General features: G+C 37.3%; 10 protein-coding genes and 1 non-coding gene across 21 annotated transcripts; 4 read left to right on the forward strand and 7 right to left on the reverse strand.

Annotated features, from left to right (window-relative positions):
* Positions 1-23119: 23119 nt before the first annotated feature.
* On the reverse strand, positions 23120-34421 carry spint2 (serine peptidase inhibitor, Kunitz type, 2). Its single transcript, XM_051861986.1, has 9 exons — positions 33835-34421; positions 32576-32746; positions 28874-28942; positions 27278-27325; positions 26987-27142; positions 26824-26901; positions 26527-26697; positions 26207-26254; positions 23120-24039 (listed from the first exon to the last, which is right to left on the reverse strand). The coding sequence occupies exons 1-9, from the start codon at positions 34220-34222 to the stop codon at positions 23861-23863; spliced, it is 1308 nt and encodes a 435-aa protein (XP_051717946.1). The 5' UTR covers positions 34223-34421; the 3' UTR covers positions 23120-23860.
* Positions 34422-36217: 1796 nt separating this feature from the next.
* Positions 36218-54556, forward strand: ppp1r14ab (protein phosphatase 1, regulatory (inhibitor) subunit 14Ab). The gene is made up of 4 exons (XM_051861994.1): positions 36218-36506; positions 48869-48949; positions 49265-49297; positions 50276-54556. Exons 1-4 carry the CDS (start codon positions 36276-36278, stop codon positions 50408-50410), a joined length of 480 nt encoding a protein of 159 aa, XP_051717954.1. The 5' UTR covers positions 36218-36275; the 3' UTR covers positions 50411-54556.
* A 1296-nt stretch (positions 54557-55852) lies between these two features.
* exoc3l2b (exocyst complex component 3-like 2b) lies at positions 55853-94542 on the forward strand. 2 transcript variants are annotated; one of them, XM_051861978.1, is made up of 13 exons: positions 55853-56027; positions 70683-71165; positions 73705-73922; positions 83169-83823; positions 85082-85196; positions 85596-85706; positions 86172-86272; positions 86644-86757; positions 87780-87915; positions 88396-88518; positions 88860-89015; positions 90349-90470; positions 92706-94542. In XM_051861978.1, the coding sequence occupies exons 2-13, from the start codon at positions 70705-70707 to the stop codon at positions 92983-92985; spliced, it is 2592 nt and encodes an 863-aa protein (XP_051717938.1). In that variant the 5' UTR covers positions 55853-56027; positions 70683-70704; the 3' UTR covers positions 92986-94542. The 2 variants fall into 2 exon arrangements, with proteins under 2 accessions (XP_051717938.1, XP_051717937.1); XM_051861977.1 differs by lacking the exon at positions 55853-56027 and adding an exon at positions 62045-62196.
* A 3324-nt stretch (positions 94543-97866) lies between these two features.
* med13b (mediator complex subunit 13b) lies at positions 97867-131940 on the forward strand. Its single transcript, XM_051861973.1, has 30 exons — positions 97867-98615; positions 101397-101631; positions 103689-103857; positions 108946-109091; positions 113861-114058; positions 114147-114341; positions 114930-115089; positions 115212-115319; positions 115428-116132; positions 117571-117787; positions 117872-117902; positions 117987-118108; positions 118463-118547; positions 119385-119566; positions 119656-119855; positions 121309-122213; positions 123359-123526; positions 123607-123830; positions 124455-124644; positions 124742-125096; positions 125178-125394; positions 125478-125669; positions 126668-126891; positions 126985-127127; positions 127241-127399; positions 127518-127664; positions 127750-127910; positions 128718-128882; positions 129010-129110; positions 131068-131940. Exons 1-30 carry the CDS (start codon positions 98547-98549, stop codon positions 131198-131200), a joined length of 6306 nt encoding a protein of 2101 aa, XP_051717933.1. The 5' UTR covers positions 97867-98546; the 3' UTR covers positions 131201-131940.
* Positions 131941-142206: 10266 nt separating this feature from the next.
* Positions 142207-171450, forward strand: auts2b (activator of transcription and developmental regulator AUTS2 b). Of its 4 annotated transcripts, none has more exons than XM_051861980.1 (14): positions 142207-142365; positions 155574-155614; positions 165729-166033; positions 166117-166331; positions 166453-166497; positions 167385-167480; positions 167902-167973; positions 168130-168159; positions 168260-168331; positions 168433-168568; positions 169089-169169; positions 169256-169339; positions 169442-169652; positions 170198-171450. In XM_051861980.1, the coding sequence occupies exons 3-14, from the start codon at positions 165937-165939 to the stop codon at positions 171303-171305; spliced, it is 2247 nt and encodes a 748-aa protein (XP_051717940.1). In that variant the 5' UTR covers positions 142207-142365; positions 155574-155614; positions 165729-165936; the 3' UTR covers positions 171306-171450. The 4 variants fall into 4 exon arrangements, with proteins under 4 accessions (XP_051717940.1, XP_051717942.1, XP_051717939.1 ...); XM_051861982.1 differs by lacking the exon at positions 142207-142365 and adding an exon at positions 154737-155195 and having other exon boundaries at positions 166117-166310; XM_051861979.1 differs by lacking the exon at positions 142207-142365 and adding an exon at positions 154738-155195.
* Positions 171451-171772: 322 nt separating this feature from the next.
* Positions 171773-177429, reverse strand: zgc:112083 (uncharacterized protein LOC550461 homolog). Of its 2 annotated transcripts, none has more exons than XM_051861985.1 (10): positions 177125-177429; positions 176693-176849; positions 176323-176549; positions 176125-176236; positions 175887-176039; positions 175692-175766; positions 173376-173496; positions 173143-173281; positions 172502-172626; positions 171773-172413 (listed from the first exon to the last, which is right to left on the reverse strand). In XM_051861985.1, exons 2-10 carry the CDS (start codon positions 176841-176843, stop codon positions 172005-172007), a joined length of 1512 nt encoding a protein of 503 aa, XP_051717945.1. In that variant the 5' UTR covers positions 176844-176849; positions 177125-177429; the 3' UTR covers positions 171773-172004. The 2 variants fall into 2 exon arrangements, with proteins under 2 accessions (XP_051717945.1, XP_051717943.1); XM_051861983.1 differs by having other exon boundaries at positions 172502-172629; positions 177125-177427.
* A 1737-nt stretch (positions 177430-179166) lies between these two features.
* Positions 179167-190088, reverse strand: map6b (microtubule-associated protein 6b). 2 transcript variants are annotated; one of them, XM_051863879.1, is made up of 4 exons: positions 188898-190088; positions 186511-186727; positions 183155-183194; positions 180487-180633 (listed from the first exon to the last, which is right to left on the reverse strand). In XM_051863879.1, the coding sequence occupies exons 1-3, from the start codon at positions 189614-189616 to the stop codon at positions 183159-183161; spliced, it is 972 nt and encodes a 323-aa protein (XP_051719839.1). In that variant the 5' UTR covers positions 189617-190088; the 3' UTR covers positions 180487-180633; positions 183155-183158. The 2 variants fall into 2 exon arrangements, with proteins under 2 accessions (XP_051719838.1, XP_051719839.1); XM_051863878.1 differs by lacking the exon at positions 183155-183194 and having other exon boundaries at positions 179167-180633; positions 188898-190078.
* Positions 190089-191971: 1883 nt separating this feature from the next.
* On the reverse strand, positions 191972-198086 carry thap12b (THAP domain containing 12b). Of its 2 annotated transcripts, none has more exons than XM_051863638.1 (5): positions 197823-198086; positions 196977-197097; positions 196750-196857; positions 196100-196136; positions 191972-194237 (listed from the first exon to the last, which is right to left on the reverse strand). In XM_051863638.1, the coding sequence occupies exons 1-5, from the start codon at positions 197909-197911 to the stop codon at positions 192346-192348; spliced, it is 2247 nt and encodes a 748-aa protein (XP_051719598.1). In that variant the 5' UTR covers positions 197912-198086; the 3' UTR covers positions 191972-192345. The 2 variants fall into 2 exon arrangements, with proteins under 2 accessions (XP_051719598.1, XP_051719599.1); XM_051863639.1 differs by lacking the exon at positions 197823-198086 and adding an exon at positions 197513-197746.
* Positions 198087-199586: 1500 nt separating this feature from the next.
* trnap-cgg (transfer RNA proline (anticodon CGG)) lies at positions 199587-199658 on the reverse strand. The gene has a single exon. It is a non-coding gene; the product is annotated as a tRNA-Pro (tRNA).
* A 260-nt stretch (positions 199659-199918) lies between these two features.
* Positions 199919-215638, reverse strand: dyrk1ab (dual-specificity tyrosine-(Y)-phosphorylation regulated kinase 1A, b). 2 transcript variants are annotated; one of them, XM_051863108.1, is made up of 11 exons: positions 214916-215638; positions 209412-209608; positions 209095-209187; positions 208663-208851; positions 208273-208420; positions 207884-208170; positions 207632-207778; positions 206789-206929; positions 206365-206668; positions 206127-206251; positions 199919-203552 (listed from the first exon to the last, which is right to left on the reverse strand). In XM_051863108.1, the coding sequence occupies exons 2-11, from the start codon at positions 209529-209531 to the stop codon at positions 202968-202970; spliced, it is 2139 nt and encodes a 712-aa protein (XP_051719068.1). In that variant the 5' UTR covers positions 209532-209608; positions 214916-215638; the 3' UTR covers positions 199919-202967. The 2 variants fall into 2 exon arrangements, with proteins under 2 accessions (XP_051719068.1, XP_051719069.1); XM_051863109.1 differs by lacking the exon at positions 214916-215638 and adding an exon at positions 214261-214421.
* Positions 215639-217053: 1415 nt separating this feature from the next.
* Positions 217054-241482, reverse strand: alcamb (activated leukocyte cell adhesion molecule b). 3 transcript variants are annotated; one of them, XM_051863705.1, is made up of 16 exons: positions 241279-241482; positions 228237-228343; positions 227448-227652; positions 227255-227319; positions 226231-226318; positions 225213-225386; positions 224566-224690; positions 224314-224446; positions 224095-224207; positions 223851-223977; positions 223574-223695; positions 220732-220864; positions 219674-219703; positions 219244-219358; positions 218994-219107; positions 217054-218350 (listed from the first exon to the last, which is right to left on the reverse strand). In XM_051863705.1, the coding sequence occupies exons 1-15, from the start codon at positions 241331-241333 to the stop codon at positions 219014-219016; spliced, it is 1686 nt and encodes a 561-aa protein (XP_051719665.1). In that variant the 5' UTR covers positions 241334-241482; the 3' UTR covers positions 217054-218350; positions 218994-219013. The 3 variants fall into 3 exon arrangements, with proteins under 3 accessions (XP_051719665.1, XP_051719664.1, XP_051719666.1); XM_051863704.1 differs by having other exon boundaries at positions 219244-219361; XM_051863706.1 differs by lacking the exon at positions 219674-219703.
* Positions 241483-251467: the final 9985 nt, after the last annotated feature.

Consider the following 251467-nt stretch of genomic DNA (forward strand, 5'->3'; position numbering starts at 1 on the left):
ATGTCTACATAAATGAATACATTATGTATATATATAATGTATATATATACAAGAGTTAATATATATATATATATATATATATATATATATATATATATATATATATATATATTAACTCTTGTCCTGAGAAAACAATTCAACCTTTCAGCTATAATTTGGTCTTCATTAGTTGACCCTGTATGTCAGTGTATGTCAGTGTGGTTTCTCAGAAAATTACTAAGAGTGTTTAAGAATAAATCTAACACTTACGTTAAATGATTTTGAACTATAAAAATGGGTTTGGGGTCTCTTAGACCCCAAATAGCATTAAGAAAAACTGGGCTTTTATAGGAAATTATCACCAACTTCATGCAAACTGAAATGACTCTATCACGTCATGCTTTCAGCTTGAATAATAAAGATACGTTACATGTACAGTATAGCGTGAGGAATACTCAGACATGTCAGTGCAAGTAATGTCTTAAATCATCATCATAACGGTTTGTCATACGCCTCTGAGATCACCTCACCCTTAAATCAAGCGAATGTTTTGGAAGAAACTAGAGTGAGAATAAAAAAAATTTGGCTTCTAAAGCGTTTATCCAAAAAAAAATCCAGAGCATGTTATTTTTAGGAAATCCTTTTTAAACAATCTAGCTCAAAAGTTTTATGCTCAGTTAATGTTCTACAATGTTATCAGCTGTAAAACGAATGATTAGATAATGAAAAAGTCCTTGCATCTCATTAAGAATTCAGTTTCATTAAGTTAAATTGATAAGATAGCCACAAGACACTGGCTCATTGAATTCCTAAGGAAGGTAAACTGTGCATAAAATATTTACGAGAGTGAGGAATGAAAGGAGTGGATGGAGATCCAAGACATTCCAAGATCATTTTACTTTTACAAACAAACATGCTGTTGGATCTGAAGCGGTTCGAGGTGCATGACCTTCCACATGGAGAATTAGTTTATTTTGCACAGATAAGGAGAACTGCATTGTTTCAACAAGGCTTTTGTCTAAATGTTAGGAATTCTTGTCCTCAGTTGTAGTTTAATTGTCTTCGTGTAAACAGGTTGAGCAGTAACAGAATGTTGTTGAGATGTAGTGAAATCACTGCCAGTAATATAGACAGAGTCACCTTTGCTGAGGAAGTTTCACAACCATCCAGTCCACTACTACTTCATCTTGTGTATTCCATCCCATATGAATGGAATAAATCAACATTTTTGCTTAATAGTAATGAAAAGAACATAGTGGTCTGTATTACACCCAGAAGGGCTTGTATCACAGCAACTATAAGGTTTTGAATCCAAAAGTTCAATTGCATAAAATATTGTTTGCTTTAGCACTGTTTGTCTATGTTTGTTTCCAAAAAGATGTTTACAACTGTCTTAAATTATGTGATTTCTATCTTTTAAACAACAATTCAATAATATCATATTTTTGTAATAGGGAACAAAATAAAAGCACATGAGGCCAGATTCAACTAATACACAGATACTGTGTTCCCGGAACACATTTATTTTTCATACGTTGTGAAAGATGGCTTATATATATATAATATTTCAAAAAATTATATTGTTCTTAAATCAATGTCTCAGAAAAGGATCTTCCCATTGTGGCATCTTCCCAAGCTACAGGGGCATGTTGTCACCAAAGGTCACAACCTGTATCTTCTTATTCTAGAAAATAGTTATGGAAATGTTTAATACACTCTTATAAATAAAGGTTCTTTGTTGACATGGTTCCATGAAGAACATCCATGGAATGTTTTCAAAGCACAAAAGGTTCTTTATGGTGGAAAAGGTTCTTTAGATTATTAAAATACTCATACTGGTTAAGAAACAACACGAGGGTGAGTAAAAGATGACAGAATTTTAATTTTTGGGCAATTATCCCTGTACACCATATCTTACATTATTTCTCAAAGGTTAGTGGTTTTATTAAGGGCCCATGACAAATGTGACCCAGGTCCACAAAAGCAGTCATCAGGGTCAATTTTTTTAAATTGAGATTTATACATCATTTGAAAGCTTTGCATTGATGTATGGTTTGTTATGATAGGGTAATATTTGGCCGAGATACAACTATTTGAAAATCTGAAAATTTGAGGGTGCAAAAAAATCAAAATATTGAGAAAATCGCTTTTAAAGTTGTCCAAATGAAGTCCTTAACAATGCATATCCACTCACAAAAATATTTTTTTATATATATTTAAGGTTTAAATTTACAAAATATATTCATGAAACATGATCTTTACTTAATATCCTGATAATTTTTGGCATAAAAGATCATTTTAAACCATACAATGTATTGTTGGCTATTGCTACAAATATACCTGTGCGACTTATGACTGGTTTTGTGGTCCAGGGTCACAAATGTCACCTCATGCCACCAGGGAACTCTATTCTAAAACAGAAAACTGAAAATCAAAGGTGTTTTTGAGAGAAACATGAAAATCCTTTTGCAAATAATCAGCAGACGGACCAAAGGAATTCTGCCTTTCACCAGAAGTCAGTGGCTGAAAGCCAAACAGTAGTTTTAGAATGTAACCCACGCTCTGAAGATGGCCTAAACAGTGATGCTCTTCTAGGGGGCTGTTAGATATATTTCACAGGCCTCCAACATGGAGATATTAAATGCCAGGAAGCTTACCAAAGATTCTCCCATCTTTGTCGTCTGCATTCTTGGATGGAAAAAAACATCAGTCACCATCAACAGAAGAAAACATCAGGTTGGATGGTGAAAGTGCAGGGAGTTGCTATCTAATGATCCACTGTGTTAGTGTGCAAGATCCAAGCGTAAAGGGGCGAAAAAGCTCACCACAGCTGAAAGCATTTTACTAGAGAAAGCCCATAGATTAGGCTGCACTCCCATCCAAAGCCACACACATCTCAATGACCTAGATATAAAAAACAGATATTGGGCCTAGTTCCTCTACCCGCAGTGCCACTGGCATGAAGAGGAGCTAGAGTGGGGGAGTGTGAGGAGAATATACAGGCTCATATTTCTCTAATTTCAGCAGCCTGGTCACTGGCTCTGACCTGGAGCTGTTGATCAGCCTGAGACGCCATTAAACCACAATGACTGGCAACAGTCAGTTAGCGCCTGCCTTCAGGAGGTTACCACCACACCACACCTCAGCATGAGAATTTAATGATCAAATTTTGACTAATCACTGTCTTGCACGTGTTCATGGGAAATGGCTTGAAAGCCAAAGACGGCAAGGTTGGAAGGGATCACAGTCACCTTTAAGCATGAGTCAAATTGGAGACCAGTGGGGTCGCCACAAAGAAAGCCACAGGCTTGTACAAATGATCCATGATTCATATTTACACAGTGGGAGGGTGAATGGGAGTGCATGTGTTTTCGGAGCTGCAGAGAGGCCTGTCGGTGAAGAACAATTACAGGCCTCTCTAGGTTGAAACAGGAGGTTTTAAGCATTAGAAAATGTATGTAATTTGTTGCACTCCTGTTTGTCATTTGTAGAACAGCGGAGCGACAACACAGCTGTATCAGAACATGTTAATCAGGGGCATTATGGAAGGTATGTGGTACAGATCTGAAGACATCTTCATGAATCGCTTTCTGATCATATGGAAGTTGTTTGCCTCAGAGTAAAAAATGGAAAATAAGAGAAATTTTAAATCAAACTTTTTTGTGAAATATAAAAGTCACGATTGTGAGAGATAAAGTTGCAAACGTGGTTAAAAGTCGCAACTGGAAAAAATAGAACAACTCAATTAGATTGAGCTGGAATAGGCAGCAATAAAGTCATAACTGTGAGACAGAAAGTTGAAATTGTGAGATAAAAAGTAACAATTATGAGATATCAAGTTGCAAATTATGAAATATAAAGTAACAATTGTTCAACATAAAGTTGCAATTGTGAGATATATAGCTATTAAATAAAGTCGCAATTGAGATATAGTCACAACTGAGAAATAGTCACAACTGTGAGATACAAAGTAACAATTGTGAGATGTAAAGATGCAATTGCGAGTCATAAAATAATTTTGAGATATAAAACTGCAGTTGTGAGATACAAAGCTGCAATTATGAGAAATAGTCACAAGTGATTTATGTAAGCAATAAGGTACGAGAGGCTGTGCTGTATCATGGATAAGTCATGGCTGAAGGGCGTTGTTAGGCACGACGCAAAGCGGAGCCTCAAGTTCCTTATTGCTTTTATAAAACGGTTACCACACAATACAAATATTAAAGCCAAAAATATGTATCAATGCAACTTTCATAAAGTAAACTTTCACTAAAGCCTTCTTTCCGCCAGAAAAAATAGTCCCTGACTGTGAACAGCAACAGAAGTTACATTATTACGCCATTAGATGGCAGCAAAGACTGTCTTTATGAGTGAGTCAGTCAGTAGCGAAGACTTTTATATTGAAAAGACTGAATTGTTGTGAACACGGAACAAGACGCAACTGACAAATGCTTTAGCGCTGTCAGTCACGGAAAAACCCCTTAACTGTTAAAAGGACAAGATAATACATCGGATATTTAAACAGATTTTTTAATTATGAACATAGGACTGACCTGAAGGAAAATGCTAAATCTGAATGCAGGTAATGAACTCGCTCAATCCATCTCTTTCTCACAATACTCTTCTACATAATACAGTAAGCTTCAATGAACAATATCAACTGAGAACATACAGTTTACGTTGCTAAGAGTGGTTGCTAAGGGTTTTGTGTAGTGATCATTGCTGTTAATTCTTGTTTAACTTCAGTTTCTTAAATATCACGTCACTTAGCCAAAGTTTATTTTTCACTTTTTTTTCTGATATTTGCATGCTGAGACATTGACTCGAATTTCAAATATTTAAAATCAACTTTAATCTCATCATATTGTTTCCGCAACAGACTGACAAATCAACTTATTATGTGAGTTAAAGATAAGCAGACCAGTCTTATCTAGAATTATAGCTTTAAAACTACAGTAACCTGTCAAATTTAATCAGATATGACAGTTCAAGTTCAAATCAAATACATTTGACTGTTAAAAAATGACTTTGTCTTAATGAAGTACTTGAGCAAACTGAGTATTATGTCATTTGATTGTTTAGGCAGAGAAAGTGGGGAAATAAAAACCAAAGATTTATTTTTGTACATGTATGATTGTCCAAATTCCTCCATAAGAAAACCAATGTGCTTAAAACAGAAAGCATAAAACAGCACTCCTCCTCATTCATTTTACTTGTATAACTATCACCTTCAAAACAAGATATAATTTGCTTTGTGGTGTCCGCCAAGAGAAGACACGTAATTTTATTGTTTCTGAGGGGACAGGTCAACAGAAATGGCGTGACGGTCAGCTGAACTGCAAACCATTGAACCCAAGACTATTGCTTTCAGTCACAAAATGACCCACAGGAAATGGCTGGAGCCTTTTGTGAAAGTAAACAGAGGGCCTACATCCTGTCTCTGTCCATCTCTGAACTGAACGTGACAGCTCAGCGTGAGAGCAATGTACTGTCTGTGGCTCCGGTTTTGATCGCTATATACCACAAGTCTCTGTGAAATGCAGGCGATGGCTCCACACCTGTTACTGAGGCAAACGGGAACAGGGAGGTGCTGCGTGGCTTGCGATCTGTTCCCGCAGCTGGTGGCAGTAACATTGTTTGAGTCCCTTCATTTTCCTTTCTTGTAAATAAATGCCTCAAATGTTTAAACATTTAAGGGCAAAACACATCATTCTTTCTATGCCTGACTGTTATTAAAACAATTTACGCCATAGAAATATTCTGTGTTCAGTACAAGTTAAAGGGATAGTTCACTCAAAAATGAAAATTCTGTCATCATTTAATCACCCTCAAGTTGTTCCAAACCTGTATGAATTTCTTTCTTCTGCTGAACACAAAAGAAGATATTTTGAAGAATGTTGGTAACCAATCAGTTGATGGGCCCCATTGACTTCCATAGTATTTTTTCAATACTATTGAAGTCAATGGGGCCCATCAACTTTTTAGTTACCCATATTCTTCAAAATATCTTCAAACTAGACCTTAATAACAACAGAAGCCCGCACTGACAAGTGGTTGTGTGAGGTCATTAAAGTCAGCATGAAACAGAAGTTGCGATAGTCTTTTTTTCCCTATGGCGACATATATATCCGAGTAAAACAGCTTCTCGAACAGGAAAAAATGTAGGCTGGATCATGTCCATTGAGCATTGGATGGTTGGATCATTGTGGTTTGCTATTGCTGGGATCTCATCATGACAGATTGTCCCATTTTGTTCATGTTGACTTTAAGAGATACATGCAACTCTAGTTTAAAGAGTACGAAGACATATTATCACTTGTAACTTCTGGAGAGAAATAGCACAGACACTCGACAAGAATGAAACTTTCTAGTGTGCATCAGACATCCCACCCTGCAAAAACTCAATCTTTCAAGAAATGTGAAACTTATAATTTTATATAAGTAAACATAAATTCTTCTGGTAAAACGAATGTATTATTTGAGCTGTAAAGCTGTTTTAATCATAATTTTTAAAGTCATTTTAGGGTTTTGTGCAGTCATGGCAACAAAATTTAAAGGATTAGTTCACCCAAGAATGAAAATTCAGTCATTAATTACTCACCCTCATGTCATTCCACACCCGTAAGACCTTCATTCATCTTCGGAACACCAATTAAGATATTTTTGATAAAATCCGATGGCTCAGTGAGGCCTGTATTGCCAGCAATAACACTCCCTTTTTCAATGCCCAGAAAGCTACTAAAAACATATTTAAAACAGTTCATGTGACTACAGTGGTTCAACCTTAATATTATAAAGCGACGAGAATACTTTTTGTGCGGCAAAAATAACAAAATAGCGACTTCATTCAACAATATCTAGTGATAGGCGATTTCAAAACACTGCTTCATGAAGCTTCGAATCTTAACAAATCTTTTGTTTCGAATCAGTGGTTCGGACCGCGTATCAAACTGACAAAGTCACGTGAACTATTGACGTAACTTATGACGTAACGAAGCCTCGTTTACTGAAATCATGTGATTTTGGCGCTCTGAACCACTGATTCGAAACAAAAGATTTGCAAAGCTTCGAAGCTTCACAAAGCAGTGTTCTGAAATCGCCCATCACTAGATATTGTTAAATAAAGTTGCTATTTTTTTTATTTTTGGCGCACAAAAAGTATTCTTGTCACTTTATAATATTAAGGTTGAACCACTGTAGTCACATGAACTGTTTTAAATATGTCTTTAGTACCTTTCTGGGCATTGAAAAAGAGAGTGTTATTGCTGTCAATGCAGGCCTCACTGAGCCATCGGATTAAAAATATCTTAATATGTGTTCTGAAGATGAATGAAGGTCTTACGGGTGTGGAACGACATGAGGGTGAGTAATAAATGACAGAAATTTCATTTTTGGGTGAACTAACCCTTTCAAGTGGATATTATACATAAAGGGCCCTATTTTAGCAATCTAAGCGCATGGTCTAAAGCGCACAGCGCAAGTGCACTTAGGCCATGTCTGAATCCACGTTTGCTAGTTTAAGGACGTGAAAAATGGTTGGCGCGCCCTGCACATGGTCTAAAAGGGTTGTCCCTATTCTCTAAATGAGTAATGGGTGTGTTTTGGGCGTAACGTGCAAGAAACCAATCAGAGACTCGTCTCCCATTCCCTTTAAAAGCCAGTTGCGCCATGGCAGATTCGCTATTTACATGGAAGAATTTGCCAGCGGAAAAAAATAACAAAAAAAAATACTGCGCCACTTACTTTAGACCAGGTTTTTGTTGGTCAATGGCATAGTCTATTTCAGTTGCCTCAAAATATCAACGTGCCAACAATGCACCTGAACACACCTTGTTTTCAGACAAGTATGCCTATGTGCGCACAAATGGGCACAAATGCATTTGCTATTTAAACACCACGGTGCAAGACTTAAAAATGATAACTGCGTCAGGGTGAAACAAAAAACACTAGCGTCGCGCCTGGCGCCACATTGCACCGGGTGTATAATAGGGCCCAAAGTGGATATTATTTTACACAGAAAAAGTTAGTAAGCTATGTTTTCACACACAAAAAAATCGTTAACACATATCATTTACTTCTTTTGGCTATAATATTGAAACAGTGAGTATTTTAACATTTACAGATTGGCCCCATTTACTTCCATTGTAAGTGTCTCAATGTAACCCAGACTTTCGCTTTTTTTAAAAGAAGAGGATGGACAAGGGGAAATTTATTTTGTGGCAGCCACACTGTCAATTTGTACTGAACATTGCTTTAAAACACTAAAAATGTAGTCCAACGTTTAAAAGGATACAACAGGCATCTTTGGTGGGCTCTAATGTTTCACATCTCCTATTTGTCCACCCATAATCCCAAAAGCCTTCTTTTGTAAGGGCAGCTGTGGGGAAGTTAGTGACCACCCAGAGCTCCGCAAGACCTGCGCCAATTATCTTCTGTGCTGTTCAATCCAGACATCCACCCTCAAAAAGTTCATCCATAAAGAGACATTTATTCAGCCCATTTGTGGCCATACTCAAGTAGCTATTTTTGGTGTCTGATAAACTGCCCACCAAAAAGCCTGATCCTTCATAAATTAGGTGACTCTACATCCAAAATATTCGGAGAGACTGAATTTTCAGTGAATGATGTCATATCCTCTCACAAGTAATGAAACGGTACGTGAAAACTCTGTGGGAGAATATCTGGCTGTTTGAGGACTGTGTTTTGATTGTTTGGCTGGAAACAGTTTTGTTTATTAGGTCATACCACCATAATACCGGAATGCAATGTGAAAGAATGAGTTTCTTACACATTACATCATCTTTTCGCACTTCTTTTGGCTCCAGATCTTGAATGTAAACACAATCAGATGCCACATATCACAAATTCACTCTCACTTTCTCTCTCCCAACCTCACACTTCAAGCAGTTGAAAGTGAAAGTTTATTTTGTTTTTTTTCACGTTTGTTTCAGAGCATGTTAGCCACCGCCATCTTGGAAACAACGTCAAATGGTGCTTCTCATTGAAATCTTCCCAAGTATTAAAAAAAAAAAGGGGATGCATTGTAAAGCAAAGCCGTAACTGTTAGGAAATACCAGGCTTGGAGACAGCGATAATGTGAAATAACAACACAGGTTTATTTACAGCAGTGCAACATATAAACAAAACATTTCTTTGGGACACAAGGTATAGGGAACCACACTGGAAGAGACTCCAGAAAGAGCCACCAGACTTGACATCCAAGCTGGATGTTTGGGAAAAGATTGTTTTTTCCTCCTTAGCCTCCCTCCTAATACTGGGATACTCCTAATGTTGTGCCCGAACAGGTGGAAGTAGCGGGCTCTTGGCTGGGCTCTTGGATGAGCTCTGGGGCTGGAGCGGACTCTGTGGAGGGCTCATGGGCTGGGACTGGAGTGGTGTTCTGGAAGTGGATCGGCTAATATATTGTTTCAAGGTGCAGTTGTTAGCATCCCAAGGCATTAGTGAATACAAAGGTTCATCCAAGCCCCCATGAAAGATTGCCATTAACAACTCATCACCCAAGTACATGGTGCAAGACAGCTCCAAGAATTCGCATACTCCACAATACTTGAGTAAGGGAGTACAACAGGTCAATAGGACAGAGTGCTCATACTGCAATCGGTGTGTCTGTTCTTCTGTTAGGAAATACCAGGCTTTGAGACAGTGATAATGTGAAATAACAACACAGGTTTATTTGCAGCAGTGCAAGTAAATTAAATTTCTTGGATGCAGGTCATGGACAGATCAATAACCAGAGTTTTACTATGTTGCAGGTGACGTTGGAGATTGTGGATTTGTGGATGTTGAATGTGGGGAGCACGTACATGGATGGTCCAAACAGGTGAGTACACAGGTACGGGAAACGGCTTAATGGCAGAGAAGAGAATCGTTGGGGAATCTGGGACACAAGGAGCAGGTAGGTGATCGCTGGAGACTTGTCCCCCTCAATGTCTATGGTGGTTACGGCCCTGTTGTAAAGACAAAGTTACAACAACTAAAAGTCAACTCTAAATAGTTAATTTATCTAGTTTTGTCTGGGTTTTTCAGGTCAGCGGTCAACTGGAATATAAAGACACATACTTAGACACAAGTTATGGAGAATATGCAAAGAAAACAAGGATAACCGAAGAGCTAATAAGAAAGAATAAGCCTAGAATGAACCACAAACCAGTGTTATTATTGTTAACTAAAACTATAACTATTAAAATGTTTTTTTGTTAATTGAAATAAAACTGAAATAAAATGTAATTAGATGAAAAATATAAAAAAGTAATAAAATAATGAAAACTAAAACTAAAACTGATACTAAATTTCTCCACCCATACCGATAGCCGATTATTCAGAGTAATATCTGCCGATACCGATAATGATACCGATAATTTGGGGGTTATGCGTTTTATACCTTCTTTTAGATTAATGATAATTTCATTATAATTAATAATTGATCATTATAGTTTTAATTATTATATTTTGAAAGAAATGCAAATAAAAACTCTCCATTTCATCAACTTGTTTCAGAGTAACTGGTATCAGTTATAAACACATTACTCAAATTAATATTACCACACATTAACTAAATTCTAAAGATTAAATTAATATTTCCTAACTTTCTGAATGTTACTAATTCATATAATTACTATTAATATTGAACATCAAACTGGTTTCTTAGCATTTTCTTTACACAAAGCCCAAATGCAGTGCATTTTCCTGCCCTCTTTTGACTGACAGGATATATCGGCCCTGACTATCGGTTGTCAGCCGATAGCCGATAGTGTGAAAATTTGCTTTTATATATTTTTTTTTTATATCGGTGCATCTGTAGTAAAAATAAAATTCAACCTAAATAGAAATATTTAAAGGATTAGTTCACTTTCAAATGAAAATTACCCCAAGCTTTACTCACCCTCAAGCCATCCTAGGTGTATATGACTTTCTTCTTTCAGATGAACACAATCAGAGAAATATTCATATCCTGACGCATCTGAGCTTTATAATGGCAGTAAGCCTTACCAAATGAGTATGAGCTGAAGAAAGTGTCTCCATCCACATCCATCCATCATAAACATATTCCAGAGGTGTAAAGAGTACCTGAAAACCATACTTGAGTAAAAGTACAGATGCCTTACATCGAAAATGACTCCACTACAAGTAACCAATTCCAATACGACTTGAGTAAAAGTCTTAAAGTATCTGATTTTAACAGTACTTAAGTATTTTACTCATGCTGGGGGTTGGAGACTTGTCCCCCTCAATGTCTATGTGGTTACGGCCCTGTTGTAAAGACAAAGTTACAACAACTAAAAGTCAACTCTAAATAGTTAATTTGTCTAGTTTTGTCTGGGTTTTACCCAAGTATATAACATATTGGGTCAGCGGTCAACTGGAATATAAAGACACATACTTAGACACAAGTTATGGAGAATATGCAAAGAAAACAAGGATAACCGAAGAGCTAATAAGAAAGAATAAGCCTAGAATAAACCACAAACCAGTGTTATTATTGTTAACTAAAATCCTGACGCATCCGAGCTTTATAATGGCAGTAAGCCTTACCAAATGAGTATGAGCTGAAGAAAGTGTCTGAATCCACATCCATCCATCATAAACATATTCCAGAGGTGTAAAGTGTACCTGAAAACCATACTTGAGTAAAAGTACAGATGCCTTACATCGAAAATGACTCCACTACAAGTAACCAATTCCAATACAACTTGAGTAAAAGTCTTAAAGTACCTGATTTTAACAGTACTTAAGTATTTTACTCATGCTGAATGTGGGCTCAGAGTTGCACTAGTCCTGAGAGACATACCAGTGAAAATAAGAAACAATTGACTTGTAAGATGAGAAATCAAGTTTGTTTTCTAAAATCAAAATAAAACTGAACACCTCAATGTTGCAATAACAAGGTCGACACAACAACCTTTTAAACGTCTACAAACTCTCAAGTCTCAGTTGAGCTCAAGTGCACAGAAAGGCCATAAGTAAACCAATATCCTTCAAAACGGTCTTGTCAATGTAAAATTAAAGTAAAATTAAGTAAAATTAAGTAGTCAAAGTCTACTGTATGTGCTGGTTTGAGCCTCATCACCAGCTGCAGTCATTTCCTCATCTAATAAATAAAACATCTGTGATCAGCAACTACCTGCTAATGCACTCACATTCACGTAAAGTATCCTTGTTGACAAGTTTTGGGTGAGTAAAGGCAAAATGCTCAAGATATAGTATCTTCAATGCCCTTAGATGGCGATATCGCTTCTTTATAGGAGAAATAAACTGCTGCAGAAAAAGTTAGCTGCCATGAAAAATGTAATTTGTAATTGCATTACTCATTACAAATGTAGTGGAGTAAAAAGTACATTTACTTGCTCAAAAATGTAGTCAAGTAGAGAGTAAAAGTTGCAAATATCTTTGATACTCAGTACAACTACAAAAGTAGCCAAAAAGATAAAAAAGTACAGTAACTAATTACATTTACTCAAGTACTTTACACCTCTGACATATTCCACACGGCTCCGGGGGGTTAGTAAAGGCCTTCTAAAGCGAAGCGATGTGTTTGTGTAAAAAAAAATATCCATATTTAACAAGTTATAAAGTAAAATATCTAGCTTCCGCCAGACCGCCTTCTGTATTCAGTGTACGAAGAAAGTGTAAAACTCTCACAGCTTACGCTATGTCCTACGCCTTCCCTATTCAACCAACAGAAAAAGCTTAACTAACGCGACGCCAGTTCTGTTTTTCCGTAATTTGAACACGGAAGGCGGTCTGGCGAAAGCTAGATATTTTACTTCATAACTTGTTAAATATGGATATTTTTTTTACACAAACGCATCGCTTCGCTTCAGAAGGCCTTTATTAACCCTCCTGAGCCATGTGGAGTCCACGTTTATGATGGATAAAATGTGGATGGAGACACTTTCTTATAAGCTCATACTTGTTTGGTATCGCTCACTGCCATTATAAAGCTCAGATGCATCAGGATATTTATTAATATTTCTCCGATTGTGTTTATCAGAAAGAAAAAAGTCATATACACCTAGAATGGCTTAAGGGTGAGTAAAGCTTGGGGTAATGTTCATTTAAAAGTGAACTAATCCTTTAAAAATCACAAAAAAACAACTAAAATTAAAATGAAAGCTAAAAATAGAGAAAAAAAAAACTAATTTAAAATATTAGATAAATACTATAAAATATAGGCTAAATGATAACACTGACCTAAAGTAAATGGATATTTTCATTCTGAACACTGATTGAGTGCCGTTCGTTACTGATCGCCTCAGTCACCAAACATGGGAACGATTGCTGATTGGATTTAACTCCAAAGACATTCCAACTGAGCCTATCAACAGCTGTGCAATTTTCTTCAACAACAGAGTGAAAAGTTCAGATGATAAATGCATTTAGGAGACATTGACCTTTCGTGTGTCATTAATTCACACCAAAGTACTTCATCATGCTCCTTTTGTGATGTTACAGACCCAGGCAGTGTCTCTGAGGGCTTGAATCCAAAAAGCTGTGGACACAGCCTGACTAATAAAACAGAACAACCTACCCAGCACAAAGGTGAGCACGCACAGGACTGCGGGAAAATAAATCCCACCACAACTTGTAATTAGTGCCGTTAAATAACAAAGCATTAATTCACTCCCTTCAGTGTGTGAAGCTGTCAAGATATTTCACACATAAAGAGGATTGTACAGCTTATCAGACTAAAGCATATTCTTATGCAACAAATCAATGTTATAGACACACAAAGCATGTTTCTCCAAGTCAACATATAACACATCTTTGTAAATTAAAATGCTATTTACATTTTTGAATCAGCCCCAAACATTCCTTCCTCTTGATTTTATCATGCAAAAACACAATGGTGCTTATGTAAAGAGGAAAAGAGAGAGAAAGTGAGGTTTCAGACTCAAACTGATGACCTTAAACAACTTTCCTCATGTCTGACATCAAACCAAAACCTCTCCCTTCTGCATAAGATCATTCATTTCTGTATGGCACAAGCCTGTAATTCTTATTGAACCATAAATACGATTCATTGCTTATAAAGTCTGCCACACACATACTTGGCTGCTGTAAAGGCTGCCACACACATTTTACCTAGTTGGTATTCTGGACTGAGATCGTAACAATAGATACAACCGAGGAAAAACATTACAGCTGCGGTCTGGAAACATTTAGCCAGCAGTTAGTTTTATGTTGGCAATGTGTCATCCAAGACAATGCAGAGGCTCCCATCAGTTCTGTGTGCGGTTGTGTTTACTTGGGCAACATATACATTCAGCAATCTGCTGTACTGCCAGAAGATTATAGAAATTATGTTTTGAATGCCATATTTTTAACTACCACAACATCATCGTTGTCCAAAAGGAGACTCTTCAGGCATCAGATGATATGCCAGTGTTTTCCAAATAAATCCTGTTTGCTTGCATGGTTTAGGTGTGCTTTAGACCAGACCGTCTCAGTTAATCAAGAACATAATCATTTGATTGGAAGATTTGGGCTGAAACAACAATATTCATGGCAAGTGGGTGGATGGATTGGGAAACTCAGATGACTTTAGACCTCTTGCCTCTAATTTCTCTTATCAGACTTGGCTTGTGTAAGACAGACCTTGCTAACTATGAACCTCAGCACTGAAATATCACGGCATCTGCATCCCTTTCAGATCACAGACGGGTCAATGACAAATAAGAGAGTCCGCAATAAACAAAAAGAAAAATCTTTAATCCAGTTTAGTATAGTTTAAAACTCTATAGAACACATTTCATACTAAAAAACATTTTGTACCATTTTTAAGAGAAATGTTTAAATTTAATGACTAAAAATGTCATGTAACCATCAAAAAATGTAACCAGTAAATATTCATACATATTTACCTTACACCTGGAATGTTCAAAACCATGTCAAAAATATTTTTAAAATATATTTTCAAGTGTTTTTTTAATACAAATATAACAAATTATTAATATATATAAATATCAATGTTTCTGAGGAGTCACACTACATAATGTTTTCCATCCTGAACAAACCTTGCCTAATCATAATTATATAATATTTTAAGAGATTTTATTTTTTTTTGCATGTTGGTTGTACCACATGACATGATTTGACAAAAGTTTTTCAAATATATAGTTTATTTTTAAATAATAAAATACATTTTAAAAAATAATAGTAATAATTATGCCTACATAATATGATTTTCCTTTTTAATAATTTAATTCTCTTAAAGGATTAGTTCACTTTCAAATGAAAATTAGCCCAAGCTTTGCTCACCTTCAAGCCATCCATATGACTTTCTTCTTTCTGATAAACACTCTCGGGGATATTTTAATAAATATCCTGACGCATCCGAGCTTTATAATGGTAGTGAACAGGGTTCACAAGTATGAGCTGAAGAAAGTGTCTCCATCCACATCCATCCATCATAAACGTGTACTTCACATGGCTCTGGAGTGTTAATAAAGGCCTTCTGAAGCGAAGTGATGCATTTGTGTAAAAAAAAAAATCCATATTTAACAAGTTATGAAGTAAAATATCTCGATTTCCGCCAGTCCACCTTCCATATTCAACGTACAAAGAAAGTGTAAAACTCTAGAAGTTCAAAAAGCTTACGCTACGTCCTGCGCCTTCCCTGTTCAACTTACGGAAAAAGCTTAACTGACGCAATGCTAGTTTACACTTTCTTTGTAACTTGAATATGGAAGGCGGTCTGGCCAAAGCTAGATATTTTACTTCATAACTTGTTAAATATGGATATTTTTTTACACAAACGCATCGCTTCACTTCAGAAGGCCTTTATTAATACCCCAGAGCTGTGTGGGGTATGTTTATGATGGATGGAAGTGGATGGAGGCACTTTCTTCAGCTCATACTCGTGGGTCCCGTTCACTGCCATTATAAAACTTGGATGCGTCAGGATATTTATTAAAATATCTCAGAGAGTGTTCATCAGAAAGAAGAAAGTCATATACACCTAGGATGGCTTGAGGGTGAGTAAAGCTTGGGCTCATTTTCATTTGAAAGTGAACTAATCTTTTAAGTAATACATTTTTCTTCGTTATAATTTCAGGACAGAATTTTAATTTGGAAATTAAAAACACATTCCACCTGGTTTCACAGACAAGGCTTAAGCCTAGTCCCAAACTAAAATGCATGTTTGAGCTGTTTTAACATGTTTTAAGATCTTAAAATATGTCAGGGCCAGTGTTTTGTCTCAAGATGCACACCCGTAATGTTTTTTTAAGGCATGTTTATAAAAGCTACTGAAATGTCCTATATTGAACTAAGGCTTAATCTAAGCCCTCTCTGTGAAACCAAGCTATAGGTGTATTCAAATGATTGTATGTGTGAATTGCATTTTGAAAGTATTTTTGAATGAATGATCAGATCTGGACAAAAAATAAAAGGAGTGTTTTGTCATTCACCCATGTTGCAAAACAGGCTTTCGTCTCCCTAAGAAAGATAAAGATTACGATAGAATTATAAAGAAATTAGAGAGAAAAACGAGGCGGGTGCGGTCTAGCCACCCAGCTGTCTCCTAAATTATCTGCCTCAACTATTTTCCATTTCAGAGGTATTTTATAATCTCCAGATTTCTTTTAATAAGCATGGATGCTGTGAGTCCTCCTTATTGCCTTTTTCAGTGCAGCCGTTCCTCGAAACTGCCACCAGACTTCCCATTTATAGGCACGGAGACTGGTGATTTTAGGAAGGAACGAGAGAAAGAATGGACATTGGGAGGGAGGTCGGACTGTGTCGTGGGAACCATGAGCTGAGTCTGGATTGCTAAACTTTACCCTCGAGAGAATTCACAACTGCTTTCAATTTGAGATGGGGGTCACTCAAATTACAGTCCCCCTTCCGCCAAGACCCAATCCACAGCCCCCAACCCCCCCAGCGCTGCGCTCAGGCCCGGCCCTCTCCACGCTCTAGAGAGCCAAAGCCATGACATCATCACCAGTGGCTTTCTCTAACGCTGCCTCTCACCCCAGTGTACTCTTTCTTCTTCTCCTATGTCATTTATTATAACCTCGTCTTTCCAGATTGTGACATGTCTTTTCATTCTCTTTCTCTCGTGTCATTCTCTCTCTATCTCATCTCTGTTTTGAGTCAGATGTGGTTTGTGTTGGTCTTCTGGTGTTTTTCATTGTAGTCTGTTGTCAGGCACTAAAGACGTGGTGACAGGCCTGAGAGGTGCAGAGGGCTGCAGTGGTGGATGAACTGATGCAGGGGTGAAAGGGCATGTGAGTTTCATAAATGTAAACAACACCTCTGAGCAACAAACTCACCATAGGTGAAAAAAACCATACAGCGTTTTTCTCAAACCTCAACTAAAAAAAAAAGGATCTATTAATAATAAAAGTATAAAAAAGTACAAATAGCTATTCTTACAAATTAAAATATATTTCATAAAAAGCTGAAATCATTTAATTTATATTTTTATAACATATTTTATAGGTATATTCATAGGCCACATTCACACAGCAGCAGAATACGGTTGTCAGTCCTGTATTTGAGTCGGTTACGTTCACACACGGGAGTGACAACCGCATTTTATAACCGAACTCACACCCGTAAATTTTTAGGACTCACAACCGCATTCTCAGAATATTCGTGCTGTGTGAACGGAACCGTACTGGACAACTAGTTGTCTGTCACGTAATACAGTGCGAGAGAGCTGCTCTTCTAAAGTGTTTTGCGTTTGGTTTCGCTTTCGGTAACTTACAGCGATAGAGATGTGAGCTGTGCGTCATCTTAAGGTGTTAGATCCAGTCAGTGTTCTCCACCGGAGCGGCTCCCGTCAGTTTTGTGTTTCTTTTCCAAATTAAATGCCGTGTCATGCGCGAGACGTCGCAAAAGACGTGACACGCGAGTGCAACGGTTAAAGCTAGCGCGTGTTTACATGCTGCTGTTGGTTAATGAAGTTTGAATGGACAAACTCGCGGTTCAATTGGTCTCTTGTCATGTCAAAAGTGATGAGACTTTTCAGTTTTATGGACGTCGCCATCTTTAATATTACGTTGGTCACTGTCGTTATGGTTACTAGTAAGAGAATACAGGCTTGACTCTCGCTGCACGTTCACACAGACAGTGTTCTCGATGCTACTGTAAGTTGCTGTGTGAACAGGACATTTCGAGACTCACACCTGTAACTAAATGCGGATGTCAATCCAAAAAACTGACAGTGTGAACATGGCCATATAGAGTGGCACCAAAAGTATTTTAATCAAGCTACACTTCAGAATCGTATGTAGGCTATATGGCACAATAAAACTGTTTCGATTCACTACAGTAAGCCTATCTTACAATAATGATCTATATCGTGAGTGATCGGGTTGGATTTGGCTGAAAATTTTCAACTCAATCTCATGGCAATTCGTGACTATTTTATGTTTTGGTGAATTGCTTGCTAATTGACATGAATTTGTATGATCTGCTTACGTGCCAGTGACAGTTATGTTTAGGGGTTTGGTTAGGGGTGGACCTTTATGCTTACTTTGCTTAAATTGTACTTTTAATTAATTGATTGTATATAAACATTGTAGGAATTCACATGGAATTGCCACCGTGTAAAATAGTTATGTTTTCCTATCAGACCTTGTTGGATATTTCAGGTGTATGTCATGTCTGCAAACAGAGAAAAGAAGGTTCGACTACTATGGTGGCAGATACGACATGTATTTCTTGCTTTCTTCTTTCTGCCAGTTGGCCTTGAATAATAGACCAGCTCAGATGGTGATCACATGCGACCACCTCAAACAATCAGATTCATTTGTGCAGATGAGCAGTGCCGAAGCACAACTGATGTAAAAAAAAAAAAAAAGAAAGAAAAAAACTCAATTTGCAATTTTATGTTTCAACCACAGATGGCGATAGAGAGGCCAAAGTTCCATGGTGCACCTTGAAAAGAAATAACATGCAAATACGCTCATGCGAATTTTGCTGCATTGCAAAGTTCAAGTTTTGTGCGCTTTGACCTGCAAATTTTTATCCCTTGTGACCAATAGGAGAAAGATACATCACGGTTTAAAGAACGCAAACTGTAAAGCTCCTGGTTTGAAGCATAAAGCACTGGGTATACCTCGTTTTTTTATGTATACGCTTGTGTACGTGCACAGTCGAACGCACAGCCTTGTAAACCATACTTCATTCAACTCGTACGCATACACAGACTTCGACGCATGCACAGTTCTCTCGACATGAGTTACAACCCATGTAAACATCTTTGTATTCTTTAATGCTGGAGTTGTACAAATGAGAGTACTTTCTATCCTCTTCGCACAATCTCTTGTCTATGAAGGCCTCCATCGTCGCTGTAGCTTGCATTCGTTTTGGTCCGTTCTGTTTATGCAGTTTTTCTTTGACTACCTTGTGAATCGACGCCCCCAGGCACGGTTGCCACCTTGTGGATAAACAAATTACTGCAAAAACAATTAAATGCGCATGTGCGGTTACAAAAATCCAGAGGTGTGTGTACTCTTCTGATGATGAAATTCGCGTCACGCGCACTGTACGCTGACCCTTGCGTACATGTAAAAAGTGAACTATAGTTTGGGCTTTACAGGAAATCCCAGAGCGTGACATCATATCACGATCATGTCCAAAGAAATTTAGGTAACACTTTATTCTAGGGTCTTTTAACTAGTTGCTTATTAGCATGCATATTACTAGAATATTGGCTATTTATTAGTACTTATTATGCACATATTAATGCCTTATTCTGCATGACCTTATTCTACATTCTTAATCCTACCCAATACATAAACTTAACAACTACCTTACTAACTATTAATAAGCAGTAAATTAGGAGTTTATTGAGGGAAAAGTTGTAGTTAATAGGTTATATGTGTTCTCTATACTAAAGTGTAGAGCTGCACGATTCTGGATAAAATGAGAATCACGATTTTTTGGTTTCCAATAGAGATCACGATTCTTCCACGATTCTGAATATACAACCAAACAAAATAACATATAATTTACTAGAAATTCTGACAAAATATAAATTGCTGACTCTAATTGCTGGAAAATGTTAGAATGAATTATTTAAAAAATGGTTCTGAATGAATTCAATGACTCATTAATAAATACTTGTTTCATTGCTGGATGAATCAGTGTTTTTGAACGAATCTTTTGAATGAACGATTCAATGACAAATACATTTTTTAACAGTCAGTTGTCGCCACCTAGTGGAATTAGATGTAATTGATACAACCGTTATTTGACGTGCCAAGTTCGTTTCAAAAAGTAGTTTGCTCTATTTTGATCGCTATCGTAGACATCGGTGTTTAAATACTAACTTTTACATTTATATCTCAGTACTTCTGTGATAATGTGAATATTTGTAACACAGAAATAACTAATATGTGATTCAAAACTGCTCTCTCTGGCTCTGGCAGCACGAACACAGATTCGTGCAGCTCTACTAAAGTGTTACCGAAATTTTGAATGCTTAAAGTCTAGTACGGTTTTGATTCATGTCTATTAGCTAGTTGACAAAATGAAGATCCATGTAAGCGTTTAAAAATTAGTCTTTCTCTTCCAGGAAATTGGAGCAAAAATAGTGACTCATCCTGAACTTGTGGGTGTACCCAATTTTTTGTCCAATCAGATGCTCTCTAGAACGAGAACGATCCTCCTTCTACTTTCTTCTGACCAGCAAGCAAGTAAAAAAAGTAAAATAGCAGTGAATATATTTTTAACAGTTTGCAGACAAAAGTAAAGTGACTTTGCAATCTGTTTGGAAATGTCTGTCTTCAAAACTCTCAATAACTTGAGTCAAGAAGATTGTGCGTTTGGGTCCATTAGGAGGCTTGGCGCTCTCACATTCATGGAATGCCGAGCATCTCTGCAGTTAGTCGGGCAGCTGGCGTGATGGGTGAGGAGGGAGTGGAGGAGAAACGGGGGGGTGTCACACTAAATAAGCACAATTACACTTGCGCGGGATGGAAACCAGATGACCACGGGCACTGACAACATGCAGGGGTTACATAGGCCAAGACTCAGATACACACTTAAACACAAAAGGCCCTTACAACATCCTGGAGCCCTGCAGTAGACGGATGGGGAGGCTTGCGGGTCCTCTGTAAACACAGTGCGTTTCCCACACTGCACTTTCGTGATCTAAGTGTGAGCCATGACCCCCTCATTCCTCCCACTTTCTCAGGTTTTCCAAAACACCTCCATCAAGACATTTTCACTTATTTTTTTTCAGTGTGATTTGTATTGATCCCAGTCTAGTTGGTTTGTTCCTAGTAAACTTGTAGTGCTCGACACAAAAACTTTGTAGTAAGTTTGCCATGTCTTTTTGTCATGTTCTCCTGCGTTCCCTTTTTGCCTGTTCTGTGTGAGCGGAGGGGGTGATTTTACATGACTGGGAAATGAGCTAATCGCTCGGTCTTTATGACCTAATTTCAGAGCTCTCAGCTTGCTGAGACAAAGACAGAAACTACATTCCAAATGTAGTTTCCAGTGTGTGAGAATTTCACTTACGAAAAATACAGTAAAAGATTATAAATGAGGCTCACTGTGCACGTACCCCATACAGCAATAACTCTGTTTTTGCCATTTTTAAACATTAAGGGTAATAGTTTAAAGATGGACTTTAAAAACATATATAGTTTCATTAGATACTAAGGGGTTTATTTTGTCCCACGAGTGCTCATGTCTGCCACTCCCTACAGTTTTCATTCAGAGTAGAAGATTAACTTATGAATCTAAAATACACTTTCATGAGTGGAGTGAGATCCATGTGATATTAATTAAAACAAGACCAAAATAATACAGCACTTACTTTGCGCTTCTTTGTATTCCTAAAGGCTTGCCAACATCAAATCCACCATCGCCCCCTAGTGGTTATTTATATGTGAATCTAAATGGCCACTAGGGGGCTATATGTTTTGTGTTTTGTTTGTTTTTTGTCTGTGGGGTTTTGTGTTTGTGTGCAAGGGCGGACTGGGGCAAAAAAGTGGCCCTGGACTTTCCGGCACAAAGCGGCCCATCATACGGTCTGCAACACACCTCACTATAAAACCCACCAATTTTTTTTTTTTTTTTTTACACCACTTACATAAAAAATATAAATGCTGTTTATACAGAAATATAAATGCTTTTTTTTATTATTAAAATGCTTATCATTAACATTAATGAATGACTGGCACACGTTATAATTTGTCTTTCCTGGTGCACATGGCAAATAGTGAATAATTAAAAAAAAAAAAATTAAAATCTCTTTCCATACAATATCACTAAAGTTCAATACCTACCATTAAATCAGTCCATATATAACAATGCTCTGGCATGGTCTTTAAGCTAGAATGTAGTGCAGAATGTGGACTGTTTTATGCCTTTCTAGTATTTGTCCTTTCAGGGGCTTGACAACTGTCATTTTATGGAATAGAGGTCCAGTTGCGTCAGGGCTGACGGAAGGATATAGACTACGTAAATTTACTATAGCCTAATCCATTCTTCATATATATTTACTTTGCAACGGGCTGTCCCACATTGTCCAGCGGCCCAACGGGAAAACTCCCGGTACTCCCGATGGCCAGTCCTCCCCTGTTTGTGTGTGTGTATTCTCTTTTGCTACAGTAATGTTTTTCAGGGTAAGTTTAATTTTTCAAATTCCTGATTCTGGTACAGATTTTAAAGCCTTACATTTATTGAACATTTACAGAAAACAGAAAAAAAACAAAAAAAAAAACAAAGATACAGCTCAAACACACAGGCTCTATAACAGAATGTTGTCATAAGAGGAACTTGCTGTTTATTTACACTGATTTTAAGAAGAATACCTTTTATTTAAAACATTAAAATAATAAAAAGCTTCTGCAACATTTTTACCAGTAAACAGTAAAACAATAAGGGAAAAAAAATAAACAATTCAGGAAACAGAAAAGGTAATATGCAAAAAAACCCAAAAAACATTGGGATATAACACATTCATATGACAACCTGGCCCTGACATTTATGAAAAATACCTCTGTCATGACCTTCCAGATATAATCTACTATTATTATCTAGTTAACTCTTGCCCTAATAAAAATTGTGTTTGTGTTTTTACCCAGAACCTATTAAAAAATGACAGTGGAATTTAGCTTGGAGTGTGGGTCAAGAAACTTGGAAAAAGAAACCAAACTGAATAAATGTACCTTTATTGTTGAAGATTTGAAAATAACAATGCTTTTTTAAACAAACAAACAAAAAAAAAGTTTAGGCTTGTATGAATTAAACAATTACAGCAGGTCACGGTTAAAGGGCATTCATTGGTAAGCAAGAGTCATCAAAAGAATTCCACAGAATCATTCTCACTAATGAAATCTAGAGACAAAAAATGTGCCATGAGTGTTATAAGCCAATAATAATAATAATAATAAAAATAATAAAAAAATCACCAATCAATTATTCTTATGTTTAAATGTATACACACATATACATGTAAGTGAAGGCAAAAAAGCTTATAGGAAACCACTTCATTATTAATCATATTCTTTGTCATTATGGTTGTGATAAATATATCCCTGAAAGCTTATTTACTATGTATGATAATAACCATAAAAAGTGACAATAAAGGCAACAGAAGTATTTAAACCAACTCCCCAAACGATAGTGCGACATCTCCCACTTTTACAACTAAAAATAGTGTAGAATACCTCATTTAAACAACCATGAAACAAACTTTATTCTTAAATGGTTCTTTATATGTGTGCAAAAATTTCCACTTGTTTGCATAATGCCTATATGTATGATATGCATTAGTTACTAATTTGGAACATCTTACAAAATGTACTCAAATTGGAACTTTAATGTAACTTAAATTCTTAGTAGTTTTAATTGATCTGAATGTTGGAGTGTCATGAGATGGATGAAGGCCTTAGCTTTAGTTTGAAACAACCTTAGGTAGCTTCTCATAAGACACCTGCTCCTCTGCAGGCAGCAACTCCTCCTTATCATCCAATATGATGGACCTCCTGTTGGAGTTTCTGCGCACTGCAATCAGGATCAAACCTACCAGAAGCAGGGCAGACATGATTGCCAGGGTGGCCACTAGGAAGAAGGCTAGGAAAAAAGAGACACAAGACATGTTAAATTTTGGGCACTAAGTGCAAATAGCAACAAAAAGTATTTGCACTAAGTGTAAATAGTTGTTAGATAGCACCTCAGTTTATTGTAGTATACTATAAAACAGTAAAAAATAATAACATATACAGTGTATCTGATTATATTTATTAAAGTCATAAATGGATGTTGCCTTATTGGGACCTTACTTGTCCCAATCCCTAAAGCCCCTACTCGTTAAACACTTTATTCCCACTATTAAATACCCGTTAGGCACTTTATTTCCACTTTTCAAATTTTTTCTTAAATTTTATTTTAAATAAATGCTACTCCGAGCTGATATGTGATGGGAAAGGGAAAAGAATGAGTTTGGTAAAAGGCAGATTTGAACTCGGGTGGGTCACGTCAAAAGCAAACGCCACCCGCCTTGCTCTCCACATCGCTGATCCTGTTATCAGCGGGATTTCTTTTTTAATCTTGTCTGGCTCAGACAATAGTGGGCGGAGTTAGTGAAACAGCCTCTGCCAACAAGGCAGGCAATTTGCACCTTGTGTAAATCTATAGACACTCCGTAGATTTTGCAGGTAAAATATGCAATATGGATCAATTAAAAAAAAAAAAAAAAAAAAACTAATAATAAACATTTACAGTATTATAATTTAATAATATGAATCTGTCCTGTACATACATTACACATTATATTTACAGTAAATATAAACATTTTAGGGTTGGTATGATTTTTTTGGTACTGATGCTGTGGCATTTGATCAAAAATAGTAATATTATGAAATATTGTTACAATTTAAAATAGCCGTTTTCCATTTTAATATATTTTAAATGTAATTTATTCCTGTGGTGGCAAATTTTCCTTCAGAAATCATTCTAATATTATGATGAAAAATTTTTCCTCAAGAAACATTTTTATTATCAGTTGTGCTGCTTCATATTTTTGTGGAAACCATGATACATATAATTTCAGAATTATTTGATGAATAGAAAGTTCAAAAGAACTGAAATCTGTGTATATAAGGGTCAATGACGTGACGGGTCATTTTTTTTGTCCTTAATAATAATAAAAAACAAAGATAGGATATCCAAAGTATGATATGATATCCAACTAGATCTCTTTTATTGAATCCAAAAGGTTTTAATTATATTTTCCTACATATAAAGGTATTTTAAAGATTTTGAAGGATCAAAAGTCATTCGGTTTAACCATCCAAAGGCCAATACAGCCATTTCATTTGTGATTAAAATATCTTAAAAGGTAATAAATGTATATATTTTTTATTCTGGCATGATTTTATAACATCATATATCAACATAGTGCAAAATGGTATTAAAATTATGTGTAGAAGTCGTTGCTTTGTTATGAGAAAGAATGTCCGGAAAAATGAATTTTATTGATGTCATTCGGAGTAACCAATATAAAGGGACCGTTTTGGATTAAGTCATGTGGTCAATATCATGTGACAGGATGTGACATCATTCAGACACCTGCAAAGGACCACATGGTTGTGAAGCAAAGTAACTAACTCTCTTTAAACTATTTGAAAAATTCATGTTTTCACTTGTTCATACGCATGTCCCGAAACATCAGGTCATTCGGTACAACCGCTATAAAACATGGAAAACGTTGTAATATTTTAAAAATTTGTACTAAATATAAAATGTTTGATTGTCCTTTTGCTAGCTAGCTAGCAAGCTAACTAGCTAGCTAGCTAGATATCAGCCTGTTAGCATTGTTTGAAAATATCATCATTCGGTATAAACAAAAGTGTCATTCGGTAAAACCGAAATTTTGGTTAAACCGAATTACTTTTTTGGTTAAACCAAATGACGTTTTTGATGACAAATTTTGTCCATCTTGTAAAAAATGACAAAAGCAGTGTTAATTGATTATAAAAACCACATAATCTCATTGTTACCACATAATAAAACTCTCCATCTCCATTAGGTTTTTTTTACACTTTAAATGACCCATAAATGATAATTAATTAACATATACATATACACACACATATATATATATATATATATATATATATATATATATATATATATATATATATAACATTTATATCATTAATTAATTTTAACTGACTATTATTATAATCAGTTAATTAAAATAATTTTAAGTAATTTCAGGTGTTCCACAATTCCTTACCTGGAGTCCAGCGGCTACGTTTGTGGTGTCCATGTTCATCAAAACGTCCTATATAAAAGAAGTACAACAACATAAGCCACCAGCAAAACAAAGGCACATACATACTTCAGCAGGGGTCTCCAAACTTGGTCCTGGAGGGCCACTGTCCTGCAGAGTTTAGCTCCAACCTTAATTAAACACACCTGAACCAGCTAATCAAGGTCTAATTAGGCATACTAGAAACTTCCAGGCAGGAGTGTTGAGGCAAGCAGGACAGTGGACCTCCAGGACCGAGTTTGGACACCCCTGTACTACATGAAGCAGAATTCCTGTACTCTTACCGTCTTTCCCATAGCAAGCTGACATGCACTCTTGCTCACTACCGTAGCGGTTTAGGTTTCCCTGGCAGCCTCCATAGATGAAGGGCTTACAAGACTGAGAGCTGGCCTCAAAGTAAAACATACGGAAGAGTGCACGGCATGGGCCGGACTCGAATGGCACGGCACAGGTTTCTGTATCGAGTTACAAGAGGAAGAATGTTTTATAAACATTCATTATTGCATTAATGGCAATAAGTTTGACATGGAGAAATTCAGGACAGCTGATTTAAAATCTGATACAACTTTTTGCCATTTTACCTTCAAAGCTGTGGATGCGGTTAGGTTTAGGGGTGGAGGGAACGACAGGTGCCTTCTGGTTGCTGGGAATGAGCCTCACTGGGATGAAAAGACAGTTATAATTTTATAGTGATTTATAGGGTTGACAGATGACCAGGAAATGAATAGTCACACACAATAGTACCTGTGCAGGTCGTCATGCATGTTTCCTCAGTTTCATAATTGTTCTGGTTGCCACCGCAGCCTCCATAGATGAATGGTCGACAGGTGCCGTTGTTGTAGTAATAGCGTCTAATGGAGGCTCTGCAGCGTCCGGTCTGTGCATCAGCCAGACACTTCTCTGATATGGCAAGACAGATGGTAAGAATACACTAGAACTTATGGTGTATAACTGTACTCTGCTCAAAGATGCAGACAACACAAAACCACTACAAACTCATTTACTTTAAATAGTAAACAAAAATGATAAAAATACCTTGGAATTCCTCTGAGGTCATCTCAGGAAGAGCCTTGGGTTCAAACTCTGAGGAGAAGGACACAGAATACTTAATTACAAAGTTTTATTTGTCATATGTATACCTGTTAAATTGATAATAAAATAAAAAATTAATATCTATGGTTTCCATTTTGAAGTGAATAAGTCTCAGTTTTAATTTGAAATGTAAATTATTAGTATTCAAGACTAGGGCTAGGTATTGACACAATTTTCACGATTCGATTCGATTTCTATTCATATGCTTGCAATTCAAATCAATTCGATATCGATTATTTTGGATGTAGTATCAGTTACAGTACATGGCAAATTTTCTAGAGGAAAAAAAATCTGTCAACTAATGCTGTAAACTACACATGGGAGTCAGTTGGTATGACATTACTATAATATTGTAGGTTAAAATGAACTTATTTATATACAAACACAAATTACACTCAATGATATTTTTTATAATAAATAAAGTTTAGAAGTACATAATCATATCATTTCTATTCCAATTTGTTTTTTTGAAATATAAACATTTAAATTGTGGCTGTCATAACTGATTTATTCAAACATGCATTAAATATTGAATAACATTAAAAATTATAATTAATACGTAACGGTGCATATATTTATCAGAATGCTTTCTAGAGTTAATTTTTCTAGCTGACAAACAAGTTTATATGGTTTTTCTGAATATGTTTTTCTGAGGTTAATGTGACGTTACGTGACATTGTTTACAAGCTGTTTTATTGACGTCTTTCTGAGGTTGAAACACTGATGAGCTATTACACGAGACATGATACGGATTTCGGTAAGTTGTACTGTATCTTTTAACATACCTTTAGATGTTTATTCATGTTTATTTCGTGTTGTAACTGGTATTACAGCGGAGGAGAGGATGTTCACATGCGCTCCATGCTGCCGCTTCTCTTTAGCGATCTGTCACGTCACATTAAACAGCACCAAAACGGTATTTATTTTTTGAATCTCATAATAAGATGGACGTCATTTGAAATCTGAGACTTTGTTTCATATCAAAAGTAACAAAGCACAAAGATTATTGCGATTTATTGGATGGGAGGCACGCTACATATTCTGTTCCTTCATCAACTGAAAACAGACTAGACTAATCGATTCTTGGGATTTAAGAATCGATATCGGTTCGTAAAAATGAGAATCGATTAAAATCGAGAAATCAAGTATTTTTTACCCTGCCCTATTCAAGACTAATTTGTGTGCTAATTAACAACAGTTTGTAGTAAATGCATATGTAAATAGCTGATGGGACCCACAACAAACAAACATATAGTAATAAAATGTGCGATAGCAAAAACGTTGGTTTTGTTTTATGAATGATTTCTGGGTCCTGGACATCCCAGACCCTCTTTTAATTCATTACAAAAGGACAAATTAATGTGTTTTTAATATTTATTATTAGTTGAGCACAGTTGTTGAGAACTCTGATATAATTTGAGCTAACTATTTACTATTACAATATGATCAGTGTTTCTCAATTATTGTTAAAAATAAACACTCATATCTCTGAGAGCTGGTCTCATTGGGGCATCTAGATTATGATATGGATTTGATTACCATTGTTGTTCTCAGGTATGGACATCCTGCTGCGTTGAGAGACAGAATGGGAGTCTGTAAGCACAGCACCTGAAGAGAGCAGAAAGACACTTTAAATTACTATACCGCGTCTATATATAAGAGACGTTCAAAGGTTTAGGGCCAGTAAGATTTTGTAATGTTCTTATGCTCACAAAGACTGAATTTAAATACAGCAACAACAGCAATATTGTGAAATTTTATTACGATTTAAAATAATTTGAACATCTTTTAAAATGTAAATTATTCCTGTGACAGCAAAGCTGAATTTTCAGCATCATTACTCCAGTCTTGAGTGTCACATAATCCTTCAGAAATCATTCTAATAAGTGGATTTGCTGCTCAAGATACATTTCTTATTATTACTGATGTTGAAAACAGTTGTGCTGCTTAATATTTTTGTGGAAACAGTAATCAATTTATTTCAGGATACTTTGATGTATAGAAGGCTGAAATGTTTTGTAAGAATGTAAATGTCTTCACGGTCACTTTCTACCAATTAAATGCAATTTTGCTGTTTAAAAGTAGTATTTTCTTTATTAAAAAAATGCACTGACCCCAAATGTTTGAATGGTAGTGTAATTCAGTAACAAAGTACCAAAAAACTTTTATATGGGGAAAATTCATAGTAAGGATTGTTCTATATATATATATATATATATATATATATATATATATATATATATATATATATATATATATATATATATATATATATATTTTAAAAAAAAATTAGTTGCACAATTTGCAACACACCCTCGCACAAACACAGGCCCACACACACACAATAACGTTGCATAACACAAAACAGCCCAGAGTGTTGTAAATAAAATTCTTCGAATGATTTCCTGATGACAATAATAGGATTATTAGAAGCAGATGGCATCTTTTTCCATTTAAACGTCATCTCAACTCATAAATCTGGTAATTCCACGGATCACAAAAGGTCACTCGGATACAGCAGGGACAAAGCACAAAGATCCCATAAAAAACATTAAAAAGCATTTCCTTTCCTCTTTCCTACCCCCATTCTTAGTGAATACGTGAAGATAGATCACTCATTCAAATGCGATACCTGTAAAAGAGGGAAGAGGTAAAAGAAAAAAACAACTAACGTGTCTATCATGTCCTTGAGGACAGGTAATCCATCTGCATAGAGGTCATCAAACCGGTTATTCAACAACCCAGAGTAAAATGAAACCAGAATGTCTCATTTGTTAAGAGATTCAGCATAAACCCACTCAAACTCACTGAAGTAGTTCTGTGCCTCACCAAACTGACTTTGGTTTTTGATTTCAGCCTATAAAATTAAGGTAAGTTAAACACTTTGCTTTGAGAATTTGCTGAGAATAACTTTATAATACAGGCCCCATGTCAAGTTACCTGGCTGAACTCTACTACAAACTCTAAGTGCAAATCAACTCAACACCATTCAAATATAGCAGGACATAAATCAGCTAAGCACATAGCCAACCACAAACTACAATGTGGGTACTGGATTTGTGCCCACTCTCATTGGAGAAAGGCTGTAATAAAACTTGTATGGTTTTCCAAAGCTCATATTTTGGTCTCCTTGTCGAAACCTCTGTTTTCATCACTACAGACATGTCAAATCATAGACTGATATGCTCTAAAAACTGTTCCAAGTGAATTTTACGTTGATTATAATGGGATACATAAAAAACTGGGCCTCACATACCAGTATGTCAAGATTTAAACTAAAAAAACTCAATAAAACTGAATGTTTTTTTCTTTCAATACACTAAATATTATCTTTATTTCCTCTGGATGCTCAATGTAAGCCAAATGCAAACATTATCTTGATGCAAATGGTACCTGTCCTCAAATCCAGAATGTGTTTATTCATTTGCATTTATTTAGCCGCATTTCTTGCATACTACACCCTAACTTGACTGCTGATACACTGTGGGTAGCTTAAATATTAGTGATTCAAAATGTTCCACTCCATTTATAACAGCTCCAGTGGTTAAAGTAAAGATTAAACAACTACATGGATCCTTTGAATCATAGTGTAACAGGCCTCAGCTGTGTGCGTCAACAAATTTAATACAATTACTCAACATAAAACCACACATCAAAACAACATTCCTTTTGTCCATCATAAAAGCCTCTGTTTTGTCACTGAACTTTACTGGACTAATGACACATGTACAGACATCTCAGCTTTAATGCCCAAACAATGATGAATACCATGTCAAGGGTATGACGCAAAAGCTTATCTCTAAAGCAGGAAGTCAAAAACAGGAGATAGCAAGTAAATTAATTAATGTTTTGGCACTTCACAGATTTATTTTTTTTTACACTGCTGTTCAAATGTTTTGTTTTGTTTTAAAGAAATTAATAGTTTTATTCAGGAAGGATGCATTAAATTGATAAAAAGTGACAGTTTTAAAAAAAAAATGTACCATGGTTTCCACAAAAATATGAAGCAGCTGTTTTCAACATAACCAGAAATGTTTCCTATTACTATCATAATATTAGAATGATTTCTGAAGGATCATGTGACACTGAAGACTGGAGTAATGGCTAATTTGCCATCACATGAATAAATTTTAAAATATATTCAAATAGAAAACAGTTATTTAAGTAAGCAATAAGGTATGAGAGGCTGTGCTGTATCGTAAATAAGTCACGGCTAAAGGGGTTGCAGGCACTCCGCTTCATGCCTAACAACGCCCTTCAGCCGTGACTTATTCACGATACAGCACTAGTCTCGAGTACCTTATTGCTTTTATAAAACGGTTACCACACAATACAAATATTAAAGCCAAAAATATGCATCAATGCAACTTTCATGAAGTAAACTTTCCCTAAAAGCCTTCCTTCCGCCGGAAAAAAATAGTCCCTGACCGTGAACAGCAACAGAAGTTACATTATTACGCCATTAGATGGCGGCAAAGACTGTCTTTATGAGTGTGTCAGTCAGTAGCAAAGACTTTTATATTGAAAAGACTGAATTGTTGTGAACACCGAACAAGACGCAACTGACAAATGCTTTGACTAGCGCTGTCAGTCATGGGAAAACTCCTTAACTGTTAAAAGGACAGGATAATACATCGGACATTTAAACAGATGTTTTTTTTATGAACATAGGACTGACCTGAAGGAAAATACTAAATCTGAATGCAGGTAATAAACTCGCTCAATCGATCTCTTTCTCACAATACTCTTCTACATAATACAGTAAGCTTCAATGAACAATATCAATTGAGAACAAACAGTTTACGTTGCTAAGAGTGGTTGCTAAGGGTGTTGTGTGGTGATACACAGAACCGTTGGGTGAGCGGTCATAGCCATGTTTTATCGTGAATAAAACACTACTATTGACCAATCAGAATCAAGGACAGGAACTAACCGTTTTATAAATTGTTATAATCACAATATTACTGTTTTTCCTCTATTTTTGATCAAATAAATGCAGCCTTGGTGAGCTTTTTTAACAAACATTAAATAAACAGAAACAGTACTGTATGTGAGGCTATAAAAAAAGATTATAACAGAGGGGAGAGAGTTTCACAAGGTCAGTGTCTCAAAGTAAATCCATCACAATTGCATTTGGGATCATAAATCTAGTTACATTATAGGGACTATGAACCTTTTACATTAGAAAGGTTTGCATAAAACTGAAAAGTTAACACTTATAAAATATTGGCTGATATTTACCTGTCACCCCACTACAGGATGCCTCACATTCCTCCGTGGTATTAAAGTTATTATCATTGCCCCCACAGCCGCCAAAGATAAACGGCTTGCAGGTCTGATTGGTGACATCATAATAGAATCGTGGGAAAGCAGCGCGGCAGTTTCCCACCACCCTTGGGAGACGGCAGTAATCTAATAAGACAGAGGAAAAGGAATAGTCTCAAAATAGTGCACATGTATTGACTGTCCTAGGTGTAGGAAATACACTTCTCAGATAATAATGTTGCAATATGCATTTGGCCATGATATTACTGCAGACCTCTTTGTCACTTGTTGTAACATATACTGTGATAACAAAATGAATATGTCACTCAGGTATGGCAGTATGTAACTTTAACTTCCCTTCCGCAATTAAAGACTTTTGTTTACAGTACTGGGTTGTAAAACCTGAAGTACAGGTTGGTCGGGTGTGGGTCAACAGACAACAATGCTGCACCAGTACCTGGAAAAAAGGGAAGGGTTTCTAGCATTTTCTTTGTTTTTCTTAGGGTTAGGTTTATTTAAACTTTAGCCAAATTATGAGCACAATCACAGATGAATATGACCATTTTCTCTATAGACATAATATTACATATCCTCATGTATATTACATGAAATGCTAAAACTTCCTTTTTATTGTACATTACATAAGGTAACATAGCCTAGCCAAACAAGTTACTAGCTACATGAACTAATAATATAATAACTACACACTAAATTGGCATAAGAAGTTGGGCATGATCTTTTATTGTTAAGTCTTTTAAAAAGCAGTGAAATTTTAGTTTTAAAATAATAATATTATTTAAAAAACGTTTCGGTGTGGTGTAACCAACATGGAGTAAGCCATTGTGTCATGTGACAAAATAACCATAAAACAAATCATACAATACTTTTAAAACATTTTACATATTTTGAGCTTTTTATGAAAATACACTTTTTTTTCAGGTCAAATTGCTAAAAAAAATAACTTTGAAAAGTTTTGCTACATTAACGTGTATTCATTACTCTGTTATTGAAAATATATATTTTTACAAAACATTATGATACCAATTTAACCAGTATTCTTAAATTTAATTTACATGCAATTACAATTTACATATGGTCATTTTTCACAGTTTACGCCAAATAACTTAGTTAACATATTCATTTATTATTAATTGCTGAAATAAGTAGGTCTACAGTAATTATGACATTTAACGTTAACTTCGGTTTTTAAGACTATTTTTATATTTTAATTTTACCTGTGTTTACAGAGCGAGCCTCGTTTTGGGTTTCTTGATCAGCGGTATCCAGGATCTTGCGGTACACCTTGAATTGTGTACTCCGGGTCAAAACACACACGTCTTTGCCGTCTTTCAAACAGTTGACCAGGCGGCATTCTGGCTTGCCGTCGTCCGCTGGAGTCCCAATCAGAGCTATCTGGCAGTCTTCAAACTCACAACAAGCTTTCTGGCACTGCTCTTCGTCCGAAACCTCCGACAGGTAAGCCACGTAAGCCGCGCCGTCATTAAATGAGCTAATATTTAGACCCTGCTCGACGTCCGTTTCTGGGTCCCATTTACACGCGTTGAGAACCGACAGACAACAGAGAAAACCGACGATGGAGGCAATGAAACGCACCTGAGCCATTCTTCACTTCCTGTCTACCTGTCCCAGCTGTTTTCGGTTATGACTACGACTCGAATAAAGTTAAACGAGCTCTATAATTACCACACCTATTAAACCGAACTCGATTCTTTATCTCTGTATCGCTTGTGTGTATGGACGCAGCAGGTGTCCGTCTTCTCTCCAGGGAAATAATGCAACCAACAACTTCCTCTTAAGTGACGTCACTGTTTGTCTATCACAGGATCCTCACACCGCACCACAGAAGTCACAGAACTGAAACTCAAATCGTTTCCTCAAATTAATGTGTTCTGGATGCTGGATATATGCACTCAACTTCAGGATACAATTAGTACATGCATATTCTTCATAACGCTGTCAATTAACTTTACTTTTTAATACTTTAGATTGTGTGTGCGTGTGTGTGGTTCAGGTTCTGCATCTGCATTGCAACTATATAGTAGCCTTTTTGTTTGTAAGGATAATAAGTTGCTAAATGTTTATTTTTTGAAATAGACCAACTGGTGGCACACCACTATTAAAAAGAAGCCAAAGAAAAAGATAAGGAATTAATTAAACCGGATGAATGGGTTAATAAAAATTCAAGATAATCCGGTTGAGCAGTTGTAAACAAGTGGTAATAAAAATGAGAAGATTTAAATGAGAGGGTTAGATGTTTAAGCTTTATTAAAAGTTTAAGCTTTATTAGCTTTCACATGATGTAGAACTCCATGACTCAAGTGATTTTTGCAAAAAGGGGAAGGCTTTTTCCACGATACGACCAACCAATAGTTACCACAATGATACAGTGTAATAAGATGCAAATAATGTCTTAATGAGACTATAAAGATGCAGAGGTTTGTGTAGAGAATATCATTAGGTCACTATAAAAACATTGGACGACAGTGAAAAATAGCAACCATGAAATAAAATAACTCTAGCAAAAGCCAACAATACAGGGTCAAAATTATAAATTTTTCTTTTATGCCAAACATCATTAGGATATTAAGTAAAGATCATGTTCCATGAAGATATTTTGTAAATTTTCCTACCTTAAATATATAAAAAAATGTATTTTTGTGAGTGGATATGTGTTGCTAAGGACTTCATTTGGACAACTTTAAAGGCGATTTTCTCAATATTTTTTGCACCCTCAGATTCCAGATTTTCAAATAGTCGTATCTCGGCCAAATATTATTGTTCTATCTTAACAAACCATACATCAATGGGAAGCTTATTAATTCAGCTTTCAGATGACATATAAATCTCAATTTCAAAAAATTGACCCTTATGACTGGTTTTGTGGTCCAGGGTCACAAATGTGTATGGGAACCATCTGTACTTAGAAATGTGTATTGCTAAGCATCTTACTAAATGCCAGTTAGTTCACATTACCAAAGACACATTAACTGGGGTATTTGTCAGGTAAATGTCGGATGAAACGACCATTTTTTAAAAAAATAATGTAGGCATATGCATTTTAGAGTTGCTTCCCAAAAAATATATATATATATTTGCCAAGAAAATCTGTCAAATGATTGATTATTATGTAATACATCACATTAAAAGAAAGAGTAGGCCTATGTTATCTTGAAATCTGACCATGTCAAACTGTATTTCTTTTGTATATATCTTTTAATGAAGAGAAATTAAAATAAAATGCAATTTTCTCTTTTGCGATTCACAAATGCAAATGTTTTCTCTTTATGCAAATATGTTTCTGCAAAATTATAAATTTTGAAGCTGTTATATCATCAATAGCCATCAATAGATATAATATCAATATCCATTAATAAAATCAATAACAGAGATGTGGCAAGTTGTTGGTGGAAAAAAAAAAAAAAAAAACATAAACATTATGACATAACTATAAACTATTCGTTTGTTTGTTTGTTTTACACACACTATTTTCCCTAACCCTAACACTAGCACCTCCTTGCGGACTCCTGGTGGTCGCAAGACCCCGAGAGCGAGAGTAAGGCAGTAATGTGGCGGCGCTAGGACCCTGCGGACCAGCGCACTCTGGAGGTGTCGGAGGAGCGCACCTACTCCGCCAGACTCTGGAGCAATTATTTGTATGCAAGTGTCCATCCATAGGGTCACTCTGGAGATGGCTGCGAATCGGGTGGGAAGGCGTTATAACAATAAGATCCACTCACCGAGCCGAGGTACCAGCCGGGAAGCTGGACTGAGCGTGCAGAAGAGACAAGCACGAGTCACCGTAAAATATAACAGAAAGGAACTCCAAAGGCGCCTGGATGTGGAAAAGTGGATAGATTGTGGACTTGACGAGCTGTATTTGGGAAGGGTGAGTCCTCTTGTAACAGAGAATAATAATATACGAGTAAAATAAAATATCTAATGAATAAAAGACAAATTGAGTATAAAAATTATCAAATAGTATTTGTGAATATTTAATGAGCTGCCAGCAGCAAAAGGCGTTGCTGATAAATCTGTTCTTGATTGCTGATTATTTCTCTACGCTGTCAGTAAGATTGGTGTAATAATTTATTGGTAAAATGCAAGTATATTTAATAATGAAAGTTTTCTATCAGTGATCTATCAGGTTTAAAATATCACTATCCACGTGGAAATGTGCACCTATAGTCTAGGCTACGTGTCTCAATTGTGAAGCAGGTGTCACACCATTTGAATCCTGAATGGAATGTAAATTGTCTGATGGTAAAATGTGATAAAGGATTTTCAATTTCGCAAGTAAGTTTCGAAATATCGTTTGATCGAGAACCTTTTGATGTGCCAATCAATGATTATGTCGCACGTTTATTCATGAAGGGCGTGAACCTTTCCTTGGGTCATTCCACTAAACGACAGCCTTTTTTGTCCCTCATGAATATATGTGTAAATAATGACAATCTGATACCAACTTTTACTATGTGTTATTATAGTAATTTTTCTCAACAAATCCAATTACCTTTATATTATTTTTTATTTTATTTTCATCATCTTCCTCTATGTCCCCACCCCTGTGTTTCCAAACTCTCCTTATGTGTGTACATTATGTAGATAGATAGATAGATAGATAGATAGATAGATAGATAGATAGATAGATTTTCGTAATTTTTTTTTTTCAAAATTACATCCTTACAGGATGTGAACTCTATATCCTTTTTAAATAACTTTATCTTATTTTGTTAGGTGTATCAGTCAGACAGAAAATAAATATTACTAGAAATATCACCAATAAATTCTCTAAGGGTACATTAACATGACAACAATGTACTAAAATTGGAGAAGTTTTTTCTTTGTTTCTTTGCTCGCATACAGAGGACAACACACAGGTCCGCGAAAACAATTAAAAACACTGCATTAAGCTGCCAGACCAGTAGATGGCGATGCCACTTCATAAGGAAAAACTACGCGCCTATAGCCTGAACACGAAATACGTACGCGCACGACATCACAGTTTTCACAAATTTCTGTTTTTGTAGTTTACACAGAGACGATAACGGTATCATTTTCAAAAATGTGCACATTGGGGCTGTTTACACAACACCGTTTTCAACTAAAAATGGAAAACTTTTTACGCGTTTTGACCGTTTACACGACAGCTGCGTTTTGGGGGCCTGAAAACGCTAACTTTTGAAAATGGGTTTCAAAGTGTACGTTTTTGAAAATGATACTATTATCATCTCTGTGTAAACAACAAAAACACGGATCTGTGAAAATGGTGACGTTTTATTTTTTTTAAATTTTTCACTTCATCAGAATGGTACGAAACTTGGTAAAGGTTTTGGCACTTGCTATGTGAACACACACACACACAAAAAATCATGGACATGATTTGAAAAGGTTAAATGGTCCTGAAAAAAATAGTAACACTTGTGCTTTTGACCGCGTTGGAAATGATTGGGAGACGAATTTTATCTAGTGGAAACTTTTGGTACTGCGCCCAAACAAAATCTTACTGAAAGCTAATTTTTTGAGATATCAACCTCAAATTTGGAACACAACTTTTTTAGATTTATGGCTTTGATTTTCCTGCAGTTTTAGAGTAAAACTTGTAGAGTAAAATATATATTTCATATAAAAATTTAAAATAGTATTTTTATGCATTTTTCATAATAAACAAAATTTTGTAACTTTTTTAAGTTAACTTTTTTACTTTTTCTTACTTAATCTGTCAAAATTAAGTTTGTGCTCTAAAGCATTCAAAATTTATGACAGTTTAAGTTGGAAATTTCATTTTTAGGTCTATGCTCAAAAAGTGAATAAATAGATTATAACTACAGCGTAAATATAATTTAGTACCACAAAATCCCCCCAAAATACAAAATATTAAATAAAAAACATTATTCAAGTAAAATATAGTACTTGATTTAATTGAAATAAAAAACAAAATTTGTTTTGACCGACACTCAAAGAGCACCAGAGGATGAGTCTATAGGCATGCACGTTTGGCGCGAGTGCTCTGTAAAAGAATGCGTATGTGCGCAGGCGCGTAGTCTTTCTTTACAAAGTGACATCGCCAACTACTGGCCTGGCATGCATAATACAGCATTTTTAGTCATTTTCACAGACACGTGTGAATGGGGATAGTTTTGACAGCGTTGTCATATATACAAAAAAAGTTACATTTTTTTTGTCGTGTCAATGTACCCTTTTAAAAATTTTTTAGGCCCTCAAAATGCTGTTGTTGGGTAAACAAACGGCCAAAACGCATAAAAAGTTTTACGTTTTTAGTTGAAAACAGTGTTGTGTAAACAGCCCTAATAAACACATTGTAGTGTCATGACCTTGAACACAAAGATAAGAATCACTAAATAAACAAATTGTTACAGGCACTTTGACATATTTGCCTCTCTAAATGGTTTTAATAACTTGACTCAGCTGATTGCTGATGTATAGCTACATCAGGCTATTTGTCCTGTTCTCCCAGGAGGCTTAAAAAAACAAGATGTGGTCAAGACAAGTAAACATGCCTGATATGCAGAAATGCAAACAATTTATATCTAATTAGTTCACATTCCTGTGTCTTGGAGTATTTTAGGATGGAGGGGATTTTTTGTGTCAGAGTCTCCAGTTCCCATGAGCTGCAAGATCAGGGGGCTGATCTTAAATGCTTGTGGACAAGACTTGTTGGTGCACATGCTGCCTTACATGGAAAGCTCTAGGATGCCAACAGGCATCTGGGAAGCGGTAAACATTTACAGTCACTGAGCTTTGTGATGGTGGATGTGAGGAGAGAGATGATTAGGCTCTGAAAGTGGAACGTACCTGGCGTCCTGCCAGGATAAAGACAGTTATGAAATGTAGTGGAGACCAAGGGGTGTTGCAACACATTTAGTTTCAACATCTATAACTACAGTGGTTTTCTGCAATATTTCACAAACTGTATAATATATTTCCAAATTTGTCTGCTACTAATTAAAGTAGTATATTTCAATCTCTAAATATTTTTTGTCACATAAATTTGTTTTTTTTTGTTTTTTACTGCTTTTGCACTGTCAACTTTAAATTGTACACTGAAAAAAATGGCCCAAAAAATTGTGTAGGATTTAATTTGAAACAAAGTTTCACTCAGAAATTGCTAGTAAATTTCACAAAGAATTACAAAGAATTTGCAAGTAATACACTGAATGAAATTTAGAAGTAGAAATAGTATTTTTTTGTAAAACATACTCTGATAATCTTGTTTTATTCTTCAAAAATCATTGGTAACACTTTACAATAAGGTTTCATTTGTTAACATTAGTTAACATGAATTAACAACAAAAAATACTTCTAAAGCATTTATTAATCTTAGTTAATATTAATTTCAGTATTAATATCAAAAGGTTTAATATTAGTGATTGGACCTTGAATTATCAACACTATAATGTTGATTCTCTTTGAATGTGTGGTTGAGTTGTCCAGCCACTGGACGCACTTATATTATGTCAGAATATCACATGATGACTAGATGAATCTCAGCAGTCATCTATTTGTGATCTTTAAGATGTGATGTTGGTGCTAAAAAGAAACAGCCCCCACTGAGGCTGTAATCAGATCCCCCCCTTCATTTCCTGTCGGCAGCAGGCCCGACAACGTCCTGCTCTTATGGTCCTGGGATTGACTGATGGTATATTTGTCTCATGGGGTGTTTCTTATGAGTGAGGGGGATGGGGGCTGTGGAAATGAAGACCCCATATGTCACTGTATCACACAAAGAAAGCCCTCCTGCAACTGTCCTCCACCCCCCATCCCACAAAACGACTACCCGCTACCTATTGGTCCATGCACAGGGCATCACAAGCTCCGTTAAGCAAGACCATTAGCCCACAGCTCTATCAAAGCTTAATAAAAAAGCCCAGATTAGAGTCCCATAGTGGTCAGATGCATCTCTGGTTCATCTTGTCATCAAACATGGGTCAAAACAAAAGGCACAAAACTTTGTGCTACAGATGTGATATATCCAATGTGTAATCCAAAAATGAGTCGAGACCTAAAATAAGTGGCAAGTCTTATCTGATGGATATGGAAAACACAATTCTAAATGCTAAGAATAACATGCAGAAGTTTCCTGAAATATGATCATGCATGGTTGGGGTATCTAAATAAACAGGCTCATCAACTTTTAAAAGGATGGGGAAGCACTTCTCATATCTTGTTGTTGACATGGCTATGTATCCACTCATCTGTCATTTCGTAGAAGTTGGCCAAATTAGGCACATGCTAACATGCCTTGTACTTTGAGATGTAACATAAAAGAAAATACAACCCAGGCTGCATTAAAGGATTAGTTCACCCCAAAATGAAAATTCTGTCATTAATTAGGCTACTCACCCTCATGTTGCACCAAACCTGTAACACCTTTGGCCTCAAAACTGGGTCTCCGGCGTGGGAGTCGGACGCTCTACCGAGGAGGCTAAAGGCTGCAACCCCTAGCGTCAGTCGCTAGAGCATCTCTTGAGATCAGAGGAGTGAGGTTTACTTGCACAGCGACTACTAGCTGGCCTCCGTTACACGTGACTACAGTGGTTCAACCTTAATGTTATGAAGCAACGAGAATACTTTTTGTGTGCAAAAAAACAAACAAAAATAACGATTTTATTCAACAATTTCTTTTCTTCCATGTCAGTCTCCTATGCAATTGATGTAGTAAACACAGTGCAGTGCTTCCGTGTTTACGTCCGAATGGCGGTTCATTATTGGCCGGCTCCTGCGTCAGCATCACATGCATGCGTCGTGCTGCTCACGTGAACAGCGTTGGCCAATACTGAGCCGGCGTTCTGTAGTCACGTGGACTATTTTAACAATGTCTTTACTACCTTTCTGGGCCTTGAAAAGTGGTAGTTGTGTTGCAGTCTATCGGAGGCCAGATAGCTAACGGATTTAATCAAAAATATCTTAATTTGTGTTCTGAAGAAGAACGACGGACTTACGGGTTTTGAGCGACATGAGGGTGAGTAATGACAGAATTTTCATTTTTGGGTAAACTAACCCTTCAAATACTGAATATTAATGCACATTCAGTTGAGAAGTCTAGCATTAGCTGGATGATATTGTGTTATTCACAATAAAGGACAAAAACGTTTCACCTAAATGCATAAAAGGCATTTTTTATGTTTTATTGGTTCAGTTTGAGGAGTGGTAATGTATTGTTGTTAGCAGTTAAGTTCGTATGCTAGCTCCATTCCCATGGGAATGATCAGAAAGTGAATGCACCTGGATGGATTTTACCAGGGTGCTTATACAGTATTAGCATCACAAGGAGAAAAGAGCAAAACAGCAGATCCGCATTTAGAATGTTTATAAACAATATTGCATTTCAGAGTTGACCCACAGCTGAGTTCTTGTTCCTAATATGGTCAGCTAGTAAAGAGGTCACTAATAACCACAAGCTGTGACAAATCATTTATTCTGTATGTACAAATATTTAAAAAAATGTTTATTGTGAATTTTCTTTAAGAGTTCAATCAAAGGCACGTATAATGTAATTAGTTAGACTATGCCATGTCAGTCCGTGTTGCTCTCACATGCACTTTTGCCTTTAATGTGGAACAGCGTATTACATCACAGGTTATGGAGTCCTGAGGATAGATGATGCACAAACGATCTGACATTTTACTCTGGTTGGATACAGAGGGATAAAGCTGACGTGAGAGGCACTGAAATGCTAGCGCTGAGATTGTCCATAGTACTTAAGATTAGTGAATGCAGTATTATTTGCTGTTCATCGTGCAGAGATATGTCCCATTATGAAAAAGTCTGAAATGTAGAACTACATTTTTTAATTTTTTATTTAAATAAGTGCAGAATGCTATGTGTCTGCCACAATGCTATCCGCTTGTTAAATCGTGACGTAAGGAACGCCGTTTCTGTGTCCAAGCCTCGAATCGTTTCACTTGAGAATGCAATCTCGACGGCCGTTTATGAGCGCTATTTATTCATAATAAACATTTAACATTTTAAAACGTTAAACATTTAAAATACTTACAGTCTACACAACAGTCCATGCTCACAGCGTCACAGACATTAATATTTTAACGATTTATAAAAGAAAAATCACTGTCTGGCCATCTGGGATTTTGGTATGGAGATAAAGGTTATGATTATAATTTTTTGGTAGTATTACACCACATCGTGTGTGTATAGCCTATTAGCACCGTTTGTTGATTTCTTGTGGTATGAGATGGAGCATTTGGACCCGGAAGCGCGGCCGCGTGACGTCAAACATCCGAATAATGTTGTGGCTGGTTGCCAGGGCGTTGCTATGCAGTTACTAAAGTCAGTGGTTCTCCGCCTTTTTGACTCCAAGGCCCCTCATTGTCCACAACTAATTTTGAAAGCTCCTTTTCAGTTTTTTTGTGATATACTTTATAAAGGATTAAAGAGGATTTTAATTTTTTTTTTTCTCACAATTTCTACCCAATAAAATATTTTAGAGCTTGGCTAGAAAATTCATTACAAAAATGCTAATGGAGTTATAAGATTGTATTATATTACATGGTGAATTTACATTTACTTTTAATTCCAGGTCTAGAAATCATACTTTTAAAAGTCCTCACCTCCTCTGGGGGTGAATTAAAGTCTTGATTTTTAGTTGTTTTGGCTTATTTTAAATAATTTTAAGTCATGATTGAAAACCACTTCTCAAAGTTTTTTTGTTTTTGTTTTTTTTGGCATGCTGCTATGCAGTTGCTATGCTGTTCTGGTTGGTTTATATGTGTTTGCTGAGTGGACTTTGAAAAAGCTGGGAAAAACTGGGAAGTTGAAAGAGCCCACTTGCAAGTCACTATACTATGGTCTCTAGACATAGATTGGTTGCCTCCTTTAATTTAACAGATAGTTCACCCAAAAATTGAAATTCTGTCATCATTTATACACCCTCATGTTGCTACAAACCTGTATGAACTTCTTACATTTCTCTCTGGAACAAAAAAGAAGGTATTCTGAAGAATCAACTGTTTTTGTCCACAATGAAAGTCAATTGGGTCCAAAATAGCACTAGACCCTGTTGACTTTCATTGTATGGACAAAAATTGTAGCACAAACAGGACAAGTTACATGGTGAAGTGAATTATATGGGGTTATAGGTTTGTTAAAATCCCTAGTCCTTTGAATGAGCAATAATAAGGAGCATGATTGTCTTAGTAAACACCAGTGATGCATCTTGCCTCACTCGTCAGACTAGATGTTGAAAGTGGACTCGGCACATTCTTTTCTAAATGTTTGGAAATACTGATTTAGTCACATTCTGAGTCTAACATCCTAAATATAAATACTTGCACAAATACACAGGAGATGGACATTTGAATTAGGGTCACAGCTGTTAATAAGGCATGGAAACTCAGAAGAAGAAAAAAACAGCCCAACTCAAAGACAGCAGGAAGAAAAAACACACTCTTACCCATTAGCTACTGGCCTGGAATTAATAGAGACTGAATCACAGCCCGGGGAATCGGGTGATGCTAAACCAGTTGGAGTGATTGACTCAGCACTCATGCTTGCAGTAAAAGGTGAAAGAACTCATGTTTTGTCAGGAGGAAATGTTTTGAGTTTTTGGCGAATTACTACAGAGACAAGCCAAATTGTGTCACAGGCTGTATGACTAATGAGAATAGAACAGAATATTTACACATATAATACTCAAAATCATTGATTTGAAATGCATTTTCAGTTGCATTTGTAGTTTTTTCTTCAGTTTTGTGAGTTTCCAGTTTACACTAATTTCCAGTTTTCAACTGATTGTGCAAAACTTCTCTGTTTAGGAACGAATTGAAAGTTACTGAAGGATTGCTTTGTACGTTAAGCGTCTGAGGGGTTATGTTTGTTTCACAGCATTTCAGTGGCATTTGGAGTTAAAAGAAAGGTCACTGATGCCCTGGTAGGGCTTTCAGCTTGGATCCTACTCTGATTGACCTTTCGACGGTGGTGTTAGTTTCAGGATTTTGAAAGTTCTCCCACGCCAACTCTGTTCCCTGTAGTTACCCATAACCTTATCAGGAAACGCACTGGCTTGCATGACCAGCTCTTAACCTGTTGTGTGGGTGTACACTATGATGGTAATTTGGAGCTTTGGCAATAGAGGTAATGAAGTTACAATCCTTGGTGTTGTGAAGTTGGTAAGTTTAGACTGAATCCCACCATATACTGTTCTGATTTAGTTTTGGTCACACCAGGTCTCTTTAGTTTGAATTCACCCTCATGTCGTTCCAAACCTGCCTATTTTTCTTCTTTCTGTGAAACACAATATAATTGTACTGGTTGCTTTTTTTCCAAAAAATGATCCAAAAGCACTATAAACGTATCATAAAAGTGATCAATATGACTGAAATTTGGATCAATACATCAGTTCATATTGTTTAAATGCATCTAAACATTTCATTCCTACTTCTCTCACGAACATGCCAAATTGATTGTTAGTGGATTTGTAGCAAATCACCTCTTTTTTGCTTAAGATCAATATGTTTTCATTTGGTGGGTGGCAGCAGTTTTCAAGCTAGCTTTGGTAAATGATTTACTGAAAGTATTTGAAAATTGCCCTTGGCCTATTTTTTAATGCATCAAGCCACAAAAGAAAGGGAAGTGAAGATTAAATCATTCTCGAAACTCAGAGGTACACACCATAAATAATAGATTGTATTTTTTTTAGCTAACCCATTTCCTATTAGAGAAAACTATTTTTCCACTGCGGTTAAAGGGTTAGTTCACCCAAAAATGAAAATTCTGTCATTAATTACTCACCCTCAATTACCTTACACCCGTAAAAAATTCGTTAATCTTCGGAACACAAATTAATATATTTTTGATTAAATCCGATGGCTCAATGAGGCCTCCATAGCCAGCAATGACATTTCCTCTCTCAAGATACATTAATGTACTAAAAACATATTTAAATCAGTTCATGTGAGTACAGTGGTTCAATATTACTATTATAAATTGACGAGAATATTTTTGGTGCGCCAAAAAAATAAAAAAAATAACGACTTATATAGTGATGGCCGATTTCAAAACACTGCGTCAGGAAGCTTCGGAGCGTTATGAATCAGCGTGTCGAATCAGCGGTTCGGAGCGCCAAAGTCACGTGATTTTAGCAGTTTGGCGGTTTGACACGCGATCCGAATCATGATTCGATACGCTGATTCATAACGCTCCGAAGCTTCCTGAAGCAGTGTTTTGAAACCGGCCATCACTATATAAGTCGTTATTTTGTTTTTGTTTTTTGGCGATTCTGAAAGTCGATGCACAAATTCAATATGAATTATATCTCTCAAGGCAAGAACTTTGAGTATTGTGAATGAGTAGTTTGTATTATCTGTAGATGTTTTTGAGAAGGCTTTATTCCCACACAATAGATTAATGCTAAGTGACAGCTGTCTGGCCTAGATTGACAGCTGCTGAGTAGAACGGGAGACAGTACTTTGATTTTTAGCTCTGTAAGACCTAATGACTGTCTGTCTGGATCTATGCCTCCCTCTGATTTCATCACAGTGCTCTTTTAGTATGACTTCTAACGTTTAGGGAAGGCTTAGCACGAGATTCATTGATTTATGTGGTGGGCAGTCAAGTGAGAATGCATCTGAATGTGCACATCTAATGCAATTGTTTCTTTTACAAGAGCAGGTCACAATTGTGAGTTTACTTTTATTAAGCCTTGGATTAAGTCTAAGTGTAAATGTTCTGTTTACACTATTTATTAATTTATATATTATTGATGTATTCCGATTTAGCATAATTTTTAAGCATAAGTTTTAGCATAAGTTTTAACAAGAAGATAAAGATTGAGAACTAAAAATTAGAATTAAAAGAGTGACTTGTCTAAGTAGATGATGCCTGCTTGATTCAGGATAGATGTAAACTACAGTGCATGAAAAGTGATGTTTAAATGTAAAGGCCTGTTAGCACAAGGTAAATTTTTGGTGCGAAAAATTAGTGAGATAAACATTTCATTTACATTTTTCCTACATTTAGAGCAAATTAAGTGGTCACCCTCGACTGTGAGCACATGAAATTTCTTCAGACGCTGCAACGGTTGTGATATGACTTCACTCTGGCGTCTTGTCTGCATCTGAAATCGCATACTTCCATACTATATATAGTAGGCAAAAAACTGTATGTGACAAGAGTAAGAAATTCACAGTACTCATGAAAGAGTCTGCAAAAAGTACTCAGATGACCTACTACTTCTGGCAATGGACACTTTAGTTTATTATCCCATGAGGCCACTGGAAAGGATTTGTGAATGGCAGTGAACGATTCAACGGACACTGTAGGTCACATGACAATGACAACATGGCGAATGTAGTACGTCCAGATTACATTCATACTATATAGAACATACTTTTTTAGCACTCACAAAGTAAGTTCAAAATAAGTACACAAGGGAGTATGCAATTTCGGTCACAGCCCAAGTCACGCCACGGTGTATCGATCTTCTATTGGTTAAACTTCTTCACATAATAAGAATTCACATGTTAAAGTTCACCAAACTTGAACTTTGGAATGCACTGACATTCGAAACTTGCGTTTCCGGACTCCAGCCTTCGTATGCTTATGGAACGAAAAGTATAGTGTGACCGCGCCTTGAGCTTGTGTTTTCTGTCTCCAGCATATGTATGAATGGAAGTCAAAGGAATGATAAGTATAGGGCGACCTCCCCTTTAGGAATCTCAGTAGGAATCCATGCGATCAGGAGATTCAAGTGAAGGACACGTGAGCTGAAAGATTTCCCAAAACGGATTTCACATTGGATTCAAGTTTGTTCAATTTTTAACACAGAAATTCATTATGAAGTTGCTTGGTTTAGAAGTGACCTACACAATTGACAGTGGACAAACAGAATTCTGCAGAAGTTTCGCTAATGCAACTGTGCCTTAATTTGAATGAACGGCTGTTAATAAGTTAATATGTTCAGATTGACATGGACATTTGTATGCCGTCAATGGCACCGTTTTTTTTACCGAAAGGTGTTCTCTCTTTTCCATCACACTACGGTAAACACTGGCCAACCAATAAGACTTGTGCTTTTGGTCACATGCCCAGTGATGCCGCTGTTACATAAAATTTAGTGAGTCTGTCATCTTAAGGGCTGTCTCAAACACAAAATCCTTTCAATGCACTGAAATGTTTGCTCCCTAAAAAGTCCCACAATGCACTGTGAAAACCAGGAAGCATCGATGCTCACTGGATGCTTCTCATTTTTTATTTGTGCATTTAGCTCAACCCCCTTAGGATGCGAGGGAAGGATACAGGAAGCTTCCTCACTCTTCGTTCCTCGCTTCCTCGTGGTGAAATTAGAGAATTGAGATGACTTTCAAGATGGCTGAATTCGATCGGTTTCCGGGTCACGGGGTGGAGGAGCGAGGAAACGAGGAAGCATCAATTTGAGTACTGAGAAGCACCCACTATGTTCCATTAAAGGGTTAGTTCACCCCAAAAATGAAAATTCTGTCATTAATAACTCAACCTCATGTCGTTCCAAACCCGTAAGACTTTCGTTCATCTTCAGAACACAAATGAAGATCTTTTTGATGACAGAATGCTGTCAGATTTCCTTCCATTGACTGCCTTTGTAACCCCAATTTGATGCTTCAAAAACTTCATAAAGAGATCAGAAAACTAATCCAAATGAATCGAGCGGTTTAGTCCAAATTTTCTTAAGAGAATCGATCGCTTGTTATGATGAACAGATTTAATTTAGGCTTTTACCCGCATGTAAACATTGATCAGCGAACATAAGCAGAAGCTCAACCTAACCTGAATAACGCACAAGAACAAACCTCTTCTGGAAGCTCATTCTCGTCTGTTATGCACGCAGCACGTTTGAGCTTCCGGAAGAGGTTTGTTCTCACACGTAAAGCAGGATTGGTTGAGCTTCTGCTTATGTTCGCTGATCAATGTTTACATGCGAGTAAAAGCCTAAATTAAATCTGTTTGTCATAACAAGCGATAGTTACAAAGGCAGTCTATGGAAGGAAATCTGACAGCATTCTGTCATCAAAAATATCTTAATTTATGTTCTGAAGAGGAACGAAGGTCTTACGGGTTTGAAACGACATGAGGGTGAGTAATTAATGACAAAATTTTCATTTTGGGGTGAACTAACCCTAGCATGTCTGACCTTTTTTGCTCATTGGTTCGAATAGACAAATTGAATGCAAAAATCAGACTGAACATTCATATTGGTGTGAATAGGCTTTAAATGCGACTCTCTTTCTCTCCTCACAGGAAGAGGATATGCCAGAGGAAGTGAACATTGACGAGCTACTAGATCTACAGAGTGATGAAGAAAGGACACAGAAGCTTAAGGTATCTGACTCCTGAAAATACTAATGAAGAAACTCTACTGAAAAGATCAGAGTTGCTTGTCACAAGTATGTGGTGTATTTTAACTAGCTTAAAAGGAACAATTCACCCACAAATTAATCTTTAATATTCTAATTCTTCCATCTTTTGGAACAACATGAATACGAGCAAGATCTTTTTGGTCACTGAGCTCATACCAGCAGCAAGAGCAGAATCAAACCAGCATAACCCATCCTGGAATATTATGCAAATTTATTTTCAGCAGGGAAGAGATCTGTCACGCTCTTTATCAAATCTCTCAATTTCTATTTCTTACAGGATATCCTTCGTACCTGCAGTAACAACACAGAAGTAAGTTCATATGTTTTCACACAATGCGAATTAAACATGATCTCTCATTTTTAAACAAAGCTGTCCTTTTCTGCACATAGTTTTAATGATTTACCTTTAACAAAATAAGCCCCTGCAGTGTTCGACTTGTGAGTCACACTCCAGGAAATAGTGACTGACAGTGTTGATGAATAAACAAAACTCTTCACCAAAACATGTTTGTGTTTTGGGATAATCTGGGTATTATCCCATAACATGAACATGTTTTGATAAAATGAAATAATGGGAAGAAATTAAAATAATCTGTCACTATAAAACATACTATAATTAAATATTTTATGCTTTTTGCCACCAAATGATGTAGTAACAACAACTACCAGCAAGGACTAACTGGGCTATGCTAACCAGCCAAACCTTCACATCTGTACTACAAATAAGCCATCGTCCTCTGCTGCCCCCTATTGACAAAGTTGATATTGACAAGTCAATACTTTTAAAAGCTTCCAGGGGCCGTTTTTCATACATGGATTACTCAATTATCTGGATTTTACTGTTGACGATTTGACTTGATCCAGGATTGTTAGGTTTTTCGAAGCTACTTTCTTACAAGAGCACCCTATTTAACCAGGAAAATTAATAATTAAAAATAAAAATGTAATGTTTTTATATACATAATATTAATAATTTAAAATTAATTAGAAACTAGTTATAATGTTATATAGTCTATGTAGACAGAGACAATTTTTCTTATTGAGAGATTTATTCGTGAGGGAATAATTATCTTATAGTTTTATTGGAGCCTAACACACATTGCATACAGTTAGTTTGAATGCAGATGCAGATAACTAGAAAAAAAATATATATATATATAATAATGCCACGTAAAAGAAAATTGTGCAAAAAGTGGACCCCAGGTCTTATATGACATATTCCATCATGCCTTTCATTATAAAGATTCTTCTATGATGATGACGTGCTTTTCCTCCTCATCTTCATCAGGTCTTTATCACAGAATTGGTGAATAAACTTCATGGTTTGCAGAAACAAGAAGATCTCCACAACAATGGCATTGAACATCCCCAGCTTCACATCTTCCCCGACCGCGAGGGCTCTTCTGACACTGAGAGACACTGAGCACCTGCACAAACATCTACGGCTGTTCAGTCTCCTGTATCAAGGCATCAGCAGCACGTGTGTAAAATATAAACATGCTGCTGACTTCGGTTTGTAAGGTAACAAAACAAAAACCTATAAAAATATTTATGTAAAAAAAAAAAACTTTGAGTAAAACTGACCACAGCATGGACCCATTACAAGTTGTACAAGCCTATTTGTTAATTTGAAGAACAATTTCTACCTGAGCCCTTAAAATTACATTCATTGGTATAACCCAATATAGTCAGTGTTATTCTGTAATATTAAATAATTTTTTTGACTTTAATAAAAACAGTTAATTTAGTGAATTTATTTTGGTTACCTGAGAAAACATTTTTTTTTTTACAGTACATAATATACTTTTTAAATAGTTTTTCCCTAGAAATATTGACCCATTTGAAGGATTTTTCTAAAGAAATATTTCTTGGTTTTTAGATTATATTGATTTGGTTGATTTTCCACTGATGGACCAAAGATTTTTGTCAGGATGCTTTTTAGATTTTAAATCAGTTATAGTAATTCCTTGTTGTGTTGTTTATATCTGTGAATTAGATTTTGTAGGATTAAATTATTTTTCAGAATATCAGTGATGAATTTATAATGCTTGATTAAAACTGACAGCTTATGCTTATGCCCAGTTTGTGACAAAACCATGAGGTATTGTTAATATGTTTGCTGCTACTATATTAACTACTCAAGCTGATCAAATTTACTCCACATTTTGAAGAAAGTTTTTCTCTTCCAGCTCTGTATTTAGTTTGTATAATACACCACTATGTTTGTTTGTACAGTGAAAGAGTGCCAGAAATTTCTCTTATGTTTTTAATATAGCCTACTGTTTTAAGTTTCACTTGCTTGCAGTTAAAGGGATAGTTCACCCAAAAATGATTTACTCACCCTCAAGCCATCCTAGGTGTATATGACTATCTTCTTTCAGACAAATACAATCAGAGATATATTTAAAAATATCCTTGCTCTCCAAAGATTTATAATGGTAGTGAATGGGGGGGCGAGATTTTGAAGCCCAAAATAAATGCATTCATCCATCATAAAAATAATCCATATGGCTCCAGGGGGTTAATAAAGGCCTTCTGAAAAGAAGCGATGGATTTTTGTAAGAAAAATATCCATATTTAAAACTTTATAAAGTAAAATAACTAGCTTTTGGCATCGATTTGCGGCGGAAGAGTGAACTCAGACCCAATGCATGACGCAATAGATCATCAATATCGAAAATCCTGCAAAGTTTTTTATATATATATATTTTTTTTAAATGTATGTACATTTATAACACTATATTTAGTATTATATTACATTTGCATTAAATTACAAAAAACTAGTTAACGCTGCTGTGAGGGTGTTTCTAATGCAGCAGCTATGGAAGTGACGGGAGTGATCTTTCTCTTTTCTGACTGCCGTTATCAATCGTTCTCTATTTTTTTTCCTTTTTGAAACTTGTGAAAACACCATTATAGAATTTTTCTTTTGCTATTTGCGCAAATGGAAACACACACACAAAAAATATATTTAATGTAGTCTCTCATTCACTGCTATAAAAGTTTACCAAACTATGACGACTTCCGCTTCTGAGAAACACGGAAATGTGAAAAGGGTCTATGACGAACTCGGAAGCGCAGAGGAGAGAGCAAAACAAAACACCGGTCACGAATTAGAAGTCTAAGGCCCCGTTTACACTTGCGTTTTTGTTTTAAAACGGTGTTTTAAAATGAAACCGATCCTCGTCTACACTAGCGTTTCCACAGCGTTTCAGAAACGATCTCCGTCTACACTACACGGCCGAAACGCTTGTCACATGACCATTCATGCACACTGGGCATGCGCATACAAATGTAAACAGTTGGCTCTTGCGCATGTAGGTAGCTGTAGTACTAAAAAAAATGCTAGTTTAACCAAAGACTATAGAATAACACAAGACGCGTCACTCATATTGTTTTGAATGGGAGAAAGTGCCACGCGCAATATGGCGGAATAAGTCCTGCCTTCTAAATAAGAGCCAATCGCCGATTGGTAAAGTCATCGCGTCACTGCAGCAGCCGTTAGAAGCTCCGGTTCCTATAGAAACAGTCAGATGCGCGCCTCCGAAATGAGACACGAGACACGCGCACTTTAGGACTGTTTACACGGTCGTCATGGATACGCAGAGTGAACATGGGCAGCCACGCCATCATTTTCAAAAGTGTCTGTTTTGATCCATTTATACTGAAATGCAGTCCCGGCGTTTTCAAACTAAAATGGGCTCTGCAGCGTTTTCGAAACAGGCGTAACCATAGCAAAACTTATGCATTTTAAAACGAAAATGCACTAGTGTAAACGGGGCCTAAAACGATAAATTTTAAAGAGAAATGTCAGAGGATTTCAATATAAGAGAAGAGGAGCTTCAGTTTGTTGCCCAGACCTATTTGTTTTATCGCGAGAGGGGTTACTCATTTGGCACAATGCGACTTGCGCAGTATGCATACGGTCGTCTGGCGGAAGCTAGTTATTTAGATTACAAAGTTTTAGATATGGATATTTTTCTTACAAAAACCCATCACTTCACTTCAGAAGGCCTTTATTAACCCCCTGGAGCCGTATGGATTATATTTATGATGGATGAATGCAATTATTTTGGGCTTTAAAACAGGCCCCGTTATAAATCTTTGGAGAGGATATTTTTAAATATATCTCCGATTATGTTCGTCTGAAAGAAGATAGTCATATACACCTAGGATGGCTTGATGGTGAGTAAATCATGGGATAATTTTCATTTTTGGGTAAACTATCCCTTTAAAGGTGCAATATGTAAGAATTTTGCAGTAAAATATCCAAAAACCACTAGGCCAGTGTTATATATTTAGTTCACTTGAGTATTTACAATATCCCAAATGTTTCCAACTATTTGTGATTCGTGAGAAAATTGCAATTTTAACCAAGGCTCCGGGACATGTGAGGAGTCGCCTGTCAATTGCGTCATACCCGCGTTAACCCTTGGCCTCGTCTGCCTCGGTTTCCGGTTTTATTTTGTATAAACCATTGAAACACCAAAGACGCTTTAATATATTATACGTTTTAATAGACAAGGGAACAACTGTTTTGATATATTTATAGACAGAAAACTAATTGTTGTTATATAGCTCAACACGTTTAGTCTTATTGTTTAAATCTAATTTTCTTGATTTTTTTGCGAGTACCATGCTTTACCATGCCTCAGAGGAAAACACTATTTTGTCAAGTAGCTAACATAGCATAATCAGATGCAGCTTTATTTATAGTAAAATACAGAATTTTCTTCATCATACAATATGTTTTAAAATTATTTGCATGCCATTTATCAACACAAGCCATCCAGCATTTAATATGATATACTAAAATCGATCTAGCTTACTGCAGTGTGTAACAGTGTCTCACAGCAGCCGCCTCTCTCTATGGCTCTGCGCCGAGCGAACGCACAGGGTAACTTTATAACATTTTCAACACACTCAAATGTATCTAATATGATAAACAGAACTGCGTTACCTCATACTCATGACTGGAAAAGCGGAAGCCGCGCCGGCGACTGTGGCATAATAAAAGTTTCGCTTCTCGTGAGGCGTGTGTTGCGCAGTCGCTCCAGCGGCCTCGTTCAGCTCCCACAACATTCGGTCCTGCTCTGCTTCATACTACAATAACGTTAATAATTGCATCCATGAACATGATTTCTTCCCGAGTCCTATTCCTATTCTTTTGCACCGTCCATTGAGGTGAAGACCACATGTCCCAAGATTCCGCACTCAAACTTGGCGTCATCAAGCTACGCCTTTGTTTTGAATAGGCCTCTAGCGACCTCTAGCGGACAGAATTCTTACATACTGCACCTTTAAGGGTTTTTGAAATCCACTTTTCAGTGCACATCCAATTTTAAACATTGGACAGAAATAATAAACACTTTGTTTGATGAATATTTCAATTTCTGCTGTTTGTGTTATTTTAACTTATTTTGTATCTAAAATGATATGAAATTGAGCAACAAGTAACGAATTTTAGAATCCCTTTGTTAAAACAAAAACACTCAAGCTAAGAAACAGAAATAAATCATGCTGTATATAGCCTGTTAAATCTTTGTGAAATAAAATAATAATAAATCTACTATATGTCTTCAAATAATCATTATTATTATTATGTTTAGTAAAGTACTTAATATGCATACATAGCTTATAAGGTTTTGCAACTTTAATATTGTACCTTTTAATTTCACACACATAATCCAATTTAAATAATGACAGATGTAGGAGTTTGTGAAATATTTATTAGCTCCTTGAACATTTTATTCAGGATAAATTATGATAAAATTATGGATAGATCTATCTGACAAAAGATGTTCTACTATCCTGTCAAAAGGATTAGTTGAGAGTGACAGCAGAGGGCAGCATTGAATCTGTTCATATCAAGAATCTATTTTGAGCTATTTTGGTTACACAAACTATTGTATATGTTATTATATAATGTGAATGTGCTTCACTTGACTTACAAAAAACATTTAAGATTAAAAATCAGAAGATTTAGAATTAAATAACTTCTATAAATTCAGAAGAAGCTCTTATTCAGCTTTCATAAACAACTCAATCAGCAATAATGCTTATTTAAAGATGGAAAAACATGAATGACAGGTTTAAACTCTGTACAAAGTTAATATTTTGTATTGTTTTAATGAAAAACACATGGTATATCAGAAACACACAATGTCAACAACTGTGAGGCCTGTCAACAAAGGGGAAAAAGAAACTAAAATATTGTTTTTGAGATGAAGCTGTGCGAATTCTTTCAAGCAGCAAAGTCATGCCTGTTCCCATGATGTAAACAACATAAATAGCATTCATTACCACAGTGGTGATCAAAGCCCTGTGTCTATAGATCCGTGGGTCTAATACAATGCCGAGTCTCGCTGTAAGAAAACAAACAAACTACCCCACGCAGAGACCATGCAGGTGCACTCATTGACCCTGGCACAGCAACCCGGCAAGTCTGCCCTGCTTATTTCAACCCACAGTTGGGAAAACACCTTCAGATGTGCTAGGCCTGTGAGGACGATTAGCATCAACAAACATGCTTCAGACAAAAGCCGAGCGGGACAGAGGACTCATACTCATTCAGATCCACTTCCCTCACGCAACACACCAGTGCTGACCAATCATATTAGTCATAAGCACACGTATCCATACCAGTCAATAAAGAAATAAACAGAAAATCCTGATCTGCATCCATGATTCCCGGAGTAATTAGTGGAGTCATAATGCCCATGATCCCAGAGGCCCAAGAGGTGGTGGGGGAAGCTCGGAGCTGGTGGAAAGGAAAGGGGATGGCCGGCTTCCTGAGGAAAAAGCATCGTCTTTGCGCTCCAAAACAACTCAGGAAGTGACCATAGCTAGCATCGGGATTCAGACGCGCATTCAGTTGGACGACAGCACATGTATAGTTAGTTACTCTCGAGTTGGACACTTACAGTTAATCCTGACAAGCTAACACACAAATACATACACATATACTAAACCTCTGGGGCACTGGGATGTCCCTGCTCTGAGACTTTTAGGGATTTACCATCACTTCACTGCCAAACAAGGTAAGAGGAAAGTTTTTCTGGTTTGACAGGGCTTTCAGACTTTAGATTCGTTATAAAATTCCTGTTATGACAAGTGCAGGAGTGTTTAGTAGTAGAAGTAGTTTAGATGTCATTGATTGCAGATGTTTCATTGGGCAAAGAAGGTTATTCTGATGTCTTGGTGAGCTGAGTGGATGTTGTGTAGGTCTCAATGTCAATGATATATAACATTAATGACATTAAGGCTAAGTATTCTTCAGTCGCCACATTTTTTGTACTCTTCTAGCATTAATAAACTTAAAACTATAAAGCTGTATTGCGCTTCATGAAATATGAATAAGTTCTTCTTGATATATTTACCATGGTCTGTGTTGTGATTCTACATAACCATGTGTTCACATGTGTCAGTTATTGATTCCTATCACATGACTTTCTCTGGATATCTCGTCTCAAAACAATGGCGAGAAATCTAGTCATTGTAATCAGTTGGTTTTCAACTAGTTTCACTTCAGATTTGACTTTGATTATCAGGTGGTGACCCAACTGATACTAAAAATGCAATAAAAATGTATAAATGTTGACAAAAACTGCGTAAGCCCAACAATGCGCAAAATTTTTGTGCAAAAAGATTTGCATTTATATGGCAAGGGAAAAAAACAGAAGCATGATCTGACTTGAATAACAAGTGAACCATTATTTCATTTAGTCTGGCTTATATTTTATTTGATCTTTTGCAGTTTTGTTCGTTTTTGAGGATTTGTTTGTTTTTTGTTTCTGAGGGTATCTACCATATTTGACCAGTTTCTACCAGTTCACAAATGAATGTGCCATAGAGCAGTGGTTCTCAACCAAGGGGCTCACTATAGGGAGCATAAGCAAACTTCCAGGGGGGGCTAGAAAAATAAGTCTAGAAATTATTTCAGTTTAGTTATATTAACATAATCTTAATTAAGCTGCTGGAAAACACTAAAGATGTACAACATTAAACTGACATTGTACATTTGATTTTATTTATTTTTATTTCATCAGAAGCACTAGAGGTACATAACAGCTTAGATAGGAGGGCCATAGAGTTTTGTGTTGGACAAAGGTGGTCCTTGGAGTCAAAAAGAAATCACTGCCATAGAGTTTGACTGGACACGACCTTTGACACCAACAACAAAACAAACATTTTCTCCTCTCTTTTTGTAGACATTTATTGTGATATACTTTACACAATTATATGGTTAATTGCATTTTTATCACATTCTCTTATCAAAATGAATTATATTCCCATCAAAAATGTAATCATGAATTCATATAATACACAATCGACTTGTCATTATACTGTACAAGCGAGTGAAAACAACACCTGCAGAGTAAACAGACATTGCAGATGACAGAAAAACACGTACACGATAACACGACAACCATAAAACCCAGGGAAAGACCGCAATCAATCCTTCCTCACATGCTGAGTAACATCTTCCCTCACAAACCTCTTAAATTAGCTTTAACCTGACCCGCTCAATGTAAAAGGTTACACTTGTGACGTCCATCCAGTCCATTCCCGCTTACAGATGCCCACACTCCAGCGAAACGGAATCAGGATGCTACCAGCTAAAACGGGCCCTATAAAGGATAACCCCCTGTTCCTCTGCTGGCATTCACCACACTGGAACGTGTCAGTGAGGCTGCCGCTGATTGCTCGCTGTGGTCAGGGCTGCTGTTTTAGTGGCATGACATAGAGCCCTTCTCTCAGCACAGATCCAGAGGGCTTTTCCTGTGGTCCACATGGAGCACCATTGCAGGATGCAGGCAGGCTATGATTGGACCATCCCCCGCTGACCCTTCACTCAGGTGCCAGAAAGAGGTTGCATAATAGTGGTGACAAACAGGGATGTGAGCACACCGCTTTAGGAGAGAAACCAAGAATGGTGTGTTTTACTGTAATTACAGTAGGACTGTAAAAGCAGCGATAAAAATGGTTGTAATCACATTACATCCTCATTTAAACACACACAAGATTTGTAGATAATAAAATGGTGTAAATTATGTAATTATTATCTAATACTTATAATTATTATAATTAAATTGTATAATATATAACTCTTAAAATACTTCCGCATTTTTTTATTAGTCGGATCAACAGAGGGTTATTAACAACAGTAGGTTTATAACTGAAAAATTGTATCGTACTATATCTACTCTTTAAACCGAATTATGGTAAAAATGGAAATATCGTTCAGTCGGGGTGAGAGAAACAAATAAAACACTGTATTCGTAGTCATCCAGTTTGAAATGTTGACTACAAATAAGGAGGTTTCTTTGGCGGTGTTCTCTCCGTATTTACGAGCCTCTGCCTACAGTGCGCTGAATCCTTCACTGGAAATAGAAAGTAACTCACTCCCACTAAACGTTTACTCTTTGAATTTTTGCACCCGGGAACAATACAAGTCAACACCATTATGACTAAAAGTTTGCAAAGAAGTATTTCCTACTAAAGCAACGACTCTGGTAAGCTTATCCATAGCGGATCATGGATGGCAACATGCCCAATGCATTATGGGTGTTCAAGTTTTCCTACCTATTTGGCAAAAGGGAAGTCAACAGCTTGTTTTCTCTAGTCAGGTTTCATTTTTTTTTTTTTTTTTGCCTTTCTACTGTATAGGCAGCCAACTTTTATTGAAAGCCCATTTTGCCAGCAGTGAAATTCCCCTTTAACGCTGGCTAAAAAAAAGATCAATGTATATGAAAATTAGTACAATAAAAATTATAGTATTTTTAAATAAAGAAACAAACAAATAAATAAAATATGTATGCCTAACTGTACTATTAATGCTGGGTAAAAACATCCATGTACTAAAATTATTATAGCCTAATAAACAATTAAATTATTGAAATCATTATACTATTTTATATTAATCATTTAGAGGTGACAGAAATGCAATATATTATACATAACAATGTTTTTAGTGGTGTATAAAGATTTTACATCATAAACCGTTATGTTTTCATTACCTTAGAATGAGCCATTTCTATCTACATACACCACGGGTCCCCTTACATGTTAAATCGCCATTTTGCGCCGGCATGTTTCTACAGTAGCCTTAAACGGACAAACTGCTCTACAGAGCGCGTTTGTTTGACTTGCTTCTCTCTTCTGTCTCAGACGACGACATTTTTTTCCTGTGTTGGCCACCGTAGCTTCTCTATATTGCAATTCGCAACCTCACCGCTAGATGCCGCTAAACTTTACACACTACACCTTTAAATAAATAAAGTATTTATGTATTTATGTATGTATGTATGTCTAACTGGGTTGGGTAAAATCAGTTTCATCGTATCAAAATATAGATAGAAATATATAATATAGACAAAATAATAACTATGAAAATGAAAAACAATAGAATAAATAAATAAATAATAGAAAGTATTTTTTTTTTTTTTTACATATAATATTTTACACATATTTATAATAATTTTATTTTTACCAGTATACATGAGTCTTTATACATGACAAATAAATATCTGCCTGTATATTTCAGAAAAGGGGGTCCCTCGGAAAGGGATTGTCATGTTTGATTCATATTTATTAGTGTGATTTCCATGAAAATGCATCAACTGACATAATCATCACAGAAGTCACAGAACCATTTTACAAGAATCAATCTGAAAAACAAATAAAATGTTGCTAAACTAAAGCATGTCAAATAAAATGAAGGCCAGATTGTCCTTTTGAAGTGCTTAGGCTGTTGGGAAATATTTGAAACATGGCCAAGGTGAACGTCGTAGGCAGAGCAGGAGCAAAGGATGCACCAGTAAACACACACAACAATGACAAAGTTAATGTTATGCGGTACTACTTCCTGCTCCCCAAGCCAAGAATTCACCCCCAGTTTGGAGCTTCTCTTTATACAGTCCATCTTTATTCAGTGCTGGTCTTAGATGTGGCGCCAATTGTGGTTTCCTGATGCACTTTTTGACTGTGACAATCAGCAGGAACAAGAATGTGTTGTCCTTGTTTGGTTTTAATGAAAGATATTGCATGAATCTTTAACAGGGAGGTCAAGGTGGACATGGGAAATTGTGTCCGGAAGACAAGCAAGTAGCTGCAAAAGAAAAAAAAGGGGGGGAAATGCTTGAACTATGACCTTAAATGTACAATATGTACATCTTGTGATTCCCCTCATGCAGCCCAAGTGGTCAGTGCTCTTGTTTTTATGGTTATAACAAAGATGATTCATCTATGAAAAAGAAATGAGAGTTAAATAGCCATGCCAAGTTTTTGACCTCTACGAAAGCCCCTAAGGCTTATGAGAAGCGTGACACTCATGGCAATCCTTTGTTTATGCATCAAAGAAGAAGCTTTTCTGTACTGTTTTTAATATTGTTGAAGAAAACAGATTTCATAATACTTAAGAAAACAAGTGTTTGGAGAAGCTCACACTCTTTCAAAATTCTTGCTTTCTTTTATTCAGGTCTTGTTCAAATTCCCATGATGCATTCCAGAGCAGTTTCTATTGTTTAGACAAAATTTATACGCATTTGTCTGACTTCCCCTTGGCACGTGTGCTGTCTGATTGTTTTGTCAAATATAAAAATGTTAAATTGGGGCAAAAATATCCTCCTGACTCCCAGCTATGGAGTTTTGTCCTCTGTAGAGGACATTATATTTTAGTGAATTTCTCTGAGACCTTACATGTCACTGTTTTAAGTCTGGATGTCCTGTAAAGAGCACATTCAGGGCTGTTCATTGAAACCAAAGTTACACCATGACCACTCCCTCTGCTTGGTCTTTAAAAATTGCTGACATTAATTTAGTGATCAAATTTAACACCCTTATGGAAATATGATAATATTATGTTATTATCATTTACATCTTACTCGTTTTCAAATTGTTTGTCATAAATCAACATCTCAGGAAAATGTTATGGGGTTTTAAATCAAAATATGACTTTCTGTTATAAAACAAGACATCGTTTTCATACATGTAGAGGACAACAGGACCTCAGTCATGTTTATCAGGCATTTTGGGAGACACAACAAGTAAACATGGAAAGAAATTATAAATCAATATTCTATTAGATGAAATTATAATAATCCTGCCAATTATTACTCCTATTATTACACTTCTTTTTTCATTACATGTTGCTCCAAGAACACACTGATATGCAAATTACATACAGTGTGTAGATACATTGTATATAATGGAAGAAACCCATTTATGGCCATTTTACACACATATTGCATAAAGAAAAATGGTATATCAAATCATTCTGTTATATCTTTCATAACATGGTTGAGAATCATCTTTATACAAAGATTTGTATAAAAAATCCTGAAACCTAAAAATTGATTGGCGATTTAAAAAAAAAAAAAAAAATCCCATTGTTTTTGCTTTTTCATGTCTATTCATGTCTTATTTTATTTTTTAAAAACTGCATCCTGGTGTCCACTACAGAGGACATAGCATAACATATGAATAAAATATAATTTTTCAAAAATATTCTAATATTTTTTCTAGTAGTCAGGAGGATATAAGAGCTGTGAGGTCACAGGTCAAATTTAATTGCCCATGGCCCATTAAATAAACCATCCATTTACGTTACTAAATGATTGTAAAAATTAAAAAGTACTTGTGGCAGACTGCCACACTGGTGAAATCCTTTTGGAGAACCTCTAGGCACCTTTTGAACATTCTTAAAATAATAATAATAATAATAATAAAAATATTTTAAATTAATAATAAATTATTGTTCTTAATGTGCTTTTAATTAATGATTTCATTTAATATTTTTTTATTTAAATTAAATGTAAGTGTAGCTAATTTTATTCATATATGTATTTTTTTATTCCAAAAAATATTTTTTAAAAACTTTATTTATCAATTTTTTCTATTTTATTTTATTTTATTTATTATTATTATTAGTAGTAGTAGTAGTAGTAGTAGTAGTAGTATTTATTTAAAAATATATACATTTCTTTATTTTTGCGGTTTACATGCTCCAGTGCAGATCTTGGACCTGCCCACACCACACACTAAAAGTAAAAGTCCTGACTGAGCAGCTCGTGTCATTTACTCTGAACGGTGCTGCTGACATACACACGCACACGAGTGACGGTCCTCGATTTGAGTTGATGTTGTGTTATTTCATTTAAATATTTTTCCTTCTCGTTCCTGACATGAAGACAGACCGACATGGACTCCGTAAGTTTTTTATTTTCCCTGTTATTATAAAGTTTATTTAGCTCTTCTGTAGTTAATTTGTAACCATGTTAGCCACTCTGAAGAATTAACCGCCGCAATGCTGCAATAACGCTGCCGTTTTTATTGTTCAAATCTCTGGGTTTGGTTATAGAACTGTTAAATTAATGAAAAATCGGAATGTTTCTTTAATATGTTGAATATTTCTTAAAAATAAGAGAATTAAATGGAAATAAGGCTTAATGCTAATAAATATAGGCTATTACTTATTGTTTTTTTTTTTTAACTCAGTTGTAAGTCAGGTTATGAGTGAAACTAAACTTTTCTACATCTTATATGAGCTAAATTGAACTGAATGCAATTTCAATAGTTAGTTGTACCAGTAATGTCCTCTCTGTCCTTCAGTCTAATCCACATTTACATGTCTTTTTTTCAACCTCGTCATATGACCATGTAAAAAAAAAAAAAAAGTTCGACCCAAATCTAAACTCGCTGATTTAACACTTTTCCCTTCCTGCTTATTAAGTCAAATATTTATCCTTCCTGTTTTTTAAAAAAGAAAGATTCCATCCTCATTCACAGACAATCTCATAAGGTCATCTAACATTGTTCTTCTGGTGTATAGTTAAAGATTTACTCTCAGGTAAAAGATAATGTCCTGGAAAAGCACAAGCCTTTATAGCAGGGCATATTCCAATGTCAAGATGGTTGACTAAGATTTGATAGAGCTGGTTACGTCAAAACAAGTAATCTGACCTTGTGGTACCCATATAATGCTTTGCTTGTTTTGTGTTCATCCGTAATATAGTGGTGTTGAATGATGGCGTAAGGGACCCTTTTAACACTTACATCCTCAATCGAATCTGTGGCTTCAGTGACGTGCATCTATCTATCTATCTATCTATCTATCTATCTATCTATCTATCTGTCTGTCTGTCTGTCTGTCTGTCTATCTATCAGTAATATATTGCTCAATATATCTCTTACATTAAACCAGTTAAATAACGTATAATCAGTGCTTGCATTGGACCCGTTTGAGATCACAAGCCTGCATTACCCCATAACTTTAGGAGCATTGAAACTTAACCTTGGGGAAAGTCATATGGAGGTTGTCTTTGGCTCTCTCCAACATTCCTGTGCTTTTCCTTAACCAGAGCCTGAAACCCAAAGCTACAACAGAAGCCGTTCTTCTATCTGTCACATATTGAGGCCAGTCCTCCCTCTGTTTCAGTGTAACTCATTGCCCATCCCTTCTAAGAGACAAGATGATAGACTTTGAACCTCACTGGCACTGCAGTCTGTGGTTCCGCATAATTTTGAAAGAGTAGGTGCAGTTGAGGAGTGCGAATAAAGTACAAAAAATATTATAGTTTTTCCTGAAAAAACATTATCGGTGCTAATGAAAAAATCTGAAAAAAAAAAAAATATATATATAAAGATGCTACAGTAAAAATCTGTTAATTGTTACCTAACCATATACATTGAAAAACTGTAACAGCGCATTATAATTTTGCTGTAAAATACTAATTACTAAATTGTAAAAATGACTGTATAATTTATGGTGAAAAACAGAAAAAGGACATTCCCAGAAGTCTCTGTGACATCTGTATTTTTTGTTATTTGTAATGTACTTTACAGGCCACTTACAATGAACTCTGTGTCAAGAGTGGCTGCAGTAAAATAGCGCACGAAGACAAATGACTCAAAAGGAAACAGTCTTTAATATAATAATCCGCAGTATTACACAGGAGAAGCTCAGGGGAAAACACAACCATGATACATAGACGTCACAGAACACTGAACTGAGTAAACTGAGGTCTTAAATACACACAAAGATTAACGTAACACACAGCACCTGGTAAACTCAATTAATGACTATGGCAACAGACAAGGCAAGAAGAAACTGGCAAACATAAAACAATAAGGACTGAACCAAAACTCAAAAGTTAACCAGACAGCTGCATAACCCTGACACTCTGGGCCCTATTTTAACGATCTAAGCGCATGGTCTGAAGCACATGGCGCAGGTGCACTTAGGGTGTGTCCGAATCCACTTTAGCTCACTTCGGAGCTCACCGCTCGTGCGCCGCCTGTGTGTTGTCTCAGCGGTCACCTCCGTGTTGCTTCCATGTAGTGTTGTCACGGTACCAAAATTCCAGTAGTCAGTACCAATACCATGAAAATTTTACGGTTCTCGGTACCAATTTCGGTACCACAGCAAAATCTGTTGGAACTATTTTACTATTTTATATAGCCTATTTTAAAAACATATTAAATATGATTTGGAGCATGTGTGTATGTTTGTGTGTGTATATATAGGCTACCTCAATGAAATAAATTTTGAAATATAAAAAATAAATAAATAAATGCTCAAACATCCATTTTGTACTATTGAAAAAAACAGCATATGCTGGTAAGGTAGGTTTTGAAGCTGGTTTGAGCTGGTTTATGCTGGTCCTATGCAGGTCCATGCTGGTCCTAAGCTGGTGCTGGTCCTAAGCTGGTCTTAAGCTGGTCCTGGACCAGCTCAAACCAGCATACCAGCTTCAAAACCTACCTTACCAGCATATGCTGTTTTTTTCAACAGGGGTAACAGACATGCGTGTTTATTTTAGCTATTCCGTCAGTGAAACAACACACTACAGCCTGTAAAACTATGAAATAAATATCGGTAAATAATGGTAACCTAAATAATAAGAAAGTTAAATATTATTTAAAAACATTTGTTTTTTTTATCTCCACACAAAGATGCGTCATATAGCCTACCGCTCTGCTCTTTGAGAGGGATGTGGGACACGAGCAGGAAAGAGACCATTTCTCTTTAATAATATCTTCATGTTACCTCCTGATGTTACAAGCAACTGACACTTGTTTTAAAAGGTCTGAAGAGCGAGTTTTATCCTCTGCAGGGGCAAGACATTCAGGCTATGTTTGATTTTGCACTGCCAGAAAAAAGCGAAAGTAAAAATCACCAGTGTGTGTGAAACGCGCTATACATATAAACTTGACATGCCTTAACAAGCACAAACTGTGTTAAATAGAATTTGACGCGCAAGCAAAAAGGTTTCTGTCCTACGGTGTTTTTTCTACTTTACCACAGTAAAGAATGCGAATAGCCTATAATAGGCCTAAATGCGAACGAAAGAAAGAAACGTTTATAATCCCCTTCGTGAGTGAAGATTTGGGAAAAGAAACAGAGATTCCATGTTCAGTGGAATAACTAATGGAATATTGTTAAAGGAACACTCCACTTTTTTTGAAAATAGGCTCATTTTCCAACTCCCCTAGAGTTAAACAGTTGAGTTTTACCGTTTTTGAATCCATTCAGCCGATCTCCGGGTCTGGCGGTACCACTTTTAGCATAGCTTAGCATAGTTCATTGAATCTGATTAGACCGTTAGCATCTCGCTCAAAAATGACCAAAGAGTTTCGATATTTTTCCTATTTAAAACTTGACTCTTCTGTAGTTACATCGTGTACTAAGACCGACGGAAAATGAAAAGTTACGCAATGATATTACGCAGCGCCTGTGACCCCCTGCTTGCACAGGGAGCGTGCCTTGCAACCATGGAGACATTTGTGAGAGACGCTGCGTAATATCATTGCGCCTGCTGCACCCATGGTACGGCAGCAAAGTTCCTTGATCATTGCGCCGGAATGAGAGTATAGTTCCTAGCCATATCGGCCTAGAAAATCGCAACTTTTCAGTACCGACTTGGTACCGAAGTACGGGTACTTTTGACAACACTACTTCCATGCCGCTGGCTGGACGGGGCGGAGTCACGTGGCTACACACGCGAGAGTATGTTTTTAAGGGGGAAGTATTAACAGGATTAAAAAAAAACGAAATAACCGCAATGAGAAAATTACGTCAGTTAGAGGTTCTGAATTTCGGTTTCGATTACTTTTCGATTAATCATCCAGCCCTAGTGTCATCTCCCATTCCCTTTAAAAGCCAGGTGCACTTGCACCATGGCAGATTGCTATTTACATGGCGGAATATAGACACCCTCAACCTGACGAGTCAGTTTAAATACATGTGTGTATTGCCACGATTGGTCAAGTAATTAGCCATTCGTCATTACTGCAAGTAGGTCATTCTGATACATGCAATGACTATCCATTATGACATTTAGGCATTTTTATCTTCATTTACACAATAATAATCTTTTACATTGTAATCCTTTTTTGCATGTTTGTGTGCTGCCACGTGTCCTTTGTGTGTGTAACAAGCAGTGTACATGTGTTGTGCACCCGCCAATTGGTGCATATTACTAACGCGCCCTTTAAATAACAAAAAAATAAATAACTGCGCCATTGACTTTAGACCAGGTATTTGTTGGTCAGTGGCGCAGTTGTTTTCAGTTGTCTCAAAATAGCAACTCGTCAACAATGCGCCTGAACACACCTCAAAGGGCCCTCTGATTCTTCATGTGGTTTTCTATTGTACTACCTGTATTATTATGGTTGTTATTAGTACATTTATATGTATACATGGTATACTGTTATTATATCACTTGATAAAATACAGTTGTAAGTTAATATGCCATCAAGTAATACCTCACACGTTCTGTCAATCACAGCTGCTGGTCATTTACTGTAGATTTAACATGATATACACAGTGATATAGCCCGTGTGCCTGATTTCTCCTTGAATTGATCCAGTAAACTTATTACGGAATGCCACTGCCATTGGCTATAAAGCGGGGGGCTTGTCCCTTTTGTCCCCTACCTGTATGAGACAGGAAGAGGAGTTGGTCTGGGAAAGCGGTAGTATGGCTTTTATATCTCACCCAATGATCTAACGACGTTCCATATTGGCTCCACTGTAAGGTTTATAATTAGAGCTGGAATTTCAGTGGGAATGTTGAGAGAGGATGATCTGCAATGGAGCTTCAATTGCTGAAGCCGTGAGACTTTTCAGTCCCATTGTTTCTTATTAACTCATCAGTTCAACTTGTTAATTCCCTTTATGGTTCAAGCATAAATGAACACTGTTGTTAAGCTGTTCTGTTACTTTCTCCTCCTCATTCACTCCATTTGCTATGTAAGTTTCCTTCTTGTCTAATAATTACATTTTACTGGTGATTCAACAACCAAGACACAGCCAAGTTAAAAAATGAAAATTCTTTACTCACCCACGTCTTTCCAAACCTGTATGACTGTCTTTTTTTCTGTGAAACCTAAAAGAAAATATTTTTTGTGCATACAATGAAAGTCAATGGTGTCCAACATTGGTTTGGATCCCCACTGAACATTGTTATATGGACAAAAACAGTCGAAATACCTTGTCAGCTACTTTCAGCATGTAATGTGAATGATCATGAAAGAATAAGCCCTGAATGGTAGGTGACCCATATGGAAAAATCATGGAGACATAATTATTTAAAAGAGGTAGGAAGCCACAAACAATAGACCCTCTCGAGGAATTTAAAGCTTGTTGGCTGTTACACACTGAAATTGGTCTCCAAGCTACTCTATGGATTATGACTTTGATCTTGGAACATGTTTTAATATAATTTTTCTTTTTTGTTTACAAAGCTGTTGTTAAAATGGCAGAATGTAGTTTTTATCAAGAGGAAGCCAGGTAGACAACCGTTAACCCAAAGTTAATCATTCATGAAGTATCAGCCCCCTCGTTACGCACACACATACGCAACAAGCACACAAATTAGCAAGCCGGAAGTGATTCAGCACTGTTCCTATCCCCTTTTGTCACCAGCCATAAATATCCAAGACGGCTATTCTAACCAGAAGCCTTTGAAAGTGGCAAACATGTTTTCTTGAAATAGACTGGGTTCATCAAGTTGAAGCCTCCTTATGTTTATTTACAGAAGATTTCGTATATTCAGGTGTTAAAGTTTTGGGTGACTTGTCATATCCAGAAGTTTCATTCTCTGGGCTGTGTGTGCCATTATTGCATATTGCCTTTTTTAATACACTTGTAATATAGGCAGGCCCAACATCAAAAGTCCTCATAATAATCGTCTTCAAGATTAACCAAAGGGTGTGATTCGGATTCTGCCATCATAAAATAAGTAATCTTTCAAATAAAACTGTCAGATCTCCCTTATCTGTGTTGTTTAATGCTGTTTGCATTGCTGATATTGCCGAGTTGATGTTTAAAACTGTGCAAAACATCAGTAAAATTAAAAGGGGCTCAACAGTACCTGGGTCAATGACAAATAAAGAATAGGTCAAAGAAAAGGACAAATCTTTTCAAGGCCATGATTTAACTACATAGAAATGAAAGAGCAAATTAGTACAATATGGCGACAGTGTAATTATCATTAAGGAACAAAGTACGTGGCCATGAATTAAAAAGTCGTGGGAACGAATTCTTAATTCGTGGTCACTATATTTATTTTTTCTTCCACGTCATGTGCGGGGCTTCGTAAAAATGCATGTGTCGACAATATATATATTTTAAACCTTGAATAGATGTGAGTGTAAGACTTAATCATTACTTATGTATATAAATACAAATATAAAAGTATTATTTTTTACAAATAAATTTAAATAAATTTCATAATATCTATGTATTTAAGGATTTGCACCACAAGGACACCTTGCACCTTGAAATGTTCCTCTCTGTGACATCATTTCCTTTCCCCCCCTCCCCCCTGCATGTTGGTTTTACCACGTGGCTTTGACTTGGCAGAAAAAGTTTTTTCAAATATTAATAAGTAGTGAAACAGTTAATTTTTTTAAGGAAATAAAAACGGATAGCCAGTTAAGATAAGATAAGATCTTAGACTAAGATTTTTCTGATAACACTTTATTTTACAGTGTCCTTGTTACACATTTTTTGTGTTACATGTTGTTACTGTAGTAATAACTAGAAATTGTGTATAATTACATGCGACTAACCCTAATCCAAACCCTAACCCTTTTCCTAACCCTATAGTAGATAGATGTAGTTAATTGTTATTACTCAGTACTTAAATATATAATTACACTTATAAAACGGTTCCTGTCCTTGATTCTGATTGGTCAATAGCTGTGTTTTATTCACGATAAAACATGGCTATGACCGCTTCACCCAACGGTTCTGTGTATCACTACACAACACCCTTAGCAACCACTCTTAGCAACATAAACTGTTTGTTCTCAATTGATATTGTTCATTGAAGCTTACTGTATTATGTAGAAGAGTGTTGTGAGATAGAGATCGAGTGAGCGAGTTTATTACCTGCATTCAGATTTAGCATTTTCCTTCAGGTCAGTCCTATGTTCATAATAAAAAATCTGTTTAAATGTCCGATGTATTATCTTGTCCTTTTAACAGTTAAGGGGTTTTCCCGTGACTGACAGCACTAGTCAAAGCATTTGTCAGTTGCGTCTTGTTCTGTGTTCACAACAATTCAGTCTTTTCAATATAAACGTCTTCGCTACTGACTGACACCCTCATAAAGACAGTCTTTGCCGCCATCTAATGGCGTTAAAATGTAACTTCTGTTGCTGTTCACGGTCAGGAACTATTTTTTCCGGCAGAAAGAAGGCTTTAGTGAAAGTTTACTTCATGAAAGTTGCATTGATACATATTTTTGCCTTTAATATTTCTATTGTGTGGTAACCGCTTTATAAAAGCAATAAGGTACTCGAGGCTCGTAAATAATTATCGTAAATAAGTCACGGCTGAGGGGGTTGCAGGCACTCCGCTTCATGCCTAACAACGCCCTTCAGCCGTGACTTATTCATGATACAGCACTAGCCTCGAGTACCTTATTGCTTACTTAACACAGACACCTTAAAAGAAAGTGTAACCGATTTTCTTTTCAAGAATTTCATTCTTTTATTGAGGTTTTTTCTTCATGATATCAGGACAGTTGTATCACCCTGACATCAAAAGTGTCAAAATTAATTTAAATTAAAGAAATAACATGCTTATCATAGAAGAGGTGTAATCAAGTCATTATCCCCCAGTTTCACAGACAAGGCTTAAGTCTAGTCCCAGACTAAAATGCATGTTTGAGCTGTTTTAACTTAAAAGCAAATTGCAGCTGGCATATCTTAAAATATGTCACTGATAAAATATGTCAGTTTTTTGTGCACACCAATAAAAGCACATTTTTAAAAGCTACTTAAATGTCCTAATTTTAAGGTCTAATCCTGGCTTAATCTAAGCCCTGTCTGTGAAACCAGGCCTATATGTATGAATTGCATTTGTACTGTATTTTTAAATCAATTAAAGTCACCGCCGTGACCATATTATTAGATGCTACCTATTGAAATCTATAGTTTCACATAATCTGCTTTATCTATTTCGATGTGCATTGTACGGTGTAATTTCAGCTGTATTGTACGCTGGAAAGAACCAAGGGACATTTTCATAAAAAGTGAAAGCTCATAGCAGCATCATGGATGAATGCCAGTGTATTGGCCTATGTGGCAGTAATTTCCTGTTTGTAGAGGCAGAGTGCATAATGGCTTAATCAGTTCATAACGGTAGTGGCGATGCTGATAGATATGTTTTATCTCTCTTCCAGCATATATCCTTCGAGCACAACCATGCCAGTCCTCAAGAACCTCCCGTCTCGGCTGAAGGGAGGCAGATTTAGTGTGGATTTGGAGACTACACGTAGCGAGTTTATTCTCAGAAAAATGAGTCTTAACCACAATCCATTTGAGGAGCCTGGCTCAGATGAGGACTGGCCCAGAAGCAACGGAGGCTCACTCCTGGATGGGCGTGTGCCGCGGGACAGAAACCCGTTTGAGGATGAGGAAGATGAAAATGAGGCTAATGAGGTGCGGCGTGGAGGCTCAGGGAAGGGAAGCTCCATCAAAGGCACGCTGGAACGCATGAAGGGGGTCTCCCCCCTCAAGACCCTGGGCAAACTGGGCAAGAACTTGCGCATGTCTGCCAGGAGCAAGGGCAGGGAAACCCCCTCCCCACAGGGCTCTATAGGTTCAGCCTCACCCATGCAGAGGAAGAAGAAGGGCAGACGGAGTTCAGAAGGGAGCTTGCTACGGTATGATGAGTAGGGATGGGAATTGCAAAGAATTAAATGGTTCCGGTTCTAATTTCTCTTAATGATTCCTTAAAGATTTATTAATGTTGCTTTTTTAATTACTAATAAGGAATAAATATAGAAAAGAAATGCAGTCTTATTGCAAAATGGTTATTTCAATAATACACTAAATCATTTTAAAACAATCCATGCAAAAGGTGTGCTCACAATGACTTTTTAATGACTTTTTAGAAGTGGAAGTAGTTCTGTTATCACTTACTCACCCTCATGTCTATCCAAACCCGTAAGACTTTCGTTCAGCTTCAAAACACAAATGAAGATCTTTTAATGAAATCTGATCGATTTCTGTCCCTCCATTGACAGTCTACGCAGCTACAACTTGGATGCTTCAAAAAGTTCATAAAGAGATCATTAAAACCAATCCATATGAATTGAGCGGTTTAATCCAAATTTTCTGAAGAGACGATTGCTTTATATGATGAACAGATTTAATTTAGGCTTTTATTCACATATAAACATCAACACACACATCAGATATGGTAAACAGAAGCTCAGGCATGCTTGCTTGACGTGCAACAACCAATATGGTTCATCCTCATGTGTTACGTTTGTTCTTGCGCGTCAAGCAAGTATAGTTTAGTTTCTGTTTGCTTATCTGCGTTTATGTGAATGAAAGCCTGAATCTGTTTGTCATATAAAGCGATCCAGTCACTTCAGAAAATGTGGAGTAAACCATTTGATTCATATGGATTAGTTTTACGATTAATTTATGAACTTTTTAAAGCGTCAAAGTGGTAGTTGCGTGGTCAATGGAGGGACAGAAATCTCTCAGATTTCATTTAAAATATCTTCATTTGACTTGCAAGGATGAATGAAAGTCTTACAGGTTTGGAATGACATGAGGGTGAGTAATTGATGACAATTTTTTTTATTTTTCATGTATAGCCTTTAACTAAGCTATACATTACTCAAAAATACAAAAATTGGTAACAATTCATTAATTTACCGTTTCATTAACATTTAATTAAATTCATTAAATTATGACTAGTCAGTAAGTACGTTAATTAAGTCTCACTGTAGTTGTAAGCTACTGTGTTTGATACACTAAAAAGAACCAGCTCAGAAGAGTCATTCATTGAGGAATCGGACTACACTGTTTGTGTTGTATGTTTTTGATTCACTAAAAAGAACCGACTTATAGGAGTAATTTGTTCAGAAATCAGACGACACTAGTTGTGCTGTATGTTTTTCATTCATTTAAAGAACTGACTCATAAGAGTAATGTACTTCGTTCAGGAATCGAACTACACTGCTTGTGCTGTTTGCTTCCATCTGTAGATTTTAGTACAGTGTTCCATTTTCAGCGGAAGAATGCACATGTGATAACCACCAAATTAAAACAACATCAATCATTTGGTTCCGGTTGCATTTTTAGGCATTTTTTCCATACGGTATTGGTCTTTAATGATAAATTATAAACCGTTTAAGACCGGCCTACTGTGAGCAACAAGTTTGTTAATCATTGGTGGTATATGCTTTTGTTGAAGCCATTAGCCTGCATTATTTTCTTATCTTTTAAATGATTGTTTAACAGTGGAATTCCTGGTGAGAAACTATTACTCATGATTCTGCAAAGAAACCACCAATTAGCGAATCAAAACAGGCAAATTGCAGCTCTTTAGTGCCTGCCCACCCCCATGAAGCATTGCGAATATATTGTAAAAACACATATTAGATATGTAGCTATATTTATTTCTTTAAAGCAATACTATATTATATTGTACTACTATAATTCTATATTATATTTTAATTGAATTATGTAATTCGGGATGCTTTATGGGATTGTAGTTCATTGAACCTGTTAAATACAAAGTCTTGTATGTTTGACTTTTTGTCTGATTTTCAAATACTTTTTTGCTTTAAAGTTTGTAATATCACAATTCACTTTGTAGCTAGTTGATTTGGTTCACAACTTAAAACTCTTTAAAAATACTTTTTGAAAATCCCTATAGGAAGAATTAATGGAAAAAATACCTCTGGAACCAAGATGGCTGAAAAAGTGAATGTGCACTGTTGCACTCCATATCAGTTCCCAGCACTAAGATGGGAAAGAAATGGAGTGTAATATACAGTTTAGGACTAATAACTTGCATCCCATTGATTTCTTTGATGATTTATTACAAAAGGGAGGTAGGAATGTTTGGGAAACCCATTTGTAAACAATTATAATTTTTACAGTTCCATTTGTTGCCACTAGACACACTATTCTAGACACACGCCTTTAAATCCATAGTTTTCTAACTACACTATTAGTTTATGAAAGACCCTGTATTTTTGTGCTATTACTAATTGCAACATTTCATAATTAACTTAATAATTCATAAAACATTTCTCCTTAAACAATAGTAGATACTTTGTTTATAGCAACACCATGGGGTTATTTCCCAGGAAATACATAAAATGAAAAGTTCTTTGGATAAAAGTGTCTGAAAAATCTAAATGTAACTAATCAACCTCATCAACTTTCTTCTTCCTACAGAATGGCAGGGAAGTGTAAAGATCGCAAGGAGAGCTTGACTAATGGTGACCTCTGCTCAGAAGCTGATTCTGACTCCACCAGTCGTCGACTCTCCTTCCTGAAGATGGTGGGCAAGGGCAAGATGAAGAGGGAGTCCATGCAGGACCACTCATCACAGGGGCCTGAGGAAGAGCCAGTGGAGGAGGTGCCCGAGGTCAAACCCAGGGAGCCACTTTCAGGTAAACAGTCAACTAGTGAATCTAAAGCTGTGCAGCCATTCAGCAACAAACCCATTTTCCTAAAAAAAATAAAAATAATTAAATTATGTGACCAGCTTTACCTGTTCATTACAACTTGTGTAATAATTTTACACTTTTAGCTAAACATTTTGGAAATAAGCAGTAAATAATACCACAGATTTGCTAAATTATTTGTGTTTTTTGTGTATATACAAAAATTATTCAGACATTTTTTATATTTTTGATATATTTTTACTAGTGGGTGCAGGACACTATAGTTCATTTATGTAAATGAGGATAGCAAAATAAAGTAAACTGTGACATATTATACCCAAAAATTCTTCATACAGTGGACTACCAGTAAAATTGATATAAATTTGGGACCAAAAATTATTCAGACACTTTGACCTGACCATGTTTTGCTTAAGTGTTATCTAAGATTAATGTTTTCTGACAGTTTAACTCTGAAATCTTGTCATATTTTATTACCATTTTTTTAAACTATAGTGAATAAACTGTAATATTGATTGAAATGTTCAAGGTGTCTGAATAAATTTTGGTTTGACTGTACGTGTGTGATTGTTCCATCATACCAAATATACATTATTCAACTGTTTTTGTTCTATATGTTTCGTGTTTTACATACATAAATTGGCAGTTTAGCTATTTATAACAGTTGTTTTATAACTGTTTGTGTCAGTGCAATAGAGTATTTCTGAATATACTTATGAAGCATAATTCTACTGCCCTTCTGGAAAATCTACAGCCAGACATCATAGACTGTGAAAGTGTTAAACATTGCATTATTTGAAAAATTAATTCACCATTTAAACTATGAGTCTACAACTAATATCTAACTACCTTTAATGCTTTTTCTCAAACTTTTGATCACAACCATACCAGAGCTTGATTGTTCAGCTTGACCTGCATGAGCATGGTACATGCTATGTAGGAATTTGCACATGATTGCATGCTCAGGTTTCAGGCTTTTTAACTGCAAGTCCATGAGAGATAAGCTTCAAAATTGGCAGCAACTTGCAAGCTCTGTTTGTTAAAGAATAAAAGCACAAAGGATGGTAGTGAAGGATGAGAATGGATGCCTTCAGCCTAGCAATGCGAATTGCTAACGTCACAGGACTGGACTGTTTTGCAAACATATCTACAAGTGTTAGTGGTTGCTGGTGCATTTGTTGAACAGTCAACAGAGTTCATTGTGTGCTCAACCTAGAATTTAACTGCTCTTACACAATTGTGTGTCATTTTTAAGCAAGACTCTGATTAGCAGGTTCAGATGTTTTTGATTAGAGTTGGAACTAAATTTTGGAGAAAGATTGATAATCGGGGAAACATGACTGTCAGAGCGGCATGCATTTTGGGCTTTTTTTTGTGTGGATCTAATCATTACTACTATAGTATGAGGGCCCAGTAAAAATCTGGTGTTTTTACTATACGGGCTAGGGGGCTGTCAAATTTAAAACCATCAGTCTCTTCCCCTTGCGTAAATGCAGCATGGAACATGATAAAAGAGGAATCTGAGCAAAGGGGAACTGAATGTACCCCACAGTGTCATGTTTGGTCATGTCTTTGCTTTGTTTCAGCAGGGGGGAGAGGTTTCGTGATTCTTGCTGCTTTGCATGTCCCAGCTGACACAGCAAAAAAAATTTATTTGTGGATTTAGCCACATTATGTTGATGGGAAACCTTCTGCTGACCTCCAGCAACAGTCAGGCGGGCTTCCAAGGTATTCGTTTGGCAACTCTCAGCTATCAGCTGAAAACCATCTGTAATTTGGTTGAAGAGCATTTTTGTTCACACATTGATTGGATGTCATATTAAATATACAAAATTCCAGTGCTAAACCTTTTTTTTTTAGTTAAGTATCTGTTTTTGTGACCCTTTCTTAAGTATTCCAGAAATGTTCTTCTGTATGAGCTTAAATAATAATTTATTTTGCAGACATAAGTGTTGTGACAAAAGAAAGCACACAGCTGTTCTCAAGTGGCAGCACATTCCTGAGTGAATGATAATCAAGACTTTGAGTCTTTTTTAAGAGTTATCAAACATCTTCACAAGGATGCATTTAAAGAATATATGGGGCACAAGAAACATTAAATAAGTGTAATTAATAAACGTGTAATGCCATGCATGCCTCGGTCACTGAACATGCAAGAAAATCCAGAAAATGGAGCAAAGAACAGAACGTCAATCCAGTTCATGGAGGGCGTTTCAACTGTCAATTGTCAACTTTTGCTAAGCCAGATCAGATTTCACTTGAGTAGGCAAAACATTTTGAATGCCTTTACTTCCTGTGTCATTGCAGGGCTCTAGACTAACTTTTTGCACTGGTTGCACTGGTGCGCCTAACTTTTTTTCTTAGGTGAACCAGCACAAATGTTAGGTGCACCCAAATTTTCGACCGCATCGCATTTAACACCGCAGTTTTACAAGTTCACTTTTCTACAAGAAAGGTAACTTACTGAAAAAGTGTTGGTGCTTAAAGTGCTTCACTGAGCTGAAATTTAATGGATAGTATCCATGGTATTCATCACACTAAGTATTCATAATATTCATAGTATTCATCACTATTCAGTTGTGATTAACATTGGGACAGTTAATTCGGTCATAGTTCTGTTCAATATACAAAGTAACTTTCGTTTTAACATTGTTTGTGGTTAAAAGAGATGAAAATGGAATGGGGAAATAGTCAATTAATTAATCGTTTAATTGTTTTATTTTTGTAATGTTTATAATAGAGCCGTTAGTCTGAGATCGATTCTTTATTATAGTAATGTTTGTAGTTTCTCCATACAGGCAAACGTTCTCAGGTGAGATCGCGAGAGCTGCTCATATGAGTAAATGCCATCACTGAGGAAATGTCTCATCATCTCGTGGTTATTTCTCCGTTTATTCTCAGGTATCGGATCACTAAAGTGATTATAATGCAGTTCGAAAACGAGTTTGAATGTTGAGGACGTGTATGTAATAGTTGAAAAAGAGTAAAAGTTCCATTAAGTTTGTTAGTGCGTGCACACGAGCGGAGCACATGGTAGCCGGGTCTAAAGCATGGCTGTGTAACGTTAATATGATTTTTGCCTTGTGAAAAAACTAAAAGGCGTATCTATATATTGTATTATGTTTCATACCGTTTATTGTTGTAACTGTTTACGAGTTTTGGTACGAGTATACTCAACTGCATTCGTGTTTTATTCACTGAGAGTGAGAAAAAGAATGAGAAATGTTTAAGGAAACTTTGCGTATGGCTCTAGAGTGCGACCAAATTGGTCGCACTCTAGAGCCCTGCATTGCTTTACCAATCTTAAATTCTGTAGCTCAACATATAATTCATTATATCAAATATGTATATATATATAATAAGCTTTGCCATCACAGGAATAAATTACACTATAAACTATTTTAAAATAGAAAAGTAATTTTAATTTGTTATAATATTTCACAATATTACTGTTTTACTGTATTTGTGATCAAATGTATGCAGCCTTGGTGAGCAGTAGATACTTCTTTTAAAAACGTTCAAAAAATCATACCGATCCCAAACTTTTGAACGGTAGTGTATTTATAAGATTTATAAGTATACACTTATATAATGTGGAGTGTGATGAAAACCATGTTTTCATTCAAGAAAATATTTTTTTCCCTTTCATGCAGTACATGTTTGATTTTTGTTACATACAGACTCAGTGGGGTCCAAAAAAAAAAAAAAAAACCTGAAACCACATTGAAAATCTGGAATTTTTGCTCTAAATGTGGAGTCGAGTGCATGTTGACATTAAATCAAAGGAAGAGCATACCAAATGCTAAATATTCTGAAATTCAAATTTTTAATTGAATGAGATTAATCATTTGCAATGCTAAATTTCACTCAAATTGTTATGCTCTCAGTTTCCTTAACAAAAATGTACTTTCTTTTAACAAAATACCATGCTTTCCATTTTTCTCCATTTTGTTTTGTCATAACAATATGAAGAAATTGTTCTTGGAACACAAAGCATGTTGCAACTAAACCTCATTGCTCAGAGAGCAAGATCTTCGTTGCGTTCGGGTGGCTGGTATCTGTCAGGACTGAATGCATTCATCTCACTGAATTGATATAGCTGCCATATAGAAGGGCGTTTACCCCTCATCCTAGTGAATGATTTCCAGACCTTGCCAAATTACAACCCGCAACCTCCAACCATAAGCCATAACTACAGCTGAGAGACATTCTGTCATGGCCGCCATAGAAACAGTATCTGAGCGGAACATTTGCAATCAATGCACTCCCGTTTATGATAGCAAATATTCCCACATGCCAACTGGCAGAGTCACTCGTAAAAGGGAATAGCCAACACTTCCACCTTATCCAGCTATTGTCCAACACTTGGCAGGAAGATTTGTCCATGCATGTCAAATAAACCAACAAGCATTAAGTGAGGGCAGGGTTCCACTTAGTGTAAGGTGGAGTACACAATTTCCAAATGGTCCAATTTAGGTTTGTTCTGTTGACATTGGCCACGTCCAAATGAATTAAGAAGGGAGTGGGTTCATGTCATCGTTTCGAATCCTGACCTAAGGTCTCCAGTGGCAGGCGAGGCCAGTTGTCACTTTGATAGCCACTTCATCTCACTGGGCCTGGATGTTGAAACAAGATTTTAGCATGTGAAATTCCTTCTGGACAGACTCGGGCACAGATACTGCCAAGTTCTACTCGACCCATCTGCGCTGCTAAGGCAGAGGCAGGAAATACAATCGCCCTCTACTTATTAAATATTTCACTTCTGGGGAAAATATGTCTACTCTGCACATGCTGAGCATTAAATGAGGGAAGTGAATGAATGAGAAAGAGAGATTCTGTGGGCTGCTATTCCTCAAGTTCTTCGTTTCTCGTGCTCTGGCTCGACAGGAGGGTTTTGACTCTGAAACACAGAGGGTTAATGGAAAATGGATTTGAACCTGTGGCACGACAAAGAACAGATCATATTCCATTACATTCCTAGAACCCAGGCTAATCTTTTCCTTGTAACGGCTGATTGGTCCTGCTGAGAGGTGTTGGTTGTGCAGGTGTGTTGGTGCTATGTTAGCGGATATCTTGCTTAGTTGGATCTATTCAGTTGAGCTGGTTGTCAGCCCCCACCCTTTAAAATCCTTGGCCAAAAGCAAATACCATTACCTCCTCCTGGAAGTCGTGGTGGGGGTATATATATGTAGTATATGTGCCATATGTGCCCTTAAAAGGCAACACTTCAATCCCTGTGGTTTTCATTAAGGAAGGGTGGTGACATGTCCATGCTTAAGTGAAGTATGCTCCACACTCCATGAATTTAGTGCATGAGACTGACTGGAAACAAAGAACTAGTGTTGTCCTCTGCACAGCTCAGCTCAGCTCAGTTACTGGCATCGATCCGCATTTTAATGACTGTGGGATAAAACCATTTAAACTACATGGCTTTCAACATCTGGATCATTGCTTGTCCAATATTAAAGTATATCATTCAACACACACACACACACACACACACATACAGTATATATATATATATATATATATATATATATATATATATAAGTGAACACAATTTTGTTCAAAATTTTGTGGTTAAGATTTCTTAAAATGTTTTTGAAGGATCATAGGATCATTTATGCTCACCAAGGCTGCATTTATTAAAACAATAATATTGTGATTTTTTTTCCTATTTTAATATAGTTTAAAATGTAATTTATTCCTGTGATTTTCTGCAACTTTACTCCAGTCTTTAATGTCACACGATCCTTCATAAATCATTCTAATGTTGATTTGGTGCTCATTTCTTAGTATTACCAATGTTGAAAACAGTTGCATCACAGTTTCCGCAAAAATATTACGCAACAAGATTCTTTGATGAATAGAAAGTTAAAAACAGCATTTATTTAAAATTGAAAATCTTTGATGAATAGAAAGTTAAAAACAGCATTTATTTAAAATTGAAAACTTTGTAAAAATGTACATTTCTTTAATGTCAGTTTTGATCAATTTAATGTGCCCAAACGTTTGAACAGTATGTAAGTTAAAATATGCAAGTATTTATAAGTTTGTTCTGTATTATTTAACACATAAACTTGTAAAAGTCTTGAAGTTTGAAGGTTTTATGGGCCTAACAAACAGATCTATGTGGAAGAACACTTCATTACCTGGAATGCCATTACCTGTTGAATTTCTTTGAAGTGCAGTTCAGTAAATTTCAATTCCTGTTATTTCAATTCCCATTCAACTTCCTGTAGGCGTGACCAATTTTATTCAGATTCTCATTCATTAATTAAAAGGGAGCCAGTTTCTAAATTCTGAATTTTGCACCACCCTTCTTCTCAGACAAAAGCTTACAGGGTCAACTTTTACTTCCCCTAGGGTTGAACATCAGCAGTTCAGTCTAAAAGTCACTTAGATGTTACAGTGACATGTTGTCCTTGGGTGGAGGACTTCTCACGTGGATGAGTTGCAGAGGAAGTGACTTTAATTTTTAACAGGCAGCACATTAATTTTTCCACCTTATCCCCTGTCTGCGTTAACGATAAGCCTTGTGGTATTGTATTTTATATTTAGATCTCCTTCCGATGGACTGGCACACTCGGGCTGTTATTATGCAAGACGGTCGAAAAGGGTGTGGGGTCTGTCATGGCATTACTGGACAGTCCATCCTCGATAGGGATAGGGACAGATGAGTCAGGCGCCAACCAAACGCCCCCGCATCCTTCCCTCTAAGAAGAGGTCATGAAGTCACAGGAAATATATGGGCAACTCAGCACCGCAAAGAGCCCCTTACTGTCCGTTCAGTGTTCTGAGGAGGAATTCAACAGCAGGGCCAATTATTTGCACAGCTGATTTGTGACACATCTTCACCTCAATAGATGCGTGTTGAGAATTGTCAGAAAGCAAGCTTAATAGAAGAAAGTATGAGAATTGACATCTTCATCCCTTATTCAAATATTACGAAAAACTTGTTGAAGATTTTATAAACATATTGCATAGTTGTGTTTGGAATCAAGTGTTTTATTTGTGATAATGCAGTGAAAGGTAAATATACAGTTAAAACAGTTTTTATTTGGTAATAATATTTTAAACTCTTTTCAGTTTGGTTTTAGATCTGACCAAAGTACCATTACTGCTGCTACGGTGGTGATAAATGACCTTATAGGTGCCCTGGATAGAAAACAGCACTGCGCAGCCTTATTTGTGGATCTATCCAAGGCATTTGATTCTGTGGTAAATGAATTGCTGCTGAACAAACTTAGCACTGCTGGTTTCGGACCAGGGATGGTGAAATGGTTTAGAAATTATTTGGCAGATCGGACTGATGGAGGATCACAAATCTGATTTTCTTGATATATCTAAAGGGGTCCCCCAGGGTTCCATTTTGGGACCTATTTTGTTTTCTATTTATAGAAATCATTTGGGTAAGGACATTCAAGCATGATGATACTATTATTTATGCACTTTCTCCATCTATAATTTCAGCCATTGCAAAGCTTAAAATTGGTTTTAAATTCACAGAAACCGAAGTTTATGTTTTTTTCAAAAGCTCATTCACAAGTACTTGATAATGTTATGTGACCCTGGACCACAAAACCAGTCAATTTCTTGAAATTGAGATTTATACATCATATGTATGGTTTGTTATGATAGGACAATATTTGGTCGAGATACAGCTATTTGAATATCTGGAATCTGAGGGTGCAAAAAAATCAAAATATTGAGAAAATGCCTTTAAAGTTGTCCAAATGAAGTCCTTAGCAATGCATATCCACTCACAAAAATACATTTTTTATATATTTAAGGTAGGAAATTTACAAAATATCTTCATGGAACATGATCTTTACTTAATATCCTAATGATTTTTGGCATAAAAGAAAAATTGATAATTTTGACCCATACAATGTATTGTTGGCTATTGCTACAAATATACCCGTGCTACTTAAGACTGGTTTTGTGGTCCAGGGTCACATATATATATATATATGGGTTTATATACCCATATTTTAGGATGGCAAAGCCAAGATTTGTCAGGCTCATATTGTGAAAGAATGGTTGGCAGGGAGCAGGAAAAACATTTTCAGACATGAATTAGGGCCTCTGAGACCACACCTTAAATTCACTGAAAGTCTTTGGGATGTGCTGGAATAGACTTTACAGAGTGCTTGACTCTTGCATTGCTAATATAAGATCTTGACCAAAAATTGATGCACCAAAAATTTATCACAACATTTATTTCCATCAAGAGGTGCATCATTTTTTTTTTTTTTTTTGGTCAAGATCTACAGTATATACCATTTAAGTTTGCCTGGTTTAGCTAAGAACCCTCTTGGAAACATTACATGCTGGTCACCCGCATCCATAACACCATATATGCTAGTGACTAGCTTTGATAGTCCTTTCAATATGTGAACTTGGTGACCTCTTGACTTTCCTTTGGACTGGTTAATGACATACTGTTCTTGAAGCCAGCCAAAACCTGTCTCAAGTAATCAGACCAATTTGTTAGCCCATGTAAATGTGTTCATCCCAAAGGAAAGGAATGGAAATGATGAAGGATGGGTGTGAGCACTGACCTCAATGAGAGCCCGCCTGCTTCATCAAAGATTTCTTTGGAATGTTAAAAAGTGCTGCTGCACACAAGAAACACAAGTGAGATCATTATAAACTATAGCCAGCAAAGTGCATTGGCAGTCCTTTTGACCATCTGGAAGATATACTGCATTTATGTTTTAGGTTTAATGGTATGAAATTTACTAATGGGGGAATTCTGAAAATTTTTATTAAATGGCCAAGATAATGTTCCCACATTCACTATCTTCTCAACTTTTCAAGACAAATGCGAATACTGCTTCTACAAAGAAAAAAAAAAACCAGCATTTCTCTAGATATGCTGTGAATCAGTGTACGACATTGATGAAAATGATAGCTCCATGTGCTGCGTTTCAAGTAAAGTAAATGATGTAGAAACAGTTTTCACTCAGATATTGCTAGTTGATTTCACAATCAATGACAAAGAAACAGCAAGTAACACATTGAATTAAACATGAAATTTTAAAGTAAATAGAAGTAAAACGTGAAAATGGTATTTTCTTGTAAAACATGCAATAATCTTTGTTTTATGTACAACTTTGAAAAAGTTTTTTTTTTATTAGGAACAACATGAGGGTGACTAAACAATAAAAGAATTTAGTATTCGGTCTCCACTGTGTGACTAATGGATAACCTTATTATCTGTTTTGACAGTATTGGAGATCCTGCAGTTGGTGACGAAAAGAGATTTGTTTTTGGCTGACACTCACATTCTGGAGCTGGAGCAGGAGTGTAGGGAGGCCGAATCTCCTACGGCAGGAGGCAATGAGGATTTCACCAGCCCCAGCAGCAAAGACAGCAGTCGGCGCAAAGCCAAAGACGTGGAGCTGCTCTACGAGGCCCTGCAGAAAGAGTTGTGGGACGTGGTAAGGGATTCTCTGCGTTGCCCCACCGCCGGGCCCAACCTGGGCCTGGTGGTGCAGGTGATTCAACAGGAGGAGCAAGCAGATCGGGACTGGGCTCAGAGTGAAGGAGCTGCTCCAGGAGGCCCACGGCCAAGGGAGTTCAAGAAACGCTGGAGGGAGGCGGTAGTCGAGTTGGCTGATGCAAACTTACCCCAGCATGAAGAAGCAAGGCCAGGCGAGCTCGCAGCTTACCTGGATAAGCTAAGAGTCCGTATGGTGGAGGACCTCGGAGCGGCTCGGCGTAATGTGGTGTCTGTATATCCGGTGGAATATGAGTCCTTCCAAGTCTACACACATAGCTACCACCAGGCTGTTACCCGTCGTCTCACGGCTATCACCAATGGAGATCTGCAGATCATTGACATATACTCTATGCTAGACTGGCTCTACAACATTTACAATAGGTAAACACCAGCAGTTTGACTAGGTTTATGTCCTAAAAAGGGATAGTTCCTTAAAGGGATTTTAATGAATATTCATATCGCCTATTCTCATAAAATGAAACCAAACAGTGATCAAGGGTTGTCAAGCTCCAAAAAAGTACTATGAAAGTGTCTTCTGAAGCCATATTCAAATGTGATGTGTCAGGTTTGACGGCATCAGTTCTTGCGTAACGTGCAACTGGACAAAATGAAATTGCATGTGTACAAATGAGATTTGAGGATTGAAGTTTTTTTGTGATTGACAACTCAAACTTCAGGCTGTTCCTCATACAAACCTTTCATATGACTTTAAAAGACTTTGAATTTAGCATATTTAGTTATATGGATTATTTTTATGGTCTTTTTTTGTCATGTTTTGTAGGTTGACAGACCCAATCCACATTTACTTTTGTTGTATAAAAAAACAGCCAGGACATTGTGCAAATATTTATTTTTGTGTTTCACCGAAAGCAGATTTTGACAGATAAAATTCTTTTAGAGGAACATTTTAGAGGAAGAACACTACCATTGAAAAGTTTGGAGTCAGTAAGACTTTTTTTGTTTGTTTTTTTAAAGAAATTAATACTTTTATTCTGCAAGGATGTATTAAATTGATGAAAAGACATTTATAATGTTACAAAAGATTTCTATTTCAAATGGATGCTGTTTTTTTTTTCATCAAAGAATCCTGAAAAAAATCGACAAAAACAGGCAGGATTATTTTTTACGGTGTTTTTTTTTTGTCATGGAAAAAGTTTTTTTGTTTTTTAGCTGGAAAAAGTCGTTCTGAAAATGATTCCAATTATATCGTTTCGCTGTGCCTTTATAGTTGTGTGTGGACTCTGCTATTCTTTTATATTTAGAAAAATGTTAACTTTATCGTTATAGTTATCATCCTTGGTGTGAACAGGCCTTAAGAGACTTCTTTCAAAAATATTGTCAAATCCTACTGACCCCAGCTTTCTGAATTGAATGGTAATGGTACCAGTGTAATAGTGAAAATTTCACATTAGCAATGGCCTGTTTTCTAGTTTGTATTGTTGCACTAACCATATCCATTTGTCAAGCCACATACAGCTACAGCAAACCTAAAACAGATTGTTATAAATAGCTTCTGGTTGATATGAGAGGTGAAACCCACTCTTGTACCTTCCCATTCCTGTTCCTTCATAATTCAATGTTTCCTTATGAGTGAAGTCCAGACTCAGTTTGTGATTTGCTCTTCCTGTTGTTGCTGCAGAGATGTCCTTGGAACAGTCACCATAACAACACCCATTAACCTCTCGCAGCTTGGCCCACTGCTGCCGACAGAGACGGTGGAAAAACTGGAGCTCGACTGCCTCAACTCAGTCAGGGTAAGAACTGAAATTCCCAGTCCTCGTCCCCAAGTATCTTCTAGTCTTTTCTGTGTACCTCGAACAACGGCACATCCTGTCCACTCAAAGAGATGGCTGGTCGTTGCAACCTGCGCGGTCAATTAGAGTGCGGCATTTCAGGGTCAACGCATGGCTTTCCTGTCTACAATGAGCACTACACAATAGGAGTCAGTTTGACAACAAATTTTTCCTTTCACTCATTAAACAACATGAATGTGTGGTCCAGAAAAGAGTGATATTAGTCAAATACTTAATGTCATGAATGTCTTAATAGTGTGATTGTTTCCTTGTTTCATACGTGCCTAGTGCCCTACATGGCCGCCCCCTCACACAGCAAGGATGCTGTTAATAAGTGTGTTGAAATGTTGTGTTTTCCAGGGGAAAGTGACCAATGAGCTGTCTCAGGTTCTGGAGGAGGAGGAAAAGAAATGGCTGGACACCCTGAACATCGAAGACTATCAGATACCTCTGGCTCGCACTGTTATTCAGGTCAGAGCATCAGGTCATTTATATATAATAAGATATTGTGCTTGACATATGAAGTCAGAGCATGTGATATCACGTTACCTTAATCTATTTTCTCAGTACTGAGTCTGCAATATGTGCAGCAGGTTTTAGACACTGGGTCTGTTGTTAAAACAAAACGTAAGACATGCTGAATGGCATCCATGCACCTCTGTGTAACAAGAAAATCGTCTCCTAACTTGAACCAACATAAATAAACACTTCCCATTGTGAGCATGTTTCCATTACAGTATATTGTTTTTGCAGGCTCTGTATTGCACCCTAGTGGTCATAAAGGAAAATAGTCAAGTTACTTTATTTGATTGCTAAAGTAGAAGAGCATTGAGCAAGATATTTCAAGACGAAATTGAGGAATTAAAATAATTTTGTAACTGATTTTAACTCACTAAATTCATATAATAACATATTTTCTTACATTTTTGATTATAGAGGCTACAGGAGGACCTTGAGAGATCTGCAGCCGTAAACAGACATTTGGGCTCACGGGTTGCTCAATGCAGTCTCAACGGACTGGCAGATTTCCTATACAGGTGGGAAATTAATACATGAAAACGTTTGTAGTGAGTGTAAAAAAAGAAAGAAATTAATGCTTTTAATCAGCAAGGATACATTATTAAAATAAAACGGTTATTTTAAATTGTAATAATATTTCACAATATTACTTCTTTTTATTTTTGATCAAATAAATGCAGCCTTGGTGAGCCAAAGAGACTTCTTTCAAAAACATAAACTTTGAACGGAAGTGTATGTTGGGCTCTATATGGGGTTCCAAGTTAGGAGCCTAAATTATAACTCATGTTGTCCTAAATGCTTAAAAATTGCTTTTTTTAGTTTGTTAATTTCCATAGAAAATGTGTCATAGCCACATACCATTCTTAAATGCTTTGTTTTTGATGCAAAGTTTTCAGAGAAAGGTGGAGATGTTCCATGAGATGCTAGTGAGCAGCTTTGGAGAAAATGAAGACGGTTATATCGCTAAAACCATCGCCCTTGTCAACTGCTGTCCACCATTTAGGTGGGTTCCCTCAAAATCATTAATTTATACATGATGTTTTGTTTGTTTTAGTCTGTTTAAAGTGCTGGGTAGATTAATTACAAATTGTAGTCTGTATTCCAAATTACATGACAAAAAGTGTTGTTAGTAACGTAATCCATTACAATAAACATTTAAGGCGATATAATCTGACTACTTTTTGATTACTTTTAGATTACTTTTGACCAAACTCATTTATCACATTAATTTGAATATGATAATATTGTACCATATTGATATAAAACTACAAAGTGTAAGAAAATATATTCCATTCTTCGTTATCAAAAACATGAAGTTCATTAAATATTACGTTATGCCAGGGTTTTCCCAGACTGGGGTTCGTGAGTTTAATGAAAAGTTATTAAGTAATTAAATCATAAACATTTAAAATAAATCATTTTAAAATTGTAACTATCAAAATAAACACCAAAAAGGATTTTAAATACATTTATTTGTTTACCTGCATGTCATCTGACCATTAATCGACATCAGAGAATCGCAAACTTCATTTTATTATTATTATTAATAATAATAAGGTACTTCAGGGGTACTTCAAGTAAATATATTAGATTGAAGAAGTTCAGCTGACAAAAAAGTTAGGGAATCCCTCCACTCCATGTAAATGTGAAATAATGTGAATTTGTACATATTAATGTGTTTGAAATACAAAACACTTCCAAAGACAGCAATACATGGCTAAATGACTCACTGAGTGATAATTCAAATAATTATAATTCAAATTTGTCAGGAGTTGATTAGATATGCAGTGTTGCAATGTTGAGAAAACACTCAATGAATTATGAATATTTGACTGCCATTGTGGGAATAACATGTAATCATGTAATCAATAAAAAAGTATCTGTAGTCGGATTACGAGAATTTTAAAACATAATATAATCTAATTACAAGTACTTAATTTTTGGAATCTGATTACGTAATCCAGATTGCATGTAATCAGTTACTACCCAGCACTATGTGTTTCTAATATAAACTGGTGTGTTTAGGAGCTTTGTGGAGCGTTGCAGCCAGTGTGACCCCTCAACCAGCGAGGACTCGATTCGTAGAGCCAACACCGCTCTGGATAGGATAGTCAGTTTGAGTGTGAGAGTGCTGAACGACAGACTTTTTGAGCATATCAGGGTGAGGCTGCCACAGATCACCCCACACTTCCTCACATAGACATGTTTGTGGCGCAGACACACACGCACATAATCTTGACATACCTTATGTTCATCATTTGCCTCTGTCCAAGAATATAAAGAATATCTTATCTGCATTTCCCCTATGGGTTGTTCTCAAGGATGTTTTGCACAGCTACTCCTCCTCTGAGACACTAAAATAGCAGCACTATGTGAAAAACACTAGTGAATTAGATGTTTTTGGCTTGACGCCGAACAGTATTCAATGTTTGCTGTACAGACTGGCATTAGCAGCTCTCATGGGCCACATAGTTTTGCTGCATCCTTTTTACCAAGATGGTGCTCTAACAGGAAGTTAGCTGTACTCTCTTGACTCTAAATATGAAAGCCCTCACATCCTGATGAAGGCAAATATAGTACATTCCAGTGTGTACTGAGTATGTCATTTCTAATCCATTGCTTTCTGTCTCATCTCACATAGCCCTTCTTTGATAAGCTGATTAAACGGAAATGGTTGAGCAACACAGAGCCTTTTGAGCAAATTGAGGCGCTCATTAAAGATCACTTCAAGAAGTTTTGCAGGATGGACAAGCCACCTTACGAGGTAAACTAAGATGTCAATAATGTAATTAACATATCTACATGGCTCTTTGAAATTCTGATTTGTCAATCGCAATTTTGTGGTCAAATATTTTGAAAATCTATATAGCTCTCTCAACTATTACTTTTTAGATACTCAAATAAATTTATGTCCAATTATGTATTTATTTGTTTAGCCATATATAATAGGGTGGATAATGTACAGTCAGCCAGTTATTTTCCCAAAGTAAACCCCTTCAGTTTGAAACAATACCCCATTTATTACATATATGTTCATGTCAGGGTTTATTTTGAGATTAGAACCAGCTGACTGTACTTTATCTCTTATTTATGTTGTCTTTTAAGGTCCTTGTGGTGGAGGTGCACCGGCGCGTGATGACTGAATATGTGCGGGCCATCATGAGGGGCAGAATCATCTGCACATCACTTAAAATGAGGAAGAGAATGGCAGGCCGCCTTCGTGATGAAGGGAAGCACCTAAAAACTCTCTTCAAAGAGTTGGTGAGTCACTTATCTGGAAGATCAAAGGAAAAGTTTTTGTTTTTCCAACTGACCTGTTTTGTAATAAATATAGAATAAAATTTAAGGTAAAAGTGCTTAATTTTTAAGGTAAAATTTAAAGTAAAAATGCTTACAAATTTAAAGGGTTAGTTCACCCAAAAATCAAAATACTGTCATTAATTACTCACCCTCATGTCGTTTCACACCTGTAAGACCTTCGTTCATCTTCGGAACACGAATTAAGATATTTTGGATGAAATCCGATGGCTCAGTGAGGCCTCCATTGCCAGCAAGATAATTAACACTTTCAGATGCCCAGAAAGGTACTAAAGACATATTTAAAACAGTTCATGTGACTACAGTGGTTCAACCTTAATATTATAAAGCGACGAGAATACTTTTTGTGCGCCAAAAAAACAAAATAATGACTTTTTAACAATATCTAGTGATGGCCGATTTCAAAACACTGCTTCGAAACTTTACGAATCTTTTGTTTCGAAACAGTGGTTTGGAGTGCCAAAGTCACGTGATTTCAGTAAACGAGGCCTTACTCTACATTTAGGAAATTTGGAGATTCATTTGTAGTACTTTTATTAATAATTTTATTTGATATAATTTATAAACATATATTTTTTCATGAAATCCTCATTCCCAGATTCATCACACTTGGCAAAATGTTTTAGCTAGCTGCTTTGTATCTTTAAATCACCCCAAAATCATCTACAGCCGACAGCTTTCAAACAAAAGAGACGTTTTGAAGAATGGGCATTTCGGGAGTGGACATGGAGGCAGATGGCCAAACAGGCCCTTGGCTCCAAAGGGCATCTCTATGACCTACCCGAATGCTCCTTTCCCCTGTGCAGTGTCCGCCCCTTGTTCCAGTTAAAACATCCGTTTGTCACCTTGGTGGACAACAGGATGCCCTTGTTTATGGAAGAATGTCCAGGCCTGGGCCTTTGAAGTCATGACTTGCCTTTAAGGTCAAACTGAGAGTCAGAAAGAACTGCCTTGGTGTAATGGGCATACAGATATTTACTCTCAATCAGAACAACATGTGCTCCTATACTTAATCCTCTATGTTTTTTGTTTTTCCAGACAGAAGGGTAAAAATTGCTTTTTTTTTATTGTTTGGGCTCTGTGATCTTTGGCTGTCCTTCAGAAGTCATTGTACTTTTTATTTTCGAAAAATGTCTTATTTTGAGTACCAGGCAGTTGTGTTTAATCTGAGCGTTCATCTACATGTTCCAGTGGCTCATTGGTTTTGGTATATGAAGGATTTAGCTATCTGATTTTGACGGATCTGATGTTATCTTGATTGTTTGCCCCCATCCAGGAATCCTCCGCTTCATGGCTCGACAGTGCTATTCCTCACTTATCTGAGATCATTCTCTTGGAGGACACTCCCTCCATCCAAATGGAAGTTGGCGTGCTGGTACGGGAATTCCCTGACATACGGTGAGTGTCTTGAGGGGCAGCGTGTCGCTACGCCGGGACACTTTGTAGCCCCTGATATGATCGAGGTCAAAAAGCAGAGAGCTGAGGTCATCTGACAAAACATGGTCATTCTGTTTGAGAGCAAAAGAGGGGCTTGTAAAAGCAAACAAGACCTTTGCGGTTTCCTGATTTTTATGGGAGACTGTTTGGTTATCCTAGATTCGCATGAAAGGTGTACAGTTGTCCAGCTCTGGATCCTCACAGAGACAAAGCAAAAACACAGGCATCCTGCCAGGGCCTGACCTAAAGCTCCATGGTTTAAGCTAGAGAGGGCAGTTGCCTAATCAAGGGTTCTGCCGAATCCAGAGGAAGCTCTCTTTTGTGGAATGTATGCTAAATAAAGCTTGAAACTTCAGATGCATGACCTAGATGTGCTGTGGGCTCTATTGTTTAGCATTAGCAACACCTTTGGGTTTTAAACTGATTAACACTTGGAATCTCTCCCATATACCATCCGTATCCTCGCACATTTTATGATCTAGGAAAACATTAAATGAACAGAAGCCAACTCTTGAAAGGTTAAATGAGGATTCTTTGCACCCTGTTTTTTTTTTTTTTTTTTTTTTTTTTTAGCAATGCTACATACATTATAGCATATCATAAAGAATTAACAGTTAAAGGGATAATTCACCCAAAAATCTCTCATCATTTACTCACCCTCAAGTTGTTCCAAACCTGTATGAGTTTCGTTCTTATGGGTAGCCAAACAGTTGATGGGGTTCATCAACAGTTTGGATACCACACATTTTTCAAAATATCTTCTTTTGTGTTCAGCAGAAGAAAGAAAGATTTGGAACAACTTGGGTGAGTAAATCACCCTCAAGAAACATTTATAATTATTATCAATGTTGAAAAAGTTTTTGTGGAAACCATGATAGATTTTTTCAGGATACTTTAATGAATAGAAAGGTCAAAATTTGTCATTTTCGGTTGAATAAAAGTATTAATTTCTTTCAAAAAAATAAATGGATCCCATCTTTTGAATAATAGTGTTTTTTTGTTTTTTGTTTTTCAAAATTGTTTTCTGGAAAAAAAAAATTAATAGAATAATTTTGGCTTGTACTTTAATTACTCACCCTCATGACGTTCCAAACCCGTAAGACTTTCGTTAATCTTCGGAACACAAATTAAGATCTTTTTGATGAAGTCTAAGAGCTTTCTGTCCCTCCATAGACAGCTATGCAACTGACACTTTGACACAGTTCATAAGTAAGCAATAAGGTACGAGAGGCTGTGCCGTATTGTGAATAAGTCATGGCTGAAGGGCGTTGTTAGGCACGACGCGAAGCGGTTAACACAATAAAAATATTAAAACCTAAAATATGTATCAATGCAACTTTCATGAAGTAAACTTTTACTAAAAGCCTTCCTTCCACCGGAAAAAATAGTCCCTGACCGTGAACAGCAACAGAAGTTACATTATTACGCCATTAGATGGCAGCAAAGACTGTCTTTATGAGTCTGTCAGTCAGTAGCGAAGACTTTTATATTGAAAAGACTGAATTGTTGTGAACATGGAACAAGATGCAACTGACAAATGCTTTGACTAGTGCTGTCAGTCACGAGAAAACCACGTATTGACCAATCAGAATCAAGGACAGGAATGAACCGTTTTATAAAGAGATCGTAAATTTAATCCATATGAATTGAGTAGTTTAGTCCAAATTTTCTGAAGAGACTCAGTCGCTTTATATGATGAAGAGATTGAATTCAGGCTTATATTCCCATGTAAACATTCAACAACTCACACATCAGTTGTGGTAAACAGAAGCTCAAGCATGTTTACTTGACATGTGAGAACCAATGGTTCATTCTCATGTGTTACGCAGCACGTTTAAGCTTCCACAAGATTTTTGTTCTCGCACTTCATTCAGGTTCAGTTGAGCTTCTGAGCTTCTTTATGTTTATTGGAAGTATGACAGCATGGGCCCTATCATACACCCGGCGCAATGCGACGCCAGGCGTGATGCAAGTGTTTTTTGCTAGTTTCAGCCAGACGCAGTTATCATTTTCACATCCAGCGCCCAAGTTGTTTAAATAGCAAATGCACTCGCACTCATCTGTTCACCCATGGGCGTGCTGGTCTCAAAACAATGTGTGTTCAGGTGCATTGTTGGCGTGCTGCTATTTTGAAAATGACAAAGCCTCATACTGTACATCAATCAAGAGTGAATAAATCTTTCTTGTATTTTGCAGGAGGAAGCACGTCTCTGCCATTCTCAATATCCGTGGGATGACCCGACAAACAGATAGGCAGGAGATCTTGAATATAGTGAAAGACATTGAGAACAGCGACAGCGTCATGCGGGTGTCCCGTGACAGGGCTCTCTTCGCTGAGGTGCCAGTGACGTCAGAAGTGCACTGTCTAAATGTAGGCCTGAGCCGCGTCGCCCTCACTGCCTCGTCCCTCTTCTCCAGCATGCGGTTCCGGCGCAGAAGGACTCCAGCCAGGGAAAACCAGGATGACGTGCTGTAATCCATTTGAAATGGATGCTCGAGTCACCCAGCACTCACACAGCACTGGAACAATGGCGACAGCACAGCATTTGTTTCTAAGATGTTTGCATGTGCCATTATCATGTCATAAGGACCTAAGTAGGGACATCTTTCTTGCAGATGCTCATGATTGCAGTATCTATGAGAAAATGACACTACAGTTGGGATCACTACAACTGTTTTTGCACAACTAACATTGCAAAGGCTTGTGTGAAATGCAGTGGCACCAAAATATTTTGGCACTTTAGCCACACTCTTAAAAGTGTATGAATGTCTTTGCATTATGTAAGAAAATATCAAACCAAATGGCATTTATTAATATTTTTAAAAAAAAAAAAAGAAAAAAAAGATTACAAAAGCACACTTTTCAAAGCAAAACATTTTACAAACGAACTTTTTAAATGATCCATAATAGAGATACTGTTCAAAATTAAGACAAAAGTATTGTGAAACATTGTAAATGTTAGTGGAACGTTCACATAGTATTAAATGATTAAATCACCTCCGAACCAAAGTCATTGCATAAATGTCAAGAAAAGAGTTCTTGGAAAAAGTCTTAGCATCATTTCAATTCTAATACAATGAAATTCATACATTTTGTGTATCTGAAAATGTCCAAGTAATTTTTGGGACCACTATATATTTTTTTCTGGAATTGATATATTTTATCGTTTGAATATATAATGCAACCATCTCTAAGAAATATCTTTTAGAATTGTAAATTGCAAGGGGTCACAAGAGTGTTTTTTGTAAAAATCATAACTACTGATGAAAACACTGCTTGGTTTTTGGGATTTATTATGTGTTCATAATCATACCATTTATCATTTTGACATTTGTGACTGTAATTCATAGGGATGAAATTGTATTTTTATGTTTTACTTTAGTTGCACATGACTGAAGACTGATTTTAAGGTACTATGCAATTGCAGTTATCTTTAATCTTTCGATTATTTTTAACATATTTAAGTGGATATTTTAGTGATCCAATCATTTGTTATCTTGTCATGAAAGATAACTGTATTTTGTTTGAGATTATTCAAATTTACCTGTGAAAAAAATCAAGAGTGACTATTTATGTATTGCACGACTTATTTATTGCACCAGTAATTTCATTCCGCTGTAATAAATACTGAGAAAAACAACAACAAACCAACTCAAACACAAATAACTACAACCAGAAAAATAGTTCTCAAATGAATAACTTTAGAGAAAATGTGATCAAAATAATTAGTTTTGGGTTTGTTTACCTAAAAAACGGATGGACAGAACTATTCAAATAACGTTTATTTACCAGTTTGTCTTTAAAAATATTATTTTTCATCCAACTTGTCTTCTTCTGTTTGATGAGTCTGTATATGTTGCTGTGTGAGCACCATGGAAAAGAAATCAAAGATACAACATTTCAGTTAATTTTAGGGTACTCTGCATGTTGCTACATATGAAAGACTTGTAAACTGATATTTTGGTTATAGGGAAAAAAATATTTTACAGTGTACATATATTAAATCACATAATAAATGACGGAGATATTTCAGCCTTTGTTTTTTTGTTTGTAAATACAGTACAATGAGTCAAGTTATCCACTGACTACAACAGTGAGCTCCACTGTGAGCTTGTGTGTTTCTGTGATTTGCTTGCTTTGACGTCACATCGACCCTCACATCATCATCTAGCCTGCGCGTGTCTTTGGTCGCCGCTGTCCTTGGTGCTGAGTCCAAGCCAAACCAAAGACGCATGCGCAATGGCTATAGACACACTAAATATTATTTATAAAACTGTATCAGTAGAGAGTACAGTTATCAGTCATGTTTTTTGAGAATGGTGTGCCTTTCTTCTTTATTTGAATTATTTTTACATCAGCAGTCTGTCCACTTTTTTAAAAAACAACATGATGACCAACACGTTTTACTAAAATTTGGTTTATTCAATAATCACATAAAGCCTACCGTAAAGTCTTACCAACGACAAAGCTATCAATGGGAACCTGCCATTAAACAGCATATTACGCTTTCAGCTAAAATATAAATGTAAACAAAGCAACTATTGATTAAAACAACTCATGAGGAAAAATGAAAGAAAAAATGTGAATGTTAGTGTACATAAACCATTGCTTGGCCAAAACAACAAGCGATTAACGATCGTTAATCCATTTAAGCTCTTGTACCCATGAGCAGCATGCAATAATCTGCTATAATTCATAGACCAATATGTGGACGACTGTCATGGAATAAAATGCCATTAATATTAGTGATGGTAACAGATCTCCCATTTGGGCTTCTGTTGAGTATGTCTGTATGTCGTCCTCTAGTGCAGACTGACCATCTTTCTTAACTAACTTATATGGGGGGGAAAATAGGCCTACTATCAGAAGCAGCAGGGACGCATGCGCAGATCCAGTCGATTTTCGCTTCAGTAATTAAAATGGTTTGGAACTAAAATATAAAGTTATTTAAAGGCTAAAATTAAACTTATTTTTTATAAATTAAACTTAAGTTTTCAATTTTGATGGTTTGTATTTTTGTTACAGCAAGGATATGAATTGGTCAGAGACCAATTGGTCAGAGACTCTCTCTCTCTCTCTCTCTCTCTCTCTCTCTCTCTCTCTCTCTCTTTCTCTCAATTTCAATTTCAATTTCAGTTGAGCTTTATTAGCATGACTGTGAATCACGTTGCCAAAGCATTAACATATTAACATATTATATATAAATAATAAAACAAACAAACAAACAAAACATATATGTATACATGTCATATGTAGCATAGTAAATAAATCATCTCTCTCTGTCATAAATTCATACGATTGTTAGAGGTGTTGGCCAGAAATAGGCAAAAAAAATAAAAAATAAAAAAGTCGATTTTATACATTGCTATATTTGTTTATATGGATGTGTGATTATATATCCATGTGGAGGCGTAAATATAATGTTTTAAAATGTGTATAAAAATGACGTATATTTGCATCTGAGCGGATTGTCTTCTCATTGAACACTAGATGGCGCGCTTCTCAAACAAACAGCAACAAAAACCACTGATTTGATCAAAGGTGTTAAATGTCTTGCTGAAGCTAATTAAACACAAAAGAGCTCCCTTAGCATGCTTGTCAAATACACAGCAGGGGTAAAAGCGGGAATGGGTTTTAATGAACCCATAATGGGTGTGATAATACACTCTATAAAAGAATAAAACACTTTGTTGATGTTTCACATTTAAGCAAAAAGTAAGCACTTGCCGTTGCGTCTAATACTCAAGGTTAAGTCATAGTTAATTATAATATTAATATGAATACAATTCTGTTAACTTTTCACTGCCAGTCAAAACAAACAAACAAAAAAAAAAACAGGCTACTAACTCAAAATAATCTGATTTTATTTCAAATTAGCCAGCATTTCAAGCATGAAGTCATTAAATAAAAGCAATGACAATTGACAAGTGTGTCTGAAACAACAATTCACTCTTTTACTGGCACCAGACAGTCTTGTCCAGCTGAAATGACTGCATGAAGCCCCACGTTTCCAGGTATAGCATAAATAATGTATAGGCTATATACATGCATTTTGCAAAGAGTTATTCATATACATTTATTCATCAGACTTTTTAAGGAGTCATGAAAATAAAATGGCTGCTTCATTGCTGGCCAGCACTCTGACGTAGAAAGTGATATTCACTGTAGCCAAGCCATTTTCATCCAGATGCCACAATACTCATGCATGATCTCCTTGTAATCCACCCATATATTCAGCCATAGTTGCTATTATTTTGATGTCAGCGTCATCATATATCCCTGCCCAGCTTCTCTCATTGATGATTCACATAATTAGCTTCCAAGTTCACAATGAACATGGCTCACCAATCAAATATGTTGAGCTGGTACAAGTGAGACCGGACTTACTATCAGAAACATGATAGGGCTGTTTCATAGTCTGATTCATGTGTATACAAACTGTTGTAAACACAATGAAATATAGAACACAAAAAGAGAAAACATTTATTTTAAAAATCGTGTGATTTGAAGGGTTTTATTGTCAACAGCTCCTTATTTTTCATTATGATCTATTATATAAGACAAACTTAATTTTAACATTGAAAAGTAGCCTATTACTTTTGACATGGGCAATTAAATTAGTGACAAAAACTTAATTTCCACTTTGTTTTATTTGTGCACATATTAGATTTACCATTAGTTATTATTGTCATATGAAATATTACACATTTTAAAAACTTTTAGCCCTTAATCACTGGACAAAGCAGAAATACATATAGATATATAGATTTAATCATGATATTGTATTAGCTATATATATATATATATATATATATATATATATATATGGTAATATCATGAATATGATAAATAAAATATTGTAAAAACAATAGTATTAGCTTTGGGTGGAAGGGGGTCAAAAATATTTTGTTATTAATATTAATTAATTAATATTCTGTTAATGTAATTGTTTTTTATTGTAGAAATAGTGCAACTTCATAACATATTACTGTAAAGAATGCTAAGGGGTCTGTAAAAAATAATATTTACATTTAAATAAGAAAATAACTTTTAATAGTACAGTAGGCCTACTATAATGAGTAAGAAAACATAATAATAATTTAACTTAATGGAAATTAAAAATAAAATAATTTTCTAAAATAATAATCACATTTATAATAATACTTTTTTACAGTATAAATTGATTATTTATACCAGAAACCATAAAGACGCCTTTTAAATTTTAAGAATGGTGGTCCCTAGCATGAGGATGATATTTGGGGGTCCATGGCATCTAAAAGATTTTAAAAGCCCGAAAAAGAGTTGACAGCTGTATTGGTGAGTCGACTCCTTTGGGGCTTTATGGAATCTAGGATCGACTCATTCCACTATCGAGTCGCAGCGCTGCCAATCGGAGCCGAGTAGAGTAGACTGGAGAGTGTAGTAGAGTTGTGTCCCTGTGGCCGCCATTAAAGGATGCGACCAATGTATTCAAACAAACCAGTGAGACACAGCTGAGCACAGCACAGTCTTGCCTCTTTTAACTGTACTTTTTAATCAAAACGTTTTACTTTCATCGTCAGCTTCTCCGTGAATAGCCGTTTACGGCAGTCCGGCGAAGACTTGGAAAGGAAAGAGTGATTTTTAGTGAAATTTAAAGCTGAACTCTTCTGGCTTGAACTGTTTGTTGCTGCCTCGCTTAGCCAGGCTAACCCTAGCTAGCCTGATGCTATGCTAAGCTAAAGGGGGAGGGCTGAATTCACCTTCCTACCCCCTCGGACTTCTGTAATTACAGATTATTTTGATGTAACAAATCTGGGGGGATAACAATATCTCATCGCGGATCATGGTAAATACGCGCAGGAAGTTTTTAGCGCATTTTTTCCTGGTAAGTGAGTAACCTCTAGCGGAGTAATAGCAGAGCTAAGCTAATTAGCTCGCTGGACGCGAACCCGTCCTGCTGATTGTGTCCGAGAGACGGAGACCCGGTCCAAAAACCATCGCATTATCTGTTCCTGGGATCTGAAAGAGAGGATGGCTCGCCGGGCAGCGCTTTGATGATGAGTTCTTGTTTTGTACCCAACGGGGCGAGCCTGGAGGACTGCCACTCCAATCTATTCTGTCTGGTAAGAGATCAACTGACTGAGGGCCAGAAGCCATTTTTAGCCGGCCAGTCAATCAAATTGAGGCCTGTTGATCTTAATACGAACTAAACCGCTACTGCTGCCGGTTTATAAATATATATTAGACATTCAGGTTTGTGTTGTGTGAACGGAGGTTGGCGCGTTAGTTACGGCTTTGTTGTGTTATTTAGGTCGTGTTTGGTAACGTTGGTAAACACTTGCTTACCTAACTGGCTGGAACAAGCTGCAAGTTGTTGTTATGAAGTTACTCTAAGTAAGAAACAGCTTTACGAAGAGTGTTGAACAACATCAACAATGCAAAACCACTGGCCAATTTTGAGATTTTGGGCTATTTTGCTTTCATGAAATCTCTTCTTTCAGGCTGGTGTGAAGTAAACATCTGAAAATACACATTTCAGTGTTTTCTTTATTAAGTTTTATCTTATCTTAGCACGTGTATATTTCAATTACAATACATATTGTTTTCTCAAAATGAGTCAGAAATGTCCACTTCAGTACATAGTTACACATCAAACTTTCCAGTTTTATGCCTATATTTATTATGAAGGTATTTACAGAGGGGTTTATGTATCATTTACCTGGTTTATGTATTATTTTATTCCTAAAAACATAATAAATATATAAATATATATATATATATATATATATATATATATATATATATAAAAATCTGGCTGTTGATAGTATTTTCTGATTTACAGAGTGATAAAAGAGACTTCCAAAATCGGCTCTGTAAAAACCTTTGCAACATAAAAAAGAGAAAATATTTGTATAGAAAATCTTAATAGATTAAGAACTTTTATTGTCATATGTTTTTAATAATGATTTCATATTTTTTTTTTTAAAAAAGTATTCATTTTGACATGTGGAAAATGAAAGCACTGACAACAGTAACAGAATTATTTATTTATTCACATCTAGTAAGATAGGTTTGTTTGTCATTCACCTAATTTATATTTTGTTGCTATTATTATTATTATTATTATTATTTTCTGGCTGTTGACAGTATTTTCAGTGATTTAAAAAGAGATCCTGTATGTCAGCAAAATGAAACTAAAATTTTGAGCCTGGCTTTATTCAATGTTTAGGTGTTTTGGTGTTCTGGAAATATACACACATTGGATCATATTTGCATAAACAAAACAAACAATTTAGAAAACTTGTAATATAAAAATGTCTTAATATACTGTAAATGATACACTAGGCAAGAATGGTGTTGTCTATCAGTTAAAAAAAAGTTGTGGTAATGTTTCATGTCTTATTGTCTCCTTCCTGATATTTAGACGGTATGTGTGAACTTTGTCAAGAAAGGACAGTTTATAATAGCCCTTTTAGCTTTGTTGGTCTATCTGTTATTTATCTTCTTGGTTAAGTACTAGTAAAGCTTGTTGCACTTTGTATGTGTAATCTGTGGTAATATAAGTTAATTTTCTTTTATACACCTACTTAGTTTCTTCAATTTGTGGTTGTAGAGTGATCTGTAAACACTGAGCCAAGTATTCATGACAAGTTTCCTGTCTGTCAGGCCCTATTTCACTTCCTCCTTCTATCAAAAGCTCATATTTAAATGGACATATTGGATAAACTTACACTTACACTAATCCAGGTCAGACTGTCAACTTGTGTGAATTGACCTTTAATGCAGATTTGAAATGTCATCTTATCTTTGTTTGGGGCTTTTTCTATAAATTGGTCTACCTTTCACATCAACAAGAAAGTACAAAACAATATGCTTACGTACTCAACAAAATGACTATTGGTTTCATTTTATGTATTTCATCAGTGTAACACATCTGCTAGTTCCCAAGCTTAAAGTCACCATGAAATCAAAGTGGACAATTCTTATGTTTTATGCAATGTTGCATTGTTTATTATTAATGATTTATCTCTGCACATCATTATTTTTTTAAAATTCGCGTGTCCTCGTCGAGGGCGGGACAGTCCCTCCTCCCTTTCAGCAACCTGTCACTTACACAATGTCACCACAATTAGCAAACGACAATTATCCATAGATCCAATCAGTTTAAAATCAAAGTCACATCCTTTATTTCGTCTTATTCTAGAAGCCGTTTCACTCAGATTTGCATCACAATAGGGAAGAAAAGATGATCGCAATTTACATTTCATGTCAGCTTTAATCTTTAAACACCATTTTGATATTTTTATAACATTTTTAATTTATTTTTAAACTTGAAACCCACTTAAAATATTACACTGCAAAAAACTGTCGTTTAAGGAACATCAAGGCAATTTAAAGCAAACTGAAAGAGGGTGCACAAAATATTTGTGTGAGATTATAATATGCTTATCCTTAATGGATAAATATTATTTTGTTCATTGTTGATCATCTATGGACATGAAATGTATTCTAAATTGTTCAATGACTCTTGGATGAGCAAATGATGCATATGAGAAAAGTTTTTAGATGCTTATCAAATTGGCCTGTTAGTTGAGCAAGTTTTTTTTAATTTTTTTTTTATAGAGCTTAATACTACAGTGAATTCAAATAGGCCTATATGTTGATTCATGATTCTTTATGGGCATGGCTAGATGGCGTCATCTTGCATTAGTCACTCTTCTTACATGTCTACATTTATCAAAGTTGCACAATCAGACAACTCAGACACCAGTTTGGCTGTGTTTTTGCATATGCATGCCTATTAACCCCAGTGGAGTTGTCGCTTTTATCACTGGTTGCTGCTAAGCCGTCCCACATGATGGATTTTTCTAACACATTCTCTCTCTCTCTCTCTTTGCCTTCAGGCTGACCTCACCGGGATTAAATGGAAGTGTTTTGTATGGCAGGGCCCCACCTCGTCCCCCATCCTCTTTCCGGTGACGGAGGAGGACCCCATCCTGTGCAGCTTCAGTCGCTGCCTGAAGGCAGACGTGCTGAGCGTGTGGAGGAGGCACCAGACCCCGGGCCGGCGGGAGCTCTGGATCTTTTGGTGGGGAGACGACCCCAACTTTGCCGAGCTCGTCCACCATGACCTATCATGTATGTCTGCTTCCTTGTTAAACTGACACATGTCTTCCGAACCGTAACATACGTGCATACAGAATAAGAAATGTGTTGTAGTTGGAGATGACATATTGCTTGTCATCTGAATTTCTCACAGCAAAATCTGTGGTTAGACTGGGGGTGTTTTCAGACATTAGTCATAGACCAGTTATTGCAGTTGTTGAGGTTTGCTAACTGCATTAATTGAAGTTGCATCAAAACAGGATTTTAGTATGTCTGCAGTGAGACTTATCTGCATAACAAATAAGACCCTACTCAATATCTAAGTAGCTCAGGCTGCGCCATGTCTTTAAAATTCGAACGCATTGTTTTCTATGAGTGTAAGCACACCGGCGGCGACATTTGGCGCCTGTCCAAGGCGCCCAGCTATGAGTCAGGAAGTTGTTCAAAATCCTGCCGTGCCACAGAGCACTATTTATATTGTTTTACATTTAATTTATATTATATTTCTCTCAAATTGTTGTTAATGTACATACTGACTTCACCCTGTGCTGCAAGATACATTAGTTTTACATTCTTAGTCTAACAGCTTGAATAAAGTCTAAAAATATAGGAAAAATGTATAATAAATGTAGCCTTTTCTTTCATTTTGCTCTGTTGTGCCATTTTTCCATGTACACTAACCTCAGTGCGAAATATTAAAGCATAGGCATATGTAACGTTTCCCTGTCGACTTAAAACTCACCCATTCGTGCAGCTCTTCCATCAGGAGTCGATTCAAAATTGAGCTTGTGCGTATATGATGTGTGCGTCCGGTGCATGATACCTGTGAGTTGTCTGAGACACAGCGCGCCGCTGAGCTTCTCGTCCAGTGTGCAACCCCCTTTATTGTTTTGTTCCATCAATTGCTATAGTTAGCACTGTCAAATGGTTTAAATATGGTTGTCCATCCAGAAACTTTGCAATGTGTAGTAGGGATGTGCCCGAAGCCAAATACCATATTTGGAAAGGAAATGACGTGTACTACGGAGCCCCTAAACGGAAAACACATGAGATGGGAGAAAAAAATATATTTCTTTCAATATATATGCTTTCTCTCGCAATTATATAGTTGGGTAATTATAATGTAAATAATTTGCCAGCATCAGGAAGCTGCTGTTAATATGTGGAGTATTGAAATCGCTTTTGAATGTGTGCGCGCTTTTACTTTACTAGTGTGTATACTAGGGAGCATCAGCTGCTTATTACACATTTCACAAGATTAGATATTTGTCAGTGACGCTCAGGAACTGCAAACCATTCACCATTGTCCTATCAGCCATCTCTCCTTACTCTCTTTACGTGGTAAGTGAAATGTTGTACTACAAAGTAACAGGCTCCTGCTAGCAGACAACTAACCATGTCCCTTTCAGGGTACCGTAGACTGCATTTTTTTTTCCCGTGACTTTCCGAATACGGATTTAGTATTCGGGCACACCCCTAATGTGTAGTTAGCGGCATGTATATATATTGCAAAAAAAATATTGCAAATATATATTGCAAAGAAAATATATATTGCAAAGACCACTGTCGTTATAATAACTGAAGCTGTCATTTAATGCGAGGTACACAAAGCTGCACTCTTGCGAAAACTCCCGTTATAATCAATGAAGCTGTTTTTGCTGTGCAATAAATCTCTTATTGACATTGTGTTTATACTTTGTTGGTTATAACGAAAGGATTCGCAAGTGTGCAAAATCTCTGCTGTTTTGAGCGGTGTTGAGCAGACTCTCAACAACGAAATCTGATTAGCCATTGCATTCACGCACTCAACACATATGTCTGTGGCTGCAAAGCTTAATGCTGCTGCAAACATGCTGTAAATAGAAACCTTTGACGCTCTTCACAGAGCGCTCACACGAACACTAACGGGAGCGTTTAAAAGCGGCCGTCGATCAACAAGTTCTGGTACTGCAGAACTGCAGGTATCGTCACATTAAATGATCAAATAAATCTGTGCTGGGGCAAAGATTCATATTGGTGTCTGCTAAAATATTTTCAATGCAGGAAAAAACCCTGTAGTAGAGTACTGATCTGTCCTCTGTGTTGCACAGGTAACGAGGACGGTTCATGGGAGAGCGGCCTGACCTACGAGTGCCGAACGCTGCTCTTCAAAGCCATCCATAACCTGCTGGAACGCTGCCTCATGAACAGATCCTTTGTTCGTATCGGCAAGTGGTTCGTCAAACCCTATGAGAAGGATGAGAAGCCCATCAACAAAAGGTAAAAGACATGTTGTGCAAACCGCTGATTGAAACAGTAGCTGTGCAAGTTGTTTATGTTACGGGCGATAACCTGGTGTGTTTTCATGCCCAGCAATGCGGATACATGCTGTAAGCTGTGGCTTTTAACAGCATGATCCTCATTGTTTGTCACAGCATACAAGTGACATCAGGCTGTTGGCATCCTTGTGTGAGGAAGAGCCCCTGCTCTGGAAGTCAGTGATACTGTCCTGTTTCCTCCTGGGATACTCTGTTTGCATGAGAGTTACATCAAAGCGTGTCGTCATCCCAATGAAGCTCCTGTCTTAAGTGAAATATTCGGAGAATGTAGGGAGGGCAAAAGATGTGGTCCATCTAATTATTTGTTTCATTTGCATAGATGTCATTGGCTCCCGCAGGGCAGAGGTGTTGTGGTATATCTGTGGGTGGGAGGATATGGCTTCCTGTGTTCAGTGCACTCTGTCAGTTAAGGATGCAAGTGCTGGAAAGTGTAGCTGCTTCCTCCTGTCTAAGTTTTAATGAAGAGCTTACTCTTCTCACAAAACACTGACTTCGCGGTTTCACACTAGGTAGGTCAACAGGAACCACCATTTCGCTTTCACTTGTTCAGCTCTGCCTGAACTTAAAAATATGCCAAACATCCAGAGTTCTTCCTAATAAGCATTGATGCTCATGGCTAAGTGTGTCTGGTGCTTTTTTTTTCCATGAACAAGGGTGCTTAAATGCTGTTAGTTCATATTGAGCACTGAATATACGCTACCATTCAAATTTTTGTGGTTGAGAGAAAAGAAGAAAATGCATTTTTTTCAGGATTCTTTAATGAATAGAAAGTTCAAAGGAACAGCATTTATTTGAAACAGAAATGTATTTATTGTCACTTTTGATCAGTTTAATGCATTATTACTGAATAAAAGTATTAATTTCTTTACAAAAAAAAAATCTTACTGACACCAAGCTTTTGAGCGGTAGTGTATAGAGCTGTTACACGCTTTGAAGTGCCACCTGTCGTGTGGGGTGTGTATTGGTTTGTTGGTGGCGTGTCATAATGACGCTCCTAAGAGTGCTTAACAGACATGAGGAATGCAGACTTTCCCATTTCTCTCCCTTTCTCTTTCTTTCTCTCTCATTCGTGCCTGGCACTGCACAAAGTGATGCTGGCGCTGTACTCCCTGGTGTTATCAGGGGCCGTCACTCGATCACTCCAGTGAGCGCATGCACTGTTGGATTAAAGACAGGAAGTTCTGGTTCTCTGTGTTGGTGTTTATGAATGAGAATAGGCTACACTGTTCAGGCATGCAAAGAGGGCTCCCGCTGTAAAATTCTGGAAAGTCAAATTGTAAATGCCTTCAAAGAGATTGTTAGTGTCTGTAGCATAAATACAGTGCAACAGAAATAAAATAGACTTTGTATTGAAATGTTTGTTATCGTTAAAATTCAGACCTACCATGGATCATCAGAGCTCCAAAAATGCCCACATCCACTTTCAGACCTCAAACCTATTATAAACACTTGGCAAGCCGATTGGGATCAGTGTAATAGAAATAAACTTAACAAAATCAATCCTGTGGTTGGTGGAAAATGTTGAAAAGTGCTGGGACCATATTATCTACACTCTGTGTCGAAAAAGACCACTCCAGACTAACACATAAGTTTTTGTTAAGGATGAAGATCCTCCTTTATGCAAGAGTCCTTTATCACCAAAGCATATGTTGTAGTGTGATGTCTTGAACTCCATTAGGAGACTTTACTTTTCAGTTGACACTTATGAAAAGATTTTTAATGAAGTGAGACCAAACTTAATTTTAGAATTTGTATCAAAGATAAACTTAAAAACCGTATATATACTTGTAAATAATACCTATATGTACTGTGATGTTTTGTTCTACAATGTAAATTACACACTCACACCCCACTATCTTATCTCGTTACTTACTAGAAACATGTTTTCAAAAATTAACATAACTGCTTCAAAATTCACATTTTTGTGTGTGTGATTTATGTTTGTCAAGTTGTTTACAACAGGCTTTATTTTTCTCATAAATTGAAAAAACCCATTATAAAAACCCATAGGAAAATCTGCTGGCAAATTAGTCTTATGGGTTCTGATATCATACCTGTACCACTCTAGAAGATCAATAGCTTGCATTTAGAAACTAGATACGGTGATTTTTCGTTTCATGCCGACTTTAAAGCTTCTGAAAAAGCCACAAGTCAGTGTGATTTCAGTGTGATTTAAAAAAAAAAAAAAAAAAAAAAAAAAAAAAAAAAATTTAATTGAGGAAATCTAATCTATCAGAGAAGTTGCTTTCAAATAATAGTCTACAGAAACCGAATAAAGTAATCAAATGTAAAATAACACTGCATAGTCCTCAGTGTATACATTAAATATACATTAATCCTTATTAAAGCTACAAAAGTTATTCATTCAAGAGCAGTGAAGTTAGTTGGGCCGATACCAACAACAAACGTCTAACCAATCAGCATTAGGGGGCGTATGACGGTCGAGGAGAGAGAACGAGCAAGAGGAAGATTTGAAAATAAGAAAAAAAAAAAAACTGTAGAACGAGAGATGGGACACAATACAAAAGAGCTCAAAAGAATATCACTGGAATGAAGGTTTATGACTGGGCAAGCGCTTTAGGACCCGCGTTTATATTAGAAAAGCTTTCCAGTGCTGGAGAGAGCTAAGAGGGAAGGCCTGAAAACAGACCCGGAGGCTGCTTTGATTCCTTCTCATGTGAGTAACACTGGGTTTTGATTGTCTGGAGCTGGTGTTCTGTTGGCGACTAACAACGAACACTTGTTTGTATTTACTCTTGTGTACTGTACGTTCATTTTTTTTGTGCTTCCTTGTCGTTCATTCATCAACTGTGCTTTATTCTTCGTGAAGCATTTTGTTGCGCGTCAGCTGTGATAAACAGACATCCACTCTTGCATTGCGTGTGTAACAGTGGCCAGATAGTGAGAGTTTTGCAGTTAAACTACTGCACACTGACACCTGCTAGAGAATGAGGTGTTTAGCGTCATTGGTAGTGCATTTGCCTCACATGCCAGCAGCGTTCGGGCCGGGGTTCGAGACCGACTCGGAGCAGGGTGGTTAAGATTGGAGTGTGAGTTTTGGAGGCGGAGCAATGAAGAGAGGGGTGGGTTTGTTTAGGTTGATTTCAAATATCAACAGTGTTCAACAACGAACTTGAGAAATCGCATACAGCACCTTTAATGACAGACAGCAGCAGGTTTATTAGGCTGCTGTCACTTTAAGAGCTGCACTGATCCAATATACTGATACATATGCGTTTCGTTTCTCAACTGTTTACATTCACTTAAGACATAACTGACTTAGGGCTGGGTGATATGTCTATATATATATATATATATATATATATATATATATATATATATATATATATATATAAAAATTATATAACTAGTCCAACTTAACTACAATATGATTCAAGTAACATTCTCTTTATTGACAATCTGGTTAAAGATAGTTACATTTCAAGTGCACCACACATGAAGTGATCAACATGGTGTAAATGTAAAACAATTTGTTAAATATCTTTGCAGAAAATATGCCTGAAATATGAAGGCAAATGTTGTAAAACACATTACAAACTTATCTTAAACACATCGTGTATACTCAGAAATAATATAAAATAAGAAAAATGCTAAATATTTCTTATCCAAAAAGTAATAGCAATAAATAACACCAGCAATAGGCTATTATTAACAGCAAATGCTTTGTAAAAACAGAAAACAACAGCAGCCTGTCACCATCATGTAAACATGAAATATCAAACAACAATAGTAGTTTTTTACAGGTTTTTGCATTTGCATTCTGAATGAACAGCCGCTTAAGAATAGTGATGTGTTCTATGTTCATTGAGCATCACATGAGAGCAGTTAATCAGGCGCGCCTGCGCCATCATGCGGTCGGATCATTTTCTTCTCCTATTGGTTATCATTGCTGTATTGTCAAATTGTAACGCTTGCTAATATTTTTATTCACAATCGCGATTTCTCAATTTTAAAAAATAATAAAATCGAAGCAAAACATTAAATTCGAATTAATCTAAAAAATCTAAAAAATTACCCAGCCCTAAACCGACAGTGTTTATGAGGATACTCTCCAAAAACGGAATTTGGACATTTTTGTGTGCAGGCTATTTGACCGTTTTAGCACGCATCCGAAGCCCACAGTGTACTTTGCTTATGCGTGTTCCGCCTCGTCTCGGAGCGTACGCTAGAAAGCCGCCTAGAGAACAGTATCTCTTTCGCGGCTTAATGCCCTTTTAATGACACTGTTTAATATCAGGCACGTCCCGCAGTTTAGCAACAGTTTTTTACAACACTCACTTATTCGGCTGAATTGGATGTAAAGTTTAGCTTAGGGAGGAACAAAAGCGCACAGCTGAATGTGGCAGCGGCACAATAATCATTTTACCTTGATTATCTTGTTTTCATAATCTTTGGAAGCCAAAATCAAAATTGAAAATCAGCTGCAATTAATCGCACAGCCCTATGATTAATCAAAACATTTTTTTAATCCATGTAAGGAAAATAAATGGGAAAAAATGTACTGAACTAAGGCTTTTGCAAAAAAGTGAGTTCAGTTGATGTTTCCTGAATGCGTGAGTTTGATCACTCATCATCTGCATGTTTGGTTACACTGTAACAGCTGTTTACTCTACCCTGCAGGTCACACACTCACAGGTGTTAGGTTGTTAACTTTAAGAATGTGTGCTACAAAGCAAGTCAGAGTGTGAGAGACATTCATTATGTGTTCAAGCATTTAATCAAACTCTTTATAAAACTTCAAAGTTGAAGTTAATAGATGACTCTGAACTTGTAAAGGTATACTCAGGTATCTAATGTTCTAGTATTTCCTAACTCCTTTCATAGTACTCCTGGTCAAGGTTCAGTCACTAACTGCAGCTTTCAGGACACTAAGCCTGTAAACACACTGTGAAAGACCTCAGCTGTCAACACAACATTCCCAGAGACCTCCAGGAAGTGTGCTACTTTCTCCCAGGCTGTAACTCCAGAGCACTTGAGTAATCCTCCATTTGTTCCTCTTTCTCTGCAGTGAACACCTGTCCTGCTCCTTCACGTTCTTCGTACATGGAGACAGTAACGTGTGCACCAGCGTGGAGATTAACCAGCACCAGCCTGTCTACCTGTTGAGTGAGGAGCACCTGACCTTGGCCCAGCAGAGCAGCAGCTCGGTTCAAGGTAGGAGCATTACTGATCAGTAGGCCCAGATGAAATCTGCAGTGCATCACGTGATGTTGTAGTCTCAACCTCAGGACATGGACAGGCTGTATAATGGATATCACACACAAACATAAGGATGCATGATATATTGGTGCCATGTTGATTAAGCTAATTTCCTGTTTTTACCTTTAGGTTACCTTTGTCATGATCTAACATTCTTTAAACTTCTTTAAAGGGTTAGTTCACCCAAAAATGAAAATTCTGTCATTAATTACTCACCCTCATGTCGTTCAACACCCATAAGACCTTTGTTTATCTTCGGAACACAAATTAAGATATTTTTGATAAAATCCGAGAGGTATCGGACTCCTCTATAGACTGCAATTTAATTACCACTTTCAAGGTCCAGAAAGGTACTAAAGACATTGTTAAAGTAGTCATTGTGACTACAGTAGTTCAACCTTAATTTTATGAAGCTATGAGAATACTTTTTGTGCACAAAAAAAACAAAACAAAACAACAACAACAAAAAAACAACGACTTTATTCAACAATTTCGTCTCTTCCCTCTCATTCTCCTACGCTGTTCACGTGGTATAGACAGTACAGCGCTTCCGGGTTCTACCGGGCTCATTATTGGCCGGCTCCTGCGTCAGCATCACACGCATGCGTCGTGGTTCTCACATGTACAGTGTCGGCCAATACTGAGCCGGCATTCAGACGTAAACACGGAAGCGCTGCGCTGTGCTTACTATGTCAACAGCATAGGAGAATGACATGATAGAGAAGAAATTGTTAAATAAAGTTGTTATTTTTGTTATATGAAATTTGTCACATTTTCAATCATGATGGTATTCAGGAAAACAACACACTTGGTCATGTGATATTGCCTAACTGTATCATATGTTATAAATATGAAAACTCCACATTTTGAATTTTTACCTCAGTGTGTTAACTGAGTATGTGCTGCGCTCATTTGTTTCAATGTCTCAACAGCACAACCTTGTTACCGTTAGTACATAGTACATTATATATTATTATCCACTATCAGTCGCCACTTACACTAAATTAAATAAAATCATAATCATTCTTGTGGTTTGGTGATTCCCTAGTTGTTTTTATTTTTAATTTTTTTTATTGACGTTTTAATCTGGCTACTTGTCCGGTCGGGCAAGTAAAATTCTCTTTCACTTCACAAAAAAAAAATCCACTTGTCCCGGACAAGTGATAATGTCAAGCCCTGACAAAAAAGTTTTGAAAGCAAGCAAATAAGTCATGACGGCACACACAGAAGGTTGTTCTAATTTTACGTCATCTTACTTGAGCACTCGAATGCATGAAAATTTTCATAATAACATGAGCGGAGTGGAATAAAGAACGTGATCAGCATGATTGATATTCAAAACAGTAAGCAAGCGCTGCTTTGTTTATGGTTTGTATACGTGCAGTCTTAGTTTCGCTTTTCCTTTTTGAGTGACGAATATAGACAACTATATCTGCTTAAATAGACAGTTGTCTCCTTTATACGCAGGCACAGAACGTGCGTTCTAGTTGACAGTCGGCTGAAGTTCTTTCGGTGTGTTCAAGCACATATTTTTTTCGCCAACGTGAGGATGATTTCTGAAGGATCATGTGACAATGAAGACTGGAGTAATGATGCTGAATGCTTTGCCATCACAGGAAAAAATACGTTTTAAAATAAAATGGCAAATAGAAAAATCTTAATGACCCTAAACTTATGAACCTTAGTGTTTCTATATTTTGTGGTTGTACTGAATCCGATTTCAGATTTGAGTAGGAAAAAAACAGCTAGTAGTTGGTTTACATCCATGGCCCTTTCCTGAATCTTGGCCAGAATAAGCTGTAATGTGGACCAGACTTTATGCGTCTATGTGAAGAAAAAAAAAAGTGCTGTTAAACTCGTGTGGAGTTTTTATTATTATTATTATTATTATTATCACAATAAGTCAGTTATAATATACAAAGAGTGGAATGTTTTGTGCTCACAGTGAAACACAAGTAGACTTGAGAGGGAAATTTACACTTTAGTGTTGAAACTGAAAAGATGACAAACCCTCCCCTTTGTTCTGTTGTCTTTCTTGTGGTCTGTCGTTGCCTCAGCAGTCAGACTGGTGGCAAAAACGTTTTCTCCTCTGCTCAAGGGTGCAGTAATGGAAGGCCTACATCATGTTAACACCTCTGAGACTCTGCTTCTCTTGTGGTAGTCATTATCTCAGTGTAGCCCCACTGTGGCCCTGATGAGGTGTTTTCCAGATTCAGTACTTCTCCTGCTTTCAGCTTTCTTACATCACCTCCAATCCCTCCAGGGTGCTGAGTTCACAAGCTTGTGACTTGCATTATGGCATGGAACAGTATGCTTTATCCTGAATAAGATGTATCTGTGTTTCTCCTCAACCTGTTCTCCTGTGCTGTTATTTTTTTAAAGGAGTATTCCAGGTTAAATACGAATTAAGCTCTGATCTGTTGATAGCATGCTGCCAAAAATGGTTGTAATACCTGAGTTTTTGTAGGGCTTAATATAGAAGCTTGTTTCCACCATGGAATACAAAAATAAAAAAGTAATTGCGACAATTCACAATTCTGACTTTTTTTCTCTCAGAATTGCAAGATATAAACTTGCAATTTTGACTTGATTTCTTACAAGTGCGATTTTTATATCTCGCAATTCTGACTTTTTTTCCTCAATTCGAGTTTTTTTTTTTTTTTTTTTTTTTTAACTGAACTCAGAATTGCGAGGAAAAATGTCATAAATGTGAGATAAACTGTATTTCTAGAAATAAAGTCAGAATTGTGAGACAACTCGCCAATTGTGTGGGGAAAAAGTGAGTTAGAAACTTAAGTTATAAGCTCAAAATTCCTAAAAAAAATAAAAATAAAAAATGTCAGAATTGAGACAAACTTACAATTGTGGAAAAAAGTTTAGCTATGGAAGCTTGTTTCTGCCATGGAGTAAAAAAATGCAAAAGTTAATTGCATCTATTCATCTCACAATTCTGATTTGTTTTTTCTCAGAATTGCGAGTTTATAACAAGCTTCCATAGCTCAACTTGTATTTAAAGTAAAACATTTATTTACATTAAGAGTCCTTTCCTTGTTCCTCAAGATCGGCAAAGACAAACATCCTTATCTAAAGCTTGTTTGTGCTGCATTATAAGTGGCTAACAGTCACGGATTGATTGATTTCATTTTGTTTTATTCCAGTTGCTCTCACTGTAATGTTTTTGGCAGAGCTTGTTCACAGGGCTTGTGCTCAGTTGTCTGGCATGTGTTAGTTCATTAACCATCTCCCGGAGGGCAATCTAATGCTTATGTTAGACTCTTGTAAGATGATTCTGCAAAAGCAATGATGTTGAATGCCAAGTGCACTCATTTTTATTATGCCTTCATATTTTATTGTCTTATTGTATACCGGGGCCAAACATCCTCTCAAGTAATGCTTATCTTCATGGAAATGAAAATGACTGATAATGCAGCTAGTGCAATTTTTTATGACTGCAACGAGTATCATTCTTGCTTTTCACAATTATGTCGAATTAGCCTATTAGAAACGCATCTATCGCAAGAACTCTTTTGCATTTTATTACTCATACCCATGTTGGGACATGCCAAGTTTTCACTTGGCTTGTTTGGTTTGTGTTAAAGTGTCATGAAACTCCCTGGTTCAGTGCAGATCAGATCTCACCACAGTTTTGAATAGTGTGTAATTGTAGGTGTGGAAGGCTGCAGAAGTTGTGGGAGGAGGAGTGGAGATAATGCAACAACTGTTTGTGCTCCAGTTACTTTCATTTTGCTTTAATGGAGTTGCCAAATATGCATACTGCAATTCACATTCACAGATTTTTTTATTTTTTTTGTAAATATGTTGCGAAAACACAGTCAATTTACACTACTGTTCAAACGTTTGTGGTCAGTAAGAGATGTATGTTTTTATTCAAAGAAATTGATTCTTTTATGTGGCAAGGATGCATTAAATTGATCAAAAGTGACAGTAAATACATTTATATCAGATAAATGCTGTGCTTTTGAACTTTATTTTCATCAAAAAATCCTAAAAAGCATGATTTACACTAAAATAAGAAGCTAGAAATGTTTCTTGAGCAGCAAATCATCATATTAGAATGATTTCTGAAGGATCATGTGACACTGAAGACTGGAGGAATGATGCTGAAAATTCAGCTTTACAACACAGGAATAAATCACATTTTAAAGCATATTAAAATAAAAAACATTTTTTTTTAATTGTAACAATATTTCGCAAATTTTTTTTTTTACTATGTATTTGATTAAATAAATGATGAACCCTTGATGAGCATAAGAGGCTTCTTTCAAAAACGTAAAAAAATCTTACCAACCCCAAACTTTTGAATGGTAATTTGTCTAAAAATGAAATGTACAAATGAATGCCAATCTATTTGAATTTGTACTTTGCGTCAGCAACATGAATGAACTTTTGCATTCACTAACTTTTAAGCTTTTTGTGGTATCATGAATAATTATGAGAAATGTCTGTTAACATTCAAAAATGTGTATCATGATGTTTCGAAAAGGAAATGCCTCTTTGCATTTTATGTATCGTTCTGTTTCAGATCTAGTGTGAACTTGTCAGTCTGAAATATTGACAGAGCTTTGACTTTCGTTTTATGGCTTACTTTGTAGCCCTAAGCATTGTTCTCATGTTACTACAAAATGAACATAGAATTTACAAGGAGGTATCACTCTTGAATTTACATTGACATAATATTCCATGCACTGCCTGTTTTTCCCCAGTGATCCTCTCTCCGTATGGTTTGAGTGGGAGCCTGACAGGCCAGTCCTTCAAACTCTCAGACCCACCGACCCAGAAGTTGATCGAAGAATGGAAGCAGTTCTATCCCATAGGCCCCAACACCAAGGAGGTCACAGACGACAAGATGGATGACCTTGACTGGGAGGATGATTCTTTAGCTGCTGTTGAAGTTGTTGTTGGTAAGAAAGAAACTTTCAGCTCTACATATTGTTTGTTCATGGTCATATCAAATGATCTGTAGTGCAAGTAATAATTTATGTGGTGCAGCTGGGGTCAGGATGGTGTACCCAGCCAGCCTGGTGCTGGTGGCCCAATCGGACATCCCGGTCGTGGCCACGGTGAGCTCTTCCACCTCCTTGGGATCTTACTCAGGAGGTCAGCACAGTCAGGTGGTCCATGGAGATACTGGCATCTCTTCGGTCACTCTGACTCCTCCCACTTCACCAGAGGAGGCTCAAGCAGGTACCACTACTACATTCTCAATAATTATGAATAAATGAGAAAATATTCAAAATGCATAACTTAATGTACTACAAAATTTGATTCCCCTTAATTCAGGCCAGATTTAATGGAAAAATGTTTGGTTATGTGATTTTTATTTATATTTAAATAACCATAATCCAATGTTTTTCTCTAAATACTTCCTAAAAATGAAATCTCTACAAAAATCTGTACATATATTGGATCCATGCAGCTCTTAAAGTGACAGCAGCCTAATATTCCTGCTGAGCTGCTTTCTGTTTTAATGTTATTCAAACAACAAAAGACTGAAAAACTCTCACTACTCTTGACTAATTAACTTTTATAACTTTAATAAGGATTATTGTATGTTTAATTATATATATATATATATATATATATATATTTACACACACATACATACATACACAGAGTGTATAGTTACGCTAGTTTACTATTACTTGTTTATTTTTATTAAAAATTAATGCTGAATTATGGATAAGGACAATCAAATGCACTTGCATTCTCAGTTGCTGTCAAAGCCATTAGTTATGTAATGTTTTAGTAAGGTTTTTTTTTTCCCTATTGCAGTCTCTCAGCCTGCCCAGAAGTGGGTGAAGCTCTCAGCTATGTCAGGCGCCTTTAGTGTGGACAGCAGCAGTCATCACGGAGGCAAGATCCCCCGTCGCCTAGCCAGCCAAATGGTGGAAAGAGTCTGGCAGGAGTGCAATGTTAACCGAGCCCAGAACAAGTATGAATATAAAAAACAACAGCTTGACTAATCAGCCAGAGCAAATAACCTGGCAATGGGAAATTATTATTATTGAGTATGAACAAAGCACTTCATGCATTTGGTATGGTTTATTTTTTCAGGAGAAAGTTTTCAACCATGTCTAATGGAGCTTGTGAGGAAGAAACGGACAAAGCTTCTGTTTGGGACTTCGTAGAGTCATCTCAAAGGTCACAGTGCAGTTGCTCAAGGTATGCTCAAAAGCTGAACATTTGCAACAAATTACATGTAATTATGTGAAATTTGTGAATGAATAAAAGCTGGCTGATTACATTTAGATCTTTCGCTTTTGACTCTAGGCTAAAGAACCAGAAACAGCGGGCATGTAGCACCCCAGGGCTTCCTCCATCTGCTGGCCAACCTCCTCAGCCCTCTACCAAACACAAGATGGCGGAAAAGCTAGAGAAGGGGGACAAGCAGCAGAAGAGACCCCAGACACCCTTCCACCACCGCAGCTCTCTATGTGAAGAACAGCCCAACTTGGAGCAGGGAGAGGGTGTTCACAGGCTGTGTCTGCAGGGCCACGAGGACAGCCGCTACCCCAGCCTCCACCACGCGGACGTCACCTCCAGCAAGACCCCAATGCTGCACGGCTCAGCCGACGAGATGGCCGGCTCCCCTCAGCCCCCGCCGCTCAGCCCGCACCCTTGTGAGCGCGGAGAGGATGCGAATGACGGCCTAAAGAGTTCCTCCTCGCCCTTGCACCAACACTTCTATCCTTCTTCCTCTGAGCCCTGCCTGGTGCCCCAGAAACCCCCAGATGATTCTCCACTAGACCCATTGCCCTTACCCTGCCCACCTCCATACCCAGAGTCCTTAGAAGCCACCATATACATGGGCTCCGCCATAAACCCCCAAGAGGACACGTCGCATAACCCCTGGAGGTACTTCAGGGTGCCTGGAGGGAAGAATGCAGATTTCCACACGCCTCAGCTTCCTGTGGTCACACTCTTTGAGGATGGTAACAGGGCCGGAGGCCAGGACGGTGTTGTCTCAGTTACAGAGTGAGTTCTCTAGCCTTCTACACTAAATAGTGATATTGTGGTAATTATGCTTTAATTACACTAAATACCAAGAGCGCATTTATTAACAGTTTTTATTTGTTGGGCAGAATGGATTCTCAAGAAAATCATTTGAATAGCTTTTCAAAACATGACCTTGCCTTCTTGAAAAAGGAAGCTTCTTTTAACTTGCCTGAGAATAGGTCAGGTTTTAAACATCTTAATTATGGAATATTAAAGGCAAGTTGTGCTTCCACACAGAACTTTACTTTGGCCCTTTTGCAAGTTGTTTGCTTCAGTGGTTCTCAATAACATCGGGCAGCTTTGCTAAAAGTAATTGGTGAAAACATGTTTTCTACTAGTTGATGGCAGGGGCAGAGAGACTGAACCGGTCCCTGTTGCTGGCCCAATATTGTAGTGCACTCTGTGTGACCTAATGATGTTTTGCTTGAACAGATAAATAGCTTCAGTTACTGTTGACTATGTCAACATCTCTAAAGAGTTTACGTTCAGGTTTTTTGCTCCACATCTGATGTTTTGATTTAGTGGCTATGGCTGGCCATAGTGCAGGTTTATAACCTATAATATTACTTTATTTTTATTTAAAAATGTAATTATATTTATTGAATATGTGACACTTTATTATTATTAAAAAAATAAAGCGTCACATTTTTGTGACATTGCAGAAGAAATGAATGTTGAACAAAAAGTTAAAAAGAACAGCATTTATTTGAAATAGAAATCTTTTTGAATGTCTTTACTGTCACTTTTGAGTAGGACTGTAAGGATTTTTTTTGATGATCGATTAATCTATCGATTATTTTTAAAATTATTCTAATTATTTTCTGTTCAGTCGATTAATCCTTTAGTTAACCTACGAATAAATAATAACCATAACTTCTGCAATTCATCTTTCAATGTTTTATTCAAACCTTTTTTAATAAAATACAAATTTAAAAAAATACCAACATAAAAAAATAAAGTGCCAAGAATTAAAAAGCATCTCTCAGTAATACAAATGTCCATGATGGCTGCATTCATAGTCACTGTTTGGGATTGACAGCAAGGTGTGGGTCTTGAAATATTTAGTTCATTCCTAAATATTGAACTAAATATTTCAAGACACACACCTCGCTGTCAGTCCCAAACAGTGACTATGAATGCAGCCATCATGGACATTTGTATTACTGAGAGATGCCTTTTAATGAATGAACTAAATATTGAATGAACTAAATATTTAGTTCATTCAGCAGATTTTAAAGTACCGGGTTGAATACATATCTGTATGAATGAACAGCTGAAGTCACAACCGCATTCAGTGATAGTATCAAAAATGGCAATGTCCGTAACACCGGGAAGTTTTATCACAATTGACAGCATGTTGTTAAATAATTAAGTCCAATAAATAGAGGTGTAATGTAGTGTGGGGTGTTTTTTGCAGGCTTATGTCCTCCTCCAAAAAGCCTCTGAAGGTGTCGGAAGAGCTGGTGAAGATGTACGAACATAAGAAAAACCAGTATCTTTCTGCAGCTGTGTGCGATGGAGGCCAGGAGCGAGAATCTGATCCGTATGCATTTGTGGAAGGAGACGAGGAGTTTATGTTCTCTGATAAAGACAAAAAGCCTGGACCTGAGAGAGAGACCGGGAAGAGAAATAAGGTCAGACAGTGATTCTCTTAGAAAAATGTGTTTCTCAAAATGAATGGTCTTATTTATTTATTCATTTATTTATTTTACTTTTAGAGGGACGATGGCAGTGTATCATCTTCTGATGGTGAGTATTATTTCCTCAGCTGTTTCAGTGTTTCTGGAAATGTCTGGAAATGTTTCTGATCTTGAACACCTTGTTTGCACACAGATGCCCAGGGGTCAGGTGGCAGTAAACCACTTCCTACCACCAGCTTGATCCATGAGACCGATCTGGTTGTGTCCATTAATGACCTGGACAACCTCTTTAACTCTGATGAGGATGACCTGACGGTTAGTGCTGTTATGAACTCGCCAGATAACCACTGCCTAAATGCACACAACTGTGATGTGCAAAGTAAATAGGCCTTGTTATCCTAACTTAAACAGTGTAAATCAACTCTTTTCTATCACTTTTTTGGCATGAATCACATTTTATGAAGCCCCAACAGTAATGAATCTGTTGGATATGGTGATATGCATATTGGTGCCAAATTAGAGAGAGGTCAATAGTAAGTTTCCCGCTTTGTTCCTGGATCTCCTGCCTCATTAGACAAACTCTTAGGTGGTCATAAAGTTCTTTATTTGCTGAACTAGGGGAACAGTGGAGCAATTAAAGTGAGCCTGTCTTTGTCTTACTCCAAACAGCCTGGATCCAGGAGAGCTGCTGGTGGAGCGGAGGAAAAATTTGGTGGGAAAGAACCAAAACCTGCAGCGCCAGACCCCCTGCCTTGTATGTGCTCCACATCATAACCCCTGCTGAATCTACATTTGATATAATAACTTTTGTTACTGGAAGTGTTTGAGCAGTTTGGTTTAGAATGTAATTAATATAAGTTAATATTATCCATATAGAGAGTGGAAATTCTGATATTAATGCTGTTAAATCTGTAGGAATGGCTCTTATATTGGTACCATATTGGTCACTGGCTGATGTTAAAATCAAAATATGTGTTTGTATATTTACATTTAAATTTAGATTATCTTTGACATCATCTCACCTAAAGCTAATCTTTAAGAAGCTAATCTTTAATCATTTAAAAACAATTAACTTTAATAACAATGTTAAATCTTCAGCAAATCTCACAGTGATAATGTTATTATTTTTTTATACCATCCATTATAATGTTGTGATGCCTAAATTCACTTGAATATTAGACAAAAAACATTCTGTTTTCATTACTTGCTGAGGCAACTGTTCTAATTTACCCAATAGAGTAAATACTATAATATATAAATACTATAATGATATACAAATAATACTAAAATAACTACTAGATCATTGAATCAAATGATTGTGGTTTTTAGTGTTTTATTTTTGTTTATTTGAAAGTAGTAAAGGTTGTTATCCAGAACTTGAATACATCCCTAGAAATGTCATTGCATGGGCTCCTGCTTATTTCATGGCTACAATAGAGCTATAGAATAGCTTCATGTTTTCTCAAACAAAAACAGTTATAGGGCTGCACAAGTCATCACTGACTGAGACTGCTAATGGCAAGCATCTGTTAACTATTTTCTATTTATAGTGCCAAAATTCTGTTCCTTCATTGTGTGTTTATTGATCTAGGCTCTGCAGACCTGCACCAGATGTTTCCAACCCCTCCGTCACTGGAGCAGGGCTACTCTCCTATAAACATGGGCAATACGGAGTCAGCGGCTGGCCTGTCTCTTCTGGATGGGGCCATCAGCGGGAACTTCAAGATGGAGGTGGAGGAGGGTTTCTGTAGCCCCAGACCCTCAGAGATTAAGGTAGGAACTTAAGGCTGAGAGTTCCCAAGAATATTCTCATAAAGAGGCATTTTGTGATGCAAGACTTTGTTTCTTTATCACATTTTCAGGACTTCTCCTACGTGTTTAAGTCGGAGTCCTGCCAGGCGCTCATCGGCTGCTCCCTTTACGCCCCTCTGAAGACCCTGCCCAGCCAGTGTCTGCTTCCCATCAAGCTTCCAGAAGAGTGTGTGTACCGACCCAGCTGGACAGTCGGTAAACTGGAGATGCTGCAGCCGATGGCAGCCATGACCTTCCTCAACAAGGACAGGTACACCAGCCGAGAAATGAGGGATTTTCTTCCTCTCAATCAGATTTTAGTGTCTCTTTGCACTCTTTGTATATTTGTTCTTTTGTTTTGTAACAAACAAAACTTTAAGACATTGATTAATTCAAGCTATAATCAGCTTGTTGTCATGTATTTAAGCCTAAAAGGCTTTTAAACAGATTGATTTACTTGATTTTGGAGGTGGATTCTTGTATATGTAGCAGGTGGTGGTTGAAGTAAGTGGGTCAGGTTTTTAACAAGCACAGAACACACTCTTCTCTGCTGTTTGTAGTCCAAGCAGCTGCCAGCCTAAAATAGCCATTCAGTATTAATGAAAGTGCAGCCTTAATTGTGGAATGTGTCCACAGCGTTGATGCCAAGCACACGCTCAACTTGTAGAATGTGTACCTGCATCTGTTTTAATGCTGAGATGTTTTCCTACCATATCTGAGTGCTTTTCTTAAAACTAACTTCACTTTGGGATCTATTTTGGAATAACTTACCAAGTGTTTCCACTGTGATTGTAGTGGATTTATGAAGACCGTTCCCAACAGAGTAGCCACCGGTATGGTAGTTTCGCTTAAATTGGAGGAGAAGGAGGGAGACGTTGATTCACTGATTGTGATTCTTTCTTAAACAATCTCTGTAATGTTTGCCAATTTGGTGGATGTTTTTTTCTTCTCATATCAGATCTTTTTTAGGCAGACTGTCCGCACTATTAATTGCAAGTGTTCAAATAAGATTTGTGTGTCCAGACATAACCAACCTATCTGCATGGGTTGCTTTGGTAACGTCATAGGCATTCCCTCATATGTGACGAGGCTTTCAAAACAGATCCAGGGAAAATGGAGGTGCACCATCTCGCTCTCCAAATAAGCGCCCTGTCTAGTAGCAGTGCAGGAGAATGGTATTTATTGTGATGTTCTGTCCTGTAGTTACAGTCAAAATCTTTGGACATACCGTTTGAATACCGTATGAATGCTTCTGGCTTTTCGGTCACCAGTTTTGACTTTATCGTTGTGTGTTGTGTTAAGAGTGATGCAAAAGACAATTTGTAATCCGATTTGAGGAGCCAGAGCATCCAGACAGAGACTTGTCTGTAAAAATCTGATTGGAATCACATTTCAAACCACCTCTAAATGTGATTTGAATTAGTTTTGGGGGGGGGGGGGAATCAGATTTCTTTCTTTGTTTTTGTTTTTTTGCTATCCAGACTTTCAAAAACCCATCTGGATAAAATCTGCAAATAAATTGTAATACTATTTCACAATATTGCTGTTTTTACTATACTTTTAATACATTTTTAGTCAAATAAATACAAAAAAAAATATCTTAGCAACACATGTCACATTTTGCTTGAAATGTATGCTTGTGCCATTTTTCATCCACATAAATACCACTTGCTTTGATATTTTGACCACTACAAGTGACACTTTGTCCTCCTCTTCTTTGACAGTAACATCCCTAGTGTAGGAAGTGCAGTTGAACAGGACCAGAGCTGCACCCCTCAGACACACAACACCTTTATGTCCAACAGCGCCCCACCCAGCAACAGCGGCGCTGGCATCTTGCCCTCCCCTGCCACCCCTCGAATCTCCGCCCCAACGCCACGGACACCCCGGACCCCACGCACCCCCAGAGGCCCCGCCAGCGTCCAGGGCTCGCTGAAATACGAGAACTCCGACCTCTATTCTCCGGCCTCTACACCCTCCACCTGCAGACCTTTAAATTCGGTGGAGCCTGCCACCGTGCCCTCCATCCCGGAAGCACACAGCTTATACGTTACCCTCATCCTCTCAGAGTCGGTCATGAACCTCTTCAAGGACTGCAACTTTGACAGCTGTTGCATCTGCGTCTGCAACATGAACATCACAGGGGCGGATGTGGGCGTCTACATCAGTGATCCCAACATGGACTCGCAGTACTCAAGCATGGAACTCTGCTCCTGCGGTTTTAGCGCTGTCATGAACCGTCGCTATGGCAACGGGGCCGGCCTCTTCCTGGAGGATGAGCTGGACATCATGGGACGGGGTTCGGATGCCGGACGGGAGACGGAGAAGCACTTTGAGGCTGTACGCGCAGCCTCGCTTCAGAGAGGGGCGGTCCTTAAAGAGCAGGTCCCGGATGATCTTGTCCTCCTGCTGCAGGACCTGTGCACTAACCCTTTCTCCCCCATCATCAGGCCCGAACTTCTCAGCACCAGTCTCAAGCCACCCATGCGCCTGGAGGAGAGGGACTATTACAGTGACTGCTACTTGGCTCTGGAGCACGGCAGACAGTTCATGGACAACATGTCTGGAGGAAAGGTCGATGAGACGCTGGTCAAGAGCTCCTCTTTACATCACTGGGCCAAACGCAATGGTGAGACTTCCTCTCGTGATGATGTTGTACATTTTTTGATTCTTCTTTTATTTTTACACCATTCCTTCAGTGTAAATTTTAGAGCTGTGGTTCTCAACCAGGGGGGTGGGGCTCACTAGGAATCCTCAAAATGACTGAAAAGTCATTTAAATCAATACATTATTATTAAAATATTAAAATAAAATAGAGGGGCCTTTGAGTAAAAAAGTTTGATAATCACTCTTATGGAGCTCCGCCACCCAACCCAAGCCCAGTTGGACCCAATTTTTTGATTCATGATTAATGGAAAAATGTTTTTATTATTATTATTAGATTTAAAAAATGAATTTAACTCGTTTTGAACATACTCTCTATCTTTGAGTCAGAACTTAACACATGATTTCGAGTCATGTCTTAAAGTCAGAGTTTACAGTCCATTTACTTCAATAATGTGATGCATTTTAGAGTAAAACAGGATATCTAGAATTGATTTGTATCCATCTGGAATTGATCTGCTTGTGAAAGTTAGTTTCTATGTGATATATATATTTAAAACTGCAGTCTGTAACTTTTTTTATTTGGTTAAAAATTATCCAAAATCAATTAAGCAAGTACATATCCAGTCAGTGTTCAAAACGATCTATTTACCTCAGCCTGATTTACAACGGTAAGCTTGTAATGATGTTTTCTAATTTGAGTGGTTCGATGCACAACCCATGTAAAGAAGATAATTCCACAAATAACTGCATTGCAGGTTTCAAACAGAGATGGCGACAAAGAGGCAAAACTTAGGGACTGCAGCTTTAAGTAAATAGAAACACTTTTGATTTGTTTGTTGCGATGAAACAGAAGTAGCGACTGGTATTTTTTTTTTTTACTCCGTATTCCGAGTGAAACAGATTATTGGGCGGGACTTGGTTCTATTAATCAGTTGTTGATTGGATGGAGACAGATCTAAGGAAAAACTCACTTAATTTTGACTTATTTTTTCTGAAAACAAGACACGTTTTACTTGTCTAGAAAATGCTTCTTGATTTAAGAATTTTTAGATATTTGGACTAGAAACAAGACAAAAACTCTAAGTAAGAAAAGCATTTTTTGCGATGCATTAAATCTGAAGTAAAATGCGGTGTGTTTGTAAAACACTTCTCTCTGTGTCCTTTCAGCTTTCGATATGAGCATGCTGTTCTCCCAGGATGTGCTGAGGATGCTGCTGTCGCTTCAGCCTGTCCTGCAGGACACCATTCAGAAGAAGAGGTCTGTGCGCTCGTGGGGGGTCCAGGGCCCCCTCACCTGGCAGCAGTTCCACAAGATGGCTGGCAGGGGATCGTACGGTAGGCATAACTCAACCGACACCATCCTCTGCATAGTTTATAAATTAAATAGGTATATGAACACAGCTCTTTTCTCTCAGGCACTGATGAATCTCCAGAGCCCCTCCCCATCCCCACCTTACTGGTAGGTTATGAGTATGACTTCGTGGTGCTGTCTCCTTTCGCTCTGCCATACTGGGAGAAGCTTCTGCTGGACCCGTACAGCTCTCAGAGGGACATTGGATACATGGTGGTGTGTCCCGACAATGAAACTCTGCTTAATGGAGCCAAAACTTTCTTCAGAGACTTGACAGCAGTATATGAGGTTAGAACATGCTAATGACCTTAGAATGTCACTACGCCAAATTATTAAGTTTAATTAAACATCACAGGTTTCTTAATTCTCAATATCACCATATAACAAATTAATTCAAATGATTAATGAATTAATAATAAATAATACAACTACTCTAAGTATATACAACCTTTACCCGGATACATACAGTACACACGCATTAAGTGGTTTGTGCTGTATAGAAAATCTGCTTGTTATATCTATATTATCATCAAGTGATATGTTAAAAATTGGATATATAGTACATTATACTTAACCTGCATACATACAGTGCATTCACATAAAGCAATATATAGCAAATCTCAGCTGTGAGATTGTTTACATGGTTGCAAAATGTAACTATTATTGCCCAATATATGAGTATGTCCAACTTCATTCGCATACATACAGTACACTCATGTAAAGTGATATCTCAACTGCTTGATTGCTTTGTATTGTCACAAAATGTAATTATATTCTCACCTGTCACTAATCTGATAAATGCAACTAAGCATTAACATCATGATTTTCTGTAAAGCTGCTTTGAAACAATGTGTGTTTTGAAAAGCGATATACAAATAAATTTGACTTAATTGATTTATTATTGTCCGGCAGTCCTGTCGGCTTGGTCAGCACAGGCCCATCGCCAAGTCTCACCCTGATGGCATTGTGACTGTGAGTGATACTGGATCCCAGCCTCTCACAGATCAAACTCTCACTGACTGGCTTCCAAAAACCATCAACAGCAGCAGCGAAGCTTTCAACAAGCTCAGACTTTACGCGCAAGTGTGCCGACACGACTTGGGTATGTGCAGAAGCAAATTGAAAGCTTCTCGATGTTGTGAGGAATAATATATATATATATATATATATATATTCTATAATATTTCTTATCTCTTCAGTGTCCTGTCTGGCATCCCAGTCTTTGGACAACTCGCTGCTTTCCCAACGAAACCCTACCAGCTCTTCGCAATCTTCCAGTTCCAGCAGCCCCGTCACAGCCACTCAGAACACCACCCCTTCCACCAACAGCACCTCCAACACTAACACCACAACCACCACCACCACATCCACCACCTCTTCCTCCTCCTCTCAGGGCATAGGTACCTTGCCGTCTTCCAAGCCCAATTCCCTGCCTTCCTTTGGGGCTCAGGGCTTGCAGTCCAGTCAGCCGAGCGGCGGTCAGAGTGCAGGGACTCTGGGGGACGGCTCGTCGGCTACCAGCCAACCTCAGGTCCAGTCTGAGCCCGCAGAGAGGTACTGCTTTTCATATTCAAACAATCTAGTTACTGATTCTCTCAGATGTGTGCTCTGATCTGTGATTTATCTGTGTCACAGCACGATGGAGAGAGAGAAGGTGGGGGTGCCGACTGATGGAGACTCCCATGCCGTCACTTATCCTCCCTCAATAGTGATCTATATCGTGAACCCCTTCAGCTACGAGGAGACGGGCCAAGGCGGCAATTCCAGCGTGTGGACGATGGGTCTTCTCCGCTGTTATCTGGAGATGCTTCAGTTTCTTCCTCCTCACATCAGGAATGCGGTATATGTTCAAGTAAGGATCCATCTGATTTAAGCTTTCTGATCATAATGTTTCACTTTGCTTGGATCTAAACATCCTGCGTTTTCTTCTACCAGATTATACCCAGCCAGTACTTGCTGCAGCCGGTCTGGAGTGAGGAGCGCCATATATATGCACAGCACCTGAAGTCTCTGGCTTTCTCAGTTTACACACAGTGCAGACGGCGTCTGCCAACCTCCACTAATGTCAAAACGCTAACAGGCTTCGGCCCCGGCCTGGCCATTGACACTGCACTACAGAGCAAAGAGGTATACCTAATAACTGCCAATATATTGGGGAAGGGGTTTTCAAATTGAGGTCCACAAGGGAGTGCTAGAAGGTCTGTGGGGAAAAAATGAATGAAACCGTCAAACTTAACAATTTGCACAAAATTTGAACCACATCATCTTCAGACCATGCTGACAAAGGTCAGCCATTTTGCCTACAATCATCTTAAAATATGTTTAACCCTTTGACGCGTACGATCACACCGGTGTGATCAGTCTTGGCTGGTCCCTGGAGTGTACGATCACACCGGTGTGATTAAAATGTTCAGTGCATCACGTGATCAACTGCCAAATTCATACATTTACATTTAGAGTGTGTAAAATTCACACTGATGTCTATGGAAGCAGCAATAACAATCCTTTCCATTATAATTAGACATGTTTTATTCATATACACATTGTGTAAGTAACTTCAAAGTTTACTCTATTCTTCTCCCAGTTCACCGGCTCACTTACTTTCATGTATTCGGAAAAAGTGTATGAATTCATGTGTTGCAAATCCAACAGATCAGATTCTCTGAACCGGCGCAAACTAACATGGTGGCAGCCATCGCGCATATAGCTCAACTAATACGATCATAATAAAGGTTTTTAAACGGCAAAACACATCCACTTGCACATATTTGACAATCGGATACTGGGGACCAGAGTATTCTAAACGTGTGAAAGGGTTAATTGCTCATTGTTGCAGTTGGTCTGACGCTCCCAGCCATGGTGGCATGACTTATCATGCCGCCTGTGTGTTTGGCCCCTTAATTGCTGCTCTATTTTTTTTTTTTTTTTTTTTTTTCTTCACAGTATAAATGCATCTTTATACATGAAAATATATAGCTTCCTTTATATTTAAAATGTGATCTTTTATTTCGGGGTCTGTGGCATAAAAAAAAAAAAAAAATGAAGACCACTTGAGGACCACTTGAGAAACCGAGCTTTGTAATAAATAATAATAATATTGACCTCTTGGTCCTTTCCGTCCTCAGAGACCAGAGTGTTTACATCTCTACGCACCACCGTTCATCCTGGCACCAGTGAAGGACAAACAGACAGAGCTTGGTGAGACTTTTGGAGAGGCTGCGCAGAAATACAACGTGCTGTTTGTGGCCTACTGCCTGTCACATGACCAGAGGTGGCTCCTGGCCTCATGCACTGACCAGTACGGGGAGCTGCTGGAAACCTGCATCATTAGCATCGACGTACCCAACCGGTGAGCACTCAAGAGTTGATTTTTGATTGCCGTAGTTTCTTCAAGCCCCCAGGCCTGTGTGTGTGACTGGGATGTTTGTGTGTTTTCACTCAGAGCTCGGAGGAAAAAGGGCTCTGCACGACGACAGGGCATTCAGAAGCTTTGGGAATGGTGTTTAGGTCTTATACAGATGACTTCCCTTCCTTGGCGCATTGTGATCGGCCGGCTTGGAAGGATAGGTCACGGGGAGTTACGTGGTAGGTATTGCAGTTATTCAATAATAAGTGTTTAAATCATGTAAATAAGTTTTAAGTGTTTGGCATCATGTGCCCTTTGCTTTTGATCTAACTGCTGTTTTCATTCCAATCAGATTGGAGTATTTTGTTGAGTAGGCGAAACTTGCAGTCTCTCGGTAGACGACTGAAGGAAATGTGCAGGATGTGCGGCATCTCTGCCGCAGACAGTCCCAGCATCCTCAGTACCTGTCTAGTTGCCATGGAACCACAGGCTTCCTTTGTCATCATGCCAGGTAATTAATGTGAAGCTTTCACACAGAGCGATTGTTCTGCATTGGGCTGTACTTCGATTTCAGACCTTTTAGAATCTTTTGAATGTTTGGTGAAAGTTCCTTCTCCATCTCTCCATAGACTCCGTGTCCACGGGCTCCGTGTTTGGCCGCAGCACGACCCTGAACATGCAGACATCCCAGTTAAACACTCCTCAGGACACCTCCTGCACTCACATCCTTGTGTTCCCCACTTCTGCCGGCCTCCAGGCCTTCAATCCCATCAACGGTCTGACACTTTCACCTCTATCAAGCTCTTCTGCTTTATTATTGTGTTTATAGCTGACTAATATAAGTTGTCATTGTGTTTGCAGATGTCACAGATGGAATGGGTGGCATGGATGGGATCTTGGACTTGCTGTCAGAGAATGATCTGGTTGACCCTGATCTCATTAACATAATACCCAACTCTCCCACCACTTCCCCAGTACAGTCGCCAGGCTCACATTACCACCACGGAGGAGATGGCAGCAAGGTAAATATGCTTGCACTGTCCTTTTGAAGAATTTCAAAATACACTACTGTTCAAAAGATTGGAGTTGGTAAGATTTTTCGGTATGAAAATCTTTTGTAACAATAAAAATGTCTTTACTGTCATTTTTGATCAATTTAATGCATTCTTGTTCTTGTTGAAAAGTTTTTTAAAAATCTTACTGGCTCCCAACTTTTGAATGGTTGTCTATCTTGTTTGATATCAGAAACTAAGTTTGAGAATAATGAAAAATCATTTTGAATTTTATCCATACTTTTCACTTTAGTATTGTAAAGCCCAAAGTATATTTCAGCGGTCCGCGTTCCACACACTGTCCGAGTGATGTAATTTTCGTCATCAGACGTGTGTGCACACTGTCCGTGTGCAGCCCAATTTGAGTGACTCGAACGCTTGAAAACAAAGTCCACTACTTTGAAAGACTCATGCACTCAATTGTGCTCGAGACGGAGCAGAACGTGGAAAATAAAGTATACTCGGGCCTTAAAGGGTTAGTTTACCCAAAAATGAAGATTCTGTCATTACTCACTCACCATCAGGTTGTTCCACACCCATAAGACCATCTTTCATCATCGGAACACAAATTAAGCTTTACAAATCTTTTGTCAGTAGTTCGGAACACGTATCAAACTGCCAAAGTCACGTGATTTCAGTAAATGAGTCTTCATTACATCATAAGTGTTTTGAAATTTTAGTGGTTCACGTGACAGTTTGATACGTGCTTTAAGTGACCTGAAGTAATTTTTAGTGTGCTTTATATCCACCCTTTCACTGTCTCTTTCTCATCCTCAGGGCCAGAGCACAGACAGAATGGAGTCTCACGACGAATCTCCCAACATCCTCCAGCAGCCCATGGCTCTGGGCTACTTTGTGTCCACGGCTAAAGCCGGTCCACTGCCTGACTGGTTCTGGTCCTCCTGCCCACAGGCAAAGAACCAATGTCCTCTCTTCCTGAAGGTAAGCTCTTCAGTAGACATAATAATCATTTCACTCCAGAGATTCATTACAGCTTCATTTCATAATCTAATGTATTTAACAGAGCTGCAGAGGTGTCATATAATGAATGTTTCTGTCTTTCTGTCAGGCTTCTTTGCACCTTAATGTTTCATCAGTGCAGTCAGATGAATTGCTGCACAGTAAACACTCCCACCCTCTGGACTCCAGCCATACCTCAGATGTGCTCAGGTATCAGCTGGACACTCTTCTATATATCCCCTTATATATTTCTTTACATTTATAATATGAACCCAGGTGGGTGTTTGCTCTTTCCATTTCATACTTGTTGGAGCTTCTAGAATTCGCCATACAAGGAGAGCAGCAGACTTAAGCCCCGGGTATACTTCACTTTCTGTGCCCAGACACGTCTCATGCGCAGTCGCCGCGCATCTTTCAAAGTATACTAAACCACGGATGCGCGCAGATGACAGAGTTCGACACATGAGCAGTAAAATTTTTTTTTTTTTTTTTTTTTTCTCTTCTATACTTTTACCAGACATCGTGTCATCAACCGGACATTTGCTGGGCAGGATCGTAGAATAAATATAGTGCATCCACCATTGTAACATAGTTCAGAAGATATACCAAGAGAACAGGAATCAAAAACGATGGAGCTTCTGAGTTTACTCGTCCTGTTTTTGAATCGCTCTTTACACACTCTTCTTCGACGACTGCGCGTATTGCCACCTAGTAGACTCTTCTGTCCTGCTTGTGCATGCGCTGTTACACGCGCAACATCCATGCGGTCTCGAAATTTGGGCTGCACGCGAGCCCTCCGCATTACAAAAATTATGTCATGCGGACGGTGCACGAACCCGGACGGCCGAAGTATACCCAGGGCTTTATGAAACACCCCAGACTGGATTTGATTTATAAATAAATTGGCTTTCATCTTGCATTGGATTATTCAGACCATTATTGAGGAAAGCCTTAGACAAATTTGTTAGCTGTATTAAATGGATTTAATGGCATTAAACAATTTATTTAAAGGGATAGTTCACCCATAGTTGTCATTTACTCACCTTCATGCCATTCCAAACACACAAGACCTTTCTATCATCGTTGAAGATGAAAGAAAGACCTTTCTTTCAACACAAATGAAGATTTTTAATGAAACCTGAGAAATTTCTGTCCATCTTTTGAAAGTCCATTACACCAAAACTTTGACACTTCAGAAAGTTCATAAAGACATTTTAAAAGAAATCCATATAAATCAAGCAGTTAATCCAAGTCTTCTGAAGAGACAGTTACTTTATAACAGTGGTTTTCAACCCCCTTTTGTTCAAAACAATATTCGAAGGCCCTCTTATCTAAGCTGATATGTACTTCTACTTAAAAATGATGTCTGATTTATGTTGTACATCTTTAGTTTTTGTGTTTGTTTTTTTTTTAGCATTTTGATTATATACAATTTTAAGACTCATTTGGGCTCATCTGGAAGTTTGCTAAGGCGGCCCTTTTTTTGGACTCTGCACCCTGGTTGAGAACCACTGCTTTAAGTGATAATCAGATTTAATTTAGGCTTTTATTCACATATAGATATCGATCAACGCTTGTACATAGAACAAATCAAATTTAATAAATGTATGCTCAACTGTTCTTGCGTATTTGAGCTTTCGTTTACCATATTTTATGTGCTCTATGTATGTTCGCTGATCAATGTGTGTGTGTGTGTGTGTGTGTGTATATATATATATATATATATATATATATATATATATATATATATATATATATATGAATAAAAGCTTAAATTAAAAAGTGATTGCGTCTCTTCAGAACACTTGGTCAAATTGCCTGATTCATATGGATTTCTTTTATGATCTCTTTATGAATGTTTTGAAGCATCAAAAAGGTTTGGTGTAATGGACTGTAAATGGAGGGACAGAAATCTCTCAGGTTTCATTAAAAAAAAAAAAAATCTTCATTTGTGTTTCGAAGATGAACGAAAGTGTCTTAAGGGTTTGGAACGACATGATAGTGAGTAAATGATGACAGAATTTTCATTTTTAGGGCGAACTAAAACCTTAAACCTCAAAAGTTAGCTTTATCGTAAGCACGTATTTCAGTCTTGCCCTTTTTCAGCATCACTGCCACAGCAAAAAAAAAAAAAAAAGTGTTGCTCACATATTTGTTGTTTTTGCAGATTTGTGCTGGAGCAGTACAATGCCCTCTCGTGGCTGACCTGTGACCCAGCGACTCAGGACCGGCGCTCTTGTCTGCCAGTGCACTTTGTTGTGCTCAACCAAATGTACAACTTCATTATGAACATGCTCTAACGAACGAGGGGTTCTGCACAACTGTTGCCATGATTTCTCACAACAGACCCTGCAGAGACACCGCATCACTGCACTGCCGTCGCAGGCCTCCACGCTGTGGACACGGCTGGACAAACCAACTGCAATCAGACAGCGCACTTACGGCAATGCCAGGCTGCCCAGTTTATGCCAAGTGTCCATCTCAACAACTGGAGGGAAAGAAACTCGACCATCTCAATGAACTGATAAAGGCCTGAAAGTGCAGGTTTTATCCAGTTGAAATGCCTGCATATATCTTATTTATTGTATGTTTTTAAATGTGTAATTTCTTAATCTTTTATATTATATAAACAAAGGAAGATGCATATTGCCTTCCTAAATTAAATGAAAATGGTTTGTCATATATGTAATTGTCTTAATTACAGAACCGACAAGTGAATTTGCTGTAGGTTGCTTTTAGAGGAATATTTAGAGAAATATTTTCTCCACAATTTTTACTGTCACAGTGTACAGATGAAGTATACAGGAGCTCACGTTCTTACCTTTGTGTGGTGGGGACTTTAAGATAGGCTGTAGCTACAGAATTCCTGTACAGCAATTTAATGTGTTCAAATAAGAGGACAAGAGGTACATTGTCGGATTATATATTTTATATCACAGATTTAGAGAATTGTGTGTGTATATAAATGTGTACATACAATCGTGTGCCGCTATGGATGGTGCAGCCAATGTTTTAGGAATAAAGTGTGTAAAACTTAAAACCTGTGGTCGTCATTGCACATCCTGCTTGATTTTGAACAAATATCTTGGGTTTCTAGGGAAAAAATGAGACACCATATTGCAGGAGGTTTCATCATACTCTCCAGGTATGATAAGCCCTCGAGGGAGAAATTGCTGTGTATTTATTCTGCTCAAATCCCTGTGAAATGACATGGTGCTATTCTCATCAGGCCTGTTCGCGTGTCCAGGCGACTGGCTGTGCATATGCGCTTGTTTCCTGATGGAGCTGAACCAGAGGCTGAGGTTTGAGTGTGTTGTGTTAATAGCTCTTCATTGACATCCTGAGCACTCTCTCTATATTATCATCACTATTCTTGGCATGGTGATTATGACTCCTGAGGCGTTATTATAATTTTTTTCTCCTGTCTCTCTCAGTGTCATGTACCAGTCACTTTTGCTGCCGCTGCAGATAAAATATCTCCCTCTGTAGTAATAAATATTGCCATTTTGTTCTGCATTCTGCCCTGAAAATTGCTCATTTGAATGATGTGAAGCTCCTAGAGGCACTGAGATGTGCATAAAATTACAGGCATTAAATGTATTATGTGTTTATTCAACTTCAGGCACTTGTATTTCCCAGGGCTTGGTTTTTAATATAACTAACAGATTTCAGCTGTTTTACTTTTTTATGCATTAAGGTGACATTAAAACTGAAAACTTTTTATTATGCCTCGATTTATTTGTTTCTTTGTGTATAGATTTCACTGCTTTACCGTTTTATGCAGTCTATGGCTTTACCATCGTCCTAAATCTAACAGTTCTTAAAAAAATAAAACACAAGAAATATATAAAATATTTTAAAGATGAGAAACAAAAGCGTAAAATAACACTTTTAAATATTTGTTGTGTGAAAATCAATGTCAGTTTTAACTGTTCCTTTAGAGGTGGTGTCATTTTCACCACGACCAACGATTCTGCCCCAATTAAGTTTTCTTCTTTTTTTCAAAGTTAGTAGTTATTTTTGCAAAAATATTTTCACCGTCATTTCATTAAAAAACAAAAACAAAAAAAAAAAAAAAAAACACACCGTCATTTCCATCACAGACGCCATTAAACAGAATACGTCATTAGAGATGTGGTGGAAATGACACTGAGACCTTCAGAACGTGTGGAAAGTTTGTGTTCACAGGGCCAAAAGTGCCCATAATTGAAGAAATACTCAAGTAATGCCATGTAATTCTCAAGTAGCACGTTAAAATGAGTGTTAAACTTACACTAACCGAATAAAAACGAAATAAAACCGTGACGGAGAGATTATTACATTTTATAAAACGGTTAGTTCCTGTCCTTGATTCTGATTGGTCAATAGCTGTGTCTTATTCACGATAAAACACGGCTATGACCGCTTCACCCAACGGTTCTGTGTATCACTACACAACACCCTTAGCAACCACTCTTAACAACGTAAACTGTTCTCAATTTATATTGTTCATTGAAGCTTCTCGTACCTCATTTCTTACATATTTATTGTATTATAGAACAATCGATGTTTGTGTTGTTCATTAAATCGTCATTTTGGATAAAGGTATCTGAAATGGAAAACAAAACATTTACAAACCAACCCCGTCCCCCCAAACAGATTAAAAACGTTTTATTTTTTTTATTTTTTTTTTTAAAGAAGTTTGACAGTAGTAACAATGTAAATTAATAACTATTTTATAAAAATATATGGTCTAAATGTTTATTGTACGGTATTTCATCCTCTGTAATCATAAAATAACATTTGCAGCTGAATGTGTCCAGCAGGTGGAGCTGTTTCGCTTTCATTACATCCTGAAGCCGCTGAAGAACTTGCACCTTAAGCAATGCAAGTGCAGTCTACTACAACATACATTTATTTACTTTATTTTAAGTGCTTCAGCTAATGCAGGTAACCTATTATAAAATGTTTGCATGTGTGAAAAAAATATTTTATGACTGATTTTCGCATGTCGAATGCAGCATTTTCTAACTTCAGACCGCTGACAGTTGAGATGGCCCGAGAGGACGGAGGATATCGACTGCGTGTCACTCAAGCATCCAGCATACTGCTTGGACAAAACCTGTTAGGCCTTTAATAGCCAAGTTCATGGCCTTGTTTCAGGCCTGGGGGAAAATTACCTTTGCTCTTCACCACGCCAGGGGTCTCTGAGATTGGAGAGCGATAGCGGAGGAGAGAGTAATCGGACTCCTGTAATTGCCTGTCGGGGCTGACATTTGTAGTTAGGCGAGCTGGGAAATGGACCTCACAGACCACAGGATAACAAAGTCATCATTATCTGCGCGTAATGCACTGTTACCGAGCTCGCGGAGGAATACATTTCACCGCGTAATGCGAGGCGATTTGGAAACGAAGTACTAAATGTGATGGTAATGACTTCTATTACACAGAGGAAACATCTGGCAGTCAAAGTTAATTTCCATATTTAGTCTCCTCCGTGAGGCAGTTCAATGAATGCGTTTGAATATCTACTCGAACGAGGTCTCGCTTTCACCTCGTTCCTTTGGGCAAATTGAAAGCGCACTCGAGGCGCAATTTCACCGTCCTTGAAAATCGAAGCACTGAGAAAGTGTTTTCCTCACCCATTGACATAACATCTGGGTTGGCATCATCTCGAGTAGCAGCCTGTGAATGGCTGTATCTGTCTATCGTATTTCAACCCCATGTGACCTGGTGTTAAGTGTCTCAGGAAATTGCTCTGTCTCTCCACATCAGTCAAGCATAATGCTGGCATCGTATTGCTGATGGAAAATGAATGGCAATAAAAAGAGGAGAGGAGATCTGTAGAGGGCAAACGGGAAGCAGAGCTTCGCCGTCTCTCGTGATGTGACCTGGCACGGCGACCGCCGCTTCGGTGCTCCCTTGAAAGCCGATATTAGTCTAATGACTGCCAGGCACGGACATGGGAATTTAATTAATTGCCTACAAATTTCTGGGGAGAATAGACAGAAAGGCAGACGGGCTTAATATAACGAACAGGCTATTTCTGAGGGCCCTTGATTGCCGTCGCCTGCTGAAAAGGAGGCTTTTTAAGACTCTTGTATAACCTGCTTTGCATGTGAGCAGGCCTGAAAAACAGGGGTCACAGAAGACCTTTCCTCATCTGTGGTGCAGAAGCTAAATGTCATTGAATTCCGTATGGAAGGAGCTCATTGGTGCAGATGAAAGAGACAGGAAAGCATGATTAGCTCTGTTTCATATGATCATAATGTAGCTGTCTGTCAAATCAATGCACAATTACAGGGTTGGGACTCTGAGAGGAGGCAGGTGGTTCATTTGGATTGCCAACACGCTCAACAGTGGCCATTGTGTGGCAGATTTTTAAAGATATCTATCATCTTTGAGATAAAAATAAGGAAATTTGCTGGAAAACTATGTCAATGCTAGCACTTCCCGTCCCCTCTCTTGAATAAGAAAATCAAAAGAAAATCTGTAATATACAGTAGCACAGTTTGAAACTGTTTCTCAGTCACAGTGGTTCTCATGATCTTGCTGTCTATAGATTCCTTATGTCATGCCAAATCCATGGATATTGATTTTGCCAGGATCGGATGAACCATCAGTCCGCCATTTTGAAAATTGTCATGAATGGCAATATCTTTTAAACGATTTGAGATATTGGCACAAAATTTGGTATGGATCATTAACAGCATGTCATGAAGGTACCCGAGAAGTTTCAACACAGCGCCATCTAGTGTTTCAGAGATATATGGATTTTTTACAAAAACATAACTTTTGAAAACATTGTCCAAATTTTGTCTGTATTCTTGTCAAAGTCCATTCCTTGGCTTATGCCGATTCTGACGATATCTCATTTTTAATTTTCCAACATATTGTTTGTCCGCCATTATGAAGTGAATTAAAAACAGTTTTTTTCACTACTCCTACAATTTTTGTCCATAATCTGATCAGATGATCTTTGGACCGAGCTGCACAGAAATGACTGAACAGATTTTTTTATATTCGCTAGTACCGCTCTCGAGAAATACCTCTCAGATGTTGACCATGCCTGTGTTTGTTGTCTTATGCTAGTTAGCTATATATAATTTTGGATTCAGTTATGACCAGTCATATAGAAAAAAAATTATATGACTAACTTGTAAAGACTAGTCTAAGCAGTTTATGCAACCAGCCACAGCAGTTTGTGCTTTATGAGTGAGTCACTGAATAATTCACTCAAGCGATCAATCATACTAAATATAACAAACATATATATATATATATATATATATAAAACACTTCCAGTCTCTTTCCTAAAATAAGAGAATATGAAGAAAAGATTATGTACAGTATCCCAGGCAGCAGCAAATGTTGTTGCTGTCTGTTAAAATATAATATTTTGTTAGCTACCTCCCAAAAGGAGGGGGGGGGAACACATTCCAGTAAATGGGAACTATTACAGTCAGATTAACGATTTTTGTCAGAAGGGATGCTATATGATATCCATTTACGCATGACCTCTGCTCTGCTAATCATGAAAATGTATCTTCTATTCACTTGCGGTCCAGTACTCATGCATAAATTACTTTATCATGGATCGTGTTGTGCAGCTTATACTGTCACATCCTTCAGAGCTCTAGCGTACCTAACGTTTTCCATACAGCAGTCTGGATATCCTACTCACTCCTGAGCAGTTGGTGGGGGAAGACCAGCCCATTAACCCCAGCTTGGTCTTAGAAGATTAGGCAGGTCAGAAAGAGTGGAATTAGTTCCCCAAGAGAACATCTGATCACAAGCCTCATCCAATTACTGCCTTATGTCTCATCAAATGAGATCCATGGGTAAACAGATACACTTTGAGGGTGTAGACTGAGCCAAGTGTCCTAATGAGAACAGAGACCAGCAAATGTGTGGATTTTCGTACAACTCAACTGCAATTGGTTTAGCTTTTGTGGTCTACAAGATATAAACACGTATAAGACTTATTAGGTTTCCAGAAGCTACAAAAATGTTGTATTTGATGGATTTTAGATTAATCAATACTACAGATTTGTGAAACAAGACCATTACTGTTACTATTGATTTGTGAGGGACCCATCATAGATCACTGCACCACTAAGAGGAAGATTCGGTCTTTGTGATAGATGTCAATTTGCGGTCTAATGTGGTCTCATCTGGATTGAATTGTCAGTCAATACATGGATGATGTTGCATATAGGAAGGACCATCTGCTCACTCTGAGAGGATTTCATGGTTGTTCAGGATGATTTTGAGTTAGAGACGATGCTTGAAATATTGATGTGGCTCTGCATGCCCTTTAAAGCATGTTTTTTTTTTATTTCCAGTGGATTTTCAGTGAATTTTCTGTTGGTTGCATAGTTCCGCCAGTAGGTGGCGACAAGTCTTTATGAGTCTGTCACTGAATCGTCATTAATTACTCACCCTCATGTCGTTTCACACCCGTAAGACCTTCATTCATCTTCAGAACACAAATTAAGATATTTTTGATAAAATCTGATGGCTCAGTAAGGCCTGCATCGCCAGCAATAACACTCCCTTTTTCAATGCCCATAAAGCTACTAAAAACATATTTAAAACAGTTCATGTGACTACAGTGGTTCAACCTTAATATTATAAAGCAACGAAAATACTATTTGTGCGCCAAAAATAACAAAATAGCGAATTTATTCCACAATATCTAGTGATGGGCGATTTCAAAACACTGCTTCATGAAGCTTCGAAGCTTTACGAATCTTTTGTTTTGAATCAGTGGTTCAGAGCGCCAAAATCCCATGATTTCAGTAAACGAGGCTTCGTTATGATTTGTTTTGAAACCTCAATAGTTCACGTGACTCTGGCAGTTTGATATACGTCTCCGAACCACTGATTCGAAACAAGTGATTCGTTAAGCTTCGATGAAGCAGTGTTTTGAAATCGCCCATCACTAGATATTGTGGAATAAAGTCGCTATTTTGTTTTGGCGCACAAAAAGTATTCTAGTCGCTTTATAATATTAAGGTTGAACCACTGTACTCACATGAACTGTTATAAATATGTTTTTAGTAGCTTTCTGGGCATTGAAAAAGGAAGTGTTATTGCTGGTAATGCAGGCCTTACTGAGCCATCGGATTTTATCAAAAATATCTTAATTTGTATCTGAAGATGAAGTCTTACGGGTGTGAAACGACATGAGGGTGAGTAATTAATGACATAATTTTCATTTTTAGGTGAACTAACCTTTTAAGGTTGAGATACAATCAACCGAGCCATTCAAAAGCACCACTACTAGACTCGCAGCTTTTGCTTTGTTTGGAACTTTTTTTGTTGATGCAGAAACACACACACACACACACACGCACACGCACACACAAAGTAAGGGCCATTCAGCATTCACACCAAGGATAATAGCTATAAATTCTTAATAATCGTTCTAGTTCTATGAAAAAATGCCCAAACCAAAGCTATGACTGTAATGATGCAAAGGAACGATATAAGCCTAGATGGAATGATTTTCATTACATTTTTTCCAGCTGATGAACGATTAAAAAAAAAAAAAAACAGCCAATCAGAATCACCGACTTTAAAAAGCTCGAGCATTTAAAGCGGCAGACGAGAGAACTGCAGAAGCGCGCGCGCAATCAACGTTATCATGAGTTATTTTGATATTCATTGTTCTTCGTTTGAAGAAAAGTTTTTTCGGCTTATGAGCGATAAAAACATATTACAGCCAAACAGAATCGACCCAACTTTAAGAATTTGAGCATTTAAAGCGCAGACGAAAAAGGCTGCGCGTGCTTATAACCGACGTTATCGTGCGATGGTGTGGCTAATATATTTTTAGTTCTCGTTCTTCGTGTGAACAGGATATTGTGTCTAAAATGTAAGTTATTCAATATTATCTTGTTTATTGAACTGTTGGGTGTCTTATTTATTGAGCACGCATATCATAGCTAGGCCAATATATATTGCCCAATCCACTCCCATTAGGGAGCTACTACGATAATACATTTAGACTTACACTGCCGGTAAGGACCAAAAAAAAAAGAAAGATGGGTGACCTTTCCTATAAAAAAAAAAAAAAAAAGAATCTCCAGAGCTGCAATGACCCACAGATGAATAGCGGTTTGCTGTAATCTGGCCAAATGTATTAGAAAAACTGCGTGTGGGGGGACGTGTTAGTCCTGTTCTGTCTCTCATTGGCTGAGATAATGTTTTATCAGGTAACTGTCAGCCGTGAAGCTTGAGCATTAATGTTATCTGAGACAGCAGTTTATTTCCTCATCCCTGTTTATCCTCCCCCATTCGGCTTCACCTTGAGCTGACAGGCTCGCCCAGGAAACCTCTGTGATCTCTTTTGATGGTGGCTCCTTGGAGAGAGGTGAAATGAAAAAGTTGCTCGCTCGAAACGGCCCTGATAAGACCTAATCAGCCGTTGTGGCGACTTCCATTTAGCGCACGGTGTAACAAATCATCTGTCACTAAGCCGGTGTGCAGCTCATGTCAGTCTCCATATTCCTCCACTGAACACATCATTTCTCCGCCAGCGCTGGATTCATATCCCTTGTGAACCCTCCTGACAGGTTTGTTATCAGTCGGCCTGGCTGGCAATCCCTAGGGAGATGGAGCGTAGCTATTAAAGGACGGGAATCGGAGTGTGTAAATGTCAAGTAAGCTGTCATCAGTGGATTTCATTGCGTCCACGGAAGTCAAAAGACATCGGCTCATATTCAGGGTGTTAAACACGGTGACAGTTCTCACCTGTCATGAATAATTTGCCGACGCCATTTTGTGGGGCTGATAAAATCGAGCAGACAGGGATTGTTTTGTGAAGGACACCATCCTTGTCTGCACTACGGCTGCAGTCCTTTGGCGCAACAACAGATTTCAAGAACATACGGAGTTATATTGACGCATCAACCATGACCATCAGCCTTGGAAATTCTATACTCTGTCACCGTTGTTTCTGTCTTCATCTCTCTCAGTGAGAAGGCAGAGGTAATAAAGCCTTGCTTTCCACTACATTGAGCATAAGGAGCCCCTGCCACCTGCCATAAAGCTGATGGATGAACCTGGCTGATTCCTGCCCCAACCTTTGCAGCGGCGCCTTGCGAAAATGGGCACAAATAAGGGTCAATTGTTTAATGAGAGTCAATCTCACCTCTAAGTAATTCCCTTTCTGACCAATTTGACCATGGTCAACAACTAATTCCCTAGGCTCTCTAAGAAAACACTGAAAGCAGTAGGTCTTTCATGTGACTTTCAAAATGTATGGCTGTTTGGAGGGAAAAAGAGAGGAGGTCTTTTTAATATAATGTAGTATAATTATTTAATAACTATTTTAAATAGGCTATTTCAATATTTATATTTTCAGAGGTCCCAGAAAGTATTTGGACATTTAATTTAAGGTAGACATCAAATCATGTCTGTGCATTAAAGGGTACATAACACACACAGTTTCTGCCAATCTCATGTTAATCTTGAGTACCTATATAGCATCCTTCATATCTTCGAAAAGTCTTTAGTTTTTTCAGATTTATAAAAGAAAGATATGCTGTACCGATTCTTTCTAAAGAGTGACGAGCACATGCAGCTTTTGTGTAGCGAAGCTATCAATGGTCAGCTAATGTATTAAAACACAAACAATACACCATCGCATTATCCCTGGATAACTTTTGATTCATTATACGTTCGTGTTGTTTACATTATATGCACTTACTGTCAACAAAACAGACATTTGATGCAGGGATCATTATCGCTGTGACCGCTCCATCTTTCAGTTTCAAATGATCTGTAAATCCAGCGTCGAACTGGGCCTTGTTTATAAAACCATAAGCGCCGATCCTGAGGGCTCGAGCAGCCACGGAAAAACATGAGATATTCTCCATTCATTTTAACCAATAAAAAAGTGATTGCAACTTTCAGACATGACTTTATCCTTATTTTGATAGTTAATTTAAGGCGGTTTCTATGGTTATTTTAATGACAAATGTTGAGAGCGCATCAATGTAATGCGTGAGCACAAATCTCTCCGCTCAACTTAACGCTGGGTTCTTTGGGAAGCAAGGTTATCTTTCCTTCATGACCAAAAACACACTTCTTTGGTGACATTGTTGATTTCGTGCTCTAAAAACAAAGTGATAAATTCTTTCTCGAGCAAGTCCTGTGCAGGGCTGCTGACGGCTTCCGTAAAGCCAAATAAAGCACATTGATGGTCGTGCTCTTGCTCTCTCGCTCTGGTCGATGTGTGTGTGCGCGCTCTTCCCGGAGAAGTGCCCATACGAGGAATTCCGCATTTATTACGTAACACAGGGCCATACTCGAAAAAAACTTTCTGAAACATGTAGGAAATCTGAAGAAGTGTATTTGGCACAGAAATGCTCCGTCATACGTCCAACTCGTTTTTTGAAACTTTGGCCATGTTTAGCAAGAGAATCTAACTCTTTAACAGTGTAAATACGTCAGAATGCATGAAAGAGCATTAGACCCCCCTCCCATTTAAATACAAAATTTAAAACCAAGTTTCATTTATTTAAAGCGGGAACTGACTTAAATCACCTTGACACCAGTTGTTTAGAAGTCATTGCCAAGTGTCCAAATCAGTGTTCATTTAATATTATTTATATACTATAACAGTATATATATTAATATTTTGAATTAGCTTCTATTTTTATTTTTTTCTGTTTTCATTTTAGTATAATCATGAGTAATTTTGTTGTGTTTTCTTTTTTTTTTAATTCTTTTTTATAATTAGCTTTATTTTTATTTTTGTACTAGGCAAATATCAACCTGTTTTATTTCAGTTAGTTTCCATAACATTTCTAACTTTTGCTAAAGTTTTTAAAGTTGAAGTTCTTCATCTAATATTTATTTCATTGTATTTCTGCTTTATTTTTAATTAACAAAATGTTTTTTCAATAATTTTAGTTTTAGTTAACAATAACAACACTGGCCCAAACACATTTTTGGGGCCAGTTTTTGTAGCTGTCAGCCATAACTAAACAAAACCAACATTTAAATGAATGTTTATTGAATTATTAACTTTACTACTCAACATTCCAACATTGGAGTAAAGTACTCTTGTTTGCATTCTGTACTGTCTCGCTTTGAAATGCAGTGTATCTGAACACAGTGATGGGAATGCCAGATGGTAAGCATCCCAAGGACGTTAGTGAAGCCAAGACTCATGCGGAGCCATCGCAGAATACAATTTGTTTCATTGTAACAGCATGCCAAGGCAGGCTCAGCAGTGGGCCGGTGTGCTCTATGCTCTCATAAGTATGCAAGAACAGAATGAAGTGAAGCTCCATTATACATAAAGTCTGTGTATGCTTAGGTAGATGGACCTCCGTAGGCTTTATACACTATACAAAATAACTGATTATGAATCTTTTCCCCTACAGATTAACAAGAAAAGAGAGGTCATCCTGGAGAGGTCGATTCACAGTGTAATCCGGGAAGATGACGCGTCATCTTGCTTTCTGAGCTGGTAAGTGGAAGCAAAGCTTTAAGTGGTGTTTCATGCGGTGCAGAACATTTGAACCGCTACACATGGAACTTAAGTAAACGAGAGCCAGAAATAATATCTTGCTTGCGCTCTCTCTCTCTCCATCACCTGTGCGTTTTCCTGTGCATGTAATGGAGAGCAGTGTCATAGCAGGGGAGCAGTTACCCACAACAACCCAATTGATTCTTTCCGTTCAGAAAAGCCGAGCGCATTGGCAGTGTTTTCCTGATCTGTCTCTGCTCTCTCCATAATGTATGAGGTGCTGGAGGAGCCCTTCATTAGTCTCTGTTGGGCCGGCTGGGCAGGCTGGAGATGGCTCCCGGGGCAGTGCTGGACAGAGCTGTAAATTGGATGGCCTGCCCCTGCTGAGCCAGCAGCCAAGACTGCGTGTGTGAATTAGGGAGTGTGTGCCAGAGAGCAGGCGGCGGTGTTTGAGCTCTGTAGGGAAGCTCATGGCTGTCAATTACTCTGCGCCAATGGAGCCCCAGCGCTGGCACGGTGATGGACCAGTCCACCGCTGCCATCATTACCAGCTCCAGTGGACTCCCAGCCCTCTGCCATATGCGCCCACTCAGGGGTCTCCGTCTGTTCAGCGTGGCAGGGATCAGGGATGAGGAAGTAAATGGACCTTGAAATTGATATTGGGTGGTAGAACTCACAAGCTCCTTTATTCTCTTCCCAACATCCACAGGCGAAATTCGAAACTAATTTATGGAGGATTTTTGTCATTTCTTGTATGGAAATAGCAGCCTGTTATTACAGTAAATGATGCATGATAATGGATACTATTCATCAGCCGCTTGTTTCTCCTCTGTTATAAATTATCAGGGGATTCATTTTCCAAAGGCACAGAGAATGCAGAGATTGACCATGCCACTGTACTCTTAATTGTCTATTCTGTTGGATTACATGGGATCTGCACTGAAACAAAAGGTCCGGTCCAGCAGTTTAAACCATATTATTCAATGCTTACATATATAATATAATATAATATATCAATAGTAATTCTGTTTTAACATTTACATCAAAATTTAAAGGTACAGAAAATTTTTGCATTGTATGTTCAAACTAAACCAGTTTCTTATTCTGCTCCACTGAAACTCCATTATTGGTGCTGAAATCTTAAATATGCATCACACCACAATCATAGATATTGCTATTCAAGAGCTTTTTGTCTAAAGTATTCACTCATAGGGCTTTTCACACTTGAAATTAGGGCTGGGTAAAAAATATAGATTTTTCGATTTTAATCGATTCTCATTTTTACGAACCGATATCGAATCTTAAATCCCAAGAATCGATTAGTCTGTTTTCAGTTGATGAATGAATACATTGTAGCGCTCTTCCCATCCAATAAATGGCAATAAGCTTTGTGCTTTGTTACTTTTGATATGAAACAAAGTCTCAGATTTCAAATTCTGTCCATTTTATTACGAAATTCAAAAAATAACCGTTTTGGCGCTGTTTAATGTGGCGTGACAGATGGCTGTAGCCTCAGATCAAGTGAGGCGGCAACGCGAAGCGCACGTGAACTGATCATCTCCTCCGCTTTAATACCAGTTACAGCGTAAAAATAAACATGAATGAACACCCAAAGGTATGTTGAAAGATACAGTACAACTTACCAAAATCCGTATCCTGTCTCATGAAATAGCTCAATCAGTGATAACAGCTTGTAAGCAATGTCACGTAATGTCACATTTACCTCAGAAAAACCATATTCAGTGATCATAAACTCATTAGTCAGCTATAAAACTGAACTCATTTTGCTAAATATATGCACCATATTACACATTCGTTATAATTTATAATGTTCTTCAATATTTAATGCATGTTTGAATAAATCCGTCAAGTTTTTATAACAGCCACCATTTAAATAATGTATTTCAAAAAACGAATTGGAGTAGAAATATAATTACATAATTGTAAAGTTAGTATTTTAACTTTTACTGATTTAAGGATAACTTACACTAATTTAAGTGTTTGTATACAAATCAGTTCATTTTAACCTTCAATATTATAGTAATGTAGAACTGGTTCCCATGTATTGTTTACAGCATTAGTTGAGAGATTTTTTTTCCTTGAGAAAATTTGGCATGTAGCTACTGTTCCTTATATATATCCAAAATAATCGATATTGAATCAAATCAAATTTAATCAAAATCTAATCGAATTGCAAGCTTGTGAATCGAAATTGAATCGAATTTTGGAATTTGTGTCAATACCCAGCCCTACTTGAAATAGTTAAAGGATTAGTTCGCTTCAGAATTCAAATTTCCTGATAATTTACTCACCCCTATGTCATCCAAGATGTTCATTTCTTTATTCAGTTGAAAAGAAATGAAGGTTTTTGAGGAAAACATTTGAGGATTTTTCTCCATATAGTGGACTTCAACAGGGTTCAATGGGTTGAAGGTCCAAATTGCAGTTTCATTGCAGCTTCAAAGGGCTCTACATGATCCCAGACGAGGAATAAGGGTCTTTTCTAGCAAAACAATCAGAAATGTATATACTTTTTAACCACAAATGCTCATCTTGCACTGCTCTGCGATCCACCGTGCATGACGTAATCATGTTAGAAAGGTCACGCGTGACGTAGGCGGAAGTAGCACAGTAGTTTATCTCATTTTCTCCTCCAATTTCAAAATCGTCCGACATGACGTTGTTTTACCTTTTTTTGTAAAGGGCGTTTTGCTTAGTCTTTGCACGTTCGCTTTGTAGACTCTGGATCTGTACTTTCACCTATGTTACGCGTGACCTCTCTAACATGATTACGTCATGTGTGACGCATCGCAGAGCAGTGCAAGATGAGCATTTTTCCTCTCAAAGTTCTTCTTCGTTCCTTGCATTGGGGTAAAAAAAAAGTGCTGTTTAGATGCATAGGTCTATGTAAATATGGGTGCATGCTTTCCTCTCAATAACAAAATATACACACAACAAAAATGAGAGCAGTGAGAAAACAGCTGTTTAGAAAGCATCTGATCATAGCAAAGTGGATATGTTTGTATGAGTTTGTCAAAACAGTGTCATTGTCACTTTCAATTAGAAGTAACTTCAATTTCTACTCTAAAGCAGCTCTCCAGTGTGTTCATATTTTTACTCACATCTGACCTTGAAATATTAAAGTTGTTTTGAACCCCAAACAAACTGATGTCACATCAGTTCGTTCTTTGATTTTCCTTGAAGTAAATTGTGGCCTTGAATAAAACAGCAGCCAATTCACTTGTTTTCTGTCACCATTTGACATTTTCCCCTCAAACACTGAAACAACTATACAACATGCAGTGGGCAAGTTATTCAGAGAAGCATAGCACCAATGAGTAATGCAATTCAAAATAAATATAACTATCTGTCAAAGATTTGGAAAGAAAGTATAATATATAGTATTTTTATAATATATAGTATTTTTATATTCAGGATTTACAGTAGTTTTCCTATAGCTCAACTGGCAGAGCAGTTGCTAGCAATGCCAAGGTCATGGTATCCAGGAAATGTTAAGGAAATGCTAGCACTGATAAAAATGTATCCCTTGAGTGTAGGTTGCTGTGGATAAGAGTCTGCCAAATCCATAAATTTAATAAATGTACTTTATATTAAATATATATAAACCTGAAATCAGCCAAAAGGGATTTGAAATAGCTTAAAGGGTTAGTTCACCCAAAAATGAAAATAATGTAATTTATTACTCACCCTCATACCGTTCCACACCCGTAAGACCTTTGTTCATCTTCGAAAACGCAAAATAAGATATTTTTGTTGAAATCCGATGGCTCAGTGAGGCCTGCATAGCCAGCAATGACACTTCCTCTCTCAAGATCCATTAATGTACTAAAAACATATTTAAATCAGTTCATGTGAGTACAGTGGTTCAATATTAATATTATAAAGCGACGAGAATATTTTTTGTGCACCAAAAAAACAAAATAACGACTTGTATAGTGATGGCCAAATTCAAAACACTGCTTCATGAAGCTTCAGAGCGTTATGAATCTTGTGTCGAATCAGCGGTTCGGAGCGCCAAAGTCACGTGATTTCAGCAGTTTGGCGGTTTGACACACAATCCGAATCATGATTTGACACAAAAGATTCATAACGCTCTGAAGCTTCCTGAAGCAGTCTTTTGAAATTGGCCATCACTATATAAGTCGTTATTTAGTTTTTTTGGCGCACCAAAAATATTCTCGTCGCTTTATAATATTAATATTGAACCACTGTACTCACATGAACTGATTTAAATATGTTTTTAGTACATTAACGGATCTTGAGATAGGAAATGTCATTGCTGGCTATGCAGGCCTCACTGAACCATCGGATTTCAACAAAAATATCTTAATTTGTGTTCCGAAGATGAATGAAGGTCTTGCAGGTGTGGAACGGAATGAGGGTGAGTAATAAATGACATTATTTTCATTTTTGGGTGAACTAACCCTTTAAAGCACAGGTTGCAAAGGTCTACATAGGTGATGATTTTTAAGCATGAAGAAATTAAGGACATGTCAATTAATATAACCACCATTTATTTATAGATAAAAACATCAAGCATATTAACTAAGTGATAAACAGCTATATCTGAAGATGCCAGTTCATGACTGTCTTTGTTGTGTAAATATGCTAATTGCTCAAATGGGGGAAATTAAAGTGCACAACCTTTCCTGTATATTTGCTTCTACATGACAGCAAACGCAAGTGAACTTTAGCATCCTGTAGGATGATGATTTCTCAGGTGGGTTTTTATCTGCCTTACACTGGGGGGCATTGTCACCGATGACATATCACCATCTCTGCACTAGCATTTTTTTTTTTGCTAGTAATTTAAATGTGCGGAGGGGACCGTAATTTGTTCTTCATGGATAATATGACCCTTAGCGGAGCAAGATCATGGGTCGGCTGAAGTGATATTTTCTGGTAATGATGGTCATACATCATTCCTGACGGCGTGGGTTTAGAGGCTAGCACATCACTGCCACGTCCTCTGGGACTCGCTGCCATAAACAAGTAAGACATGAACGCCCTGTGGAGGGCCGTGCAATTTTTACGAGCTTATCCTGAGCCCTTGGCGGCCGGGGGCTGAGCCTCTCACTGTCGTGGTGATTAATACCACTGAAGTCCTATCATCTTTCTTCATGGTCTTCCACTACTGGGGCACTACATTAGGGCTAGATGTCCTCAAGGTGATCTGCTGCAATCACTCTCACCATGTAACGGTTGAGGAGAGTCAGTTCTCTGAAATATAGTGCAAGCAGAGCAATAGGTTTTTAACTTCGTAGTGAGGGGTCGTATTGCTACAGAATGGTTGTAACTCTTGTAAATAGTGTTGCAGGTTCACAAGCTGTAGACTTTAAGGTTGACAAACATCAGTTATCCAGGAACTGTTGACTTTTAAAGGGATAGTTCACCCAAAAATGAACATTCTGTCAAAAGGTACTCACCCTCATGTCATTCCAAACTAACACACAATAGTAAATACCACATTTTTTGTGGAACGCAAATGAAGATATTTTGAAGAATGTTTCAGCTGTTTTTTATGGAAGCTTGTTTCTGCCACTGAATAAAAAAGGTATAAATGCGACTTTTTATCTAGTGATTCCGACTTTTTTTCTTAGAATTAATTGATATAAACTCGCAATTGCAAGTTATAAAGTCAGAATTGGGAGATATAAAGTCGCAATTGTGTTTTAAAGTCAGAATATGTATATCTTGCAATTCTGACTTTATAACTTGCAATTGCATGTTATAAAGTCAGAATTGCAAGATATAAACTCGCAATTCTGACTTATTTTCTCAGAATTGTGAGTTTATATTTTGCAGTTGCGAGTTATAGTCAGAACTGTGAGATATAAATTCACAATTCAGAATTGGACTTTATAACTCGCCATTACATGTTTATATCTCGCAATTGCGAGAAAAAAAGTCAGACTCAATTCTGACTTTATTTCTCGCAATTGTGAGTTTATATCTCGCAATTCTGACATTATAACTCGCAAATTCTGACTTTATTTCTCCCGACTTTATTTTATATATTGCGAGTTTATATCTTGCAATTGTGAAGGGAAAAAAAATCAGAATTGTGAGATTAAAAGTTACCTTTTTTATTTTTTATTTAATGGCAGAAACAAGCTTCCATAGTTTTTGCAATGAAAGTCAGTGGGGTACAAAATAACATTTTTAAGTCATGACTCGCTTGTTGTTCCTTGTTACCACAAATCATCTAACAACTTCTAATGAACTTGTAAAAACGCACAGACAGCTGTATAACGCACTTGCTATATTTGTTTATGTGAAATCATGTAATAATATATACAAGGGTCATGAGTACTTTTAAATGCTGAGACTTTTCATGAGCTGTGATTTACCTCCACTTGTGAATAGACCTTTATAGAGTTGTCCTGTTATATGACTTGAAAGAACTAGGTCAGGCTTCACAAATGAGCTTGATAAATGCATGTTTATGGGATTGATTGTCTGGCCTAAATGATTTGTTATTTCCCTTTAGACATTAACAGACTTTGTAAATTAGGTGTCAGAGTAACAACCAGCATGTAATAAAAGCTGTTCACATTATTCTTCCAAGATTGCTAATAGAGAAGGTGCGTAAATCACCCCCTGCCATTCAATTTTGGAACCAAAGAGGAAAATTATTTGACACCACAAGAAACATCCCATCTGCTTCACTGTTCCCCACATTTCTACGATTTTGACAGAACTAATGAGGATAATCTGGATTTGGTTTTGTTTTGGTATTGACATTGAAACTGTAAGCTAGATCTGAATCATTATAATAATAGTTATTTAAGATAATATTGTAGAGTTTGTACTGCATAAGCACTATAGTCATCACATTTTATTTGGGATGTACAATATATTGGCCAATATTAGAGATTTTTAAACTTGTCTAATTGATCGATATTGGATTTATTTGTTCATGCTCCTATATTTATATTACATTTGCCATAGTCTCACTTAAAGGTGATCTTTAAAAACACTAATAATTTATGTAATGTAATCTTTATCAAATCTCAAAATGAATATCCATTCTTCATACTGTACATTATATTGTTGTGATGCATAAACTATTCACTTGTAGCATCTAATATGATTGATTTTAGTTTGTTATTTTTCCTTTATTTAGATGAAATAGTGTAGAATTGTTAAATGTTATTTATTGGTTATCAATTATAGTATGAAAATATCAGTTTATCAGTATCAAGGCCACTGTTTTTGCACTTGCAGCTCCCTAAATCGCACAAGAATTTTGTAATAATCTTTAAAGGCTCTTTTCTCCTAAAGAAAGCACTGGCTTTTGAGTTGGCCTGCACGTAAACAAAGCTGAAAGAATGCACTCTGCCCCGTTTGATAGCTCTTTACCCACTCTCCTCCTCCATCTGCACTCATGACTGCAGTGGGAGCCCGACGATTATGATGGAAATCTCACAAGCCATTACCATGAAGAGGCTGGGCCCAATGCAGACAGCTTAATGGACTCATTTGTAATTGGTAGGGGGCAATGGCTAAGCTACCGTGGCCTTTGTGTGATTGAGTATAGAGGCATGCATGCAAATGTGACAAATGAATAGGAATTGAGCCTCTCAGGTTTTGTGCGGCTTTCTCCAGCTCTCCGTTCAGCCAGAGTGACCTTGAGAGGCAGTGCAGTAGGTGTTAAGAATCGTATAAAGAGGTGTTAACACTGGGGGCAGTGAACGGAAAGGAACAATTCATGAAGTCTAAAGTGGCATATTCATTAGCTGCCATATGAATTGGTTTGGAAGGAAGCTGTTGTGCAAAGCCGTGAGGTACACATCGGTTATGAGCACTTCATAAGTGGCATCTGAATGCTCCATGGGCCTATTTACCGCCCTGCTAAGCGAGTATAAAAGGACACTTTCTGTGCTCCCTGTATGTGCCAGCGCTGCTGAAGATCTTCAATCAAATCTCAAGACTTCTCATTCGATGGCAAATGAGTCCTTGTGTATCGCTCACACGTGATCGCTGCAGTTTCGTAAGATTGGAGATGATTTTATATGCATGCTCCTATAAACTGTGGATGTTGGCTGTTCCCCTTAGCCATCAATGTGAGCTTTATTGTCTGAGGTGTTTTTTGTGCGGCATTGGGAAGAGAGCCTGTTCGTCACAGATGTCCAGGGAAAATTACACAAGTGCCTCATTAATGAATGGCTCAACAGTCTCTGGAGGTGGCCTCAGAGGCAGCTCTTTAATGAGCTGGGAACTCAAACACTGCCAAAGTTTACCTCGACCCTGCCTCTTGCGCTCGGGTCAGTCGGAAGAGCAATTCAATTCAGGGCCACTGAAGCAGAGGGGAATGGCCTCACGCTGATTTCTCTTTTGCGGCCCCAAAGGCAGGAATAATACACTTTTGTCACACGCATCCTGGGGAATTACAGCTCCTAATTTGATTAGGGGAGATTTGATTAACTGGAAAATGGGGATTTCACTAAAACTTTCACATGCTTAATTTATCCCTTGCCGAGCAGATGCAACATTGTGTCATCCCAATGAAAGGGCGTATGGGAACCCTATTCAGTGGTTAGACGCTCTTTGAAATCCAAGAATATTGGTATTTCGCCATGGCTCTCACAAGTCAAATGCCTTTGATTATCTCTCCATGGAAATAGCAGTGGCTGTCATGCGAGTTTGCGTACGCCTGCTCACGAAACCTTGATCTGAAGGCGCAGAATCGACGGCTTCTTGCAGCATATCTGTTTATGGACTAAAAACTCCTGCGGTGTCGAGTCATTCCATTCCACGAGCGAACGAATCGCACATCTTCCAGTACATTAAGATTATGTATTTCATTTCAAGGCCAATTGGCCCTTAGTAATAGTCTCAGAAGGAGCTTGCCATTACAGACCAGTGGTTATGGAGGACAGAAGCTATTCCAAAGGGCAAGTATGGAGGAATCCATCCCCATTAAAAATGATCTAGTTAAATCAGCTTTCTCTCAAAGGGCCATCGGGCCAAACCTGCTCTTTGAAATTAATAGCCAGACTGAAGCTGAAGGGCCAAGGCATCAATTTACTCCTCCTTCAGACAGAAAATCAGTGAAAACAATCAGGCCAAGTCTGCACTAATGACTTTGCCTTTGAGGAGAGTCTGCAAGAATCTTTTTGTGTTTAAAAAAAAAAAAGACAGAAGGAAAAACTTGCATGTGCTCATTCTTCATTCGATATCTTTGTTTTTTAGGGCCTTGGGGTGTGGCTAAAGCTGGGACAGATGTGTATATGCGCTATCTTAAACTGATTCTTTTGTCATAATTACACAAAATGATTTCAAATGGACTTATTAGAATGAGCGCTGAGTTAATAAAAGCCCTCGCTCTACAGCTCATTTTCAGTAATCACATCTGACTCTGATTTTCTGCTTTTGATGATGATGATGATACAATAGAGCAGTGATTTACTGTTTTGTGTTAGTCGTACATGCTGTGCGCTGGTAATATATGATTATGGTTTTTAGTACTGTGATGGCACTGTTAAAATATTAAGATATCAGATCATTTCACTTTTGTATTAATGAGATTATGACAGAAGATTATGTGCAGTAATGCAGTGATTTAAATCTACAGTTCATTTTGGGTGAAATTAATGTTTGCTGTTATTATTTGGTCACGAAAATCAAAAAGCTGTTATGGATCAAATTACCAGTCCTAACTATTAGCACTAGTATTGAAAATATTCATATTGTACACTCTAAAAAATGCTGGGTTGTTTCAACCCAGGTCAAATATGGACAAACCCAACCGTTGGGTTTAAAAATTAATTAAAAAATTTAAAACAATGGTTGGGTTTTGTCCATATTTGTCCCACTTTCCCAGAGTCTTTTTCGCACATCTGCATTTAACTTGCAAAAAAAAAAAAACTGATGAATATCAAACATTTTTTCTATTTATGTGTTAAAATAAATAATGCTTATAAAATAGGGTTAGGTTAGAGTTACAGCAGAGGTTATGGTTGCAGTTTGGGTTTGTTTTGGTTTCAACCTCAATTTTTCTACAGATGCATGAATAAGAATTAGCATTAGTGGTAGATAAATGCTGTCTGATTTCAAAACTCATTTTAATAATTAGTTAATTAATTGTGACTTCTCAAAATCAAGAGTAGCGTTAGTTCTGGCAGGTCACGTCAGCAAAGTCCCTTTTAAGGAAAGTCTGTTCGCTCGGCGGCCATATTTGCAACACCTCCAGGCAGCTTTTTCGGGCATACAAGACCAAGTCCTATCTATTTGAATGGGGGAATCCTGAAATCTCAAAACCTGCTTGGCGAATTCCCAATTAAATAACATATTTCAAATCAGCAACAAAATCTGACATGAACCGTCACATAAATGTTGTTTCTCATGCTAAAATAGCATTAAAAAAGCTTATTTTTCAGGCTAGATGAGCCAATGCGCATGTGCAGTACTTTGCGTGAGTTTCTAACAGCAGCTACAGTGACGCAATGACTTTATCAATCAGCGATTGGCTGTTTTACTTAGAAGGCGGGACGTATTCCGCCATATTTCGCGTTGCAGTTTTTCCCATTCATAACTAATAGGCGTGAACCGTCTTTCTATAGCTATAGTCTTTGACGTCAGTCAAGCTCGCATCAGCTGATCCACATCTACCTATAGGGATATAGCGATGCCTATCACAGTCAATCCATATATAAGGTCCATCAGTATTATCAGCAGCTTATCACGTTGCTCAGGAGCTAATTACCCTCCTCCATCCCCAGCTCCTCCTTTCGTCCAGTCAGGATTTGGCCTTCTGATTCCCCCCAAACTAATATTTCTCAAATTATGTAGTACATGAAATGATTGAACATTAATGATATCTGCAAAACATTTATGTTGGTTCTGTTCTGTTTAAGGGGGTTATCGCTGCTCTTATCCATGCTAGGCTGCATAGATTCCTAGGGAGTTCTTGCCCAGAACAGAACCATACCGCCAATCCAAACTGTATGCTAATTGTCAGTCATCTTTGACGATAGTGGTCCTGAGAGAAATATCACATACAAAGGTGCCATATAGCTTTGCTTTCATGCGAACACTGAAATGTAATGTCTTGCTTCTTAATGTCAAAAGTAGGCTTGGGTTTAGAAACACGCATTGCATGTCTGATTTAAACAACATGCATAAGGACTATGCTGATATTACATCAAATCTCCATAGTCAGGAGAATAAAATACAGCAATAACATCAGGCTCAGCTAGACCCATTTGAAAGTACATTGGCTGTTATTTGCAGCTTATAAATTATGAAGAGAAAACCCCCTAATCTTCTTCTGTTTGATATTTGACGGCCTGCATATGATTTGGAGTCTCTCTTGTAGGTCTGAATTAATTTTTCAACTTGAGCCCACACATCTGCCTCCAGTCCCACAGATCGAACGCCCTCCGAGGGGCGAAGGAAGGTGTCGCGGCCACTCGCATATTCATCTGCCAATCGGTGTCCCAGTGCGTGCAGTCAGAAGAAGGAAGCTGAAACTGTTTTTCTCAGCGGCGCTGGCACGCCGAAGATCCACGTCCCGCTGAGGAGTCGCAAATCACAGCTACGTCCCAGCAGGAGGACCAACTTCAGCTTGAACAAGGCCTTGTTTTGTTCAGGGCCTGTGAAATGCAATTAGAAACTCCCTCAGGGCCGACAGGGGCAGCAACTGAATGAGACCTCCCTGCGGTCTTGGCAGGCCACGGACTTTGAAGTCTTGTGCTATCTCCCCCAGAGAGCCCATCCCCGGTTCAGAGAGGACACCGCATTAGCAACGGAAGAGTGCAGGGAGCTTTCATCTGCCTCCTCCCACGGGGGTGTTGACGGTTCTAATAAATTATGTGATATATCTGTTGTGATAATATCCCGTCTTGTGATTTATCATCTCGCCATGCCCTTTTCCCGCTGACATTCACAGCCCTCCGTCTGATGAGGAGCTCCAAGATTGGTTGATCTCTCCAAGAATTCCACAACACGGTGTGCATGACATTCACATTTATATGACGCGTTTATAATAAGCTGTGACAGGTACAAATGCAACCACTGCATTAAATCATATTATCCTTCTCTCACCCTACAAAGAAGAGGGGTGGCATACCAGCACAGCAGCTTTAATTGGAGCTGATGCCGTCACCCAATGAGAGTGAAGTCTCATTTCGGTGCGAGGTGGAACTATCTCATCAGCATTCTTGACCCGTCGCCTGTCCCCTCTGGTTATTCCAGGCCTGTAATTAAGAGGATGGCCATAATCACTAGACTGTCTATAGGTGCGTGTTGAGCAGAAAGGAGGAGAGTGTTGTAATTGTTCTGCCGCCGGGGTGCCGCTGTCAGGGCTGAGGAGGGAGGTGTGGGAGGCGGTGGGAGTGTCCGTTGAGGGAGGGATCACAGGAATGCACGGTTCGCTACTGAGGAAGCATTCTTGAGCCGGACACGCTCTGGAAAGGATCTCTTGCATGATCACAAACCTGCTTTGGGTGGATTTGCGCTTAATCTGTTGGTGGTGAAGGAGCTCAAAGCCTCATGTTTACTGGATTTTACTGGATATAGATTCAGTCTCTGGAAAGGATTGGTTCAGAATGGACATGTTCAACAACATCATACGTGCTCTGATATTTAAAGAGTAGAAACAAACACTTTGTCAGAGCTTCTAGATTTTGGAGGGACCTGTCTTTTTCATTGATACATGCAACAAAGCAACTTTTTAAACACTCTTACTGTACTCTGAAAAGATTGGATAGTTGAAAAAAAAATTCTTTTTTGGCAGTATTTTGGATTACACTGAGAAGGACCAGAGATTTTATCATCTTTGTCTCATCTTTTCATTGGCATTTTGGGTAAGTGCTTCTGAAAGATCTAATAAAATGTTGAAGTCTTAAGATTTGGTGGATTTGGGTTGGTTGTGCTTGTTGCTGTGCGTTTAGATATTACAGCGAAGATGAGAAATGCCAAGAGAAAAATGGATAGCTCACTACAGCAATTCTTAAATAAGAATCAAACTTGATTGAAAGTCATTGCTTAATTTTTGATTGTTTTTATTGTATCTATGACTTTGTTTCCTGATATGAAGCATGGAAAAACTGATTATTTTTAGTGTTTCCTTTGAAAGCATTTTAAAGAGTCATGTTTTGCTGTGGTGAAACAGTGTCCTCTTGTGGTTAAAATGTGTGTGTTGGCTAATGGATCAGTTTTACTGAAACTTATTAATATTGCAGGTTGCTCTGACAAACAGAGACTTTCCCTCCTCCAAATGAAGGTATGTAAACCTCTTCAAATTCCATTATTATTGGTCACATTTTATAACATGCACATTACTAAATATATGCCTTAGTGTTGTGTTTATTTGCCTCCCTGGATGAGAATTCATTAGCAAGCATTATATCTAACACCTCTTGATAGCTTTGATAGAGAGACTCAGTTATCTAATGATAGTGTCATCACATCAGTTCCTATTTCAAGAATCCTTTAGGAACCTCTAGTGGGCATTTGTATAATTGCGTTGACTTCTCAATTATATTAAAATTGGGTTTAGCTCTTATTTATTGGCAATAAGACTCATGTAGCTGAACTCCTGTTGCATTCAGTTAGATCACATGCTGTGATACATGGTGCTAGAAAATATAAACCTCAGCAAGAAAAAATATGAACAATCTTTCTAGATACTAAACTCATTCTCATTTTATTGCTTTGGACATTTGACGGGTGCAGTTCATGGCTATTTTCCCAGGCTAGGAAAGTTTCCAGTTTTGAAGGTTCACAATATCTTTTCCGTTCTGTAATATGATGAATTGCGAAACAAAAGATATAAAAGACATGTTATACTTGCATTGGGCAGATGGCATGATGAGAAATCCCCTGGATTGAGTACAAGGATGTAAAACACAATACCCTTAGAGCCAATTAGCTTCTCGATAACTTAGGAGGTGGGTACGTTCAGGCCAAGTACGTGCTGGTAATCTTACACTTAATTGGATAGAGGATCAGACACTCCACAGCCAAACCACCCAAAAACACTTTAGCCTTGCTGATTTATTTAACAAGACACTCTCAGTCCTTGCATTTATTTTTATTGGCACTCTTACACATTTAAGTCATGAAGCATTCATGAAAACCACAAAAGGTTCTTTCTATATCACTCATCACCATTTAGTTCATGCAGTTTTTCCTTCTTAAGCGTGCTGAAATCAAATCAGAGGCACTTAAGAACTTAACCAGATTACTTTCATAGGGTCACCAGCAATAGTTAATGGAATTTACGTATTTAAGTTAGAGCGGGTGCTTTGGAGGCTCCTGTCTAGCACATTTGTAAGCAGGGGCCAAGGTCTGGCCACCAGCACTGGACGGATGGGTCACAGCCTTGGGTCAGACTGCTGGTATGTACAGGAGGCAGAGCTCCACATGTGCAAACAGATTTTTGTGTGTGTAGCACTGCTTTTAAATGAAGATATTTTTAGACTTTTATTTTGCTGTAATTTACACCGTGATTGGCTTGCAAAGGTAACAGAAAGGATGTGAGCACACAGTGCAGCAATGTTTTGGGAAGCCTATTAAACCTTAAGCCATCTTAATGCAATTGAGTTAAAGGACGCTTGTCTCAATCATAGGGGGATCAGACAGCTTTCAGGGTCTGTTTTATTTCTCAGAGTTCTGCCAGATGCTTCTCGGAAATTCGTTTTTTAATTAGACATCACTTCCATGAATGACACACATTATATTTCTAATCAGCTTCTTTTGTGTGTATTTTTAGACGCAACAGTACGGTTCTGACGACACAAAATCTGTATATAATTGCTTCTTTAGTTAGGGTCAATTTTTGAATTTTGAAAAATGCGAACATTTATCAGTTTTTAATATTGTGTGTATGATCAATTTTGCGGTAATAAGCATGACGGTAATGACATTTTTCAGTTTTTGCCAGGCATCTGTGGAAATGCTAACAAACGTTAACAGCCAATTAACTTAAAACAATAAAAAAGTAAATAAAATAAAATGTTTTTGAATTAAATTTCTCAAATATATAATGATTTGAAAATGGTACTTAATAAAAATTATTAAGGAAGTATAAATCTTGAAATTAATGACATTTCTGATCTTCAAACTGTCCCCACAAGTTCAAAAGAGAAAAATTATGTCATATTTAAATTTTAAACACTCAAAAATTACACTACTTAATACTTTTATTCAGCAAGGACACATTAAAGGATTAGTTCACTTTCAAATGAAAATTGCCCCAAGCTTTACTCACTATCAAGCTATCCTAGGTGAATATGACTTTCTTCTTTCTGACGAACACAGTCGTAGAAATATTAATAAATATCCTGACACATCCGAGCTTTATAATGGCAGTGAGTGTTACCAAATGAGTATGAGCTGAAGAAAGTGTCTCAAAAAAGCTTGAATGTGTCAGGATATTTATTAATATTTCTACGATTGTGTTCATCAGAAAGAAGAAAGTCATACACACCTAGGATGGCTTGAGGGTGAGTAAAGCTTGGGCTAATTTTCATTTGAAAGTGAACTAATCCTTTAAATTGATCAGAAGTGGCAGTAAATACATTTATAATGTTACAAAAGATTTCTATTTCAAATAAATGCTGTTCTTTTAAACTTTCTGTTCATAAAAGAATCCTGAAAAAAAAACGCCTTGCGGTTTCCACAAATATCTTAAGCAGCACAACTGTTTTCAACATTGATTTTAAGAAGAAATGTATCTTGCTCAGCAAATCAACATATTAGAATGATTTCTGAAGGATCATGTGATGTTGAAGACTGGAATAATGATGCTGAAAATTCAGCTTTGAAATCACAGGAATAAATTACATTTTAAAATAGAAAATTGTAATAATATTTTGCAATACTAGTTTTACTGTATTTTTGATCCATGCGTCCTTGATGAGACTTTTTTCGAAAACATTACAAAACCTTACCACACCAAATTAAGGGGAAAAAAACGTATATTCTAAATATTTGATATTTTTTTAAGCTTTTTCCTCATTGAAGAATCTCCCATATAAGCACTGCGCTATGTTTAACTCCTCTGTTGTTATGGTTGTGTGTTGTTAATGCCAATATAAGAAGGCTCGCTGAGGAGCTGTGAAATCTGTTCGCCCGACACTCGGCTGTCAAAACTTGACAGCTTCCCTCAACACTCACAGCCGTAACATGTTTCTGCCAGGAATAACTGAACCGCTATTCACAGTGCTGTCTTTGCTTCAGTTTTGGCCGAGGTGCGGTGACTGGCCTGGATAGAGGGTTTTTACGTTCCTGCAATGCTTGTTAAGGCTGTGTTAAGATTATATGCTATACAGGGCCCAGAATGCATTTCACAGGCATGATCACTGTAGCCACCTTCAAAGTAGGAGCGAAACTATTCAAGGCCGTAGTATAATCTGTTCATCCCCTGTCCGTTGCAGACATGGGTATACATGTTAGTACAACGAAGTCTGTGAGATAGGCAGTCAGAACAGAGTTGGCATTGTTCGCAGGGTAACCCGAGCCGGGCCGGGCCCGAGCGTCGGGGATAGTGTATATCCGAAATCGGCGCTGCTGAGAGATCAGCCAGACAGCTGACTGTTTGGAGCTTTCAACACAACTCAAATAAACACTTTGACTATCCAACTTTAGCGCTCACCCCAGCTCTCACACACGTTACAGCCGTGACTGACCACTGCGATAAGACTCACAACGAGCCCTTTATCATCAGTGAAGCCGCTTTAAGAGTCCGTTATATAGTTGAGGATCTGAGTCTCTAGCGTCCTCCGCACCGCTGATTGTTTTACTGGCGCTCCAGGGGCTCGGTTTCTCGGAAGCGGGAGGTACAACACATCCCACAGGCTTCAGGAGACATTGTGTGCACGGCCGGCCTACATCCCCATCACTAATCCCCGACTGAACGAAACCTGAGCGCTGAATAATGAAACAGCTCTATGCCGGGCATCGCCGCCTATTGTACTGACTGTGGGAGAATGCAGACGTTTTGCTCACAGCAATTTATATGTCCTTATCTTGTGTCCTGAACTGGCCTTTCACATCATCCTTCGTGAAGGGATTACTTTATGATAACAAGAGATGACTTGCTCAAATACATCTTGATTCTTTGTCATATGCTGTATATGACTGATGAAATGAGGTTTTGGAGGAGGAATTATATTTTAATAAAAGCTATTGGGGAGCGCGCTCTCTCTATCTCTCTCTCTCTCTCTCTCTATATATATATATATATATATATATATAGCACAACTCAAGATTTTTACACAAAATAGTCTTTTGATTGTAATCTAGTATCCTGCCCACGAAACAACAATGGCAACCCCTAAGGATGCGGTGTTTATGCAAGTGGTACACGGTGAGAAATAGACTTTAGGATAATATAACATTGCAATCAAATTAATAATAATATAATAATAATAAATAATACACACACGATTATGTATTACAATGTTATGTGTCTGAAACGATAAGTATGTCGTGAAAGTATAGTGCACAGCATAAATGAGTACACCCCCTCTGAAACTTCTGAAAGTCAGAAATTACTCAATTACTTGGAAGACATGTTAGGGTTCTTTAGAGATATAATGTTCCAGCAAGTCTGCTTAATCAATTACCAAAGAATCATGTCAAAATTATTCAGGAAAATAAGATTTTCTTATCAAGGTGATAAAATGTTGTGTATTAAAAATGAGTACACCCTCCTAAGAGTTACTAAAAACGAAATAAACATTTTCTGGTGTAAGTTTAAGGCAATGTTTGATCAACAGGTAAGTATGTTGAACCAAAACATTTAAAGAGAAGTAATTTCTTGACATTTAAAAGTGTTATATAGCCCACTGAATCATTCTCAGACTTAATGCTGACAACAAAGGAACCACTTGGGAGAGAACTGTCAGGAGACCTCTTTCTTAGCACAAAAGAGGACAGTGCTACAGGAGGATTACCAAATCATTGTTTTAAGTGTGAAAATATAGCAAAAGTAACACAGAAATTCAAAAATAATGGACTTGAGACAAGCCCCTGAAATAATCAGGCCTTCATTTTAAGCTTTCATTTAGTGATGAGGGATTTTTTTGCTAGACAAAGAGCAGAAGAAATACCAAGCGAGTGTCTCAGAGCCAGCAAAAGCTATGAAAAGAGTGACTGTTTATCTCACAGGGTAAGATGCAGCCTGCAGAAATGACATGCATGGTTGTTGTTCTCACTGGAACTACCTACTGTAGCCAAAGCATAATAAAGTCAGTTAGCCATTTCCAAAGCCCATATTTACAAAATATAGATTCTGGGAATCAATACTCTGGTCTCATGAGACCAAATCAATCATTTTGGATCTAACAGCATCCAAAATATTAAGGTGTTGCTAGAGGAGGAGAACAGTAAGAAGTGCCTGGTTCCCACAGTAAAGTTCAGTGGTAGTAAAGCTCTTATATAGGGATGTATGAGTGCTGAAGGTGTGAGGGAGTTGTGCTTTATCAATGCTGTCATGAATACCTACACCATTGTGTAATTTAATACACAAACTTGAAACAGAAGATGTTACCCTTTCCTCATTCACTGCATTGTTGGGCATTTTTTCAACATGACAATGAGGATATGCATTCTCCCAAGGTGAAAAACCTTCTGTGGACATGTATTGCACTCAATCTTAACACTCTTGAGCACCTGTGGGGGATTCTGTAGAGACGAGTAGAGCAACACTCCCCATTAAAGATCAAGGCATTTAAGGAGCTCATCATCCAGGAGTTAAAAAGGACAGATGTGACAATTTGTCATGAACTTATACTAGAATATTATACATTTGTTGAATTAAATCTAGGGTGTACTCATTTCTGCAATCCTTAATTTAAACAAAATTGGCTAATTTACTTAATTTATGGCGATTAATGGCATATATTTCTCTGTTTTTATTATGTATTATGTTTTTATTATATATGTTTAATATATTTTAGTTTTGCCATCTTTCCATGAATTGTATTAGTGATCATAAAGAAAATACATCTTTTGTATTTGTTCAGAGGGGGTGTACTCATTTATGCTGTGCACTGTATATCGCCTCATGGAAATGTTGGACATAGCTGACGTTAAGGTAACTAAGCAAGGAGTAAGCAGCTTTGGCGATAGAAATTATTGTAAATGAGCATAAGCCCCGTACGGTGGTTTGTTGGTGCTGGTTTGTTTACATCTAGCTATAAAAAAGTGAAATGCAATCTCAGAATATTACATAAACCTGCAATAATTAAATATATATCTTTGCACAAATATACTTTATGTGTTTAATCTCACTTTATTAACCAATGCCTGGTCTTTGCTGCTGACCTTCGATGATCCACTTCATCCGTACTAATAAGCAAAAATTTGCATTTCTTTTTGCCTGAGGCTTATTCATTTCTCTTTTGGTCTGAAAAGTACGGAGCCCCGCACATGACATGCAAGAAAAAAAATTAAATTGTGCGCACGATTTACTATTTCGTTCCCTCGATTTACTAAATCATGCGCATGATTTATAAATCGAGGCAACGAAATAGTAAATCATGCGCACGTTTTAGTAAATCGAGGGAACGAATTAGTAAATCGTGCGCACGATTTAGCCTACTATTTTTTTTATGTCCGGGGCTCCGTAGTACGGTCCTTTACATTTGCCAAAAAAAGAACTTATTAAAAAACAAACAAACAGCCCAGCTCAGGTGAGAAACAGTAACGCAAAAGTAACGTAACGCATTACATAAAAAGTAACTAAGTAACGAAATTAGTTACTTTTTTAGGGAGTAACGCAATATTGTAATGCATTACTTTTAAAAGTAACTTTCAACAACACTGATTGTAACAAAAACCTGTGTAGAATCCCACTTTCATAGCCTTGATCCATATAAATCACAGTAAGCGTAAAAATCCTGTGCATACCACCCAGTTGGCATACTGCTTTGATGTATTAACTGGAAAAGAGAGAGAGAGAGAGTAAGAGAGAGCAGCGCCATAAAGGAAGTGTTCGCTTAGTCTGTGTGATACCCAACACCACAGACTGTGATCCTGCAGACAGACTGGCAAGTTGAGAATACAGAGAGATACTGTTCCCCAGTGTCTTATTCAAGAGCTGTTGAACGCCTGCTGAACACTGCACCAGAGAGAACTCTCTAAACCTGCCAGATTGCAGCTTAGACTGCCTGGAACGCCAGTTTTCTTCTTTTATTCATGCACGACTCGGACTTATTAGAGTGCGGAAACATAGAGGTAGGAGCTTTTTTAGCTGTTTTCAATTGATCTAATCCTGAACCTATCAGAAGTATTTGTTTTAGCTCATTTCCACACAGGTGAAATCCAACCGTGTAATGTTCTTCTCTGAGACTGTTGGTGATCGCACAAATGTCAGTGTCAGAGAGAGGTGCAGTCGAACAGATGCACCTTAGCTGAGTGGGCTTCATTCACAGTCAGCTAAAAACCATGTGGGAACCTGTCAGCACCCAAGAACAACTGTTTCTCAGTTTGAGTCATTTGCCAACTGTGCCCTAGCAATAACGCACGTGGCCCTCGATGCCACCGGATGATTTATGAGACGCGGTCTGCCAATGCAAACCGCAGAGGAACGGCTACAGTAAACACGTTTCTGATTCAAAGATTATGTGTGGTTTTTAGGAGGGCTTACCTGCGCTCCGCCTGAGCTGCGCTCGTCTACTTTTGTATGCACACAAAGCTTTCTCTCCAACTGCTCCTTCACGAGATTAAGAGCTTTCCCCTGGCACCCTGTCAAGGACAAAATTTAAAGAACACGAGTGTTTAACCTCAAGCTAATCTTGTCTTTGTGAGAATGAAGGGATTAGACCATTCATTTCTGCATGCCTGGAAGGGTTAGGCCAGTAATGGGCTTGATGAATGACAAAAATGGCTTGGGGAAGGGAGCTGCCAACTGACACAGGAAGACAAATTTGCTGGTGGCCTGACAGCTCCAAAAAGAGGCTTAGCTTAATTCCTGACCTGCATCAAAATAGAGCATTACCATGCCATGACACTAATTGAAAACAAGCAGTTTAAGCGAAACGAGCCTTATATACACGAGCCAAATATTTTCATTTATTTTTCCCGCTCGTTATTGCTTCGTTTAATGGAAGGGTACATCAGCACACAGTGTTCTTTTATTAAACTGGATGCAAATTAGATTTAAACACCAGCGCCATTATGATCCAAGGGTCTATTAAGGACTCTCTGTGCTTATTATTTAGCTTTACTTGATTAGGCTGTAGCCAGTCCAGCTATTGAGCTGTGCCATGTGGCTTGTACCACTCATTACGGACTAGATGGGGACTGTCTGTTCTCCTCTCTGGAGACTTATGGTCTCCGCCAGCATTTCTCCTGTTCATCTCATTAAGGATTGACATGCTGGTCTGGCACTTTACACTCTTAAAAATAAAGGTTCCTTATTGGCATTGATGGTTCTATGAAGAAACATTAACATCCATGGAACCTTTACATTGTACAAAAGGTTCTTTATAGTGGAAAACTCTTCTTTTAGTTCTTTTTTAAGAACTTTTAACTGCAAGCCAAAATGGTTCTTTTATTGCATCACTGTGAAAAACTCCCTTCTTTATTTTTAACCCTCTGGTGCTCTTCGGTCATTTTCGAAGAGTTTTGTTTTGTTTTTAGAATTTTTTACTTCATCAGAATGGTATGAAACTTGGTAAAGTTTTTGGCACTTGCTATATGAACAAAAAAAAAAAAATTGTGATTCGAAAAGGTTAAATGGTCCTGAAAAAATAGTCACACTTGTGGTCCTCTCGGTCAAAAATGACCGCATTGGAAATGAATGGGAGACACATTTCATCTAGTGAAAACGTTTGGTACTGCACCCAAACAAAATCTTACTGAAAGCTCATTTTTTGAGATATCAAGCTCAAATTTGGAACACAACTTGTTTAGATTTATGGCTTTGATTTTTCATGCAGTTTTAGATTAAACCATGTTTTAAAAAAAAAATATATATATATATATATATATATATATATATATCATATAAAATTTGAAAATAGTATTTTTGTTCATTTTTCATAACAATAAACGTAAAATTCTGTAACTTTTTTAATTTAATTTTTAAAACCTTTTTCACTTCAGCATTAATTTGCCTAATGTTGTCTTTGAAAAGAGATCAAAATTAAGTCTGTGCTCTAAAGCATTCAAAATGTATGACAGTGTAAGTTGGAAATTTATATAATAATTTATATAATAATTTAGTACCATAAAATCCCCTAAAAATACAAAATATTGAATAAAAAACATCGAACTAAAATATAGTACATTCATTTCATTGAAATAAAATAATACAATTCGGTCATTTTTGACCGACACTCGAAGAGCACCAGTGTGTATGAAGTATTACATTCTTGAAGCGCCTTTAAACACAGTATATTTTCAGATGTCATTCGGTTCACATTTAGTTTGTTTCTCCACACACATTTACTGTTCCCAACGTTTAAATGACCCTTGCGGCTGTGTCACCCTATTCTATACAAACAGCTCATCACAAGGGATTTGGAGCTCAGCTCAGGCGAATAAGTTGCTCCTTGTGTTTCCCTCCTCTGTGTACCCCTGGTGTTCGCAAAAGGAGGTCTACCCCTTGGAGAAGCTAACAATCCATTATGGGGCTCTCAAAAGACCTTTCACTATAGATACAGCAGCACTGGAGAAAAGGCCCAAATTGACAACTCGACACAAAAGAGATTTACTGCTTTGCTTTATGTGCATGAGTGCTGTTCAAAAGGAGGTAATTGCAGGTTGTATAGATGGGCGAATCCCTAAGGGATTTCACCCCTTCATCACATTTGCATTCACTATTAGCGACCCCCACCCCCGGGAGGGACTAGTAAATGTCACCGTGAAACCAACATCACCAGCGCTATAGTAGCACGTGAAAAAATAGAGATATCCTTCTGTCCTTATTTTATTGTATTTCTGCGTCAACACAACCACTGCAACATAGTTCACTGTGCTACTGTTAATGCTGTTTATACACTCCTGTTCAAATGTTTGAGGGCAGTAAGTCTCATGCTTACTAAAGCTGCATTGATATTGTGAAATAATATTACAATTTGAATTTGAATATATTTTAAAATATAATTTATTCCTGTGATGGTAAAGCCGAATTTTCAGTATCATTACTCCAGTCTTCAGTGTCACATGATCCTTCAGAAATCATTCTAATATGCTGATTTGCTGCTCAATAAACATTTCTTATTATTATGTTGAAAACAGTTGCATTTCTTAATATTTTCTGGGGACAGAAAATCTATTTCTTGATGTACTCACTGTATTGGTATGATGGATTCTCCTATTATTATTTGCTCTTCTTAACTGGCCCGGTATCCAGTGTTGACTCAATATTTTATGACCTGCAGGTCTTGCTGATGTTGCTAATACCACAAATGCGTGACCAGAAAACAGAGGGCAGGATGCCACAAGGAGATATTTAAGAACCCTTAGAAACACTGAAGGAAAACATCTTTCACCTTCCAAAGCCGTTACACAAACTCTTGTACACTTTGAGTGTATCAGCACAAGTTAAAGAAGAGAGTTGTAATCATCCTGTTCTCCAAACACCTCAACATGTTTGCCCCAACAACAGCCCTGCCTCCTCCTCCACCCCTCTTAACAGGAAGCACTCTACCAGTGCCCAGGTCACCATCCACAGGTCCCTACACAGGTACAGCAGCACCAGACAGACCACAACATCAAAATTTAACTAAAATCTTTCTCGTATAGTCACTACCTATGCTCTGTTTCTAGATCACGACCTACTGCGGCAGGAGTTAAACTCTCGGTTCCTGGCCTCCCAGACTGTCGATCGAGGAGGAGCACTTGCTCCCCAGGCCTACCTGCGCACGGAGTTCCACCAGCACCAGCACACACACCAACACACACATCAGCACACCTTCACTCCGTTCCCCCATTCCATCATGCCCAGCCCAGCAGCACCACTGGTGCGTACCCCTGCCAGACAAGTGAGGAGAAATACTGATACATTGCTTATGTTCATCAATGATTTGAGCTGAAATTCTACCAAATGCAAAGTATAAACTTACTAAGTGAATGTAAATATCTTTTTTCCCTCTTTTCTTGCAGTTTGACAAATACCCCGCTAAAGTGGACACCTTTAATAGACACAGTGTAAGTTAGACCAGATATATATTCGGAGAACTTAACTCTTTCCCCGCCATTGACGGAATTTTCCTGCTTTCCGTGTTTTCACTGTTAGGGGGCGCTATTGCACAACTTCTGAAAGAGCAGAGAAGCTCCAAATCAAAACGCAGACAAAAAAGGAGCAGAAACAAGCGATAAAAACATTGCTTATACATGTTGTAGTCTTTGAAAAAAATGCAATTTTCTCATTTTTTTTTTGTTTAAAATGTTGCTTTTTTTTTATGAAACTTGCACACATTCAAGTGTTGATAAAAAAAAGAATACAAGAAGTTAGAATAAAATGTGGTTTAAAAGCAGTGGCTCTGTTCTTTCTTTTGATATATTGCATGTTCAGATATTCATACAACAAAATATCAAAATATTTTGGGGGCCATTAAATATTTGTGAAAATTATCAAAAACGCTGATGGTGGCTGGCAACCTTTTTAAAAAATGCTGGTGGGGAAAGAGTCACATGGCCTGTGATTTGAGTGGCATGGTCCTTTTAGTAATTCATTCTAGATGTTTACGTAGTTTAGCATTAATAATGAGTCTTTCTGAAATTTACCGCCATTTATTATGAGCCACAACTCGAACTCGCGTCACATGCTGCGACTGCGCTACATGTCAGACTGCTGACCATGAGGTCATCAGCGCCAACATTATTACATTTTGATTAAAGATTACAAAAAGGTTTTTTTCCTTAACATACCAGTGAATCGTCTACAATAATTTCTGGAATGTGCGTTACTTAAATGGGGTCCGTTTTAATTTCACTTTAAAGGCCAGAAACAGAAATGCTTTTATGGCCTGAATCAGCATGAACAGGCTTTTGTTTCCTGACATTAATGACATTTTTCCGCTGTTTCCCTACAGTTGGTCCCGTCCTATCCATCAGTAATGACTGGAATACCTCCTATGGTTCCACCTGCTGGACCATTCAGCTCTCTCCAGGGAGCTTTTCAACCCAAGGTTTGCCTGCCACTCTGTCTCTTAGCTTTCTGTTTTGTTTGAAACACAGCATTCTTAAAAGGCCTTGACGACGCTGAAAGGAGCCTGTGAATAACATATTTCTTAAGTTGAGATGACCTCCCACAAAAGGAAGAAAAGAAAGAAGAAAAAAAAACAAGAAGAAAAGTCTATGGCTTTCAGATGAGATTCTGCAAACTGTTTATTTTCAGCCCCACATTTGCAAAGCCTGTTTTTGAAGGCCAGAAATAAAAATAAATGTAAAAAATAAATAAATAAATAACTGGATTCCAGTCTAGCCACACTTATATAGGCTAAGAGATAAAGTGTGCTAAGAGAAGAACAGAGAATCTTATGGATTCATCATCATGTTTATAATTTAATTAAAATTTGACACAAAATTCACAAAGCTTTTCATTTGCAGGCTTCTAACCCATTAGATGTGGTGTCCAGACCAGGATCAGTGCCACACCAACTTTTACAGAAGGACTCCAGAGTAAGTTTCAATTTATCATCCTTTGCAAGGCTTCTCTAATGGACTAAAATCTGAGCCAGACGTGTTCAGCTGTCTCATTAAATATTTACTGCTGTTCTGTCTATCATTGAAGAAATATAAGAAGGATAATGTATTGTTTTATTATATATTTTTTAGCTTGTTGACCCCATGTGTCCTAAACCAAAGGTAAGGTTTGCATGTGATTGTTGAACTTATTTTTATTAACCATGTAAACCAGGAACAAAATTCTGTACCTATTATTCACATTGTTTTTTATTTACCTCAGAAACCTGGGAAGTGGTGTGCAATGCATGTTCACATTGCATGGCAGGTTTACCATCATCAGCAAAAAATTAAGGTAAGTTCAAATCAAAGAATGGTTCATTTTCAAGATGTAGAATATATCTAGTTTTAAACTCGTATTTAATCTATAACAGTTTTTCCATCCCTGTGTTACAGAAGCAGATGCAGATTGAGCCACATAAATTAGACTTTGGGTTTAAGCCTGAGTTTCTGAATCGATCAACTGGCTCGAGCTTCATGGGATTGCAGCCACGTGACTTACCCCGCCCCTCCACCATCCTCTCTAATGCAGGTAGGAATTACAGCTTGGAACATATCCACTTAAGTGACTGAAATTTTGCCAAGTAGGATGTTCTTGGATCACCATCTTGTTGATCCTGGAACAACATCCCTATCAACCAATTAGATTATAGGGTTTTGTTTTGCATTATGCTTAGCACTAGGTAGGTTCTTATCATCCAGTTACTTCCCACTGATTTTAGGGGTTAAGGTTGGGGCAGGGGTGTCCAATCCTGCTCCTGGAAGACCACTGTCCTGCAGAGTTCAGCTTCAACCCTAATTAAACATACTTAAACCAGCTAATCAAAGTCTTGATGATTACTTAGAAGGATTACTTACAGGTATTTTGGAAGTATAAAGATAATCTAAAAACATGTCTTAGCAAAACTAATGTAACCGTATTAGATCAAATAGCAGAACAAAGCTACAAGATTTATGAATCCTGTCCTGTAATTATAGAAAACATTAATGTTATAAGAGACAATGTCTGACAGAAACAGGACTGTGCTCATCCAGTACATCTGTCTTGTTAGGTCCCACACACCCTTCAGTTTCGCCCTATGGATCCTTACCGCATACCCCAAACAATCTCCACAGTCTAGTCCCCCATCACGGTAAGATTACATTTACTGACTGAATTTATACTAGATCCACATTTCTGCTCAAAATCTAAACCCATGTATCTCTTGTTGTTGTGTAGAGTCTCTTAATAAGCCACTCACCTTTGGAGGCCTAAGTACACTGAGTTCATCTGCATTTGGAGGACTTGGAAACCCATCAATAAGTAAGGGCATGCATTTATCCTTACATTAAAGGATCTGGAACTGCTGCAGGTGAAAATTCAGTCTTTCCCTGATTGACAATAATTACTCTCTTGCATTTATAGCCCCAAATGCAACACACGGTACTAAAGATGGTAAAACTGTGCCAACTTCAAGTGGACCACTGGAGCCCTGGAACAGACTGCACCAGACACCTTCATCCTTCCCTACGCCTCCTCTGTGTCCAAGGCCTTCTGAACCAGAGAGAGCTCCCTCTGTACCAGACAGAGCAGCGATTAAAAAAGACTCCATAATCAACAAAGATGATCAGGAAAGGTACGTACCAGCTATTTTTCTAGTCTACTAAGAGCAAGAAGGTACCTGCAGAACGCTATCAATTAGCATTCCCATTGACCTCAATGACAGTTGCTCAGTTAATGCATACATCCTTGAAAGTTGGTAAACAGGTTGCTGCCATATTTGCTTCATGGACACTTGGATCTGGAAATCGGTACTTCTGCACTAGCCAAGCTGTCATTGAACAGTTGGGAATGCTAACGAATTGTTTGACCTCCTTGATGTGTTTCGCCCACATAACAGTGTAGCAGGGACTAACTGCCTAACTGCCAATCCTGCTTCTGAAGGGCCAATGTCTAGTTTCAAGACCAATAAAATAGACTTGAGCCATCTAATCAAGGTCTTTATGATTACAAGAAACTTCCAGGCAGGTGTGTTTGGGGCATAAAGTTGGAGCTAAACTCTGCAGGACATTGGCCTTCCTGGAGCAGGATTGGAAATCCCTGGTTCAAGAGTTCTTAGAGTTGACCCTCTGATCAAGAGTTCTTGCTTAAAACTCAAATTTTTTCTTTCAATCATTGCAGGGAGCCAAAAGAAAAATCAAATGGAAGGAATTTGTCCCCCATCAGAAACAGTGCACTTGACAACAAACCATCAACAGAGTCCTTCAAAGGTTCCTCTCCAGACGAGTCCAAGGAAGAGGAGCAGGCAAGAGAGAAAACACAAGCCCAAGAGCTCCCGCAACAGACCCGAGAAACCGAGGAGCAGAAACACAAAGAGATCCGAAGTGACAAAAGAGAAGAGGATGTCAAGAGCGAGCAGCAACCCGCTGAGGACAAGCAAGCAGGAAAGGAGAGTTCATCACCCAAGCAACAGAGAGAGGATCTCAAGCGGTCAAACAGCGATACCCAACCCTGGGAGCCAGCTGAGAAGAAAATTAGAGTCGAGTATGAACCCCATGCCAAGAGCAGCAAGGTGAGGGTCAAGGAGGAGAAGAGAGACGACCAGGACCACGAGGTTACAACTCACCAGAAGGTCTTGGAAAAACCATGGCAGGGTCCCAGAGCCCCTGCTATAAACCTTTCACCTCTTTCTACTCATCCTTTGCCAATAGGAATCCCAGCTGGCCACCCTGGTCTCGACAGGGCTAGGCTGATCTCACCTTTTCTTGGAATGAGTCCATTAGCTGGAGCCGAAAGGCTGCCTTACTCACCTCAGCATTGGGAGACTATGCGGAATGTTTACCGGGGGTTAGACCTTCCTCGTAGAGACTCTTTGGGCAAGGACCTCTTAATGAGAAACGACCCCCTGCAACGCACCATGATGGGGCACCCTGCTTACCCACGAGAGCCGTTTCTGCAGTCCATGGCCCTGGAACAAAGGAGTCAGATGGAGGAGCGTCAGCGACTGGCCCTCCTTAGAGAGGAGAGCGAGCGGGGTCGCCTACTGGCCATGCACCATGCCACACTAGACCCTCACTTACCGCCTCCAGGACTCCTCACAGCAGCTTACCCCAGCGCAGGGCTCCCACATTACAGCTCGCTCAGTAGGACTCTACCTGCTGCATATGTACACACCCAACCACATCCACTTTTCCCAATGCTGCTGACAAGACCAGGGTCTCCAAGAAGGATGACCCCTCTTATGGACAGACCTGTTTCTCATCCACACAGAGACACTGAGACTCGGTGAGCTGGACTGTATCAGGAACTGACAGACTCGTGTATATCAAGCACTTCATGTGAAACAAAGTGTAGTCATGGAATGTACAGTGGTGAAAGTTATGAAATGAATTTTTTTGTCAAAGAAAATATTAAAATGACTTTTCTGAGAAAAATGGTTTTACTTATTCTTTTTGAATGTTGACAACATATTTAAAACTAAAGGGCTTTAAAAATACACAACTATTTACAACTATAGCAAGGCAACAATGGAACAAAAATACAGCACAATATGCAAAATATTAAACAAATAAATTAGATGTTAGCTATTTATGCTCAAAAACTCACCCTATTGTTCCTGGTAATTTATTTAAAAAAAATAAAAGCAAACATCTTTTAAAACAGAGATAAAAAAAAAAAATCCAAGATCAAATTTATATAAAACTTTAAAAAACAAAAAAACAAGAAAAGTGCTACATGGAATTTCCAGACCAAAAAAAATGTACAACTATGTATTAGACACCTGAGATCATTTAAACAAAAACAAAACAAATAAAACACTAGCAAAATTAAAATCAAAAGATAATGCCATGCATCATCCTCTGAAATGTGCATATTAGTTTATAAAAACATTGATCTAATGGAGGTCAAACAGGTTGTGTATTCTTACACAGGTTATCTGATGAAACAGTGCATCTGCACTGTGAAACCGCATTTGATAAGTATGAGACTACACAACGTCCATTCCGAGACCTCTAGCCACTGCAGCCAGAGCTCTAACAGCCCCTGATGGCTCACCAGGCTGGGTCACTTCCTCTGGCTCCCCAATCACCTCAGTCACAGTGTTCAACACACAATACACAGATGTTTCATCGCCTTTTAATGCACTGCTGTCAGCCCCCTCCAAGAGCTCTGAGGTGGAAGAAGATGAGGAAGGAGAAGAGGGCGATGAAGAGTTTTGGGGAGTGCTGTTGCCACTATCGGGATGCATCATGGGCTCCTTGGAGTGGCCGGTTGAACCAGAGACCTTGCGAGGGGTGCGCTTTTCAGCCATGTTCTTGATCAACTCTTCCGTAACCTCTACAGTCTCAAAGCGCACCATGTTAAGCCGCAGATACCCATCCTCATCCTTCTTATACCTGTTCAACAAGCAATTGTTAGCATATGAAGGAAAATAGCTTAAAAAAATAATTATACTTAAAATATTATGCACTGCTTTTAACATACCTAAAACGAGAGTGTCCAGATGGCCATTTGAGTTGATGCTTCTTTCGAAGGTGGAGAGTGAGAGTGTAACACCAAGAGAAAGTCTTGTCGCAAAGGTGACACTTATACCTCGGAACCATGTTGTCCTGCTGCAGACAGTTATTATATGTCATTACTAAATAACCTATGATATTTTAGTTACACTTTGATTAAGTCACTTTTATTATGTTCTGGAGAAAATATAAGTTGATCTCTATTGACAACATTTGTGTGTGTGTAAATGGTGAATTACACTAATTTAACACATTAACAATAATAATGTAAAAAATATAATCAATAAAAAGATGTCAGTAAGAGATGCAAGACAAAATAGCAGAAATGCAAAGCTTGTTTGTTAAAGCACTTGAATTAATCAGTAAAGTTTATTATTAAAGCTGTAAAATTGCCAAATCCTCTCATTATATCCTACCGACACAATTCAGCCTTTACACAGACAAGGTCAGTAAACATTTTTTATAGTTTCTAAGTCTTTGTGGCTGTAATTTCATACGTTAAAAATTCATGTCAGAAATATTCTCTATAGTAACCAACATTGTAACTCAAATGCTGTCAACTTTTAATATGAAGCATGGCTGAGGTTATAGCACCCTCTGCTGGCTGACCTCATGCACTCGTTTATAGTGCTGGTTCATGGTGTGGGCCATGCGTGAGGAGTATCCACAGCCCTCTACTGTGCAGTGGTACGCTGCTCCCTCGTTGTGTGTTTCCATGTGTCTCCGCAGATCATGCTGGTTCTTGAAGCTAAAAGGAAGGAGACAAAGCACTAAATATTAGCAATACATTCTTCAGTACTATTTCAGTGTATGTGGACAGGGTGCAAACTCTCGGCAGCCACCTGCTCTCACAGAAGTCGCATGGGAAGGGCCTCTCATCGCAGTGACGAAACTTGATATGGATCTTCAAAGTAGAGAGGGACGTGCATGTCATGTCACAGAGAGGACATTTTATATGATTCACTGAAAAAAAAAAAAAAAGAACAGTAGAAGATCTAAAATGTTTTTATAAAGGTTTAAAAAACAAACATTATTTATTTGACAGACTCTTAGAAGAGACCAAAGCATCTTAGCTGGATGGTGACACTGTTGTCTTTTGTAGAGCTGCTTTATAGCTGAATTGAATTAGTTTCATAATTCAACATTGTTACTGAACTTCAATCAACTTTGAATCTGTTAATCTAATGACACAGAGTTGCTATACAGCTAAAACTATTTGTTTCATAATTTAAGAACAATAATAATTAATAATTTTGCAACATTTTCTTATTACCGTAAAGTTGCTTTAAAACTGTGTATTGTATAAAAAGTGGCATATAAATAAATGTGACTTGACATATAAAGCATCTATAAAGAGTGATATTGTATATTGTTTTCCAGAAGGCGTCATTCTTTTATAAAACATCTTTTCCCCCAAATTATTATATTAAAGGGTTAGTTCACCTAAAAATGAAAATTCTGTCATTAATTACTTACCCACACCTGTAAGACCTTCAATCATCTTCGGAACACAAATTAAGATATTTTTGATGAAATCTAAGGTATGACTCGTCCATAGACAGCAATATAATCAACACTTTCAAGGTCCAGAAAGGTAATAAAGACATTGTTAAAACAGTCGACGTGGCTGCAGTGGTTCAACCTTAATGTTATGAAGCAACGAGAATACTTTTTGTGCGCAAAAACAAAACAAAAATAACGACATTATTCAACAATATCTTCTCTTTTGTGTCATTCTCCTAAGCTGTTTAGGAGATGCGCATGCGTGTGATGCTGTTGCAGGAGCCGGCCAATAATAAGCAGGCGTTCTGACGTAGAACCTGGAAGCGCTGCACTGTGTTTACAACAGGACCAGCGTTGGAGACTGACACAGAAAAGAAGATATTGTTGAATAAAGTCTTTTTTTTTTTTGCGCACAAAAAGTATTCTTATCGCTTCATAAAATTAAGGTTGAACCACTGTAGTCACATGGACTATTTTAACAATGTCTTTAGTATCTTTCTGGACCTTGAAAGTGGTGATTGTGTTGCTTTCTATGGGGGATCAGAAAGCTCTTGGATTTTGGAATTCAAAATCCAATTTTGAATTCCGAAGATGAACAAAGGTCTTACGGGTTTGGAAGGTGAAGGTGAGTAATTAAAGGTACAATATGTACAATTTTCGCTGCTAGAGGTCGCCTATTCAAAACAAAAGTGTAGCTTGATGACGCCGAGTTTGAGCGTGGAATCTTGGGAGATGTCGTCTTCACCTCACAGCCAGTGGAAAAGAATCAGGACGGGACTCGAGCAGAAATCATGTTCATGGATGAGATTATTAATGTTACTGTTGTATGAAGCAGCGCAGGGCCGAGTGTTGTGGGAGCTGAACGAGGCCGCTGTAACGATTGCTGATGAGAGACAACAGAGGAACTTTTATTATGCTACAATCGCCAGCGTCGCTTCTTCCGGTCAAGTGTATGAGGTAACACAGCTCTGTTTATCATTTTAGATACATTTGAGCGTGTTGAAAATGATGTTATAACGTTACTGTGTGTGTTCACACTTGTTGCACACTGCAGTAAGCTAGATCGATTTTAGAATATCATATTAATAAATGCTGGGTGGCTTGTGTTGATAAATGCCATGCAATTAATTTTAAAACGTACTGTATGATGGAGAAAATGCTGTATTAGCTACTTGACAAAATAGTCTTTCTCTGAGGCATTGTAAAAGCATGGTACTCTAGGAAAATCAAGAAAACTAGATTTAAACAATAAGACTAACTGTGTTGAGCTATATAACAATAATTCCTTTTCTGTCTATAAATGTATCCAAACAGTTGTTCCCTTGTCTAAAAAAATATGTAATATATTAAAGCGTCTTTAGTGTTTCCATGGTTTCTACAAAATAAAACCGGAAACCGAGGGTAACACGGATATGACGCCATTGACAGGCGACTCCTCACACGTCCCGGAGCCTTGGATAAAATCGTGATTTAAATAAGATTTACAAATAGTAAATGGGATATTGGAAGTACTCAACTGAACAAAATATATAACACTGGCCAAGTGGTTTTTGGATATTTTACTGCAAAAATCTTACATATTGTAGCTTTAATGACAGAAATTAAATTTTTGGGTGAACCCTTCAAATGACGTTTCAAACTCTAAGTGAACTCACCATGCTGACGAACATGGTCTCTCAGCAGCCTCTCGTTGGCAAATGCTTTGTCACAATGTCCACATGTGAGAGAATCTGCAATAAAATGTATTTATGGAACAACTACAGCCAGCAGACCAGTATTATAGTAACTAAAGACTTTTAAAGGACAGTCAGAGTCAACAATTGAAAATGAATGATGCAAAATAAACAAACCTTCCGGTTCTGCTTGCCTCTGAATATGGTCAAAGAACTTGGTATTGCTGGAGAACATACAGCCACAGGTAGGGCAAGCGACCAGCCGCTCCTGTGTATGACTGCGCAGATGTTCCCGCAGACGGTACTTGATTTTAAAGAAAGCATCACAGCCTATAAAAAGAGCAAAAATGTTTCCCACAGACAAATGGATTATAAACACTGGTGAAAATGTTCCTGGTTCGCAGAAAGCGCCTACCTGACCAGCTGCAGAAGAGAGCCTGCTGTCGATCAGGAAGTGGCTGGAGCTCAGTGCAGTGCGCATGCATGTCAACATGACGGTAGAACCATTCCGGATTATTAAATGAACTCTGACGACACAAAAAAAGAATGACATAAACTCATTACATAATGTTTAATATATTTAAGTAAAACAGAAGTGACACCCAATACTAACATCACAGTGCTGCCACTGACAGACAAATCCCTCAGAGACATCTGGGAGTAGACTGCTGCTATGGAGATCTTGAGTGCAACTAGCCAGTTCGGGGTGGGATTCAAGAAGCTGAGTCCCGATGCATTTCAGCTTGCTGTGGAAGATGTGGAAATGGGCATGAGCGACGAGCTCACTTTGGCTTCCCATCGCCAGGAACTGACAGCCCCTCCATAGGCATGGATAATCCTCTATAAAAGAGATGATGTCAAGCACTATCATCTTAATATGTGCACTAATCACAGTTTACATACAATTTAAATGTTGTCTCAGACACTTCATTGTAGATCTGCCTAATTGTCTGTTTATGCATGCATGCATAACAATGTCCTACCCAGTTCCTCCATGGCATCTCCTTCCCCAAGATGCTCCTTCAAATGTAGAGACATATGATCACTTAACTCCTCCATGCTTTGACTCTTGAAAGTGCACGATGCCCACTCGCATGTCACCACTATTTTAGAGACATTTCTTCTTTTCGCCATTTTAACCTTGAAGATAGCACAGAACTACATTAACAAAAGACTTCTGAATACTAAATACACTGCATTTGGTAACGACAACAACCTTAACGTGCCTTTAAAACGGCAATACTTTTATTTATTTTTTTTAGAGATAAGCTCATGAGAAGTAAACAAACGTTCAACAACTCCTAATGTAAACAAGGTTGTGTGCTTCTGGTTTACTGCTCCATACACAAGCAAATAAATCTCATTACAACACCGTGATGCTGTCAAAGAGGTTATGAATGATTAAATCCGCTTACTTTGATGTTAATGAGTCACAGGCTGGTTTGAAGATCAGTTGCTAGTCTAGTTTCAATAACTGGTCGAAGCTTAGAAGCGCGCGCGCACACATCCAGACATCAATGTAGAGGGAAATTCACATAGCCTTAAAATATATCGAGCACATGGACTCTGTTGTGTAAAAATGTTTCATTGTTTGGGAAATTAAATTACATAAAACTTCATATCCGAAAAGCGGATGAGAGGACAGACAGGAACGCGGGTAAAGTGTTTGTTTGAGAGGATGGAGAAGGTCATGACGTGTGTTTCCGTGTAACAGGCAAAATAAAAGTCCTGATACGATCAGGCAGAAAGATCATAAGAGTTTTACAGCTGGTGGAAGTGAAGTAATGATATGTATATTTTAATGTCCATGGGATATAAAAAGAGGAAATATATATTATACAATTCTTGATATTATTGGAAAAGTTAATTAACATAAAGCTTTTTGTATTGGTTTGCAATTGGTTTGGTGTTATGTTAACATGTATGCAATTAATATTAATATATGTATGTAATGCAATTTTAGTGGTTTTATTTACGTTTCAAAATAGAAAAACAAATGAGGGAAAATGTGCAGTACTCAAAATAACCGCGGGAGGGCACGCGATGACTGCATTCAAATATGATCAAAAGTAGCTGGGTTTAAGAATGACAAATTTTCGTATTGTTCTTTAAATTTAAAGATTGGATGTTGTTAATTTTAATAAGTTATAGGCCTACACAATGAGTTCACAATGAACCATTTCATTTATGCTTTCACATTTTTACCACACCCAAACAGTATTTGTGCAGTGACTTGAATTTGCCAGCACTATGCAGAGCCTGAGACTTGAATAATTTATTGAATTTTGTGAGGACGACTGAGTCGCTGCTGGGAGTCCTTTTCTAACACTTAAGGCCAACAGCTCCATCATCTTCAACTGTGTGATTCAAGTGGCCAGATGTTTTAAATTTGAGCCATAGCATCACATAAGGGTCAATGACTTGACTGGTCTTTTTTTTTTTTTTTTGTCCAAAGGCCTTAATAACAATAAAAAACAAAGATATGACATCCAAAGTATGTAAGGTAATACAACTAGATCTCTTTTAATGAATCCAAAAGGTTTTAATTATATTTTGCTACATATAAAGCTATTTTAAAGATTTTGAAGTGTCAAAAGGTCATTCGGTTTAACCATCCAAAGGCCAATACAGCCATTTCATTTGTGATTAAAAATATCTTAATATTTAATAAATGTATATATTTTTTATTCTGGCATGATTTTATAACATCATATATCAACATAGTGCAACATGGTATTAAAATGATGTGTAGAAGTCGTTGCTTTGTTATGAGAAAGAATGTCCGGAAAAATGAATTTCATTGATGTCATTCGGAGTAACCAATATAAAGGGACCATTTTGGATCAAGTCATGCGGTCAGTATCATGTGACAGGATGTGCCATCATTCAGACACCTGCAAAGGACCACATGGTCGTGAAGCAAAGTAACTAACTCTCTCTTAACTATTTGAAAAATTAATGTTTTCACTTGCTCATACGCATGTCCCGAAACATCAGGTCATTCAGTACAACCGCTATAAAACATGGAAAATGTTGTAATATTCTAAAAACTTGTACTAAATAAGCTAACTAGCTAGATATCAGCCTGTTAGCATTGTTTGAAAATATTGTCATTCGGTAAAACCAAAATTTTGGTTAAACTGAATTACTTTGGACAAATTTTGTCCATCTTGTAAAAAATGACAAAAGCAGTGTTAATTGATAATAAAAAAACACATAATCCCATTGTTAACACTTAATAAAACTTAAAAATTAATTATATCTCCATTATGTTTTTTTTTACACATTTAAAAACCTTATTCGTCAATGACCCATAAATGAGTTTTTGTCTCTTTAAAAAAATCTTGTGGATCAGTTTTTTTCTATAGTTTGCTCGGGTCATATCTAGAAAAGGCTTTTCTATCAACACACTGATCAATCTTGAAAGTTTAAAGAAGCAAAATACATCACAAATGTATTCATTTAATGATTTTAATCAATTTCATTCAATGCAAGCTCACACAACATAAGCACATCACACTTAGAATTACCACTTGGACATCTGATGGCCCTATGTTGCTCAATATACAGGCACTACTGTTATGGAAAGCATAGCTTGAGGATAGCACCTAGAATGGTGTGCACAGCACGTGTAGGACAACCCAGGAGAAGCTCGGGACCAAGAGGCTGTAGATTTACACTGAGAAGGCTCTCACCCCTCCGGACCATGCTCACAGAACAGATCGGGTCAGAATGATGATTAACATACAGATGACTATGATGGGCATGCTTCTGTCTGTCAATCGCATAGACCTCAGCTGTATGGTTAGCAGCATCCTTCCCAATTCAATCATCAATATTATATGCAGGGAAAGCAGGCAGGTTTAGGTTTACATCAGCAAATTCTCTTATTACATCGCATGGAGCATATGAAATCACATCTGAATGTTGCTTTTTATTGAGAGCAGAGCAAGCTAAGCGTAAGCATGTTTCCATAGCATAATGCTTTACACTACAAGGTAACAATCACACTTTAAGAGAAACAATGCCTGCTGACTGGCACTGTTGTTGAAAGAACTGAAATACTTATTTTGATTCTGGATCGTGTTCATTTGCTAAACATGGTGCGCTTGTTGACTCGTGAAGCTCCTAACTGCTAATTTCCAGTGTCACACAATCTTTAAACATGCGATTTGAGATGTTTAGACATTCTTGTGTTCATTGTAGATTGTAAGTGAGGAATATAATATTGCTATAATCTGAATGTGTCGTGAAAAATATTATGTGTTTGAGCAATGCTATTGGTGCATCTAATTAGAGTGGTCCATATACTTCTTCAAATGAAGTTCATATCACATTAAATGAGTTTGCTTGAAAGAAACAACCAGTAAATATCTTTCAGTGCAAGATAAAGCAAAAACCTTATCTTATATAATAAGGCTTATGGCCATTTGCTCAGAGGCAGCATGCAACAAGGATCCGTGAATCATCTTTGCCACAGAGAAAGCTATTGATGTATATGGAAAGGGATGCGGGGCAAAAGCAAAGATAGATTCATAATAGACGGGACAGTGGCCGCACAGTCAAGACAAATCAAGCAGACAAGCCTTGATCCACTACAATACGTAGGTAGAGACACCATCAGAGTCGGGCCATTAGAGTAAAGTCATGAACATGGGGATGAGAGTCCTCTATTCCATATTATAGCCTCCTCAACCCCCCAAACACAAAAGTGCACTTAATCTTTTGCCTCGGCTAGTCTGTTGATCATTTCTTTGCTTTTCTTGGTGACCCCTCCCTCTGGCTTTGGCTCCTGGTTGCTCACTGAGGTTTTCTTCTTGGCAGCTTGACTCCCAGCGATTGGCTTCTCCTTTGCTTTTTTCATTGTTTTGCTATGGCTTGTTGTCTTTTTTGGCTTGGAAAGTGATAAATGATGCCTCTCCACCTACAGGAACAAAAAAAAAAAAGAGACATTTTGGTGCATTATTCAAAACTGCAAAACAGCACACATGCCTATTATATATTTAACTGTTAATGTTTGTTTTACATGTAGAAAATATTATGTTTACCATATACACTACCGTTCAAAAGTTTGGGGTCAGTACGATTTAAAAAAAAAAAATAATAATAATACTTTTATTTAGCAAGGACACATTAAATTGATCAAAAGTGACATTTATAATTTTACAAAATATGTTAATGCTGTTCTTTTGAACTTTCTATTCATCAAAGAATCCTAAAAAATAAATTAGATTTTCCACAAAAACAATTAAGCAACACAACAGTTTTCACCATTGATAATAATAAGAAACAGTTATTTTATAATAATAATAATATATAAATAAGGCAGTGGCTATTTGCACTAAGTGCAAATAGCGTTAGATGCTATTTACACTAACTGTAAATAGCAATTAGGTGCTATTTACACTAAAAGAAAATAGCATATTTTCTTAGTGATATACACTAAGTGCAAATAGCAATAGATGCAATGTACATTAAGTGAAAATAGCAATATATTCTATTTACACTAAGTGACAATAGCAGCATTTTCTTAGCGATATGCTATTTACACTAGGTGAAAATAGCGATAGATTCTATTTACACCATCTAAAAGTATCAGTTCTTTGCAATAAGAGTAAATAGTAATTAGATGCTATCTATACTTTATATTGGCAGACACTATTTGCACCTCAGTATTTTTGTACATTAACAGGATGCAATAATACAGTATCATAGTGTAAATGATTATATTTATTAAAATTATTAAATGGATGCTGCCTTATTGGGAGAATAAAAACCCTCCTACACGGCAAAAGGTGGATTTGAACCCACGTCGATCGCGTTAAAAGCCAGGTTTGCGAGCCTTACTCTCTACTGCAACGCCACTGAAGATGATGAATTCCATGCCTCTTTTTTAAAACTTGAGTGACCCAACCAAACATTGGTGGGCGGAGCTAGTGTAAATAGCGTTTGCCAACAAGGGATGCTGTTTGCACTTAGTGTAAATAGACACTCCGTATAAGGCATATTTAAAGGGTTAGTTCACCCAAAAATGAAAATTCTGTCATTAATTACTCACCATCATGTCGTTCCACACCCGTAAGACCTACGTTCATCTTTGGAACACAAAATAAGATATTTTTGATGAAATCCGATGGCTTAGTGAGGCCTGCATTGCCAGCAAGATAATTAACACTTTCAGATGCCCAGAAAGCTACTAAAGACATATTTAAAAATGTGACTACAGTGGTTCAACCTTAATGTTATGAAGCGACGAGAATACTTTTTGTGCGCCAAAAAAACAAAATAACGACTCTATTCAACAACGATTTCAAAACACTGCTTCATGAAGCTTCGAAGCTTTACGAATCTTTTGTTTCGAATCAGTGGTTGTGTTCTGAAGATGAACGAAGGTCTTGCGGGTTTGGAACAACATGAGGGTGAGTAATTAATGACAGAATTTTCATTTTTGGGTGAACTAAATTTAATATATTTGGGTGAACTCTATTTAATATATATTAAATAGAATATATATAAATAATATTTTTTTTATTATATTACTGATTTTACTGTATTTTTGATCAAATAATTGCAGTCTTGGTGAGCATGAGACTTCTTTCAAAAATCTTACTAACTCCAAACATTTTATTGGTAGAGTAGTTTTTACCTATAAACCTTTATGGTAAACACATGGACCCCGTAAGTGCCACGCGGTTAAGAAACAAATAAATAAACAGGAAATGTGTGTCATTTACAGTAGAAACATAATCATTGGCCCTCCAGTGCACACTGAATATTTAAAATGTCAATAAAATAATTCTGTAGTGGCATCCAAGTTAGTATCTCATGACAGAAATATGTGTTAGGATGTGATTTTCAGGCCCTATTAAATGTAGATGATGTGTTTAAAACAAGAGGTGAATTGTTCTGCATACTCAAAATAAGAGATGCAGTTAGTTTTTGATGATCTAAGCCAAGTCCTTTAAAGCAAGCTATCAAAATGTGTCACAAAAGTTTATATATAACATATATAATGTGTGACTAATCCCAGTTTACCTGTGCTTTCCAATAATGGAGGATTTCTGCTATTTTGCAAGGTTGTGCTTCATTCAAATGCCTTGCACAATAGCATGATCACAGTGATCAGTGTGAGCTTAGTTTTGATACTAATGGAGTGGAAATCTATTAGTATCTTTTGCACTCAACCACTTCTGTTCCATGTTTCTGAAGCCAGTAACCTTGCATAAATCATTGCTTTCAGTTACAATGGAAGCCAAATAGAGCTCCTCTTGATAGTGAAGATACTATAATTTCATGCAAAAAAAAAAAAAATGCATAGTGTTGAGCAAATCCTCATTGTGAAGAGGATTTAATCAGAATCAGTCCCACTGAGGATCTCCGTGATGGTGCAGCTGTATGGTGAAATACTCTAGATCCATGCTGGCCAAAAGAAACACTGAACACACCTGACTACAGAACAGAGCTGCTGTCACTGTCAGAACAGTCCTATGAGAGTGAGAGAGGGAGGGGCTACATCAACACATCACATGCACATAAACACTAGAAAATTGTCCTCTTTCAACAATCATTATTTATTCACCCTCAAGTCATTCCAAACCTGTATGACTTTCTTCTGTGTAGGACGTTCTATTTCATAAGTGAAATTACCATGGTTACTAAACAGATGGGATAGGATTCTGAGTTAGAATGTTTCTGTAATAAAGCTACTGATCTGTAAACGGATCATTCTTTTAAGTCTGATGTTTTTAATGAATCGTTTGATCCACTTGAATGATTCGCGACCCAGATTGATCTGGCTCTCGAGTTTAACTCTCAGACTCAATGATCTGGGCACAGCAGATACCAGCACCATCCAGTTAACAGCTCACTGGATGGGAAGATTATCAAATGTCAGTCTGTTTTGTCACACAAAACTATCATATGACATCAAAAGACCACTTTTATGGTGTTTTTGCTTCCTTTTAAAGCTGGAATCTCCCATGGGGTCTAACTGAATGGCAAATAGAATCAGTACAATTCTTCCAAATGTCTACTAAGAAAATAAGTTGTGGAATCAGTGTTGTTATTGTTAGCTAAAACTAAAACATATTACAAATCATTTTCATTAATCGAAATAAAGCTGAAATAAAATATACATTTTAGATGAAAAACATAAACGTAAAAAACGTAAAAAACTAAAATTCAAATAAGTTTATGTTGAAGTACTGAGATTTGTGGAAGCTTTTTTCGCCACGGAATAATAAATTAAAAGATAACTGCGACTTTTAACTCAATTCGGACTTTTTTCCTCAGAATTCTAAGAAAAAAAGTCAGAATTGAAAAGTCAGAATTCTTTTTTATTTTATCTCACAATTCTGACTTTTTTTCTTACAACTGACTGTTCGCAAAGACCCGCCCCCTTTAGTTACTGTTGCTATGTCCGACAAGCCATGCCGCTCTCACACCACACATCATGTTCTCAAGCAGTGAAAAAGACATTGCGGAGCAAAGAGGACACTGACAACGCGTCAACAGACAAGACAGAGCAGGTTACTCAAATTTAAAATTTTGTCATTTTTAAAGAAACAATAAATACCGTTTTGTGGCTCTTTAATGTGTCGTGACAGATCGCTGTAGTGCCTCAGTACAAGCGGCTCGTGAACCTATCATCTCTTCCTACTTGTTCATTTATAGCATCAAATAAACATGAATGAACATCATAAGGAATGTTTTTTCAACCGCGGAAAGATGTCAGTACACACCACTTTTTAAGTTCAAGTCAACTCCCCTGACTGCTTTGTCGGACAAAATGGTGGACTCGGCGTTATGATTGGTTAGATCACCTGTCAATCAAACCCCCGGCGAAGGGTCAATTGCGAGTTTATATCCCGCAATTCTGACTTCTTTTCTCAGAATTGTGAGATACATTGCCTATAGAAAATCATACCCATTTGAAATAGTTACTTTATTTGTCGTACAGCCTGAAATCAAAAAAAAAAAAATTCCAGCTTTATTTACAAATTTTGCCTTATAGCATCAATGTAATGAAAGAAAAAGCAACAGTTCTGAAAATTAATAAAAAAATGAAAAACTAGAATAACAGGGTTGGAAAAGTCTCCTGATTTAATACTTCATAGAGCCACCTTTTGCTTTAATTACAGCCATTAATCTTTTTGGGTATGTCTGTACTAGCTTTGCACACCTAGATTGGGGAATATTTGCCCATTCTTCCTTACAGAATTGCTCAAGTTCAGTCAAATTCTGTGGTGAGCGGCAATGGACTGCTCTCTTCAAGTCCATCCACAGATTTTCTATCGGATTTAAGTCAGGGCTCTGACTTGGCCACTCAAGGACATTCACCTTCCTATCCTTAAGCCATTGTGTTGTTCTTTTGGCGGTATGTTTAGGATCATTGTCGTGTTGGAAGGTGAATGACCTGCCCATCTTCAGCTGTCTAGCAGAGGGAGGCAGGTTTTCCACAAGAATTTGGACGTATCCATTTTCCCTTCAATCCTGACCAATCGCCCAGTCCGGGCTGAAGAGAAACACCCCCACAACATAATGCTGCCACCGCCATGCTTCACAGTAGGTATGGTGTGTTTTGGGTGGTGTGCTGGGTTTGCTTTTCACCAAACATAGCGCTGAAAGAAAGAAGCCTTTCCTAAAAAACTGTCACACTCAGTCTCGTTTGCGCTATGCAAAAACACACCTGGAAGACTCTGCTGCCATCTTGCAAAAGGTGCTATGGACTAAAATTGACTTTTCTGGACCGAACTCCAAGCACTATGTTTGAGTCTGACTTAAAACCGATAGAAAATCTGTGGATGGACGTGAAGAGAGCAGTCCATTGCTGCTCACCACGGAATTTGACTAAACTTGAGCAATTCTGTAAGGAAGAATGGGCAAATATTCCCCAATCTAGGTGTGCAAAGCTAGTACAGACATACCCAAAAAGGTTAATGGCTGTAATTAAAGCAAAAGGTGGCTCTATGAAGTATTAAATCAGGGGACTGATGACTGTTCCAACACTATTATTCTAGTTTTTCGGGTTTTTAATTAATTTTCAGAACTGTTGCATTTTCTTTTCTTTTTTTTTTTTTGTTGTAAGGCAAAATTTGTAAATAAAGCTGGAAAAGGGTTTTTTTGGAATGGGTTTTGATTTCAGGCTGTACGACAAATAAAGTAACTATTTACTATATACTGTATAAACTCACAATTGCGATAAAATCCAGTTCTGCGGGGGGAAAAGTCAGCTCACAATTCTGACATTTTCTTATAATTGTGAGTTTATATCTCACAATTCTGACTTTATAACACGCAATTGCAAGTTTATATCATGCAATTCTGTAGAAAATGCATTGCGACAAAAAATGTCAGAATTTTGAGATAAAAAGTCGCAATTACCTTTTTTATTTTTTATTCAGTGGCGGAAACAAGCTTTCATAGAGATTACTAAAACTACTAAAGCAACTACTAAAGAATACGAAAGCACACAACAAATCAAAATATGAATAAATACTACAATAGTTTAGAAAAATACTAAAATTACAAAGCTAAATTACTGTTATGAGGGTGAGTAAATGATGGGTGAACTATCCCTTTAAGACTGAATTTTCATAATTGACAGCATTAGACTGATAAATGCTGGAGCCCCATATTAAGAAAGTATTACAATTTCATCCCTCACAGTGTAATTACATTTTTGATGATTACGCTCATATCTGGAGTTGTTAATTTCATTGCTCTGGTAATAAAACAAGGCAATATAGCTCAACAAATTGTGCGATCAATCATAAATTGATGACCTGTGAAAACATCATACCTTGCTGGACTCTTTGCTTGGTTCACTGTACAGGCTTCGTATCCGACGGCGGTCCATCAGCTTGTTGTCTGTGGCCTGAGGTTTGGCCTGCTCTCCTTTAAAGGTGGCGCTGTAACTGGTCTCCAGGTTGGTTTTTTCCTCCACTAGGAGTTTGTACTGAGATTTCGCTTTGATGAGTTTCACTGGTTTGACATCTGTGTAAGCCTTGAACTCCGTCCTGGAAAAACAAACAAGGTCATTTTGCAAATTAGTATTTTGTAATTATACATATACATAAGGGCAGAGTAATCAAAAATGGTTTATGGTTCATTGTCAGAAGACCAATAACCTGACAAAAGATAACAGGTCAGCAACAATACATACACTTTATTTAGTAGACATCAATAGTTGAGGCTCTGGACTATTTAAAGAGAGTAAAGTTAATATTCAGCATTATTACTCAACCAAAACGGATGCCTTGTAAAGAAATCAGGACAAACAAATTGGGCCATTGAGGTGCATCTGTTTTATGACAGCTATATGCAGAGTGACTGTGCACAAAATGATCTGAAAACTCAAGAATGACTCAACATATTTCAGGGTGAAAAGCCTCTCAGACACCCAGAGGGAGGAAATTACACTGGTGACTGGTGATATTTTTCTAAATCTTACCTTACACCTTGTTCTTAAATAAGGTTCATTGATAAAATCTTCTGTTTCAGACATGGCTACAGTGATCTGATTCTATAGTTTTGTTTTTATGTAAAAATAGAAAAGTACCCAATAATCAGATCAGTGGATGGCATGGGGTTTTCAATTTTGGTTCTCCCAAATCTTGAATATTTAGTTACAGCATTGTGTCTATGTACAATAAAAAACTAGTGCAAAAATAAATTTATATAGAATCAAGTCTCTTGAATGTAACCTTGGTGAGACTGGAAGCTGCATTGGATTCAAGAGAGTTGCAGCCCATATTTACAGACCCTAACAAGGGAGTTGATTTTGAATACATGATCAATAACATGTATCATGTTCAAAATCAGTATCGTGTGAACCAATCATAGCCAATCATAACCAATCACATCCAATCATAGCGTGATGGAGGCATTTCCTCCTCTTACGTGACTTTCCCCCATTCATTCTCAGTCACCACCCCCCCACTACACCCACAGCACGCTTTAGGGGGTCTGTTAAAAGTCAATGGTCTCAGGGGAGGCACGAGAGATACTGGCATCCTGCTGTAACTTTACCTGCTGGTGTCGCTGTTGGATAGTGTTACTTTAGAAAAACAAGTGATTTATACACTTTTAATGTCACATTTTTAAATATTTGCATTGTTTTATATTGTAATATGGATTATTTTATCTTTTTTTTTTGAGGAGGCACTGCCTCCCTTGCCTCCTCGGAGGAAACGCCCCTGAACAAAAAAATGAGTGCTATTTTAACTGTAAAATATTGTAAAAATTTGTTAATAGGTTAACAGTAATTTCACGTACTATATACAGGAAAAAACTGTAAAAGCTCTAACCAGACATTTTATGTAATTTCACAGCAAAATGCTGTAGTAAGTAAAAAAGAACAAATCAACATATAAATTAGTCAAAAACTGTAAACTGATATTCCCAGAATTCCCTGTGTGACAGTATTTTGTTTAAACAATCATGTTTCTTAATAGTTTTTTGTTATCAGTTATGTATATTAGGGTTCTATGTTACATTTTCTGTTGTTTAATTAATGTTTATTGTATTATTTAAGTGTTGTGTGTTACCATGATTGTGTTTTGTGTTTGCATGAATGACTCTGTGCACCTTCTTTATATTAGTACATACTTCAGCTTGTGGAAAAGCTACTTGCGATGAACTCTTGATTCAAGACACCTTGAACATTTCATTCATTAATACAGTTTATTCACTATAGATTAAAAAAAATGGTAATAAAATATGACAAGATCTCAGAGTTAAACTGTGTCAGAAAAAAATAATCTTAGATAACACTTAAGCAAAACATGGTCAGGTCAAAGTGTCTGAATAATTTTTGATCAGTTTTACTGGTAGTCCACTGTATGAAGAATTTTTGGGTATAATATGTCATAGTTTACTTTATTTTGCTATCCTCACTTACATAATTGAACTATAGTGTCCTGCACCCACTAGTAAAAATATATCAAAAATTATATCTAGTGTCTGAATAATTTTTGGAAAAATTGTTAGCTGGGAATGGGCCAATCACAATAATCTCAAAATAGCTAGATATTGTGGGATTAATATATTCTGGTAATATTAATATAGTCTCTTAAAAAAATACATGACTTTTTTTTTGTCACTTACAGGCAATTTGATCAGGATTATTTGACACCCATCGGAAAGTTATTAACTGCATAAAAATGAAACACAAAATGAAATATTTACCTATATGAGCTTCCAGATGTGACTTCCTGCTTAATCTGCCTGTTGAGAGCATCTGCAGCTGACCTCCTCTTTCCCTCCGCTGTAACATTTTGCTCCATTTTGATCCCCTCTGACACGTGCTCTTTTTTGTCTAACTTCTTTCTCCTTTCTTTACTATCTTTTTCATGCTGCTTTTCCTCAATCTCACATTTTTCCACACCGGTTTCAACCTCAGTAGTGGCCTGCTCCTGTTTGGAGAACTTGCCCTCGGCCTTACAGGGTGCAGCAGGAGTGGGTTTGGGAATCCACGGATGATCTCCTTTTTTCGGAATTGGCCACGGTTTATAATCTTTCTGGTACTGAGTCACGTTGTTGAAAGGGGTCTTTGATGGCTGATACTCGTTTCTGGGTTTGCAGCTTCGTTCCGGACGCACACTCCAGGCTTTGAAATCCTCGCGCATCACAGAAGCGCCTGACCCATCTTGAGTTGATGATGCTGCGGCATCAGCAGCGCCGTGAGTCGCTCTGGCCAACGCCTCCTGCTGAGCGCTATGGGCAGGTTGAGCTTCTGTGGTGACCGGCTTCTGTGATATTATTGGTTTGGGTTGAGGGTGCAGATGTTGCACCTCGGCCACGTCTGAATACTTCGTGAAAACCAAAGGCACTGCAATGTCACCTTTGTCCAACTCACTCCAGAAGCGGTTGATGCAGCAAGCCCTGGTTATACAGGGCCATGCCATGATCGATAACGACGAGGCGAAGGCTTGAATCTGAAGAGAAACACTTCAGAGATGAGGAATACAATGTATAAAATCTAAATGTTATCAGGACAGCGAAGCTTCGTCCTATTAATGCTCCGTGTGATGCGAGAAATCCAGACTCTTGAAATCCCTTGTAGCGTAGCGCACGCGCGTGCGCACTCCTCTCAGCAGCGGCTAAGTAATTTCGATGCGATTGTTTTCTAACAGTTACAAATTAGATATGCCTTTAGAGTACAGCAAAGACACCCTCTCAGGCGATAGCTGTACGACAAAGACACCGCCCCGGTTCTCGTGTTTCCTCGGAAAACGCTCGTGATCTGCGGACTAAACTGTCACCTGCAGCCGTCAGCGTCTGGACAGCATCGGGTGGAGACGCCGCTCGTTTAACCATTTCAAGACTGACACACATCGCGCATCCACCCACTGCTTCACAATTTCTGCCTACAAAGGGTACATGATTCTTGAACTTGTTGATCTGAAGACCCGTATGTATATGTTGCATTGGTTACTAGGGGTCTAAAAAGAGTTTGTGGTGTATTTTAGTTGAGTTGTCAACTATAAAAACACACCATAATACAGATACAACTGCCATATTTGATTCATTCAATATTAAAATAGTCTATTTTTGATGCGTTATTAAGATTAACCGTCTTACGTCATTAGCACAATGTGTGTAAACATATGGGATAGTTATTGTAATCGAATGATTGTTATGATGAATGATTATATAAATATAAAATTGTTATTGTATTGTTTGCAACTTTCTATTGCGTACAATTGACCAATTAAGTTAATTTTGACTCTTAGTTTCTCATCAGTTACAATTATGACTGTGAATAAAACACATGCTTTCACTAACACATTAAAACTTTTTAAAAGCTCCTTTTTAAAATATACTCTCCTAGTTGAGGGAAATTTACAAGTAACCCCCGTTCAGTAGGCTACTCCCCCCGTTTGATTTAAATACAGTTTGGAAGATATTCTGTGAAATCTTGTGCTACAATTCCAGCACTTACATGTGTTTTTGATGGGGTGTATATTGGACCCACCCTGCATTAATGAAGCTACATCCAGTTTCTTTTGTTTCATTCATGCATGTGTATAACATACCATCTAGTGGTACATGCAATGATAGCAGTGTGTGTTTTGCATGTGTGTATTGTGTAACCCGTGGGGTGGGGCACTCCAGCATGGTTAGCTCAATGCAGCTTATCCAGTGATGCTGGTGTGCTCTGCATCCTGCTAAACACTGTACAGCAAAATTGGAAAGCAACACCTTACCTTAACTAAAAAATCATGTCAGAAATTTCAGAAGTAGACTAAAAGTGACCAAAGCAAGGAAAAACCTGATCTCAGAAACCTTAGTTCAAGCCTTTCAAATCCAAATGCTGCTCTCTTGAGGACCAAAGTGGAATCAACTCTAAATACAAAGAGCAACAGATGTTTTTCATGCAATATAATGCTTAAACATTACTTTACAATTTATTTTATGCATTTGGAATTTGCATTGCAAATAGGTTTATAACATTTACTAAATATTTGCTAAATATTATGAAAGACAAACATGCTATGCTAATGTATAGCACATAAGGCTATTAATGACAGATGGCAGAAATGCAGTCACATATTTACTTGTACGTGATTAACAGTCAAACCATCATGTACTGTCAAATAAACTGGCACAGTGAGCTTGCTAAAGCCATAGAGCTCACAAAACGTTATAATACGTTATTAAAATCAAAAGTACCTGTTAATTTTATTTATTGGGCTTGAGCTAACTTGAACTAACAACAAAAAATTGTATTTTCATTAAATAATGTAAACAAAGATTAATAAACAAATGTTTTGCTCATGCTTAGTTAATGCATTAACTAACATTAACTAATGGGACCTTATTGTAAAGTGTTACCAAGTTAGAATATACAATAACTGTAGAGTTGTCAAAGGTACCGACTTCGGTACCAAGTCGGTACTGAATTTTTAAAAATGTGACGCTTTGAGCGCCGTTGAGAGGATTCGAAAACACCTCTGATTGGCCATTGTGTTCACGCGCTCTTCGAATATGTCTGTGATTGGCTACAATGATCAACACTTCAATAACATTGTAAATAGTCATCAATGACAGACCAGTCCACGGACCAGACCAGTCCACTTTCAAACGCTCCCTCTCCCGCTTTCAACACAATGGCCAATCAGAGGTGTTTACGAATCTACTCAACAGCGCTCAAAGCGTCACATTTTTTAAATTTCAGTACCGACTTGGTACCGAAATCTGTACTTTTGACAACTCTATGCAATAGTGTATGACTGTGGAAGTACAAAGAAATTACATCATTGTAGAAGAAAGCATCAAAAGTGCTTTATTTTATTTACACTTTGGACCAGTTTATACAAACACAAACTTGTCTTTAATAGTTGAATTTCAATGTCAATTTTGTCTTTTATCAGTCCAGCTTCACACTAGACAGTCAAGCAAACAAAACAATGCAAGACCACTGTGTAAAATCGTACATGGTGAATCTTTTTGACGGTCCTCACAAATGTAAAAATAGTACTATAAATCTCCGGGGGGGGGGGGAAGACACAAAATAAACAATTGGCATCATGACAAAAAGCAAAGGGAACTTACAAAACAGTACAGAACTTATTACATTTCCAGCTCAAATATTTTTGCAGTCGATACTTGGAGAGTCTATATGTTTTAGTGGTTAATCACTCTCACTTTCTTCTGGGTAACTTTTTATATAACACTGAACCATTTCTTCCAGGTCTGTCTTTATATGGTAATTGATGTTCAGCACAGCTAGATTCTTACACCTTTGGTTTACCGCAGTGTCTGTGAGGTAAGCTTGTAACCGTCTTTGGGCAGTTTCACCGTGACTCCCATCAAGCTTCAGCACCGGCAACGTGGCTAATATTTTCAAAAACGCATTAACATTTGGGAAGAACTTCACATCGGAGTGCTGAAGGGTTTCGTGAATGGTGCACGGCAAGCTTACTTCCTTTCCTCTGTGTTTCCATTTTATTCTCCAACAATGCAGTTCAGCCGGCAATGTGTCCGGATGCGGCAGATCGCTCCTGTAAATGTCTGCATGTGACTCCTCAGAGGTATTGAACCTCATTTGGCCCATGACTGCGGGGACAAGAGACAAGCACTTGAGCGCCTTGAGATGATTCTCCGAGAAGATGTCCTTGACCTCTTGTGTGATGTACTCCATAACCGGCTGCGTCAGATACTCTTTAAAGAACGACTCCGCCTGTATTTCCATGGTCTCCACTGCCTGTTGCTTCCGAAGAAACAACCTCGGGACTTTGACCGGGATCTCCATTGCAGTCGCCAAACTAACAGCCTCTTCGAACCAGAATTCGTGGTATACTTCCAGATTGTCCGTTACCTCGTGCAATGAATGCAGTACTGCTGTTAGGCTGTTGGCAGCGAAAAACACATCAATGGTTTCTCCTTGTAAGTTCTTACCAAAAGCCCTCGTGAAAGACAGGGCGTTCTTCAAAATAACCAACGTCACGATGAACTCAAAGTCCGCCAAGGCCTCTGAAATGGCGTAAGCATCATTGGTGACTTGGTCGTTCCACTTCAGATCCTCATTGTCATGTATACTGTCCATGCACAGCAGAAGTGGCTCCATCAAATCGACAGCCATCTCGAACACATTATGAAGATCGGTCCAGGTTGAACGCGAGCCCTCTTTGAGAGCATTTTCTTTTTCCATGTTTCCTTGACACAGAATGGAGATAGCATTATCGAGTTCGGTCTGCAACAATGGAGATGTTTTAAAAAACACATTTGTCTTTTTCAGAACTGATATCACAACTTGCACTCCAGTCAGCGGCATGCCATTAGCGAGATGAACATTAAGTGCACAGGTGGAAGTGGGCGTGATCACCGCCATGGGATATTTCTCCTTGAGGTGGGCAGCGATGACCTTCATCTTAGTCCCAAGTATACCAGATCCCGCATACGCTTGTCCTCTGCAGTGTTCCATACTCAGGCCCCATCCCTTCGTCAACTGAGACTCCAATCTCTCAGCGACAGCAACCTCCTCTCCTTCAAATGAGAGGAACTCTATGAACTCTTCTCTAAGAGTGTTGGCTTGGTCTACAAAGCGCAGGAATACAGGCAGGTGTTCTCCCTCTGGGAAGTCCACTAACTCCCCTGTGATGATCGAAAAGAAGCGACATTCTCGGACTTGTTGAAGGATCTCTTCACGCACGCATCTCTCGCAGACCTCCAGCATCTGCCTCTGCTGAACGGCCGGGCAATAGTCCTCATTAACAGCCACTGCCTCGAACCTCCTTCGAAGAAATTCATCGCCCGCATTGATACGGTTCTCAATCAGCGCTTGAAAGGTACCTGTGCTAAAGAGGCGTTCCTCCTCCTTAGAGCGGATCTCATCTTCTCTTGCATTGCAACTGAATGGAAAGTTTTGCCTTCCTATCAAAACCATGACTTCAAACGAAGATCTTAAGAACTCTCTTAGGTCTTTTTGTTCGGGCGTAAGCTGAGGGACGTCATCTGTGTTCTCGCTGTCATCCTGAGAGTCACAGTCTTTTTTCGAGAGCAGTTGTTCAATCGAAGACTCCACTAAAGTGATAGAGACACAAACATTCAAAAGCAATGATCATTTATTGCTGCATTTTTAATCAGTTAAATGGTTAGTTCACCCAAAAATGAAAATTCTGTCATTAATTACTTACCCTCATGTCGTTCCACACCCGTAAGACTTTCGTTCATCTTCGGAACACAAATGAAGATCTTTTTAATGAAATCTGAGAGCTTTCTGTCCCTCCATTGACAGCTACGTGACTACCACAAAAGTTCATAAAGAGATCGTAAAACTAATCCATATGAATTGAGCAGTTTAGTCCAAATTTTCTGAAGAGACTCAATCGCTTTATATGATGAACCAAAGTTTTATTCATATATAAACATTCATCAACTCGCACATCAGTTATGGTAAACGTAAGCTTAAGCATGTTTGCTTGACATGCGAGAACCAGTGAGGTTCATTCTTGTGTGTTACGCAGCACGTTAGAGCTTCCGCAAGAGGTTTGTTCTCACGCATCAAGCAGGTTCAGTTGAGCTTCTGTTTATGTTCACTGATCAATGTTTATATGTGAGTTTATATGTGAGCCTAAATTAAATCTGTTCATCATCATCATTTTGAAGCGTCAAAGTGGTAGTTGCGTAGCTGTCAATGGAGGGAAGGAAAGCTTTTAGATTTCATTAAAAAGATCTTCATGTGTGTTCAGAAGATGAACGAAGGTCTTACGGGTTTGGAACGACATGAAGGTGAGTAATTAATTACAGAATTTTCATTTTTGGGTGGACTAACCATTCAAGTAAGGAAAAATTGACAACGGGCCATTGAATTATTAGAAAACAATTGCATTTATATGAAACAAGAGTGAATGAGTTGGCGGTGTGATATGAGAGACATCAAAGTAGCGCAGGTTTCAGTCACCCAGAGTGATATCAGGGTTACCACTGATGACAGTAAATATTTAAAAATACACTGCCCGGCCAAAAAAAAAAAAAAAAAAAAAAAAAAAAAAAAAAAATCGCTGTTTGGATTTTAATAGGCAAATACTTAATCTATGAGTGGATCATTATTACAGTGATTATTATGTTTCTAGCATGTTAAATGTTTGGCAACGGTTCTTTTAACCTAAAAGATGGAGTGTGTAGCTTTTCATTTCTTAAACAACCATGTAGGAAGACAAATCATGGCCATATTCCAGGATGATAATGTCAAGATTCACCAGGGTTAAAATTGTGAAAGAATGGTTCATAGAGCATGAAGAATCATTTTCACACATGAATTGGCACCTCTGAGTCCAGACCTTAATTTCATTGAAAGTCTTTGGGATGTGCTGGAGGAGACTTTAGAGTGCTCACCTCTTGCATTGTCAATACAAGATCTTGACCAAAAATTGATGCACCTCTTGATGGAAATAACATCACAACATTTATTTCCATCGAGAGGTGCATCATTTTTTGGTCAAAATCTTGTATTGACAATGCAAGAGGTGAGCACTCTGTAAAGTCTCCTCCAGCACATCCCAAAAACTTACACTGAGGTTAAGGTCAGTGCCAATTCATGTGTGAAAATTATTCTTCATGCTCGCTCCCTCTCAACCATTCTTTCACAATTTGAGCCTGATGAATCATTGTCATCCTGGAATATGGCCATGATACATCTTAATACATGGTTGTTTAAGAAATGACACACTCCATCTTTTAGGGTTAAAAGAACAGTTGCCAAACATATAACATGCTAGAAAAATAATAATCACTGTAATAATGATCCATCCATAGACTCTTAAGTATTTGCCTATTAAAATCCAAACCGCTGGGCAGTGTATTTGACTGCTGAATGTTGCAACTGAGCAATCAGAGTCAAATATTCCAGACAGCCATGTAATAATCAATTATATCTTACTTACATCGTCTTTCTTTGATTTTCCGAACCTCTTCATCTGTCTGAGGAAAACAGGAACAGAAAGTGTCATTTTACATGAGATGTTAACTGTACAATTACTTTAGTAAGTACACTTATATAAGAAACATATCACATATGTAACACTTTACAATAAGTTCTCATTTGTTAACTTTAGTTAATATATTAACTAACATGAACTAACAATGAGCATTTGTTACTCTATGGATAAATCTTTGTTAATGTTAGTTAATAAAAATACAGTTGTTCATTGTTAGTTCACAGTGCATTAACTAATGTTAACAAATACAACATGTGATTTTATTAATGTATTAGTAAATGTTGAAATTAACATTAACTAAGATTAATAAATGCTGTAGAAGTATTGTTCATTCTTAATTCATGTAAACTAATGACACCTTATTGTAAAATGTTACCGAAACATAGAATAACTATTGTGCTGATTTATAATGTTACATTTACTGACTTATCACTAACAATGTGAAATATGATACTCTGCTGTAAAAAAAAAAAAATCATTATTATTATGTAGTTATTATTATGTATTTTAAATTCAGGAGATTCAAAAGAATACTTATTATGAGAACACCTGGAAAAAAAAAAAAAAAAAAAAAAAAAAAAAAAAACTTATCCTACCAGAACTTTGATGCGTTTGCGATGTCTGCTGTGAGGATTTGCGAGGTGGCTGGTTAAATCAAAAATCGTGGGAATAGCAGTGTCCCTTAGTACTGTCCTGTAAGGGCTCTGAAAAACACATTCAACAAAGAATATGATAAAACATTCAGATTACTCATTACTGTGAATAATGTTGAAAAACTTGTTATTTTTAAAATAACAATTGTGAAGTACAAATTTTGCATTACAGTTTTGCATATCATGGCTGGTTCAAAGTGCTTTGCACACAGCCGGTAGTGCTTGTTCAGCTGATCAGGAGTTTTCTCCTCCAGATCTGCACGCCGACAGTTCTCCACCCACAACCTACATCTGTGCAAATAAACAACAAAGCGTGTTAAGATTTATGAAATAAACAATGATTCATTTCTTGCAAAACACTGCTGAGTTTGACATTTATACGGAAATGTCCTGTTGATGTTGTTGATTGAAACTACTGCATGTTTTTTTTTTTCCCTTTCAAATTCAAAAGCTGGATTTTGTATTATGTTTTGGAAGTAATAAGTAATTTTTAAAGTAATCTTTAAGGTAAAAGAGGCAAACACCTGAAAGAAAACACTACGTTATGTTACTAATATAATAAATAACAAGCATATTTAATATATTCTTAAGTAAATATTAGCTACACTACAAGCATATAGGAGGATCTCATCTATCTATATATATTCAATATGAAAATCAGAAGAATAGAAATACATTTCAGAAGCACATGTACTGTCTTCACTACCTTCACTAGGTACTAAACGTCCTTCACTAGGTAGATACTAAACCAAACTGACGAGTTATTCACAAAACATTTCAGCAAATTACATCACATCGACGCAGACAGACGTGTATATTAGAGAAGCCTCGTTAGTCACACTGATAAATGTCATTTTATGTCAACATGCACTAACTATCTCCACTGAGAAATCATCAGTAACTTGCAGGTGTAACTTTGGCTTACCTTTCCCAGTAGGAATTAGTTTCATATCATTAACAGCATATAAACACAAAACGGAAGTGATAATGTTATGAAGCTTTTAAAAAAGTCATACCTCTCCGGATCCCTTGGAAACCTAAAGAAAGCTAAATCGGACTGAGTGCTTTTCCTGGTACAGTTCGGAGCGGCACAAAAATTTGGCATTGTGCATTGAATGTCTGACAAAAACCTTTCTACACTCTTATTATTTATGATGTAATTAATATAATCATTGCAACATTACAGAAATAAACAAGGCGCGCAAGTATGAAGCACTAGTATTGTTGGCGTGCCAACCCACAATGCAATTCGTTTCGATCCCACAATGCACCAGCCATACTGAAAGCAAGAGCGATTTACGAATCGATCTTTTGAGTCAGATCGTTTAATGAATCTTTTGAACCGATTCACAAAAGCGGCCTGAATCGTTCCAAACGGTTCTCGAGTCAAAAGCTCTTATCTCATTGGTTGAATTCAGGCCAACTATGCTATGTGCATTTTTATATTTTTTTTTAATCGCGGATGTTAGATTTGGTAGGGTCTGTGCTTTTACATTTTCTTTTTGTCTACTTTTTACTATTTATATTTTACCTCAAAAATGTAATAAAATAAAATAACAACAACAATACACAATTCTAAGGTTAATCTTTCTACATTTTTAACAGTTTATAAAACTCATCTTACAGATAATAAATACAGTCTCATTATTTAGTTCAATTTAGTTCATTTGTTTATTGTTGTAGTTTAAAGCAAATCGGAACACTATATTGAATAATCTTCATGCAGCTTTTACGCAGCCTCATATCTAAATAAATAAATACTTGGATTTGAAATAATAGTTTTTCGGTCTCCATAGCTTCATTATCAATACTTGTTCAGATCTTGTGACAGGATCCTCTCCCTTCGCGCTCATTAAAGTCGTGAATCCTGTAGATGGCAGCAAAGACCGGGTATTTTTAATTAAAAGCTCCTCTTTCTCACTGCAGAGCCAAATGACTTTCAGCTCCATGGGATGTAATGGGTGGAGCTTGACTTAAATTAAGTTTAGGGATAGGGTTATGGATAGGGTAAGGGTGTGGCTCGACCGCAAAGCTCCACCTCTAACGACCAGGGGGTGGGAGCTCAGAGCCGTTAAATGTTTTTCAACGGCTCTGAGGGAGCTGGACGTCAAGCTCCACCCATTGGCTCTGCAGTGAGCAGCCTCTCACATTCAGTGACAATCGAGAACAATGTTGATATAGCTACAATGATTACACATTATCTATTATTCATTTATACAATCTTTAGAGGTAGCTAGGCTACTAAACCTACCCCGAACCCTAAATGTAAATCAGTAGTCTCTAAAACCACAGTGCTGTAGGATTTATATTTAACACATCGTTTGAATACCTCAATTCTGAAGACTCCAGTATTATTTAAAATGAGTTGTCAAATTACTCTTTAAATATGCCGGAATGGACCGTGAGGTTTCGTAACTACGTCATGACGTAAAGAATCACAGAATCTGAACCGATTCTTTGAAGCGAATTGTTCAAAAGAACCGATTCCGGATTCTAATCACTAATAATCTCTTCGATAAATAGGCCATTGAAACAGCTAAATGTCACGCGTAGAGACGCTAAAATATATTATCATAAAATCACATTTTACCGTGTTATACAGACTACAAAACAGGATCTCTGCAATGGAGTTGAAATACAGAATAAACACTGCTCATTGCTTGCATATTAAATATATATTTTTCGCAATTAAACTCTGTAAATTGCACCAGAATTCAGCACGGAACATTTATACTTAACGCTGTGAGCTCGAAGTGAATTCACGCTTTATAGAAAATTTTGGGCTCGTCCGGGATTTGAACCCGGGACCTCTCGCACCCGAAGCGAGAATCATACCCCTAGACCAACGAGCCGCGCATCAAATATAGTAAATTCCGCCTCATAAACAATAAAATATAATAGTTCACCTTTAGCTTGATTCCCTAATATCTGTCCAACTTGACCTACATTTATTTATATGTACTTTTTATTCATTTGTGTTATTCGATAATCTACAGCAACTCTTAATAGTTCTCGTCAGACTCAGAACTACTCGTATAGGCAGTCCTCTAGCTTAGATATATGTAGTGTTGAAGCAACAAGCAATTGAATAAAGAAAAAAGCCAAGAGCGCGTCAATTAAGTTATTTTTTATATATCATACATAAGACTGTTTGAATATAATACAAAGGGCATTTTCATATACACAGCAAAGTCTTGACTAGATCTTACAATCTGTGGACACTTATCCTTTTTCCCCATGCTGTTCAATTATATAGTGCATGTTGCATGAAAAGGGTCAAGAAAATCTGAAAAGAAAAAAAAAAAAAAAAAAAAAAAAAAATCAAAAGGCAGAAGAATGTTGAATTAAAATCCATGATCTTGTGAATCAGTGACATTTAATGCATTTAAGAGAAAGGGAAGAAACAGACCTAGCAAACCATGAGCATTATAAAAGTGTGGACATACATGCGTCATACCCTGTGAAAAGATTCTTTCGGTACAAGTTATAAGCCCTACCTTTAATATGTTGTCCTGTTGAAGTCAAATGCCTCAGACTAAAAGCAATTTTGGTCCAATGACCGAGTAAGACAAGGGTTAAAAAAAAAAAAATAATAATAATTCTAATAGGTAAGCAAAAACATGGCAATGTAATTGACATACCAGCAGGAGCAATGTAGTGAGTTCTATACTTCCTTTATTTAAAAAAATATAAATATATACATAAATTCTATTTCAACTATTAAAAAGGGGCTGCATTTCATGAAAACTGCGCTAAATCAGATCTCATTTAGTAACAGCTGAAACAGGTGCACTCTTTAAAAGTTTCTGTAATTTTTAGATTTTGATTTTTGGAATGTTTATGTCAACGTCAGCAAACTGCATTCGAATGTTATAATTTATATATATATATATATATATATATATATATATAAACACTTTTAAATCCAGCTAACATTCAGGTAAACCTTCTTTCCGATTACCACTAGCCGTTGTGAGATTTGTAAATATATATACCAAAACATGACTCTGGCTGAAAGTGATGTCTTTGCGAAAGTAAAATCTGCACACTTTTTCTTGACAGGATATTGTCCCACTGTCTGTAAAGGACTGCTAGATTGAGAGAAGTAGCAAACAGGGTTTCTTAGAAGAATTGAGACATAAAGTGAGAAGCTAAGTGGTGGTGGGGGGCTCACAACCTCTAATATAAGAATCAGAGTGAGCATAGCTATCCTTAACATGACTGAATAGTGACTATAAACACTTATCCTCTTCAGAACAACATGCATGTGCCCAGTGTCTGTGTGGCAGCATGTCACCTCTAGTTTCCCTTTGAATAGTACATCTGAGGCAAGCATCAAACCAATCACTTGATAACAAATTCAACTCAGACTCAGAGGTCACAGTAGCTACAGTAGACTGCCTGAATAAATAAATTTAAGTAGCCACTCAGATTTAAAAAGGTAGAAATTAGCATGTTCATCAAATTAGGTATAAAAGGCAGCATCACTGACTGATAGACCAGGTAAATACAAAACAAAACACTTTTCTCTCCTCAGAATAATTTGTGATCTCTCAGCTACTCTGTAGCCTGCAGAGTAACCGTCAGAGTCCCTTCCCTCCCCTTGACAGGAAAAACGAATGAAAAAGGTAACAAATTGGGGAGGTTTATCCATATAATTTCAGTATTTTGTTAACATTAAAACAAAGTAGTTCAGCAAAAGTTCCAGTTTGAGAGAGTATACAGACTAAAATGGACTTTGATGAACCTTGGGCTGAAGTGGTGAACTGCTACATTATTTCTTACAGACACCTAGTGCTATAAAAAACAACTGCTTTGGTATATCAAAAGAAAGAAAGAAAGAAGAAAAAAAAAAAAAAAGACACTAATAAAGAAGAAAACCTAATTTGTGTAAAATTCACAGCATAATTCAAGAGGAGAAAAAAGGCAGTCACATAAACCTCATTACATATCTTCTGTGTTCAACACAAAGAGGCAAATTTATGCAGATGTTTTTCCAATGGGAACCACATGCTTGACGGGAAATTAAAAAAAAAAAAAAAAAAAAAATGAAAAAGCAATAAAAGACAATTAATGGGAATGAATACCTTATGTGAAATCCCACTTCGGCAATTTTAGGAAGTCATGTTAGGGACGTTTGAACAAGACCCTGCAATTTGGAGTCCCTTAAATGAGAAATCTTTGCTAAATAAAGGCCTCTGAATAACCATTCTCGTTCACCTTCCCTAACCAATTAAGGACTCTTTAAATGTTAAAAATAGAGGACAGCCATCATCTATATTTAATGATAAAGTCCAGCTCCTTTTCAGTCAAGGTCCAAAAGTCATAAGGCCAAAGGGTTCTCAACAGCAGCCCCAGATCCATCTGGATCCAGATCTGTCCCCCTCGTCACATCTCCTCCTCCTCCTCCTCCTCCTCCTCAGTTGCTGTACGTAGTCGAAGCGGCCCGGTCTGAAGAGTACTGCACCTGCCTGTCTCGGGCCCTAACAACAGCTCCTCCCCGCCGCTATAGGCCAGCGCTCACCACCGGAGCTCCGCAGTTTTGTGCCCCCTCTCGAAGAGTTACACGATACCGACAACACGAAATATCACTGCAAGTACTGCTTCCTTGACACGCTACAGGTTTAAACACACAGCTCTTTAGAGAAGTTTCACTTAATGGGTAAATAAAAGAACGACCAGCCAAATTATAATGTCCAATGTCTCACTTGTTTGAACTAAACAAATGTTTTGCATTGCTTTACATATAAAAAGCTGTACGACAGCTCACAGCTCTGAAATGCTCACTGTATTGAACAAATTAAATTAAACAAATCTCCTAGTTTCCAATGTAACAGATGGTAAATAAGTACTGTATGCAGGTGAGTGAATTGGCAGATGGATGTCTCAGTTTCACTATGGTTATTTGCAGTATTACTAACTTATCTAGAAATCGACAACGTAAAATGATGGAAATACATATATACTTTTTAAATACTCTTCAATTTGTAGCGGTTCAGTGATATCTCCCCTCAGAAGTGAGCAGCTTTTATTCTCTATGCACCTTTTGAAAAACAGGAGAAAATGAAAACACCACCATAAAAAGGAAGAAAAAAAACAAAAACAAAACAAAAAATAAAAAACAAAATTCACACAGAAAAACAAACCCATTTCAGCTAAAGTCATGAGCTGGCCATTGAGCTCTGCTGAACACAGACTCCAGTCATTGGAGAATCTTCCCTATCAATGCCTTGTCTCATGCCCAGGTGTCCCTCTGCTATAAAGTGACCAGGTCCTGTGTTTGTGGCAACAGGGTACGTGGGATGTCCAGCCATACCAGTCTCTTGGCGAGGATTTGAGAAGGCACCCAAACCCATACTCATACTTCCATTTTGGCTAAAGTCCAGGGTGTTGGCAGGAAGCTGGCGGAGCTGGTAAGCCTGGTTGCCTTGGTTTCCTGTGGAAGAGGAAGATGTGGAGGAAGAGGATGCAGAGGAAGACAGGGATGTCATGGACAGATGACCGTGCACCACCTCCATGGAATCCTGGGTGGAGGCGCTGTTGGTGGGCGAGTTGTAGAGTCGCGGCCGTGGTCGCGTTGCTATGACCTGTCCGTGATGGTGATGATGGTGATGGGGGTGCAATGCCTTGGGATGCTGGGGAGGCACATGAAAAGTGGTTTCCTGGACTGGATGAGTCTCTACAGTGACAGGTTCTGGTCCTACGATTCCAGGCCATACTACTGGGGGATGATAAGGCTGTCTCGCCTGCACAAACAAGGGAAAAATCAGAAAAAAAAAGAAAGAAAAAAAACCCACAGTTCAGCTTGAAGGCCAAAATTTGCAACTAACAACTAACAATTATTTTGATAATCGATTAGTTGGCTGATTATTTATTCAAGTATAAAGACAGATTTTCTTTTTTTATTTTATTGACAAAACACACTATTCACTAGGGGTGGAAATCTTTAGTCAGCTTCCAAAACGAATCGATTCCAAAACGATTCTTGATCTACTTTTTAAAATTATTATTCATTAATTAGTTTACCGACTTAACCTTAAAATCCTTACATTTACATATCCTTACATAAGTAATTATAAGTAGGCCTACTTTTTAAAATAATTACAAATTGAAAAAATGTAATTAAAACAATTTTATGTTAAGAATTTTAAACTAATATAACTTCAAAACATGCAAGCAAGTAGCAAATAATAAAGAGGAGCAACGAAACATTGCAAGCAATTAAAGAGTATTTAAGAGTATTTTCAGTATTTAAGATTATATGAACGTTTTCTTTCTCATGTTTACTGTCATTTGATTGTTATATCATAGACTGCGGGAGATCTAATAAGTTGCATTCACGCACATATCTCTTTTGAAATATAATAAGTAATGCATTTTGTCCTGTCCATTTAATCCCTTAAGAGAAAACTGGCTGTGTTTACATTAATTCTGCGTCATAAAACTGTTTTGAGACGCAAGTACATTAAACCACTTACACGGAGTCGCGCACAGCCGCATGCGCAAGCACTCTTCACAAACAAAGCGTCAGCATTTGAAATTGAAAGCAGCCTTCTGTAAGTGAGTTTCATATTTGAAATATATAAGTCCACTGCATTCCAAATGACATAAATGATGCCTTCGTAGAGCATTTGTAAGGAAAATACCAACGGGCAAGATCAATTCTGAAATTCTCAGAATCGATCCAGAATCCTTGAAGAGAGAATCGCAATGCATCAATGGATCGCTTTTTTCTCCCACCCCTACTATTCACATCCTGCCCAATGCTGTCCTTCAAACAAACATGCCAACTGAATGCTATGAAAACATATATAGTGAATATATCTATGCTGTATGCAAAAGAGCTATAAAGCAAAAGGCAAGTTTAAATCTCTACATTAAAAATTAAGATAATAATAAAGATAAAGAAAAAACAAAAACATTAACTCAGTGTTAACAGATAACAGGAACACACACACACATTCACTCTGGACACAGTGACCTGTTACTAGGGCTGGACGATTATGACCTAAAATCAAAACCTCAATTAACTGAACATTTTACCTCGATTACGATTAATGAACGATTATTTTGTTTTGTTTTTTTTTTTTTGCCCTCATACTTAAAAGGTTTGTACTGTAATATGCTTGACTATTAAAAGGTGGGATATTTTTTCCTAATGAAAAAGTGATCTGACATAACAGCTCACTTTCAGCAGTTATTTTATCTATGGTTCGTAATATTTCTTACAGATTTCTGCTCGTTGTAAATCAGATACAGATAAATTAGCACAGTACCAGTACATAATGAGAGCGACTGCGTGTGTGAATTAGTCATACCGTCTCTCTATTAATTGTAAAGCTGTGGGTTGTAAATAGTTACTTCAAAAGTAGAAAAATATATGCTATAATAACTTCCGAGTTTCTAATCTACTTTAGTGATAAATCACAGAACAGCGCTGACAACTAACGCTCGATCTTCATATTTTGTGCAGCTACTGTTTGTATGAGTGTTCGTGCCACAATGCAGCTGCACGAGCACGGTAGCTCAATATAATAATACACATCCGATCGTCTAAATCGCTTGAATGTCCAAACTGGCAAACCTTAAAACACTTACAACTGACAAAGTTTAGTGAAGACGCAAGGCTCACCGCTCGCGCGCCGTCTCTGTGTGTTGACTCGGCGTTCACCTGTGTGTTGACTGGACGGGGCGGAGTCATGTGGCTACACATGCGGTAGAATGTTTTTAAGGGGGAAGTATTAACAGGATTAAAAAAAACGAAATAACCGACATGGGAAAATTAAGTTGGTTAGAGGTTCTGAATTTCGGTTTCGATTACTTTTCGATTAATCGTCCAGCCCTACCTGTTACTGTCATTTCTTTATCCTGTAAATTTAAGAAACTTCTTACATTTATATTAAATTGCATGCAGTTATCCCTTTACAGTTACCTCTCATAAAATGCTTAAATTACATGTTGACTTTTAAACCTAAATTTAACTTCCAACAACATATTTCAGCAAAATTAAATTTATTGTGCTTAATTTTAATTGTCTACCTCTCTAATGTGTCCTGTCTGTTTGACGCGCATGCTCACGCTCATTCAGTAAAGTTTGAAGTTTAAACGCAGACTGTCAGGACAAGCCTTTATGCAAAATGAAAATAAACGTTTTGCGTGGAGGAAACATATCGCACATTAAACAGCACACGCATCTGTCAAAGATTCGTAGACAACGATTTTCATTATCGATTATTATCGATTTTATTTTATTGATTAGTTGTTGGAGCCCTACTTTGAATTCCTTTAACTACATGACAAGATATGCCAGGGGGGCTCACCTGAGGGCAAAGGTTGTCACAGTCTATGGCTGGCATGGCTGTGCCAAAATGCCCGCCGCTGTGCCGATGGTGGTGAGTTGGATCGGATCTTGCTCTGCCACTGGTGCTTGTTCCAGATGATCCTCCTGAAGCAAAGCAAAGGAACTATGTTAAGCTTTACCCAGAAACACTACTATCAAGTCAGTTACAGTAAAGCATTTAGAGACAGATCCCAGAACAGATTAAAAGATAGTAGAACCTGAGCTTGAGGATGTACTAGAAGTGGTCCCTGATGACTGCGACTGCTCAAGCGCAGGACTTGTTGACACACTACTGCTTGTATTGGTTCCTTCATCCGTCGTCTTCTTGAAGAAACTGTGCTGGAGGGCATAGTAGGGCTGAATTCGCGTCTTGGGGTCATAGTCTAGCATTCTGAGAATGAGGTCCTTGAACTTCAAGTAGTCAGCTACTGCGTGGCCGGATTCTCCCGCCCGACGACCGCCTGGTCCACCACATTCCACTCCCAAGATGGCATGGAGCTTTCGAGATGCCGGAGGTTTGTACTGCTCACAGAAAAGCAGAGACACATTATAGCACTTACAACAATAATAACGAGCAGTCACACAAAAGCTGCATAAAAACACATGATAATGATTCTACTTCAAAATATCAGTAACACATACCCTTTTTCCATCTTTGGTCTTCTTAATACTCCATGTGCCATCTGACAACTTCTCAAAAAACTTCCTGGCTTTTGGTGCTAGGTCCATAATGTGATTGGGTGGGATCCCAAGTACTTCAACAATTTTGTTCATTTGGTCCACCTATTGGGGTTTCATTTAAAAAAAAAAAAAAAAAAAATCATTTTTGTCAGACTATTTTTTACTATAACAGTCAATTTTCATTAGGTAGAATCATCCGCAATAAACTATGGCATGACTCCCGTATTCTATAACACATTCAACAAGAAGTTGACTTAAAATTATTTGAAATGAAGACAAAAGCTTTAAAATGAGCCCAAACAACTAAAAATCAAGATATTATTCTCAATTTAATTAACCTCTTTTTTCTTTGAACATTTACATTTAATCATTTAGCAGACTTTTTTTATCCAGTTACTTACAAATGGGCAGAATTTTCTAGAAAATTCATTTCAATTTAAATTTTTCTAGCTATGCCAAGCTCTAAGATATTTTACAAACTGAGTAAAAAATATATTTTTTAAAAATCTTATCCTTAATCTTTGTCCAGTAAATCACAAACAACTAGAAAAGTAATGGGGCTTTCAAATATTGTTATGGACAATGGCCCCCGTTGTCCATAACAATATTCGAAGGCCCAATGACTTGAGTATCACAGATTTAGGGGATTCACTCCCACATTTAAATGTAGTTGTCACTCCTAAAACTTTAGATTCATGGTGTTTGAGGATACGGGGAATGTTATGGAAGTATGTTAGTAGTAATAATAATAATAATAATAATCATCATCATCATCAATCAATAATATTTCATAAAGCTCATTACCTCATTTGCTCCACTAAAGAGAGGTTCTCCTGTATGCATTTCCACCAGAATACATCCCAGAGACCACATGTCTATGGCCAGGTCATATGGCATTCCCAATAACACTTCAGGGGAGCGGTAGAATCGACTCTGGATGTACTGATATATCTGATGTAGGAGGAGGAATACATAATCAGTTACAATTTGACAATCACCACACAGTTCTTTTTTAACACTCTCCACACAAGCAATAAATAAGGCAGTTCGCAATACCCTTTGTCCCAGTTGGCAGGAGCTCCCAAAGTCCACTATTTTGATGGCACTTCTCTTGGGGTTACATAGCAGGATGTTTTCTGGCTTTAGGTCACAGTGGATGATGCTGAGCTCAGGTGTAGCAAGAAACAGAAGTGCTGTACACAACTGCTGGGCAAACTTCCGTGTCAGATTCAAAGAAACACCTCTGAAGTTCGTATTTCGTAACAAGTCATATAAGTTGTATGACAACATTTCAAATACTAAGCAAAGATGATTCCGGAACATGAAGTGCCGTTTCAAGTGTACTGAGGAAAAAAAACAAAAAAAAACATGAGATTTTGAATCGAAGGAATGCACCGTGTGTAAAGATTTTGAAACAAACTCAAATAACTGAACAGGTTACTTACCTATATAGTATTTCATCTCTGTGTCATGTTTGTTCATGAGCTCGAGAAGCCGTACTTCAATTTGAGCTTGATTCAGAAAGGCCTTCTTGTTCTTGATGATCTTAATTGCTACCCACTCTTGCTCAGCTCGATCATAAGCTTTTACAACCTAAAATAATGTGTCAGTTACTTTCATAAGACAATAATTTTTAGTTTTGTTCCTTAATAAGATGTCTAAACTACTCTGAAAAGTTGATTACATGTGGATTTTGCTTTCAAGGTCCAAAACAATCATTAAGCCTGTTTCATCATGGCTAAAGTTTATAATATTCCTATTTCTTACTATTTATAATCTTGAAAAGTTTTTTTTTCCTTCACAAAACAAATCTGAAGAAACTCAAGACATCATACCTGTCCAAATGACCCTTTTCCAATTAAAGAGTCAATTTCATAGCGGTCCATCCATTTTTCCCCATTCTTGACGATGTAATCGTAGTTCTCATCATCATAGTCATCATTAAAGACTTTTCTTTCTTTCTTGTGGCTGGAGTCCTCACCTTGACCCTGTTGATGCCGTCGTTTCTTTTTTGCATAATACACCTTTACAAAGGAGTGAAAGCAAGTTTCACAGCATCAGTCTCAAATACTTGAGCACTGTTGTGCTCATAACGTTTTCATTTACAAGTCTGAGAACTTCCTAAAAGACTTTTCATAGGCACCTTCACATCTAGTATTCTAATTTTGTTCTTTATTACTACTTTTCATCTTTATTTAGTGCGTTACTACTGCAAGGACAGTAATCTGGCAAAATACAGAAATTAGAATAAAATGAAGAAACTTTACCTCATTGATGTGTTTGTAGGTTTTGATCAGGTCTATGGAGAGCTTCCTCAAAGGAGCTAAAGTGGGGTCACGAAAGCACTGGGGCATGTGCCTCTGTAATAAAAGAAGCAGCAACACATATAGATTTAATAGGTGATATTTATTATTTCTTAACAAATCCAGACTTTTGTCTCAGAGCACAAATAATCCATAGGCAAGGTGAAAAGTAACAGGAAGAATTAATTTTATAAAGTGCAATAATTAAGCATTTTCCATCCATGTTTATTCACGATGCAAACAAAAACTAAGTGTATAAACAGGAGCGGAGCATTCAGTACCTGGCTGGCAGTGAGTGCTTGTGTCTGATCACTGTATGGCAGTACAGTGACAGACTGGTCTGTACTCTGCTGGTGACAGTCACTGTACTGCTGGTGCGAATGAGGCATGGGAGCAGCCATCTGAAGACCAGCAGCATGGAAAGAAAGAGAGGGTGCAAGCCGGACAGACGAGGGTTTGCATGCTGAGGTCTCTCCCCCTGGAGGAAATTTAAGCTAAATTAGTGTGTGTTAGAACAAAATTCTCCTCTCTCCCTGTGATCCTTTGAATCGCAAACCTCTTTCAGGTTAATAAGACTATCCTTTTCTCTCTGTTTTAGGAGAAAAAACCCATCCCTGAGATTTTTATGTAACCAAAGTGAAGCACAGGCTTATGGCACACTAGAACTAACACAAAACAGGGTAGAAAGCAAATATATATTTTTATGTTTTAGCATTAAGAGTAAATGCCAGAAAAATCAAGGCACTAGCAATTAAAGCAAAAAGACATAGAATCAATTAATATTACTGTAAAGAAAAAAAAAAAAAAAAAAAACAGTTCTCTATCAATTTCTCAATAAAAAGAGAAAAGACTACAGTGCAAATTTCAAGTCAAGTGCAAAAATTTTTGGTCAGAAATCTGTCCTCTTTTAGCTGTAAATTGTGATAATTATAAGGAGCTTGCTCATATATCAGCATCTCTTGCCAGGCAACACAATGCACCACAGCCACACAGAATCCCACCACTATTCAGAATCCCAGCAACAGCACCTAATTAGCATAGCCTATCACCAAGAAGATACAGTGTGATTTGGCAAGCCCATCAATGTTCAAGCCAATCACAGAAGAGTATGCAAATAGCCTACTTTTGTTGCCAGGGCAGAGCTGCTCCCATTTTCCAATAAGAAAACAAGAAATAAACAAGAAATAAAATTGAACTTTGGCACACTTAGATGAAGCATCCACCACATTGGAGCCTGACAGCAAAATAGCAGCTCAGACCCCACTCATGGTGTAGGAGCAGAGAATGATTCAGCTGACCTAACTAAGGCAGGGCAAAGAATTCATGTGATCCACTAAATATTAGAGGATGGAAACACTTCTACAGCCTCAAACACAACCATTTCAAAAGATTTAAGACAAAAGCCGATGAAATAATAATAATACATATTGCACAGTACATTTTACATGTGCCAATATAAACATTTAAAATTGACGCTATACTTAAATACAGTAAAATATAATGCAGATGCTTCTATTTTTTTTTTAGCTGTTCTGCTACGTACATTTCTCAATATAGGCTTGATGATTCATGTTATCAAGGACTGCATGCAATTCAACAAGAGAAAACTGATGTATGTCAATGTACAAACAGAAACAACATTACATTCTGCACCATCGAAGTCCCTCTAAGTGTATATCTAGTGCTGTTTCTGTGTGATGTATAAGCTGCCTTTATAACTCAAAGAATAAATGCAACATTTTTTGTAAGGATCTATAGGCCTGTATTAAAATTGTAAAGTTGGTAGCGTACAAATTGTCAACAAGCCTTTGCAAATATAAACGTTTAAGATGACCCTCAGCAGTGCATTTCACTATTCCACATGTCACTCAAATTTTACATGTGTACTACTCAGATGGACATTTATATTTCTGAATCTGATTAAACTATAAAAAAAAAAAATATATATATATATATATATAATGTTTATAGTATATTTACTTAAGTGTTCTCTGTTTACTGATCTGTGATTATATTGTTTTAAGGGATGGAATGTCAATGAAAGTAAAAAAAAAAAAAAAAAAAAAAAAAATTTAAGTAGGACTAATCAAGTTTAATTTGTTTTTTAACAATTGACGAAAACTAGTGATACGCTTTGTAATTAATTAATTAATTAGTAATAAATAAAATCATTCTCACAAGCTTTTGACTTCTAATGTAAAACTAATTTAATTCATCATTTTTAAGTCATTTTATTCTATGACATGCCCGGTTAAGGTTAGGCCAGGTAAACATCATCTAACATGCGACAAATTCCTTTGACTATTGTACAGTGGGGGGGAAGTGATCTTTAAGTTACCTTCTCTCAACAATGCCAAACATGTTGAATGCACATGCAAAAAGAACCTAGAACAATTATGGCTTTCCATCAAACATTTTCCAATCTATAATAAAGCTATGTAACAACATAACTGGCCCTTACTTATAGTGTAATAGCAGGCCAGCTCCCTGTACTTTAATGGCTTTCATGATTGCCACTGACATCTTCTCAAATTGCAAACCTAAAATGTGCTACATGTTCCAGAAATTATTACTCTTAATATTTGGCATGGAGCACATGAACAAAAAACTATAGCAAACAAAGACAAACTTCACCCAAGTTTTGACTAAGCCACAAAGAGAAAAAGCAGCCAACTACTTGGTTTTTGCTTACTACTAGATCTTCCACATCAAACTAAAGTGACTTAATGTAGCCATGCAATAGTCAACTTTAACCACCATTTTACACTGTGACATATGAATACTGAAATTGACAACTTATACCACAGAGATGAATTGAGTAAGAGGTGCATAATTGCTCAATATTTTCTGCTTCAAATCAAGATTAAACTGTTGACCTGGATGCATTATTTCCAGTATTATTTAATTTAATATTTAAGAGTATTAAAAAGTTTGATTCACTTGCAAAAAGTGTTAACTAACTCATCCAACACATTTAATAGTTTCCTTAGAGTAATGCAAGGATATAAGGGCTGCAAATAAAATTTTTAAAAAACAGAACAAACATCTCAATAAAAGGCCAACAATACTGGGCATGTTGTCCGCACATGTACTTTGTTTTTTTTAAACTTGGCTAACAATAAATTCCTACTTCTACCAGTAAGCCTAAGTTTTCACAACTTTTACTAAACTTTGCCTAATTTAACCAAGCATACTTGAAGGTGTTCAAAAAGTAAAAACTCCCTTCCAATTCTCCCATTAAATGTTAAAGTAACATATAATTAATCTAAATTCTATTAAATTTCCACACAGCTAATCAAACAGAAGACCTCAAATGACACTCCAGCAGATTAGCTGGATTTCAGCACCACTACAACTCAAAAACAATTAAAACAAATTGGGAAAAAAAGGGATATGGGATTGTCCATGGAGTGTAAAAAGAAAACAAATGCAAGTGACAGTACGGATCCGGGTCCTTTTATACATGTAGGCCTATTTCTGCATATCTAGCAAAATGCAAGCAAATTAATCTTACAGTATGATTGAAATAAGTAGAGATGCACCGATGTATCGTCTGCCAATATTTATCAGCGGATTTTTGATCAATTTAACAATCTGCATATCGGCTATAGCATGAAAAAGTTCTATATAACAAGCCGATGGTTTATTAATTACCTGCGTGAATGAACTGAGTTGTATAATGTCTGTTCAATAATCCAAAGTTTTTGTCTGGGTAAAATAATTAAATACTTGCCAAAACAAAATGAAATCTGTACAAAATACAGCAGGATTTGACAATAAGGACAGACCGGTGCACCCAATCAGTCCAGTGCTGCATCTTCATTAAAGTTTATGCTTTGCACATGTTTTTAAGGCTTGTGAATTTAAATATTCAAGCACAAGAGGTGGCAAAAGAGAACTCAGTTCTGCTCACTGTATGAGAAGTTTTGTGTGCGCACGCAGCCAGAAAGCTGCATCTCAGACAGCGTGCAAATACTGAATTAAGTTCTCTTTCGCTTTTTCTAATTCACACAAAATAATGTCAAAATGCCTGTCTTGGCGGGTATCCTTGTAAACATATATGGTTATGTCTTAAATGAATGTAAACAGTTGAGAAATAAAAGGCTTGTTTACCAGTATATTGGATCCATGCAGCTCTTAAAGTGACAGCTGCCTAATGTTAATCAAACAACAAAAGACAAAAAAAAAATAATAATAATAATAATTCACACTACTCTTGACTAAATAACTTTAATAAGGATTAATATATATTCGATTCAGTGAAGAATATGCAGTGTTATTTTACATTTGATTAATTTATGTACCTGAAACCTACTGTTAGACCTACCTGAAAAGCACTGTTTATTTCATATGTATCTTTGCTCTACTGTATTTATGTTGGCCTGTTGAATGTTAAATGGATCCAAACCATGTTCAATAATAATTATTTGATGATGCAGCAATAAAACTAGCATGCGTTTTTTAACTTTGCTCATTTAAAACATGATCAAAACACTATTTTAATGACAAAAGTTCAAATAAAAGAGCAAGTAACAAATATCGGTATTGGCCAACAGTTTGTTAAAATTGGCTAAAAAAAAATCCTTTCGGTGCATCCCTAGAAGTAAAGTTTGTGCAAACATAGAAAAGCACACAAAGCCTCTGTTAAACCAAGGCCACTGTCAATCACATTTGTGGGAGGAAGTGATGGACAAAAAAAAGATGGCATCAGACATAGATCTACCTATGAACTTTGAGAATAAAGTTTACCTCAGGGAAACAGAAGCAACAAACCATGACCTTATTTAAGAGACATCTCTGTGTGTATATTGCATTCATATCTGAACCAACTGTACTTTTATTAAGGCCACAAGTATAACAGTACCAAAGATGAACCTTCAGGTGACAGTGAGGGGAAATCTTTCAGCCTGCCCTGTATTTACCTGGTCAGAGATCATTATTCATCTAGCAAAGACGAAAGCATCCTCCTGAAAGCTTTACCCAGATTAACAAATGCACATCTGAGTAGCGTGCCATCAATTCCTCCACATTAACTATAAATAACTTGATATAATCCCTTGAATACTGAGCTCGCCGAGCAAATTAACCAGAGTTAAACTGACTGATAGTGACAGGTAAAGCGGACCTTACCTGTCTAGCTGGCTTAGCCATTCATCGGGCTCGATCGGACTCGTTTAACGCCTCCATCGTCACGCAAAAGTCTAAACCCGTACTACATGACTGAGCAATGTTTGCTGGATAACTATGGTTAGGCATCACATCGCTGGCTAATGTCAGCCCCCCCTCCCCCGACAGGAAACCAGCCTGATGGCTAACTGACAACACGCTAGTCATGGGGCTTCATCATCATCATCATCACCACTACCACCAGCCAAACACTCCCATCAGACTGATGTGATGATACACTTCTGTAATCACCAGCTGGCCGACTTTCTGCTGGTATACAAAATCGTTAGGCTGAACAAACCACATTTGCTCCTGCAGTCTGACCTAGCGGAGCTACACGGGGGTTACCTGTTAAACGACTAACAGGACTGTCCTAAAACCAGTACAAATGCTCACGACTGAGGCTTTGGGGTGTAAAATCAGGGGGAGATGATCGGATAAGCTATTTGGTGCATCAATAAAGATCGCTAACTAACGTAAGGGAAGTTATTAATCGGCTAGCCATCTAGGCCAAATCATACTAAAGTTAGCCTGTAGCTCCTACCAAACAAGCGGTTTGTAAACAAACCTACAAAGCCCATATGTTTCATTTAGACCTCTACAAATGTCAAAGACTCACCTTTGATGGTGTGATCTTCATTTAAAGTCCCAGATCCAGTAAAGTGAAGCGACTGATCCAGTTTCTCTACGCTGCTTCCAATGAGACACCCCTAATGTACTGAGCCAGACGGGGCTAAATGCCTTTTATTTAAATTGGCAGATAAAACAGCGTCTTTCCAGTTCGGTTTTGCCTGTGTCAGTCTTCATTTGTGTATTAATCATGGTTTATAGGTGGTGAAGTGAAGGCTAGCGGCTAGTTAGCGCTCTTTCTCAGTGACTTTAACGAACGCAGCTAACCAGCTAGCGTCGGAAACGCACATTCAAGATTCTTCGCTTCTGGAGAGGTGGAGACGCAAATTAACTGTTTTCAAAAGCAAAATTAATCACTAAAAACAACGAGGTGCAGATATTATAGAAACAGCTGCATAAAAATGTGAACAAAAAACGTTAAGCTTTTCTGTCAGTTTTCACAAAATGGCGCGCGTTCCAAACCTGCGCAGCGGACCGGCCCGGCGGACCCGAGACACGGACGACTAGCCCACTAAATATATTCCTGACATTCCGATTCGTTGTCCCGGTGTCGTTTTCAGTCCGATGCGGTTGGCGAAGCCTTTCCAAAATTGCCACTGTTACGAGCGCGTGACTGCATTATTCCGGCGGGAAGCGAAAACATTTGAAAGATTAAAAAAGCAACTGACAAAATGGCGACAGCCTGGGCTGTTGCTATGGCAACTGTCAATCAAGCAACCAAGTACCCGGATGTTCAAATGACGATTTGTAGGGGGAAGCAGTAAAGGTTGCTGCACACAATGTGTCAATCAAGTAAAACTGTCATAAAAACTTAAAAAAGAAAATAATTTGATTATTTTACAAAACGCTGAACAATTTTAAGCCACATTGGGCTGCCTTTTATATTGCGCTTTACTGACAGCTTACACAGAGTTTATTGAGAATCAACTACCCTACATTAAGCAAAATGATATATATACACAATAATGACGCATAAACGCCTGTTTATTTTAGGTAAAACATGCTGTATGTAATAAGTAAAAAATATAACAATTGATACAATGTTTAGGATCAGTAACATTCTAAAACACAAGATGACATTGCAATTTTATCCTGATTCTCATATGTTGTGTTTTGTCAAGATTGTCTGGCTGTATGATGTTGAAAATTTATTAACTTTATGCACAATCTTACTTAGCACTAGCAGTGTCTCTCAGGTCTATGTGGTTCATTTTGTGCTCATCAATTGTCAGACTTATCATTTTTATAGCAATTTGATTGTCCTGAAAAAAAAAAAAATGGTACATGGATTGTGATGTAAAATTTAATGATGATTTTATTTTTATCAAACCTGCACATCACAGTTGCAGTATATGAATCTTTTGCCTATTACAGCACCATGGACAGCAACAGCTGCACTGAGGAATAAAAACTGTTGGGGGAGACTTAACAGGTGGTAACCATTTGAATACATTTCTACCGTTCTCCAGTGTATCTTATGAGATAAAGAAACGGTATTTACAGTTTAACTACAAAGTTGACAAATCTTTTGCAACATGTTTACTTTGTCCATCAAATCATGTTTCTGACAATGTCAAAGTGACTTGATGTTTCAGATAAGTTTGGATTTGAATTGCTTTATGGGATCATCTGTGTCTTTGAGTCCATGGAACAGTTCTTTTAAGGTTCCCAACAATTTCTATTATCTCTAACCACAAAATAGTTTTTCTTTTTAAAACAAGTCTTTTGTTGTTTTATTATACATTTTATATTGCCCGATTTTAATAGTAATCAAATGCATCATCAATAATAGTTTTGATCTGTCATTTCACTAAAGAAATATGGAGTTTCTTGAATATGGTCATTGATCTGAGCTCATGCACCTGCAGTTTTTGAGTGAAAAGTCCCCAAGAATCACCAAAAAATACAAAAATGATCCCCCAAAATTTGGTAAGTAGTTATACCCAGTATGAGCAAAGTCACTAAGTTTTAATTCCAATGCAATAACATTTTCAGGGAAAAAGAAAATCCTCTCCGAGTCAAAATGACCCGAACACAACATAGTGAATAATTACTGTGTAACTGTGAGCATATACATTGTGGAAGGATGGTCAACAAAACAGCAAAGAATGAGGAAAAACACCTTCCTAAAAATGTACACTTTATTTGAACTAGGAGTACAAAACAATGTTCAGTATGTACAATGCTTGCATGACCACATTTAACCTCTTTGGTTTGATGGTGGATTAAATGCACAGAATAAGCACTGAAGCGTGGAAATGCAGCAACACCACTACGCAAACAAAGCTTTTCACAATTTTAAAGCCTGCAAGTAAATACCATCAATTGTACTGTACCATTCAACAACAATGGAGGTTTTCAGGAAAATTTACTAAAACTAGCTACTGTAATGTCAAAACACTGGCATTTAGCTAAGCCTTAACAATATAAATAGAACATAAAAACAATAAAAAAAAAAAAATTTAAAAAAAAAAAAGTTTACCATATTTACAAGTAATGCTTAAACCAGATCAATTCTGCCACAAAACAATGAAACAAAGACACAAAACAGATGATAATCTGAGAAAAGAGGGTGTAAATATACATTATTGAGATATGATTTTTTAGTTTTCCTGAAAAAGGCAACACAAGAATAAGATCTTATATTAACATGGTCTTTAGTCATTGAAGACGGTATGCTAAACAATCCAAGCAAAAGGCATGGTTTTCATTATCAAACAAGCTTTGGTCCCTGCATCTTTTTACTTCTGAAATCACAATTTGTAACTTGTCCTGTGTAGACATTTTAACTTCAAATTGAAGGTCAGTCTTCATTAAAATGCTAAATATTGGTAAATAAATAGTCTTCTAGATCCCAATAAGTATAATATAGGGATGTAATTTTGCTTATTGACTTGTTAAGACCTGAAAACTAGCCAAGTGCTCAGTATAAATCTGAAAATCATGCTTCACATCATGCCACAGATTAGGTACTATGTGTAATTCTACAGGAAAAGTCCCTTGCAGATATTAAAGGCCACAGTGTTTCTACCATGTGAAATTGCAAATACAAATTTGCATTAACTAAATACCTGGTACACACACAAAAAAAAAAGAAAAAAAAAAAGAAAAAAAAAGTGTCCCCCCCCTAGAGGGGATCAAATATGAAACCCAACATTATGAACGAACACTTCACAGACACAGGTTTCTGAACAGGCTTGATCTTCAATGCAAAAGATTCACATACTTTACAACACACATTATTTATTAAATCCTCCGGCACAGGGGAGGCACAGACACATTACAGGTGATGGTGGAGATGAAACGGACACATCTACTCGGGTCCTCCATTACAGCTTCGGAATTTTTTTTTTTTTTTCTCCACAGATTCCACCAATTTTTCACTCCTTCTCTCGTGGAAAAAGGGATTATACTCAAATTAATCCTGAGGACAGACACATAATATAAAAAGATTTAAGTTGGCTGTTAAGGATCCATATATACACACACTTTCTAAAAAAAGAAATGAATACTTTTATTCAGCAAGGATGCATTCAATTGATCAAAAGTGACAGTAAAGACTTTTATAATGTTCTAAAAAAAAAAAAAAAAAAAAAAAAAAAAAAAGTATATTTTTATAAAAACTGTTTTTGAACTTTCTATTTATCAAAGAATCTTGAGGAAAAAATGTTTTTTGTTGTCAGTTTCCCCAATAATATTAACATAGATGATAAGAAATATTTCTTGAGCACCAAATTAGCATTTTAGAGTGACTTCTGAAGAATCGAGTGACACTGAGAACTGGAGTAATGGCTGCTGAAAATTCAAAATTTAAAATATTTTAAAATAGAAAACAGTTATTTTAAATGGTAATAATATTTCACAATATTGCTGTTTTTACTTTTTTCTGACCATATAAATGCAGCCTTGGTGAGCATAAGATACTTCTTTCAAAAACATTTTAAAAAGTCCTTCAATCCTTCAAGTGAACGGTAGTGTGTAATATATATATATTATATATATATATATAAAAATAAATAAACAAACAAATGTCATATATTCAGTTGGTTTCAAAAATCTGTTCTCACCCTGAATGGCTCCTTTGACATTACACATCAGCTTTTTGGCTATGACTCTCCTCCAGCTTCTTGCTCTCTTCTGCTGATCCGTCTTCCTTTTCTCCGGTTTTCCAGGATCCTTGCCTACATTCAGATTAAAAGTTACATAATCTGCCACTTTAAACAAATCTGAATGACATAAGCACAGATACTGCAAATATGCAAATTGTGATGAACGATCACATCTTTACTGTTTGAGACGTGGATGTTATTCCAGTACCTGAATTTCTTCGTATACAGCCAGTAGGCCACTCCTATCACAATAACGGCCAGAATCAGGCCAAAAACAATGCCAACAGCCAGTACAGTCTGGTCACTGTTGTCATCTTTCTGATCTGCTTAAGAAACATAAAAAAAAAGGTCAAAAGACAGATAACTTATATAAACCATTCATTAACTAAACAAAAGTAAACAAGACACTGATACAATATTTGTCAGGATGCTGGGCATCTCAGCACCTTTGTTGCATCTCAGCACCTTTAAGCTTTCTTAAAAAAAAAAATAGACATGTATTCTTCTGCACTGTACAAATAGAAAGCATTTATTAAATTGAGTACAGGGACTGTGTTTTGGCATATGCACTCTTCCTCTGTAATGCAAAGCCGAACACAGTCCCAGACCTGATTGTATATAACAGCTCAAGGTCTTACCTCGTTTGTCAAATTTCTGGTCCTCCTCAACTGTAATCAGATATAAAAATCATATTAAACTTCCATTTGTATTGACTTCTCATGGAATGAAAAGCCCACTGCATACAAAACTAGATGAATATTTGCAATATTTCCATGTTATTTTTGGGTTTTGCCTAACCAAATGCTACATAAAACAGCAATGCATGTAAATACAGATATCCAGATGCTTATAGCTGTGGTTAGTTTTATAATTAAACAAGGTTAACCAAAAGATTTCAGTCAAGTGAAAGCATGTTAGTCAGAGCACAGGCCAGCATCCCGACAAACAGAACAGAAGAGGAAGACGAGGAAAAGGGAGCTCTAATAAAAGATGTTTTATTGTTATATTGTCTACACTTCGATATTAATGGCAACCAAACCATTTAGACAAAACTTATTAAAAACAAAAAGTGAGTTTGTAGTGTAAATTATATTCTAAGGCCAAAAAAAAAAAAAAAAAAAAAAAAAAAAAGCTACACAAATATGCTTGCTACTTCATTATAGGTATTATGGTAACACTTTACAATAACATTTCATTTATTAACATGAACTAAAAAAAATTAAAGATTCTAAAGCATTTATTATTCTTAATGTTAATTTCAACATGTACTCATGCATTACTAAAATTAAAATTTGTATCAGCTAAAATTATTTAATGGACCTGAGCTGACCTGAACAAATCGACAAACAGTTGTATTTTTATTAACCATTAAAGATTATAAATACTTTAATAAATGAACTGCTCATTGTTAATTTAACTGATGGGCCCTTATTGTAAAGTGTTACCGTTATTATATTTGATGCAAAAATATGTTTAAAACACAGTAACTTGATCTTGGTGAGATCGTGATTTGAATTTAATAAAATAAGTGTAATTTCAGATGTCAAACACTGCCCTTTACAAATATTTTTCCTTTTAAAAGTTGTCTTAATGGTTTTGTTAACCATTAAACAGTATCAATAAACTTTACAGGAGAAATTCTGTGATGCATGAGGGTTCGAAAGACAAGATAAGCATGGAAAGAGGTTGCACTTACGTGGTGACACATTAATGCTCTTATTTACAGAGCCAAATGCATTAGAGACCGTGCAGGACACAGTGAGATTGTCCCTTGGAACGATAGTGATTCTGTATTCGACTTTGCCATCCACATGATCACCCTCAAAAACCTGCAATTACAGCACATAACATCCATTAAATGACATCTGACAAACATTAGCACTGTATTCACCGCTATTATAAAGTGACACGATACGGGAAGTACAAGCTCTTTTGTAAAAGATTATGGTCACCACTAGAGAGCGCTAATGCGCTGTGCACTAGCCGTTTCAATTTTAAGGAAGCCTGCGCTTAGACAAAGAGAAAGCAGACGGTACACAGGCAATGAGGTAATGCACATCTGACATCTGATGAGTTGCACTGACAGCTCAATTTGTACCAATACAAAACCACATAATACAGGAAGTATGTAAAAGCCTCATCATTTTTAATTGCTTCCTCTGTAAACACCCACTCAGGCACACTAGTTGCCTGGTGTGCCTGAACAGTGACCTTACCCTAATGCTTACTGATATGGGTACTATGACTGCTTTGTTTAACAAAATACATTCTGTCCCATTGTTACTGCTGTGAGAACATCTTTATCAGTTCAAAAATGTGCTGCTAGCTTGTTCAAAATAAGATGTTTAACTCTTTTCAGGTTCTTTCACTGTTGAAAGCAGCAATAAACCCTGGAAGATGAATTCTAAAAGAGCTCGGATGCTCAGAAATGTCATAAACGCTTTAAGGAAGGCTCAGTTTCAGGTTAATAATAAAAAAGATACTTATTAAGCCAAAGAAAGTCCTTTGGTAACTGTAGTAATAGGTAATAGGATGAGACCAAGAAGGCTGTTATGCAGCAGTACATTTGATATATAAAAATACATTTAAAATATTACAGATAGAAATCATATTAGTTTTCACAGCATCACAATTCACAGTGAAAAAAATATAATTTCACTCCTTGCTTTGAAAGAATGATGCCATTTTGCCTTGTCCCCCAGTGATATGCACCGAAAAACATGAACACCTGGCAAATGGCCTGTTGTTTTTTCATGAACATGAAAACAGGGAATTTATTAAAAGGGGTGATATAAAGCCATTTTTACAAGATGTAAAAATAAGTCTCTGATGTCCCCAGAGCGTGTATGTGAAGTTTTAGCTCAAAATACCCCACAGATCATTTTTTATAGCATGTTAAATTTGTCACTTTTTGAGGGTGAGCAAAAACACTGCTTTATTGTGTGTGTCCCTTTAAATGCAAATGAGCTGCTGCTCTCAAGAAGAGGGTGGGGTTTCAAGAGCTGGTGTTAGCACCTCACAAAGACTCATTGAAAATGTCAGAATCTGTTAAGCCTTTTATGTTCAAACCGGAGTCAGACAATGATGTAGAGACTCAAAAAGTGACAACATGTAGAATGCAACAGGACGTTTCTGAATGGTTAGTTGATGAATTTATCCCACATCAGCTACATATCTTAAAGTCATTGATTAGCATGTTCTGTCATGATAATCTATAAATCGCTCGTGTGGGAACTGTTGTAAAATACAAAGCCAGAGAATATATGCTGCATGAAGATAGAACAGGTATAGTTTAGTTTAATTACGGTTATAACTTATGTTGTCATCTTGCTTTTATGACATGCTATTGCATTTGTGTTATGTACTGTATTGCAGTAACATGGCCTCACCCCTTTGTTGCGTGTTCTCGGGGGCAGGGTTTATGTAAATTTTAGGGTTAGTGATGTCACCAACACTGTATCTTTGCAGATGTTGTTTGTGCTCTAATAGCAACATTACACACTAACTAAAGTTAAAAAAAAAAGTGAAATCATAATGAACCACCCCTTTAAGAAATATTCCCGGGGTTTTATTTTTTTTCCCCCAAAACAAAACATGTTTTTTTGGGAATATTGTTTTTATTGGTAAGAATTACCTAGGTTTCTCCTGTGTCCTCAATTTAACTTTTGTTAAAATCCCTTTAACACAAGTCAGCTCCCTAATGACATCCTCCTCCTCCTCCTCCTCCAGAAAGTCATTAGGTATTTGCATTGGAAAGGATTTGATGAATTCTGTGATGTTTTGTGGTATTATTTGGTTTTTCTAATTCTAAAACATTTCATCCTATTCAATAAAACTACAGAAAATCAATGATAAAAATCTAAATTTCAAAAATTAAAAATTAATTAATCATTCAAAAACCTTTAACTAGCTTGACCAGAGCATATTTCTGAAAGTCTATAAATACTTTCTTAAAATTATAGCACAAATAATAATTTTTTACAGTTCAGAGCTCAAAGGTATACTACTGTTCCCAATTTTGTGGTCAATAAGTTTTTTTTTTTGTTTTTTTTGAAAAATTAATTCAGCAAGGATGCATTAAATTGATCAAAAGTGACATTTGACAAATGTTTACATTTATGAGGTTACAAAAGATTTCTATTTCAAATGCTGTTCTTGTGAACTTTCTATTCAAAGAATCATGATAAAAATGTAGCACCTGTTTCCACAAAAAAATATTAAGCAGCACAAATGTTTTCAACGTTGATAAGAAATGTTTCAGCAAATCAACATATTACAATGAATTCTGAAGGATCATGTGACATTGAAGACTGGAGTAATGATGCTGAAAATTCAGCTTTACCATGACAAGAATTAACCACATTTTAAAACAGACTGAAATAGAACACGGTTATTTTAAATTGTAATACTGTATTTTTGATCAAATAAATGCAGCCTTGTTGAGCATAGGAGACTTTATATATATAAAAAAAAAAAAAAAAAAAAAAAAAAAAAATCTTCATAACAAGAATGAAGTGTGTCAGATAGTTCAGACTTACATTTGTGCCATTGACACTCCACTGTACTGTGGGTTTTGGAAAGCCTTCAGCCTCACAAATCAGGACCTTGTTCTTGCTTGCATCATCACGCTTCTTGTTCAGGTTCTTGATCACTGGAGAACCTGCAAAAACACTCATGTCATCAGCTATCAACAATGCTCATCCAAAACCTTCTTCTGAAGCATTTCTATTATTTACAATGGTCTGCATTTGGAATGTGGTCAACTGCTAAAGCAAATGCATACTTTATAAATTAAATTTATAAATTAAATCTTACCTTGAACTATTAATTCAAATGTTTTTGTCTTCTTGAGGCCAGCCATGGAAACATCACACACATAAACACCAGAGTCTGAGTACTTCAACTTGTCGAACTTGGGCTGGCCATTCAGCATGATACTGCCCTAAAAGAGAGTTTCAGTATTTATGAATGACTAGAAATCAACATAAGTTTTTTTAATAGGGCTGAGTAGTCACACATGCCCTTATTTTTAAATGACAAAGTGATATTCATTTTCTACCTTTCTCCAAGATGTTTGTGTTTTTCCTGAAGCTTCAATGTCTGCGGTCACCTCAAAGCTCTCGCCAAGTCTCTTGGAAATTTGACCAGCGGTGCTAAGAGCCACATCAAGATCTTTTGGGAAAAAGACAAAGAGCTTATATTCACATTTTGACTTTGAAAAACAATCAAAAATCTATCAATTGTGAAAAAAAGAAAGAATCCTGAAGTATTTCCTTACATTCAACTTTGATGGATACAGAATCCCCCATATCCTCATTGTCCACCAGTGAACATTTGTATTCTCCAGTGTTTGCCCGGGTGACATTGGTTAAGGTGTATGTGTTGGAGTTCTCCACTTTCTTTTTCTCTCCCTACAGATAAAGAAAGGCCAATTTAGCAGCAGTTCGAGTCGAAACACAGCCTTCATTTCCTGAATGACGGCTAAGGAATGAACAAAGTGAACACACTGAGTTAATCTGAGAAGATTTACCTTCACGTAGAAGATGTAGCTAGAAGGTGGAGGGTTTCCGTCTGCTGTGCATTTGAGGGTCACGTTGTCCCCTTCCTTAAAAGAACCCTGGGACACCACTTGGAGACTGACCTTCTCGGTAGGGTCTGTGGAGAGAGGGTTTGTGTAAAGCATGGAGGGCAGCACAGAGAAGCCCTGCCAGAGCCCATGCAGATAAGGGCACTTCAGAGAAGCTCCTTATGAGCCAGAAGAGGCCCTTCAGCTCAAGAGTTGAGGCTTTGAGAGTGCTCTCATGGTGTGAAATGCTTTTGAGAGTTAGCAGTGGACTAGTACCTTCACAATAATAGCCAGAGGCAAGACAAAACCCCATTCAACATCTAAACGCCCTGCTCCCGAAAGGCCAAATTACATATCTTATTGGACGAAATTCAACAAGCCATTTGATTCTGATAAGGCCTCTTTTTCATGGCTACTTCAAATGGAAAGAGAGTTATTCTGAATAATCCTGTGAATTATGCTCAACATTAGACCATTAACCACTTCAGTTTTGAATACATTAGCTTTCAGTGAGATTGTTTGGAACCGAATTACAGAGGAAAGCAAAATTCCAAAAATGGCACAAATAGGAATAATATTATCCAAATACTATAAGAAAGCAGTATACTTACAGTTCACAGTGAAGATAAGAGGGGAGGAATCCATGTTAGCTGATCGGATGTGTTGAACCTGACAAGTGAAACTGGCATCAATGTCTCCCTTCACTGCTGTATACTCAAGGTCAGAAGTTGTTGCAGATAGTCCCGTCTCTTTATCAACAACCACAGCTGCAGTGATTTTAATTGCTGTAATCAACAGGGGGAAAAAAGTTAATAAAGGGAAATAGATGTAAAGAAATAGCACCCAATAACAATTATTCAGTAACCATTTACTCTTTAATAATTTGGAACTAATTATTTAGTGCTTTTCTCATAATTTTTGACTTTCTTTCCTCCATGAAACACAAATGGATGGTATCTTTTTGAAAGCTTGAAATCTTCATTACCCGTTACTGAAACAGTTTTTTTTATTTCATTTGTGTCATACAGATTTGGAATGAAATGAGGGTAAGTAAATAGCCACGTTTCCACCACGGGAACGGTCTCCAGGAACTAGGGACTTTGGGGTGGTACTCGGTGTGTTTCGACCCCAGGAACTAGGGTCTAAATGAAGTTCCGAGTAAAAATTTCCCCCTCAGAAAGTCCCTGCTCATGAGGTAGTACTTTTTCAAAGTTCCGAAACATTCGGGGGTGGGACTTGGGCGCTGAACATGCTGATTGGTTGAGTTCACGCAGCATTTTGATTGGTTTGACTCCATGCAGCATTGTATTTGAACCAGGATTTTTAAAAGTCTGTTGTGGTGTGTGCAGTAAGAGTTGTTTGCTATTTGAATGAACAATTGTGTTTAAAAATTATAATGATGGACCTGACGAATGGGTTCAGGCTTTATTAAGCTTATATGTGGAGGAGGAAATCCGCGCGCAGGACTTATCTTCATGGTATTTTAGACCACGATGGAAATGCAGACAGCAACAGGTCTGGGGGAAAAAAAGTTCCTGGGACAAATTGTTCCAGATAATTTCAATGGAAACATGGCTAATGATGGCAAATATTCGGGTGAACTATAACTTCCATCATATTTCACTCTACCTGCGCCATCAGCCATAAGTGGAGTTTTGTTCTTGAACCATGTGATGTTGGCAGCTGGATTGGCACCTTCAGTACGACACTGCGCTAACTGATGAGACAAAAATAAACAAACCAAACAATATTAATGCGAATATTAAGATTGGACTTTTATTTATATGTGAAACTTCCAGTGCACAGACTATAATAATTTGTCAAGTCTTTAAAATCACATTCATGCTGTATTCACTGCAAATAACAATATTTCATTCTGTGCTCCTATGTTGTGCGTCTAATATAAGTAAGCAATAAGGTACTCGAGGCTGTGCTGTATCATGAATAAGTCACGGCTGAAGAACGTTGTTAGCAACCCCTTCAGCCATGACTTTTTCACAATACAGCACTAGCCTCGAGTACCTTATTGCTTTTATAAAAACGGTTACCACACAATACAAATATTAAAGGCAAAAATATGTATCAATGCAACTTTCATGAAGTAAACTTTCACTAAAGCCTTCCTTCCGCTGGAAAAAATAGTCCCTGACCGTGAACAGCAACAGAAGTTACATTATTACGCCATTAGATGGCGGCAAAGACTGTCTTTATGAGTGAGTCAGTCAGTAGCGAAGACTTTTATATTGAAAAGACTGAATTTTTGTGAACACGGAACAAGAGGCAACCGACAAATGCTTTGACTAGCGTTGTAAGTCACGGGAAAACCCCTTAACTGTTAAAAGGACAGGATAATACATCGGACATTTAAACAGATTTTTTATTATGAACATAGGACTGACCTGAAGGAAAATGCTAAATCTGAATGCAGGTAATAAACTCGCTCACTTGATCTCTTTCTCACAGTAAGCTTCAATGAACAATATCAATTGAGAACATACAGTTTACGTTGCTAAGAGTGGTTGCTAAGGGTGTTGTGTAGTGATACACAGAACCATTGGGTGAAGCGGTTATAGCCGTGTTTTATCGTGAATAAAACACAGCTATTGACCAATTAGAATCAAGGACAGGAACAGTTTTGTAAATATATACACACCTTAGTTAGTTTGCCAACTGCCATCGTAGTCGTTTGATTTGTAATCTGAGGTTGAGATGGAACCTCTGAAAAGAGAGGAAACTGTGTTAGTGTAGTTCATAAATACATTCAATAATTTTAGCACTTAGTTATCAGAACTTCTATCATTCTAAATATGAAAACGTTCTATTGTGCTATTGTGTACGATTCTTACTGTAAATGACCAGTTGAATGGGATACTCAAAAATGTCTTCTTTCCCCACCACCATGCAGGTGAAGGTCTTCTGATCTGCCATGGTCACTTGTCTGATGATGAGGCTGAAGTCTTTTTTGATACCGACTCTGTTCTTGTAGTTCACATCGTTTGAAATAGTGGCATTCTGACCCGTTTGTTTCACCAGAATGTTGCCATCGTTGTTCTAGTGCATGTAAAGAGTATGTTTAACAGGGACAACAACAATTATGCCATTCATACATTGACATTCCTGTTTAATGGGTTAGTTCACCCAAAAATGAAAATTCTGTCATTAATTACTCACCCTCATTTTGTTTCAAACCCATAAGACTTTTGTTCATCTTCAGAACACAAATGAAGATCTTTTTGATGAAATCTGAGAGATTTCCCTCCATAGACAGCTATGCAACTACCACTTTGACGCTTCAACATGCATCAAATCGCACATCATGAGTCTTATGGGACAACATGAGGGCGGGTAATTTTTGGGTGAACTATCCCTTTAAGTGTAAATTAACTGTAGCTCTGCAGTGCTTTCAAAACAAATCAGCCAATATCATTAGTTTGGGGGTGGGATGTCTTGTAGTAAGCCATTTTGCTAGGAATTGGAGTAGTTTGTCTTAACAGTAGAAAGGGAAGTGGTAATAGGAATATTTGGGATAATATTTGGAATACCTGTTTGGAAATAGTTATTTTTCAGGTTCCAGTGAAATTACACAATGCAACTTTAAAATGACCAAAAAAAAAAAAAGTAAATCTCAGACTTACATATTTCCATTTAACAAACGTGACAGCCTCTTCTGTGACGCGTCCATTGTTGCATGGGATTTCAACAGTGTCTCCATACTTTCCAGTGACAGTTTCCAAGCCACTCACTAAAATGCACAATTAAAAAAGTGTGACAGTGAATACAGACTGTTGTGAAAACATCCTATGAAGGTAACATGAGATTCAGAGTAGTCACACAAAGTCTAAAGGTAAACATATTCACATACACATACGTACAATGATATTCTCATATTGTTATATGTTTATATTTTGCAACTAAAATGCTTGATTGTAGGTCAAGAGGGTGTTTGCAGTGGCTTTTTATTCTGACCCTCAATATTTTAATATTATTTAAATACTATTACATTTTGCCTGGCTGATTTGCAGGCTGATTTGAATATTCAAAGAGTTTTTTGCAAAGAGAATGTTTTTGCTGAAAGAGAGAAGTCTGTACTCCTACAAACAGTCACTAAATATAAGAACTTTAGTATTGTTGATACAATTTAATATGGGCAGGTAAAAACAAAAACTTGGTTTCAAACTTTTATCTATAGATAGATTTAATAAGATTCTTTCAGGGGGAAAAAAAAAACTTTTATGCTCGAATTTTGTTTTGAAATGACAAATGTTTCTTTTGACTATTTCAATTAGACTCTTTGGGTTTTCATTGGTACACATCAATTTGACACGAGATTAACAAAGGGTCTGAATCAAATTTCTAGACAAACACGAAGCCAGTAAAACTGGTTGTTGTGTCACAACTGCACTTCTGAGAATGGGATGTCAGCAGTTGGGATGTATAACTGTCAACAGAAGGCCTGATAAAGTAGTGCGAGATAAGATTGAGACACAAAACTGAAACTTTTGAAAAAAAAAAAAAAAAATTCTACTGAAATGTATCATGAAAGGCAAAACTTGACTGAACCTGCCACACAACTCATTTCGGGTTTACAAATGCAGAAATCTGTGGCTGTTGTGATGTGAAAATATATACTTATATACTGTAAAAGTTACAAAAGCATTAGCTGCCAACGTTAAAATTGCAGTATGTAATATTGACAGCTAGCAGTTGAAATTGGGTGCTGCAGTCCAAATTTAAAATACTGGAGAGAATTGTTCCTCCTCATACTCAACGTTCACACGGGCTGCCAGATTGAGGGAATAAGCGTAACTGACAAGCCTTACACTGTAAGCTGATCAGCTAATGTATACGTTTGCAACGTTTTTATTGCCACATATTTTTGAATTTGTAAACAAAATGTAAACAAGCCGGATTATAGCAACATTGCTAATTTACATCCAGTCCCTAGGCAGGTACACACAAAGACACATACTCAAATATACATACAACACTACATAAAAGACTAATACCCCAAAACATTATTTAAAATTTCTAAGTAAAATGTTTACACAACTGATTCATCATAAGCCACTTTTTAAGATGAAAAATTTGCAGTATATTCCAATATTTACTCCCTATTACAGACAATACTTTGACTAAAAGATGTTCACCTATATGGCACCTCACAATCGCGGCACACACATCTTCAGGACATCCTGTAGAATTCAACCAACCAGATGATGACTTTGAAAATCCTGATGTGTTTCCAGTTAAGTGTGCCATATGCATCAGACGTTCAGCCACGGTCTGTGGGCAAGACATCTGAGGCTGAGACTAATAAGTAACTAGTTAAAAGTAAGAATTGAACCCTAAAATAAAGTGTTACACTTATGTGTAATTCTTTGTTACTAGGTAGGAGCAAATCTGGATGCCTCGATCATGAGGTTGGACATACATAACAAAACTGGACGCCTGTCTAGTTTTATTTCTGCTTTTGTTATTTTCAGACACACAGTAATTCTGGCCCAAGTGTTAGAGACATTCAGTATCAAAAGCATATATAAATGTTATCCCTGTAAGGAAAGAAATGTTAGTTATGATTAATTGAATTTAAAGTTAAAAATTTTCACAGTCTGGATGTATGGACCTATCATAAAACTGGATTCAGTTCCTGGCCATATTTTTTTTTATAAGACATACAAGAGCAAGGATGTAAATCAGGGACTTGGTTCTATGCATTGGTTGGTGACTGGATTTTGAAAATTCGGCATTGCACTCAAAAGTGGAGGCAGATAAATGCAAGCCTGCAGGGGCGGAGTTTAAGCGGACTAATGAATGGAGAAGTCCTGTGTACGTCACCAGAGAGAAGTCCAGAAGATCCAGTTATTTCATTTTGATTAAATGTTACGAGGTCAAAAATGTTTTGAAAATCAAATGCATGCACTGATGAATTGATCACAATAAGATCAATAACATGCATTTAGATGATAGATAAGGTGACTTTTTAGTTCCACTTTAAATATGTTTGTATAAATGGCCACTAAAATGTCACCACTGCCCCAGGCTACTCTTACATCACTCTGAAGTCTCTTTTCCAATCACAAAATAAATTGCTTTCAACTCAAAACAATATTTTGTCCATTTACTTATCTGGCAAGTAGCAGTGTATTAAGTGAGAACGTACAGTAAGCCAGTGAGTGCTAAAAATAAACCCCTTCAGGTTCATACAAGACCCTGATGACAAGCCTGTCAGGTTTGTTTTGTGTTTCTGTATATTATCCCTTGACTTTAACAGAATATATTTGTAATAACTGGACTGGGTGATCTGGATCTACCCAACTAGATTTCTATCTAACAGCTCTCCATTTTTTAGAATGACTTGTATGTTGTTTTGGGTGACACTGGATGATTAAGTAGTAGTAGTATAAAGCAAATGGACGCCGGCTGACACACTAAAAGAGCAAAGGATTGAGTGTCAGATTGCCCTCAGAGCTTCAAAACCAGCACCAGGTGAAGTAAACAAATGACGCTGCCCTCCCAACCCCTCCCTTTGTTTCATGAACAGGTGCTGCTGCAGGAGCTTCTTCATGCACCTGTTGTTAATACTCTATGCTGCTGAAAATCTCTTGATGGGGAACATCATGTCCTAGAGCCTGTAGCGCGCTACCAGATCATTCATTGAAAGCATACAGAGAGACTATAGGACTTGCAGCTGTTTTTACACTCTAAATGTAATGCTCTAAAATAAACAAAGTCAAAATGTGGTTTTGTTGGACTTCCTAAAAGTCTGAGACCGGGGGGGGGGGGGGGGGGGGGTCTATTAAAATGAATAAATATTAAAATATATATATATATATATATATATACACACACTCTGTTTATAACATTAAGTAAATTATAAGTGTTCAAATTTGGACAATGAAAATTGTGGAAATATTGCAATAAAACCAACAATTAATACATTGTGAATGCCGTAGTACTAGGCTCAGAGGAATATAATGGGTTAATAGGTTCAGAACAGCTCTCACGAGCCGAGAGGATGTTCGCAAACCATTAACCTGAGGATGAGTCAGTTAAGTGATCATGTGTCCGTTGTAGCTAAAGAACAGCCCTGCCACCATGGTGAATTTCCAGGAGACACAGACAACCCAGGAATTGATTTGGAGCCTGTCTTATTACACCAAATGTCCTCCTTTACTCACTCCAACATGCAAGAGCCATTAGGCTTCCTTGAAAATGCCATAAATTAAGTCTACGACGGGCCTGAAATTGCTCTCAAAACAAAACTCATCAAGCAGGTTGGATTCATAAGTGATAAGTGCACTCAGAAATCACATCCATTAAGTTCTAAATTATGTATTTGATTGCAGGGCCCCCCGGGGAACTTAAAGAATGTCTGCGTCAGACAGCAGATCATGGCAGATTTAATAGTGACCCAAAGGATTCACCGACAGCCCCCCATTCGTGAGCGGCTATTAAACTAAATAGAGAACTATTAACAAAATACAGTCAAGCAGCTTCCGTGGAGGTCCATTAACCCCAAAAGCGATTTACTAGCTCAAGGTTATGACAGACTGTTCATTCTGCTGCCGCTGCAGAATCTTAAAATCCATCACTCTAGAGTGATAAAGAAAAGGAAAAATCTTTAAAAATTTAGTTAAAACACGTGCAATGTTATTAAAAACAAAGTCTTTGTATTCAAGTTGGTTTCAAAAAACGTGCACACCATTTGTAAGAAAACGTGGCTGTCAAACGATTAATCGCATCCAAAATAAAAGTTTGTTTACTAGGGCTGGGCGGTTTTTCCGATTTATTCGAATTTATGTTTTGCCTCGATTTTATTATTTTTTTGAATCGAGAAATCGTGATTTTGAATAAAAAAGTTAGCAAGCGTTTAATTAGATATGTTGACAATACAGCAATGATCACTGCATTAGGAGAAGAAAATGATCCGACCTCAGGATGGTGCCGGCGCGCCTGATAACCGCTCTCATGTGACGCTCTATGAATGTAGAACACACTGTTTTTAAGCGGCTGTTCATTCAGAAATCCGTTATTGCGTTATAAAAACGAGAGGCAGGCAGTGGAATGAGAAAAAAAAGTGCAAAGTTATTAAACGCGAGTTGAGTTTTTTTTTTTTTTTTTTTTACTTGACCGCCGTGTTTTTAGAATGCCGTTTCATGGGTGAGACGCTGCAAAAGACACGAGACAAGTGCAACACCTTAACATGTCCGCCAAACATAAAAACAATAGTACAAATAGCTCAATGGAATGCAAACAACTGTAAACCTGTTTGATATTTCATTTTTGCATGATGGCGACAGGCTGAAAGCAGCTGTTGTTTTCTGTTTTTACAACGAATTTGCTGTTAATACTAGCCTATTACTGGTGTTATTTATTGCTATTACTTTTTGGCTAAGAAATATTTAGCATTTTCTTATTTTATGTTATTTCTGAGTAGGATGTGTTTAAGATAAGTTTGTACAACATTTGTCTTCATATTTCAGGCATATTTCTGCAAAGATATTTAACAAATTGTTTTACATTTACACCATGTTGATCACTTCATGTGTGGTGCACTTGGAGTGGAACTTTTTTTTTTAACCAGATTGTTAATAAAGAGAATGTTACTTAAATCATATTGTAGTTAAGTTAAGGTGACTAGTTAAACAGTTTAAAAAAAAAAAAAAAAAAAAAAAAAAAGTCATGTCATTGACTCGATTGCATCATGTAAATTATGAGAACCTGGTAATATTTGATAATTGAAGGTCAAAACTGTTGCAGCCAGTCGCTAAGTTCATCCAGGTTATCAGTTAACCAAAGCATGAACGTACATAAACATGCATGATAAGCAGTATAAAATTAACAGACACTTTAAAATGTAAAACTAATGAGCGCATTGAGGCAGACAGTCTTGACTTCAAATCTTCACGAATTTATGGTCGAGCAATTAGACTCAGAAGTTTTCGTGTGGTCTTTGATTAACAACATTCCTAACATCAAAAGGTGTTCTGCTGAACATATCTCAAAGCATTTCACAAGACAGCAAGGTGTCTCGTATTTTTGCATAGACAGAAAGAGATCACCTTTATCTCTTCCAAAACCAGTCTCCCTGCTCCCAGATGCCTCGAGGCTCCGGGCATTTGCATTCCATGAGATCCTGCAGGGCCCCTTGTGTTCATAACATCAGCGTTTGCTTGCAGCCACTGAGATACCAATCAAATTTGGTGCCAAAACACAGAGGTCAGCGAGCTTGTATTGAGAGTTAAATAAGCTCTTTCTCTGGGCTCTAAAAGGGCCGCCTCCCAAGTTGTGAGAGGGCCCGTAACAATTCAGCCCCATATATAGACCACCTTTATATCTGTGTAAACAAAACCAGAGCAAATATTGATTTCAGAAAGCATGGCTGGTGGGTGTGTGCTGTGCAACTCTGAACTCCCCTCTGCAGGGAGTGAAACAACAAAAAAAATAGACAGCGGAACTTAGACAGAAAAGGCCTTGAGCTAGCACTCCCTGAGTGATTAACTCATGAATTATGTTAGGTTTAAAACTCTCTGACGTGATAGTATGTCACTACTAATGAGCCGGTTTTCTCTTTTTTCTCCACTATGATTCTTTGACACAACAAGGCAGATCTTTTTTCACATTCCTGTGTAGTTCAGGGACTGGCCAGGTTTGTAAAAAAGGTCACAAAAGGTCCTCAACTGTCTCCTTCTTCATTATCCCTGTAGCCTAAGGGTCTACATCTGCAGAAAGCTTCCTAGAAAACAGCTTAAATGAAGTTTATACCCTGCAGACTTTAAAGGAACTTCATAAAAGTATTTTAAACCATAACTCGGATGGAATATTGGTATTTGTTGATGAACTAAGCAGAGACCCTTTCTTTCTACATATATTAGAGAAGACATGATCCTACCAGGTGATCCTCCAAAATATAATTAGTCAGTCGCAGAAAAAAAAAAAAAAAAAAAAAAAAAAAAAAAAAACACTTGTGGTGAAGTCACGCAGTCCTTGAGGGACAGATTGTTAACAGTGGGTCCTTGTGGTAATTACAGTATGTCTGGCAGGAAATCCAAACTTTTGCCTATCATCCGTCGACCTCAAACATAACGTCCATTTCCAGGAAGTGGAAGCCACAAGTGGTTAACAAGTGGGAGTAGGTATAACCAACCAACACCCATACAAATTCCAGTCATTACTACAAAAATGGTTAAAAAAAAAAAAAAAAAAAAAAAAAAATTCCTCATTAACTCTAAGTAACTTTGTACCCTTAAAGGGATAGTTCAACCAAAAATAATAATTGTCATCATTTACCTTCACCCTTAAGTTGTTCCAAACCTGTATGAGTTTCTTTCTTCTGTTGAACACGAAGATATTTTAAAGAATGACTTCCATAGTAGGAAAAAAAAAAAATTACTATGGAAGTCAATGGCTACCGTCAACTGTCTGGTTACAAACATTCTTCTTTTGTGTTTAACAGTAGAAAGAAACTTATACAGGTAGGGATGCACGACATTATCGGTTATAAGAAAATTTGGCCAATATATCAAAGCGATAAATAATGGATTATTTCCTTCAGCTGAGACATTTCAGATGTGCACTGTTCACCATTATGGATTTGAATTGCTTGAAATATGATTGAAGTCACTTAAAGGAAAATACAGTTAAGTGCAACATGTGCAGCGCAAGTCTGTCATATAGGCTAAATAAAATTATGAGAACATTCATATTGTGTGCTTGGGACATGGCTTTTAATGGTGAAACTTTTGTTTTTGTAATCAGGCTCTCAAAAATTATATAAAAACTTGAATTTAGATTTATCGAACAATATATCAGTTATCGGCTTTTAAATATAAAGAATTATCAGTTAATCTAAAAATTTTCATATCGGTGCATCCCTATATACAGGTTTGGAACAGCTTGAGGGTGAACTATCCCTTTAAGTGTATATATCCAAAAATTCCCACGTTGTAGAAGATGTTTCAATCTATTCCCACCTCTTAAAATACATGGAATACAATCACTTTAAGGTAGCTGTCACAACCATGACGCACCTCATTATAATACCAATAAATTTTTTGAATGTAAACTCTAATGCTCTTGACACCACTACACTCTTACATATAAATTGCGCTTGTTAAGAACACTAGAAATCTGTGCCATTTTGGAAGGCCACCAGGCATAGCTTTCGTGTTGACAGAGAGCACAGACATCTGGGACAGGTGCGGCTGTTGTTCACTACTTGTGCAGGCATGCCAGCACAAAAGCAGACAACATCAAAGTTCCCTCAAAAGAAACAAAACTAAAAGAAAAGTTTATTCTTTTCTGAAGAAAAAAGCTTCAAAGTTATAATGTCAAAAGGATTATTGGAAAGAGGCCAGAAGCGCTGAGAAAAGGAAACCTTTCCAAAGAAACAATCGAAGCATCTGCCTCACTATCAGTAGCCTATGTGCTAACCCACACCACATTATAGCGGGTCATTAAACGTCTGACTTTTGAACTGAAATATGTTTGTTTTTAAATTCAAAGAGAATTGCTTTTTGCAACCAGCTTTACTTCCGTAATCTGATGGAATCGGACTCTGATCAGATTCAGGAATCAAAATCTACTGCATATAATCTGATGAATATTTCCAACAGTCCCCATAATCTGTGACATCAGCAGAAATGTGAAGTCGTTAAAGTGGAAGAGCAGGTTACATTTTGATCACAAAAAACAAACATTCTTTGGAATGACATGGTGGTCCACAATAAGATCACAAATGTGCAGAGAAGAATAAATATGTTTACTTGGGTGGCAATTTAAAACACTGTTTTAAACCTTAAAGAGTTAGTTCACCCAAAAAAGAGATTACTCACCCTCATGTTTATGTGAATAAAAGCCTAAATTTAATCTGTTTATCATATAAAGCAATTGTGTCGCTTCAGAAAATTTGGACTAAACCACACTATTCATATGGATTAGTTTTACGATCTCTTTATGAACCTTTTGAAGCGGCAAGGTGGTAGTTGCGTGGTGGACTGTCAATGGAAGTATAGACATCTCTCTGATTTAATTTAAAATATCTTCATTTGTTTTGAAGATGAACGAAAGTCTTACGGGTTTGGAAAAACATGAGGGTGAGTAATTGATGAGTTTTTCGTTTTTAGGTGAACTAACCCTTTAATGGTTTCCTGTGTCAAAACATATTCAAATTGCCACCTTGATAAGAAACAGGCCAATCGCACAGATGAAAAGGGCCATAAATGTTAAGGGCAGGTGATCATTGCACTTGGAAAAAAGAAACAGAAATGAAACGGAAATTACCACCACAAGTGCAGATCAGATTGTCTGCATTGCAACAACATGCTGAGATATACGAACTGAGATAATGCATGTTTTTGAAGACCATCGAAACATTCAGTCAGGAAGCTAAAACGAGACCCACACTTTGGCTTACCACGACACATATCTATGACATGACTAGCTGATGATGGTTTAATAAAGCCAACATTCTACTGCTGCTCAACATAGCAACCATGTCTAGTTCTTTGAAACGGCTCTGAATAGTACCACAACTTGATCTGACCAATAATTTCAAAGAAACAAAGTAGAGGTTGATTGATGTTTTAAGCTAAGGTTACATTAGCAAAATTTCAGTGAATTTTCATATGAAAACAAAGTCCATTTTCACTAGCGTAGCAATGTATGAGGCACAGCTCACACAGAAGTCACTTTCAAAGCAAGCAGCTTTCTGTTGGTCAACACGACATCTACGAGAACCACTTAAACCAGTTGCAAAATCTATGAGGGGAAACCTTTCGCCCTCATGCAAAATTCCTATTTGCATGGAAATGACTGGATTTTGCCTGCAAAAAATAAATAAATAAAATTTTCACCAAACAATGGTAAATGTGGCCACACCTTTACAGATTAACCAGATTGCTTTCCAGATTTTTTTAAAGTGCCCCTATTATGGATTTTTGAAAATTACCTTTCATGTAGTGTGTAACATAGCTTTAAGTGAATGAAAACATCCTGCAAATTTTAAATCTGAAAGTGGACCGTATATAAAGTTATTGTCTCTCAAAGTAAGAGTCGACTCAGAGTCAATTAAACGAGTCGTTTGTAAAATGAATCCCAAGCCGTTTCGTTGTGACGTCACAACGAAACATTAGCATATTGCCCGCCCGCTTATTGCGCGCGCAGACGCCAGGGGAAATTCATTTTTAACAACAACACCACAGCAGTACAATCTTTTGTTGTGTGTTCCTGTCATTTTACCGACAACTGCTTCTCAAACCTCGGGGAGTTTAACGCAGGATTCATAAAACGCTTGGTCATAAATATGGATCAATGCCCAGTTTATTTGGATCAGCTTGCTCCTCTGAATCTCAACCTGTAAGTATGATTAATAATTGAAGTTTATATTTTCTAGCGATCGTTCAAAATTTGCAGTTTTGTATGTTATGTTGTGTAACGCACACCCTTGTCTGTATGTCTCCTGCTAACTGGCTAACTCACGTTTCTGTAGTTCTGCTATTCAGATGTGGGTCCAATATTGTCTTAAAATGTGTCATGTGTACATAACTGTAAAACAAACTGTTTTTTTTCCTCTGCGTTTTTATTATTACAGTAGAGCGCAGCTCTATCTGTATTGTAATCGGATGTTAAGATGCTAGTCCACGCTAACTAGTTGAAGTGTTCTCTCTGTAAACATTGATAAACAATGGTGATAGCCATTTTTTACTTTGTTAATAGTTATGACGAAAAAGTCTGTGTACACATCTGGCCTAAATGTTTATCTTATGTTAGAGGTTTTCAACTTCACTTGGCATTCTGATACAGTTCAGTGACGCTACTATCACGTCTTATAAATAACACAAACCAAGGTGACACTTACCATAGAGAAACTTCCTACTCCAGTCGTGATTGCGAATCAGTTTCTGGTTGATCGATTACTTCAGATGTTTCATCGTCAGACTTGGGCTCAAATTGATTTGGTAAAATCGATGCTATCTTTTCTGTCCATACATTGTATCTTGCAAATTGATATAGCTGTCATTCAGTTATGGCAATGGGCACACGGTGCGTGCAGTAGACCAGGCGGGAAAGGAGGGGTAGGCGGCTTTATTGTAATGGCTGGTTTCATTTCCTGAATCCCAGCGCTAACAGTGCAGGATTAAGAGCTTTCAATTGAACATATACAGTACAGATGCTTCCTCTCAGCTGCTACTATGAAAACACTGCAGAAAAAGCAAAAGCAAGAAGTCGTCTAACAAAATTACCTGAACTCAAAGTAGTATTCAGGTTGAAGACAGAAGAGAAACAGACGCGAGTATTTGCAAACCAAATGCATTCACTTCAACCTCAATGGGGTTAACGCACACCTCTTTTAGTACACACAATTTAATACTTCAGTCTCAGTGGTGCTTTTGAAATGCATGAAGAGAACAGAAGTATGTGCTGCAGTAATTCATATGGTAACCCAATGTCTTTTTCAACTGGGAGCTGGGTGAGATAACGGCTTCTCGGTAGGGAGTATACAGTTGAATTTAATTACAAATAGCGAAGAGTCTGTGAGAGATGTCACAATCGTACACGCATTAGTTAAAAAAACCTGCCAAACAATACAGTCAGCAGGGGTCCGAAGGGGGTCTTTGAGAAGCCGAATAACAAGAGTGAAACAACCTGACTTTTTGTCCCGAAATGCAGGGTGGATCCAAGAAAGTGCACTGGAGGTTACAGAGAACCATGGGGGACTTCATGCATCTCAATGGATGCATTTCTGCAAGTCAAGAGTGCCACTGTTAAGCACACACATGCCTATCCTGTTGTAAAACAATGTGTCTCCTCTCTTTTGACTGGACAATTGCTCTCTTGTCTTGCCTGATGACAGATAAACTGGTTCCTATGAAGGCCACTGTGAAAAAGAGTATTTCTGCGGTAAAGAAGACAGGAGTACAAGCTAGAGGATGACAATAGTATTTCCACAGTAGTACTTTCACTGAGGGAAGGATATTAATAAATGTATGAATGGACAAGCCCTATGAATTGCCTCTAATCCAAGCAAACAGCCTTTTGTTGCGCTATATTTGCTTTCTTTTATAATGGGACTATAAAATGGATTTTGCAGTAAGGCAGACATGTAACTCTAAGTGGGCGATTCACCTTTGAATAAAAGATTCTAGTCTCATATTTAAAAATAAATAAAATTCTTTATATAGCCTAAATTTACTCAGTGAGTAATACCAATTAGGATTACAACCAAGGTTTCTGACTAAAACTAATCTGAAATCAGAATTAAAATAAAACTTCCAGTCAACATATGTCCATAAAAGATAATGAGAAAACGCAAATTAGTTCTGCAATGCAAAAGCCAATCAATAAAAAAAGCAAAGTTGCCTGGAGCCAATTTCTCACCACAAATTAGTCTGAACTCTGAGAACTCAGTTCAGAATTTACAGAAATATGTGTCTTGAAAGCAAAGTTTATCACTGAAGAGCAGACTTGGACAAAAAAGGTGTAATTTTTGCAGCAAACTGACAGAAACCCACCAGCTAAACTAGAAATACAGGGTGTGACATTGCAGATGGTGTGTTTTGAGGGGGGTTGTGGGGGAGGGGTGGAGAGAGAACAAAAAACAGATGCTGCACTAAACTAGTTGTAAACTCAGTTTGGCCAATCTAGTAGACAAACAGTCACGGGTGTAAATGAAACAACAATGTGCCTACTAAGAATGACTCAAACAGACGCATGACCAAATCTTGTCTCATTTACCTTAGGGCAGAAACCTAGTTTCTTTGAACACGAAGTAAATGTTTAACAACAAATTGTATACCAAGTACCTATTGTTGTGCTTTTAATTAGTAAAATCCAACGTATCCAGCATTTAAGAATTACACTTTTTCCTCTCACAAACTAAGAACAAAACCGTCACAACTCACGACACGTTTAAGTTTGTCTTCCAACCTTACAATCTTACAGCACATGACACACTATCATTATGCTTTTCCAGCCCAAAAGGCTAATGGGTCTCTATAAAGTTGCACTGACAGACGCGCTGGTGCTTTACAATAACAGATGTTTACGAGCCAGTCTTTTGTGTCCTTTATTTCATTACCTGAATATGCTACTGATGCACTCAAACGCTATGAAAACCAGCGCCCCTGCATTTTATTCACCTCTTAAACACGCACAGAGAGACACACGAAATAGAAACAAACACAAAGGCACTAAGATATAGGCTCAAATGAATTATTAATTTTTTTTTAACTGCCTAGGAGTAAAGGTTTAACTTGTACAGCCTAATATCCAACACAGTTTTTTTTTTTTTCCACAAGAGAAACAGGTGCAAGCACAAGGTAGTAAAAGGTGGGGGCGGGGACAAAAAAAAAAACATATATAGAAATAAATGTTACTTTTATACGGATAAGACAATAGTTAATTATTAGTTTGTTCCTGATGAAGGCAGCAAAAATAATTCCATCAAAGCAAAGGTTTTGGACAGAATTCCAAGTGAAACTGTGGCGCGCGCGTTTTCCCTTTAGAAAGACCAGATATATTTCATAACATGTGCGGTCATTCTAATAAGTTTTTACGAGTAATATTAAAAGTAACACTGCTCCGTTCTTTCATTGGTCCATCTCATTGTTAATGTCAAAAGAGACGAATTTTAAACAAACATTTAAATAAGGAAAATTACAAATTAATCTGTATTACCTTGATTCATCAGAGAAACGGTGAGCAGACACGTTAAAAAGGCGGTCCAGTGCATCTTTCGGCAGTCTGGGACTCTTGAGAAGTAATATCCTTGCGTTAGAGCGTCCTTGCTGGATAATGATCTGGAAACTACAATACAGACAGCGTGCGTCAGTAAAATTCAAACTTTGAGGTTGTTCCCCACGTGTCTCATCTGTTGAAGCTGTGATGGTCGGTTATAGGTCTCTCCTGAAGCTCCTCCCCTGCTCTGTGTACATAAACTAATTTAACCTACTAGAAAACACTTTATGACACATCTCTTATCTTGTCCTGTGATCTTGTGCCGTGTTCTACTTTACTATAGTGTTGTTTTCGTTATGTTTGATTTGGCAATATAAACAGGTTATGCTGAAAGACATTGGTTCATATTAAATGCATATTTATTTTTGTATCCTTGCTTAAGGGAATGCTTAAGACTTCCACAGAAAGTTAAGGAATGATTCTTAATAAACTCCCAAAGGCGCAGTAAAATTACTTAAAATTATTTAACCTAATAAGTAAGCAATAAGGTACGAGAGGTTGTGCCTGCAACCCCTTCAGCCGTGACTTATTCACGATACAGCACAAACCTTGAATACCTTATTGCTTTTATAAAAGGGTTACCACACAATACAAATATTAAAGCCAGAAATATGTATTAATGCAACTTTTATGAAGTAAACTTGAACTAAAAGCCTTCCTTCCGCCGGAAAAAAATAGTCCCTGACCGTGAACAGCAACATTATAATGCCATTAGATGGTGGCAAAGACTGTCTTTATGAGTCTGTCAGTCAGTAGCGAAGACTTTTATATTGAAAAGACTGAATTGTTGTGAACACTGAACAAGACGCAACTGACAAATGCTTTAACTTGCGCTGTCAGTCACGGGAAAACCCCTTAACTGTTAAAAGGACAAGATAATACATCGGACATTTAAACAGATTTTTTTATTATGAACATAGGACTGACCTGAAGGAAATTGCTAAATCTGAATGCAGGTAATAAACTTGCTCACTCTATCTTTTTCTCACAACACTCTTCTACATAATACAGTAAGCTTCAATGAACAATATCAATTGAGAACATACAGTTTACGTTGCTAAGAGTGGTTGCTAAAGGTGTTGTGTAGTGATACACAGAACCGTTGGGTGAAGGTCATAGCCGTGTTTTATCATGAATAAAACACAGCTATTGACCAATCAGAATCAAGGACAGGAACTAACCGTTTTATAAAACCACAATAAATCAGACCTAAAATGTAGGCCTGAAACATGAAAACATGATTTGCCATCCAACTACTGCCATTTTTTTCCCACACCCAGCAATTTTTAAAACTGACAAAAATTTGAATATCGTTTTGAACGATGGGAGCCTTAGAGTGAGAAACAGATTTCTAGTCTAGGGATATTAAGCAATACCTGAGTATACTATTAGGTTTATATGTCAAAACGATCAGTAGGTATTGCAGGTGACAAGCCAACAAGCACAACATTTTTCCAATGCTTATTTATACATGCCTTGACATGCATTTTAGATGTTGCAGCTGTGTGTGACTATAAGGCAGCAGTAGTATAGAGCTAATAATATTAGCTATGCATGCTCATGTTATTTCTTTAATCAAATTATGTGCAATACGTAAAATCAGTCAAACAGGTTAAACTGGGAATGAATGAGCCTTTAGACAACAATCTCCTTCAAAGCCTGATCGAATATTAAACCTGGCACATCAAGAGAGTTGCATCATTTGCATATTTCTTTTTCCTTCTCCCTCCATTATACATCCCTCCTCTCTGTTAGCCACCAAGCCACTTTTTTTTCTCCTCCTTTGCATTTTATTGCCCCAATATTAGTTGAAATCCCCCATCTCTCTCTCACACACACACATCTCAGTGGCATGTGGGCACAGGGGTGGGGTGTTCCCTCAGTTTGCATTGTACTACCTCACACCTCCTAATGGCCCGCCTGATAGATACGAGACTGAATGCATGAGGAACAAAGGCAAACCATGATGATTCTCGCTCTCAAAGGAGAGCCTGTGAGTTCATAAATAGGGCACAGTATTTCTCTTAATGCACATTTTACCTATGTGTTTTAGTGGTTCATAATAGTTTAGTTGAATAATTAATATATTTTCACAAATTATTATGTTTTTGTTTGTTACATGCATTCAGCTGAAGTTGCAAAGTCCCATGAATTGTCCTTAAAATAAATTTTTTTTAATGGTGACACCTCAGAGTGAAATGATGCTGATTAGAAGCTTTCGCCCCAAATAGGTACAAACCAACAACAATCAGGGGCCCAAAAACGTGTGCGCTTCACATAAGATTGTCTGCAATTATAAGTGTGAGAGAGGAAAGCTCTCTTCTAATAAGCTCAAAGGGACATTCACCCGCTCCACAGAGTCTGAATGAGAGTCTCTTAGCAGCAGAGCCTCATTATATGTATGTATCATTGAATGTAATGGAGGGTGGGGGCCGAGAGTGGAGGATGACACTTTGACCCTGACGTAATCTACAGGTCTGTGGGAGGTGTGGATGCCCTTAATGACCTGCTCAGTGTCAGTCAATAGCCAAACTCAAATGCATGAATGCTTCATTAGTTCATCTGACTGGGCTTGGCAGTGAGATCATAGAAGATTGGCTTGGTCTTTACTTTGCATTTGTTTTTAATAGCAGACTGTTGCCCTTTTTTATTTTATTTTATTTTATTTATTATTTTAATTTAATTTTATTTTATTTTTATATTTTATTTTATTTTTATTTTTTTTTATTTTATTGGCAATTTTAATAATTTATGATTAAATATAATTTATTATTTTATTAATATTTTTTTAAATAAAAGGAACAAACTTAAACATACATATTCGTTCTTATATTAGTTACAGACCATATTACATTTATTATATACAATTTATTTATTTATTTTGAACTTTCCCAACCCTGTTTATGAGCTTGTTCATAATGAAATGGGCATTTAAATTGAGGTTTTTGTGACACTATTCAGGTGTAACCAGTACTTGATCATTACATCATCCTGCGGAAAAAGAAAATGACCTCACAAGCCCTGAAAAAGTGAAACAGATCATTTTCACAGACCCTTTATAATCAGATAATCCTTCAGCCCTTTGAGGCAGAGACCTGTTAAAACAAACAAAAAAAGAGTATAAAGGCATAAATAAGAGAATACAGGTTACTTCCCCATAATTTTGATACTTTCTATTGGGACAGGGGGTTTTGATTCTTTTTTCTCCTTGCTGTGATGTGGTTTGAAGATGTGAAGGGCTTAAAATAATCACATTATTTCAAAGAGATGAAAAATGACAGGTTCATGAGGCAGTTTTATGAAATGACTTTCCTGTACGCTGTTAAATTTTACTGTTTTTCTTTTTTGTGCTGTGGGCTTTGAGGGACAGATCCGGCACAAGACCGGGTCCAGGTGATGCACACATCTCAGAGATTAGAGCCCACAGCCTTGGGCCATCTGTAGAAGATATTCCAGTCCAAGCGAGAAAGACTCTCAGCCTCAGGCTTTGAATAACAAGGTGTCTCCCGCATATACATAGCCTACTCCTTTTAGCAAAGCCATTTTTTTTCCCCCACAGATTGTGTACAAAACATTTTAGCATGTTAATGAATGAAAAAACCGGAACAGTCGGGTCAGAGTGTTCAACTCTATAACATGAGTGAAGTAATCTAAAACAAATACACGAATGTATTCGAACCACCATTAAGGAAAGTGAATCCACATTCGAATTATACAGTATTGACTTTAGAACTCATAAGGAAGGTGAGGGAGGGACAGTAATTGTTGCATGTGTGCCCTTTTCAGTAACTTAAGTAATTTAAGCTTCGTAATGCTTACAGGAATCAATCAATCTGTGGTCCATAATGGTTGCAGACCATCTCACAATTTGTGAGAGCTTCAGCATGACCCGGCAAATGCAAAGCGTCCATTAACACGGAGTGTCGGATAAGAGCCCCCCGCCTTCTCATGCTCTACATATGAGTTTATAGCCCCACTTTTCCCCAGGGTTCTTTCCCCCCCTTTCTTCTCTGTTATATAGATTGTGGCATATCAAACTGTGCCATTATAACATTTCCAATGGAGAAGGGCTTTTTATTGTACCTGCACTTGCACTACAATTATGAGGTGTTTTCCTTTTCAGTCATTTATTTTGCATTTTAAAAAAAGGTTTAATGATATAATGTAACATAAAACAGCTTGCACTTCTTTTGTAAAATTCTAAACGATTCTAATTCTTGTGGTGTGGTTATATATGAGAACCTTTTATGAGAGGATATGATGGTATAGGCATGTAAATATTTGATAACTTCTAAAAGGACCTGAAAGGCAGACCACATGTAGAGAACCTTTGAATTCTTTGATGTCCTGATACTATAAAGACATCATCCACTGCAGTATAATCTTGCCTAGTCAAAACATTAACCTTAAACTGCACAAGATATTATATTTCACACTATACCTTTCACACACACTGTAATAAATCAAATAAAACTCACAGCTTAATTTTTGTCAACAAAAACAGCTCAGAAAAGTCAAGGCAACACAATTGCTAAATCTTCTTTAGCATAAACTCAACAACAGATCTCTTGATCCGCAAATCAACTCACATTTCTCTTTAACATTGTCTATATAAAATAATTGTTTGCCGATAAGAAAAGGCTTTTTACAACATGAAGATGTTTTATGTATAGTATATCCTTAATATTCTGCATAAAATCATATAATAAAGCTATAAATATGTGAGAAATGAACACCAACAAACAAATAGCCTAACCAAACCGTGATGACAAAAACAACAATAAAAGCTTAAAATAGTAAAACATTCATCCTTCAACTGTAACTGTATAATTTATTCATGCATGCTGGGAACTCACAAATCCTTAACAAAACAACAATGTTTGTGGAGATGACTCTTTGTTATTTTAGTTCTGCCAAGTTTTAGCTGAACATTGTTGCTGTAACGTGCTAAAAACACTCATCTCTGCCTCGCTGACCATGTGTGGTGGATAATGCTCTCAAATATTCTCAACATTTACACAGACTTGTTTCGTGAACATTGTGATGTTTGTTAGTCTAAACAGCCTTTTTCATTTGAACTAATATTCAACGTGCTTAAGATGACAGCCAAAGTGTTGAAGTGAAATGTTAAACTGACTGAAACCCTGTTTATGGATGCTAATGGCTAACTGCTGCTCCTTCTCCACATTTTAAAAACATTTTTTGTGAGAAAACTTCAAAAGGATTGTGTGAGGGGGAGTTTTGTATGCCTGGGTTTGGTCCTTCATGTTTATGTTTCTTTTTTATTTTAACTCTTCAGATTTACCCCATTTTCATGTCATAATATTCTCCAGAGCCACTAAAACCCATTTTTGAATCATTCTAATGAAACACTCAGATGACATATCAGTCTCCTTTATCCCACACACTTACCCGGATAATGTTTATCACTTTCATTATGCATCAAAGCATACAAGAGATTTCAGATGCTCTGGTTTCCTGATAACTGGAATCCTGGAGTCTGTCAAACCAAGACCAGACGTCCAGACAAAGACCCAATATCTGAAACCAAGATCTGACACAAAACAGACCGAGGCCCAAATAAACAATAATGTAAAGCAGTATCAGTGAGAGGGTGTTGTTGTTGTTGTTTTTCTTTGATTAGCACTACCTTTTTTAGTGACAGAAACCAAGACCCACACAACAGAGACAACAAGCCCACTGATCACAAAGGTCTAGACAGGAGAACCTCAAGTGATCAGTAGATTTTACAAATACTACTTTGTAATGGTGTGTTTAGAGTATCAGACGAGAACGTTTAGATAACAGGGTGTGGCTAAGCTAATAAAAACTTGCAAAAAACCTACAATTACTATTGGGACTAATTGACAGGCTGGGTTATCCATTATCCTGCTGTCTTTTTCTACCAAAATTAAAGCATTATAGCAAATGGAAAGCTCTGAAATACAAGATAAAAAGGCCTGAAATGCATTATTAACTAGCTTCAGTCATAACACAAATGAAACGAGCGTCTACAAAGCAAGCAATGAGGCAACTTGTCAAACAGCGTGTTGTTGTTCCTGTTTAATGCCACAAATTTATTCATGGTGGGAGGTTAAACCATTTTTTAAAAAATATGAATGCAATAAGTTTCCTCCCATTCAATTAGTGAGATGCAGAACTAAGTCAAACGATAAGAGATGAATGGGTAAATTTTTCTTTTTTGATAACGCTGGAATCTGCTCTGTACTTTCAAATGCACTGACACAGAAACTGAGATAGCAGAGCAGAGACTGGAGAAATATGAGGAAATACAATATACTGTGCTGTTATTGTTAACTAAAACTAAAACTATTAACGTTTTTGGTAACTGAAATAAAGCTGAAATTAAATTAAATAAAATATTAGATGGAAAAAACTTCTTTAATTTTGCCTTGGCAACTGAAATAAATAAGCTTAATCTTAAGTACTAATATTACCAAAACTCAATTATTAAAATTAATAAATAATATAATACTATATGAATAATGCTAAAATATCTGCATACAACTCAATAGACAAAATAGCATGAAAAATGTTGTGAGATTATAGAAAGATACAGATGTTGGTTCTGCTGAGGCGTGTTTCGTCCTGTTGGGTTTGTAATTCTTTGCAGGTTTCTGTTGTGGAACTATGAAGGTCTGTTTGAGATCCTGTTATTCCATTGACTGAATTTCACAAGCCCTCTGGCAATTTTTCAGACAAAAAACCAGCGCTTTGCGCTTTTCAGACATGGTCGCATTCCAAGTGGGGTCAAACTGCTCCAAATTCCCAAACTCCAAACACATCCGCAGCCAAAGATCTGCCCAGACATCATCACAACTGTCACTTATCACTCACTAAGGGTACATTTACACAACAACAATGTACTAAAAACTGAAAAGTTTTTCACGTATAGATGACAGTGTTGTCGAAAGGATCCCTGTTCACATGGATCCGCAAAAACGACTAAAAACGCTGTACTATTCATGCCAGGCCAGTAGTTGGCAATGTCACTTTGTAAAGAAACACTACACGCCTATAGACTGAACACATAATACGCATACGCATGACGTCACCGTTTTCACAAATTCACATTTTTGTAGTTTACAATCTTGCACTTTTAGGCCCTCAATGTCGTGTAAATTAACAGCTAAAATGCATAAAAGTATTTAGTTTTTAGTTGAAAACGGTGTCATGTAAACTGTAGTTTTTCACAGTGTCCATTAGAAACATGATCATGACAGATAGTTTTCCTAAGTCCATTTTGCAGAGGTAGACGCAGTCCTGGGTTAACGTATTTTGTTGATCCTGGAACAACATTCCTGTCCGAAAATAACCCTACCTATAAGTTACCCCTAAAATCAGAGGGAAATGATAGGTGAATAATTCTGATGTAGAAGCACCTAACTCTGGACATAAGCCTAAACTTGACATCAACTGTAAACTTGTCCCTCAAATCTGATTGGTTGATTGGAATGTTGATCCAGGATCAACAAAGATGTTGATCCAGGATCAACAAAGATGTTGATCCAGGAACATGTTACACTTGGTGAAACCACGCAGACAGATAATTTCCTTTTTCATAATGTATCTAAAACATTGTGGTAACAACAAACAGAAGTAAAACTACAGCATCTGAAAGAAACTCTGTAATATGGAGCACATATTTGCTGGACAATACTGGTGATTGTACTCTAAACTGAAATGTCTTTGCATCTCTTGAGGCTATAAATCTTTAATGAAAAGGTTGTCTCTGACTCAGAGCTCTTAGATCCCTTCACTCCTCAAAATAAAAGAGCGTCTAAGCTGCTTTGTGAACTGGTAAGACTTGTATTGAGTGACTCATAAATGACTGCACAAGTTACTGCTCAAAACTACGGGCAGTAATTTAATGTAAAGAATGTTACAGGAAAAAGACGTCAATTGGATGTACACCACTTTGGCCTGAAGACAGTCTGTCATCATTTACTCAACCTCATGACGTTCCAAACCTGTGACCTTATATATTCTTTGGAACACAAAAGAAGATATTTTAAAGTATGTTGTCCATATAATTAAAGTCAAAGGGGTCCAAAACTGGACAACATTGACTTTCACTGTATGGACAAAACAACAAAAAACAAAAACAGACATCTTCTTTTGTGTTCCGCAAAAAAAAAAAAAAGAGTCACACAGGTTTGTAACAACATGAAGTAAATGACGATGAATCTTTTTTGTTATCTTTTTCTCCATCACAACTAGGGTTCTTTAATTTCAGCCATTTAAATCTCAGCTTCAGGGAATGTTCTCAGAACTTTGGCTAACATTCTGGCAAAGTTCTCTTAGGCCCTGTTTACACCTGGTATTAAGATGCGTTTTGGTCGATCGGATCACATGTGGACAACACTAAATACAGGTGTAAATGGGGTGTAAAATGTTTTGAGCTTTTCCACTTTCGACCACTTCCTGAGGTAGTCGAAAACGGATTCGACCTGATAGCCAGGGTTGCCAGGTTTTCACAACAAAACCGACCCAATTGCTACTCAAATCCAGCCCAAAACTAGCCCGAATCGCATTTCAGGGAGATCCCCTTGGTAAAAATCGCATTCTGGGGGGTAAAACTGTGGACTTGGCAACTCTGATAGCTTTCGTAGTGTTGACGCTCATGTGGTTGAATGCGTTCAAACAGCCGCAAAAGACGTGTAAACGCATTAAACGTTCTGGAAAGCGCGCTAGCCAGATGGGATTTAAACTTTGTCAGCTGAAGACCTAAGCTTGGTTTGAAGACGAAAAATGTACCAAGCACAATGTTCTCTCACCATTCCTGATTTCTAACACATACTCACTTCATTCTGTGTGGTCTTGCAGCTGTCAGAGCGGAAACGAAAGCTGATGCTCTCTGTGTTTTTCCGTCATCTTAGACCCCGTTTACATTAGTGCATTTTCGTTTTAAAACGCCGTTTTAAAATGAAAATGATCCTCGTGTACAGTGGTGTTTCCACAGAGTTTCAGAAATGATCTCCGTCTACACTACATAACCGAAAACGCATGACATGACATGCACACTGGGCATGCACGTACAAGTGTAAACAGTTGCCTCTTGCGCATGTAGGTAGCTGCAGTATTGCAGAGTTTAACTGCACAATGGCTGCTAAAAATTACAACAAAGGCAGCAAAGATTGCAGTTCAGTCTCCATGTTATTGTTTACACGGTCGTCAAGGATGCAGGGCGAACGTGGGCAGCCACGCCATCGTTTTCAAAAGTCTCCATTTTGGTCCGTTTTCAGACTAAAACAGGTCTGCAGCGTTTTCGAAAGTCTCAGTTTTCGAGGGGTGAAAACGCCAGAGTAGTGTAAACAACAGGTGTGACCGTAGCAAAAGTAATGCTTTTTAAAACGAAAACGCAGTAGTGTATATGGGGCCTTAAAGTTTTGAACAAACATTCCTACTGTAACATTAATAGAATGTTTGTTCAGAGATATCTGGTCTTTAATAATGTTCTCAAAACGCAGAACATCTTTAAAAACTGTAGACTATGTGTTTTGAATGTTCATAAATTTGTTTTAAAATCTTAAGGGGAACATTACCAAAAAGATGTCCATCCTTGCGTAGAATTCAGCATGGTGACAGTTTCATGCTGACCTGGTGTGTTATTTGTGAGGAGCATTTTCACAAATCATTCGGATCACCACAATACACATTGACATTTGCCCTCTTTCCCAATCACTCAGTGATTCAGAGGGCAGACCTTCGCTCGGTCTGAAGCAGAGAACATAACGTATCCTATGCATAATGCAGCACTTTTTACATCATCATAGCACAGCCTGCAGGCAGCCTGCTTTGTGTCTCGGCCCCTGTAATGAATTATGAAAGATGAGCAGCACCTCTACAGCTGGAGCCGGTCGGGAGACGTGTGGCTGGGGCTGGTCTATGCTCAGCAGGGGGTGTGCTATAGGACGCACTCAGCCGTCCCATCCCCTACTGCTGGCACGGTCTGGCGCTTCGGCCCTGAACTCTCCTTTACATCTGGGTCAGAGGGTGTAAAAATGCCTCTGCATTCCACTGGTAAAACATGCTGCTGGTGACCAAAATCAAAGCAATGTATGATCAAAAAGAAAATGGTCTGATATGTAAAAAATATGTGTGGCAT

The sequence above is a fragment of the Ctenopharyngodon idella genome, chromosome 15 (assembly GCF_019924925.1).
Source record: "Ctenopharyngodon idella isolate HZGC_01 chromosome 15, HZGC01, whole genome shotgun sequence".
Taxonomy (NCBI): domain Eukaryota; kingdom Metazoa; phylum Chordata; class Actinopteri; order Cypriniformes; family Xenocyprididae; genus Ctenopharyngodon; species Ctenopharyngodon idella.

Excerpts from the sequence above, each read along its gene's own strand:
- spint2 (XM_051861986.1), bottom strand. The coding sequence starts at position 34,222 with ATGGCTCAGGTGCGTTTCATTGCCTCCATCGTCGGTTTTCTCTGTTGT. Across the intron at positions 28,943-32,575 it reads ATCCTGTAGTGGGGTGACAG|GTGCTGTGCTTACAGACTCC; the intron begins GTAAATATCAGC and ends TGCTCTCTTCAG. Across the intron at positions 26,255-26,526 it reads AGCTTGCTATGGGAAAGACG|GACGTTTTGATGAACATGGA; the intron begins GTAAGAGTACAG and ends TCTTTTATATAG.
- ppp1r14ab (XM_051861994.1), top strand. The coding sequence starts at position 36,276 with ATGCAAGTGTCCATCCATAGGGTCACTCTGGAGATGGCTGCGAATCGG. Across the intron at positions 36,507-48,868 it reads ACGAGCTGTATTTGGGAAGG|GAAGAGGATATGCCAGAGGA; the intron begins GTGAGTCCTCTT and ends CTCTCCTCACAG. Across the intron at positions 48,950-49,264 it reads AAAGGACACAGAAGCTTAAG|GATATCCTTCGTACCTGCAG; the intron begins GTATCTGACTCC and ends TATTTCTTACAG.
- exoc3l2b (XM_051861978.1), top strand. The coding sequence starts at position 70,705 with ATGCCAGTCCTCAAGAACCTCCCGTCTCGGCTGAAGGGAGGCAGATTT. Across the intron at positions 83,824-85,081 it reads CTCTACAACATTTACAATAG|AGATGTCCTTGGAACAGTCA; the intron begins GTAAACACCAGC and ends TTGTTGCTGCAG. Across the intron at positions 85,197-85,595 it reads ACTGCCTCAACTCAGTCAGG|GGGAAAGTGACCAATGAGCT; the intron begins GTAAGAACTGAA and ends TGTGTTTTCCAG.
- med13b (XM_051861973.1), top strand. The coding sequence starts at position 98,547 with ATGATGAGTTCTTGTTTTGTACCCAACGGGGCGAGCCTGGAGGACTGC. Across the intron at positions 123,527-123,606 it reads GGCTGGCAGGGGATCGTACG|GCACTGATGAATCTCCAGAG; the intron begins GTAGGCATAACT and ends CTTTTCTCTCAG. Across the intron at positions 127,128-127,240 it reads AGGTCACGGGGAGTTACGTG|ATTGGAGTATTTTGTTGAGT; the intron begins GTAGGTATTGCA and ends CATTCCAATCAG.
- auts2b (XM_051861980.1), top strand. The coding sequence starts at position 165,937 with ATGTTTGCCCCAACAACAGCCCTGCCTCCTCCTCCACCCCTCTTAACA. Across the intron at positions 166,498-167,384 it reads ACACCTTTAATAGACACAGT|TTGGTCCCGTCCTATCCATC; the intron begins GTAAGTTAGACC and ends GTTTCCCTACAG. Across the intron at positions 169,170-169,255 it reads CAGTCTAGTCCCCCATCACG|AGTCTCTTAATAAGCCACTC; the intron begins GTAAGATTACAT and ends GTTGTTGTGTAG.
- zgc:112083 (XM_051861983.1), bottom strand. The coding sequence starts at position 176,843 with ATGGCGAAAAGAAGAAATGTCTCTAAAATAGTGGTGACATGCGAGTGG. Across the intron at positions 175,767-175,886 it reads GAGGCAAGCAGAACCGGAAG|ATTCTCTCACATGTGGACAT; the intron begins GTTTGTTTATTT and ends ATTTTATTGCAG. Across the intron at positions 173,497-175,691 it reads AGACCATGTTCGTCAGCATG|TGAATCATATAAAATGTCCT; the intron begins GTGAGTTCACTT and ends TTTTTTTTTCAG.
- map6b (XM_051863878.1), bottom strand. The coding sequence starts at position 189,616 with ATGGCATGGCCCTGTATAACCAGGGCTTGCTGCATCAACCGCTTCTGG. Across the intron at positions 186,728-188,897 it reads ACATCTGGAAGCTCATATAG|GACGGAGTTCAAGGCTTACA; the intron begins GTAAATATTTCA and ends TTGTTTTTCCAG. Across the intron at positions 180,634-186,510 it reads CAAGCAAAGAGTCCAGCAAG|GTGGAGAGGCATCATTTATC; the intron begins GTATGATGTTTT and ends TTGTTCCTGTAG.
- thap12b (XM_051863638.1), bottom strand. The coding sequence starts at position 197,911 with ATGCCAAATTTTTGTGCCGCTCCGAACTGTACCAGGAAAAGCACTCAG. Across the intron at positions 196,858-196,976 it reads CAGCCATGATATGCAAAACT|AGCCCTTACAGGACAGTACT; the intron begins GTAATGCAAAAT and ends TGTGTTTTTCAG. Across the intron at positions 196,137-196,749 it reads GCAAACGCATCAAAGTTCTG|ACAGATGAAGAGGTTCGGAA; the intron begins GTAGGATAAGTT and ends TGTTTTCCTCAG.
- dyrk1ab (XM_051863108.1), bottom strand. The coding sequence starts at position 209,531 with ATGGCTGCTCCCATGCCTCATTCGCACCAGCAGTACAGTGACTGTCAC. Across the intron at positions 206,930-207,631 it reads TCTTTAGTGGAGCAAATGAG|GTGGACCAAATGAACAAAAT; the intron begins GTAATGAGCTTT and ends AAACCCCAATAG. Across the intron at positions 206,252-206,364 it reads TAGTACATCCTCAAGCTCAG|GAGGATCATCTGGAACAAGC; the intron begins GTTCTACTATCT and ends GCTTTGCTTCAG.
- alcamb (XM_051863704.1), bottom strand. The coding sequence starts at position 241,333 with ATGCACTGGACCGCCTTTTTAACGTGTCTGCTCACCGTTTCTCTGATG. Across the intron at positions 224,691-225,212 it reads TCTTATCTTCACTGTGAACT|ACCCTACCGAGAAGGTCAGT; the intron begins GTAAGTATACTG and ends CTCTCTCCACAG. Across the intron at positions 223,696-223,850 it reads ATTTGAATTAATAGTTCAAG|GTTCTCCAGTGATCAAGAAC; the intron begins GTAAGATTTAAT and ends GTGTTTTTGCAG.